We start from the raw sequence: 213,361 nt of genomic DNA on the forward strand, positions 1-213,361 counted from the left end.
GTCGTTGCTTCATTATTTGGATACTTATTTGACTTCTCGGAGTTCCCAGCGTACACCCAGCCACAGGCCCACCCCAGGCCATTCCTGGGGGCCCAGCGGTCCTGCTCCCCGCACACACCGGGCTCATCCTCACCGGCCCGGCCCGGCCCAGGCCCGGCGGCCCGTGCGACTCCCGTGCGGGAAACCCCTGAGAGTCTGAGCCCCTAGACGGGATCCACCGGCGTCCCCTGAACTTGGCGCACGCGGCGGGGCGGGGACCCGAGCTGTCGGGGTTGTCCTGGGGGGAGAGGAGAAGCGCTGGGTTCCGCGGAGGGGGCGCGGCGGCCCGAGCTGGGGCCACCCACCCTGCGGCTCGGCCCGGCGCCCTGGGCTCGCAGCGGGCGCCTTCCCGGCGCGCTGCCGGCCGCCCACTCGGCTCTCCCCGGCCACCCCGCGCGCTCTGCGGGAGGAGCCGCCGGCCGCCGTGACGCGTCAGGGAGGAAACGCGGCGCCCGGCGGCCCAGCCGGGAAGGAGGAAGCGCGAGTGCGCACGGCTCCGCGCCCGCCGCGCCGCGAGGCAGCCCCGCGGAGCCCGGTAAGTGCGGGGTCGGCGGACCCGGGGCGGCGAGCGGCGGGAGGACCCGCGCGCGTCCGGCGCAGTCGCAAGCCCCCCCGGGCGGGAGAGGCGGGGCGGGGCGAGGGGTGCCCGGGCCTCGGAGCAGACGCGCCTTTCCCGGGTGCCCGGGCAGTTCCCCCCACCCTCAGCCCGCAGTCCTCCGAGCTGGTCGGGAGGGAAAAGTCCTCCGGCCCAGCCGCCGAGTCGGAGAGTTTGTGCGCTGTGTTCCCCCGAGGTGAATTCAGGCTGCGCTTTTGGATTCCTGCACCCCCGGGGGGTGTCGGTGGACGGACGTGGTGAATTAACCCGTGCGCGGCCCGGAGGCTGGGAGACCCCCACCTGGGGCGGGCACTGGACGCGGGTCACCTGCGAGGATGGGATGGAGGGGGCCTCGGGCGTGAGCGCACGGGAATCCCCACCCTGTTGTCCGTGGACCTGTGGTCTGACACTTGGGTGCGTTGTTACCCTTTATTGTTTTCTGTGATTTGAACCCTTTCCGTCTCTTTTCAAGTGACTTGGACTCTGTAGGTCCCCACAGGTTTGCACATCGATCTGTACCAGCTAGAAGTGCTTTGGGATTTTTTTAGATTTGGTTCTTTTTCGTGGTGGTTACTTGGAAAGAGAAAAAGAGAAACAATTCCGTCTCTTGAGACTTAAAACTCTCATTATTGACGTTTGCACAGTGATTTCTGAACCAGGAGTAGAATTTCAGCCCCGCACAAGAGACGGTATAGGGTACACTTGAGACGCAGGTAAAAATACAGAGAACTAGAGTTTCTAAATCTTTATCAGGGTAAAAGGTATGAGACTGCTGTACTTTGTATGAGGTCGAGGAGTCACCCAGCCAATCCGAAAAGTGCCTTTCTGATTTGGCAAACACTTGGGTAGCTCTTAACTATGTGTTGGGCTCTTTCTAAGTGTTTTATAAATATTAACCCAAATTGTTAACACAAAATATCAAATTATACCGGTTCTAGCAATGAAGAGGTTGTTCGTACTTCAGTTCCCCAATGTCACTGCAAGAGCTGAAAACGTGAGAGGAAGTTTCAGGCTTTTTTTTTTTTTTTAGGACCGTGTGTACCTTCTGGACCCCTTGGTAAGACAAGCCACCATGCCTCCCCTCCTGGGGGGAGGGAGTCTGGAAGGACCCCTCTTCTGGACCTCTTCCTTGCAGATCTCAGCCACCCAGATCCCTAGGATCGTCTCCAAGGTGGCCTTTCTTCTTGGCCATCGAGCCCATGTTAGCTAACTCTGCAGAGTCCAGAACTTCCCCCTTTCTTCAACTGCCACTACTTGGAGCCCAATTTTGTTTTTAAAAGGAGTTTTGTTCCTAATCGGTTTGAGAATTGAGATGACCGTAGCTTACATTTAAGGGTCAGATTGAAAGTGAAATGTAGTCTAAAATAGAACCTAGTAGATGTCCATTTTGTGGTTTGCAGATACACAGAGAAAATACTTTTCCGGAATAAAGTGCCCTTTGTAAAGACATGCCTTGGCCTGATGGTCAGATTAGATGGTCAGATTAGACATGGTTCTTGTCATTATGGTGATTATGAGTCTTTATGTTAAGGTCTGTACGTCATACTAGCTTTCTATATCTCTCTCTTTCATATATTTAAATTTCCAGGGTGATGATTAAATGAGACCCTAAGCCTCATTTAATAGGATTATGACGTGTCCTGGAAGCAGGAAGGTTCACTTTCCTTTGATAAAATTTATGGCGCAACAGACGTTGGTGGATTTCAAGAATTCGCTTCACCCAAATGACAACTGACACTTTCATGAGTTACAAGGTGCTTCCAGATATACTTACTGGCTCTTCAGAGAGACCTTGTGAGGTTGGTAGCCATTTTTATTCCAGAAACTGAGGCATGGAAATGTTAAAAAGCTATAGCCTGGATTGCACAGCTGGTAAGAGGCAGCGCGTGCATAGAGAGCATGCCTGGCACATGCCAACCTGTAATAAACATTTGCGGAATGAATGACTCCCAATGACTTCACATTTATTGACTTTCAAAACATTTGCCTCTCAAATACCATAATAAATTTGTGCCTGAAAGATTTCCAGGCCTAATCCAATGTATCTCTCTTCTTTCAAACAGTATCTGTCCGATACACATGTTTTTTTCCAAAAGGGATGAGAATGCTCTTTGGACTCATTTCTTAGGATTTATCATCTCTGGGGTTTTTTTTGTGTGTGTTTTTTTTGTTTTGTTTTGTGGTTTTTTTTTTTTTTTTTTGGGAGGGGTGATATCATCTCTGGTTTTTTAAAAGCAAATAGGTTGGTTGTCCTTTCTCTCTCTCTCAGACATTCTTTTTCCTTCTGTTTTGGAGAGTTTAGACTGGACACATGGTTTTAGTGTTTGTGTTGACAGCTTTCTTATCTCTCCCTGCTCAGCGAAGGTCATTTTTAAGGACTGCAATCACTATAGGTTTTCCATGTCAGTGAACTCCTTTAAGCTACTTACAAATATGATCAAGTTTAAACACAGTGATGCTGGGTATTATAATTTTTTGAAGTATCTGACATTACTAATGTGTTTCTCAAAATGTTGCAATTACTTTAGTATAGATCTGTCTTTCAAAAAAAAAAAAAAACCCCAAAAAAACCTCAACTATTTATATCCCTTAAGCATAACTCTCTGTACTCTAAAGTATGTGACCTCCAGATGGAAAAACCCTCAATTAGAGAGGAAAACGTGGCCACTACCTGGTGGGAGAAATGGAGAAGGGGAAAGTGGGAGGTGGGGTAGCCTTTCCCGTGAAGGGGATTAGGTGGGAAGAAACCCTTAACGAAGCCTCACTGAGTCATCTGCCTGTCAGCGTTCTTCTCAACATTCGTTCTTCTGTGTGGGGGTGGAATGAAATACTTTTGAAACCTGTCTTGTACCAGAAGCCACTTTACCTTTTCCAATCTCATGTTTTCTCTCTCTCTTTTTAAGTTCATGTAAATTACTGACTAAACTGCTGATTCATGAAACTCAAATTATGTAACATGTTGTTCCTGACAGAAACAGTTCAAGAATTATTTTAAGGGACTAGATGTCTGTTTCCCTTTATCTGTTGCATTCTGTAAGGTGGCATCTTTGTTCTCATTCCACCTTTCCCCCCCGCTTCTATTTCATGGAGAAAAGTGGCAAAACTAAGAGGTGCCATTTCCACTCCTTGTAGTTCATGGCAAAGTCATTTTAACTCGGTACTAACTTTGCGTTAGTTAATTGTCATTGCGGAGGAAAACAACATGGAAATCAGATGTTGAAGGCCGACTCAGAACAGTAAAATTTTATTGCCTGTTTGAAGCTAAGCCAGCGAGTTTGCAAAGAGAGCAGTGTACCATCTCCTTGCTCCTATCCGACTTCTCCCGGCCTTTCCTATTTGCCACAGGTCTTGAAAACCTGCCTTAGTTTACCTTTTTGTAGCCACTATTATTCAAAACCCAAATCTCTTTGCCTTGGGTGGGGGTGATGGGTGGGTGAAAGAAGGGTGATTATGTTAGGGCAGTGGTCGGCAAACTCATTAGTCAACAGAGCCAAATATCAACAGTACAACGATTGAAATTTCTTTTGAGAGCCAAATTTTTTAAACTTAAACTTCTTCTAACGCCATTTCTTCAAAATAGACGCGCCCAGGCTGTGGTATTTTGTGGAAGAGCCACACTCAAGGGGCCAAAGAGCCGCATGTGGCTCGCGAGCTGCAGTTTGCCGACCACGGGTCTAGGGGAATGGTTGTAGGGTGAGAATTTGTAATATGACAAATGGAGGGTGAAGTAAGGGTTGTTAATGAGATCTCACAGTGGAGGATTCATGCAGATTGCTGCTTTGCCTCTCCTGAAGGGATCAGACAGACATAAGGGGAAGACATATATGGGATCAAAGAAAGATTGGGATGGATTAGAAACATATGACAGCATATGATATTGGCAGGCAGAGTTCCTTTGCACCACCAAGTGCAGAAGCGTCATCGTGGGTAGCTGTTTCTTCAGGCCACACAATGCATTTGTTTGCAGATGACTGAAATGTAGAGGGCTGGTTTCCAGGCTTTAAACTGAGAGTAAGAAGATGTCACAGGCTTTTGGTTGAGTAAAGGCCTGGATTTCGTACCATTTTAAAGCCTTCCTCTTTTTTTTTTTTGAGTCTGCCTATAATGTGGAGATAATGTCATTCTCTTCACTGTTTTGTGATTTTAAATAACCAACATTGTATTTACAGGGCATATAGTAATGAGTAGGATTCAGGTTAATTGCTGTCATTCAGGTTCCTGGTATATTGCTATGCCAGTCAATACCAAACACTTTTCCTGTAGGTAAAATGGACTTCATGTATGTTAACACACAAAATCGGACTCACTGATGGACTAGCCAGCCTATGGATGCAACATCCTCAAGGACGGTGGGGCTTCACTAAGACTTGACTAATTGCTTGCTTGAGTTAAGTAATGAGAAGAAACTTTTAGTTATTTACCTCCCTGTTATTAAAATAAAAGCAGATTAAAGTTAGCTTAAAATGATATGGTTTCCAAATCAGCATCCACACATGCAGACAAACCTATGTAGGATCTGTAGATAGATTGTATAATCTAATGCACATATACTATATATGTGATCAGCTAAAGGGAACTATAGGAATCATAGCCGCCGTTTCCCAAGAAAACACGGTTATGTATGTCACCTTTTTTCCCTATTTTTACTTTAGTTTTGTTTCTTTTATTTTCTAAACATTTTTAATTACAAAGGCATGTATGCTCTTAAATTCAAGCAGTCGAGAAGCATGTGAAGTGAAAAGGAAAACTAAGTCCTCTCCATTTTAATCTTACTCGTGAAGATAATCATTGCTGAGTATTTATATCCTTCTAGATTTTTCTCCATGCTGATTATATGAACCTGTGTATCTATAAATATATGCAGAGATATTTTTTGAAAATGAGAATCATTCCACACAATTTGTTCTTTTGTTGTTTTGTGTTTTTTTATATCATGGACATCTATCAGTCTACACCATTAGTTTTGACAGCTGCATAGTATTCTACGTTATGGTTAATTATCCATGTTCTATTTCTTATTATTTATATGTTCACTCTTTTGTATCTTTTAAAATATGTTTAAATCACCAAAGTAATACATTTTTAAAGAAAAAGAAGAAATAAGAATCACCAGAGGGGCAGAGGCAGGCTAGAAGGGGTCAATGGGGGGAAAAAAGGAGACATATAATTCTTTCTTTCTTTCTTCTTTCTTTCTTTCTTTCTTTCTTTCTTTCCTTCTTTCCTTCCTTCCTTCCTTCCTTCCTTCCTTCCTTCCTTCCTTCCTTCCTTCCTTTGACATATAATACTTTCAACAATAAGACTGAAAAAAAATCACCAGTAAAACTACCAGTCAATAATCACTATTAGCATTTTAGAGTATAACTTTCTACACTTTTATTTGTTTGTGCGTATCCATATTTTCAATGCCATTTTAAGCAGTTTCTTCTGAAGGCTTGCTTTGTTGGTTGGAGAATCATGTTTGTGTAGCCAACACTTTTAAACCAGTTATTTTGCTGTGTTTCCTGGCCACCTTCCATAGCTCAAGCTTGGATAACATTTGGAAATTTATACTACTGCTCATAAAGGGAATGAGGTGAGGGTGTGTGGATGGACCGACAGATCCACCCAAATCAGCATAATGCATATCTCTAATGGAGGTCAGTCAATATTTGTATTTTTAAAAAATACATTTTTATTGATTTCAGAGAGGAAGGGAGAGGGAGAGAGAGATAGAAACATCCACGATGAAAGAGAATCATGGATGGGCTGCCTCCTACAAGTCCCACACTGGGGATCAAGTCCACAACCTGGGCATGTGCCCTTGACCAGAATCGAACCTGGGACCTTTCAGTTCGCAACCGACGCTCTATCCACTGAACAAAACCGGCTAGGGCCAATATTTGTATTTTAAGTACATCTAAAATATAAGATATTTAAGAAGAAAAATAACAGAATATTCACACATGATTGATTATGATCACTAAAAGAGAAGAAGAAATAATAGATTTGAACCAACGAAAAAGTGTTGAATTTAATTAAAAATCAGAACAGCTGATCTTCACATGTTTTGAAATAGTCTAATAAGTACATTTTTTGAAATAATTGGTCTAACAAAGCTCCATCAATGGGAGAAATAGGTGATCTTAAATTTATTGTGATCCTATTATATTATAGGCTCTCAAGAGTTAGTAAACTTGACTTCATATAATTTCATGTGTATAACTCCCTAGTTATAATAATATCACCAGTTTTTTTCAGACAGCATTTGTCTGGGCTAACATCTCGCCATCCCCTTTTTCTTCTCCCACTGCACGTGTGCACAAGCAGTTACCCACAGTTTGCTCCTATATCCTTTTGCGGCTTCCCCACCCTCCACTTTCCTGAGAGTCTAGTACCCCTTTTAACCCGGTTCTTTTTTCCTCTTCTTCCAGCTTTTTCTTTTTTTAAAATAATTATATGTTTTTTTAATTGGGTTTTTTTTTTTTAGAGAGGGAGAGAGGGAAACATTGATGTGAAAGAGCAACATCGATTGGTCACCTCCCATACACACCCCAGCCAGGAATTAATCCCACAACCTGGGTCTGTGCCCTAACTAGGAATACACAACCCACAACCCTCCAGTGCCCAGGATGACTCTCCAACCAACTGAGCCACACCAGCCAGGGCCAGCTTTTGCTTTAAGAACATTTCTCTGTCCTTTCTCTATTCAACTCCTTAATTTTGATCGTGAGCAAAAAAAAAAAAAAAGATACTAATCATGGTGGTATAGTTAAGAACAAGCCTTTAATAAGGAAAAGGAAAGCTCAGTTTGGGAGGAAAGGTAGACATTATAAAGAGCTGGTGGTTTCAACCTTCAAAGCTCTTGAGAATACCCAGTAATTCCTTTCAAAATGTCCACAGAAGTCTCCACCCACCTCTTCTCTAAGCGAGCTGTGTGTGTGTGTGTTTTTTAAAGCACTGGCATAACATCTAAAACTATACATATTTTTTTTTTGTTCATGTCATTGCTTTGGTGCTTTTTTATTTTTTTCCCTGTTGAAGATGTTAGCCATATTATGGATTGATGAGTGTTTTGGTCTTCAAGCTAACTCCTAGCTAAGACCACTATTTCCTTCAGAGAATTCATCCAAAGTTCTAGATAATCTGGTTTAAAAATAGCATGTTTATTTTGAAGTTAAGGAAGAAAAGGGCTATCTTAAGCCAAAGATTAGCAATCTTGGAGAAGTGGTATGTCAGGATTCCAAACCCTTCCTTCCTAGATTTTCATCAGCAGAGATGTGCAGTGGTGAGAAGCACAGATCAGCTGTCCATTCTTGGAAGTTAGCAGAGAAGCAGCACGGTGCGCAGGAATTTTCCATTGCCTTGTAGGCTCTCACGAGAGGTAAAGGCGGGGGATCGAGCCCAGAGCTCTGCACCAAGACAGAAGCTACTTACACTGCACTGAGACCAAAGGCCGACTTTTTCATAAACATTTTTACTCAGCCTCCAAACAATATGGTGCTAAAATTCATCATGGCTTAAACAGGAAAGTTCTTATTATTTGCTTATTTGAACTGGGAAGATAGTGAATAAATATTTAGAACTTAAGACCTTGGTATAATTTTAAAAAATGGTTCTTAGTTTTGTAGTTCTAAGTGTACATAGTTGTGCATCATTGACATTTTTTAGTCCATTCCAACGTAAGGTACCTTTCTCTTTTTTCTAATTGTTCTTCTTTAACCCTCATTCTCTCTTCTGGTGAATATTTGGCTTAATTTTTTTTTTTTGTCTGTAAGGGAATTATTTTTTTTAATTAATGAAAGATAAGACACACCAATGTTTTAGCAGACAAGAATTTTTAAGAGATTTTTAAGACTGTTCCTCTTTCCCCTTGAATATTGTGTCCCCTTTAAATTTCCTTTATTTCTGATTTTCATTAACATCATTCATTACTGTTTCTCCTTTTAAAAATTCACTCAAGTGTGAATGAAATCCCTGTTCTATTTATTTGTTGCTTTTATCAGACATTTTGGGATTAGAAAGTTGCTTTGGAGTTGCCGAATATGCATAAATTGTTACCTCTGTGTAGAAAAATAAGGATTAAATAAGAATATATTTTTGTTTTGTTTGTCTAAGCATAAAAAGACTAAAAAAGTAAGTGTTTATCTGTTTGGAATTGGGTAGGGAGAACTGGGTGGGAAGCAGATTTTTCACTGTATCTCTTTTATATATTCTTGGTTTTTGAACCATGTGAATATGTAACCCATTGTAAAAGTAGTTTTAAAAATCATGTCTGCGGATTCCTTGACTTAAAAAAAAAAGGGGGGGGGGGGCGGCCCTGTGCATTTCTGTTGTCATTTTTCCAGAAGTCTTTAAGTAAAGTTGTTTTCAATCTTTTTTTCAAAGAATGCGTGTGGGGGAGGGAGGTTGGGGGAGTGGGTGGAAAAGGTGAAGGGATTAAGCAATACAAATTGGAAGTTACAAAATAGTCACGGGATGTAAAGTACAAGATAGGGAATATAGACAATAATACTGTAATAACTATGTGTGGTGCCAGGTGGGTACTGGAAATATTGGGGAAACACTTTGTCAAGTATATTGTTGTCTAATCACTATGCTGTACACCTGAGACTAATACAAAATAATATTGAATGTAAACTGTAATTGAAAAATAATTTTTAAAAAAATATATAAAAAGAAAAAGAAAAAGAATGCATGTGTAGTCTTGTCTCAAAGGACTAGTAGTATTTTGCAGGCATCTTGACCTGGCTCCTCAAGTGTTGTGACTAAGATTTATTATGAATCCTTCCCTTTGGAAATTCTGATACTACAAATACAGCCAAGACTCAAGTTATTGTTGGCTTCTTCGAAGAACCATTTAACTGAAATTGTCTGCAGTATTCTGCCAACTGGATACTCAGTTGGTTCCTAATAAAACTGTGAGATAATACCAACAGAATCAGTGCAAAGTCCGTTGTTTTTCCCCCATGTTATCTTGTATCTTACCACCATGGTTATAATTTACTTACTTAATATTATGTCAGCTTGATGCTTTTAGAAAATAAAGGTTGGTTTACTTTTAGTAGTTAAATAATTCTGCTCTTTTTGGTACAGGCTAAGCCGAATAGTCTCTTTCATCGGGATTTTTGTCGTTTTGTCATTTTTGACCTGTGTTTTACCCTGAGTAGAGCAAAGAAAAAGCAACTAATATGGGGTATCTACCATGTGCTGGGTGCTTTAGGGACATTATTTTATTAAATAATCATAATAACTCTCTGGGGTAAGGAATATTTTGCAGATGAGCAAACCGAGGCGTAGAGAGGTTTCGAAGGCAGCCATGCGTGGCCAGCACGGGAGAGCTGATGGGAACAGGTCTCCCTGGCTTTCCCAGGAGGGCCCCTGAGCCTTGGAGAATGGGGAAAGGCTGACTCCTCTCCAAGCCTCTCTTCAGAAAGAACAGGCAGCATTGATTTACAGAGTACTCAGATTACCTTCTGCTGATGAGGCAGTCGTTAAATGAGTTTGAAAACTGGCTTTTCATTTTTACTTCATTATTCTGAGATTATGTTAATGTAATCTAGAAACCGCTGCCAGACTTCAAATGCTGATGTCATATTCTGAAATCCCTTAACGATGATAGCCAGCACCACTTATATTAACCCTTGGAAATAGAGCAATCAGCAGATGTAGATACCAAGTAAGAATAAAAGGATATTTCAGGTCTGAATTCCTTTGATTCTCTTATCTAATAAAATCCTTTTATGTTCTGGGCAAAGACGGTGAGAAAGATACTGAAGAAATTCAAGTGATTAGAATAGTTTAAAAAGGTCACAGATAGTGAAAGAAGACAATAAACCCAGACCATACACTGAAGTACCTTCTTACACTTAGTACGTTAAATAAAAGCTTTATTGAGACTTACTTTACATGCTGCTAATTTACCCTTTTAAAGTACACAATTCGGTGATTTAGTCACAGACATGTGCAGTCCTCATCACCATCTAAATCCAGGACATTTCCATCATTCCCAAAAGAACCCCTGAACCCTTAGCAGTAACTCCCATCCTCCCACCCCTGGCAACTAGGAATCTACTTTCTCTCTATATAGATTTGCTTATTCTGGACATTTAATGAGCAATGGAATCTTGCTGTATGTAGTCTTTGGTGACTGGTTTATTTCATTTAGCATACTGTTTCTAAGGTTTATCCATGTTGTAGCGTGTAGTATTTCATTTCTATCACTGAAAAATATTCCATTGTATCAGTGTACCGTATTTTGCTTATTCACTCACCTGTTAACGAACATTCGGGTTATTTCCATTTTTTAGCAATTATGTAAAATGCTGCAGTGAATAGTCATCTGCAAGTTTTGTGTGGACATATGTTTTCATTTCTCTTGGGTGATAACTAAGAGTAGAATTGCTGGGTCATATGGTAACTCTGTGTAACTTTATGAGGAATTGCCAAACTTTTCGGTATCGGCACTATTTTACAGTCCCACCAGAAATTTGTGAGGGTTCAAACTTCTCCACTTCCTGGCCAACACCTGTTCTCTGTCTTTTTTACTTGAGTCATTTTAGTGGGCGTGACGTGGTATCTCACTGAGGTTTTGATTTGTATTTCCCTAGTGACTAATGATCTTTCATGTGCCTAGTGACCATTTTTATATCTTCTTTGGAGAAACGTCTATTCAGATATTTCACCCATTTTTAAATTAGATTATTTGTCTTTTTATGTTGAATTGTAAAAATGTTTTGTATATTCTGGATGCACATTACTTATTCTAGATGCTAACCAGAATTGGTAAATGGTTAATTTTTTTTTCATGGTAGCATTCTTTGTCTGTACCTACAAGAATTCTATGAAATATACGTGTCAAAGTATGCAGTGGTATAAAGGTTGTGTGAGATTCAGTTAGTAGAGGCATTTAAAATGTATCAATATATTGTAGGGAAGTACAGTTTGCCACCCAGCAATGTGTCTCTCTGGCATGAGGACCATTTTATTTTTAAGAAATAAAAGACTCAGGAAGAAACTTAGATAGAGACCTATTCCAGAAAATAGTGCTAGCACCTGAGATATTTACAAAGAATATGGGCTAGGTGCGATGGGGAAACTGGGCAGGGTCTAGAGCAGGGGTCCTCAAACTTTTTAAACAGGGGGCCAGTTCACTGTCCCTCAGACCGTTGGAGGGCTGGACTATAGTTTAAAAAAAACAAAACTATGAACAAATTCCTATGCACACTGCACATATCTTATTTTGAAGTAAAAAAACAAAACGGCAAAAACACCCGCATGTGGCCCGCGGGCCGTAGTTTGAGGACGCCTGGTCTAGAGATCTCTGCGTCCCTTTGTCTCTATATGGCCCATCAAACATTTGTTCACTGAACATTTGCTTTTCCATCTTCATGTGATTTGCCTTCCTCCTCTTTGAAGCCCCAATCCACTACCCCTTCTCCTTAGCTCAAGATGCCATATAAGCCTCACCTGCTCACCTTCCTTGGGCCTCCGTATTCTTACATATTCTCCATGTGTACATACATAATTAAATGTGGCTATTTCTTTCCTGTTAATGTGTCTCAAATCAATTTAATTCTTAGACCAGCCAGAAGAACCTTGAAGGGTAGAGAAAAATTTCTTCCTCCCCAACAGTATGAATACCAGCAAATTCTTTTTCTCAACTAAAAATACTTTGACAGTTTAGCACCATGTGTTTGTGAAGACAGTATAATTCGACTTTGCCTTGTAGCACATACAGAAGTTATTCACTATTTTAAAAGTAAATTATGGTTTTGAAATTGTAAAAAAGCAAATACCCACGTTTTAGTTTTATTTTTTAAACCCACTGTATTTGTAGTTAGAGTTATCTCTCATTTAGTGAATCCTGTCATCTAACAGTGACCATTTTGGAAGGCCATTTGGCCTGGGTAGATAAAGGGTACAGGTCAGAATGTGGAGGAGAAATCTACAGAAGAATAAAAAAGAATGGGGTAGCGGAAAGAGTATAGAATTGGATGAAGGAGGAGGTCTTGGCAAAGAGACCAGTACCCAGACATGCTTTGAGGCTTTCTAAGTCTATATCTGCCTCTGGGAGGGAAATTTCTGAGAGTGAGTGTGTTGTTGGGACATGTCCTCTTCAGTAGTGTAGTTAGTGCAATAATTGAATTACCTCTTTCCATTTGGATCACGTGGCAGTGTTCTCTGTTGGCAACACTGGATTTCCAAAGGAGTGAAGTGACTGTTTTGTTAAGTCTTTTAAAATCTTAAGAGCTGACTTAGGGAAGAGATGATAGATGTGAAAATGCTTGGCATAGTGAAAGGCACAAAGTAGGCACTTGATAAATTGTCTACTTAAAAATTGGCTGATATTAACCTGTCCATAATATTTTATAATATTTAATAGCTTCAGCTAGGGAATTTAGAGGGCTTAGGTTATGGTGTTAGATCAGCTACTAGCTTGTTAAGTGAACCCTAGCAAGTGACTTGATTTTCTCTGGCTGTAAATACTCAAAATTCCTTCTGTCTCTAAAATGCAATGTTTCATATGGGGTGGGGGGAAAAGGCTTTAAATAAAGATTATTCTTTTAACAGAGGTGGAAGTTTTGTTTTTGTTCTCAACTTTTATAATTTTAACTAGGGTACACTAGATGAATAAGACTCTTTATTGCATTATCGAAAGCCAACCACTGATTTGTTTGAAAACAAAGAGTTTCTTTGCAGTGTCATTTAGCCTGGCATTATCATGAATCCAAGAATTATTCTACACGAATCAGAGAACAGTGATGCAGTTGTACTTAAATTTAGAGTTCCACACAGCCATTCACCAGAGATGAATTGAGGTGAACAAGTACTTCCAACTTAATTTGCAAAAAGTTCTAAAACGCTGGTGGAATTCACTGCAGGAATCACAGTGAAAAAGCAGGTTTCAAGTGTGGTTCAGATCATGCAAAGCTGTCAGAGAAACTATCACTGCTTTTTGTTGTATTTGTTTTTTGGATCTGTGTAATTTCTGGTAAAATTAAATGATAATATAAAATTTAGGAACATTTCTACTATTTCGAAATGTTGATGTATAGTGTGACGGTTAGAAAATCAATCAGTATGGTTGGTCATCTTTGTTTTTATTTATTTATTTATTTTTGTTAATCCTTACCTGAGGATATTTTTCCATTGATTTTTAGAGAGAATGGAAGGGAAGGGGAGAGACAGAGAGAGAGAAACATCGATATGAGAGAGACACATTGATTGGTTGCCTCCCACAAGCGCTCTGACCTGGGTCCGGGGATTGAGCCTGCAATTGAGGTACGTGCCCTTGACCGGAATAGAACCTGAGATCTTTCAGTCCACGGGATGACCCTCTAACAACTGAGGGAAACTGGCTAGGGCTCATCTTTGTTTTTAAAGGAAGCCAATGCCTGGCTCCAAATAATGCTCTATGGAATCATATTCTCTTTTTTTCCCTTTACACTACACACAACACTCTGAACATTTTTCTGGACTCTTGTCACCAAATACCAGCTGGGTATTTTACAATTTAACTCACTTCTGATACTGTCTACCTGAAGATTCCACAGGTTAAGGGCTCAGTTCTATATCACTGCCCTTCCCTCAGCCTTAGCCACCAGTCAAAAGTCCAGGTTGTTACCTGTTCTGATCAACAGGCTATAAATCCATTTCCCACCACTCCCTCTACTGGCCCAATTAATTTGCTAGAGCAGCTCACTGAACTTGGGAAAATAGTTTACTTACCAGATAACCCATACTAATAATCTGTACTAATAAAAGGGTAATATGCAAATTGGTTGGGACGCCCTCACAGTAACAACCAAACAGCAGGCTGCACGGGGCAACCAGGCCAGCAGGGGGGTTAGTGAGGGATGACCAAACAATTGAACAGCAGGCTGCATGGGGCGACCAGGCCGGCAGGGTGGCAGTGAGGGGCGACCAAATGATCGAACAGCAGGCTGTGTGGAACAACCAGGCCAGCAAAGGGGACAGTGAGAGGCGACCAGGCTGGCAGGGGGAGCAATTGGCGGCAACCAGGCCAGCAGTGGGGGCAGTCAGTGAGGGGAGACCAGGCTGGCAGGGGGCGGGATGCAGTTGGGGGCAACCAGGCCGACAGGGGAGTCAGTTGGGGGTGACCAGACCAGCAGGGGGGGCAGTAAGGGGCAACCAGGCTTGGGGGGCAATTAGGGGCAACCAGGCCAGTGGGGGGGGCAGTTGGGGGCAACCAGGCCAGCAGGGGGGACAGTTAGGGACAATCAGGCTGGCAGGCAGAGGCAGTTAGTGGTGATCAGGCTGGCAGCGGGGACAGTTGGGGGCGATCAGGCAGGCAGGCAGGTGAGCAGTTAGGAGCCAGCGGTCCCAGATTGTAAGAGGGATGTCCCCTAAGGGGTCCCGGATTGGAGAGGGTACAGGCTGGGCTGAGGGAACGCCCCCCACCCCTTGCACAATTTCGTGCACCAGGCCTCTAGTTAATTATAAAAGGTTACTACTCAGGAACAACCAGATGAAAGAGATGCATAGGGCAAGGTATGTGGGAAGGGACAAGGGCGTTTTTGTGCCCACTATCCCAGAGCACCACTCTCCTCACACCTCCATGTGCACCAACTCAGAAGCTCCCCAAACCCCATCCTTTTGGGGTTTTATGGAGGCTTTGTTACATAGTTATGGTTGATTAAATCATTGGTTGTTAGTGATTGATTCAACCTCTAGCCCCTCTCCCTATAGAGAAAATTCCAACCCTTTAATCTGATCAGATCTGTTTCCCTGGCAGCCAACACCTATCCTTAAATTGCCTAGGCCAGTGGACAGCAAACTCATTACCGTATTTTCCGACTGGGCATATAGAAGATTTTTCTGGGTTAAAAAGTCGTCTTATACGCCGGAAAATACAGTAGTTAACAGAGCCAAATAGCAACAATACAACAGAGCCAAATATTAACGATTGAAATTTCTTTTGAGAGCCAATTTTTTTAAACTTCTTCTAACGCCACTTCTTCAAAATAGACTCGCCCAGGCCGTGGTATTTTGTGGAAGAGCCACACTCAAGGGGCCAAAGAGCCGCATGTGGCTCGCAAGCTGCAGTTTGCCGACCATGGGCCTAGGGGCTTTCCAAAAACTCATTAATATAAACACAGGTGTGATTGAAAGAGGCTTGTTATATGAATAACTAAAGACACTTATTTCACCTTTGTAGATCTTATCACTTAGGAAATTCCAAGGGTTTTAGGAGCTCTGTGCCATAAACGGACAACGACCAAATATATATATTGCTTAATACAAATCACAGTAATATACCTTGTTTAAGTAATAGTTGCTAAAATTATGAGAACCAAAACAATTTTTTCCACCTCTATTAAAAGAATACACTTTAAATATCTGTTTTGAGGTTTCATGGAAAAACCAAGAGGCAAACCAGCCAAATGTACTGTGCGTTTCTCTTTTTTTTTAAATTTTACACTCTTACTGTTAAAGTTCATATATCATAATTTTGTGTACATTTCCTTAGGTTCAGTTTTAAAAGGAGGAAAAGTGGAAAACAAGTTATGAAATACTAATTTAGGTAATGGATGGTGGTTATGAGTCATTATGGTTTATTGTGTAAGTATGTACAGAAGTAGAAGGACTTCTCCTAAAATGACAAGAGTTCCCAAATCTTTAATGAAAAGGATGGTGTGTATGTTTAATGAAGTCTCTTCTCATGCACTTCCTAATCACTGAAATGTAAAGCTTGGGTCACGTGGAAGTTTCTGGGTAAGTAATTGTATTGTAGACTATACACTGAGTGGCCAGATTATTATGATCTCTGAACGCATAATAATCTGGCCACTCAGTGTATATCCTATATAATAAAAGGCTAATATGCAAATTGTCCCTCAACCAGGAGTTCGACCAGCAGGCAGGCCGGCCAACTGCCCATGTCCCCTCCCCCTGGCCAGGCTAGCCGGACCCCACCCATGCACGAATTCATGCACCGGGCCTCTAATATATACACACTGAGTGGCCAGATTACTATGCATTCAGAGATCATAATAATCTGGCCACTCAGGGTATGTTTTTTGGGTAATTCCATACTACCCTGGTCAGCATTTGCTCATAAACATTTCTAGGACCCACCAGATCTAGCCCTGTCCTATTGACTATCAGATTTATTTTTATAGGTGAAAAAGCAAGGAGCATTTTTTCATGTCATCTGAGGGAGTTAGCTAGAGACTTAACATTTTGAGCTTAAAAATCACTTTTCTTTTATCTTAATGTCATTAAAGTTTACCACTTGGGTTTCAATTTTAATGTTTCTTATAATTAAAACAAAATGAGTCTTTGGACTATGGCATTTAATAGAACCTTTATTCACACTTTAGTGCAATCATATGTAAAAACAGAATACTTCTTTAAAATTTATGTTATAAAATGGTCACAAGTGGAATAAATGTCATTGATAGGCTTTGTTAGGTATAGAAGGAGCAGGTTGCCTTTTCGACTCATTATGTTTTTTGCTCCTGTGAGAGATTATACTTACACTGGTTAAGACTGGAGGTCTGGACTTCCCCAGACTATAGTTCAAATAGTGGTTCGTCACTTAAAAATTAGTATTTTTCACCTGTGGAATAGTCATAGTAATAGGACATATCTTATACAGTTATTAAGCTTAAAATAAAAAATACTTGTGAAACACTTAATATAGTCCTTGGGGATATACTCAGTGCTCAATAAACAGTAAATGATAGTATTCTTAATGGATAAAATTTAATGGCCTTAACTCTATTTCTCTTTTGTTAATTACTTCAAAGAAAGATATACACTACAACTATTTCTGCATTAAGTCTGAAGAAGCTATAAGAGAGGAGATCTGGAAATTGCAAAGACAGGATTCTTTGGGGATGACTCCTGACAAAGCATTACGATGGTATCCCTAGTCCCTCTAATGTTGTGTCCCCAGGTGTCTGACTTCATCCCATTGCCTTTTTTGGGCTACACTAGCTCTCTGGATGATTAAAATTACTTTTCCTGGTTTACCTGTGTCTTGTGCTGATGACTCTCAAATCCATGGTTTCTATTCTGACCTTTGTTTATCTTTTGCCCTTCAGACAGATATGTCCGATTGCTTACTACCAGATAACTAGCTTCCCAGGGTGTTGGCCTACAGGTAGTTCTAAGTCAACATGTATAAAAGTATATCTTTTCTACCTTCTTCCTGATACCTCACCTCTACTTTTCACCAATTTCATCTTCCTTTGTTTAAAAATATGCTTTTATTGATTTTAGAAAGAGAGGAGGGGAGAGAGAGATAGAAACATTGATGAGAGAAAGAGACATCAGTTGGCTGCCTCCTGCACATCCCCCACTGGAGTTGAGCCCACAACCTGGGCACGTGCCCTGACCAGGAATCGAATCAGTGAACTCTTGGTTTATAGGTTGACACTCAACCACTGAGCCACACCAGCTAGGCTCATCTTCCTTTATTTGTTCCTATTTAATTTATCGCCATCCACACAGTAACTAGAGAGCATCTAGACCAGTGGTCGGCAAACCACAGCCGCGGCTTGCCGCTCTGTTGACTAATGAGTTTGCTGACCACTGGACTAGACTAAATGTTACCGTGTAGTTGGAAGCTGTGAGGATTAGGCAATTGTGGCATATTGTGTGCAAAGAGGTAAAGGGTAGTATATGTCATTCTAGACTATGTCTCCCTATCATTTACAAAGTCCTCCTGATTTTACCTGTTAAATATTTCTCGTCTGTCCCATCTGCTCTATGTCTACTATAGCTTCTTGGGGCTCTCATCATCTTCGGACATTTTCAGTGGCCCCTCTTAAGAGAGTTTTCTACCCCCATCTTGATCTCTCTCTTTTTCCATTCATTCTCCACTTGGCTTTCAAACTGATCTAAAGCAAAGATCTAACCATTGTCATTCCTATTACATTCTCTTTTCTTGTAATGTCAAGCCCAAAGTCCTTAGCATGGCTTGTCAGGCTCTTGTGATCCTCTGACCTCTTCTTATCTACTGCCATTCTAGGCATAGAACATAGTAGAACCTCAAAACTGCCGAGTTAATGAATACTAAACTCCATCCATACAGATTGAGCCTTTGTGGTTCATTGCTCATGTTAGTCTGGTCATCCACTCACACTTTTAAAAAATGGGTAAAAGAAATGGAGGAAAAAATTCCCCCATTCTATCCTGCATACCAGAGGAGACTAATCTTCTCAAAGCCCTATTTTAATTGCATGCCTACCTTTCTTAACGTACAATAGCTCTTTATTAGTTCAAGTCCAAACTCCTCACCCCATCTCACGTATACAAACTAATTTGGGACAGCACTTCTACAGAGTCAGTCAGCACAGTTAGATCAGTTTGCTTAATAGACAGCGTGGGCAGAGTGTGGATTGGTTGTTCTTACTTGGAGCAGCCTTTTTTTAAAAAAAATGTTTTTTTTTTTTTATTGGTTTCAGAGAGGAAGGGAGAGGGAGAGAGGGATAGAAACATCAATGATGAGAGAGAATCATTGATTGGCTGCCTCCTGCAGGCCCCTTACTAGGGTCAAGCCCAACACCTGGGCATGTGCCCTGACTGGGAATCAAACCGTGACCTTCTGGTTCATAGGTCTTTGCTCAACCACTGAGTCACACTGGCCAGGCTGGAGCAGCTTTTTTTAAAAAAAATTTTATTCATTAATTTTTGAAAGAGAGGGTTGGGGGGGGGGGGGAGAGAGAGAGAGAGAGAGAGAGAGAGAGAGAGAGAGAGAGAGAGAGAGAGAGAGAAACATTGATTTTTGTTGTTCCACTTATTCATGCATTCATTGGTTGCTTCTTTATGTGCCCTGACTAGGGATCAAACCCACAACCTTGGCTTATAGGAAGGAGGCTCTAACCAACTGGGCTACCCTGCCAGGGTGGAGCAGCTTTTGACTTTTCAAATCTAGGCTTTAGCATCAGAGAATACGTTGGTACACCAAACAAAAGCTTTGTATTCATCCAGTATTTATTGAGTGCCCACCACAGGTTAGGCACTATACCAGTGGATAGGGCTTTACTGATAGCAAAGTCAGCATAACTTCTGCCTTCATGGAGATCCTGGCCTAATTGTGAAGACAAACAATTATAACCCAGGGTAAAAAGTGCTAGCACAGGGCAAGTGCCCCAGGAACCCACAGCAAGGGCACCTAATCCAGCCGTGGGATCAGGGAAGGCTTCCAAAGATGTCTTGAAACACTGAAGATGTCTCCCGGGAGCAGAGCGGAGCAGACCAGCACAGGCCAGAGCAGACTGGCACAGAAAGGAGCGGGCCAGAGCAGAGTGGAGCGGACCAGTGCAGCGGAAGCAGACCTGCATGGAGCAGAGCAGAGCTGTCTAGCCGGAGAGTTGCCTGGCCCCAGGGCCGCCTCACAATGCTGTTTTCCCTGCAGGCTGGATCACAGTGGAGCTGCTTTGCACTGAATATGGCTTCCTTCTTCACAGCACCCCAAATTGGGGATACCCGTTGGCATTGAATTGGCACCAATGATCATCTGTTGACAGTACTCAATGCACCTTTTCAATTTGAAATGTATGTTGTTCATGTCTCAGGAAAATTCTCTCATAATTTCATCCTCACAATTTCTTTTTTTAAAAAAATATATTTTATTGATTTTTTTTACAGAGAGGAAGAGAGAGGGATAGAGAGTTAGAAACATCGATGAGAGAGAAACATCTATCAGCTGCCTCTTGCACATCCCCTACTGGAGATGTGCCCGCAACCAAGGTACATGCCCTTGACCGGAATCGAACCTGGGACCCTTGAGTCCGCAGGCCGTCGCTCTATCCACTGAGCCAAACCGGTTTCGGCCTCACAATTTCCTTTTTCTAGACATTTAATAAGATTTGTGACCAAAACCGGTTTGGCTCAGTGGATAGAGCGTCGGCCTGCAGATTCAGGGGTCCCGGGTTCGATTCCGGACAAGGGCATGTGCCTTGGTTGCGGGCACATCCCCAGTAGGGGGTTGTGCAAGAGGCAGCTGATAGATGTTTCTAACTCTCTATCCCTCTCTCTTCCTCTCTGTAAAAAATCAATAAAAATATATTTTAAAAATAAGATTTGTGTTTGATCTTTGGGATTCAGTCCTCTAATTTTCTTACTGGTTTTTCCCGTTGCCCATTTTTAGTATTTTTGTTATATTTTCTACAAAAATCTCTCAACTTTATCTCCCAACCTTTCTATTGAATTTTTTGTTTTAGCTATCATTACTGCTTTCCAAGAGCTCTTCCTTATTCTCTAATTATGCTTTTTTATTATTTTAATTTTTGTTAAAATATTTCATTCTTGTTTTATGCATATCAGGTCTTCTGTCTCTATGAAGGCTTTTTTTTTTTTTTTTTTTTTGGTAGATAAAATATTCCTGGTACTCTATTTCCTGTCTTTAGGTATTCTAGTGTGTTTTTTGTTTGTTTGTTTACTTTGGTCCTTTATGTTAGAGGTTTTTCTTAAGTGCTTGATGATTATTTAAGAGTGAGACACTAATAGGATACATTAAAAACTGAATAAAAGTTTTGTATATCTGGGTAACACTTGTTGAAGGTGAGCCAGCTTTTTTTGATGGGGATCACCACAGATTTCATCATCAGCTTTTTTCTCCAGGATCATTCAGTTTTCCCAGATTACAAGCCTTTCATCTCTTGCCTATTGCACCAAATTCTGAGCCTTTTCACAAAATTTGTAGGTTAGGTCACCTATTTGTAGGTTAGACATCCTGCCGGTGTCTCCTCTGCAGGCCCTCAGGTTTCATCACTCACCACTCTGCCCAATTCCTGCTCCTCCATAGCTTTCTGTCTTTTTAAAAATATATTTTTATTAATTCAGAGAGGAAGGAAGAGGGAGAGAGAGAGAGAGAAACATCAGTGATGAGAGAGAATCATTGATTGGCTGCCTCCTGCATGCTCCCCACTGGGGATTGAGCCCGCAACCTGGGCATGTGCCCTTGACCGGAATCGAACCTGGGACCCTTTAGTCTGCAGATTGACACTCTGTTCACTGAGCCAAACAGGCTAGGGCAATAGCTTTCTGTCTTCATGTGGTATGGGGTTTGTGTTGTGTTTGCTTTCAATTCTAAGGTGACTTCTGAGAGAAAGGGCTGAAACATCTATGCCAACATTTTTTTAAAGATATATTTTATTGATTTTTTTACAGAGAGGAAGGGAAAGGGATAGAGAGCTAGAAACGTCGATGAGAGAGAAACATCGACCAGTATGCCAACATTTTTTAATCCTTCCCTGAACTTCACAATTCATAAGTTTCTTCATACATAACATTAAAAGTGGAGGGAATATGCTAATGTTTCTCCTACACAGGGATGTTGAGGCTTAATGTGAATGCATTTATGAAGATGAAATCCTTGTGTAAGCATTAATTACATGCTGTTTTTCAGAGAGCACAGGAAGAATGCTATATAGATTTTAAATTACCTTTTATGATTTGCCATTTCAAAAAGTAGTTTTTTCTCCTTGTAACTTTAGATTTTGACAGGCCGGTGTTTGTTGGTCTCTCGCGGCCAGTTCAGATAGCTGGAGTCTGGGTCAGGAGACGATTTCATAATGTGAAGCATGCTGAATGTGACTTTGTGCAAATTGTTAGTTCTCATGATACTAAGGTGTGAAGGTTACTTTTTAAAATAGACTGTTTTCTTCCGTAACCTCATTTGAATGTTATTTTTCTTTTTGAGCTTATGACCATGGTTTCCCCATCTCAATAACTTCAGTAAAATTTCTTACAGACTAATTGCTAACAGATAAAAGACTATCTTCAAGTAGTTTAAACAGCCATGCCGTTTTTTGAGTAAATAGTACAGAATGCCTGTTTTAGAAAGTCCAGGTCTAAACTGGTCAGACAGCTGGAGAAGACTGACATGTGGTATGGTGCCATGTTATGAATTACGTGTTATTTTAAAGTCCTTTGACATATGTGCCATTTTAGTATAAAGCTAAAAGGCCTCTTATCTTTTAAACTTTTAGCCACTTAACAGATTTTTTAAAATATTTAATTACTCTTTGGCAATGGGCAAGGAGACAACTGATTGTTGGTGTTGCTTTTATATCAATCAGGGGCAAAGCAGATGTACAGTCCTTAGTTCATCCTAGGTTGATGCCTGTGTCTGTGGCCAGAGCTGTTTCATGCCTGAGGCACATAAAAAAATCTATTTAATTTGCTAAGTCTTTATGAAAAATTAATGCAATGTATTTGCAGCATAGCATGGCACAGAACACAAGCATTATTGTTGGACAGGTCTAGACTTGAATCCTAGTGCTGCGGATTGCTATGTGAATTTGAACAAGTTACTTAATGTTCCATTTCTACATCTGTGAAATGGAATTAATAAGGATTCCTATAGGGATTACATGAGAGAATACGTGTGAAGTCCTTAGCACAGGGCTTGGCTCCATAACCGTTAGCTGGTTCTATTGAGGTATGTAAAGCATCTAGCTCAGTGCCTTTTCCTCCTACTTTCCTCCTACGTACTTAGGATGTTCTGCTGAGTCAAAACTACCAGTAGGAATTTATATAATTCAGATCTTTTTTTTTTCTAATACTTAGAAGATCTAATTTGGAGATGGTTTTGAGAAATGCAAGAAAATAAAGTAATGTTGATGCTCAGAGCTTCCAAAAGAGTGATCGTGTCTGTGCTGAATGAGCACCCTATAAAAACAACAGTGAGTTGCTGGAGGGAATTCCAGATTTTTGAAATAATGTATTTGCCAAGCTGCTCAGGCTTTGGGTGTCACTGGGAGAATTATAAATATGTCAAACCTTGATAGATTCTTCCTTTTTATGTTAATACGCTAGATTCATCCTGCCTGTGGGGTGTCACTGGCATCGCCAGCATTGGGATCCTCCAGGACCTGACTTCATGCCCACGCACACTAGGGACCCAGCCCTGCCTTACTTGCATTTCCCTCTAATGTCACTGGTTTTGAGATCAATAAACTCTACTCCGACAAGTAGAGGGAGCAGGCTCATCAATTTTAATTTTGAAAAGTGCCTGCATACTTTTGTCATCACTTTGGCTGGGTTACTTTTAGGACTTATCAATCTGAAACCCAACATGTCAGAGTTGACCATTAGGGACTTCTGACTTTGCTATTAAATTACTTCCAGTGAAATTTCACTAGATATTTTAGTTATATGAATGCTCATATGAGAGAATAGTGAAGAACATATGGAGTAAGGGATGGACCTATGCTTTATTAATTCAGAAAATTATTCATAATACACTTTCTGAATTTAACTACCTTTGGTTAACATATAACTCTCCACTTGCATTTTTTAATTTAAAATTAAAAGGTTTAATATTCTAGGGATGTAGTGGACTTAGATTTGAATTGTTTAAAATATTTTTTCTAAACGATTCACTCCTTTTAAATATGTTACTAAACACATGTAAGATAATAATCATAGCATATGTGCATAGCATAAAGAATAACAATAAAACACCCATGTATCTTACCACCCAATTTAAGAAATAGAATATAGCCCTAGCCGGCTTGGCTCAGTGGATAGAGTGTTGGCCTGTGGACTGAGGGGTCCCTGGTTCGGTTCTGGTCAAGGGCCCATGCCTGGATTGCGGGCTCGATTCCCTGTAGGGGCATGCAGGAGGCAGCCAATCAATGGTTCAGTCTTATCTTTGATGTTTCTATCTCTCTCTCCCTCTCCCTTCCTCTCTGAAATAAATAAAAATATATTTATGAAAAGAAATAGCAATACATTAGATTCATCATGTGCCCTTCCCCAATTCAGTTCACCTCCCTGCATCCTTCAAGTAACCATGACGAAACTTTGTATTTGTATTCCCTTGACTTTTTGTAAAACTAGGTTTTGCAACATTTGTATTTATCCCTAAACAATAAATTGTTCTTTTGCTTTTAAAACTTATATAAATAGAATAATTTCTCCTGATACATACTTTCAACACTGTGTTGTTGACATTTGTCCATGTTGATATGTACAGATGTGGTTCATTCACTTTCACTTCTGTATAACATTCCACTATCCCACAATTTAATGATCTGTTCTCTTGATGGACATTTGGGTCAGTGCTAGTTTTTTGGCTAGTACAAACTTTGACTTTTTAAACATGTCCCTTGTTGCACATGAATGAAAGTGGAATTGCTAGACCAATTGCGTAATTTCTGAATTTTATGAAAAAGGCAGTTTGCTTTTCTTTGAATTTAAGGTGGATTTGATATTAAGATAATTTATTTCAAATCAGTGGTTTGATAGTTTCGTATCCATTTCAGAAATAACTGATTTATTCAGAAAGGTCAGGAAGTGAGGAATTCCAGATTATTTAGATATGTTTATATAAAGATATAGATATGTAGCTATGAGATAAAGATATAGTCAGTTTCAAAAATCAGAATATCATATTAATGAGAATGGCTAACTTTTATACAAAACTGAATGACTGTCTTGGTCTATGCCAATTGAATAATTGAATATCAGCCACTGCCTGGAGGTAGTTGTGTGTGTGTGTGTGTGTGTGTGTGTGTGTGTGTGTGTGTAAATCTCTGAATATGGGAAGCAAAAAAATTGCCTTCAGGTTTCTTGATTTGGGGGCAAGAAAAAGTAATTTTCTAATCATTCAGCCTGCTTTGATTTCCCAGTGCTCCTTCTATTGTCTGGTAGTAAGATGAATTGTAAAATGCTGAATTAATTTTTCACTTTGATATTGGAAATTCTACAAATTCAAGAAAAGATGAGTTAAAACCACAAAAAAAGAAAAAAACCTTAAAAAATAATAGATGAGTTAATGAAAAGTCATACATAAATTTTTGCCTAGTAATAAAAAAAAACTTAAGTCAATATGGCTACCATAATTGTCAACTTTACAATTAGTCTTTTTAAAAAAAGTATATTTTCATTGATTTCAGAGAGGAAGGGAAAAGGAGAGAGAGAGAGAAACATCAATGATGCGAGAGAATCATTGATTGGCTGCCTCCTGCATGCCCCACTACTGGGGATCGAGCCTGCAACCTGGCATGTGCTCTTGACTGGAATCGAACCCGGGACTCTTCAGCCCCTAGGCTAGTGCTCTATCCACTGAGCCAAACCGGCTAGGGCTATGATTAGTCTTTATTGCCAGTACTTTCCTTTGTATAGATCTGGAAATGTTTCACATTTGAAGTTTATGTGAATTTCTGATATAATGTCCTCTCTTCTGAAAAATCTTTTACAGCTATCTCAAATTCTGTCACTTTTTAGATGTTCTCTTTTCCTCTCTAGCTCCCCACTTAGCACATTTATTTTTGCCCCTGCCTGAGCCAGGCACCCATTTATCTAAGTAGCAAGAAGCAAGGTCCAATCCTGCCCTCAGAGAACTTACAGTGTATTGGGAGAGAGGGATATGTAAACAGGCAATTCCCAAGCATTTTAAAAATATATATATATTTTTATTGATTTCAGAGAGGAAGTGAGAGAGAAAGAGAGAAACATTAGTTATGAGAGAGAATCATTGATCAACTGTCTTCTGCACTCCCCCTACTGGGGACCGAGCCCGCAATTCCGGCATGTGCCCTTGACTGGAATCGAACCCAGGACCCTTCAGTCTGCAGGCCAATGTTCTATCCACTGAGCCAAATCGGCTAGGGCAAAGGCATTTTTCTTTGATAAGTTTTGGTTCATATTAAGCCTCCACAATTAAGATCTTTTTTTAAAAAAACCTCTTCTTTGGTTAAAAAGAAGTGCTTAATTGTCCTGGCTGGTGTGTCTGTGTACCCAGAGTTTGCCAGTTCACTTCCCACAGGGATTGCCACAGGAGGCAGCTGTTCAATGTTTCTCTCTCCCCTTCCTCAAACAATAAAATATTTTTTAAAAAGAAATACTCAGTAAATTTAAATTCTAGCTTATTCATTTTTATAGATAATTTTTATACATCTATTTTCAGAACTTAAAAGAAGAACCATTTATTATGAGCTTCCTAAATACCACTCTGTTTTCTTGTTTGGATTTCACAAAAAAAGGAGAACTGTGTTGCTTCTAAAACATTTTTTTAATTCCATGAGTCATGACTTCTGGAAACTTCTTATTCAGAAAACGTTTAGCAGTCATTGATAACATCTTGTGATTATTTTAATGAAATCATAAGTATGGCATAATATTCAGAACTATGTAAGCAACACAGGGGATGGTTCCTTGAATCCATGTACTGGTATACTCAAACACTTAATAAATGTGGATATTTTAATACTGGCTTGCTTCACTATAAAAACAACAGTTACACCAAACGAGTAATATCCGGTTAGTAAATGTAATTTATTGAGAGGCCAATCTAAGAGGGACTGAAAAGTGTCCAGTAGACTTGGCCATGAGGAGAGCAGAGTGCTATGTGCCAATGCAGCTGGGAGGTGAGAGGTGGACACTGATGACATTGGATGGAAGAGCGAACCCAGAGGAGAAAGAGATGATATAACAAGTGTTGACTCTATTCACTCAGTAAAACCTAGCGAGTGTGTATTAGGGTGACCAACCACCCAGGACTTCAGGGTTTCTTAGGATGCAGGACGTTCATTGTTAAAACCAAGGCAGTCCCAGGCAAACAGGAGCAATTGGTGAGTTTATGAGGTAGATTCTGAGGTTGTAAAATTAGACATGCAGAGAGAGAATGATTATTTAATATGATAATCTATACTAATAAAAGGGTAATATGCTAATTAGACCGAATGTCCTTCCGGACAAAGCCACAATGGCGGGGGCCGAGGCAGAGGCGGTTAGGGGCGATCAGGCCGGCAGGGGAGAGCAGTTAGGGGCAATCAGGCCAGCAGGGGAGAGCAGTTAGTAGCAATCAGGCAGGCAGGCAGAGTGAATAGGGGCAATCAGGCAGGTGAGTGGTTAGGAGCCAGTGGTCTCGGATTGCGAGAGGGATGTTGGACATCCCCCGAGGGGTCCCGCATTGGAGAGGGTGCAGGCTGGGCTGAGGGACCCCCCCCCCCATCCCGTTCATGAATTTCATACACCAGGCCTCTAGTATATAAATTTAAGGTCTATGGGAACCCAAAAGAGGATACTCCTCAGAGAAAGAGTAGGAGCTGCTCCAACAAAAACTGGGGGACACACAGTTCAGGCAGAGAAAGCATACAACAATTTGGCTTTTAAAGAAACACAAATAGTTTTTTCCAGAAAGAGAAGGGTAAGTTGCTAAAGGGCCTGAGAAAGGGAGTCCAGGTGGTTATAAATGGGGGGATGTTGAGGGAGAAAAAATCTGCTGGCCTCCATTTTTTAAAAATATATATATATATATTTTACTGATTTTTTTACAGAGAGGAAGGGAGATGGATAGAGAGTTAGAAACATCGATCAGCTGCCTCCTGCACACCCCCTACTGGGGATGTGCCCGCAACCAAGGTACATGCCCTTGACCGGAATCGAACCTGGGACCCTTGAGTCCGAAGGCCCGACGCTCTATCTACTGAGCCAAACCGGTTAGAGCTGGCCTCAATTTTTTTTTTTTTTAGTGAGACTGGAGCATTGCTGAGGGAGAGAAGAAAGGAGGATGGTGAGTTTGAGGATAATGGGGAAATCACAGGTTTCTGAGAATGGTCATATATATAATAATAAAAGTGTAATATGCAAATTGACTGAACAGCTGAGAAGCAGAATGACCACCCAGACGACCACTCTATGACATGCACTGGTGCCAGGCTAGCCAAGGCGGGTGCAATGTAATTGGTCAGGGGGCCCCACCATCGCCCCATGACCACCCCATAGAGGGAGGCCCAGGCCACCCTCTGCAGGGCGATTGATCGGGGTGGCAGGGGCGGGGGGGGACTCCGCGATCGCCCCAAAGAGGGAGGCCCAGGCACGACCAGTGGGCTGCGGTGGGTGGGTGCGGCCTCCCTCTGCGGGGCCATCGATCGCAGGGCTCTTGGACTGTGAGAGGGCGCAGGCCGGGCTGAGGGACCCCCCCACACAAGTGCACGAATTTCGTGCACCAGGCCTCTAGTATGATCATATTAGGTGGAAAAGCTCTGAGAATTACATAGCATAAAAAGAAATAGCTAAGCCCTAGCCAGTTTGGCTCAGTGGATAGAGCGTCAGCCTGCAGGTTGAAGGGTCCTGGGTTCAATTCCAGTCAAGGACACATGCCTGGGTTGCAGCTCAGTCTCCAGTGAGGGACATGCAGGAGGCAGCCAATCAATGATTCTCTCTCTGTCATCATTGATGTTTCTCACTCTCACTCTCCCTTACTCTCTGAAATCAATAAGAATATATTTTAAAAAATAAAAGAAATAGCTAATACTGAATACTTCCTTTGTTTCAGGCACTAAGTATGTTATAAACATTTAATTATCACAATGATTAGAAGAGATACTATTATCTCCATTTTATAGATGAGGAAACCTAGGCACAAAGAAGTAAACACTCACCCAAGATCACACAGTTACTAAGAGGCAGAAGTCAGAATTCTTTACCTCTGCAGTTAATACATTTCCACATGTGACTTCACTTGACACTAACAACCACTTCTTATGGCATTATTATCCTCACATGAGGGGGCAAGGAACCAAGATAGAATCTTTACCGAAATCACATGGGTAATCAAGATATGTGATTAGGCAATATGTAGGAGAGAACAACTAAGAACACTGTGAATTGCTGAGACTTCTTTTCCCCACATTGCATACTTTCCCAACTTCAAAAGAAAATGGAATCCTACCCTCTCCATACCCCAGAAGTATTCTCGGACATTCATTTAAATATTGATTGTTTAATTCAAATTCCCCTAGAGGTCATGCATATCTCTTCTTAACTTCTAACCAAGTTGCAAGATTATTTATTAGTAGTGGCTCTAGACTTCAAATGCCCTTATGACCCGCTGAATTCCCATTGCTCTCTGAGCCCTAAGTCTTCAGGAAGTGGTAGTGACTCTTTGAAGCTTTGTTTAGTTAGCAGCCTCCTATTGCAGTTTGAAAGAAAACTTCAGAAGCCTGGAGGTGGGACTCTCCGAGCTTCAGCCGAATTGGCTGTTACAGGTTGGGGTTGATCCTTCTATCAAAGACGGACAAGGCCCCCCGAAGCACGGGGTGGGGTTGGTTTGTATATTTGGGGTATTCACAGATCAGGGGCTTTCTGTTTGAGTTGTGACCAGTTTGACATTAGATAATTTCTGCATTTACAGATGAGAAATGAGAGATGATGCAAAGTTAAGGAACATTGTTTCCTGTATACTGCTAGTTAATGATTGAGCCAGGACCAGAGTGACATCCCTACCTCCTTAACTTAGTGCTCCAGTGGGATGAAGAGCCAGTGGGACTTGACCACCAAGATGGACCTTGCTGGTACATCTCTTGAGGATGGCGGCTGCCTTCGTACGCAGAATGCTTCCCAGACGGGCTCACAGACCTGGAGCTTTCAGCAGTGGATCTCTGTAAAGTTGTGACACCAACACAGCGTTCCCTCACTCACCCATTGAGGGAGCCTAGTATGTCAGGCACTAAACCACATTAAACCCTGTGGACCTTGTAGTGAACATGACAGGCCGTCTCTGCCCTTGTGATGCTTAGGGTTTGGTAGGAGAGACAGTCATAAAACAATTATACCGAGTGTTTAATTACATTTGTGTAATAATGCTTTGTGGGATAACTGTTGGCTGCTATCCTATATAATAAAGAGGTAATAGGCAAATTGACCCTCACACCCTCACAAGATGGCTGCCTACAACCAGGCCGGCAGGGGGGTTAGTGAGGGACGACCAAATGACTGAACAGCAGGCTGCGTGGGGTGACCAGGCCGGCGGGGGGTGGGGAGGGGGTGCAGTTAGGGGCGACCAGGCTGGCAGAGGGGGGTAGTTGGGGGTGACCAGGCCAGCAGGGGGGGGCAGTAAGAGGTGACCAGGCTGGCGGGGTGGGGCAGTTAGGGGTGACCAGGCCAGCAGGCGGGGCAGTTAGGGGTAATCAGGCCGGCACACACAGGCAGTGAGGGGCGACCAGGCCAGCAGGGGGGGGAGGGGGGACAGTTAGGGGCAACCAGGCTGGCAGAGGGGGGAAGTTGAGGTGACCAAGCTGGCAGGCGGGGCAGTTAGGGGCAATCAGGCCAGCACACAGAGGCAGTGAGGGGTGATCAGGCCAGCGGGGGGAAGGAGGGGAGTTAGGGGTGACCAGGCAGGCAGGCAGGTGAGCAATTAGGAGCCAGTGGTCCAGGATTGTGAGAGGGATGTCCCGGATTGGAGAGTGTGCAGGCTGGGCTGAGGAGACTCTCCCCCCCCCCCATGCACAAATTTTGTGCACCAGGCCTCTAGTGTAAGTATAACAAGGGCCCTAATCCAAGTCCAGGGCCAGGGAGAGCTTCCCTGCAGAAGTACAATTCAGGCTGATTTCCAAAGAGTGAGTAGGAGTTAGCCAAGTGTTTTGGACTGAATTGAGTCCCACCCCCCTTTCTTCAAATGTTGAAGTTATAACCCCAGTACCTTAGAATGTGACTGTATTGAAGATAGGGTCTTTAAAGAGGTAATTGAGGTTAAATAAGATCGTTAGGACCCTGGCTAGGTGGCTCAGTCGGTTGGAGCATCATCCTGCACACCAAAAGGTTGTGGGTTCAATCCCCAGTTGGGGCACACATCGGAAGTAACTGATTAATGTTTCTCTCTCACATTGATGTGTATGTGTGTGTCCCTCAAAATCAATGAAAACATTCTCAGGTGAGGATTAAAGAAAAAAGAGGATTAGGGTGGACCTTAACCCAGGATGACTGGTATCCTCCTAAGAACAGGAAATTTGGACACAGGCAAGTATAGAGGAAGGAACATGTGAAGACACAGGGGAAAGATGGTCATCTACCAGCCAAGAAGCGAGACCTCAGAAGAAACCAACCCTGCAGACACCTGGATCTCAGACTTAGACTCTAGAGTTGTGAGAAAAGAGATTTTTGTTGTTGAAGGCACCAGAGTGTGGCACTTGGACAGCCCTGTTTGACTGATGCACCAGACAGAAGGTAGAGGTGTGACTGTTCCAGGCGGCGTGAATGTGCGGCTCAGAGGGAGGCTGTGGTTGGCCAGTTTAGTATTTAAAAGAACTCTTTCCATCTACTTGGAGTACAAGGAATGAGGAGAAGAATTATCATGTGGCGCACATTTAAAAAATATGTTTTTATTGCTTTTAGAGGGAGAGGAAGAGAGAGGGAGAGAAAAATCATTGATTGGCTGCCTCCTGCATGCCCCCCACTGTGGATTGAGCCCACAACCTGGGCATGTGCCCTGACTGGGAATCGAATCAGGGACCTCTTGGTTCATGGGTCAGCGCTCAACCACAGAGAGCCACACGGGCCAGGAAATGTTGCCCACATTTACAAAACCAAAAATCTTTTCAAGTTCTGGATTTCCAGTGACTAACAGATTCATGAAATCAAGTCATGCATCTATTGTTTCTAAAAGATAATAATCTGGGTATGTCAAATTATGTGTTTATGTGTTTATTTATGGCCTAGTACTCCCTGAAGCTATCATGCATAGACCTGCTTCTAACGTGCATTGAATGTGCCTGGGTTCTTCTGTCGGGAAGGACCTTTCTCTGCCTTCCTGCCCATAAGAATCCAGGGCGTAGTTTAAAATAACTGAAATCTTACGTACCTGATACCTTCCTGATCACTCAGGCCCCGACCTGTCTGTCTGTTTTCCTGGTTGTGTATACCAGCGGTTCCCAAATGTTTTCATCTCAGAACCTCTGACACTTTTAAAAATTATTGAGGATCCCAAAGACTTTATATTTATGTGTGTTATCAATATTTACTATATAACAAGTTAAAACTGAGAAAATTTGAAAGTATTTAAAATAACAAAACCTATGCTATCACATATTAACATAAAAACATTTTTATAAAAAATAGGCTTTTCCAAAACTAAGAATTCATGATATTAGCATTATTTTACATATTTCAAACCTCTTTCATACCTGGCTTAATAGGAGACAGCTGGAACTTTATACCTGCTTCTGCATTCAAACTGTTACAAATATGTTGTTTTGAATGAAGTATATTAAAAAAAAATCAGACCTCAAAGATATGTAGTAGGAAAAAGCTGAGATATTTTAATATCCTCCTGAGGAAATTGTGAAGATTCTTCTTTGATACTATATCAAGACTTGACAGTTGGTAGTTTCTTAAAGATTAGATGCAATGTAGATTCTGAATCCATATCAATAAATTTTTTATTATTTTTTTCAATATATTTTTATTGATTTCAGAGAGGAAGGGAGAGGGAGAGAGAGATAGAAACATCGATGATGAGAGAGAATCATTGATTGGCTGCTACCTGCTTGCCCCCTACTGGTGATCAAGCCCGCAAACCACTGGGCATGTCCTCTTGACCGGAATCGAACCCGGGACCCTTCAGTCTGCAGGCTGACGCTCTATCCAAACCGGCTAGGGGGATAGTAATAAATTTTTGTACTCAGTTACATGAACATTCATTGGTCATTGTATTCATTTCCTATGGTGGCCATGACAAATTAACACAAATAGGGTGTCTTAAAACAACAAAAAATTTATTCTCTTCACAGTTCTGGAGGCTAGAAGTCTGAAATCAGAGTCAGCAGGGCCGCGCTCTCACCAAGGACTCAGTCTAGGGGACAATCGTGCCTTACCGCTCGTAGCTTCTGGTGGTTTTCTATCTCCATCTTCCCGTGGCTTTCTCTTCCACATATCTCCATGTCTTCTCCTCTTCTCCCTCTTATAGGGACACTTGTCATTGGATTCAGGACTCATCTGCATAATCCACATAAGCTCATCTCGTGGATCCTTTGGGGGCCACCATTCAACTCACTACAGTCATCTTGCATTTTGAATGGGTCTTTGATGCACGTATGGTTTTATAACGGCGCATTAGTCACTTGGAAAATATTACTTCACTGACTTATGCAGATCTTCCAAATGTTGACACATTTAACAGCACTTTAAAAAAGTCACATTTGCTAATATCACCAACTGAGTACATCAGAAAAATCTTTCAGTGCAGGGAAGCAGTCAAGCCGAAACAAATTTTCCAAAACTCTAAATTTCACTTGCGAGCTTGTATTTGCCAACAAATACACTGAGTTGTTTTCCTTGATGTGACAGGCTTACTTTTTGTTCATTTTCAAAAAAAATGTCTGCCAAATACCCAAGTTTGGCAAATATCATGGTTTGTCAGTCATCCTTTGGAGTAGAAATGGTGTCCTGTGTATATAAGCAGCTAGTTCAGCTTTTAACTTGAAGGAAGGGCTTTCCCTGTAGACAATCCTGAGACTTTGGTATATGGCAGAAGTGGCTTTCTTCCATTTTGCCACATAGACTATTAAAAAGAAATGCACTGATGGGTTAAGGTTTTTTTAAGATTAATAATTTGTACTGCCTTATCAAGGGCAATCTCAAGTGAACTTGGCTTTTTTTTTCTCTTTTTAAACTGCAAGTGAGTGATGGTAGAGAAGACAATAACTGCTAGTATATCCATGTCACTGCCTTGATTCATGCCAGCTGTTCCAGCCACTACTGCTTGTGCATCATCAGTGCTGATGGGGGAAAGTCAAATAGCATTTTCATGTTATCATGGAACAGTTTGACCCCACAGAACCCTGAAAGGGTCTTGGGGCCTTCCAGGGGTCCATGGACTATACTTTGAAAACTGCTGATTTAGAACGAAATCATTATAAACTGATTTACATTTTTAACATATGTATAGTTATTTTTTAATTAAAGTACAATTGACATACAATATTATAATACTTTCAGGCCTGAAAGTATTATAATATTATATGTCAATTTATATACAATATACTTCGACATTTATATACTTACGGAGTGGTCACCATGGTAAGCCTAGTAACCACCTGTCGCCGTATAAAGTTATTAAGGTATTATCAACTATATTCCCTATGCTGTACATTACATCCCTGTGACATTTATTTTAGTCACCTCTTAATCCCTTTCACCTTTTTTACCCATCCCTTCATCTCCCTTCTGGCAACCATCAGTTTGTTTTCTGTGTCTGTGACATATGTGTTTTTCTTATCTCCTTAACAGGACTGTTTCCTTAGAAATGCAATATCCTATCTAATAATAGAGTAACATGTAAATTACCATCACTCCGCTACGCCCACGATTGGGCGGCGGGAGGCTTGGGGGCGGGACTCGGGGTGGCCTATCTGGCCATTGAGAGGCACGGATCCGCTGCCACTGAGGGGGGCTACCCTGCTGTTGAGAGGCGCGGCCGCTGAGGAGGCCTGCCGCGGACACCCAGCTGCGCCTCTCAACGGCAGGGTAGCCAGGTGTCCGCGGCAGCCCCCCTCAGCGGCCTGCGCCTCTCAACAGCAGGGTAGCCCCGCTCAGCGGCCGCGGACCATCAAAAGTGGGGGAGCTGGGTGCCTGTCTGCTCCAGCACCAGGCCTTTCAGAAGCCTCCGCCGAGCCAGAGGCTTCTGAAAGGCCTGGTGCACCAGCGGACAGGCACCCAGCTCCACCACGAAAAGAGAAAGCGTGTAGGGGACCCTACACGTGCATGATTCAATCATGCACTGGGCCTCTAGTATGAATATAATGTAGAATAAAGCAAATAGTACAGGGAGGGGTATAATGAAAAGCAACAGCCTCCCACCTCACCATTCCTCTGAATCAACTACTGTTTTAAAGGGGAAGAAAAAAAACCTTTTTATTATAGAAAACTTCAAACATATAAAAATATGTAGTCTTAATAGTATAATTAGACTCTGTAGACATGTTGCCCAGTTTCAAAGTGATGGTTTTAGTAGTTATCTACTTATTGCTAAATCATAGTCAGCTAATTACCTCCTCCCCCACCCCAAATTTTGAAGTAAATCTGAGACATCAGGTCATTGCATCCATAAATATTTCAGTATTATCTCTAGAATATAGACTGTTTTTAGTATATGTACTGCCAAAGCTAGCACTAGACTGTTTTTAAAAAGAATACAATAACATCATACAAAAACAAAACAAAACAAACCTCATGATGATTTCTTAATGTCGTTATATATCCAGTCATATTTATATTTCCCCAAATGCCTCCTAATATTTGAAGTTTATTTCAATTAGGATCTAAATAATATCTATATATTACAATTGTTAGTTAATATATTTTTTTAAGCATGTGCCCTGACCAGGAATTGAACTGTGACCTCCTGGTTCATGAGTTGACACTCAACCCTGAGCCACACTGGTTGGGCTGTCTTTTAATTTATTTCCTTTTTTTCATTACAATTTATATAAGGAAGAAATAAGGCCATTTGTCCTATAGAATTTCCTACTAAATTTTGCTGATTATTTCCATGAAATGTTATTTATCATGTACCTCTGACCCCTGTATCTCTTATAAATTTGAAGTTAGAGCCAGAAATTTGATGAGACTTGGGTTCAGATTTTTTGGCAAGAGTACTTCATAAGTGATGGTGTGTTTTCCATTAGGAGGCATAAAATAACTGATTGGCTTTCCTTTTATAAGGTGAGCAGCCATTGATGATCTTTGGGTAGATGCATTAATTCATTAGGGGTTGCAAAATGGTGGTATAATGATACTCTTCTTTATTCATTAGCTGGAATTCTTGTGTAAAGAGAAACTTCCCCTCTGCAACCATTTGGTTACCTTGGGGTGCAGTTTGTGTTGGAAATGCAGGATAAAGGCTTGATTCTTACTCTTTACTTACCAGTTTTTTAAAACATCATTTAGTTCCTTAGCATCAAAGGTAATCCATGAGATTTATTTTGTGTTTTTTAGTAACTTTGTAAATTTCTGGGTTTAACATTCAGTGTGTTTCAGTTCACCATAGTCATTATTTTATTATTGTTATTATTTTTAATCCTCACCTGAGGATATGTTTTCACTGGTTTTTAAAGAGAGAAGAAGAGAGAGAAAGAAAAGCATCTATGTGAGAGAAAACAAATAGATTGCCTCCCAAACATGCCCTAACCAGGGATCAAACCCGCAACCTAGGCATGTGCCCTGACTGGGAATTGAACTCACAGTCTTTCTGGTTTATGGGACAAGGCTCCAACCAACTATGGCCAGGACCATAGTCATTCTTTTTTATGCTCGACTTTTCCATCTTTGGTTAACATTTTGAGATGGCCTCTAAAGCCTTTGACATGACTCTAGTTATTAATATCATATCAGAAAGTAAGGAAATTAAGACATTGCAAGCTCATCTTATGCATTTCCTGTCCCAGCTCTGCAGTCAGCCAATTCTACAAGGATCCTGGTTCATTTTAGTGGGACATACTTAGAGACCACTATCTAGGTGCTGGCCGTGCTCATATTCACTAGGATGGCCATTGATTTTAGGTCTTTTCTGTGCCAGAATTAGATAATACACATATATGAATACACTATACTTGAAAGATAAAATAAAAACTATATTCATAATGTTACTTCCAACTGAAATTAAGTACTGTAAGTTTTTTGTTGTTTTTTTTAAAACCTAATTGCATCTGTATTTTCTTTCTCCCACATCGAAATTCTTGGTTCTTAAAGACACGAATAATTTTAAATTACTTTTTTTTTTAATCCCCAAACACAAACAGGTCTCAGAATAATAATACAATTAGCAACTATATGATCACTTGAATAGAGTTTAAGATTTTTTTACAGTTCTTTTTGTCCTTAAGGTGTATCCCACAGAAATATACTTTGCTTTGAAGTCACTTGAAATAATTCCTCTTATCAGTTTAGTTAAAGTTTGAGAAGCTATTTTTAATCTTTTCTGCTTTCAGTTATTATATACTAGAGGCCCGGTGCACGAAATTTGTGCACTCGGAGGGGGGGTCCCTCAGCCCAGACTGCACCCTCTTGCAGTCTGGGAGCCCTTAGGGGATGTCCAACTGATGGCTTAGGCCCGCTCTCTATGGGGAGCAGGGCTAAGCCATCAGTCGGACATCCTTAGCGCTGCCGCGGAGGTGGGAGAGTCTCCCACTACCGCTGTTGCGCTAGCCAGCCATGAGCCCGGCTTCTGGCTGAGCGGCGTTCCCCATGTGGGAGCACACTGATCACCAGGGGACAGCTCCTGCATTGAGTGTCTGCCCCTTCTGGTCAGTGCATGTCATAGTGACAGGTCGTTCTGCTGTTCGGTCGATTTGCATATTAGCCTTTTATTATATAGGACTAGAGGCCCAGTGCATGAAATTCGTGCACGGGGGTGGGGGTGTCCCTCAGCCCAGCCTGCACCCTCTCCAATCTGGGACCCCTCTCACAATCCAGGGTTGCTGGCTCCCAACTGCTCGCCTGCCTGCCTTCCTGATTGCCCCTAACTGCTTCTGCCTGCCAGCCTGATCACCCCCTAACCACTCCCCTGCCAGCCTGATTGATGCCTAACTGCCCTCCCCTGCAGGCCTGGTCACCCCTAACTGCCCTCCCCTGCAGGCCTGGTCACCCCTAACTGCCCTCCCCTGCTGGCCTGATTGCCCACAACTGCCCTCTCTTTCAGGCCTGGTCCCTCCCACCTGCCCTCCCCTGCTGGCAATCTTGTGGCAGCCATCTTGTGTCCCCATGGGGGCAGCCATCTTTGACCACATGGGGGCAGCCATCTTGTGTGTTGGAGTGATGGTCAATTTGCATATTACTCTTTTATTAGATAGGATAATGTCTTATTATGGGCAAGGCCTCTAATTCAATTTTTTTTAGATAGTTAAAGGGAGGGGTAGAATTTTCACTTGAGCCTGAAGCTAAAATTGCCCTTAGCTCAAAAATCTGCATACCACTGAGACACATCCTGGTGAGGCTCATTCTGAACCCCCACACTGTTCTATTATGTGTATAAGTATTGGGAACCATCTTATCTCTTTAGTGAAAGCAACCTTTTGTTATGTTACAATGACTAACGTTATCTCATGAGTTGTGTTTTGGCTTCAAGCCTGTATCCAGTATTCATACAGCAATTTCAGCTCTTCTGTTCAATATTTACCTGGCATATTTTTTATTTTATTTTCTCTAAATCTTTCTAGATTTTTATATATTAGATAGGAATAGCCCATGGACACAGACAGTAGTCTGGCGAAGGCCTGGAAGGGGCAGGTGCAGGTGGAGGAGATCAATGGGAGAAAAAAACACAACTAAAACAAAGGGACATCTATAATACTTTCAACAATAAAGATACATTTTAAATAAAGGAAAATATCTTAGTTGAAAAGAGTTTTATGTGAAACTAGAGGCCCAATGTACGAAGATTCTTGCAAGAATGGGACTTCCTTCCCCTGGCTGCCGGCACCGCATTTGCTCCGGCCTGGAGACCCCTTTCCACCTTCCCACGCTGCCCAGAGGCCCAGAGCTGCTGGGGCAGTATGGAACTCCTGCGTCTTCGCCCCCCCCCCCCCCCGGCTGCTCGGCGCCTGTGTATGCAAATTAACTCACCATCTTTGTTGGATTAATTTGCATACTCACTCCTGATTGGCTGGTGGGCGTTGCAAAGGTACGGTCAATTGGCATCTTTCTCTTTTATTAGTGTAGATAATATAAGTAATTGCTCTACACTGTACTTTATATTCTCAACTTCTCTCAAAGTGATATTAATTGACCCTATGTTCACTTAATATTAATTGACCATATGTTCACTTAATATGAATTGACCCTATGTTCACTGACTGCAGGGCTGACTTCTGCCATGCCAACCCAGCACTTACTGCCACGGGGGCTGAGATCAGACCCTGCTTTTCTCTCCTGGCCTCTGTCCTGGCCTGATTGCAGCCCCCTTGGCAGTCATTGCTGGGTTGCTGAGGTGCCTGCAGCACGGCAGTCAGTGCTGGGTAGCCAGGACTGGCTTCCGTCATGCCGATCCAGCACTGACTGCCACAGGGGCTGCGATCAGACCCTGTTTCTCTCTCCCGGACTCTGTCTGGGCCTGACTTCCAGTGTTCGGTCAAGCCTTTGGTCGTTTTGGACGTTACGGACCCTGGCTCTTTATATATATAGATTCCTCCATATCTGTAATAATAAACTTATAGCTTTATTTCTTGATTTTTGTCAACTTTGTACATTATCTTTTTTTAAAATATATTTTTATTGACTTTAGAGAGAAAGGTAGAGGGAAAGAGAGATAGAAACATCAATGATGGGAGAGAATCATTGATTGGCTGCCTCCTGCATGCCCCCAACTGGAGATCGAGCCCGCAACCCGGGCATGTGCCCTTGACCGTAACTGAACCTGGGATCCTTCAGTCAGCAGTCCAATGCTCTATCCACTGAGCTACACCTGCTAGGGCTGTACATTATCTTTGAACATACAGTTACAATACTTGAACTCACATAGCGTTACCTTCCTCCCCTCACTGTAGTAGTGTCACCATTTAACTCTGTTGGTCACTATAATTTCTATACTTAGTAAGCTTTATTTCTTGTTTTGTCAACAATAGATTGTAGGATTAAATTTTTTTTTTATTGATTTCAGAGAGGAAGAGAGAGGGAGAAAGAGAAACATCAACAACGAGAGAGAATCATTGATCAGCTGCCTCCTGAATGTCCCCCACTGGGGATTGAGCCTGCAACCCAGGCATGTGCTCTGACCAGGAATTGATTCGTGACCTCCTGGTTCATAGGTTGATGCTCAACCACTGAGCCACACCAGCTGGGCTGATTTTTTTATTTTATATACTTAATATACTGTGCATAGGGTCCAGTAGAGAAAAATGAACATGTTAGGTAATCAATACTTACTGAATTAAATTTTTACTATACTCTTTGCCAAATAAAAGGTAGTCTTCCATTAATGGAGACATTAGCTAAACCAATAATTAGTACTTCATAAGTCATAATATTACATCAAGGATTTAGAATCAAGAATATACATTTTTCTCTTTCCCCCTCTCCCCCATTCTCTGTAAATGATTTTGAATGTTGCATCATCTTTTTATGTTTCTATTATTCTATTATTAAAATATAGAAGTTATTGTGATACAAATTTGGTATGAATAGAGAAAAATTACAAAGAGAGCTCGAGGATGTTTTAATTAGGTAAAAGATGAACATACAATAAAATCTTAGAAAATAAATTCATATGAATGAAGCTTGTAGCGCTAAGCTCTGGAGCCCAAACTGGAAAAATAGACAAACAAAAACTTCACCTATTTATGATATAGCCTATTGAATTATGAAAATACTATAGAAAATAATTTCCCTCTCATCAAAAGAATAAATAAAAATATCCTTGTAATCTCTGTCTCCACTAATGGAATCTGACTTAGGCAGCATTTTTAAAAGAAATGTGGGTAATTCATCATGGATTAAAAGTTACTGACCATATCATATAAATCATTTTAGACAAATTTAACCCAAAGGCCTATTCCAAATTCCAATGTCAAATAAAAGCACTCAGCACATCATTAATAAGATGATTTTCTGCATACAAGATTAATAGAAAAGAACTGACTTTTGAGAGTTGATAAAAGAATTCAATGGATTGTCAAAGTCAAAGGTTTTATTTCCTCTCTAAGATGAACAACCTCTAATTGTTGTTTATCAAATTTTATTTTCTCTGGCCCACTGCTATGTAAGGCTTGAGTATAATTATGCCTAGGTTTCTAATTGTGAGAGTTAGGTCCCTTCACTAAAACATTAATATTTGTGTAAACCAGTGGTCGGCAAACCGCGGCTTGTGAGCCACATGCGGCTCTTTGGCCCCTTGAGTGTGGCTCTTCCACAAAATACCATGGCCTGGGTGAGTCTATTTTGAAGAAGTGGCATTAGAAGAAGTTTAAGTTTAAAAAATTTGGCTCTCAAAAGAAATTTCAATCGTTGTACTGTTGATATTTGGCTCTATTGACTAATGAGTTTGCTGACCACTGGCGTAAACCAACATACATTTAAGCAAAAGATATATAAATACTCTTTTATATAAGAACTAGAGGCCCGGTGCACGAAATTTGTGAATGGGGGGAGGGAGTCCCCTCAGCCCAGCCTGCACCCTCTTCAATCTGGGACCCCTCGGGGAATGTCCAAATGCCGGTTTAAGCCCGATCCCAGAGATCGGGCTTAAACCGGCAGTCGGACATCCCTCTCACAATCCTGGACTGCTGGCTCCTAATCGCTCACCTGCCTGCCTGCCTGGTCGGCCCTAATTGCCCCCCACCCCAGCCGGCCCGATCACTCCCAACTGCACCCCCCTGCCAGCCTGGTTGCCCCTAACTGCCCACCCCTGCTGGCTTGGTCGCCCATAACTGCCCCCCCCTGCTGGCCTAGTCACCCCTCACTGACCCCCCCCCTGCCAGCCTAATCGCCCCCAACTGCAGCCTCGGCGACCTGGTTGTCCCACGCAGCTTGCTGTTCAGTCGTTTGGTTGTCCCTTACTAACCCCCCTGCCTGCCTGGTCGCCCCATGCAGCCTGCTTGTTAAGTCATTTGGTCATCCCTCACTAACCCCCCTGCCGACCTGGTCGTAGGCAGCCATCTTGTGAGGGCATGAGGGTTAATTTGCATATTACATCTTTATTATATAGGACTAGAGGCCCAGTGCATGAAATTCGTGCACGGGGGGGGAGGGTGAGGCTGGGGGTGGGGTGGTCCCTCAGCCCGGCCTGCACCCTCTCGCAATCCAGAACCCCTCGGGGGATGTCCGACTGCCGGTTTAGGCCCAATCCCTGTGGGCCTAAACCGGCAGTCAGACATCCCTCTCGCAATCCGGGACCGTTGGCTCCTAACTGCTCGCCTGCCTGCCTGCCTGCCTGATCACCCCTAACCACTTTGCTTGCTTGCCTGATCGCCCCAACCACTCTGCCTGCCTGCCTGATCACCCCTAACCACTCGCCTGCCTGCCTGATCGCCCCCAACTGCTTGCCTGCCTGCCTGATTGCCCCTAACTGCCTCTGCCTTGGCCCTCCACCACCATGGCTTCGTCCAAAAGGACATCCGTAATGACATCCGGAAGGTTGTTCGGCTGTCCGGTCTAATTAGCATATTACGCTTTTATTATAATAGATTATATTGGGCCCTGAATGGTGTGGCTCATCCCATATATCGAAAGGTTGCGGGTTCAATTCCCCATCAGGGCATATACCTAGGTTGTGGGTTCAGCCTCCAGTCGGGGTGTGTACAGAGGGGGCTGAAAAACGTTCTCTCTCACATCAGTGTTTCTCTGTCTTCCTCTCTCTCCTTTTCCCTCTCTCTAAAATCAATAAACATCCCTTTGGATGAGAAATAAAAGAAAAGAATTGTATTGGAATTTGAGATACAGAAAATCACATTAAAATTATATTTTCAGAAGTCTTTCTTTATGACCCAAAGCAGGGAAGCATGGTACAGACTGACATACCTCAATGTGGGGTTGAGGGAATGAGAAGAGATAAACCAAAGAATTTATATGCTTACTAGAGGCCCACTGCACGACATTTGTGCACGTGGGGGGGTGGGGAGTGGAGTGGGTCGGAATTGAACCCAGGACCCTTCAGTCCGAAGGCCAGTGCTCTATTCACTGAGCCAAACCAGCTAGGGCTATAGTTCATTTTTAAAAGTTCCTATTGTGTGTCTTCAAGTTCCCTAATCTTTTCTTCTACAATGTCTATTCTTCCCATATAGTGCAGTTTTCACCTAAGAGATTGTTGTTTTCATCTCTAGAAGTTGGATTTAGAAAATTCTTATACCTTTCTTGTCCTTACTTAATTTTTTAGTATATTACTATTATAACTGTTTCAGTATCCTTGTCTTCTAATTCTAACATTTATGTCAGTTGAGTTAGTTTCAGTGATTGATTTTGTTTTTCATTGAGGGTCATCTTTTTCTGCTTCTTTGCATGCCTTATAATATTTGATTGAATAGCAGATTTTGTGAATTTTATGTCATTGGATGCCGAATATTTTTGTATTCTTATAAATATGCTTGAATTTTAATTTAAGATACAGTACATTACTTTAAAACAGTTTGATCCTTTTTGGAACTTACTTGTATTTTTTTTTTATTAGCATCTAAGTAGAATTAGTTTAGAGCTAATTACTCTCATTACTAAGGTAAGACCATCCTGAGTACATCATTGAATGGGGAGGCTTTCCAGTTGGCCTGGTGTGAACAGCCAGTATTCCTGGCCCTCTGTTCCTTCCAATGCATTCAAGTGGTTCGTTTTTTCTTTGACCTTGGATAGTTTCCTCACATGCATGCATTGACCAGTGCTGATGAATCTCAAGGAGGATGCTCTGCAGATCTCTGGGATTTTCTGTGCTGTTGTCTTGTCTCTTCTACTGTCTTGTTAACTCTAGCCATCTTGTTCTCCTGGACGCATAGCTCTATCTCCTCAACTCAGGGAGTCTGCTGGCCTCTCCTACCTGCTCTCCTATGCCACGGCCTGTAAGTTCTCTGAAGGTAATAAGCCAGGATATACCTTGTTCATTTCCCATCTCTGAGGAATCACTTTCCTTCACTACCTGATATCTAGTATCTTGAAAACTGTTGTTTTATATAGTTAGTCCAACTTATTTTTGTTGTTGTCCTTGGTTTAGACGGGAAAGTAAATATGGTCCTTGTTACTCTGTCCTGCGTGGATTCAGAAGTTCCCCCACGGCTCTCCTCTTAAGAGTCACCTCACATTTTTTTTAGGAGAGCAAGAGAAAGGTTCCAAGAGTCTATCACCAAGAAATTCTGGTACAACCACTCTGTAAAATGAAGTGTGACTTGTTTAGTCTGCTTAGTTAATACTTATTAAATCTCCAGAATATTATAAAGGTTTACTGTGAGTAGTGATTTATGGATTGTGTGGGCCAGACTTCAGATCTCTGGGCCTTTCTTAAACAGGCCAGCGACATTTTCCACACACAAGGGCCCGTTGATAGATCGCAAATCAGTGTTCACTCTTAGTTGGGAGTCATTCTGCACACTTGGTCCTGCTTCCACATGTGTCATCTGAGTAAATTTGCAGCTAAGGAAAATTTACTCCCTAAAGATTTTAATAGTGTAGGACCCCCTAACATAGGCAGTTTACTGTGGTTTGAGAGTTTATTTCTGGAACACGGAAAACCTTCTTTCTGTTTAAAAAATTCTTACGGGTTTATTTGAGCCAAACTGACAACAATTGCCAGGAAGCAAAATCTCAACTGATTGAGAAAAAGCTCCAGAAAATGGCAGTTTTGTACCTTATTTTATACATTATAATCAAAGGAGGAGCCGTAAAGGAGTTACATGAAATCTGTTGGTGATAAATTAGGGAGGCAGGAGAAAGCAAAGCTGGGGAATCTCTGAGATTGGATAAAAAGTAAAACAAATAGACACATACTTCTTTTACATAGGTGGGTATAGGATAGTTAATAGTTAACAATTAACACATGAAATATAGTAACAATGAGGTGATTTGTGGTCTCTGCTCTGGTGCAGTGGTGGTACTTTGAGGAGTCTGGAGAAAAGGAAATTACTTTGATATTCCAAAAGTATGTTATCCTAAATGCAAAAAAAGACAACAGACAGGCCCAATTAAAGACTGACCTTTGTGCCCTAGCTAGTTTGGCTCAGTGGATAGAGCGTTGGCCTGCAGGCTGAAGGGACTTGGGTTCAATTCTGGTCAAGGGCACATGTCCGGGTTGGGGGTTCCATCCCCAGTGGGGGGCGTGCAGGAGGCAACCAATCAATGATTCTCTCTCATCATTGATGTTTCTATCTCTCTGTCTCTCTCCCTTCCTCTCAGAAATCAATAAAAAAAATATATTTTTTTAAAAAGACCTTTGTTTGGGAAAAATACCAGCCTAGGACATGCACTGCTTTTAGTTTGAAAGTTTTAATTTCAGACCATTCTATGTGGTTACTTTAGGTCTCTGAGTTTGTAAGGCCACCATGTAGGCCTCCCATGAGCTTGTCAGGTTTAGTATTTGGCCCCTTTTTTGTCCACACTTTCCTCTTTTGGTCATAAATCAATCCAAAGGGTGCACTGATGGCCAACCTTTTGGTTGGATAACGTGGCCCCACAGTGCTAGGAAGGCTCATTCCTAGGAAGTCTTAGTGTCAGCATTTGTCTTGCTGAACAGTGGACTATTGGGGATGAGGCAAGACCATAACCTTGGATGGAAGTCAAGGTTGAATTTTTCTCAAAAGGGAAAAGCAGGTAAATGTGAGACGCTCAGATCCTATGGGTCTTCATTAAGAAAAACACACTGGGTCATTTCCAACTGATAAGCTATCATGATCTAGGTCAGTGATGGGCAACCTTTTGAGCTTGGTGTGTCAAACTTCGCCAAAAAACAGCATAACTCGGGTAGTGTGTCACTTTGAGGAAAAAACACTATTTCGCAAATGTTTCATCCTCGGCATGCAGCTGCCTCAGCAGCCGCGTGTCATCAGAAACGGCTACGCGTGTCATAGGTTCGCCATCACTGTTTTAGGTTTTGCTGTCTGTCTCACTTCTCTGTATTTTGCATCTACTATAACATTTTCTTATAGTTTTGAGACAGGCCAGTAATCCAGGACAAGTGGTATAGGGAAACTGAGATAGATAATTAAACAGCAGTTTGCAGTTATCTAGAAAATATAGATGCCAAGCATTTGGCAGCCATCTAGTAAATCCTATCTTCCCTAAACCAGGAATAACTAAGGGTAAATGGTTTGCACTTCTCTTCCCCAACCAGAGGGTAAATAGCTTAAATCACCTACTCAGGTAGACAGATAGCAGAAATCCAATTAGTGTCATCTGCCAACCACAGCCAAGAACAGATGAAGTTGAGGGAAGAAATCTCACGTTGGTACATCAGCATAAAGCTGATGAATATTCTATTCAGATCCTCCCCTAAACGCCTATCCTTTAAAATCCCTCAAAACGGCCTGGGGCTGGGGGCAGAGGGTCAGTGGGGGGAAAGGGGGGCATGTAATACTTTCTTTTTTTGTTTGTTTGTGTGTTTTTTTTAAATACTTGCAACAGCCCTAACCGGTTTGGCTCAGTGGCTAGAGCGTCAGCCTGCGGACTGAAGGGTCCCGGGTTCAATTCCGGTCAAGGGCCTGTACCTTGGTTGCGGGCACATCCCCAGTAGGAGGTGTGCAGGAGGCAGCTGATGGATGTTTCTCTCTCATTGATGTTTCTGACTCTCTTTCCCTCTCCCTTCCTCCCTGTAAAAAAATCAATAAAATATATTTTAAAAATAAAATAAAATACTTGCAACAATAAAGAATTATTAAAAATAAATAAAATAAAACCTCTCAAAACGAAGGTCTAATGTGCACTGTCCCTGCCAGGAACACGCCCGCTCTCCCCCCACCCTTTCCTTCCCCCACAGGCATGCATCTCCTAAACTCTAAGGAACCCCCTGAGACTTTCAACCAGGGCCGTAAGGGACAGCAGCAGTTTGTCCCAGATAAACCCCCTGAGCCGTCCCAGGGCCCCCTTTTCTGACTTCTTGGTGAACCAAAGCAGCCCCACTTAGGCTCATTTCCCCAGCCCTTTCTCGTTTCACGGTCCCCAGCTTTAATAAACGTCCTCTAAAACTCACCTGGACTTGTGTTGTGAAATTTTCCCCGCATGACGTTAAGAACCCACATACTACCGGCTGGCCCTGGGCCGATCCATTCAAGGCCAGGACCCCTTTCCAGTAATAGTGTGAGGGCCCACCATACACCGGGCCCACCATACACCTTTTCAGTTTTCACAATCTGACTGACAGATTAGTTCCCATTGACTATGGCTCATCTACTTCCCATGAGAAGCACTCAAGTGCCGTTCATTGTTAATCGGATGCCCTTAATCTTTAGTTCCACCTCGAAGGTTTTTATAAAACAGCACAAATAAAATCAGGCCTCTTACCTCGAAGCAGGGAAGCCTGAAATTCCAAGGGAAACTCACCCAAGTCCTCTGGATGCAAAACAAGGAGCCAGTGGGGCACAGTGGGTCCAGGCTGGTACCAAGCACGGTCCGGGTCTGCAAGGTGGTCCTGGGTGGGCTTCCTTGGAATCCTGCCGCACACCAAGTAAATGTCAACATAAGAAATGTCCAGACTAGTAGGTTTGGCTCAGTGGAGAGAGCATCGGCTCACAGACTAAGGGGTCCCAGGTTTGATTCTGGTCAAGGGCACATACCTCGGTTGCAGGTACGAGAGGCAACCAATTGATGTGAGAGACACATCCATGTTTCTCTCTCTGTGTCTCTCCTCCTCCCTTCCACTCTCTCTCTCTCAAAAAAAAAAAAGAGTCAATGGCAAAATATTCTCGGGTGAGGATTAACAACAACAACAACAAAAAAAGAAATGTCCAAACCTGTAAGAATTTTTTATGAGTTTATTTTAGCCAAACTGATGGCAGTTGCTGGGAAGCAAAATCTCAACAGATTGAGAGAATGCTCCCACTAAAAACTTTTCTAGCTCAATTCTAAGTGCTTTGTGATTCTTGTTTTTCTTATTCTTAAGAATTTATTTGAAATTAGAAGGGAAACTCCTACAATATTCTTTTCATGAAAAAGAAAGATCAGTATTTTAATTATAGCAAGGGAGAAAGTTTTTAAAAAGCTGAAAAAAATCACTCATGAATATATATATATGTATATGCATATTATATATATATATATATATATATACACACACACACACACACATACACACATATACATATATATATATATATATCTAGCTGGCCACTTTGTACAAGTCCTCAGAGTACCTTTCCATTTACTAGATGGGATTCATGAATCATTCAATAAAGCCAATTAGATTTTTTTTAAAAAATCCCCACCCAAGGACATGCTTAGAGAAAGGAAGGGAGAGAGGGAGGGAAGGAAGAGAGGAAGAGAGAGAGAGAGAAACATTGATGTGAGAGAGAAGCATTCATCGGCTGCCTCCTACATGCAACCCCACCGGGAATAAAACCAACCCAGGCATGTGCCCTGACTGGGAATGGAACCCACAACCCTTTGGTTTATGGGATGACATTCCAACCACCTGAGCCACCTGGCCAGGGCTGAATATATTTTTAAGTACTTACTATGAGTTTATCACTTGTTTGGGCAATGGGTGACAAAGAGTGGGTTGATTACTTTTTATTTTTATGCATCTCCATGAATGTCAAATATTTAGCCTTCCAAACAACAAGTCTTATTTCATCCTAATTTGTTTTTCCCTTTTTTGAATCAGTCACATCAAAGCTTTGGTTAGCATGAACTAACTGGTGTTAGACAAAAACAGAGAATCTTACTGTTTTAGGTAGCCTAGTTGTGGATGACTAATTATTGTTGTTGTTGTTGTTGTTTAAATAGCAGGCTCGCAGTGGTCACCAACAGACTTTTTATTTTTAAAAGAATATGTTTTTATTGATTTTAGAGAGAAAGGGAGAGAGAAAAATTGATGAGAGAAACATCAACATGGATTGGCTACCTCCTGTATGCCCCCTGCTGGGGATCAAGCCTGCAACTTAGGCATGTGCCCTGACCGGGAATTGAACCAGTGACCTCCAGGTGCATGGGTTGACACTCAACCACTGAGCAACACTGGCCTATAATTTCTTTTAGGCTTTTTTGAGATATTGAAAGTAGCTTTTTCTTTCCTGATTGGCTGGGGCCTGGAACACCCAGTATAAGTAGCTTACACTTTAGTTTTGGAGATAAATATTAAAAATAACAGAATGCAAAACAAGGTCATCCTGTTAAGTGCCCAGTCGAGTGGTACAGACCCTAAGTATTATAGCATTATATTGCAAAGAGGTCCCTGAGCTGAGCTGTTGTAGTCTGGACAGGTCGCGAGGACTGAGAAGAGGTATTCTGAGCCTGGAAGCAGTGGGTGTAAATGTTCAGTGGTAGGAAAATTGGCTGTATGTTGTGGTTACTGTACAGTGAGGAGACAGTCTGTCGCCCAGTTGTGTACACAGAGAAAGTCGGAGATCAGGTGGGAAAAGTAGGTGAGGGTCAGATCCAAGATCCTGAGTTCTTTGTATTGGTACATAGATGGCAATGAAAATGAGAAGGGTCATTGAAGAGACTGTAATAGGAAAAGCCAAGGACCTGGTGACTAAATGTGAGGGTTGAGAGGGAAGAAGAGCCAAGAACAAGAGTGTTGAGCTAGGGTGAGGCCACGCGCCCCTGGGTCCGGGTGAAGCTGGATCCCGGGTCCGGGTGAGGCTGTGAGCCCCTGGATCCGGGTGAGGCCGCGTGTCCCCGGGTCTGGGCGAGGCCGCGCGCCCCTGGGTCCGGGTGAAGCTGGATCCCGGGTCCGGGTGAGGCTGTGAGCCCCTGGATCCGGGTGAGGCCGCGTGTCCCCGGGTCTGGGCGAGGCCGCGCGCCCCTGGGTCCGGGTGAAGCTGGATCCCGGGTCCGGGTGAGGCCGTGCGCCCCTGGATCCGGGTGAGGCCACCCGCCCCCTGGGTGGGTGAGGCCACGCGCCCCTGAGTCCGGGCGAGACCAAACCAGAGGGAGTCGGACCTGCATTACCACCATTTGTCCACCATCCAGAACTGAAAAGTCAATGCTGACATGTACACATAAGGAACTGGTGGACATTGAAATTGGGTCTCAAAAGAACTGTTGGTCCAGAAAGAAACTCACTACAGACTGATTCATTTGCCTGTCAGCATAACTATCATTGCTCGTCTCACATTCGGTTCTTATAAGTATATTTCTAGTAACACATGATCTCACTCATCTAGGGGAAATGATGAACAACATAGACTGATGAACAAGAACAGACCCAGAAACAAGGAGGCATCGATCGGACTGTCGGGCCTCAGAGGGAGGGTAGGGGAGGGTGGGGGTAGGGGGGAGAGATCAACCAAAGAACTTGTGTGCAAGCATATGAGCCTAACCAATGGTTAAGGACAACAGGGGGGTGGGGGCATCCGTGGGGAGGGGTGTGGGATGGGAATGGGGGGATGAGGACAAATATGTGACAACTTAATCAATAAAGAAATTTTTAAAAAAAGGATTTGGGGGTACTTTTATGATATTATTTCGAAATACCATATTTGATAATATAGGCATTTTCAATGTTAAAAAAAAAAAAGAGTGTTGAGCTAGGTAGGACAAAAGTGATGTTGTTAAAAATAGAAAAGTCAGAAAGGAGAACTGGAATGAAGTGATGCCAGTGATCACTGATGCTTTTTCTAAAAATTCCCAATTTCTCTGTGTGGCTCCTAACGGGACAGTAGTTTCTGTGCAGTCCTTTTCGTCTGGCAGAATGAAATGGAGTGTGGAAGGACATTTAGAGTTCTTGAGGTCACCTGGCCTAATCTCTTCATTCTACAGATAAGGAAATTGAGGGCTTCAGATATTGTGACTTCCCTTAAGGTCACACAGATAAGCTGGCACAATTATCTGAAGTTTTTGTAGCAAAGGTTATTGTGTATTAATCCTGCCAGTTGGCAAAGTGAACCTGTTGTTTCCCCACAGTGATTAAATTAGTATTGACTTGATTCCTCAAATAGTTTTGCACCTTCCAAAATCAAATACCTTAATGGTTAAAAATAATTCCTTCCGAGTGGTCTGATTTTCCCCCCTTTATCCATACATGCAGCCGCAAACCTTTTAGTACACTCCTGGGCATTAATGCCAAACTTGGCCTGGGTGGAATGGTGTGACTCATCGCCCCCGGAGAAGGAGCCTAGCCAGTGCCTTGAATACCTGAACTCTGTTTTGTGAAGATGTTGAAACCAGTCCTACACCTTAGCTGGAACCTAGGGAGTGCCTTCATTTTCCCTTCAGAGCCTCTTTCCTCCTCTTGCCACCATGGCTCTCTCCTTTTCCCGCTTTCCTCGGTCAGTGTCCTGCCCTTTCTCCCTCGGGATCACGCTCCCACGGGCCCTTCCCACTTTATTTATTTAGGGCCTTCCTTGCACACCTTGATCTCCCTCCTTTAGGGTTCCCGGCCCCTAGCGTGCCAGGGGCGGAGCTCAGTGCACAGAAGCCCCGCCCCTGGATTTGGGCGGGGCCCGCGGCGAAATGGCGCCAATGATTGGTGGGGCGGGGCCTGCACCGCGGGCGGGCCCTTCACACGGGGCGGGGTTCGGGGTGGGGCGCACCGGCGGGGGCCTGGAGCCGGGGGCGGGGCCTGGAGCCGGGGGCGGGGCCTGGAGCCGGGGGCGGGGCCTGGAGCCGGGGGCGGGGCCTGGAGCCGGGGGCGGGGCCTGGAGCCCGGTGCGGGGTGGCGCAGCTGTGGCGGCACTTCCCGCTGGCCACGCGCCGGGTGCGGGTCCCAGAGGTAAGCGTGGGGAGAGGTCCCGGTGGCTCGCGGGCAGCTGGAGGGACTCCGCGGGCGCGCACGATGCAGGTGTGGTTGGGCCGGCCCGGCCCGGTGCCACTTGAGCGCCGCGGAGCGCGAGCGAGGCGTGGGGGGGCGGCCCCTGGCTTGAGTCCCCTGTGGGAGGGTTACACCGGATCGGGCTGTAGCTTTGCAGCACTTGTTGGCGGCATTAGCTCCGGGATAGAAAACACTTGCGTTGCACCGCACACCCTCTCCCCAAATCTGGAGAGACCTCAGGGATTGTAGGGATTTTATATTTAAAATACATTTCTAGCTTGTGGTTCCGGACTGTAGGAGATACTCTATAATGAATGAACTTGCAGTGCGTCTTTATTTTGACTTAGTGTTGTTCAGTTTGCAGAAAGAGTGAGGCCAATCATGGGACTCTTCTTTAAGCGAGGACACCAGGATTTACATAGGCATTAAGCGCGCAGGTTTTGAAGCTAGAGTGCCTAGGTTTGAATCTACTGATTAATTGTGAAAACTATGGGCAATTTGCCTCAATCCTCTATGCCTTTGTTTCCGCCTCTGTGAAATGGGGGTAATATTAGAGCCACCCTTATAGGATTGTTAGGGAGGTTAAATGAGTTAATACTTAGTGCCTGCAATAGTGCAAAATGACATTGGCTATTTTCTTTATTATGCATTCCCATGGGCATTAATCTTCAAAGTTGTCCCCACCGTTTTCCGCAGAAATGTTGCTATAAATGCTCTGGGATTCGTTTGGAACAGTTTTCAAAGACCGAGTCCCACCACAAAAGGACTCATGACTATTGTCTCATACTAATGATGTGCTCATCCGCCTTGTTCCAAATCAAATTCTGTGGTACAGAAATCTGAGTCTTGCAGGTTGTTCTAAAAAAAGAGGGGTGAAAACAGGCAGCACTTTTAGAGTGAGTGTAGCCTCATTTTAAGCACCAGGCTCTGGTAGGTTTGTAGGTTTGTCTAAAAGAAAAGTTCATATTATTTTTTTATTTTTTTATCCTCACCCAAGGATATTTTTCCATTGATTTTTAAAATATATTTTATTGATTTTTTACAGAGAGGAAGAGAGAGAGGGATAGAGAGTCAGAAACATCGATCAGCAGCCTCCTGTACACCTCCTACTGGGGATGTGCCCGAAACCAAGGTACATGCCCTTGACCAGAATGGAACCTGGGACCTTTCAGTCCAAGGGCGAAGCTCTATCCTGAGCCAAACCGGTTAAGGCCCATTGATTTTTTTTGATTTTTTTTTTTTTTTTTTTTTTTGAGAGAGGGACAGACAGAGAGAAATATTGCATTGATTGGTTGCCTCCTACACGCGCCCCGGGTTTGAACAGAATCGAACCCGGTACCCGATTTCCTCCACAGGCCAGCAGGCCGATGCTCTATCCACTGAGCCAAACTGGCTAGGGCAAAAGTTCATACTACTTTATATAGAACTTATAAGTTGTGCTATTTTGGGTGGGTGCTTATTTGTACTATTATTGTAAAGTGAGATAAACCAGAGTAGCCAAATGCCTAAATAAACTAAACATCATAGAAATCTTTTAACTTGCCACATAGAATCTCAGGGATTCTGAAAAATCTGACCAGCTGCCCTTGACTGATAAGGATGAGGCCCAAAGACCCGGAACCAATAAATGGCAGAGCTTAGACTAGAATTCAGCTCTGCTGAGCAACAAATTATAAAATCAGCCAAAACCGGTTTGGCTCAGTGGATAGAGCGTTGGCCTGCGGACTGAAAGGTCCCGGGTTCGATTCCGGTCAGGGGCATGTACCTTGGTTGCGGGCACATCCCCAGTAGGGGGTGTGCAGGAGGCAGCTGATCGATGTTTCTCTCTCATCGATGTTTCTAACTCTATCCCTCTCCCTTCCTCTCTGTAAAAAATCAATAAAATATTTTTTAAAAAAATTATAAAATCAAAAGTACGATATTACTTCTGGTTTTGATGACAATACTATTTTTATTTTTGACATCTTTATGGTGCTGGGAATGTTTTTTTCCCCTCTCAGCAACATCCTGCGTGGTAGCTTAATTGCATGATTCACAATCATTCTTCAGCATCTTTGATTTAAATCACAAGTCTCAAAGTTGCTACATCAATGATTGCTTTGAGAGCAAGATGATTGTCTTCCTAAACTTTGTACAAACATGTTCTAATAGAGCTTTGGTTTTGTTGCTTTAAAATGCAGTCCTTTCTCTTATGTGGGGAATTTAAACAACCAGTGTAAACAAATTGACCTCGTAGGCAGTTTGTTATCACTGTGTTATTGATGAAGTTTCCTTGATTGGGTAGGATAGAGTCAGGAAGTGGGATGTTGAAGTTGCTGCCAACTTCAAAAGCATCGTGGAATGAAATTACATGGAGATACTGGTGTGTTAGTTGCTGACTCTTTCCCAGTTCCTTGCATAGTTCACTCTCCCTCACCTCTAGGTGTTTGTGTAGATATTACTATCTCAGTTAGAGCCTCCTATTTATAATTCCATGCAACCCCACTCTTTCTGTAATATATGTTTATCTACTGATTTACTTGTTTATTATCTGTTGTCTGCCACTAGAGGGTAAGTTCCATGAGGGCAGAGGCGATGACCAGTGTGTTACTGCTGTGTGCTAAGTGCCTAGAAACAGTGTTTGCCACCAGAAGGTATCGCATGCATGGACCTGATGCAGACATTTCCATCGAGGGCTAGGAATTACTTAAGCCAATTCCCTGTCATTTGCCCTGCTCTCTCCTTCCCCCATGTCTAGTTATTTCTCCTGGTTATCCAGGAATAAAACAATAAAACCTGTAGTGTAGATAATGTTAATCCCTCTTTCTACCTTTCCCTCCACATGAAATAGCTTCTGACTTATTTTTCCTTTGTGTAATTATTATTTTTTTTTTTTTAAAGAAATCTGTGTGCTCTAACCAGTTTGGCTCAGTGGATAGAGCATCGGCCCGTGGACTGAAAGGTCCCAGGTTCGATTCCGGTCAAGGGCATGCATGTACCTTGGTTGCGGGCACATCCCCAGTAGGGGGGTGTGCAGGAGGCAGCTGATTGATGTTGGTCTCTCATCGATGTTTCTAACTCTATCCCTCTCCCTTCCTGTCTGTAAAAAAAAGAAAGAAAGAAAGAAAGCAATCTGTGGCTCCTGTTGATGCGAGGCCTATTTCTCTACTCCTGCAACTCCTTACCTGAGTTCCCTTTTCAAATGTCTTCACATCCTCACCTGCAGAATTAAATTCAGAATGAAAAGCCTGCCATTCGGAGTTCTTTACAACGTGATCTCAAGTCCACGTTTCCCTTTCTGTTTTCATTAATGAGCAGGCCGTCTCCCCCAAGTGGGCAGGAATTCAGGCAGACTGGACGAACGGCTCTTCCCTGTTTATACAGGACTTGTGCCGTCCTTTCTGTTTTGTGTGCCCAGCCTTTAAGACCTCCCTCCCATGTCGCCACCATTCCAAATACCTAGATAGAAGTTCAGTTGGAAGTGGCTTTTCCTTCCTCTCAATTCTAGTGACGTTTCACAGCTTTCTAGTTTGAATTGTAATTCCTTGGGCATTTGTCTTCAATTTTTGCTACAGATAAGCTCCTGGAGGACAAAAAAGCATGTGCACACAAATCCCAGTTACTTTTTTAAGGAGAAATAAGACACATCTCCACCCCCACTTAACTGGTTTTTAAATGCACATGAACTTCAAGTTCTGTTTGATAGGCCTTTAAATCATTGAGCTTCTATACTCATTTCTATAAAATGGATAGTTAAGGAAGGAGGCAGGGCAATTCAGTACTCAATAAAAAAGATGCAAATAAAGATATTGAGATCTGGGTTCACAGAAGGGAGTAGGTGTAGGGAAAGCAATATACTCAACACCCGTATAGATGAACAGGCAGACGTTAAAAAATAGACACCGTCAACTCACTCAGGAAGCCATTAGGACAAGACAGACTGCATGGAGCAACGCTTGTGACTTTGGATTTTCCTGTGGGGTATTATTCCTAAACTTTATTTTGTTTTTGCATCTCGACACAAAGAATCCTGTTTTCCTGCTTTGTTTTCTGAGCTGGATAGGACTGAACGTTCTTTCTGGGCGGTGGAAGTAGTTTACCTTCCCCTTCATTGTTTAAAATAATAACATAGTCATACGTTTTCACTTATTTTCCTGGATAGATGCAGAAGACATTTGCCAGAAGCTTTTGGTCCTTCAGAGTAAGGTGATAGATATAAAATACTTGAGTTGAGCTGTTGTCGAAGCTTCCCATTTTAAGTTTGATACCAGCGTTTGGCTTAATGTACTCTGCTTCATTTTTTATTACAAACATATTCCTGTACATATTCCAATTGAGTGAATGTTTTTATTTTACTTGTGATTTTTCCTCCCTTATAGATTAAAACTTGTTTCTAGAGCTTATGTAGACATTTCAGCAGTTTAATTTTCTTTTCATTTTCGTATCGTTTCCCAAACCTCTGCTGGGGTTTTCCCATTTGAGGGCCCACATTAGCCTCACTCACTTATTTTGTACTTGATTTTGAGTACTTACAGGTATAGTCTAAGTTTATTTTACTGTTCTTGGGATGAAGCTGCAGTTTGTATTGATAGGAAAGATTTGGTAGGAAAAACATATATAAAGGTTTTAATTTTCAAAATGTTAGAAATTTAAGGTAAAATTCTACTGTAATTTAAATATGTAATTGGTTATAATTTTTCTCCTTTGGGACATTTTTTCTAATGTGCTAACCAGTAAAGTTTCACTGTCAGAAGAATCTTGAAAGCAAATATTTGCTTTGGCGTAAAGTTTCGCACTGTATAAGCATCTGTGTTTGCCCTGAGTTTTCTTTGTTTTGAAAAAGCCTTTGGTTAAGGGTGTTATCAGATAAGATCATTCATACAAATAATAAAAGTGGGAGCACAAACTAATTACATATCCCTAGCACATGATAAGCGTGGTGTAAGTAGCTGTTAAATAAATCTATATTTTTAGGGAGAATTAATTAAAATACTATAGCATATTAATATATATAATAATGGAATTGACCTAGTAAAGAGGGAGGAATTGATGATTCAGGAGATTGACGAAGGAGTGATGAACCAGAGGTTACTTAGTTGCATACTTTGGCAAACTGGAATTTCCAAATGTCTCTCTCCACCTGTTTGTTGAATGAAACATTAAACAAATGTGTGTTGGGGCCTACTAAGTGCAGGGCAATGAATAAGTCACCGTTTCTACACTCCAGTCAGGGAGGTTCTCAACAAGTAAGCAGTATGCAATCCTAGATGGTTATAAATGCTGCAATGGAAAAAACCCAGGATGATGACAGAAGATGAACTTGGAGAAGGAGCACTTTAGTTAGTGTGGTCATGAAGGCTTGCTGGAGGAAGTGACATTTGAGCCAAGGCCTCGATGTGAAGAGCTGAAGGAAAAGCATTTAAGGCAGAGGGGACACCGGTACCAGAGCCTGGAGGTGGGACAGGGCTCAGTGCCTGTGAGAACTGGGAAGGGGCTGCTCTGACAGGAGTGAGTGGCTTAGAGGGGCCAGAGGCCCTGGTGGAATGCAGCTGGAGAAGGAGGAAGTTAGGCCGTGGAGGTGCTTGAAGTCTGTTAGCAACCATTCAGCGTTTGGATTTTATTCTACGAACTGTGGGAAGCCAGGGAAAGAGTTTAAGCAAAGGAGTGACATGATCAGATTTGCAGTGATTGAAAAGTCACTCTGCTGTGGGAAGGTTGGACTGGAAGAAGGTTAGACTGGAAGAAGAGAGGCCAGGTTGGAGGGTCTCCCAAGAGACTCTATAATGTGATGGTGGTTTGTTTTTGTTTTTGGTGCCTCCTTAATCTGAATTCTCCCAACCTTCTGTCAGAACCAGCTTTGGCCCTAGGCTTCCTGGGGCTTGTAGGATTTTACCTCTAGGACTGTGTGAATCCCCCCTTTGCTTTTCTCTTGCCTCAGCTGATTACCCGTCCACCTATTGTCCTACCAATGGTCACAGCCCTCCAGGAGTCATCCTGGAGAGTCTTCTGTGTTCTGCCTGGAAGATGCGCTGGGAGTGTGAGTCCCAGTGAAAAAGCTTGGGAAGCCGGGAAGAGGGCAGGCATTATGGTGATCAGGAACCCAGGATGGTGACCTTGGGAGGTCAAGGACAGAGCAGAGCATTGCTGCTGCACTCACCAGCCCTACCCTGTCAGTTCCGGAATCAGAAGAGGGACATGTTTTCATTTGGAGTAAAGTTAAGCCCTTCCTTCTTATCCTGGCAGTTTTGATTCGATTCTCAAATTGGAAAGCAAAGGACTGTCAGCGTTGACTGCTACCTCCTCACTCTGTCCCTTCCTTAAATGTATGTAATCAAGTGGAGCCAGTCTCAAGGAACCAACAGACTTGGGTTGAAGTTCTCGGACACACCTATGGATTGTTGGGTGCAGACTGTTCGTCTACATTGTACCTCAATATTTTGCACATATATTTTTTTTAATTTTTATATCACGTCATCAAGAATCAGGATAGCCCTGACTGGTTTGACTCAGTGGATAGAGCGTTGGCCTGGGGACTGAAAGGTCCTGGGTTCAATTCCAGTCAAGGGCACATGCCCAGGTTGTGGGCTTGATCCCCAGTCAGGGACGTGCAGGAGGCAGCCAATCAATGATTCTCTCTCATCATTGATGTTTCTATCTCTCCCTCTCCCTTCCTCTCTGAAATCAATAAAAACATTTTTTTTTAAAGAATCAGGATAAATAAAAAGTATTTCAAATAAGAGAGGAATATAGGAAAAACTAGGACTGCTTTGTGATGACAGAATGAGGGAAAATTCAAACGGGAGTGGGGTGGGAATTAGAGGAAGGATATATTAGTAAGAAAAACAGGAAAAGTTATAAATGATTCATCATGTGATGTTTGGTGGGGGCGGGGGGGGGGGAGAAGGTTACTATGTATCTTCCATTGGCCGATCCTGTTAGATTTTTTAATCTGTTCTGCAATTAAGTTAATTTACAATATGACAAAGATGTGCTTTTTTTCTGTTGAAACATTTTGGATGTGTTTGGAGCTAGTATTCCGAGAGGCGGAAATAAACAGATACAGATTATTTACTATTACAATAGCCTTTTAATAAATAAATAAGAAACATGGTAGTTTGGGGTCAGAATCTCCTGGGAAAGTACTTTTAATGTAATTTAAAATGAAACCCATCCACTTGTCCTGTTCTCTCCTCGGGAATAATTCTTGTTCCATCCCCACCCCAGTTCCTCTCTTTATTCTCTGGGTCCGTTCCCAGTTCCCAAACCTGTTCCCATGCCAGTCCCCTTGACATGCCCAGGGTCTGTACATGGTTTTCTTTTGTCTCTTCCTTGAGTGGCCCTGTCAGCTCTCCCCGCCTTGGGATTCTTGTACCCAAACCCCCAGCACCAGTCCTGTTCCCCTGCCGAAGAAAACGTGTCACTCTTCCGAGCCTAATTCCTTCCTTTCGGGACAGGCTTGGTCTTCATTTTCCTTCATGCGTTAGTGTGAATCACGGACCAGAGGAACAGAGGGGAAAGAGGCCGGCGCCCCTGACTAGTCCGGGATTGCCTGTGTTAAAATTTCTTGAGGCACACCGGTTGAAAATCGCTGTTTCTACGAACTAACACCTAACACACATCACTTAACCTTCACAACAACGCATGAAGTATCGTGACCCTGGCTTTACAGACGAAGAAACCGAGGTGATGAGAAGAACTTCCCACATGGTCACGCAGCTGTGGTGGCAGCACTGTGACCTGAATAGAGCTCTGACCTGAGAGCCTGCCTGGCACACACGGTCCCTCGACTTCTTATGATACCGCCGCATGCATCCCCTTCTTCCACGTACATCCCCTTTGGAGATAACAGAGTGAGGAGAAGGGAGCACTGAGTGTCCATTGGCAATAGGGTTGTAGGCGGCAAACCACACAGAGGGAAACCAGCATTCCAATTCTGCCAGCACGAGCGGTCAGGTTCCTGCAGCTCTGTGTCGGAAATGGCCCATCGTCCTCTTGAGACATCACACACCAACATCTAACCAAGGGCTGGGTTCAGAATGGGCTCTGGATGAATGTTGGTCCCATCGCAGGCACAGCCATGGGCTACATTAAAAATGACAGTAGCCAACACAACAACAGCTGTCGGTGTGAATGAATCAAAATTATACCTATTCTTTTTTGGTCATAGTGGCCCAAAAATAAATTTTTTGGTGTGCCGCAGAATTTTAAGTAATTAGTTTATGTGTGCTGTGAGATGGAGAAGCTTGAAAATCTCCTGGCATTGGTGTTCAATAAATGTTAAGTTTCTTGACTGTAACACGGTTGACATTTTGGGCCAGATAGTTTTCTGTTGTAGGGGCTGTCCTGGGCATTGTAGGATGTTTAGCATCCTCCATGGCATGTAGCCAATAGCAGTCCTCCAAGTTGTGGCAACCAAAACTGTCTCCAGACATTGCCAAATGTCCCCCTGATGAGAGCTACTATAAATATAGTACTTACCAGCTGTTCTATCACCCTGGCAAGTCGCTGCCCCTCCCAAGATCCGGCTGGCCTTTGAAAGTTCTGTTCCCATCGGACCCGCTTCTTTATGTCTTTTGGGGCTTGTCTGAGTTGATTCACTCGCTGGATGTTCAGGTTAGTTCTTCCGTTCTGGGTTAGTAACTCAACTTGGTCTCCTTAGCGTCCTGGGACCTGCTCTTAGGCAAGCCAGCTGCCCCTGGGAGCCAGCCTACAAGATCATCTTGTGACTCCCCAGCGGAGTGAAGGCAGATTCTTCTTGTGATTCTCCTTTGAAAAGCCTAACCTCCCTCTGAACCCCCACAAAAGCTCCAACTTTTAATTTTTTTATTTTTATTAAGGTATTATATGTGTACATATTTTACCATTGCCACCCCCCCACCCCACTCCCATATATGCCCTCACCCCCCAGAGTTTTGCATCCATTGCAAAAGCTCCAACTTTTAATCCCACACGAACGACATAACTTTCTGTCCTGTTTTTTTTTTCTTAGCTGTGGGGGTTCTTATATCAGCCCTCTTCTCAGTCTGTTTTATTTGGCTCCCTGGCCATAAGATGATTTTGTATAATTTAAATTGCTTCGGTTTTATAGAATAATCATACACTAAATTTACAGTAATAACAGGGTTGCTTTTTCACAGTGTCAGTTGTAACCACTGAAAAACAAGTTTATGAACCTTCTTCATTGCTTCCCAGAGGACACTTTAGAGGCAGTGTGGCACAATGGGTAAAGGTCCTAAAAGCTGACCACCTGGGTCCACATTCCCTCTCCACCACCGGGAGCAGGCAGCTTCCTCTTTTTATGCTTCTGTTTCTCCTCGGTTTCCTCTCAGTAGGTAGGGCTGTTGTGAGCAGCAACCCGATTAAGGCACCACAAAGCACAGACTCGGCTTATAAGCAGCTTAGCCACTAAGTATTACATATTGCTAGGTTGCCAGTTTGATGTAGCTTGAAGGAAAGAGAAACTTGACTGAAGGAGAGGCATGTAGTGCAGCAAACAAGTCCACAGAGGTTTTGGAGTCAGACAGATTTGGGTTTGAGTCCTAGCTCTACTGCCTGTTAGCTGGATCCTGGCATGGATAGGTGATTTTATCTTTCTACGTTTTTCTGGAATAGGATGGGTGTTCGGACTAGCGGACCATGTTTTGGGTCTCCAGGGATTAGCATCAGTTCAGAGCTAGTGCCCAGTAACTCTCGGAAGGATTATGAATTTCCCATTTCCCAGTGGATGGTCACCCGTGTGAGTGGATGCAGGTCTCTCTTGAGGAAGGTCTGGAGAAAGACTGATGGGATACATTGTGGCCCTGTATAGGTCACAGTAATCTTATATTTAGTCTAACATCCTCGGGTCTAACATCCTTTGAATGTTCTTCCATATGTGCTTCTCAGACTCCTGCTGGCAAAAATTGTTGAGATTCTGCAAACTTCCTATATAATAAAAGCCTAACATGCAAATTGTCCCCTCCACCGGGAGTTTGACCGGGAGTTCGACCAGGGGGAAGGGAGGGCCACCCCCAGATGGCGGTGGTGGCAGGCGGCCAGGGGAAGGGAGGCTCTCGGTCTGGCAGCCCGCAGCTGCTAGGGACCCTACCTGTGCACGAATTTCGTGCACTGGGCCTCTGGTTTTAGTATAAAGGCAGTCTCCTTTCACAGTAGGCTCTGAACTTCTTTCTAAGTTCTGTTGGGCTCTAACTACCGTTTTGAGGCCGTGAGGGGTGATGGGAGTAGGTAGTGAGGAGACTTGGCATCCCCGTGCGAAACAACTTGAAAGGGTTTATGCAGGCAGGGTTTGGGAGGCTGGGACTCCCGAGAGAGGTGTAGGTTGCTGCTGCTTTCATTAGGGATGTTCAGCTCAGTGTGGAGTTCAACATTCTTACCCTCATTGTGTTTGCCCAAGTGCCTGCATCTGTGATTCAGATTCATTTTCCTTCCCAGCCAATGCCCATGTGTTAGCATGAGAGACTTTGCAGGGTTGCATGTTTAATTGGCTCTGCAACACTTAACCATCAAACTCTGGGCTTGATCCTATTCCTATCAGCTTCGCAGCTATAAGACCAAAAAAAAAAAAAAAAATCTAACAGCCGTAGATTTTCCACCCGTTTGGGAATTCATGACTTTCAACTTGCCGTCTTTGTGCATATTCTCAAAGACAACCAGAAGCAGCCCAGCCCAGGTCCCAGGCTTTGAAATAGCATTTCCATCATCCACGTGGCCTTCCAGCTCCTTGCCCACCGCCTATGTTCCGTCCTGTGGCACCGTGGGAGGCAATTTGAGTGATGCCATCACTGTGTGCCCAGTGACTAGTTCCCTACCCCCCCCCCCCTCCTTCCACAGGAAAGTGATCAGGGCATTCATCAAACATGCATCCCATTTTTGAGGGTCTGTTTCCTGGGGTCATTCTTGGTCCCAATTACTGCATCAGACACATGACACTCAAAAGTAATAGAAGGAGTTATAGAGTGCTCTAATTTAGACAAATGCTGCTTTTATGGGGTTATAGGGTGACCTAACTCAGACAAATGTTCACTCCAAGCTTAGGAGGGGGCCAGTTACATTCCCATGTTTTCTAACAACAAATTTAACTCCATATAAATCCTCCTGACTGCATTTCCAGCAGCAAATCCAACAATATAGGTTTTATGTGGTTTTTAAATTTTTTTTGGCTGTTTTTGTTTTTTGTTGTTGTTAATCCTCACCCCATGATATTTTTGCATTGATTTTTAGAGAGAGTGGAGGAGAGGGGGAGAGACACAGAGAGAGAAACATCGATTGGTTGCCTCCTGCATGGGCCCTGACTGGGTGAGCCTGCAACCAAGGTGCATGCCCTTGACCAGAATCAAACCCAGGACCCTTCAGTCGTGGGCTGACGCTCCGTCCACTGAGCCTCAAACTGGCTAGGGCCAAAGTAGGTTTTGAGTGATCGTAAAGGAGGCCCCCTTCTAATCAGTTAAAGTTCACTATACCTGAATATTCAATGCCTGCAGACAGATACTTGAAGTCATTACTTGAATGTAATTTATTTACAATGATCAGATCTGTCAGAGTGACTTCCTGAAATTAATCACGGAGAGAGACTGGCAGACTAACCCTTTAAAAGGTATTATTTTGTGTCAGTGGTGAGTACGGGCTGTTGTGTGTAGCAAAGGTGATATCAGTGTGACATCTTGAGTCTTTTGTCCATAGGTGGAATGATAATATTAATATAAATGTGTGTTTTTTTTAAATTAAGTTCTATTGTAACATCTCTGATCAGGGGTCCAGTGCATCAGAATGATCCACAGTTGTTGTCAGGTCTCTGGAGCCAAACAGCTGGGGTTCAAATACTGGATAGGCAAGTTACTTAACCTCTTTGTGTCTGTTACCTCATTTGTAAAATGGGCATAAATGGTTACCTACTAAATAGGATCCCAATCTGAAGCAAGCTCCACCTGTTTGACCTGATGCAAAAAGTCTGAAAACCATACCTGGAAAAACCCTGCTTTTAATCCATCAAACTAGGGATCTTTTAGGTGAGAGGTAGCCCTTAGTCCACATGAACTGTGGGATAGAAGCTCCCGGAATTTCTTAGCAGTAAGGAAGGTGGTGGGTGGGATGCAAATGTTTGATTGTGGTTTATCTCTTGAAATGGACATAACAGAAATTAAATCTCATAACCTTCACTGAGAATTACGATCAAAAGTAAATGAATGCTATTTTTAAAATTGTTTTGCTAATCAGTTGTTTTTTTTTTTTTTCTGTTGGTTAAGGTTGCATGATGGAATTTGAACATTACCTCAAGAGGTTTTATGTTTTGGAGTAGCTGATGGTGTTTGTCCTCTGCTGACCATTGCTTCGGACTCATTTTCTGGTGTCCTTTTGAGGCCATAAACCCAAAGGGATTATACCATGGACTACAAGGAAAGCTGCCCCAGTGTAAGCATCCCCAGCTCTGATGAACACAGAGAGAAAAAGAAGAGGTTCACTGTAAGTATACGGGGTAAAGCATATGGGAAAAACGGACTATAGAGAGTATTTCCACTTCTGCTTTTGTTCTTTCTTAACCTAGAATGTCCTCTCCCCATGTCCACAAATCCAGATTTTACATGTCTTCCCAATGCTGTATGCCATTACAGTACACAGGGAAGACTTTTTCAGTGCAGATTTTTACCTGTTTACCTAACTCTTGGAGAAATTTGTGACACTTTCTGACAGACCCTCTTACCAGGAAGTGTGCATGCCTATGGATATAACTTTATGTGCACTGTTGGGGGGTTAATGGATCCAGAAGTCATTGGTCCCATATTAAAAACCACTGTCTTGAAATTTCCATAGTATCTTTCTTTTTTTCACATAGTATCTTTCTTATGACATTTATTATTTTCTACCTCAATTTTAAAAATATGTCATCCAGTCATTTATCTCTTTTTTCATCTTAGAGGCAAAGCCCATTTCTGATTTTACTTTTTACCACCATAGGATCTACTATAGGGCTTTATAAAGAATAAACAGCCCTATCCAGTTTGGCTCGATGGATAGAGCGTCAGCCTGTGGACTGAAGGGTCCCGGGTTCGATTCTGGTCAAAGGGCACATGCCTGGGTTGCGGGCTCAATCCTCGGTAGGGGGCATGCAGGAGGCAGCCAATAATGATTCTCTCCCTTCCTCTCTGAAATCAATAAAAATATTTAAAATTTTTAAAAAAGTATAAACAGTGAATATTTTTTGAATCAGTGTATCAATGACTATTATTGGAGAACAGTCACTTTTCTAATTAGTATAATGAAACATATAATATTGTATTTAGTTCTGTTAGTTCTTTTAGTATTTACAGAGATTTATTGTCCTCCTCCCCCTGGGGGAAAAAATGTCATTTATCTTGTCTACAACTGATCTGGTCTTCCTTATAAACCCCTACCCACTGAGTGGTCTTGAGGGATTCATTTAACCCAATCCTCCTTGAGCTAAAATTTAAGCAGTTATTTTAAGTAAAATGCCCAGGCTGTCTCCATTCTGCTCATTCTCTTACTGAACACACACTCCTCCACCTTGGCATCATGGTTTATGGGACGAGTAGGGTCCCTTTCACTGTGTTTGTTGCGTTGATGACTGCCTCAAGGTATTGGTAGCCTGGTGAAGGCTCTTGCATTGTTGTCATCCTTCTAGATCTTGGCCATTCTAAGTGTGGAGTGACTGGTTTGGCAAACATCCGGCTATGCTTGACTTGACCCAGCCCTGGGCATTTCGGTGGCATCCATTGCTGGCACCTGTAGTTGATGAGCTGACTTGTCTGTTCTTCGGTTGGGTTGGCCAGGTCGTGGGACTCACTGCTTCTCCTTGGCTCTCGAAGGCTATCGAGCCCACTGAGGCTCTGGCATGCCCTTTGCCTGCTCCTGAATCAAGTGATCTACCCCAGCCTCTGACCAGGGGTCACCTGGCCCTGCTAAAGATGCCCTATAACAAGCGACTTTCAACTCAGTCCATTTCACATGGGAGTTGAGGAAAGCTGAGGAGTTAAACTCTTTGACCACTTCACTCTGCCTTCTTAAATAAGTGGGGCTGGGAGCCCCCCCCCGCCATGGTGGTTTTCTCCCAAAATCCCAGATAAGGAGCTAGAAACAGCCCCTCTACCCTCTCTGCTCCCTCCGTTAACACCTCCACACTCTGCACCAAAGCCCAGAGCTGAGATACTATAATGTGTGTCTGACCATGTGCTCCCCCTCAGTCTCTGTGTTGTAGTAATGTCTTAACAAGCAGAGTACATTTATTCCACATTTGTATAAGCAAAATTTAGAAATAACACATTGATGGTAAACAAGAGGTCAGTGTACCTTGGATGAAATAGTGAAATGTGTGCAAGTTTTCCTTCCTTCCCCATCCTTACTTTTACCTTTAGGCCATTCTCTCCTTCAAGGCATAACCTCTTGCCAAGTTTGAGGGAAGTTCATACTTAGCAAATAATTGTCAGTCGGTTATCTCAGGTATCCTCCTATTTTTCACGGTCGAGGTAATTCTTATATGCCTTTTATATAGCTCTACACTATGAAGCTTCCAACAAAATTGCATCCTAGGATGTCTTGACTTAAACCAAGTCTAAATTATACTTTCATTTATCCACTCAACAAATTGTCATTGAGTTTCTTTGTTATGCCAAACACTGTTCTAGGCACTAGGGTATAGCAGGTAGCAAGAATGACACAGCCCTTGTTCTCTAGGAACTTACATGCTATGGTGGGGCAAGACAGACAATAAGGAAATATTTTTAAAATTCAATAAGATCATTTCATATTATAATAAATATTATACTGCTTTCTGTGAAATCTGGTGATTTTTTTTTGGTAAATTAAAGTATTTTTTAAAATTTGAAGTTTTTGTTCTTGTCTATTGATTTTTTAAATTAGAACTTACTCAATAAACCCTTGTTAATAAATCCTACTGCTAATTAATAATTCACAGGGCTTTATCTCAGCTCCTGTAAATATATTTGTAGCAGAACTGCTTCAGCCTGGAACCCAGGCTTGGGTTCTAGTTTGGCTGTACTTGGGTAGTGATGGGAAGCTGCCTTACAACAGCAGGAATTGGCACAAGTAACTCAAGAAGCTTGAAATCGGAGAAACCTAAGTTTCCGATCCTCTTGTAGCAGTCCTGCACCGGGCCTGTTCAGTCCTGAGTGACGTCTGAGGTAAATATGTAGTCTAGTCTTAGAAGCACGCCGCCCCTTCCCTGGCCCCTCGACCAGGTTCTTGACCCTCTACTTCTGCACTCTCTGCATGTGAGCAGTGACGTCTTACATCCAATAGCTTCCTCTACGACAGCATGACACCTTCTTGGTTAGGACCAGAAGAGCCGTATCACCACCCTATGGCTCCTGTAGGGTGCTCTTTTCTGTCCGTCTAGATCAGGGGTGGGGAACGGCCAGCCTGCGGGCCGTATAAGGTCCTCAAAATCATTCAGGCTAGCCTTGCCAAGGCATTAGGGGTGAGTTAATTAAATGCTTGACTAAATACAGCAGGCTAATTTTTAAGTTGGTAATTTTGTATGGCCTGCAAATGATGTTATAAATATCCAAATGGCCGTTGGCAGATAAAAGGTCCCCCACCCCTGGTCTAGATGGTTCATCACTTAGGTGTCTGATACTAGTGACTGTTTCACTTTCCAGGTGAATACTTAACTCCTCCCACTGTTGGCCTGATAGTGTGATTATATCTTAAATGATACTACAGAATTCGTACAGTATAATCACATACATCAGGGAGTTCCTTTCCTCACAGTATCATCTAACTATGAACTTGTGAGTATAGCTTACCAGTCTTTCAAAGGAAAGGATAGTTTATATATGTCTACCCATCTTCCAAAATTAACCTGGTTTACTTTAACTTGTCTAACAGATTGTGGGCAATTATATTATAAATCCCAAAGCAACTCATATCTCTTTCCCCTAGTCTTATACTGTAAAATGATGAGATTGGTAACACAAGCCATATATCAGTGAGTCTTTTCTCATAAACTTGGATTTGATATTTTTTTCTTTTTAGAAATGATATAATATTTTTGGGGTCCCAAACAGTTTTCCTTACATTGGTATATTAAATTATAATCTGAGAGTATCTGTGGGATGAATTGTGAGAGTTGATTGTATAATTTAACTGTTGATGATTTGATACTGATTCTGACGCATGGTGGGCGTTAAAAGATTTAGATCTTAGTCTCACAAGTCTGTGTACTTGGGCAAGTTGTGTAATTTTTTTTGGCCATCATTTACTCATATGTATAATGGGGGGCGTAATATTTGTTCTGCTTACTTCATAGGGTTGTTGACTATGATTATATGCAGTTATGTATATATGAAAATATTAAGGTAGTAGGAGGAAATCTGAGGATAAATTCTTAGTTTGAAAACTACCATGTAAAAGATGACCTGGGAGAAGGAGAGCTAAGAATTGAGTATTTCCTATGTGCCAGGCATCACTTTTGAAAATACTTTATAGTTTCAGGGTAGTGGTACTGCTGGAGAAGAACAGAGAATACCTTCAGTTGAATCTATAATGTCTTATTCTTGGCAGGAAAATCTGAAACAAGAAAGGCAAAATAGAATTCAACTAAATAATGAGTACACAGTATTCACTGTGTTATTCTTTGAAAATTATAGACCTATGTCATAGCATTTTTAAAATAAAAGGTCACCTTTCAACAAGATAAAATAAGTAATTCAGTTGGTATGCTTGTGTATCTTGGAGAATCATATATAAACATTTATGTCTAATATTAGTTTCATGAGTATGAAAACATTCACATATTTAAATAGTTAATGTTTTTTGCAATCAAATATTATGTTATTTTTATTATTTTTGTTTGTTTGTTTTCACAGGTTTATAAAGTTCTTGTCTCAGTGGGCAGGAGTGAGTGGTTTGTCTTCAGAAGATATGCAGAATTTGATAAGCTTTACAATACGGTAAGTAATGGTCAGTTTACGAGTTTTTTATTTAAAACAAAACACCTGAGAAAACTCAAAAATAAGAGAGATTTTACTTGAGTGATTAAATAATATTCAGATATATCAGAAAAGCGGAAAAGAGTAAGAGATTCTTCAAAAGCATTCTAACTTTGGAATTCTTATACAAAAGGGTGAAGAGGGGACCGTTGACAAGTTCCAAATAAAGTATTGAAAGTATGAAAACCTGCCCTAACCGGTTTGGCTCAGTGGATAGAGCATCGGCCTGCGGACTGAAAGGTCCCAGGTTCAATTCCGGTCAAGGGCATGTACCTGGGTTGCAGGCACATGCCCTTGACCGGAGGTGTGCAGGAGGCAGCTGATCGATGTTTCTAACTTTCTATCTCTCTCCCTTCCTCTCGGTAAAAAATCAATAAAATATATTTTTAAAAAAAGAAAAGAAAGAAAGTATGAAAACCAGATGTACAACTTAAAATATATTTTAATGTTATAGAATATTAGAAATAAATCCTTTACATCTACCTCTCTAATAATTGCTAATCATCATGGTATTTTTTGGTTAAATTTATTGTGTTTTCTTTTGTTACTTAGTTTTTCTTTAATGCATACGCAACTGAAACTTACTGTATATAGTTTTAAATATTGCTTAGTCAATATTTAACATATTAATTAAGGCAGTCATTTTTTTACTCTAAGTGAAGTCACATTTTTGAAACAAACTAATAGCCAGTAAGAGTTTGTACATGAGAATATCTTCTGTAACTTTTTTCAGTGATTTAAAAAAAAGTAGTTTATATTAGAGGCTGGGTGAGGGTTGAATTGCTAGCTCTATTTCAAATTCTTGGATACCAGTATGTACATGACTAGCATTTTTTTTAATGATTGTACACATCTGCCTATCAGGATACCTGGGTTATACTCGGGTAAAAATAGCATGATGTAACAACACCTTTGCACACTTGCACAGAGAGTTTATATGAACTTAGATGAGACCAGATTTTGTTCAGTGAACTACTAATTTGAGATTTCTTTATGTATTTTGCTTAAAAGATCACATAGGCCAGATTTACCTTCTAAACATGTCTCCTTTTGTAGAACTGTAGGGGATGTCATCCAAAAACTAACCAGTAAGGAGCCTGCATAAGTTCAAAGCTTAGCATCCTTGGGATGGTTTCTTTTTAAATATGTGGTGATTAATTAGGTGGCGTGGTAATATTTGAGTATCTTTAAGGGTAAACGTAAAGTAGGAATGTTTCTTTTGGGCATTTCCCCACCATGATCATGTTCTTTCTCTTTTTCCATCAAACATCCCATTTCAAGTATTTTTTTAGACAATTTTCTTAACATGTAGTTGAGTTTTTATTATCCATCTTCCTCATTTTTCTTGTATTTCTCCTTTTTTGTTCTGTTTTTTCTTCTTCTCGTTTCCTCGTTTTCTGGGTCTGCCTTTCTCATTTTATATAACCCCTTTCAATTCTGCCTCCTGGGGTGAGGGGCAAAGACAAAAACAAGGGAATAGTATTAGTTGTGTTCTTTCAAACTATAGGAGTGAGTTTAAACTAAGCCTGATTTCCCTAAGTTTGAAAATACAAATTCTTATGCTTCTTTTACAATAAAAGACAAAAGTATAATTTCTAATCTCTAAGCATTTTAATTATCGGTTAAATGTGCTTTTATGACTGTTTACATTTTTAAACTTTTTATTGTAGAAATTGCTGAATACCCACAGAGGTAGAACGACTAGTACAAACACAGAAAATAATATAATGTACCATCCAGCTTCAACAATTAAATGGCCATTCTTATTTCATCTCTGGCCCTAGCCGGCCCACTGTAATTCTGAAGCAAATTTCATTTATCATATCATTTCATCTGTAAATGTTTTAGTATCATCTCTGAAAAAAGATAAAGGTCCTTAGAAACACACACACATAATATTGTCACATCTAAAACTAAATTAATAATGATGTCTTACCATCAAATAATCACTCAGTATTTATGTGACTGGTTGATAGGTCTATTGAGTGTCTTTTAATCTTCCACCTCTCTTATCTTGCCTTCACAGCTTTTTGTGGAAAAAGCAGTGTCATTTGTCTACAGACTTTTCAGTCTGGATTTTCCTGATAGCACGCCAGTGGTGTAGAGTGATTAATACATTCTTCTGTTCTTTCTATTTCCTGTCAGTTGGTCGCTAGATACATAGTTTCTGTGTGTGGGGGAGAGGGGGGAGGGAGGACTCTTACCTGAAGGTTATAATAAAAATAAGCATTAACCCTTATTTATGACTTTACTGCTACAAACTTAAGTTCTTCAGGGCCTAGTTGTTCCTTCTCGGGGCATAAACAAGTCTGATAAATGTTTTAGAACAGCAGGAGGGGGAAGGCTGAAGTAGAGAATGTTAAAAGCAACATTCATCAGCTTTCTTAGAAAACAATTGTAATCTGTTCATATAGAGAGAACACCAAGATCACATCTTCCCCTGAGGTAATAAATGGTGAGTAATATGTATTCAAAATTTATATACTAGATGCTAGTCTAAGCACTTAACGTACGTGATTTCCTTTAAGCCTCACAACAAGTCTGTAAGGTAAATGCTAAATTTATCCCTCTTTTACAGGCAAGAACACTGAGGTACAGAGATGTTAAGTAACTTATCAAGGTCACAGAGCTGCTAAGTGTTCTATTGGCACAAAATAAGATGATTAGACAGTCTGTGGTATTTTACTGGTATAACTTAATATGGTACATTTGATCATGTTATAGTTAAAAGTATGTCTTAACAGTGGACTTCCTTGCAAATAGATTGTATTTTATTTTGGTGCGTGCATAACTAGAAGACTTACAAAATTAAGTTCATGTGATGTTACTTTTTAAAATTCTAGTTAAAGAAACAATTTCCCACTATGGCCCTGAAGATTCCTGCCAAGCGAATATTTGGTGATAATTTTGATCCCGGTAAGCAGTAACTTCATAGACCCAGACATAAGTGATAGCTGAAGTTTGAAGACATAGTTAACTCATTCATTGTACTGTATACTAATACAAATGCTTACAAAGCTAATTAATCTCAGGCTCTATGAAAAGAATGTCTCAGGAAGGTGCTTACTGTGTACCAAGCACTGTTTTAAACACATCACATGTTGTCATTCATTGAGTCCTCACAACAACCCTCTGAGTTGGGTATTATTATTATCATCACTATTTTATAGATAAGGAAACTGAAGCATAGTTAGGGTCACAGACATCTAGTAAATGTCAGTTTTGGAAGTTAAATTTAAGCAGTCTAGCTTCAGATACATTTTTTTTTTGTCCTGAAGGATTATTTGGGGTACTTGGCTAACCTCGAAGGGCGTACTTTGTTACATCGAGAAGCATTTATTGAAAGTGTACTCTGTACCAGCCCCCTACTCGCCTCTGAATGGAATACTAAAAAAATGTCCTATTGCTCACCCTTGGGGAGTGTAATGCCACAAAGGATCTCAGGAATCTGGAGCCCGTACATCTGAAGCCCTAAGCCCGGAGCTTTTCACTAGAATCCGAGAAATCAATCCATTCACAAGTGGCTACTTATAGAGAGACAGAAGTCTCCTTTTCTACCAGGCATCCTATCAGAAAAGGCATCTATCTTCGTAGTAGGTGAATCCTAACAAACCAGAGAGCCCTCCCTCCACACCATCTTACTTCCTCAATTAATTTGCTTGTAACCCTGTAATCCATTAAACCTGTGGTTCCCTACATGTCTGCTCTCTTCGTCAAATTGCTCTCTACTAAATAGCTTTCAAGTTGCTTATCTTTACTGCACTTTTCCCCATTCTTTCCCTCCCAAACCTCTTCATTGTACTGTGTGGAATTCTGCCCACGATGAACAACCTTCTCTTTATCCTTCATCTTTTCCAAATTACTCTCACATTCCTGCTTTAGTTAAAACTTAGATTTCCCCCTGAGGCTGCGGGATGACCCCTTGTAACCCTCTCAACTGGAAGCTCTTTATTTTTTTTACACTGTATGAAACTCAGGATTGGTGAGGATTCTCACTTCCCCTAGTATATGTAAAATTTTTATTCGCATTTGTAACTACATCATTCACAGGAAACTAGAGGCTAAGCCACTCTCCCTAGCCTCACAGCTAATTTGTGGAGAATTACTCATCCAGGTTTGTTTGTCTCTCTTATTCCCTTACTCTGTACTCTCTGCTTAAAGCATGGTGCCTTTAGAAACAAAATTCATAAACTGTGCATTTTCTTTTAAAATTACTTGTTTGGAACATTACAAAACTCTGACCCTGTTTCCTGATCTGAAAGGTATGCGTTAGGGATGAAGGATCTCTGTGGTCCCTGCGGGCTCTAAATATCCTTTGATCGTGAATATAACCAGGTCACTCTGACCACCAGTAATGGTGTTAGGACAAAAAAACCCAAGGTCTCCTTCAGTGAAAATTTGATTTTTTTTACCCGCTGTCCCACAGTGTTGAGAGATTGTCTCCTTTTGGATGATTTTTCTAGAAGCACTAAAATGACAAAGAAATCTTTATAGGTCAGTTTAATACTTATTCTGGAGACTAAAGCTTTCATTTTATTATCTAAGCATTATGTTCTTTTGGACCTCGAATTGAAAACTCATTTTAATAACAACAGATACATTCACATAAATTCTTTTTTTATAATTTAAGTTAAATTTATTTTTAATAGAATATTATTAAATTTTATTTAAAGTACATTTTATTGTACTCAATAGTATAAGAAAAAATACAGTAAAATTCTAAGTATGTTTCACATAAATTTTTAATTGGAGAGATTTTTAAAAATATATTATCTCCAACTATAATTCCTTTTTTTTTGGTAATCCTCGTCTGAGGGTATGATTTTAGAGCGAGAGGAAAGGAGAGAAAGAAACATGAATGTGAGAGAGAAACATCAACCGGTTGCCTCACATACACACCTCTACCGGGGGTCGAACCCGCAACCTTTTGGTGCATGGGATGATGCTCCAACCAACTGAGACACCTAGCCAGGGCTCCAACTGTAATTGTTTATTTTTATTTTTATTGTTTCTATTTATTATTCTCTATACCCATAATCTGAAGCCTAGATTCTCTAGGCCATTGTTATCATCGCTCTCCCATCTACTAGGCCTGGAGATAGAGTAGTAGCCTTCTTCCTTTCTTCTAGAACATTCTCCTTCCATCCCCTATAAAATGCCCGCAGCTTCTTTAAAAACTTGGAATTGCCCCTAAATTCTGACTATTACTGATCTTCGTTTTTCATTACTGACTTCTTTTATTTATCTTCTTTAGGGCTTTCAAAACTGTTTGAAGTCAGTAATGAAGTGGGGAGACAAGTGGCACTTAGTGCAGCATGGGGTACAGCTCCCTGAAGGAAGCAAATCAGTCTCTCTTATCACAACCCGTCTCCCAGTATTAAATGTACCATCAGGAAAAATCCACAGAACAATTTAGAGGTGCTTCCATGTAATCACTAGATTTTACTTAAATATCTCAAATATAGTCATTCATTTTAGTTCTCCCTCTATGTTACTAAATCCAGTTCCTGAAAACAGATTGTCTTTCAGTATAGTTTTTTTAATATATTTTTATTGATTTCAGAGAGGAAGGGAGAGGGGGAGAGAGAGAGAAAGAGAGAGAGAGAGAGAAACATCAGTGATGAGAATCATTGATTGGCTTCCACCACCCCCACCACCCCACTAGGGATCAAGCCCTCAACCTGGGCATGTGACCTGACCAGGAATCAAACTGTGACCTCCTGGTTCATAGGTCGACTCTCAACCACTGAGCCATACCAGCTGGGCAAGTATAGTTTTTAATGAAAACCTCACATATGCCTTATGTCTGGTGACATAAAGAATGCCCTTGGAAGAGTTTTATAAGATACCTTCCTGAAATTCTTCAAGAAATCCATAGTTGAAAAAGAAAAAGCTGCCAAGTGCATCTGTATCTAAGAGACCAGATCTAATTTATATTTGTTCTTTTATATCCATACCTTACATTTAAGAAATGGAAATAAAACCTACATGACTAGAAGCAAGAGTTTAAATCATTTTATTAAACCAAATCTCACTGTTAAGTTGAATGTTGTTTGTAGGTTTTTATGGAGACATTCACTGTTTTGAGATACTCCCTCAAGTCTCCTGTTTCTTCAGTTTTTAGAATATACAGGTACTCCTTGACTTACATTACATTCTGATAAACCCATTGTATGTTGAAAATATCGTAAGTTGAAAATGCATTGAATACACCTGATTGAATACATCATAGCTTAGACTAGCCTAGACCTTAAACGTGTTCAGAACACTTACATTAGCCTGTTGTTGGCAAAATCATCTTGTTGCCATAGAGAATATCATACTGCATATTGCTAGCCTGGGGAAAGATCAAAATTCAAAGTATGGTTTCTACTGCATGCTTAGCTTTCTCACCATTGTACCACTGTCAAGTTGAAAAATCCTAAGTCTAACCATTGTAAGTCAGGGGCCATCTGTATTTCTTAAGAATTTGAGTTTAGGATGATGGCTTTTTGATGCAATAACAACAAAAATAGTAATAGCCGAAGATGAAGCTCTTTTCTACCAGGCATTCTACGGTAAAATCATATGCAATCACATTTAATCCTGTAACAACAGTATGAGGTATAAGTATTGTTCTTGTTCCCATTTTACAAGTAAGGATTTAAATCTTAGAAAGGTTCAAGGTCAGTTAGCTAATAAGTAGCAGAGGCAAGAGACTTGAATAAAGTTTTCAAATTCTAAGAAACCTTTGTGCTTAACCTTTATTGCTCAACTGCTGTTGCATGAAAGTCAAAACCCTTTGAAGATACTGGACAATTATTTGTTAGGAAAGTGTTCCAGTGTATTTTTTTAAGGGTGGGTTTGTTTGTTTTTTAGCATCAGAGATTTGATGAAACTCAAGTAACCGATTAATCATTCCCCAGTTGCGAGGATTTCCAGTAATTCTTGTTTTGTTTTTAATTAGCATGATTTTTTTTCAGTCACCGGTGTCATAGTGTTAATTTTTATTTCTTACTTGTAGCGCAGGAGGAGTTGGACAAAGCGAATGCTCCCAGTTTTTGTAGTGAATCTGTTTAGAACCTAATATAGTCTCTCTTTTTGGAGAATTTTCTTTTGGGAGATACGCTATCTGCTTTATTTTATTTTTATAATCATTGTATTTATGGATTTTAAAATATGTATTTCTAAGTATTTGTTTTTTTATTGTAAATCAAGAAACATAAGTTAAGAAGTGGCTCTTATCTATTCTTACATAACTGTATTGATAATTACATAGTCTGACATAAAGAATCCTAATAGCGTATATCTCTCTTAACAGATTTTATCAAACAAAGAAGAGCAGGACTGAATGAATTCATTCAGAATTTAGTTAGGCATCCAGAGCTTTACAACCAGTAAGTAATTTTCATTGTGTTCTGAAGAGGCACTGAAACCAAACCTAAGACTATTGAATAAGTTACTGATGCAGATTTTATATGTTCTGTGGAATGTCCATTGTGCTACACATAATGTGTGTGTGTGTATTTGTAAAATCTTCCTCAAGCATTTCCCCCTGGTGGTTTGTTTTTTGTTTTTTTTGTATTGTTAATCCTCACCCAAGGATATTTTCCCATTGATTTTTAGAAAGAGTAGAAGGGAGAGATCAAGAGAGAGAGACAGTGATGTGAGAGGGAAACATTGATTGGTTGCCTCCTGCAGGAACCAGAGCTGGAGATGGAACCCGCAACCAAGGTACATGCCCTTGACCGGAATCGAGCCTGGGACCCTTCAGTCCGCAGGCCAACGCTCTGTCCGCTGAGCCAAACCGGCTCGGGCTCCCCGGGTATTCTTAACTCATCTTTTGACTATCAACTTAAGGTCCTAGTTACTTTCTTTCTGCCTTTTGCACTTGTAATTGGTTTTGTAGGTTAAACTTGAAAGGAATTTGTATAGTGCACAGTTAAAACAGTTTGCTAATTGTTCAGTGTTACATTTATCCCTGCATTCAAATAGCATTTAGTAAGTACTTTCTGTGTGCATTGGGAACATCAGGAGTGCTGAGTGTCATTCCTATGTTCCAGAGGCATAGGCTTCCAGTCTAGTGGAAGAGACACATACAGTCTATCAACAAGCAATTAAGCTAGGAAAGATTTATGATAGAGGTGTTAGAAGGTAACAGAAAAATACGGCCAGCTCTTCTTGGAAAGGTCAAAGAAGGCTTCCTGGGACTTAGAGGACGTGCAGTCATTCAAGAAGAAAACACAGAGAGAGCATTCCAGGCGAAGGGAGCCGTGCGTGTGCGAGTCTACAAAAAGCCTGAAATGTGCAGGACGCTTAAGTATGACGGGAACACGGAGTAGATTTTCCTTAAGGAGATAAGGCCGCTGAAGAAGTTGGCAAGGCTCAGGCCCACGTGCCACCACTCTTGTTCTCTTCCATCGAGAGGCCTCCCGCCCTTCTCAACACAGCATTCCAGGCAGCCACCCGCATGGTGCTTTCACAGCCTGTGTGTGTGTGTGTGGTGCTAATGAGTTCAAACTCCTTCTAGAGACCAGCAGCTGCCCAGGGAGGCAGAAAGGGTGTGTCCGATCAGAAATACCCGGGAACGGGGTTTGAGATACGTTTTCATTTTGAGTCCGGTAATTTCTTCATGGGTATTCATCATGTTTATTGTGATTTGTAATTTACATGTATGTTACTTGTATGTGTAAAGTATTATATTCTAAGAAATAAAGAGGACAAAGTGTCTGTAGAGCTGCTTCACAGCTTACCTTTCTACGTAGACATAAGTAAGGGTTGCGTTACGGACAGTGATGCAGATACCACACTCTTGAAGTCTTTTCAGATCACAGCACTGAAGGACTGTATTTTTAGCAATTGTTCTAAAAGCAAGGTGGTGTGTTTTTTTTTTTACATTACCTTTTGTATAGTTCTTTACAGTTTACAGTAGGTTTCTGCCATTCTGAGCAGGTTCTCTGCCCTCCTTCTTTTGACTCACTTAATGTAACTTACTAAGTACAATACTTACACTGAACCTCACCTAGCCCAGGTTTTCTGCCCATGCTCTGGATTTCCTCTGACCCCCACAAGGGACAGGGTCGGGGAGGTCCAGTAGCTGCAGTAGCCCGGAGGTTAGCCAGTGCACTGAAGAGCAGCTACCTTTTCATTCAGGGCCTCAGCAGGCGACCGAGGGGCACAAAATTGAGGAGGAACCTTGAACTCAGGGTTCCTATATCTGGTGTATTCCTCAGCAAATAGCCTTTTATTGTTAGGCGGTTTGTGTAATTATTTTTTAAACATTGTGGCTTGTTTGAAATGTAATTCATACATCGAGATATCTTGAAATTGCTCCTTCATTTCAGAGAGAGCCTCACATGGACTAAGTATGGAATAAATGGTGGTGGAGGTGATTATTTTTCCTAGTATTTTGGACAGTGTTACTCAGAACTTCCAACATTAGATCTTAAACTCTAAATATTCTGTCTAGATCTAGAAGAGTGGTATTATAAAGATGGTATATTTGATTTTATAATTCAACTAAAAGCAATTTGATTGTTGTTTTTAATATGTTTTTTATTGATTTTTTTTTTTAAAAAGGAGAGAGGAAGGGAGAGGGAGAAAGAGATAGAAACATTGATGAGAGGGAAACATCATTGATCGGCTGCCTCCTACATGCCCCCTACTGGGGATCAATCCTGCAACCTGGGCATGTGCCTGACCGGGGATTGAACTGTGACCCTTTGGTTCCTGGATGGATACTCAACCACTGAGCAACACCAGCTGGGCACAGTTTGATTGTTTGAACCTATATAAATTATATATTAACATTATCCTATATAATAAAACCATAGCCATACCGGTTTGGCTCAGTGGATAGAGCGTCGGCCTGCGGACTGAAAGGTCCCAGGTTTGATTCCGGTCAAGGGCATGTACCTTGGTTGCGGGCACATCCCCAGTAGGGGGTGTGCAGGAGGCAGCTGATCGATGTTTCTAGCTTTCTATCCCTCTCCCTTCCTCTCTGTAAAAAATCAATAAAATATATATTTTTTAAATATAATAAAACCATAATATGCAAATTGTTTGACTGGGCATTTGACTGGGAGTTCGACTGCTCACTATGATGTGCGCTGACCACCAGGGGGTGGCGCGGAACATGGTGGGCATCGGTGACGCGGCGCTGGCAGCAGGCGGCAGTGGAGGTGCTGCTGGCTCTGATGGGCCCAATGAGAGTGGGACTGCAGCAGGATGGTGGAGCAGGTGAGTGGGCGGTGCCAGGTCAAGGCGGGTGTGAGCAGGGGCCCAATCGCCCCACCAATCGCCCTGCAGACAGCAACCAGGGGGGGCGGGGCGGGGGGCCCGGCCCTGACCGATTGTCCCACAGATAGCGGCCAGCAGGCTCTGATCACTCAATCGGGGCCAGGCCTGGGCTGGGACAGGGATCTGGGGGTGGGTGGCGGCGACCAACCTCCTGCGGCGCTCGGGTCAGGGGCTGTGACCTCTCGCCGGCTACCTGGGGGTGGGGGTGACGGGGACAGAGGTGCGGTGAGAATGCAAGGTGTCCACCAAGCTCACTCTCACTCCCCCTGCTACCCTCCCCCGGGACGCCAGGGCTTGCATGCCGGGGAAGCCCCAATGCTCAGGTGCCGGGCACCCGTGTGGCCTCTTCCTGGAGAGCTGGGCCGCAGCCGCTGGAATCGCAGGGGCCGGTTGGGTTCCCCGTGGGTTCATGCAGGAGCCAGTCTGCGAGGCCTGCCGGGGAAGAGTGCGCTACCTGCCCAGCTTCCATGCAGAACTACTGGGGAGCCCAGAGGCCCATGCTGTGCACCGGCCCTCAGAGTCTGGTTGTACTCACTGCATCTCCGCGTGGCGACTTGGGTGCTGTGACTCAGGCGGAGGGGATGCCCAGGGGCCCAGGTGCTGCCCAGGGCCCAGAAGTCAACTGGGACCTGCCCTTCCACACCAGACGCTTGTGCTTTGATCGCTGGCCTGGTCTAGGGACCACACCTGTGCATGAATTTCGTGCACCGGGCCTCTAGTTTTATATAATACACAATTCTTACGTTTACAACCCCATGGATTTTTACATACATATACACCTTGTAAGGACCATCATTCTATTTAGGATATAGGACCTTTCCAGCACCTCAAAAATAGCTCAAGTTGTTGTTTTTAAAATAATTTTAACTGACATTTTTCTTTTTAATAAAAAGTGATATTTCATATTTTCTGGATCTTATCTATTGTTAATGGAACTTTGTTAATGTTCACACTCTTCATTTGAACATCAAACTATTTATAAAATAGTACAGATTTAAGAGAGCAAGAAGCCATTCAGCAAGTGCATCTTGAACTAGATCTATTGTGGTTGTTATTAGTGTGTGAAATGAACTTTAGAAAGTGCTTTACTTCAATAGAGAGAAGTTTATTTTAAAAACAACTTCATTAAAATTGATTTTTAAAATAACTAAAAAATTGGAATAAGTTAGTGTTTCTCTTATAAAAAGAGGTTTTCTGAGCATATTGGCAGTGCTTGATGTGTTACAAAGTAAAACTGACAAATTTGGCTAATAAAAATCGTTTGAACCTCCCAAATCACAAGTGAAATTAAAATTTAAAAAAATATAAAAAGCTTCACATGGCCCTAGCTTGTTTGGCTCAGTGGAGAGAGCATCGGCCCTCAGACTGAAGGGTCCCGGGTTCGATTCTGGTCAAGAGCACATACCTCGGTTGCAGGTTCGATCCCTGGCCCTAGTCTGGGAGCGTGTGGGAGGCAACCAACCGATGTGTCTCTCTTACATCAATGTTTCTCTCTCTTTGTCTTTCCTTCTTCCTTACACTCTCTAAAAATCAATGGAAAAATATTCTCAGGTGAGGATTAACAACAAAAAGTTTCCCATGATAAAGGACAATAAATAAATATACTTAACATGGAAATAGCTCATGCAGATAATTCACACTTAAGACACCAAAAGAAAAATGGAGAAAGCACATTGATTTACAAAAGAGGAGCTACAAATGGCTGATTAGTCACCCAAAATAACTGAACATTTCCTTCCCTATTTAAGAAATGCAAATGGAAGCAAAAAGACCTTATTTTAGCTTTATTGTAGTATATAGCACATATAGGAAAGAGCAGAAATCATGATTGTACAACTTACTAAATTATGTGAAAGTGAATACACCTGAGTTGCCACCCCCCAGGCCAACCAATAGAACGTTACCAGAATGCCTGAAGCCCCTCACATATCTCCTCTCCACCTCTCTTCTAACCCAGAGGTAATCATTCTCCAGATTTTTTAGCAGCATAGATTAATGTGTTCTGTTTTTCAACTTTATACAAATGAGATCATACAATACATACTCTTTATCTGGCTTATTTTCAACAATGTGAGAGTCACTATGTTGTCACATATAGCTGTGGTTTGTTCTGTTCCCATAGCTGTATATATCCCATTGTGTGAATAGACCATAGTTTATCCATTCTACCACTGATGGACATGAGAATTGTTTCCGTTTTCTGACTATGATGAATAATGTTGCCATTAACATATATTTTGGGGCACATGTGCAAGCATTTCTGATGTATCTTGGAATCCTGGGTTGTAGAGTATATACAGGGTTCAGCAAAAAGTGGGTTTAATTCGTATGGAAAATGATACAATAATCCTATATAATAGAAGGGTAAATATGCAAATTGTCCCCTTGGGAGTTTGACCGACCAGGAGTTCAACAGCTCACTATGATGTGCGCTGACCATCAGGGGCAGCGTGGAATGAAGGAAGGCCCCGATCGGCCCTGATCGCTGGCCAGGCCTAGGGGCCCTACCCATGCACAAATTTCGTGCACTGGGCCTCTAGTTAATAAATAATTGTACAAGAATAAACTCTGTTCTGCATACTCACAGCTGTAAGCCTACTTTTGTGCCACTGTATTTAAACTTGCTAAGAGAGTAGATCTCAAAGGTTCTCCTCACAAGAAAAAAAAATTGTAACTGTGTATAGTGATGGATGTTAATTAGACTCATTGTGATCATTTTACAATACATACAAATATCAGGTATATCTCAAGAAGAAAAAAAGAACAATTTTGTAGACGGTGCCTCTGATACAGAGATTGAATCATTGCTCGGGATTGTCGTTCGTCCACACAAAGCCCCTCTTTTATTTTAGTTCATTTTTTTCTCTTCATCTTTGATCTTCACTCCCAATTCTTCATTCCACTATTGATACCCACTTTAATGTGTTTGTTATATTAATCTTTGGATACCTGCTTACTGACTGTTGCTTTGTGTTCCTAAGTATTTCATATACGTACACACATAAATGGAACTGTGCTGTAGTTCCTTGTTTCTGCCTGCTGTAGGCAATTTCTATGCTTGCTTACTCATTTCTCTAGTGGTAGATGGCTGTTTTGCTTCTGATTCACTGCTGTAAGGAGTGTTGCAATGAGTATCCTAGTTACAGGCCTTTCACTGAACCTGTGCATAATTTTTTTCTGTGGTTTGTTCCTGGAACTGGACTTTCTGGGTCAGGGAAATGCATACACAGTCTCACCAAGTACTGCCAGATTGCTTTTCAGAAAACTTGCCTCATTTTACATTCTCACCAGTAATACATGAGGATGTCTCTTTCCCTATATGCCTACCAACTTTTGATATTATCTATCTTTCTAATTTTTGCCATTTAATGGACATATAGTGGCATCTCATTATCTCATTATTATTTTAATTTGTATATCTTGTACTATTAGTGAAGTTAGGCATCTTGATACATTTTCTTACCATTTGGGTTTTGTCTTTTGTGAACTGACTATGCCTTTGCCCATGTTAGATTCTCTATATTTTTAAAAATAACTTGCTTATTCGTTTTATAATAATGAATATTAATAGATTTTGTTTGGCTTTATGTTGTTATTCATGTTATTATTTAATCCACGCTTATTGAATTCGCTTTACTATAAATGGTATTATAATTATTTTTATTTTCACTTTAAAAGGGAGAAAAGCTGTAGAAATACTTTCAAAGTCATAATAAAGTTAATTTTTGTTTTTAGTCCAGATGTCAGAGCGTTCCTTCAAATGGACAGTCCGAAACACCAGTCTGATCCATCTGAAGATGAGGATGAAAGAAGTACTGAGAAGGTAGTTAAAAGGGAATGTATTTTTTAACAGAAAAAATACCATTCCCCAAAGATGAAGTTATTGACAACTTTAGGACATATAGTTAAAACAAAGTCATTTTATCCATTGTAAATTTTCTGTTCTGTAGAATACATAAAAACAAATGTGCATACTTCTTACTGATCACTATTATAAAATTTATAAATGAGCACATTTTATAATAAAAAGTAATACATGTTAATTAAATAGTTTTGAAAATAGTAAGAAGGGAAGTATTACCCATATTATCAGACCCAAGTAATTTTTAACACTTTACTGATTTTTCTTTCTAATCTTCTCTTAACATATAGTGATTTTTCAGAATTATCTGATTCTAATTATATAGTGTATACAGTTTTGTATTCCACTCTCTTCACTTTACATCTTATTCTTTTGGTCACTGTATGCCTGCCTGCATCTTCATCACTATACTTGAATAGGATATTTTAATTTTTTATTTATTTTGATTTTATTTTTAAAATATATTTTTATTGATTTTAGAGAGGAAGGGAGAGGGAAAGAGAGATAGAAACATCAAAATGAGAGAGAATCATTGATTGGCTGCCTCCTGCACGCCCCCTACTGAATATTGGGCCCGAAACCCAGGCATGTGCCCTGACCAGGAATCGAACCGTGACCTCCTGGTTCATAGGTCAGTGCTCAATCATTGAGCCACACTGGCTGAGCGGATATTTTTATTTTTTAAAATAAATTACGATAAATATAATAAGCTCATGCCTTATTACGAAGCTATTTTCTGCATTTACTTTAAAAAGTATCTGGGAAAGGTAAATTATAATAATTTAACTAGACAGATTATTAGTTAGCAATTCAAATAATAATTACAAGTGTTATAAATATGATAATACCTTTATAATTCAAAATTGATTATTAAAATATATACATGCAAATCAGAGGTTTGGGGTTGAAGGGCATTTTTGTTTTTATAATGTCTTTTAATTATGTCATGGTTCTCTTTTTGTAACTTAAAAGATAATATTAAGAGTTGGAACATGACTGTCCCATAGCTAAAACCTTCATTTGATAATAGATGTATTCCTTTTTTGCAATTGCTGGAAAGTAGTAATGGTTCTCTGAGGCCCCAAGGGGATTCTCAGTTAAGAGAACAGGTTTAACTTTTCGATCTGTGACATGGTTGCTCCTAGGACAACATAAAAGGATATTTTTATATTATACTTCTGCGACTAATACAAAGAGAAGCTGGAAAGCATTTGTAACAAATGAGGTAGAAGGAATAGTGTCTATATAAAAAGCTCATATAAATGGATTTTTCAAAAGAATGATATTTAAGATCCCAGTAGATAAAAGAAAACAGAACATGAAATACTGTTTCTAAATAAATGTTAAATGAGTTTTTTTTCTCTCTACCAAGTTAACTAAAATGTAACGTAAATAAAATACTGTAGGACTGAGAAGGTAAGGTACAATGGGCACCCTTGGGCATTACTGGTGTCATAAATTTATGCAACTCTTTTGAAAGCAATTTGGCAATATGAGTCAGACATAACTATTCATGTCCTTTGGGAGTTGAGGCCAATGAAATAATCCTTCCTATGGAAAAAAGATAAATATGTTCGGTTTAGTATGATTTATAATGAAAAAGTAAAATCACGTTAAACATTCATCAATCAAATAGTATGTCTATACGTTGTACATTTAAAAAATATTTTTGAAGATGTATTTTAAGTTTTGACATACTGTTAGATGAAATCAGGGTATAACATTTTATATGCATATTCACACAGTGTAATTACAGCCAGTTTTGAAAAGTTATGCAAAGACTACAGTATATGAAATTACTGTTAAAATTTTACAAAATTATCTGTTGGTAAAGTTATGGATTTTTTTTTAAAAGAAGTCTTTTCCTAGTTCTTTCCATATTTTCCAACTATGAGTATATGTTATTAATTGAAAAAGATGAAACTGTTTAAAAATATTTTAAAGGACAAAAACCTATATAACCATGGTTTTCCATGTTTTACTTGCTAATCATGTTGAGAGTATGTAGATTTAGGTCAATTAGAGAATGTCTTACCTTGCTATAAGAGACAGCTGGCTTTGAAAGAACCAAACTGAGCCCTCAGTTGGTTGGGTGTTGTCCTGTGCACCGAAAGGTTGCTGGTTCGATTCCCTGTCAGGGCACATGCCTAGTTGGGGGCTGGGTCCCTGGTAGGGGCATGCAGGAGGCAGCTGGTCAGTGTTTTGCTCTCACATCAGTGTTTCTCTCTCCTTCTCTCTCTCTCTCTCTCTCTCTCTCTCTAAAAAAAAGAAAAGAATAAAAGAAAGAACCAACTGAAAGATTCCTGGCTCCTGGCTTCTATTCTGTCACTGTTAGCTTTAGATCTGAATTTTCTTTCTTTTTTCTTTTTTCATCTATAAAATCTGAAACTTAGACTAGGATATCTTGCAGTTTTAAAATACTGATAAAAAAAAAAAAAAGAATCTCTTTTTAAAAGGGAACAAGCTATACTTTTCTTGTACTTGTAATTACTTATTAATAGTTACAAGTTAGGACTTTTAAGTCGATAACTCTATGAAGTTAATAGCCAGATAATATCTTAGAAGGCATATGGCCCTACCCCTTATTTATAGAGAGAAAAACAGAGGTCAAGAGAAGTAAAGAAACATGTTCTTGATTAGTGTTCACTCTGTTAATAAATTATACCTCACCTTCAGTTTAGTGATTAGAAGTAATATTTAAAAATAGCTGGGACGGGGAGCTGAGGGATTAACGGGCGGGGGGAGGGGGGGAAAGAGAGAACTCATTTATTCAGACAACAGTGTGGTCATTGCAGAGAGGAGGGGGATAGGTGGAGGTGGAGGAGGGTGGAGGGGGATAAATGGTGTTGGTTAAAAAAAAAAAATAGTAGGTAGAGTTAAAAGTTACCTAATTATGTACTCCAGTAATTTTCATTATTATTTCAGAAATGTGCTCTACTGGAAAAACTATTGCCAAATAATAAAATCTTACTACGTGTTAATGTAATTCAGAGGACAAGTTGTTCATGTTATTATTTAATCCATGCTTATTGAATTCTCTTCCCTCATCTATACAAGGAAAATTTATTGAATGGAAACATGATCCAATTCTCTGCATATCATTAAAAGAATAAGTGTATTGAAATTACAGTTTAGTTTGGATTATGTTATCATATTCTATGGAACACTATAATATGTAAACATAGTCACAGTATTAAGTCAGATTATTATGCTCTACACCTTAAACTAAATTTATACATTGCTGTTTGCCAATTATATCTCAATAAAACTGGGGAGGGGAGATTACTCTATGTTATAATTATGCCACAATAAGGTAATTCTCATTTCATGAACCATTTTCTTTAGTTTTATGCTAGACTATTATGGTTCCTTATATTTTTGTGTTCTGGGGATTGACCCTTTTTTTTGGCAGCGGGGGGGATTGACCTTTATTACAGAAAGATTTTTCACATAAAGGTATTGTTGGGAAATTAATTTGATTTGTAACTAAAAACTGGTGCCAGTGTTGTTGTTTCATAAGAAACATATTATTATACATCAGAACTTTTGTCCTTTATTTTTAAAAATAGCTTATATTCTGGAGATTGTCCCTAAGTTTCAAATGAATTTAAGTGAAATGTATATGATATTTGTCTCTAATATGAAATTGCTTAGATAAAATTCATTGGTTATGATTAACTTAAAGAAGTTTTTAAAAGCTCATTGCCTATCTAGAGCTTATATGAAAAATCTTCTATAATAATAAAAGCGTAGTATGCTAATTAGACCGGACGTCCTCCTGGATGACCTTCTGGACGAAGCCGGGGCTGTGAGGGAAGCCCGGGTCCCGAGTGCCAGAGGGAAGCCGGTGCCAGCAGCCGGGGGAAGGAAGGCCTACTCTAGCATGAATTTCATGCATCGGGCCTCTAGTAGTTATATAAGGCTCTAATAAAAGTATCTATCTTTATTGGAAAATTTGAAAACCAAAAGCCATTTGTAATCAGGTGTGTTTTTTTTAAATCTTTATTGTTGATAGTATTATCCATGTCCCCCTTTGTTTTGTTTTCTTTTCCCCACTGACCCCCTCCACCCTGCACCCGCCCCTCCCAGGCCTTCACCAGACTCTTGTTTGTGTCCATGAGCCATGCATATATGCATATAAGTTCGCCGGATAATCTCCTCCCCCAACCAGCTCTTTAAATGTGAAAATGATCCCTCTTAAATTGTGGTTTCAGTGCCCACCTCTTCCACAGAGCTTTCCCCAGTTTACTTCATTCTTTTTCCACTTTGAGCTTGATTTCTGCCTTACCCTTTTCCTTATAACTGCTCTTGAAATATATCATAAAAATGATTATGAATGTTTCCAAATACGTCTGTATATTTAGGATTAGGGCTTTAGGTTTCTTTAACATGGCACTACATCAAATATCTGGTGCAGTTATGAAAACATTCATTGACCCTTGAAGCTCCATTATGAACTTTAATGTGTGTTTTTTCCCCCCACTTCAACAGCTACACTCTACCTCACAGAATATCAACCTGGGACCGTCTGGAAATCCTCAGTAGGTTTGATTTGTTTCAAACAATCCTTTAAATTTTAGGAGGATCTTTTTTTTATGTGAATGTTCAGATATAATTTGACCAGTTTAACTGGAAGGCTGTGAGATATAACCATAGCTACAGTGCATATAATACTGTCCTATGCTTGCCTAATTTATTGCTCTAGCTTTATGTTGCTTTAGTAGAGCTCTGAGGCATTTTTAACCCACAAATTATTGATCTGGTTCTATTTTACTTTTGTTACTTCCCTCTCTCTGTCTTTTTCTCACTCTCTCCTTCTGTGCGTGTGCGTGTGCGTGTGTAAAATCAGTAGACTGTATTTCCCAGGGGACCGTAAGTCCTGGGGGTACTTGGGAAGTGTTGGACAGAAGCATCTGTGCAGGCCTAATTGGTAGTCTCCTAGTACTCAGTGTCATTGGTGCAACCCTGGTTGCTAGCCAGCTTGTTCCAGAGTACTCATGACTCGTGTTAGTTTATTAAAGGCTGCGAAACATTCTTTATGCAGTTGCTCCCATATTTAATTGACCCTGGGAGGAACATTTTGAGGAACCTCAGGAGTGGTAAATATAGACGCTACCTTGAGCGTCAACTGTAGCAATTCATTGGAAGGGAATGCCCAGAACACCGAATACAAAGGATTCCGAAGCCACTTCTTGGCTCAGTGTGAGGAGTGCCCTGAACAGTTTAGTAATGTCTGCCTGGGTTAGAGAAGGACGGTTGCTATCCTTTCTTATAATTATTTTTACAGCCTTATTGGACTAATTCTAAAGTATTCTATCTTTTATCCCAGGATACTACGCTTTCCTCACCCTTTTGGTCCTCTTAAACAGTGAGTATAGACAGATAAGAGACATGGTCCAAGGATTGGGTCATGGGACACTTCAGCATTATAGGGAGGTCAGGGAGGAGCCAGGAAGGGACACTAAAGAAAGAGTAAGTGGTAAGAAAGGAGGAAAACAAGGAATGCAGTGTCACACAACCAGGTGAAGAAAGTTTCTCGCCGAGGGAGGGAGTCATTGACTCAGTTAATATTGCTAATAGGGCAAGTAAGATGAAGATTGAGAATCCACCACTGGCTTCAATCCGTCACTGGTGACTGTTACGAGCAGTGTGGTGGGTACAAAGACCCCGACAGGAAAGGGTTCAAGACAGAACTAGAGGAGAGGACAGCAGGTATAGACGATGAGTTTAAACCACTTACTTGAGGAGTTTTGCTGCAAAAGAAAGCACAGAAATAGGATGGTAACTAGAAGAGGAAGTTTGGTTTTGAGCATTTTACTGCCATCATAGCACTGAGTTGGTCAGGCAGCACAAAAACGGAAATTTGCTTTCAATTAGGGTTTATCACCAGCACTTAACAGTGGGGCCTCAGTTAGTGTGTTTAACGTGAGGGATTTGCATGTTTTTTCACTATTATATTTGTTTAAAAAATTATTTCAGTATCTCGGCATATCATTAAAGAACAAAATAACTAGTCCAAAGAGCACGTTCTTGAAGAAGAAAAACTTCTAAGCTTAGTTAAGTATTTATTTCCCTAACCTTCACCTGTTATTATTTAACTTAGACTTGGTGTTACTCTCGTGTTTGAATATACTATTTCTTTCAATGATGAATTGAAGGAAATTTAGACTCTTAACTAGAGTCATTCCCCTTTCCTTAGTACAACTTGGCAATTCAGACTGTGTTGAAGGAAACAGCTCTGCTGGCTGCTTATGCTCAACTTTCTGCTACCCTGTGCTTTTGCCTACATTCAGCCAATGCTTTTTTTACTGACAGGATAGTAGAAATAGGACAATATTAGTATTCCCTCTGGCTTCTCTACTCCTGGCTTTCCTACATTACCACTTTTGAGAATAAGCAGAGAGAGGTCTTTATCTGTAATGTATAATAAGTGGTAAGTATGCAAAGCACTGTGATGACTTTTTCTCCATCAGAAATTTTTCTTAGTGACTTTACTAGGTGTTTTGGCTATTAACTTCCTTTTCGGAAGAATGACCAAACTGGAGAGTCCTTGGAATGTATTACTAATTTATACAGTTATTTATTTTCTTCATTAACAACATTGGTGAGGTTTATAGTTAATAAAATTGGGTTAGACAGAAGCTACCTTGAGTTCAAAGCTATATGTATCATTTTCTTCTAATGAGGCTATTATTGAAGTTTCTTGTAAGCAGAACTTAACAAGGCATAATGTTATAAAATATCGAATCAGGAAATAGATATTATTACTTACTAGTGCCTAATTTGTATTAAAAATGAGTTACCACTGGCGTGAAAGTGAAGTCATCATGCTGAAGTGTTTTGTACCCAACATTTACTTATCAAAGAGTGTGCTGAGAAATGTTTAAAAGTTAACATTTGCCCAGTTTCTAGGAGGCTCATTCTTGTCGTTCATTTATTTCAGTGCTAAACCAACAGACTTTGATTTCTTAAAAGTTATTGGAAAAGGCAGCTTTGGCAAGGTAAGAGTGTGTTTATTTTCTCCTTCAGTAAATAAGTACTTAAGAAATGCAGGCTTTATACTTGCCAGGCCACAAAGCCTGTTGGTACGCAGGATATGGAGTTAGGATCCTTTCTGTACCTTCAAAGTACTGACAGAATAATTAGGGAGGTAAGGCACCTACTTAAATTCTAACATAAAACTCATTTGTTCAAAAAGTTTATGTTGAGCGGCTAACTATGTGCCACGCACTGTCCCGGGCCCTGTTTAGATAATACTGAGCAAAACTGACATGGCTACTGCATGTGTGATGCTTACAACCTAGTGTTGGGGGGAATAGTCAATTAAAAATATGCAATCAAATAGATAATTGTAAGTAGTAATGGGGCTGTGAAGGAACTGAAGAATAGAGCAAGTGACAGAAAACTGCAGGCAGTGGCGGGGGGGGGCGGGAAGGGTGGTGGGAAGGCGTCCCTACTTAGACGGGTGGGTCAGTAATTGCTACTCTGAAGAGCTGCTATTGAAGCTGAGGCAGAAGGACAAAAGTGAGCAGCTGTGTAAATAATAGTTGGGGGAGAAAGGTTCAGTGAAGACCCTGCTTCTCCTCAGAAGTGAGTGTCAGCTGAATCACTTCACTTGACAGTGTGGCCACCAGGGAAAGACAATCACTTAAGGCCAGAAGTGTCATAGATGGTGTATTCAGAATCACAAAATACATTTAAATGCATTTTTGCATTATACTTCAATCTGCAGTCAAAATAAATATGTATGTATTTAATTATAGTTTGCTATATTCATAGCTTTCTGTATCTCTGGCTTGTTTTCTGAGTTCCCTAGATACCAGAAAGTGTGACCATGCAGTTAAACCCATGTGTGTTCATTAATTCAGCAAATATATATTTTGACCACCTGCTACATGCTGGGCAATAGAAAGATAGAAATAGATCTGCTCTCAAAATGCTCACAGTTCCTTGAGATGTTAGAGATACTCTGTGATTAATAACAAAAAGCATTATCTTTCGGAAACTTCATGTTTAGAGTCTACCAGGTTTGGGTTCTTGCATACAATATGAGGTGTAGGGTCACAGGTTATTTTGTTCCCTGTGGATAGCTAATGTATCCCACATAATTTATTGCAAAGACTGTTCTCTCCCCATTGATCTGCAGGGTAGCCTTCATCACATCTCCAGTGTCCATATGTGCATGGATCTACTTGTAGATTTTACGTTTTATATTTGTTTCTAGATTGTGTATTGTGTTTCAGTCGTCTGTCTGTCCTTGCACCAATACCACATTGTCTTGACAAATGTAGCTTGATTTCTAACAGAACCAGTCCTCCCTCCTTATTCTTCTTCATGAGGCTGTTCTTAGCTGTTTGCATATCTATATAAATGTTAGAAATTAGCATGCCAGTTTCCACAAGATTCTGTTGGATTTTGATTGGGATTGCATTGAGTCTGTAGATCAATTGGGGAAGAATTGTCATCTTTATATTACTGAGTCTTCTAGTCCGTGACCATGGTATATCCTTTTGTTAATTTAGTTCATCTTTATTTTTTCTCAGGACTGTTTCATAGGTTCTGTAATGGGCTGGGTTGCATTCACTTTCAAGGACCTAATTACACATCTTTAATTAGATATTTATTGCTCTACATTGTGTTTTTTTGTGCTGATTGAAACTTGTTATTTATTGAAGTTGAATGTGTGCAATACCTATGACACATTGGTGCTACTCCTAACTATATATATGTATACATCCAACAGAAATGCATGCACATATGCACTAGGAAAGGCATGTGCCAGGATATTTATAACATCGTTATTCATCAACAATTTAAATGTCCGTCAACAAAAGAGTGGATTAAATTGCGTAATGCAGTAGTCTACATAGCAATAAAATATTTAAAAACTATACGACATGCCACAACTTGAATGGGTATTAGATAATTTAGAGTGAAAGAAATTAGGCAGAGACAACACTACATGATTTTAATTTAAAAACATTTTAAATGATAATATCAAATTACCTGTGTTATTACGAGTTGAGATAGTGGTTACCTTTGAGAAAGACAGGGATGAGTAGTTTCTGGAATGGGGCCAAAGCAGGGAATTCAGGCTACCCAAAATGTTTTACCTTTTGACCTGGATAGTGGTTACATAATGTGTTCATTTTGTAATAATTTACTGAACTATAATGATTTGTGAGTTATTTTACTTATATGTTGTTTAATAAAAATTAATAATCTTGCAAAATGATTAGAAACGAACAAAGAGCAGTAAAACAAAGAGAAACAGAATACACAAAAAGAAGGAAAAGCAGAAAAATACAAATTTACAATGTGTTTGAAAAACAGAAAAATATGTATGATAAGCTAAAATAAATAATGGCAATCTAACATTTATTCTTATCTTTTCTCCAGCGAGTGATCTTGGTTTCACTTTTTCATTTGCACATTTGTGTGTAGGTTTTTTGTTGTTGTTGTTTTTTTTTGTTAATTCTAACCTAAGGATATTTTTCTATTGATTTTCACAGTGTAAGGGAGGGGGGAGAGAGAGAGAGAGAGAGAGAGAGAGAGAGAGAGAGAGAGAGAGAGAGAGAGAGAGAGAGAGAAACACATCGATGTGAGAGAGACACATTGATTGGTTGCTTCCCTCACTTGCCCCAACCGGTGGGGCTGGGATCTAGCCTGCAACTGAGGTACTTGCCCTTGACCAGAATTGAACCTGGGATCCTTGAGTCCACAGGCTGGCGCTCTATCCACTGAGCAAAACTGGCTAGGCCTGCACATTTGTTTTGTTAACCATTTGTCTGTTCTTCAAATCTACCAGTACAATGGTGGAGAGGGGGGGGAATACCTACTTGAAGGAAATCAGTACTTTCTAATTGCCACATTAGTTGAATTACTATCTCAGAATGTACTTGAAGATGAACCAATGAAAATAGAGAAGGATAAGTCAGGCAGGTGTGAGGTGCTGAGAAAAGGAAAAGTGTAAGAAGGAAAGAATATTCAACAGAGTCAAATAGTGCAGAGAACAAAAGAATGGGGCATGAGAAGAATGCCACCAGGTGAGCACGGGCCATTTTCACCCTGAAGATGTTTTGACTACATCTTTTTGAATAACAATCATTTTTTTTTCAAATTAACAGACTTCATTTTTTAGAACAGTTTTAGATTTACAGAAAAACTGAGTAAAGAGAAAAATACAGAAAATTCGGAGAATTCCCAAACCACCCCCTAGTCTACACCCACAGGTTGCCCTGTTATCAACATCTTACATTAGTATGGTACATTTGTTCCAATTAATGAACCAATGCTGATGCATTATTATTAACTAAAGTTCATCATTTATTTAGATTTCCTTAGTTTTGATCTTTTTCTATTCCAGATCTCATCCACCATACCACATTACATTTAGTTGTGTGCTCCTTAAGTTCCTCTTAGCTGTGACAGTTTCTCGGGCTTTCCTTGGTTTTGAGGACTGATGGGTTTGAGGAGCTCTAGTTAGGTATATTGAAGAGGTCCTTCTGTTGGGATGTGTCGGATATGTTTCTCATGCTTAGACTGGGTTATAAGGTTGGATGAGGAAGACCACAGATGTATGAGAAGGGAAGGAAGGCCCAGCAGTGTCACTGTTGTGCCAGATCATCTTAGAAAGCTTGGGAATGTATCATCGAATAGTTACACAACTTGTGGGTCATCTTGAATTCCTTAAAATTACTTGCAAAATCTTGAGTATATGTCTACCTGTGTTCTGAGGCCAAACCCTCTTACGTTTCTTCAGGTCCTTGAAAGTGCATGCAACCCAACTCAGCTATCCACGGTGCCTCTTCCTCTCAACTCTTCTGAATTTGAAGACTCTAAGAGAAACCTAAAAGTTAAAGCAAAAAGTTATTTTGATCATTTAGAAACCCTTTTCTTCTCCTTTTTTTCTATGTAGCCATGAAGCTTATAGCCTCAGTATTTTCTAAGGACACTCTTCGACTTATGGTTGGCGCGCGCGCGCACACACACACACACACACACACACACACACACACACACACACACAGGCATAAAGATCTCCAACAGTATAGATTCTGGTACTTAAATTTAGTAAGAATCTCAAACATTAGCACACAAAGAAATGGTGCCTGGCTATTCAAATGATCAACATCCTTCTTTTGTTTTATTAAAATGCTTAAGGAAAAGTGGATTTATAGAAATAAATTTAGTATTTTTCAAAACAACCTTATATTATCTAGGTCTTTTGTAGATTTTTAATACAATTTAAGTATTGATTTATTTACAAGTGAGTTATTGCTGTTAAAGTATTTGCATTTCTAATAGTATGCACAATCTTTAATTAAAACAGGTTCTTCTTGCAAAACGGAAACTGGATGGAAAATTTTATGCTGTCAAAGTTTTACAGAAAAAAATTGTTCTCAACAGAAGAGAGGTGAAATAAAAGAGCTTTGTTTCTCCTAAGCCCCTCTTTTCAGTTAATAAAACTGTTTTATTGTGTATAATACAAGTTGATCCTTTACCTTTTTTTTTTTTTTTAACAGCAAAAACATATTATGGCTGAACGTAATGTGCTCTTGAAAAATGTGAAGCATCCATTTTTGGTTGGATTACATTATTCCTTCCAAACAACTGAAAAGCTTTATTTTGTTCTGGATTTTGTTAATGGAGGGGAGGTGAGTTTTAGAATTAGTTTTATAATATTGATACTGTTTAGAAAAAATAAAATAAAGTCAAAGTTTTTCTTTCCTTATACATTTTTGGAAGGTTAGTCCAGCATCAACTGCTATTTGTCGAGTAGCAACAATATTTAATGTGCTAGCTAATAAGCATGACACAAGCTCAAAGCTCTTTTTAAATCAGCTTTAGGTGGGGAGGTTCATAAAAGAAACTTAACATGAAGTTACAGTCTTCATGGATAATTTTGGCACTACTATATAGCAAGAATAATAAACTGAAACATTAGAATAAAACATGGCTTATAATTTAGATAATTATTGCTTTAATACTTGTATACTACTATATCCTATCATTTTCTTTTTTTATTGAATTTATTGAGGTGACATTGTTCACAAAGTCATACAGGTTTCAAGTGTACAACTCAGCAGACCATCATCTGCACATTGCATTACATGCCCATTGCCCAATGCAGTCTCTTTCCATCCCCATTTACCCCCACTTTGCCCACCTCCACCTCCCCACAGCCCCCTTTGTCCCTGGCTGTCACCACACTGTTGTCTTTGTCTATGTGTTTTATATATGTGTGTTTTTGTTTTTCTTTGCTTAATCTCTTCACCTTCTTTCATCCAGCTCCCAAAACCCGCTCTCCGCGGACAGCCGTCAGTCTGTCCCATGTAACCATCCATGCCTTTGAGTCTATTTTGTTTGTCAGTTTATTTTGTTCGTTGGATTCCACATATAAGTCAAATAATATTAGCCTGTCATGTTCTAAAGTGTTCAAACTGTTAATCAGATGAGATGAACCTCTAATAAAGGGTTCTGTGGTGAAGTCAGTTTCATGTTATGTCCCATTGGTGATTAACAGTATGTTTTTTTGGGATTCGCAGTGTGTTTCAGCATGTTAAAGACTTTGAGCAGTTTGCCTTAAAGCCAGGATGTCTTTTTGTTGTTGTTGTTAATCCTCACCCGAGGATATTTTTCCATTGATTTCTGGAGAGAGTGGAAGGGAGGAGGAGAGATGGAGGAATATCGATGTGAGAGAGATATCAATTGGTTGCCTTGTGAACACGCCCTAATCGGAATTGAACATGAGACCAATAAGTCTGCGGGCCGACACACTAACCTCTGAGCCAAACCGGCTAGGGCTAGCCAGGATTCTTTAAAAATACTTTTTTACTACATAGTCCCCATGTTTGTTTGAACCAAATCTGTCAATAATATTTCCCAAAACTCTGGATCAAAGGGTTATTGAAATACATTTTGGGAAATGCTGCTGTTATTATAATAGTTACAGTAATAGCTAACATGTATTGAGTATACTTATAGGCCCAGCACTCTGATTCTTTGTATGTATTATTTTATCTTCAACAACAATTTTATTATATAAAACAAAGAAACTGAGCACAGAGAAGCTGGCTAACTTGCTCAAGTTATATGGTTAGTAAGTATTGGAGCCAGGAATTGAACTCAGGCCGTCTGATTCCAGCTGACCACCCCCTATTTCTCTGCTTCTCAATTCTCATGTCATTCTGATTTATTTGATCTCTGACCTGTGAATATCTCTAAAAATTATTTTAACTGGCAGGTATTTTCATACCTTTACAAAGGGATCTTCCATCCCCTCATCTCAGAGCAGAGAGAGAGAGAAAGAATATTTTAGCCTTACTATATAATACATATAACTGTAGAATAAAGGAACAAGAAAGAAGACCAATTTCTATTCTACAAACTGATAGGTGTTCAACCACAGCTAGATCATTTGAGGGTAAGATCATAAAAAGAATCATTATTCAACCCCCTGCATCCATGACAAAAATGCCTTGTAACTTCTCAGTGTAGAGGAAAATTATGAATACCCCAGGCACCCTGATTCAGAGATAAAGGTGGCTCCACATTGTTCCCACCTAAAAAGTTGTCGTTTTAGTGTGTGTGTGTGTGTGTGTGTGCACGCGCACGCTAACATATAATGAGAGTTTATTGAGGGCCTGGTACTTGGTAATTATTTTACATCATTATTTCAATTAATCATCACAACCCTTTTTTTCAATTGATTTTTTGAGAGAGAACGAAACATCGATTTTTTGTTTGTTTGTTTGTTTCACTTATTGATGCATTCATTGGTTGATTCTTGTATGTGCCTTAACCAGGGATCAAACCCACAGCCTTGGCATATGGGAACAATGCTATCACCAACTGAGATACCCGGTCAGGGCTTATCACAACTCTTTGAGATAAACACTCTTATACCCAGATTATAGATAAGGAAATTAAGGCTCAGGGGAGCTAAGTAACTTTCTCAATGTCACAATGTTCTAGTAAGTGTCAGACCCTGGATTTAACATAGACATAGGTACCATTATGTGTCTTTGAAATGTCATGCCAGGCCTCTAATCGCAGATGAGATCCTACTGCAGGTTTCCTGCTTTGTCTGTGGTTTCTTCATGCTGCTTTAAGACTTTGCTTCTAAGTTCCTTTTACACAATGACTGCTCATAAATTTAGTGGCACAGGAGGAAAGAGGTGGGCTTGTCTTCTGAAAGGTACCCTTGGCTGAGATAAGCAAGAGGGGGGAGAGAATGAAACAGAATGTTGGAGTGGATGGAGGAGGAGTTGAGTGGGGCAACAGGTAGAAGAGGAATAAAGACATGAAGAGCCTTAGCTAGTTTGGGTCAGTGGATAGAGCATCGGCCTGCGGACCGAAGGGTCCCCGGGCTCGATTCTGGTCAAGGACACGTACCTCGATTATAGGCTCGGGCCCTGATCGGGGCTTGTGCAGGAGGCAACCAATTGATGTGTATTTCTCTCTCACTTTCCCTCTCTCTTCCATTCTCCCTAAAGATCAATGGAAAAATAGCCTTGGGTGAGGATAAAAAAAAAAAAAAAAAAAAAAGACAAGGAGAAAAGATAGAGATAGAAGGAGTGTAATTTCATTATGTGTATCCTATTGTTATTATTATTTCCCCCTAATAGTCATACTGACATTTTAACTTTGACATGTGATATTTATCATTGTATACTACTTCAGATCTGATTTGGAGCCAGGTAGAATATAAACAAATGTGTTTTATTGGCGCTGGGCATATAAATGAGCCTTTCAAAGCCTCAACTTTCTCATTAATTTCCTACCTCAAAATAGTTGGATGGATTAAATAATACAAGCATACAAAGTCCTTAGCATAGTGCCTTTGATTTAGTGGGTGGTCAGTGTTAGCTGTTATTAGTGGATGGTCGGATTTTCATTTGGGGTAATTTTCATTAGCATGATATTGGAGAGATGTAATCAGGATATTATTAAATATAATATTACAGTGGTGTGTGCTACAGCTAATAAAAACAGCGGCGGGGATAAAAAGGAGGAAGTAGTTCAGAAATAACTAAAAGAGAAGAGAAGAATTTATTCTGGTTTGGATGCAGTGGCTACGGGTAAAGGAGCAGCACAGGCGAATCCCAGTTCAGCCCCCGTTTATCTATTCTGTCAGTTTCTGGCACTGACCTTCACCCTCACCTTTCAGAAGAGTTTTAAGAAAAAATTTTTGGACAATCTTTGAAAATCAGAGAAGCACACCAAAAGGGAAGAATCAGAATTTGAACCCAAATCTGATCAGCTGTGAAACCTGACTCTTTCAGCTGTATCTTGTTGCCTCCCATGGCGTAGAGGGCAGGGTAGAAAGCGATGTCATTAAAGGAGAGATACCGCAGGAGCAGTAAGTCTGTAAGAGAAGACAAGTTGAATTTATTGGCTTATGAAATATTCAAAAAAAGAGCAGCATGTCTTTGCAGTTCAAGCTCCAAGCAGAGGTCTGGGCTAGAGACGTCCACGTGAAAGACATCAACATAGAGGTGGTGGTTAGCCATTCGATTGGATTTGGTTACCGGGATGGTATGCATACAAAGAATAACAGTGGAGAAACCCAGGACAGAGAAACCTTGTTAATCCCTGCAGTGTAAGGAGCCAGAAAGGAGAGGAAAGAGAACTCACCAAGAGGTAGAAGATCTAGGGAGAGATAATTATCTCTCAGATCATTGTCTTAGAAGCCAAGAAACGTAGAGTAAGTTGAGCAAACTTCACCCAGGCAGGTAACCTAATGAGTAAAGGATAGACAGGTTGTAAGAAATAAATTCAGAATTAGGAAATATAAGAAATGAACTGGAGAGTGCAGCTACTGCTTAGCTCTAGCCATTTGCTGTCACATTGGAATTTAGGCTCTATGATGCAGAGCTTCCCCCCACTTTTTTTCCCTAAAAACAATTTTTACCAAAAACTTTTTCTAGTTTTTATGTGTTAACTATTTAATTTAGATTTTTCTAAAAACAGTATTTGGCTCAAACTAATTATATCTGTGGGTTATATTTGGTCTGCTAACCACTAGTTCCCAATCTCTGAATAGTGTTTGATGTTCTTCCAAAGGAAAAAACCGTCAAAATAGGTCCAGTAAGATACTGTAAGTATATGGCAATGTCAAGATCATCGGTCTGCACTGGTGGTCTTTTCCAGAGTGGTTGCCTGGAGTGGTGAGGACAGTGCCACATTGAGGACTGAAGAGTAAATGTGAGATGAGTAAGTTAGCAAGGGTAAATGGGAGATGTGTGGTTGAAGAGAGACTGTGATTGCTAAGTTGGGGACACAGACAAGGGAGAGTCACAGTTCTGTGCTTTGGTGCAAAGTAACACCAACAAGCCCTATTTTTATATTTATAGAACATATTTGTTTCACTCTGTGAATGATCTTAATTTTACAGCTGTTTTTTCACTTACAAAGAGAACGGTCCTTTCCTGAACACAGAGCAAGGTTTTATGCTGCTGAAATCGCCAGCGCATTGGGTTACTTGCACTCCATCAAAATAGTGTACAGGTAAGTTTTTTTAAATATTACTTGTAAAAAATGTCTTCTTATTTTATTTCAGCTAATATTCACGTTTGCTTTTCTTTCCTTTTAATTTGGTAGAGACTTGAAACCGGAAAATATTCTTTTAGATTCTGTAGTAAGTATTGTCTTCTAAAAATCTGCTATTCCTCAGTTTTTGTTGTGGTTATGCTTAGTGGGAAAAAGCCAGCCTCAAAGTTTTGACACTGCTTGATTCCATTTTATATAACACTAGAGGCCCGGTGCATGAAATTCGTGCATGGGGGGTTGTGTCCCTCAGCCCAGCCTGCACCCTCTCCAATCTGGGACCCCTCGAGGGATGTCCAACTGCCCGTTTAGGCCCGATTCTGGTAGGATCGGGCCTAAACGGGCAGTCGGACATCCCTCTCACAATCCAGGACTGCTGGCTCCCAACTGCTTGCCTGCCTGCCTTCCTGATTGCCCCTAACCACACTGCCTGCCAGCCTTATCACCCCCTAACCACTCCCCTGCCAGCCTGATTGATGCCTAACTGCTCCCCTGCCAGCCTGATTGCCCCTAACTGCCCTCCCCTGCAGGCCTGGTCACCCCTAACTGCCCTCCCCTGCAGGCCTGGTCCCCCCCAACTGTTCTCCTCTGCAGGCCTTGGTCCCCCCCAACTGCCCTTCCCTGAGGCCCGGTCACCCCAAACTTCCCTCCTCTGCCGGCCTGGTCACCCCTAACTGCCCTCCCCTGCAGGTTTGATCGCCCCCAACTGCCCTCCCTTGCAGGCCTGGTCCCTCCCAACTGCCCTCCCCTGCTGGCCATCTTGTGGCGGCCATCTTGTGTCCACATAGGGGCAGCCATCTTGTGTGTTGGAGTGATGGTCAATTTGCATATTACTCTTTTATTAGATAAGATGTTTGCAATGACAAAACTATAGAGATGGAGATCAGATTAGTGGTTACAAGGGCACAGGGATCAAGGAAATAGTGGAGTGCAAACATAAAGGGATAGCACCAGGGATTCCTTTGTTCCTTTGAGATTGATGGATACTTGATTGTGGTGGTGGATACACGAATCTGTACATCTCTGTTACACAGAACTACACATACTTACACGTACACAAATGCATGCATTACAAAATAGTGAAAACTGAATAGGGTTGGCAGTCTGGTTAACAATGTTATATCAATGTCAGTTTCCCAGTTTTGATATTGTACTACAGTTATATGAGGTGCCAGCATTGGGGGGAGCTGGGTAAGGGGTACATGGAACTCGGTGTATTATTTTTTCAGTTTGCCTGTGGGTCTATCATTATTTCAAAATAAAATGGTTTTTTTGAAATTGTCAGTTTATGTTCATGCATTGTTTTATCTTATTGCCCCTCTATTTCTCAGGGACATGTTGTCTTAACAGATTTTGGGCTTTGTAAAGAAGGAATTGCTATTTCTGATACCACAACAACATTTTGTGGAACACCAGAGGTAAGAAGTATGTCTCATTTGTCGTTCACATAATCATGTATAAAATGAAGAAATGAATCACAAATTGCATATACAAAATTTGACATCAGAAAACTATAATAAAACCTATCATTTTAGCTTCTACCAATTGGAGATATCTGATAATCATTCCTTCTGAATAAAGTTTATTGATAATTTTTATTTTTAACTGTGATAGTGGGATACCACCACCAGATAACCCACCAAAGATGTAAATTACGCTTATTTTTATTGTTAACCTTAGACTTCCCCTTTATTTATTTATTTTTTGTTAATCCTCACCCGAGGATATTTTCCACTGATTTTTAGGGAGAGTGGAAGAGAGAAGGGAAAGACAGAGAGAAACATCGATGTGAGAGAAACACATTGATTGGTTGCCTCCTCCATGTGCCCAGACCAGGGCCCGGGCCTTGAAGGAACCTGCAACCAAGGTATGTGCCCTTGACTGGAATTGAGCCTGGAACCTTTTGGTCCACAGGCTGACACTCAATCCAGAGTCAAACCGGTTAGGGCTATCTTAGACTTCTTTAAGCATTTGATTTTACTTCTAATGCTTCAAAATAAAATCACAAATCAGTGATGAAAATATCCTAAAGTTGTGATAATGTTTGCACAACTCTAAATATATTAAAAACCATTGAATTGTACACTTTAAATGGGGGAATTGCATGGTTTGTGAATATCTTAATAAAGCTCTTCTAAAAATAAGCTGAAGCAAATATGGCAAGAGATTGGCATTGCCTATATTTAGGTGGCAGCTTTATTGGTTTCTATTATATTTTACTATTTTTATGTATGGTTAAAATATTTTATAATAAAATTAAGTATTTATTTAACAGAAGAAAATAAGACAGAGGATGTGGGGGGAAATTCACAAATCAGAATTTATTAACCCAAACATCCCATTCTCTAAGCAGAAATGTATCTTTCTATTCGAGATAATAGTCCTTACAATTTATGTTAAAGCCTTCTTATTCTCTCTCTCTCTCTCTCTCTCTTCTCTCTCTCTCTCTCTCTCTCTCTCTCTCTCTTTCTCACACACACACACACACACACACACACACACACACACACACATTTTAATGTATTTATAGTGATCTTAGGTGCCAGGTAGTATTTCATCATTATTGCCGAATAATAGCAGATATTGTTGAAAATGTGTGATAGACTGTCTCACATGACACTTGTAATCAAGATCAGAAATGTAATTAAAGTAGCTGTTAGCAACAATATTTACTTTAAAATGTATTTTTTTTTCTTCCTTTCTCTAATCTAACCTTGTTCTTGTGTATATTTATAACCATTCTATTTTGGTTTATGTCTGAAGAAACATTTTTTGTGAATGTATATTGATGTCATAGTTTACAAAATCTTTAAGTCCAGTAGGTTTTAGAAAGGAACAAGTTCTTTTGTCATCTGAGTCTAAATGTGGTCAAATTATTAAACCCTTTTAATTTATTTTGCCATTTTTTGGAGCCTATAAAAAAGCTTAAGAAGAAATCATTTCCTTATTTCATATGGAAAAGGAAAAAAATATTTTTTGGAATCTGAAATTCAAATTAACCATCTCATATTTGTGAAATGGTGATGAGTTTAAGTATTTTATAAGTTAAAGTGTAAATAGCTGTGTAATAACTAAAACATTTGTAAATAATATCTTAGAGAATTACTGTTGTAATTTCCTAAGAAGAATGCAATTCATTCTTTTTCTTTCATTGAAAAAAAAAAAAAGAATTATAATTGCCACATTAGGAATCCTTTCTTTGGGAGAAACAATTATGAATAATGACCAGAGGAATTTTTAAGATAAATTAATCTTGTAAAAGATTTCCTCCTCTTCCCCTCCTCCCACACACACAAAATACCTACTTTGGTTTACAGTTTCTACATTCGCTGCCCTTTTCTGTTTGTCTTAACTGCATCACCGTTTATGGGGAAATGTTTGAGTATGTGTACTTTGAAAAATGTCCCAATGGATTTTGAAGAATCACTGGTATAAGATGGAAATACACAACCAATTTAAAATCTAGATTTTTTTTAGCGTAATAGTAATACCTAAAATTCGTTAAATTTCTCAATTATTTCCAAACTTTGTCTTGCTTATTGAGTTGCACTAATACTTCATCTTTTCTGTAGTACCTAGCACCTGAAGTAATCAGAAAGCAGCCCTATGACAATACTGTAGATTGGTGGTGCCTTGGTGCTGTACTGTATGAAATGCTGTATGGGCTGGTATGTATTCCTACCCTTTTATTATTTTCCCAATATATTATAATTGATTTGCATTTTCTCTTTTCTCTTTCTCTTTCAATAATCTTGTGGACACTTAGATAACATTAACAGAGGAGTAGTAACATGGTAAAAATGAGTCCAAAACCATGTATGCACAAAAAGAAAAACTTTTCATTTTGTTAGTAGTTTTTAATTGTAATTTTTCTACCAGAGTAATTACTGCTTCAGGTATTCTCCTCCCTCTCTCATTTTGTTGAAATCGACACATAGTTGTAATATTTAAATTATCCGTTTTTATTCAATTTACCCTAGTCATCATTCTGCCTAATTTCAAAAAGATGGAAGGAAAAAAAGATGTTTGTATTTATTAGAAGATAATGCCTTTTGGGTTTTTCCTTGTATTTTGTTTTTATAGGATTAAATTAATACACTGGTGCTCCACTTTTTCCATCACTGAGAACCATCTCTTCCATGCCTTAAGATTTCTTAAAAAAAAAAAACACACACACACAAAAAAAACGGATGTTTCCCCAGCTAGAGCTTCTGATTAACATGAGTACATTTGTTTTGCTACATTGAGTTAATACTCCAACCTAAAGCAAATAACTTAGGCATTTTAGTGGGTTTACATATCCTTGGAGCAATAATGTATGCTTTTATTTAGCCTTTTGGAAATAGTTGGAATCTTTCCTAGGCTCCCTTTGTGGTCCCAAGAGTGTCCCCCAGCCTCAGGCTGGGAACCATCCACTCACCCCCCCTGGTTCTGCCTCCACTAAGCTAAATAACACCATCATCTGAGACCTGAGCTGGGGCTTGTTATTTTGTTCTGCTTTTTTGTTTTGTATTCTCCCCCCCCATCCCAACCCCCCCCCAAAAAAAAAAACGGGGGAGCTCTCAGTACATTTAGGAGCATTTGTCTCATGTTGCTAACTTTGAATGATAGATTATCATGACCTCCAACACTGTCTCTTCTTTGCCCTTGACTAAGATCCACTTGTTAAAAGATCTAGTTTTCTGGTTATGCCAGTGACTTAGAACACCTCAAACCCACTTTATACCTTTAAGTGTTGGATAGTTGCCATTCAGATATTTCTGAGTCCTTTTAATTTCTTTAGACGACTTTGAAAGCATAAAATATTACCATTGTGTATAAAGTGCAGTTGATTCGAACGGGAACATTTGAAACATATACTTCATTAATTAACTTATATGAACTATATTAAAATCAAGCTAGATTTTAAAAGTAAAAAATAAAGTTTTTCTTCCTTCAGAGTACACCCATAATGCCACAGTACTTAGGAAGGAGCATGATCTTCAGGTCTTCATCTTTTCGGGCATTCTCTCTTTTAATTTATTTATTCCCAAGTCTCAAGAAATTATTTCATGTTGGATCTCTTGTTTCCAATAATGCTATCGTTATGCCATGATGAAGTTGGTGGTAGTTTTCTTTAAAACCAATACTGTTGAAACTTTATTGGCACCTGTGTTATTGAACAGACTGGCCCTAATTCATTCAGTGCACATGCATTAAGCTGTGTGTGTTCGGTTTTAGAATCTCTTTGCATGAGAAGGCCACACTGCACCCAAACACGCCTGTGTATTTCTTTTGTCCAGACCCAGTCTGCTCCTTATAGATCAAGGCCACATCCAACTATTTTAACCCAAACATTTTGGCATAGTTCAGTTAACACTAACTTTATTTTACTTTTTTTTCCCCCCAGCCTCCTTTTTATTGCCGAGATGTTGCTGAAATGTATGACAACATTCTGCACAAGCCCTTAAATCTGAGGCCAGGAGTGAGCCTCACAGCCTGGTCCATTCTGGAAGAACTCCTAGAAAAAGACAGGCAAAACCGGCTTGGTGCCAAAGAAGACTTTGTATGTATATCTCTTCTGCTGTATTTAAGCTTATTTATCATTTGAAGATAAAGCCTTATTTTATGTGGTATTTAATGGGATGGATACAGCTGTTAAAGAAGAGCACCATGAGAACGTGTAACTAGTCCCAACAGCTTTCACCAGCATTTATACGTACAGAACTATACAGGGTTTGAGCATTTGCATCCTTTCAATTGGTCTCTGTAACAGTTCTATCCTCTCCTCTTTATCTGTCACATCCAGCTTTCACACTCATTATTTATTTGATTTTTATTTATTAAAATTTTTCTCCTCTCCCTTCTTTTTAAAATATTTTTGATTACCTGAACTTTTAGATCATGTTGTTTAACAAGAATTTAAGTGCTTCCTGACTGCATGAGGCAATGCATTTTATCTTGAACCAACATAAAATCACTTTTTTTTCCTGAGAATTTGGTGACACCTCCCTGAGATAGTTATGGAATCTGTGGGTTTGTGTGTTGTTTTTTTTAAAGCAGGATAATTACATTGCTGGTGTAACTTGTTATCTTAGTGTGTCAGTATTCATGAACTATTGAGGGATAAGAACTTTTAAGTTTGTTTAAATTTCTCAGAAATTCTTCGGGGCTGTTGGCCAATTTGAACTTGAGCTGTGAGTAACAAACTTGTCTGCTACTGACTTTCCCCTCCTACACGTCCCAGTTCAGCAGATGGCTCTGTCAGCAGTTCTCTATCCAGCTTTGACTCCAGTCTGTTGTTTCCGTCAGTCTTGCTAATACTTCACACCTCCATGCCCCTTGGTCCTTTTCTTGAATTCAGAAATCGCAACCCTGGATGAATTCAACTGTCATCTCTGGGCTGCTGTTCATTGCTGAAGAAAGTTACACAACTGGGCTAAACTTCGTGTGTGTGTGTGTGTGTGTGTGTGTGTGTGTGTGTGTGTGTGTGTACACTAACTAGAAATTTTTGGACACCAGTAAAGGTGACACAATTTTTAAGTAAGTGTTTATAATCAGATGTTTATAGCCACTCACGAGGCCTTTTTGGTCTTTTGGGGAGGAGACACGGAGGAGGAGAGGTCTGTGATTCCAGCAGGAATTATTATACAACAAGATTTCAATGAATGTTTAAAAAGAACCAAATAGGAGGAAGCACTTTGTGAGGTAAAACTTATCACACAAATTAAAACTTAATACAGTGGAGGGAAGCTTGGTAAGTATGTCCATGTTACGTGTTCTTCACTCTGAAGCATTTGCTACTGAAACCAGCATTAACACGAAAGAGTTTCTGGTACCAATTTTAATGTGTGTCTATGCGGAGGCTTCCCCACAGCAACAAGCAATTCTCAGACACCAGAATTGATAGTGTCAATTCTGACACTGTCTTCTCAGAGATAGAATCATATTCCATGAGTAAAGGGTTCAGACCTACAAGACAGCCCTCCATTTCAGATACCAGTCACAAGCCCAGGTTGTTACCTATGTGTCCAACAGACTGGCTATAAATCGGGTTCCCATCATCCCTCCCTTGGTTCAATTAATTTGCTAGAATGGCTTACCGAATTGAAGAAAACCCATTTATTTACTAGTTTACCAAATTATTATACAAGGTACATGGCTTGTTGACCTCTTGAGCTTTACCTCGTGTGACCGTCCCCATTTTTCCCTGTACTGCAACCATCCTGGACTCTCATTTTCTTGACCAAGCTAAGCTCTTTGCCACCTCAGGGCCTTCATATTCTACCTGCAGTGTTCTCCCCTCATTCTTTTTTTTTTTAATTTAATTGGGGTGACATTGGTTAATAAGTGTACAGTTCTATAGTACATCATTTGCATATTGCACTGTATGCTCACCACCCAAAGTCTAGTCTCCCTCTATCACCATATATTTGACCCCTTTGTCCTCTTCCTCCTCCTACCCCCCATCCCCTCTGGTAACCACCCTTCTGTTGTCTGCATCTATGAGTTTGTTCATTTGTCGCCTTTTTGTTTTGTTTCCCACATACCTCATTCTTTTATCTAGCTAATTCTTACTCATCTTTCAGAATTCTGGTCAGATATCACTTTCTCTAAGAAATCTTTTTTAAACCACCAAACTAGGTTGGATCCTACTTTATACACTTCTGTGGCACCCTGCAGGGGAAAAAAGCTGGAATCAGTTCTTTGCCAACTTTTGATAGTAGCAACTCGGAGCGAAATACTTTAAATTTGTAGTAAAGTTCATCATCTTGGTTTTAGTAAAACTCTGTCCTACAGTGTAAAACTCTCTTGCTTAACGTCTTACTTACCTCCCCCATTCAGATAATAATAATTATTATTTGTACCTAGGTAGTACTTTCATCTTTTTATACTACTCTTATTTTTATATTTTCCATTTATCCTTAAAACAGCCTGTTAAGTATGTAAGGCAGAAATGTTAACTCTGTTTTACCTGTGAAGAAACTATGATAGCCGAAACCGGTTTGGCTCAGTGGATAGAGCATCGGCCTGCGGACTGAAGGGTCCCAGGTTCGATTCCGGTCAAGGGCATGTACCTTGGTTGCGGGCACATCCCCAGTGGGGAGTGTGCAAGAGGCGGCTGATCGATGTTTCTCTCTCATCGATGTTTCTGACTCTCTATCCCTCTCTCTTCCTCTCTGTAAAAAATCAATAAAATAAAATAAAATAAAATAAAAAGAAACTATGATAGTGAAGAGGATAAAATGTGTCATGTATACTCAGGTAGTCTTTCTGCTTTACCACTTTGCCACATAAATAACATAAGCATGTATCTAAAAAGAATTATTGAGGAACAAAATGGTAATGGTTTGGTTCCATAAAATTCTTCAGTGAGTACTTAATATATTCTTCAGCATTAGTTTAAAATGTGTTTTTTGTGGGGTGGGGGGTGGCAATGGTAAGATATGTACACATATAATACCTTAATAAAAAAAATTGGAAAAAAAATGTGTTTTTTTTCTTTAATATTCTAGCTTGAAATTCAGAATCATCCCTTTTTTGAATCACTCAGTTGGACAGACCTTGTACAAAAGAAGATTCCACCACCGTTTAATCCTAATGTGGTAAGTATATATCCAAGTCCTTCCTTCTAAAATAGTGAAATGTAGAACTGTATCTCATCATAATTTTAGCGAATATCTCAAAATCTAACCTGAGTGAAATTGAAATCAGCACGTAAATATATGCGAAATATGTCACTTCAGGATGACCAGTAAGATGATAGTTTTATTAGACTGATAAAAAATACCTTCCAGTACAATAATTGTGAAGTATTTTTAGATTGACTTATTTCATTTAGCTTATTCAGGAGTGACTGTTTCAGACATGAGTCCATTAGGGACAATTTCTGCTCCTAATTTCTAGCGTTTGCAATAAGAACCTTGGATCTTTAAGATTAATTTAATTTTTCTCTTTAAATTGAAAGTCCACTGAGTTTAGTTATTTGCAAATAAACGTGTCATCAGGTACATTGAAGAGTTAGGGATTCCTCCTAAGCAGCCCTGGAAATGGCAACAGTGTTGACGTCAGAGTCAGGCACCTCCAGGTTTGGATCCCTGTTTGTTCTATGACTAATTAATTAAATTTTTAAAGCAAGACCCACAACTCAGAAGCCATAAGAAAAGAAAATTGGTAAATTTGACCACATAAAATTTAGAAATATCTGCATGAAAAAAAAAAAAACACCTGCAAATAACAAACTGGGGGAAATTTCCTTAGTACATAAAGCATTCTTATAAGTCGATGAGGAAAAAAAAAAAAAAGACCAAACATGGACAAAGGACAGTTTTGAAAAATAAATACAGGTAGCTTTTAAATATATGAAAAGATGTTAAAGGAATGCAAAATAAAATCCTTACAGGTTTTTTTCACTTAATAGAGTAACAAAGATAAAAAAGTTAGCTATACTAGAATAAGATAGATATTCTCATTCACTGTTCTCAATACTTGTATCCTGTTACTTAACCCTGACAACAATCCTATGAAATAGTACTGTTATTTTACACCATACTTCTGATGAGTGAACTTAGGCACAGAAAAGGTTAAGAAACTTGCTCACAGTTCAATTAAAGTTTCAGAACTAGAGTTTGAAGACAGAGCCTTCCCTCACTTTAACGTAAGAAATACGGTATTGTCCCTGACAGTACTAGCCATGAGCCATAAGGGCATTCTCAAAATATTTATAAAGTCAGGGAAGAGAACATCATCATTTATTGAGCACCTTCTACATATCAGATTCTGCGAATTTTATGTATTAATGCATCAAATCCTCACAAGTTTAACAGACAGGTGGCAGGATTCTTATTTTACAGAAGAGGAGGCAAGCTTTCCTCTTATAGAAAAGGTACGGTAGTTTATATAAAGAATTCTAGCTAGCAAAACTCATAGCCAGAATTCAAACCTTAGTTTTATTTCAGAACCCCTGCTTTCTAAGGTTATATGTGAGAGTTTGGTGACATTATGTATATAATTTCTAGAGTCTGTTTTCCTCTGTGGTGGAATTTCTCATGTAGAAGGATAGAGCATTCTGGGTTTCCCTGGCTTCTGCTCTGCTATTTGTAGACCTACCAGGCTAACTATATCCTTAGCTTATAATAACTACTCTGAATCCCTATCTGTTCACCTTGGTTAGACTTGGTGAATTGAATTCTTATATATATATATACTAGAGGCCTGGTGCACGAAATTCATGCACTCGGGGAGGAGGGGTCCCCTCAGCCCGGCCTCCACCCTCTTGCAGTCTGGGAGCCCTCAGGGATGTCTGACTGACAGCTTAGGCCCACCCCACAGGGAGCGGGCCTAAGCCGGCAGTAGGACATCCTTAGCACTGCCGTGAAGGTGGGAGAAGCTCCCAACACCTCCGCTGCGCTCACCAGCCGTGAGCCTGGCTTCTGGCTGAGCAGCACTCGCCCTGTGGGAGCACACTGACCACCAGGGGGCAGCTCCTTCATTGAGCGTCTGCCCCCTGGTGGTCAGTGCGCATCATAGTGACCAGTCATTCTGCCGTTTGGTCGATTTGCATATTAGCCTTTTATTATATAGGATTTTTTTTTATTGATTTCAGAAAGGAAGGGAGAGAGAGAGAGAAACATCAATGATGAGAATCATTGATTGGCTGCGTCCTGCACGCCCCCTACTGGGGATCAAGCTTGCAACCCAAGCATGTGCCTTTGACCAGAATCGAATCTGAGACCCTTCAGGCCGATGCTCTATCCACTGAGCCAAACTGGCTAGGGCATGAATTGAACATTTTAAAGCTTCCCTTTCTCGTAGAGCAGAGCTAACTAGAGCTCCAGGGATGGGCTTTAACGGTGAATCACCTGAATTTGCAGCCCAATTTTATCCGTAAATACACTGGAAGGGGATAGGCCGTTCGCTTGTATCAAATTTGTAAAAGAAGATTAAGAACCATTGCCTTTGAGCCTAAGCTGACACCGTGCTTCATTTCCTAGTTTCCTGGTCCCTTTAGGCCTTTTGAGCTAAGTGTCTCATCACTGAATGCTTAGTGACCTCTGTGGCACAAGAGTCACCTTTCACAATTTTACTTACAGCCCCTTCATTCCTTCATTAAAAGGCTTCATCTACCCAAAGTTGAGAAACTGGATGGGCAGGCATTTAATGGAAGCTCAAATGCAAAATACTATTCTGAAAACCTACCTGAACCCTTTTTCTAAACTGAGAGGTGATGAGTAGAGAGAAGGGAGGTCATAAGCAGGGACTGAGATGCATATTAACATTGGTAAGGACTCTGTTATGCTAGCTCTCCTTACCCTTCTCCCTCCTCGCCCCACCCAACAACAAGAACCTTACCTGTTAGAAGGACCTCACCTAAGGAATAAAAGCAGAAAATGTTCCAAAGCAATGATGAAGTAAGAAGACATCTAAACTTGCCAGGAATCAATATACAAATCCATGAAGGGTTTAATGAAGAACTAAATTAATGAAAAAGCTAAGGTGAATAATAGTATTCTTTTGATGTTTTAGGCAGGACCAGATGATATTAGGAACTTTGATGCAGCGTTTACGGAAGAAACCGTTCCATATTCTGTGTGTGTGTCTACTGACTATTCTATAGTGAACGCCAGCGTACTGGAGGCTGATGATGCATTCGTTGGTTTCTCTTATGCACCTCCTTCAGAAGACTTATTTTTGTGAACATTTTGCCATCCGGGAACCATTGAGCAAATATAAGCCTATGTACAGATGAGACTGAAATTCCTGTTTGTGTTAATATATTCAAATATGTTTAGTGCCTCTTTTTTACATATAATGTTAACAACTATGAAAAATGTATTTTCTGCTGTATGTAAGAAAATAGTGCATTTCAAAGAGCTAAGTTTGGAATTAAAATTTGTATTCTTGTTTATTAAGCTTATTTTTAAACAGAAATTTTAAAAGCTATTGTTCTTAGCATTAACCTATTTTTAAAGAAAACTTTTTTGCTAATGACTGTTTTTCCCCCCAAGTTTACACTAACACCTACCCAAGATAGACTGTTTTTCAACAGCCTATTTCAGTTCAGTTAACATATATTAATGCCTTTTTAACTCTCTACTTTGATCTTTGTTCTCAGATCACAACTATGCAAATTGTATGTGGTTGTTTAAGCAGAAACCATGTCTGTCCATAATAAATCGCTGCTTGCCATATTCAGTCTTGGTAGGATTAAAGTGTAAAAGCATAGTTAACACATTGGCTGCTAATTAACACTTTGAGTAATTGTTCATTCTGCAGGTCAAATTAAAAAGTAACAGAAGGAGGCCCTGGCTGGGTAGCTCAGTTGGGTAGGGCATTGTCCTGATACACCAAGGTTATGGGTACATACAAGAATCAACCAATGAATGCATAAATAAGTGGATCAACAAATCTTTCTCTCTGTGTCTCTCTCTGTGTCTCTCTCTGTCTCTCTCTCTGTCTCTCTCTCTGCCTCTCTCTCTGCCTTTCTCTCTCTCTCGTCAATAAAAAGAAAAGTAACAAAAGGAAATCCTTTGCTTTTGAAATACCAATTTAAATTCATGAATTATTTTTCTTCTGGAGTAAAAGTAAATATTTAATAGTTGACATTTTAAATATTCCCAAACATCTGAAGGGTAATAAAGTACTGCTGAATTTATTTTTTTTAAGATGGTGCCAAAATGAATGTATCTGTGTCATGTATTTATATTACACATACATTCTGTTTATGTTCTTTTTGGTCTTTTGAATGTTCAATGTACTGTTAAGTAGGTCTAAATCTTGGTATTTCGTTTTGTAAATAGCTTTTCAAAACTGTCTCCCTAATTGGTTGTTAAGTGAAAAATATTGAGCTTTCTAGAATATTTACCTAATTGGGAATTAAAAAGTAGACTAGCAAATTCAGGATTAATATAAATTGTTTACAGTTTTACTATAGTGTAACAGAAGTTAAAAATAATTCAGATAGATGCCTAGCATCTTATGTATCTTAGAAAATGTACGGGAAATTGGCCTTAAAGTCATACTAAAAACCAACTAACTTGTGTACTTGTAATTGTAAAAGAATGCTTATCTTGGAATTCTGATTTTTAGTTTAGAGATTTTGTAAGTCATGTAGGAAACATTGTGAAAGAATTTAGTGACCCAGTTTAGATGCTTCAAGAACACAAAAGCATTTCACACCAATACCCTTTGGTTTAAAAATGTTCAGCAGAATTGGGGGGAGGGAGTGTGCTTTTCTTAGATATAATAATATTTGCATTCAATACACTGAATCTTCCTTTAGAAGTAAAACTTTAATAACAACACTGTAAATATTTGGTCTATTTGGTACTACTGTAAGTTCTCCTTTTATACAAAGCTCTTTGCTTATAAAGCAAAATAAAGACTAGTTTCTTGTATGATTTTTTTACTCAGCCACTCCTTAATTAAACTGCCAAAAATTCAAGTGCAATATTGTATATTTTTAAGAACAAATTTAAAATAGAATGTTGCTGTTTTTTGGATCTCAAAAAAATACAAATCTTACAGAGTGTAATAAAACTAGCAAAAAGTTTAATGATCATCTGATGCATGGCATTACTTTACATTAAAATTGGTGATAGTTACAGTATCATTACAAAATGAATTTTATATATATATATATAATTTTGTTTACTGATGCATATATATATATATGTATATACATATGTATATATATGGAAGACAAGTAAAATTTTAAATAGTTGAACATGTAAAAATTATTAGATTATTCCATATCACAAGGTGATTATTCTTTTATTTGAAACCCTGAAGTGTACGCAGGTGAGTTTCAGGTGGCTTGAATACCTTAAAGTGATATGCCAAGTTTTGTGTGTAAGTGAAATCCACTTAGGGCAGGGATTGCTATATAGCTTTGTTCAGAGGCTCAAAAGGATTCATTGCTATAACATGATAGGCTTCCTTCGCTGCCACCTTGTTCTTCTTTACTCACCTAATACCAAGAGAAATTACTCTCCAACTTCCCTGAAAGCATTTCAGTTGGAGATTTATGTCATTTACTAGTATTTAGCTTTTTTGTGTCTTACCAGTATTGTATAATCATCCATTTGTAATGCTTTAAACATATTCCTCAGTAGGTGAAAGGTTTCCTACACAAAAATAGTTCTCATTTTATTTCTTTACATTTTTGCAGAGATCAGTCAGAAAGAAATATAGCTGTCTTAACACGTTACCTTTTAGTTATTCAAAGTCAAAATAGTGGAGAATAATTTAAAGCGATGTTACACAAAAAAAGCCAACAGAGAAGTATAAGCTCAGCATGATACAGCAATAAAATAGCCAACCAAAGGGTCCTATACTAAAAAGTTATTTTTACATAATGTCTTGAAAATGATGGATCACCATACGAATCTTGAGGATTAGTGTAAAACAGAATAACATCACTCTACATAACCCCACTTACTGGAAGACCTAGACACAGTTGGTGATTTTAGAAATGTTGCATGCAAACATGACTTGGGAGTTTTTGTGGTAAACTCTCCTTTGCAGGAATATATATCATGGATTCATCATTTCTTCTAATGTATTTTCATCATTTTCTTTTTATTAGGGAACAGATTTCCCCTTCAATATTAGTTAAATCTTTGTGAGAAAGTCTATAATGAGTTGTCAGCATTTAAGTGTTTTTATTAACTCATGGAATCCAGAGGCTTATATACAGGGAAACACCCACATGGTCAAATTTGATCGTGTTGGATTTGTTCATTCTTCCCAGATAGTAGGTATAGCCTTGAAGTGTTGAATTTTTTTCTTCTGCCTCAATGATAGTAATAATGCAACAATAACAGTTTACTTTGTTTACTGATGCATTGATGTTGAATGCTAGCCATTTATTTAGTAAGATAACCCCTAGCAGTGTGCCTAAATTAGATATCAAGTCCTAGCTGGTTTGGCTCAGTGGATAGAGTGTTGGTCTGCGGACTGAATGGTCCCAGGTGCGATTCCAGCCAAGGGCACTTGCCCAGGTTGTGGGCTCCACCCCCCCTCCCTGTAGGGGGCATGCGGGAGGTGGCCAATCAATGATTCTCTCTCATTGATGTTTCTATCTATCCCTCTCCCTTCCTCTCTGAAATCAATTAAAAAATAAAAAATAGATATCAAAAGCAAATAAACTGTTCTTGTTTGCAGATGAATATCTTTGTAGAAAATCCAATAGAACTTTAAAAAGTTCTGGAACTAATAAGTGATTATAACAAGATTGCATCATACAAGGTTAACACACAAAAATCACTTTCTTATATACCAGCAATTTGAAATTAAAAACACCATTTACATTAGCAACCCCTCCAAAAAAAAAAAAAAGTATAAATCCTAATAAAACGTGTGTAAGATCTGTATGAGGAAAACTACCTTCTCTCTGACAGATTTGCCTATTCTTGACATTCCATATAAACAGAATCACAATATGACATTTCATATAAACAGAATCACAATATTTGGCTTTTTGTGTCTGGCTTCTTGCGCTTTGCATAGTGTTTTCAAGGCTCATCCACGTTGTAGCACGTATTAGTACCTCATCCCTTTTTACGGCCAATTGACTCCACTGTACGGATATACCACACTTTATCCACTTTTTTTTACTACTAATAACCCGATGAACATTCTTGTATAAATTTTTGTGTGAACGTGTGTTTCAAATTCCTATCTATGTAAATATATAATATGTGGCTTGGGATTGTTGGGTCATCTAGTAGCTCTGTTTAGTCTTTTAAGGTAGTCCCCGGAATGTTTTCCAAATTGACAGCCCCATTTTGCATCCCACTAGGAACGTTTCAATTTTTTTAAACAAACATGGGCACTGCTGGCCTCTGATAAAACAACAATGGTTTCTATCTTTCTTGCTTTGCTTTGCGGGGAGAGAGCGGGAGTGATTGAAGGGGCGAAACGCCTGTGGGTCCGGTTGCCCTGGTGACTGGGAGGCGCTGTCCCGGCAGCCTCCGCGCCGCCGCCAACGGACGGAAGCTGCGCGCGTGCGCGCTCGGGCTTCCCTGGGTCGCTGGCTCGGGGCGGCGCGCGGCTGGCGGAGGTCTGTGTGTGTGGGAGAGCGGGTGTCCCGCTTGGTTGGGCTGGGCTGGGCCCGCGCCGTCCGGAGGTTGGCGCTGTGCGTGGGAGGGGTCGTGGACCCCTGGGTGCGAGGCCGGATTCGCTTTGGGGGGCATTGGGTGTGAGGTGTTTTCCTTCTGACGTGGGTCCAAGGGAACCGGCACTTGGGTTCTTTAGACTGTGAGGAAGCGGCTAGAATTTGATCCACGTTCGCTTAATTAACGCTTTCCGCGGGCTTCCAAGTCTTTTTCTCCACTTTCCCCACCCACGCCCAGGGCCGCTGCTTTACAGGCTGGTTTTATTTTTATTTTTATTTTTATTGATTTTTTACAGAGAGCAAGCGAGAGGGATAGAGAGTTAGAAACATCGATGAGAGAGAAACATCGATCAGCTGCCTCCTGCACACCCCCCACTGTGGATGTGCCCGAAACCAAGGTACAAGCCCTTGACCAGAATCGAACCCGGGACCCTTCAGTCCGCAGGCCGACGCTCTATCCACTGAGCCAAACCGGTTTTGGCTACAGGCTGTTTTGAGCTACTGAATCCGGCCCTGATTCACAGGGTCCCGGTGCTTATCTGGGTGCCTGTCCCAAGAGCCCGTCACATCCTATCTGCGATGAACTGGAACATTTTCCTACTCTTCCCTGAGGTTCAGTATTTGCGTTAGAGCAGCAGGAGCATCCACCCGCACCCGTGTTGAAAATTCACGCGCAGGCTGGTCACCAGGTCCAGCGTGAAACTGTGAAAGTCTAGAACCCATCTCCTCTGTGCCATCTCATTCCTGACGCCATAGATCGGACCGTCCATCTGTCAGGACTGTTTCAGTAGCTAGAAACGGATTGTCACTCTTCCTCTATTCCAACCCATTTCCCGCATGAACAGCAGGCACTGGTTCCCAAAATAATCTGACTGTATTGCTTGGTAAAAACGTCCCTGGCTTTCCTTTGCCTGTGTAATGATCATGGCCAGTGGTCGGCAAACTCATTAGTCAACAGAGCCAAATATCAACAGTACAATGATTGAAATTTCTTTTGAGAGCCAAATTTTTTAAACTTAAACTTCTTCTAACGCCACTTCTTCAAAATAGACTCGCCCAGGCCATGGTATTTTGTGGAAGAGCCACACTCAAGGGGCCAAAGAGCCGCATGTGGCTCGCGAGCCGCAGTTTGCCAACCACGGATCATGGGCTTCTAAAGCTTTCATAATCTGGTTGGGTCTCACCCAATCATTTCATTATTGACTAGAGGCCTGGTGCACGAAATTTGTGCACTGGAGGGCGGGGGTCCCTCAGTGTGAGAGGGCGAGGCTAGGCCGAGGGACCCCATTGGTGTATGATCAGGGATGGGGAGGGATGCAGGAGGTTGGCCAGTGGGGGAGGGACGGAGTTAGGGGTGGGGTGTGGGGGGGAGGACTCAAGGACATGTCCAGCCATCTTGTTCAGTCCTCATCAGCCGGACCCCAGCAGCAAGCTAACCTACCAGTCGGAGCATCTGCCCCCTGGTGGTCAGTGCACGTCATAGCGAGCAGTTGAATATCCTTAGCATATCATTAGCATGTTATGCTTTGATTGGTTGAATGGATGACCGGACACTTAGCATATTGGGCTTTTATTATATAGGACTAGAGACCTGATGCACGAAATTCATGTAAGAGGCTCGGCCCTCGCAGCCCCCGCTTCGTCCAGAAGGTTGTATGGACGGTTGTTCCACTGTTCGGCCATTCGGTCACTTTGCATATTATGCTTCTTTTATTATAGATAGCCTCCCTTCTTTCAGCCCCAGAAATCTTATGTCCTAATGAAGCACACATGTATTACCCTGAACATAGCATACGCTTTAAGATGTATTGTAGGAACTTATGGCCACAGAGACATGGACTCTGAAGTTTCCCCCTATGTAATAGCAGAAAGGACAGTCTCAGTTACTTTTCTTTGAAAAGTGGCCTAAACTCCAACGAGTAGGTCTAAAAACATATTTTACTCATTTGTATCCCCAGTGCCTAGGACAGTCTGGTATCCAACAAATAGTAAATGCCCAATAAATATTTAATAATGAATAAATGTGATGGTCATTATTTCTGACTTCCCTAAATTGACAACTCCTTGAACACAGGATCCACTCTTAATCATTTTACCCCTAGCACCTAACACAAGTATTGGCAGATATTGTTTCCAATTAAGTTTGCTGTTCTTTAAATGAATTTTACATATTCCACCCTTGTTACTATGGTTTAATGTTTTTTGTTGGTCAGTATTGAAGATTTAAAGCCAAAAGAGGTTTTATCATCTGATACAATTCTTTCATTTTGATTTTCCCCTAGCAGCTAGGAAATGCTGGGTCTAGTACCAAGTTCTCAGATTTTGTAGGTTAACTACACTTTGTAATTTAGATTGAATTTATGAAATAACTTTTGCCACTTTCATTTTTTTTTTTTAAACAACACCTGCAATTGGACCTCATCATCCAATATTTATTTCAGGCAGCATTTTTTGAATACCTACTCTGTAAAGAGACATTTGAGGCTGCTGTTCTTAAGTTTGCAATCTTGTAGAGATCCTTATAAATTAGTGTTGATAAACATGTGATTTGGCAAAAGAAAACAGTTTTGTTTCCCTTTGGATAGGGATTTCTTAAAGTTGGAAATTGTATTTTGTTTTATCTCTCTGTCAATTTTAAGTTGCATAGCTTGTAAAGTTTTATTAGAGGTCTTCAATGTACATTTTAATTAACTTTATTTCTAGGTGTTCTCATCTGTAGTCTTTACCAGCCATTGTGGTTTAATCAATTAGTAGCAGAGAAGAATCATTAACTAGGAGAAAATGTCAAATCTAAAAATGAAAGAGGCAGCCCTTATCTATCTTGACAGAAGTGGAGGGCTCCAAAAGTTTATAAATGATTGCAAATACTACAATGGTATGTTCAGCAAAGGTAACTTTATTTTAGAAACTTTAAAATAAATACCTACATATGACTATCCTCATTTTTGTATTTGTGTATTTTTACAGATTCAAAACAAAGTTATGCTGTCTATCGATTCAATATTTTAATAAACCCCTCTGATATTGTTGAATTAGATGCTGAACTTGGAAATCACATTTTACATCATCCTGTAAAAGCTGCTGAAGTTTTTCAATCAGTAAGTTAAAGAAAGCAATAATTTTATGCCACATGAAATTTTTGGTAACTTTTTTATTTGTTTGAAATCACAGGTCTGTTTTATTGCTGTTAAGACTCTCTCATTAATTGGACAATTACAGACTGAAACTCAAGTAAGTTTTAGTTAAATTAAACAAAGAAAACAAATATACAATACCTTTAAGATGACTTAAAATAAATATTTTATATTCTTTTTTGTTTATTAAAATAAAATTTTCTAAGTTCAATGGAATATCTTACATACACTTCTTTGTTTCCTGTATTATCACTTACAACATTAAACATTTTGATAATAAAATATTTCAAACATATCCCCAAATAAAGAGACTAATATGACAAACCTGCATATATCTATCACTCAGATTTAATAGTTTATAATATTTTGCCATGCCTGTATCATTTTTTTTGAAATATTTTAAAACAAATCCTAGATACTCTGTTATTTCACCCCTAAACTAAACTATGTTGATACATAGTTTAGTATCAACCTCTAAAAATTGTGGACGTTTTTCTTATATACTAGTAACCACAGTGACATTACCACCCCTTATAAAAATAACAATAATTTCTTGGTATCATTATAATATCCAGTGTGTATTTAAATTTACCTAGTTGAGGCCTCAAGAATGTCTCATGGTTAATTTGTTCAAAACAGGGTCAAAGCACAGTCTACACATTATAATTGATTTTTACATCTCACTAAATCTCTCTTAGTCTAGAGCCATTTTTCTCCCCCTCCCTTTTTATACCATTGAATTTTTTAAGAAACTAGTTAATTGTTCTGTAAAATATCACATAACCTATATTTAACTGATATGTTCTTGTGGTATTTGACTTGCCCCCCTATACCCCATATTTCTGGAAAATAGAAGTTGGCTCTAAAGACTTGCTTAGATTGAGATTCAACTCATTTTGACAACAATACATCATAGTTAGTTTCATAGTTCATTACACTTCATTAGGAGAACTACCTGTTCTCCCAATTTTAGCGATGCTACAATTCATCAGTGAGTTTAGGTGATGTCAGCCAGATCCCTGCAATATACAGTTTCCCTATCACCTTCCACCTTAAGGTTTTTGCAGCCATTGATGATCATTACCTAGAATCTATTATTTCATTAGGCTTGCAAAATTGTGATTTTTCTAACTTTAGCATCCTTTCAGAATGTATTAACTAAAATCATTCTATAAGAGAAGTTTTCTTTCATCATCTATTTGGTTACCCTGAAATACAATTTGTACAAGAAAGGCAGAATAAATGTTTGATTATTTCTATTTATGGATTTTCAGAGTAACGAGTTGAAATCTAGCCTCTAATGATGACCAATAATTATTTTGGTTTTTGTTCTTTTTTGAAAATAATTATGAGGAACTCATGAATTTTTAAGTATATCTGATATGTTTCAGTGAATCTTTGTCATTCTTTTTGATGCTTTTATTATCCTACCTTTTGTCTTTGGGTATCCCTTAAAGTTTGCTCCTGTCCCCTTTGGGCCCATCCCATTAGTTTTTGTTTTTTTTAATTGATTGATTTTAGAGAGAGAAGAAATGAGGGGGGGACGGGGAGAGAAACATTGATTTGTTGTTCCACTTATTTATTCAGTAATTGGTTGATTCTTATATGTGCCCTGACCAGGGATCAAACCTGCAACCTTGGCATATCAGGACATTGCTCAAACCAACTGAGCTACCCGGCCAGGGCCATCCCATTAGTTGTTTTGTTTTTGTTTTTGTATATGTGTGTTTTTAAATATTTTTTAATTGATTTCAGAGAGAAAAGGAGAGGGAGAGATAGAAACATCAATGATAAGATAATCAATGATTGGCTGCCTCCTGTATTCCTCCTACCAGGGATTGAGCCCGCAACTTGGGCATGTGCCCTTGACTAGAATCGATCCTGGGACCCTTCAGTCCATAGGCCGACGCTCTATCCACTGAGTCAAACCACCTAGGACCCATTAGTTTTTATAGCTCCCCTTGGTTTCTAGCATAAGGAAATGTACCAAGTCCATCTGGTATATTTTCTGCCCCAGACCTGGAATCAGCCATTTCTCCCGAGGAGCTCTGGTTCCTTTTAGTGATAAATTATATTTAGCAATCACAATCTGGGCAGTAGAAGTGTCATATCTTTTCAGTGGCTATATCCAGGAAATGTGTATTTTTTAGGGAAAATTATTAGTTAAAAATGATATTTTCAATTAAAATGTAAGATTTTAAGGGTTTTGCATCTTTAATTGTATATTTAAGTATCTTTTATGTTTAAAATTTTGGTTTCTAATAACACTAACAAATCATTTACTTGATTTACCCTACAAATATATTATAATGCAAGTCCCAAATTGGCTCTGCAGTTTTTATTAATACAATTTTTATGTTCTTATTAGATTAATATAGTGCTGAAGTTAACACATTTACCTTCTCTGCCAAGTTATAGTCTTAATTTTTGTGAGTTTCCACTTGATTATACATCTCAAAGATTTTATATGATGCAAGGGATTGTGATTGCAATGACAACTGTAACCAAGTATACACAAGGAGCAAGATTTCTTTGTTCAGATGAAGCATGCCCTCTTTCAAAAGGTAAATATTAAGATGTAAAATCAAAAACATTAAGCAATTTATTGTTTAATTCTAAATCATGTTTACAATTAGTTCTAAAACATTCACAGAGTAGAAAGAATGTTAGAAAATATGGTGTCTCTCAGTGTTTATAAGTTGAAATGCATTCATTTTTCCCTTCCTCTTATACCAACTTGACAGGTACTCTTGTATTGCTGAAGTACTTGTTCTCACATTGTTCCACAAGTGTTTGTTCATGCTGTTCCCACTCGGTGCAGTATCCTCACTCAACCCTTTGGCTTAACTTCTCTTTAGTCCTTCTCCAGGATATCTTTCCCATTCATCCTCCTCTCTCATTAGGTTGGATGCCCTCCTCTCTTCTCTGTAAATGAATTCTACATACTGAAATTATGTTTCTTAATGCTTCCTATTGAAATTTTGTGTTTAAGTATCCATACACCAGTGCCTTAGCACAGTGTTTGGCAAGAAATGACCATCAATAAATGTTAGTTGAACTGTTCTGAACCCACACACAAAATTGAATTAATTATACTTTGAATTAGATTAATTTTAAAGGATTGAAAATGGATAGCTAAATCCAAAAGCAAATTTAGCTTACTTCTGTTCTCTTCTTTTCAGGATTTCAGTATATAAGAGTGCATGCGCCTGGTGCTACAGAATCTGCAACAGTAAGAAATGACTTTTTGTGTAATCTGTGTTCTTCTTCACTTCAAGAAGACAGAAAATTTAGAGTGCTTGGTGGTAAAAACGCTTTTACATTTGTAATTTTAAATGTAGTGTCTAATATTTTAATGTGGAAATTAAGTTGAATACATATTCTAATAACATTCTTTTTTTGCTCTTTGCGTTAAGATAAACAGATAGTTGAAATAATTACTGCAAAGGCGCTTCATGCTTTTCAAGGACATTCTAATAACCAGCCATTTAGGTTTCAATCTCTTACAGTTTTCCTAAGAGGTAAGTTCTGTTTGAACTAAAAGCAGGTTGCTATAAGATATATAAAATACGTAATTGAGTTACTTACACTTTTATATTATAAATGGTACTTCTACACAGTTGTCCCCCTTTATCCATGGTTTCACTTTCCACGGTTTCAGTTACCTATGGTCAACCATGTCTGAAAATATTAAATGGAAAATTCCAGAAATAAACAATTCATAAATTTTAAATTGCACACCATTCTGAGTAGCATGATGAAATCTCCCGGGATGTGAATCATCCCTTTGTCCAGTGTCTCCATGTTGTACACGCTCCCTGCCTGTTTGTCACTAGTAGCCATTTAGGTTATCATATCCAACTGTCAAGGTATCACAGTGCTTGTGTTCAAGTAAGTAACCCTTATTTTACATAATAATGCCACATTCAGTTAACTTTTCTTATATTGTTATAATTGTTCTATTTTATTAGTAGTATTGTTGTTAATCTCTTACTGTGAATAATTCATAAATTAAACTTTATCATAGGTATGTATGTATAGGAAAACACAGTATATATAGGGTTTTGTACTATCTGTACTTTTAGGCATCCCCTGGGGGGTCTTGGAATGTGTACCCCACAGATAAGGGGAGACTGCTATAGATTAAAAATGATAGGTTGCCGAAACCGGTTTGGCTCGTGGATAGAGCGTCGGCCTGCGGACTGAAGGGTCCCAGGTTTGATTCCGGTCAAGGGCATGTACCTTGGTTGCGGGCACATCCCCAGTGGGGGGTGTGCAGGAGGCAGCCGATCGATGTTTCTCTCTCATCGATGTTTCTAACTCTCTATCCCTCTCTCTTCCTCTCTGTAAAAAATCAATAAAATATATTTTTTTTAAAAATGATAGGTCATCTTATTCTTGAGTGTTTTAAAGAGTTATATTTAGCCGAAACCGGTTTGGCTCAGTGGATAGAGCGTCGGCCTGCGAACTGAAAGGTCCCAGGTTCGATTCCGGTCAAGGTCATGTACCTTGGTTGCGGGCACATCTCCAGTAGGAGGTGTGCAGGAGGCAGCTGATCGATGTTTCTAACTCTCTATTCCTCTCCCTTCCTTTCTAAAAAAAAAAAAGAATAAAAAAGAGTCATATTTAGCTTTGTGTCAATTATTCATTTAGTTATACAATATTCACTTAAAAAGATATTAGGACTTACTATGTCCCAAGCGCTATACTAAGGCTCAAGGTCATGATTATTTTATTTATGGGAATGATCTCCCATTATTCTATGTGTGTGTCCTATGTAAATATCGGAGTTATTATTTTAGAATATAGGCTTCATGAGGGTGGGACTTTGGTTTTTTACTGCACATAAGGTCATACATCTAGTACATGGCACAGCTGTGATTCAAACTCAGGCATTACAGTTTCAAAATATATGCTTATAACACTTCATTCTATTATATATTATATGTAATCCATATATTACAATATATAAATATAAGTGACTATCCAACTTATATTTTAGTAGAAAACACTTTCTTCAAATAAACTCTTACATAGAACCCAAATAAATTTTTTTTAATTACATGAATAAAATTTGACCTTTTGGGGTTCAAATCAGAAGAGATAACCACTTCCCAGACTCCTTGCCTTCCTCTTGCCCTTTCCTTGACTTCAGGACACATCCATCAAACTCTAAGATTCCATAACACAATTGAAAAACTATTCATTTTATTTTCCCTTTGCAATTCATTCTGTATCATTTAGTTGTTGCTAGTTTGGTTGATTGATTTTAAGTTTTTATTTTCTCAATTCTTGAGCCTGATTTTTCTCTTCCAGGTCTACAGTGTACACCAGTATGCTCTCTGGAACTTAAAAAAAAAAAGAGCAAGAGAGAAAAGGATAAAAAATGATGATCACTATTTGATCTTCCTCACAGAGAGAAGTTAACCCTTGTTTGCCTTATAAACCTATCTTTCCTAGCTTTACAGCTACCCAACTTCTAACTGTGTAATGGAAGATCAAGTTTTTTTTTTTAATAACTTTTTTGAACTTTTGGAAAAATTTTGCCCAATATGTAGGTGTGGAGAGGAATCTAGTATAATGCAAGAGGGTAGACTTTGAAGATAGGCAGACCTAGATGTGAATTTCACTTTTGGTAATTTTAGAACTCTGTCCTTTAAGAAGAATGACTTCAGCTTTGTGCAAGGCACTTAACCTCTTAGTTTCTTCATATATAAAGTGGGGATAACAATATCAATCTTACACTTTACAGTTGGGTAATGTATAGAAAAGTACCTTGCCTATATTATAGATAGTAATAATACCTTTTAAAATTATTTTCTCCCCTACTAAAAGTATTACTTATAAGGTCATTTTTATTAACATTTTTTGTCATTTAATGTTAAAATATTTTATCTTAAGTAGAATGATCTTGTTTTTCCTTTTGACCATATATAGGAGACTTCCTAGTTACTATGTAACATGCTTCTTGAAGTTAATTCATCATTGCCTATAAGTGTCAAAATTTATCAGCAATTAAATTGCCTAAATTTGCATAATTAATGCAACTCTATGGACATTATACTAAACAATAGTAAATATTTTCCAACTAATTCAACTACTGAATTGTTACTAGTTCTAGATCTTTGAACCATATGATCATGTACATATTTCCTTTAGTGAATACATATTTTCTTTTGTGTTTAATAATTTTAGATGAATCGGTGAATAAAATGAGTATAGGAAATGAGTATAAAATTATTGGAATTCCAACCTGTGTAAAAACTTTACAAACTTCTGTCTGTATAGAGGCAAACAGCATCACTTTTTGCAATCCAAAAGGTAAGGAAAATGTTAGTATCATATATTAACAAATATTTAAATTTAAATCCATTTGTTTAAGGAGTAAGTATTGGCTGCCTGTGTGCTGGGGACTCTTCTAAGCACTAGGGATACAGTTGTGATAGGACAGTTAAGGTTCCTACTCTCAAATCAGATGGTAGGCAGTAAACCTGTAAACTAATCAATAAGACAATTTCAGATAATAAATGCTATGAAGGCCGAAACCGGTTTGGCTCAGTGGATAGAGCATCGGTCTGCGGACTGAAAGGTCCCAGGTTCGATTCCGGTCAAGGGCATGTACATTGGTTGCGGGCACATCCCTGGTGGGGGGTGTGCAGGAGGCAGCTGGTCGATGTTTCTCTCTCATCGATGTTTCTCTCTCATCGATGTTTCTAGCTCTCTATCCCTCTCCCTTCCTCTCTGTGGAAAATCAATAAAATATATATAATAAAAAAAAAAATAAAATAAATGCTATGAAGGAGATAAAATGGGATAATGTAGAACCTTTCTTATATGAAATTTTTTTTTTTAGCTAAACCTTATTTTGCTTTTTTATTTTTTTATTATTAGCAATGAGAAAAATATTTCAGGGTACCAAGAGTTAGAGATTAGTCAAAAGGTTTTTCTACCCTAACATTTATTTTTCTAGCCTTAACTTGATCTTAGCTTGTGATCTGAGAAAGAGAGCCCAATAAAATATTGTTTTCCTCATTTGAATTCTGAACCAATTGAGATATAAGACAAAAGAGAAAGACAGATGGGGGCCAAAATATCAGCTTTCTTACTGACAATTTCTTTAGCAACTTCAATATAATTAAGCATTAGGTAAACAAAAGTGGAGAGCAGACCTACTCTTTTAACTTGGCACACCAATATTTAAATGTAGCAAGGGTTAGTTAAATTTTGAATAGAGTTAGATTTTTCAAAGAATCCCTAGATAGCCATCTGCAATAATAGAGGTCTAAGTAGACTTTAAATGCAAGTTGATTCTAGATACCTCTGCTTATCTTTTTTTTTTTTTAATATATTCTATTGATTTTTTTACAGAGAGGAAGGGAGAAGGATAGAGAGTTAGAAACATCGATGAGAGAGAAACATCGATTAGCTGCCTCCTGCCCATCCCTCGCTGGGGATGTGCCACAACCAAAGTACATGCCCTTGACCAAAATCGAACCTGAAACCCCCAGTCCTCAGGCTGACGCTCTATCCACTGAGCCAAATCAGTCAGGCGTGCTTATCTTGAAGAGAAAGTTTCTTAACAAAATTAAAATGTTAAAGAAAAAAAGGCACTAATGCACAATAGACATTTTAGTGATCTTTTAAATGTTTTCTGCTGTGAGGTGTTTCAAGATTTATTGATTTAGTAGCGGAACATGACTTATATGTAGGTGGAAAAGTATGCTTTCTCATGCTGAACTCCAGAATTAGGCAAATTTAACCACTCAAATGTGGTAAATGCTACACTAAGGCAGCCTTCCTTAGTCCATGGTCAGGGGTGATTAGAAGAAATCATTGCTCTATGATGGTAGCCTGTCAGAGCACAGCTAGAGCACAGTTCAGCACAGGTGCTCTGAGTTCATATATTCTAAATTCTGCTTGACTATGCCAACTGTGGGGGCAGGTTCCTTCTCAAACCCTGCCCACTGCACTAACTGTCGGGGCCAAACCCTCTAACAGGGACTGAACCTTCTTGGACGCCAGGTGGTAGAGCGAGAAGCTATGAGAAGTTGTGGGTGTATAAGAATGAGTCTTTCTTATAGAAGCCAGTGGCCATATAGCCATCAGACAAAACAGTCCTTCACAGCAAAGTCCCATACAGGTAGCCGCACACCTGTGATAAACCAAATACATCTTTCTCACAAAGCATCAATCACTGTACCCACGGTTATTACCTGAGCAGCTGCACGCTGCCCCTAGACTCACCAGGGCACCTGAGCTCTCTGCCTCAGCAGCTTCCCCAACCTCTTCAGGCTTTCCTGCACACATAGGAGCTACATCCTCTGAGCCTGCCTCAGCTTCTCCCCAGTACACTGTGACTGGCTGGTTAACATGCATTATATCATTTAGACTAAAGAGGCCTCTAGTCAACAGTTACATCAATCATTTTGGCTACAGAAAGGCACACATGCACAGTGTACCGTGAGATTGCTGTGGCCTTGCACCTGCATATGGTATCTTAGTCTTGAACATTCTGATTAAGGTTCCCATGTTTAGAGTGGCCTTGGCCATCCGGCGTACTATCAACAAGGCCTCCACACTCTAATTAGCCTTAGCTATTCTGTGACTCTGGCATGGTTCCCACATAGCCCAAGAGGAAGGAGAAAGTGACTAGGTTATACATGCACAGCTATTCTTCCAAAACTGACCAATTCGATTAAATCACTCATCTTGTCCAACTATTGGGAGTTGGACCAAGTGAGGAAGTGGAGGTCTATAATGTTACCATATAGTATAGTATAATGCTTTCAAAATACTAGAGTATAAATCTGCCCTTTTAACAGAAACAGAGTCTGTTTTTTAGTCAAACATAGAAATACAGAAGCAAGCACTGTAATAAAGGAGCCCTGTGATCTGGCTTTGCTCAGATAGGTTTGTTGTTTTTTTAAATATATTTTATTGATTTTTTACAGAGAGGAAGAGAGAGGGATAGAGAGTTAGAAACATCGATGAGAGAGAAACATCGATCAGCTGCCTCTTGCACACCCCCTACTGGGGATGTGCCCACAACCAAGGTACATGCCCTTGACCGGAATCGAACCTGGGACCCTTGAGTCCGCAGGCCGACGCTCTATCCACTGAGCCAAACCGGTTTCGGCTCAGATAGGTCTTGAAAGGAATGAAGAATTTGCTTGCACCCCACCACCAATCTATGTGGACACTTGGGGTGACTGCTTCCTTTCCTGGGATAGAAATGATAGACCAGAGAGACCTCCAATCATAATATTATCTATAAGAATTTTAATATGGCATCATTAAAATAACTGTAATCTGATGATAATATTTCAGATAAATAGAATTAGACATCTATCATGTCATTTTCTTCTTTTAAAACCCTTTTAAACATGTTATTATTTACTTTCAGTTCCTTCAGGAATTAGCGACAATTTCAGGTGTCTCCTCTCTTTGACTTCCAGCTCATGCTGGAAGTTTACAGCAATACTTGCCAATATCTTTGCATCACACATTGTTCCTCCCGGGACTTACAATTTTCTCAAGCTCTGTTTGCTGATGAGTCTAGTTCAGACAAGAGACTCTAACAAGGAACTGGAAGATTGCCTGGATATTTTAATTATAACAAGTGATACTCTACTTGTAGACAGGTAAAATATGTGATATGAATTTTTTCACATAATAAATTGGTCACAGATTTGCATAAATCTTTTCCATGAGTATTATTATAAGATAAATATTTAGGACTTACCTGGGCAAAAATTTATAATGGCATATAAGATATTAATATATTTAAACACTTATCAATGAAGTTTAAAACTTTTAAAATATGATTTGGGGTATTTGCTTTCAATGTTTTAAGAATCTAACCATTTAAAGCAGGCGTCCTCAAACTACGGCCCGCGGGCCACATGCGGGTGTTTTTGCTGTTTTGTTTTCTTACTTCAAAATAAGATATGTGCAGTGTGCATAGGAATTTGTTCATAGTTTTTTTTAAACTATAGTCCGGCCCTCCAACGGTCTGAGGGACAGTGAACTGGCCCCTATTTAAAAAGTTTGAGGGCCCCTGATTTAAAGTTTCAATCTGTTTCCCCACTCAGACCTTTACAAATAAATGCATCATTCTCAGGCTTCCTTCCTCCCACATTCCCTGCCTTAGTGTTCTGCTTTTGTACTTTGTTTTTATTCTTTAAATAATCTCCCCTCTGAGAGCCAACAAGCAATTTTCTTATTTTTCTTTAATATTCCACTCACTATACCCAAATACTGACTCACTATACCCAAATAAGGCTGTCAAAAGTGCCCAAATTACTGTTTTGGGAATATCACTCTAACATTGGAATAAGACTTTATTCAGCATTTTGGGACTCCTCAGTAGCAAGTACCCCTTTTTAAAAGTTACTTAAATATTCAGAAAGCTAGGAATATGCTTCTTATATTAATAACTTATATGCCATTATAAAGAAAATATCTATAGAATGAATTTAAAATTAAAAGAGCCCGGCTGGTGTGGTTCAGTGGTTGAGCATCAACCTATGAGCCAGGAGGGCACATGCCCAGGTTGCAGGCTTGATCCCTAATGTGGGGCGTGCAGGAGGTAGCCAATCAATGATTCTCTGTCATCATTGATGTTTCTCTATCTCCCTCTCCCATTCTCTCTGAAATCAATTTTTAAAATATATTTTTAAAAAATTCAAATAAAAACTTCAAATGTTTTTGCTGAAATTAAATTGCAATGTAAATATGGTGCTAACTGCTACAGATGGCACAAATTTAATTTTAATTTGCATTTATTTAATTGGAAATAAATTTCAGCATCATTTATAGCTTGTCGAACCCTTCTATTATTTTTCTATGAAACTCCTTGACCATTTTTCACTTTTCTATTAAGTTTTTATTTCTTTTTTTTTAAGGACTTAATTTTTTCAAATCTTCACAAATCATATCTAATTTTATTTTGATTTTTAGAGAGCATGGAAGAGAGAGGGAAAGACAGAGAGGAATATTGATGTGAGAGAAACACATCGATTGGTTGCCTCTTGCACAAACCCCAACCAGGGCCGGGGCCGGGATGAGCCTGCAACCGAGGTATGTGCCCTTGACCAGAATTGAATCTGGGACCTTTCAGTCCACAGGTCAAAGCTCTATCAAAAAAAAAACACAAACAACAACAACAAAGCTCTATCCACTGAGCTAAACAGGCTAGAGCAAGTTGTTTATTTCTTATTGATTTGTGATTCCTCTTATAAATTAAGGCCTTTGTCTCTTTTCCTTTTGTCATTAACCTTTGACTTTTCCTATGGCATTTGAGGCTGTGTAAGAGATTTGGGTTTGTTTTTTTTGTTTGTTTTGTTTTTAGGTAACATTTATATATAGTGAAATAATCAGATCTTAAGTATACAATTTGATGAATTTTGACAAATACATACACTCCTATAGCCATCACTACAGTTAGATATAGAACATTTCCATCACCTCAGAAAGTTCTTTTACTTCTTCCACAGTGTCTATATCCACAGGTGATTTCTGTCACAATAGATTAATTTCTTGTTTTTGAACTTCATATAAGTAGAATCATACAGTGCATACTCTTGTGTCTAGTCTCTTTCACTCAACATGTTTTTGATATTGACCCAATTATGTGTATAGTAGTTTATTGTTTTTATTGATTCCATTATATGACTATACCAGAATTTGTTTATCCAGTCTTCTGGTGGTGAAGATTTAGGTTTTGCGTGTTTTATTATAAATAAAGCTGCTGTAAACATTCTTGCACAAGTCTTTCTATGGACATGTGTTTTCATTATCTTGGATAAATACTAAAGAGTAGAAATGCTGTTCATAAGATATATGTATATTTACCTTTATAAGACAGTGCCATTTTTCTAAAGTGTTTGTACAATGTAAGGTTACAGTTATTTCTATCCTTATCACTGAATCTCATCTTTGATGTTCATATCTCTCCCTCTCCCTTCCTCTCTGGTGTTGTCAGTCTTTCTCAATTTAACCATTCTAGTGTATATGAAATAGTATCTCATTATGATTCTAATTTGCATTTCCCTGACGACTACTGATTTGAGTTCTTTTTCATGTGCTTATTGGCTACTCATATCTACTTTTAAGAAGTGTCTATTCAAGTTCTTTGCTCACTTTTAAATCGGATTGTTCTGGATCTGTTTCCTTTGTCATATGTGTGTATCGTGAACTGTTTCTCCCAGTCTAAAACTTAGATATCTTTGATGAACAGACTTTTTAGTTTTGATGAAATCAAATTTATTACTTTTTTATTGTTTATGTTTTGTCTGTTCTGTTTAAGAAGTGTTTGCAACCCCAAGGTCATGATTATATTATTTTATGTTTTCTTCTAGAAGCATTGTAGTTTTCACTTTAAAAAAAAAATATATATATATATATATATATTTTTTTTTTTTTTTAATTGACCTTTAGAGAGAGAGGAAGGGACAGGGAGAAAGAGAAACATCGATGCCATCAATTGGCTGCCTCCTAACATGCCCCCTACTGGGGATCAAGCCCTCAACCTTTTGGTGCAAGGGATGACACCCAACCAACTGAGCCACACTGGCCGGGGCTAGTTTTCACTCTTACATTAGGTCTGTTATCTATTGCAAGTTAATTTTTGTATATGGTTTGAGATAGGAGTCAAGGTTAATGTTTTTGCTCTATATTTCTCTAATTTTTATATACCATTTTTTTGGAAAGACTTTTCCCCCCCATTGAATTGCTTTGGTACCATTGAACTGGATATAAACTAGTTATAATATTGAATTGGGTATAAATCATTTTGTTACCTGACAGGGACCAGCCTGGAGCAGGTCTGCTTCAGACCAGCCTGTAGTATGTAAGGTTATTGACTTCGTGTAGGGAAGATTTCACAACACTAGTCCAAGTGATTTTGATAGTATGTTTATTAAAGTTGGGGACAGTGAAACAAAGGAAGGTTTGGGGATAGAAGACGCAATAGGTGGTGCCCTGCTTTGATTCCCTAGAAACATAGGAAAGAAGTGAGTCAAGTCAGAGCTGTTGTTAGCTCATTGAGAAATAAAGGTCTCAGTTACAGAAGTTAGCCAAGGCAGGGTTGCTTTTAGCTCACTGTAAAGTCAGAGAAAAAGGGGGCCTTAGAACCTGGCCAGTGTAGGTCAGTGGTTGAGTGTTGACCTATGAACCAGGAGATCACAGTTCGATTTTGGGTCAGGGCATATGCCTGGGTTTCTGCTGGAGGCAGCAAATCAATGATTCTTTCTCATCATTGATGTTTCTATCTCTTCCTCTCCCTTCCTCTCTGAAATCAAATTAAATTTGATTGTGTAGCTGTTACACATTATGATTTCTGAAAACCAAATATTAAATAATAGTAATGGATAATTTATTTTTCCCTAGGCTTTTGAATTATAGTATAAACCTTGTGCCCCGTGGTATACGTCATCCAGTCTCTACTGAAATTTTTCCTACTCTATTCAGGAATAATTATGGAACTGGAGCGGTTAGCATTCAAGCTGGCAGTGCTTTGCTAGCTAAAGGTGGTATCTGCTTCATAGGAGACTTGGCTTCATACAAAAAAGATAAACTTGAACAGCTTCAATCAGGTAAACATTTTTTTCAAATTAATTTTCACCTGTTTAACTGATAGTCTCATCATTGTCAAGGAGTTACTTAACAGTTAAGAGTGTATTGTACTTGTTTTAGAAACTGAGAATTATACTAAGTGGCAGTTTTCATTTAATCTTTATAAATAAAAATAGAACATTTTAATGGTCAAAATGCCTTTGCTCTCAGTTTGTATTGAAACAGATTTATTTCCTTTTCTTATCTGATTGCATTAGGTAGGACTTCCAATATGATATTGAAAAGCAGTAGTGAGAAGGGACACCTTTGTCTTATTCCTGGTCTTAGCAAGAAAGTTTTGTTTCTCACCAAATATGATGGGAAACTTAACTATGATGCCAGCAATAGTTTTTTGTAGATGTTCTCTTTCAAGTTAAAGGAGTTCCCTCTATTCCTAATCTACTGAGAATTATTTTTTAATGAATGAGAGTTGGATTTTATCAAATACTTTTCCACATCAATTGATGTAATAATTTGATTTTTCTTCTTTAGCCTGTTGATATTATGAATTACATTAGTTGATTTTCAAATGTTGAACCAGCTTTGCATACCTAGAATAAAGCCCACCAGGCTGTGGTATATCATTTATTTTTGTTAATCCTCACCTAAGGAGATATATATTGTTGTTAGTCCTCACCCAAGGATATTTTTCCATTGATTTTTTAAAAATATTTTTTTATTGATTTCAGAGAGGAAGGGAGAGGGAGAGAGATAGAAACATCAATGATAAGAGAGAATCATTGATTAGCTGCCTCCTGCATGTCCTCCACTGGGGACCAAGCCTGCAACCGGGGCATGTGACCTCAACTGGAATCAAACCTGGTACCCTTTAGTTCGCAGGCCGATGCTCTATCCACTGAGCCAAACCGGCTAGGGCTATACATATATAATTTTTTAAAATGTATTTTTATTGATTTCAGAGAGGAAAGAAGAGGAAGAGAGAAACATCCATGATGAGAGAGAATCATGGATCGGCTGCCTCCTGCAAGTCCCCCACTGGGGATCGAGGCCACAACTCAGGCATGTGCCCTTGATTGGAATCGAACCTGGGGCCTTTCAGTTCGCAGGCTGATGCTCTATCCACTGAGCCAAACCAGCTAGGACCATATATAATTTTTAAAAAATTTATTCATCTAGTGGTGGACACTTGGGCCATTGTTAGTTTGGGACTATTGTGAATAATGCTGCTATGAACATTATTATACAAGTATCTGTATAATAATGCAAAACAATCTAATGTGTTTGTGTCTTTTCTAACTAAAGTTTAGATAGTAACATTCTATATAACTATATTTTTTATTGATTTGTAGATATATATACCAAAATGAACTTAATAAATGGGTAATGTCTTTTGACTTAGTTATGGAAAGCAGAAGCATTACAGTGTACATCCCGGGAAAGAAGTTTGGGGATGATACCAATCAACAAATGACTTTTCCCATTCAGTGCAGTTTTTGGTCTTTCATTGATATGGATTCATCTTCAAGGAAAAATATGCAGAAAACCAATTCTCTAATTGGTCAGATGGTAAGATATATGCATATTTTATTACTAGAGGCCTGATGCATGAAATTCGTGCAAGGGGCTCTGTTCTCGGCCCTCGCAGCTGTGGCGGCTTGCCTCAGCCCTCGCAGCCCCAGCTTCGTCCAGAAGGTCATCTGGAAGGATGTTCAGAAGGTTGTTTGGCTGTCCAGTCTAATTAACATATTATGCTTTTGTTATTATAGAGTTGTTGTTCAGGGAATTTAGCCACATATTTTAATCTTAATGTTTTTGTTGTTCTTAATGTTTTATTATTATCCCATTTCTATACTTAATTGGGTACTAGAATTAAATAATTACATAATGTGAAATTCTTTTATGTTTTTTAGTCATGCCATGCAGATGTCTCTGCTCATTAGAAATTTTTATTTGAATTTAGTGGAGGTTTTATTGAATAATGTAATAATAAGTATTAGAAAATACTTAATAAAGAGTATTTTTTAAAAATTAGTCACCACAAAGTTCTCAGGCTATTCAGGAATCACTTTAAATAATAATTAGTAATAGCAAATCATAATTATTATAGTTATCAGTATATAATTTAATATAAGCAAATATTATAAATATATGAATAAATTAAATATTTTAAAATTTATTTCCTAAGTCTTTGCGAAAATGTCTGATTTAATGTTTGTCTTTTACGTTTTTGTTTGATGTAGGATTGCAGCTTGATTCCAGCTAATCTTGTAGAGGTATTTGGATTATTGATTAACTGTAATGAATCATCTCCTTGTCACCAATTTCTTCCTACTGTGCAACATACTTTAAAGAAAGCCATTGATCCTGAAGGGCTGCTTTATTTAGCTTCTAAACAGTTCACAACAGAAGATTTTGAAAAGGTAAAAAGAGAAAAAATGATTACCAAGAATACTTGTGCTAATGTTTCTCAATTTAAATTCAACTCTCTTTGAGCATTCAGTTTTCTGTTTTTAGGATTCATTTGTTCCAACTTTCTGCTAATTTTACAACATTTTAAGGACATTGCATAGAAAATATTTAGGATTATCTCTACTAATAAAAGGGTAATATGCTAATTAGACCAGATATCTTCTGGATGTCTTTCCGGACAAAGCCACAGTGGCAGGGACCAAGGCAGAGGTGATTTGGGGTGATCAGGCAAGCAGGGGAGCAGTTAGGGGCCATCAGGCCGGCAGGGTAGAGCAATTAGAGCGGAAGTCTTCTGGACGTCCTTCCGGTCAAAGCCGCAGTGGTTGTGAGGGCTGAGGGCAGGCAGCCGTGGGCTCAGGCAGCTGTGAGCGCCAGCGGCTGCGAGGCCTGGGGCTCAGGCCTCACAGTCATCGTGGCCAGCAGTAGCAGCAGCAGTGGGGTGATGGATGCGGCACCTTCCCCTGATCAGATTGCCTCCCGCAGAGGGAGGCCAGAGGCAGCAGCAGCAAGGGGGTGATGGGAGCGGCGCCTTCCTCTGATTGGCTGGTCACCTTCTCAGAGGGAGGCTAGACTGCAGCTGGGGAGCAGGCCTAAGCCGTCAGTAGGACATCCCCTGAGGGCTCCCGGACTGTGAGAGGGGGCAGGCCTGGCTGAAGAACCCTCTCCCCAGTGCATGAGTAGTTAAATAAAAGGACATAGATATTAGCATGCCCATCCTAAATATTAGCATGTATAAGGACATAGATATTTTAAAAGTTGAGTTTGTTCTTTGCACCACTGTCCAAATCACTATAGCTTAAGGAATCTCAATGAAAAAAAATCAAAATAAAACATTTCTATAGAAAATTATAATGAGAGGCTGTATAGACATATTGTTATTTACGTTTTACAGACTATTCAAAGGTATGTTCTTTATATGACTGCTTTCAGCATTCTTACTGTAGGGAATATCGATCATGACTCTCTAGCTCATTTTAATGTCCTGACATGAAAACATTTGTGGCATATTAAGAGAACCTGAGAGTAGATGATATAAATTTAGTAATGATTTTCATTGTTATTAAAGATACTCAAATATTTATAAGTGAAATCCTTTTAATAGTAACTATTCAGAAATCTGTCCACAGTAGAGTTAAAGTATCTGAGTAAGATAGATAAAAGGCAGAGAATATTGGGAAGTGGGAATGCATGGGTCATTAAATTTTGTTTTCTTATCTGCCTTCCTTATAGGCATATTGCATGGGTAAAAGGTTGAAAGGTGAGGTGGGCTTAAAAATGAATTATGGCATTGTTTATTCACATAGATTAGAACAGAGAAAGAACAATATTGATAATACAATAAAGGTCTTTTTGTTTTTAGTATAGAAGAAAAAGTAGTTTGTTTCTAGGAATTAATATAGATACACTAATGACCTAGAGAAATGTTCACCCAGTTTTTCCGTGAAAAACAAAAACAAAAATATCTATGGGTTTATTAATTAGTCATGTACTTATTGAATTACATATATATATATATGAGACTACTTCTGATTTTTTTAAATTCTCATAGAAACATAAATTTTCTTTTTTAAATATCATTAACTGAGGTATAAATAAGATACATGAAACAATTAAGTGATCATTTATATGCTAAACTGAATGGCACTGACTATAAGTATTTTAGGGTTTCAGAAAGGAAGATGACAAGTAGAATGTAAGAGTTGGGGACATTTAATAGAGGAGATGAGACTTTGTTAGGGCCTTAAGGAAAGGTAAGATTTAGATGACAGAAAGGATGGGCATGCTAAACAGAAATAAGAATAGGAGCAAAGGCATAAAAGTAGAAATGAGTATGGATGGAAAACTTTGAGAAGACTTGCCTGACTGGAGCAAAAATTATATTATGGAGTCACTGGAATTGGGATTTGGCAAATTTACAATAAGCCTTGAAAAGCTCAGGCAAAGGAGTTTATAGTTGATTTGTTACTGGAAAGAACAGTTATAGACTTTGCTAGTGAAATATTGAAATGATTTCCCCAAAAGATAAATCTGGCTATCACACAAAACAGATTGGACAGAATATGTTGCAGCCTGGGCTCTCCAGGAGATGGACTGAGATGGAGCTTAGTGTACCATTGTTTATCAGGAAGTGCTCTTCTATCAATACCCGTGGAAGGGAGGATATAGGCCCAAAGATTGCCTTTGCTGGCCCCACAGTGAGCTCTGGAACTAAAGAGACCCATCAGAGTTGTCCTTTTTTTTTCTTTCTTTTTATAAATAGAGGGGTTTACAGCACCCTCCCCACTTCCACCTCAATTAATCATTTGGTATGGGTTATCCTGAGGCAATCCCTGAAGAAGTTGACAGCTAGAGGTCGAATACTGACAGCACTCCCAGAAGCTGGAGCAACAGTCTTTTTCTGAAGGGGGATATAGGTGGCACAGACTGGGCCTCCAAAGGGTAAAACCTAGAAGGGCTACTGATGTAGTTAATTATTAGTATTATCCAGGTCCGAAGGTCCGGAGGGAACTGTGGAGTATAAGGAAAATAAAGAAGACAGGACATATTCAACCAGGACATATCCAAATCCTTTAAAAAAAGTTATTTTTAAGATATAAAGATTATAATTAATAGCAACATTTTTATGGTTAATTTTTCTATGAGTTTTTTTTTTCTATGAGTTTTAAAAGCAGAAAACAACTAAGATTGTTAAAAAGTCTGGAAATTATGTCATTGAATAAGGACTTAAGAAACTGATAATCACTCAGAAAGAAAAAAAGCATAAAACTCAGAAAATATTGATAATCATGTTGAAAACTTATTATCTGCCCAAAATCTTACTGAATCTCCAAGGCCCAAATTCATAGTAGTTAACACAATGCCTCTCACATTGCTAGTGTTCAGTTGTGTTCTTTAACAGGAAGAAAGGGAAGTAAGGAGGGCAAGCTCTAGGGCCAATGAGAGAAAGTTATAAGGAAATAAACTGTCAAAGAATTAAAGCTATTTAAAAGGAAATGAGCTTCTGAGAGAAGCCCTCCCAATGAAAGGCTCTGAGTGAGCCTTGATTCCATTAGAAACAAAGACTTAAAAGTCATTCCAATATGTTGCACAGAACATTTCTGCACCAAAGAAGGAGGAAGAGGTTATTTGGGGTAAACTTTAATATTCTTACAAATATAAGACTCTGATTTAAAATGCTCAATGACTTTGGGATGGTCCCAGATATTTAATCAATTTCGATGTAGATAAAATATGTAAACTTTAAAAAATAAAATGAGAATATACTTTGCATTTTTGTAATATAGATTATATAATAAAGTCTGAGTCTCTTAAATTTTTCACACTTTTAATTTAGCTGCTGGCTTTTGCAAAGAATTTGAATGTAGAATTCAGCTTGGAGGCAGAAAGAATGGTTCATGGCTATTATCTAGCAAGTCGCAGAATCAGAACAGATTCTGTATGTGGATCAAAACTGTCAGCATCTGCATTAAAATATTTGTAGGTATTCACTGTAAAATTTTAAAGCCAGTATTAACTTTTAAATGATGTGCTTAATTAACTTATTTATCTATTTCATTTTTTTTGTTGTTTGTTTAATTGCTGGTTAGTTGGTTTATAATTTACCTTGTTCCAAGAGAATTTAAGATGAATTAACAATTCCTTTTGTTATATTGTTATATCATGTGAACCGCCAATTATTTATTTTCACTAAATTAATTTTTATTAGACTCCCTTTATAAGATGTGTCCGAGAAAAGTATATGGATTTCACATACAAATGATTGTTTTTTAAAATATGGCTGTTGACATTTGTCAGGAAGAAGAAATTTTCCTGTACCCTTCTTGGTTTTTCTGGCTGGTCTAATAATTAAATTGACATAAAACAGATTAACAAAAGTAAATAACCATATTTGTTTACCTATTCATTTATTTTGTAAATAACCATAGTTAGTTACATAGTACTTATGGGAATCCCACAACATGAGGGGTTTAGGGATGGAAAGTTAAAATGAGTATCTATGGCATTCTGAATTAAGGATAAGTAAGGTACCTTGAAGCTTCATGGGAGAGGAAGGTCGCTCACAGGACAATAAGAAGAGCAGATGTTCAGTAATTACATATTTGCCTGTCCTGAAGATAGGTTGTAAAAAGTTATCTCTGATAATAACTCTTATTATGGGCAAGGCCCCCAAATTTAAATTTCTTAATCACTGTTAACAGTTTTTGTGTATTCTTCCAGAAATTATCCATTCAAATACAAATATGTAATTTAAATATATGAGGTATAATAATACATATTTATTTGAATATGTTATATATTTTAGATGACTGTTATTTAAACATTCATATACATGTATATTACAATATATAAATATATATTCATATGAATACTCTATTTTTGCCCAAATGGAATCATGTATGGTATATATAGTATACTATCACACTATCAGTATGTAAATATTTACCTCATTCTGTTTTAATAGCTGCATTACAGTTTTACTGTGTTGTGATGTGACTGTATCATAGTTTAAACAATCCTCTATTGCTAGACAATTACTTCATTTGATATAGATTAAAGTAGAATCTCAAACAAATTATAAAGTAAGACCAGTAGTAAAGTAACCCATTAAATAAATAAATATCTTGTTATAACTGCAGTATAAAATAAGACAAGTGAGGAACCGGCAGGAAATGTCAAGTATGAGTCTATAAAAGATAAATATGTTTAATTTTTTCCAATGGTATATTTATCTTCACAGAGCTGAAAAAAATGCTAAAGGTAAGACAAGGTAGAAATCAACTGTGATGTTTTAAAATGGTAAACATAATTATATAACACTTTCCTTTTTTCTGAAGTAATATTTAAAATACTCAAATCAGTACTCAAAGCTTAAAAGCTTTGAAAGTTCTGTTTTCTCATAATGTTTTTTCTCTGCAATAAAAAATGTTTTTTTTTTAAACTCATATAGCCTCAGTTTACTGTATTGATCCAAAAATAAAACAGAGTTAATTTTAGTATGATAGCTCTACTTTTTCCCATTGTAGAAATAACTCCCAGGAGTGGAGATGGGGGTTATGAAGTAGCAAAGTAAATGAACCACTATTCAGAAGAATCATAAACCTTGAATTTTTCTCCTACTTAGATAGACCTAATAGGTACTAATAACACCACCCTAGCTTTTCTAAAGAAGTGGAGCTGAACAATACTCTCTTCTCTTTTCCTGAAAGGCTGTATACATATTCTGTCCTGGTGAACATTTTTAGAAGGAGCTTGGGTGAGACAGCAGGAACATGATAATCAAATTTGTAAATAAACACCTCTGGAGAGCTCTTCACAGGTTTGAATGATGGTCTTAGTCTAACAAGAAGAAAATTAATAAGATAAATGTAATGTCCTCAGTAAGATCTCAGCCTCCCTAGTACAAGTGAATGGATGGGAAAGGGTGATATGGCTTAATATGAAAAAGACTTGAGATTTCATTCTTTTGATGGTTTATATGAGTAAACAATATAACATGGTTGTTAATAATACTGTGATTTGGGTTGCATTAATAGAATATGGTAAGCATATTAGCATAACCAATGGACACAGACACTGGGGCGGTGAGGGCTTGCCCGGGGTGGGAATGGCTGGGGGGGTGGGTCAATCAGGGAAAAAGGAGACATATGTAACACTTAAGACATTAAAAAAAAAATAGAATATGGTAAGCTAATGTTAGTTCTGCCTCTCCTCTATTCTGCTAGTCAAATTATACCTGTGATAATTCTATACTGAAAAGAAATATTATCTAAATCTGCTCACTAGCCAGAATGGTGAGGGGCCTGAACATTATGTCTTATGACATTTTAAAGGAACTAGGGATATTTATCTTGAGAAAAGAAAACATGGGCCAACTAGAAAAGTTGTATTTGAATATTTGAAGAGCTGTCACATTTAAGAAGTATTGGGCTTTTTCTGTAATCCCAGAAGACAGAACCAGGGACCAGTGGGTGGAAATTGCAGTGAAACCAATTTCAGCTCACATTTATATAATCTTTGTGGGTGAGTCCCAAGATTTTCAATTGCCTTATTTTTGAAATCATAAAACCCCTGTAAATTATTATCCCCATTTTATACCTGAATTTCAAAATAATTTCAAAATTAAATAATTTATACTATGTCACACAGGTAGTGAATTCTGGAGATTTAGCCCAGTTTTTTTGATTCTCAAGTCCAGCAATCATTCAGGTATATTACACATGCCTAATGAGAGCCTAAAGGAAAATTTTTAGGTAATCAAAGGTAGTTTAAAAATAAAGGCATGGATTGTCTTATGATTCCCAGTGAACTCTAGGAAAAGTTCAAAAGAAACTAGACAATAATTAGCCTGGGATGTTTTAGAAAAAATTCAATTAATTTGATGGGAGTTTGAACTTTAATCTCAAATATCTCTTCCGACACTGAAATTTCAAGATTCTATGAGGACTTCAAATAGATGCAGAACTGGAAGAAAATAGTAAGGATGTATCTATAAGAGATATTTAGTTAGGTTAACTTTCTCAGCTGTGTTTATCTGAACAGAATTTGGGGAGAGGGGCCGTAACTGGTTTGGCTCAGTGGATGGAGCGTCGGCCTGCGGATTGAAAGGTCCCAGGTTCGATTCTGGTCAGGGGTATGTGCCTTGGTTGTGGGCACATCCCCAGTGGGAGGTGTGCAGGAGGCGGCTGATCGATGTTTCTCTCTCTCATCGATGTTTCTGACTATTCCTCTCCCTTCCTCTCTGTAAAAAATCAGTAAAATATATATTTTTTAAAAGAATTTGGGGAGAAGGGATATAGAATCCTATATAATAAAGAGGTAATATGCAAATTGACCATCACACCCTCGCACAAGATGGCCACCCCATGTGGTCACAAGGTGGCCATCACAAGATGGCTGGCAGGAAAGGGCAGTTGTGGGTGATCAGGCCAGCAGGAGAGGGCAGTGGGGGGGGGCAGGCCTGGGGGGGGGGGGGGCACTAGGCCTGCAGGGGAGGGCAGTTAGGGGCAACCAGGCTGGCATGGAAGGACAGTTCGGGGGACCAGGCCTGCAGGGCAGGGCCGTTGCGGTTGACCAGGCCTGCAGGGGAGGGCAGTTGGGGGCAACCAGGCCTGCAGGGGAGGGCAGTTGGGGGTGACCAGGCTGGCATGGGAGAGCCGTTAGGGGCGACCAGGCTGGCAGGAGAGGGCAGTTGGGAGTGAGCAGCCTGGCAGGGGAGGGCAGTTGGGGTCCAATCAGGCTGGCAGGGGATCAGTTAGGCATCGATCAGGCTGGCAGGGGAATGGTTAAGGGGTGATCAGGCTGGCAGGCAAAAGCGGTTAGGAGCAATCAGGCAGGCAGGCAGGTGAGCGGTTGGGAGCCAGCAGTCCCAGATTGTGAGACAGATGTCCCGGATTGGAGAGGGTGCAGGCTGGGCTGAGGGACACTCCACCGCCTCCCCTGCCCCCAGTGCACAAATTTCGTGCACCGGGCCTCTAGTAATAACAATAATTCAGGGTGGAAACCAACTCTTTGATAATAAGTCAGGATACTTGCTTGTTATAGAATAGTCTGTTCATCTTGGTAGGAAAAAATGCTTTGGAAAGAAAATGTTTTTTAGATATATTTTTTATTGATTTCAGAGAAGAAGGGGGAGGGAGAGGGAGAGAGAGAGAAACATCAATGATGAGAATCCTTGATTGGCTACCTCCTGCACATCCCCCACTGGGGACCAAGTCCACAACCCAGGCAGGTGCCCTTGACCGGAATCAAACCCAGGACCCTTCATTCCACTCTATCCACTGAGCAAAACCAGCTAGGGCCTAAATTTTTTTAAAAGAAAGAATACGTTAATCTTTAATGTGTGGTTTATGGTCACATATATCTTGGTTTGTTTCTGCCTAAATATATATCATCTTTATACTATCAACATATTTTGATTGGCTTTAATTTTCTTTTGTAGAATTTCCCTATCTGAAGCCCATGCTCGACTGAACTTAAGGAATAAAGTGCTTAAAGAAGATGTACTAATTGCAGTCTTATTATTTGAAACATCTCTCACATTGAAATATGGTAATCTTTTAAATTATTAATGATGAGTACAAATAATTATATTTAAACAAATATTTTTACTCTGTTAAATTAAAATGTTATATTTCAAATATTTTACAGATTAATACATTTCTATCAGGTAAAGCCTTTTTTAACTTGAACATTTACTAATTGCTTATAGTAGAATCATTATCTGATAAGTTCCTTATTATGCCTAATTGTTTCTGTACTTGAACTTTTGCATTTTTTGTTTGTTTTGTTTGTTTTTTAATATGGAACGCTTCACGAATTTGCATGTCATCCTTGCGCAGGGGCCATGCTAATCTTCTCTGTATCGTTCCAATTTTAGTATATGTGCTGCCGAAGCGAGCACTGCATTGTTTAAATAATTCTAGAAAAATGTACTTAATACAATACATGAAATGATTTTAAATTTATCTTCCTTTTAATATAACATGCAATATTTAATAGTCATGCAGTCCCCCACAGTGGAGTTAGGCACATAGCCAAAGAAAATGTGATTATATTAGCACCTTCTCTGAATTGCTAGTTACACTACTACTAAAGGCCCAGTACATGGATTCATGCACATTGAAAGGAAATTAATTAGAAGAAATATTTTAATATCGCTATTCACCCTTTCTCTATAATAGAAGTGTCAACCAGATTCACAATCAACAATGATAGATGGAAACACAGGCGTGCGATTGGCGCCAGTGAGAGCTTTAAATATATATATGTATATAAACTTGCTTAATTAGACCTGCTTTCTGACTTAGCTAAACTTTTTCCAGCCCAGTGAAGCACCCCAACTGCTCTTTCAGGTAATTGTCAGCAACACAGCAGTAAATATCAACACAAAGCAGATTATTATTGTAGATCATGCAGGGAGAACAAAGGGTGAAATATTTATCTGTAGCAATGTTTGACTATATTCTACCCAGTGAGAAAACTTGAAGTCATTTTCAAGGTTCACCATTTCTTACTTTTCAGTTGGGTCAGGTTTCTAAACTTTCTAAAATCTCTGTTTTCTGGCTAATGAAAAGAAAATAGGATTCTACCGAGTCTTCTATCTACCTACTCCAGGACTTTTATGAGGATCAAATGAGATGGGACACATGAAAATGCTTCACAAACATTTGGTTAAAGTGTAAAATGTTTGCACCTGGCTATAAAGCAAGTCGTGTTTCTGGGCTGAAGAAACTGCAAGGAGGCTAGTTGTCACTAGGGAGAGAAAGCTGGGCGTTGCTATGTGATGTCATTACCCGGCGTCCACAGCAACTGTTTCTGGCCTGGGCTGAGCTGTGGATCACATTTTGCACCATGGGGTCTTGGCAGTGTTGGCTGCGATTTGGTGGGGTGTCACTCCAGGGTGGTGGTTGGGCCTATGTCCCACTTGGGGGAAGCCAAGTGTTGGTTTGTTGGTGTCAGGTCCATGGTGCTAGCCAGTGTGGGTCATGGCAGCTCCTGCGTTGAGTGTCTGCCCCCTAGTGTTCAGTGTGCATCATAGCTACCAGTCAGACAGAGAGACACTTAGCCTTTTATATATATAGATGACTATAGCATTTTTTTAAAAAAAAGGTATTTCTTTATTGATTTTAGAGAGGAAGGGAGAGGGAGAGAGAGATAGAAACATCAGTGATGAGAGAGAATCATTGACCGGCTGCCTCCTGCACATCCCCTACTGGGGATTGAGCCTGCAACCCAGGCATGTGCCCTTGGCTGGAATTGAACCCGGAACCCTTCAGTCTGTAGACTGATGCTCTATCCACTAAGCCAAACCCGCTAGGGCAAGATGACTATAGCATTTAATTATTTGAAATGATTGGAGCTTATTATGGTTTTGCTAATAAAAACCTAAGAGGACTCAATGTAAGAGTAAAGAAAGTTATACTCACAGAATTCTTTGTGGAATTAGATGAGCCATTATTTTGATGAGATAATCTATGTTTCAAACCAAACTTTAGTTCCAATCCTGGGACTTAAAAGGATATTTTAACACTGACTTTTCTGTGTGTATATGTATAGTGCTTAAATTTGCTTTAAATTCAATTTATATTGTAGTAACTTTCTGCAAAGATCCACTAGAACATTAGACCTTTGTTCTATAATTATCTAAGTTGAACATTCCTAACCTAGGATCCATGGATACTTAGAGAGTTCTAGGGACTTGTGAATCCCTAAATTATATGCAAATTTGTATATGTATATTCTTTATACCTTCTTGCTTAGGGAGATAAATAATAACCCCTAGAAAGGGTAAATTATCATTTTGAATTAGTTTTATTTACCAAAAGAGAAAAACTTGATTCCCAACCAATACTAATTAAGAGGAGAGATATATATTTTTATTTTTAATTTGCTTTATCTTTTTTTTAAATATATTTTTATTGATTTCAGAGAGGAAGGGAGAGGGAGAGAGAGAAACATCAGTGATGAGAGAGAATCATTGATTGGCTGCCTCCTGCACACCCTACACTGGGGATTGAGCCCACAACCCAGGCACATGCCCTGACCATGGGAATCGAACCAGTGACCTCTTGGTTCCTGGGTCAACACTCAACTGCTTAGTCACACCTGGCTGGGCAATTTGTTTTACCTTTAAATTCTTCTCTTAAAAAGTATTTAAAACATAATTGTTAAAATCCAAGACACATTCTTTATGTACCATAAAGAAAAATGCTGCCAATTTTACTAAGACATAACAACAAAGTCATCTAAGACACTACTAGATTTCAGTAAGAAGACAAAAATGTGTCTTTTAAAAAAAATCTTTATTGTTCAAAGTATTACATCTGTCCCCTTTTTTCTCCCAATGACTCCTTATAGCCCACTCCCGCTGTGTCTTTGAATTTAAAATCTATAATATTATATAGTATTAATTATTCTTATAATAGAATATGGTTATTTTCACTTGGAAACTATTTTGTCAAGGCTTTTTTAAAGCATTTAAGAAAACATTTGTTGAGGGAAATAAAACTATGTGAAGATTTTCCCTTTAATTACTTTTTGTTCTCATAATAAATTTCAGTTTTAAGTCTTAAGCAAAAACAATGTTAAAGAGCTCCTAACATGTTACTTTAAACATAGCAGGAAAATCACCCATACTCAGGGATATTTTTCTTGGGTGCAGAAACCAATAGGTTGTGCTCATAAACTAGATTTACGAGTTGGGTTAGCTGAGAGAGGTAGGAATCAAGGAAAACTCCCAGGTTTCTGCCTTGAGAAACTGAGTGGATCATGGTGCCATTTACCAAGACTGGGAAGAAAGAGAAAAAGATTTGAGAGAAAAATCAAAGTATAAATATAAGTTTGAGACATCATACAGGGATATTAGTAGACAGATATAAGAATATGGAGTTTAGAAGAGAATTCTAACCTAGAAATATAATTTAAGAATTGTCAGCACAGATATGGTTCTCAAAGCCATGGAATGGATGAAATCACCTAGAGAGACCACAGAGAACTCTACAACTGCCCTCCAAGATTCCAATATTTAGATAAGGGATGAGGATAAGGAACGAACAAAGGACACTGAGAAGCATCAGCTAGAATGTAGGAAGAAAATCAAGTGTGGTATTACAGAAGCCAAGAAAGGAGAGTGTTTCAAGAAGGGAGCAGGTGGTCAGCTGTATCTAAGTATGATTAGATTTGGCAATCTAGAGGTTGTAGGTGGCCATGATCTGAGCTAAGTCAATGGAGTGGGGAAGGAAGTGAAGATATGAAGAGAGTACACATAAACAACTTTGAGACATTTGACTATGAAGATGAGGAAAGAAATAGGGTGTTTTCTGGAGAAGGATGTGAGAGCCAGGATGGGATTTTTAAAAAAATAATTAGATAATAGATCTTATGATGTCCAATAGAAAGTAAATTAATGATACTACAGAAAGAGGAGCTCAAAGGAGTGAAGTTCTTAAAAAGGTGAGAGGGGATGGGATCCAGAGCACATGTGAAGGTACTGGTCTGTGATAGAAGAGTCACTTCATTTTATAGGAGGGAAGACAGTGGACACAGAATCAGATAGGTCTGTAGATTTTATGATATACTCTATACAATGTCATCAGCTAAAAAAAGATTTGAAGAGGGAATGGAATATAATAGTCATTGTGAGGGATAGAAGAGCAAGTGTGCTAGAGAAACTCAGCAGGGTTGACAGGCAATGCATGTACCCATTTGAGATTTGTGTGATTCATATAATAAAGTAAAACCTAGAAATGCTAATTACATTTGTGATTTTCAGTCTAGCAGCCTGAGTGCAGGCACAGAGTAAATGGTTGGGTTCATACAGAGTTGAGGTTTTGATAGATAAGTGTGGCAGAGTGTTGCATTGGCAAGGGAGGGACTCAAACTGGTTGAAAGAGGGAAGTGAATCGAAGGAAGAAGATTGGAGGTCTCTGAGATACAAGTATAGGAGGTGGTGCAGGGGAGCAGGACATTTGAATTAATGACTTTACAGTTTCTGGTAATACCAGTTTCCTATAACTTTGAGAATGTGCGTGGTGGAGGTAGAGGGGGAAAGGTTAGGACACAGGGAGGTCAGGAGCTAAATGGGTTTTTCACATGAAAATTGTTGAATGGCAGGTGTTGTGGAAAAGAGGAAGATTATGAGCCAAGGGCTGAGAGCTGGTTGTTGACTGGATGGGGAAGGGCTGACAAAGCCCAGGTAGAATTGAGCATTAATGGAAGAAAGATTTGTATCAAGAGGAAAACGGGCAAAAATGGCCTGAAAACAGCAAAAGGGCAGCAAGTTAGGCACCGACTCAGCCTTATGATACGAGGGCATGTGGGGTGTTTGAGAAAAAGCACCTTCACTTTAGAGAGCAACAAGGAAGGCAGTGTTCTCGGGGATAGCAGGTTTCGGGTAAGGTAAAGCAGGAAAGGGAGCAGTCCCCGAAGTCTGAGGCTATAGAAGTGTTTACTGATGACAGACAGCTCTAGGAAGGTAGGCCTGTCAGCTTGGCTAGCAATTGTGCATTTGCAGGTACTCATTCAATGAAACAATTAAGAGCTTAACTCCTATGTAATAGTTAAGATTTTTTAAAAATCGTGATGAAATATACATAATATAAAACTGTCTTATTTTTAAATGTACAGTTTAGTGCTATTAGATACATTCATATCGTTGCCACTATCCATCTCATTTTCCCAAACTGAAATTTCATATCCATTAAACTAACTCCTGATTCTCTTCTTCCCCTTATCTCTAGGTACCTCATATAAGTGAAATCATATATTTGTCCTATTTTGTTTGGCTTAGTTCACTTAGTATCATTAATGTCTTCAAGAATCATCCATGTTGTAGCATGCAATAGAATTTCCTTTCTGTTTAGGACTGCCACATTTTGTTTATCCATTCATTCATCAATGGATACTTAAGTTGCTTTCCACCTTTGGCTATTATAAATAATGCTGCTATGAACATAAGTATACAAATATTTGAGACCTTGCTTTCAATTCCTTTGGGTATATACCCAAAAGGAAATTGTTGGATTGTATAGTAACTGTGTTTATTTTTATGAACTGACATACTGTTTTCTATAAGGGTTGCATCATTTTACATTCCCACCAACAGTGTACAAGAGTTCCAATTTCTTTTCTTTTTAAAATATGTTTTTTATTTTTAGAGAGAGAGGAAAGGAGAGGGAGATATAGAAACATCAATGAGAAACATCAACATCGATAGGCTGCCTCCTGAGCACCTCCAGCTGGGGATGGAGCCCGCAACCCAGGCATTTGCCCTGATCAGAATGGAATCAGCAACCTCCTTGTGCTTAGGTAGATGTTCAACCACTGAGCCACACCAGCCAGGCCTTTTGTTTCTGATAGTAGCCATCCTTATGGGTATGTCATGGTGTCACATTATGGCTTGATTTACATTTTTATTTTTATTATTTTTTAATCCTCATTGGAGGATATTTTTTCATTGATTTTTAGAGAGAGTGGAAGGGAGAAAGGAGAGAAACATGTGTGAGAGACACATCGATTGGTTGACTCTGACACACACTCTGACCAGGGCTGGGGATCAAATCTGCAACCGAGGTATGTGTCCTTGATGGGGAATCAAACCAGTCAATGGTCGACTCTAACCACTTAGCAGACTGGCAGGGGATCCATTTTTCTAATGATTAGTGATGTTGAGCATCTTTTCATGTGCTTATTGACCATTTGTGTATCTTTGGAGAAATGTCTACTCAAGTGAAAAGTGTTGCCTTTTCTTTGATGTATACCAATTTTTTATTTCAATGTGGTCTAATTTATCTATTTTCTTTTGTTGCCTGTGCTTTTGGTGTTGTCCTAGAATACATTGCTGAATCAAATGTTATGAAGCATTTCCCCAATGTTGTTTTCTTAGGGTTTTGCAGTTTTAGTTCTTACATTTAGGTCTTGGATTTATTGAGTTAATTTTGTATATGTGAGGGAAGGGACCAACTTCATTCTTTTGCAAGTGGATATAATTTTCCCAGCACCATTTGTTGGAAAGCCTGTTCTTTCCCTATTGAACTCTTGTTGAAAATCATTTAATGATATATGTGAGGGGATATTTCTAGACTCCTATTGCATAGGTTTGTCTTTGTTAACAGTTCTTAATAACTGCGAAATGTACAATGATGTCTTTATCCTCAATCAACTTAACCTTTATCAAATAAATACTAGGATTTCCCTACCTTCGAATACCCCACCTGTTTCCATAACCAGTCAGCTTCAAAAGTGGAATGACGAGTGCAATATAAGGCAAATTTCTAGTTTCCAAACTTTAAAATGTAAACATGTCTTCCATTGGCCCTGGGACCAGTGTGTAAATTTACTGAACATTACTGGGTCTCAAAAAAGTCAGATTCAAGTGATTATTGAAATACCCTATTAAATAGGTCAGAACTTAATTATAAAACTTTCACTATTTTGTTGAAAATGTTATTTCATGTTTAGCATTTTAAGTAGTATTTCCCATTTATGCTTTTTTCCTTCTTCTCTTAGGGGCCACTGTATTTTGTGTTGCTCCAAATGCAGTATTTCCATTCGAACTATATAATGAAGAATATTTAGAACAAAGGGATATCTATCTGACTCAGTGCCAACAACAGCTCCTACAGTTTATTGCCACATATGGACCAGGGACAGCTGTTTTCGCTAGCGATGAATAGGCAATTTGAGGAAAATTTTCTTCATTCCTACTTCAGCAGTAGAAAAAGTGTGATATTGAAGTAATGCTTCAGGTAATATTGTGTATAGGAGTATATTAGAATGCCACCTTAAAAATATAAAATATGCTCTCTTCAAGTTAATTGCTAATAGAATAAACATTAATTCAAATCTCAAAGCCAACAGCAGAAATTTAAAACTTAGGAGAATCTTTTAAAAAACAAAGAAAAGAACAACTCTGGCTAGCCCAGTATACCAGTGGGCAACAGATAAAAATAAGCAATGTAAAAAATGGTTAACTTTTATGTAGTTCCCTCCATTTGTCACAAGATGGCAATAGCACTTTAGAGTACTTACAGATTAAATCATTTTCTCTTGCACTTTAGAACTGACACATTGAGTAAATTAACAATTTATATAACCAGAAGTCTCAAATTTAAGGACTTTTTGTTTTACTAGATATTGACATGTCCATTACATATAGTTTTATGGAATCAGGAAAAGCCTTAAAATGTTTTCCATTTTTTAATAAGCCAGGTTAAACAACAAAAAAGGAATTTTAAGTCAAATCAAGCAGTAATTGGCTATTTAAACCTAACTGATTATAAGGAAGGTACCAAAAGGCAAAGAAACCAACTTGTAAACAGTCTTCATTTTTAGAGGGCAGATACCTGCTGTCTGAAAAGGTAAGACACCATGAGAAAATATTCTTATAAAATCCCCAAATCCTTTTCATTTCTCAAAACTTTAATTTTTAATCACTAAAAAATCACCTGAAATTTGCCACCTTATTTACCAAGATACCACCATACATATTTATTCTTCAGAAATTGGTCCGAGTTTAACCATAGACAGCTCTCCCTCTTGATAGGACTTGGACAAATCATTCACTATTTCCTACTCATTTGACAATACTGAATATCCACTGATGCCAATTTTCAAAAGGCAGTTGTTTAAAAAAGTATGTATTACAATCCTATGCTGTCAAGACCTTATTTTCCTGGTTGAGATGGCTAAATATTTTATAAAATTTAAGATCCACAAAATGCCCAGTGTTATCTGACAGCTGATTTTCAAATGTTATCTCTCCTGCAGTGATTATAAATGTTGCTGTATACATTTTGTAGTTTTCCTTTCCATGAAATTATAATCCTAATTAAAAACAAGGTATTATTAGTATGAGACTCAATAGAGGATAACAAGACTTACTAAATTTTCACCCAAGTAGGAACTGAGTTCATTCTTAGAATTTTCACAAATTCTGAAGTCCTGGTAAGACTGGACTGCCCAGCCACTGTTTTCCTTAATTACTTGTACTAGGATTGTGATTACTTTTTTATAATAATTTGATAAATGCAAATTAAAACTTGTAGGTTACAGGTGAAGCCTTTAGTTGTGAGGGGCAATTCATTACGGAGTTTCCAACTATACTTGTCCTCCTTATCCATGGGGTATAGTCCAAGACCCCAAGTGGATTCCTGAAAGCATGAATAGTAGCAAACTTTTTCCTATATGTACCTATGATAAAGATTAATTAGGCACAATAACAGGTCTAATAAAATTATACTGTAATAAAAGTTCTAAGTTATTTAACAAGCACTGATAACAAAATAGCTACTAAACAGGTAATGTACTGGATAAAAGATTCTTACTCCTTAGAACTGCTTGCAATTGTAAAACTTAATTATTTCTGGATTTTTCCATGTAATTTTTTTGGACTGTGGGTAACTGAGGCTATGGATAACAGGACTGTATCATTTCAGATAGAACAGGTTCTGAAGGGAGGGCCTCTAGTATACAGTGATTAGGGCCTCTCCAGATACCCCTAAGGCAAGAAGAAAGGCTGTAAGAACTGGAGGTTCTGGAAATCTCCCCAGTTGCCTGACACCTCAAGGAGAATCACTTTCCACAAATAAGCGAGTTATTTATCCCTCAAGTATGTAAAAAACAAGTCCGACTAATGACTATGAGAATGGAGCGGTTTAAAAGACTTGATGTTTTAAAGAAAACAGGTTTTAATGCCCATCAATTAAAAGTATTCAAACGTGTTTTCTATATAACTTTATTATGGTTTTCTATATAATTTTATTGATCATTGTTAAATAAATTATTACTTTTCATCATTTGCTTCACTTCTTATCTTCTTGATCAATTCTTTGTTTTTTCTTCCAAAAATGTCACAGGCCACACCTGGGAAAAAAAAAATCAGAAACCAATAGTGAAAATAATTTTGTACCTAACAAGGGCAACTAACAGGAAATGGTCCCAGCCCTTAATTATCAATAGATGCTTGACAAATCATAATTGCTTACCTGACGCAATGAAGAATTTTAAAACACCACAGATAAGAACTTGTCCGTTCACTTGCAGTTACCTATATACTGAAAAGAACATTTCACTTATTTTAGTAAAAAAAAAAATTTGCATTATAGCTGAATTCACATAATCTCAATATAGGTAACTGGCAACTCAGTCTTAAAATTATTTCTTCAAAGAAACCCTCAGCTGGGTAAACGGCAAAAATAATTTAAGTCATCATTGTGCCAGTTATTAAATGTCAAAAATCTATCAAACATTTTTGCTACTGTGCTTCAGAACAATACCACATTTAAAAAAAAAAACCCCACACAATTTAACAGTGACCTTTGGTACCTTGTTATAGGCAGTTGTGCTTCCTGGAGGTTTAGTCATCCTCTGTTGTAAGTTTTTGGAAAACATCCACAACAACCTTGATTCATCTTCAACTCATAGGCTCTGTTGCATCTGTAAATTAATATTTTGAGGTAAATTTTTATTTGTACTTGCATGTTTGGCATCCTATATGCAGGAATAGTCCTGTTCTAGTTTTTTCCATTATGAACCATAACATAACCATAGTTTAAAAAACAAAACTCCTGACCAGTTTTAAAAAACTAATATTGGGACCATGTAGTGGAGTAATTTCTATTTGCTATTTAACACATCTCTAACAGAAAACAAGAATGTACTTGCTGCTTAATTCTACCTTTTTGGTAGTTAAAACTGATAAACCTAAAATTTAATTTCTACAATGATTTGAGAATCCTTCTGACTGATTAGACCTTAATAATTCCAAGCTGCAAATGGAATCATTAGCAGGGGTGGGAAAAATAGCGCATATATTTATATTCTTTACCGTGGCAGTATTGATTTTAAGACATGATGGTGTTAATGAGTACCCAGCCATTGCTTTTCTGTCTCAGAGTTTGACAAGGATAAGATAATGAGCCAGGTTAAAGGTCAGATATATTAAACCAAGTGTGGCAGACCTCCAACTAAAAGCATTACAATGGCAAATCTGATCTGGTTTTAAGAGCAGTTAAATTTTGTCGGCATCATTATTGGACACAGTTCTGCAGAATTAAATCCCAAGTTGCCTGAAAAGTCACTAAGGTACAGCAAAGGGCATGGCTAGGGCCACAGATCTTGTCCTAGCAGAGGATAAATCATTGAACCAGACAGCTACTGGAAATGATTTATGAAAGCACATCCAATGTTGGGCCCTGCAAAACAATCTATCATTTTCAAGTCTTGAAATACTGAAATATTTCACATAATCAATACTAGGAACAGACTATTGGTTATGAATAATTATGACTCGGGAAATTTCAGTTTAATATATGATGCATAGGAACTATCAACTACGCGGTCTCAATAAGGATGACACCAAATATAAACTAAGCCATCAGATTTGTCCTGTTAGATTGTTCTGGATGCAAAAATGTATTTTAAATTTGGGGAGAGGAAAAATAAGCCACATTGACTACTACACTAGGTCTCATCGATGAGATATCACTTATAACTCACTTTTCTTCAAAAGGCAACATGGTCTCCTAGCTGTTGGCCAGTTTCTCTGTATTACGTGCAGACACAGACATCTTAAGTAAACGCCATCATCTAAAGATACAGTAGGCATTTAAGGCCTAACGCTCCTCTATACCATACACATTGTTCTCCAACTTCAGTGCCCATTTTTAGGTTCTACTTAGAAATGAAGATCCAGAACAAATGCGGTAAGTAGCTCCACTGTGTCCGGACCATAACTGTTAATGTCAATAGGTAAACTGTGCTCTTAACAATTAAAAAAAAATTACAGAGTACAAGTAAGGGTCTTAACATCTGAGAGAGAAGAATCTCTCCCGCTCACTAAGGCTGTGCCGCCGATTAAAGAGACCGGACACCTCCCAGGCCGCACACAGTGCAACACAAAGCTTTACCAGGGATACCGACCAAAGGGGCCCAGAGAAGGCCCGGGCGGGGCACGAAGCCATTGGCCGGACCTTCCCGCCGCCTCGGATCCCACTGAATCGCAGGCCTAGTTTCTGAGCTGAGGACAGTCGAAACCGGCGTTGGCTAAGAGAAGGGTCAGTTAAAACTCGCAGGTGGTTACTCACAAAATGCGACTGAGCAGATGTCGGGGAAGAAAGCTCGTAGCCGCGTCACCCGGGAGTGAGGGCAGAGGCTGCACCTGGCAAGGGACAGAGACTCCCGGGACGGAGGCCCCGGTTGCAGGACCAAAGAGCTGCAGGCCCCGAGGCGGGTATGGGCTCCCACAAGGGCTCGGGCTCCCCGCAGAAAGAGAGGAGGAACTGAGATCGCCGAGACTCCCACCTGGAAAAGCCTGGCGACGCGCCCGCGGGCGCTGCACCCCGGCCACCAATAACCTCATGGCCGGTGGTAAACCGCGCGTACACCTCCGTTCGTCGCCGACGGAAAAGGAAGCTGGTGGCCGTTGAGGGCTCTAAGGCAATCCGATGGCCCCGCCCCTTCCTGAATTAGCCCCGCCCCGGCCAGCGTCGCTCGCGCTGGAGGGCCGAGCAGCGGCTGAGCGCGAGGCGGCGTGGGGGCGTGGCCTGGACCCTCGCCTCCTTCCCGGGCCTCTTGGCTTCCGGTGGCGTGCCCCACAAACACAGGTTTCTGTTGGGGGACCAGTGGAACTCCCAGCGAGGCTCTCACGGACCTCACCTCGAGCTATTTCACTGACTTTGTAAATGATTAATCTACCAGGTATGCATCCAAGCGAGGAGACACTGCTCTAAAACGGGGCTCCCATTCCTCGTACTGTGTTTGCTTCGTCTTCTCCCTCACTTCGTCCAAAGTACTGGTGGTGTTGCACATCCCAATATAGAGGAAACACACGCAGAAGAACCAATACCAGAAAAAAAGGGAGCTTTTGTATTTTCTCTATTATAGCAATAGCTACTGTTACTACTTTTATTGACCATAATAATGGCGGGTTAAAAAAGCATAAAGCAGTCAACAGCCTTATTTGTGGACATGTAATTTGCTATTGACTTTCCTGCTTTGTGTTTTATAGGCATACTAGCTTTATTTAGGCTACAGATGTTGTGTTTTTTACAAATTCAAGGCAGGACCCTCCACCAGCGAAAAGATTACAACTGGCTTTATTGCCGGTAGTCGTCTGGAACGCAAACCGCAGCATCTCAGAGGTATGCCTGTATTACTCTTGTTCTATCTATTATATATGTTGAGCCCTTAATATATTTATTAAGCAGCAAAATACTAAGTTTAGTCCTGGAGAAGACAGACTGATGAACTTGTTGCCAGGAAGAATATAAATGAAACTTTAATTAAAATTGCATCATCAAAAAAATAAAAAAATAAAATTGCATCATCAAAAGACCTAATTTCTCCTTTTAAAATTTAACATCTAAGAAATTAATAGAAAAACCAGTACAAAATAAATTTGTCTCAAAGAAATGTGGTATGCAAACCTAAACCTAGCAATACAAATTGTGATTTTATTCACTTTACCCAAGGATTCCTGTCTATATGTTTTTGCTGAATGCTTAGTAGGGGTTTAAAATGGTTTGGGGCCCCCAGTGGGCACTATCTTCAGCCTGCCATCACAGACGCCTGGGTGAATATTAGGGATACAACCTAATTTTGCAACCTGGCTAGCCACCTTCACCAGGCCTTTGCCTACCACTGGGTGGGCAGCTATGGGAGCCACCATTACTGAAAGTGTAGAGGAGGGTGTGAGAGAGAGGAAGGAAGGAGAGAGAGAAATATCAATGTGAGAGGGAAACATCAATTGGCCACCTTCTACACGTCCCCTACCTTGTTTTACCTTTTTATTCCTAGCACCGAATACAGTCCCTAGGACTTAATAAATATCTTTCGAATGAATAAATAAATTATAGCTCTGTATTGCTGATTTGGAATATTTTTCAAGATTTATTAATTTTAAAAGCTAGGTGCAGAAGGTATTTAGTTTAATTTTTGGTTAAAGAAAAAAGAACATGTTTATATGATTGTTTATGCATAGAATATTTTTTTTAAAATATATATTTTATTGATTTTTTACAGAGAGGAAGGGAGAGGGATAGAGAGTTAGAAACATCGATAAGAGAGAAACATCGATCAGCTGCCTCCTGTACACCCCCCACTGGGGATGTGCCCGCAACCAAGGTACATGCCCTTGACTGGAATGGAACCTGGGACCCTTCAGTCCGCAAGCCGATGCTCTATCCACCGAGCCAGACTGGTCAGGGCTGCATAGAATATTTTTGAGAGGTTACAAAAGAAATTGTTTACAATGCATGCTTCTAGGAAGTGAAACTTGTGGTTTCTGGAGAAAGTGATATTTTTATTTTTTATTGTATACCATTCTCTACTGTTTGGAGTTTTACTACATATATGTAATTTTGTGATTAAATTAAATTTAAAAAATAATTGTTAAAGTACATTTTCTCTTATCACTACAAAAAAAGACTATTTCTAAGATTTGCCTCTGCAGCCCTGAATGGCATTATGAAAAGTGTTTGGTATTCTCCATCTGTAAGGTCTCCAGGTTGCTGGACTGAATTAATGCTGCCAGTTGTAAACACAGCTGAAATCACATCAAGAGAAAAGTTTCATGGTTTAAATCTGATACAGCATTTTATCAAAAATAACATTATATGGCCCGGCTGGTGTGGCTCAGTGGTTGAGTGTTGACCTATGGACCAGGATATCACAGTTTGATTCTGATCACAGGCCCTGGTTGCTCAATCCCCGGTAGGAGGCATGCCGGAGACAGCCAGTTAATGAATGATTCTCTCTCATCATTGATGTTTCTATCCATCTCTCCCTCTCCCTTCCTCTCTGAAATCAATAAACAATTTAAAAATTTTTAAATAACTTTATATGGACATATTTATTTTTAAATAAGTTTTTATCGGTTTTAGAGAGAGAGAAAGGAAGAGGGGAAAAAAACATCAATCAGCTGCCACCTGCATGCCCCCTACTGGGGATTGAGCTTAAAACCTGGATATGTGCTCTGACTGGGAATTGAACTGGCAAACTTTTGGTGCACAGGACGATGCTCAACCACCTAAGCCACACCAGCCAGGGCAAATTATAACTTTAAAAAATAGTCATTCTTTGTATAACCAGGATTACCTTAGAAAGTTTACTTTTTTTTTTTTTCAGTCCTTACCTAAGAATATGTTTTTATTGATTTTTAGAGACAAAGGAAGGGAGAAAGAGAGAGAGAGAGAGAGAAACATCATCGATCACCCATACATGCCCTGACCGGGGATCAAACCCGCAACCCAGGTACATGCCCTGACCCGAATCGAATCTGCAACATTTTGTTGTATAGGAGGACAGTGCTCCAACCAACTGAGCCACCCAGGGCTAGAAAGTTTACTTATTGTAGGTAGACATACATCTGGATTCAGGGCATATAGGACATTTTTTTCTTTCTTTCTTTTTTTTTTCTTTTTTATTTTATTAATTTTTTACAGAGAGGAAGGGAGAGGGATAGAGAGTCAGAAACATTGATGAGAGAGAAACATCCATCAGCTGCCTCCTGCACACCCCCTACTGGGGATGTGCCCGCAACCAAGGTACATGCCCTTGACCGGAATCGAACCCGGGACCTTTCAGTCCGCAGGCCGACGCTCTATCCACTGAGCCAAACCGGCTAGGGCCATTTTTTTCTTATAAGCTGTCAGAATCTATATTCTGTACTTAACACATGTAAATCTCATTAGTAAATTAATACATTTGGCCCTCAGTCCTTGTTCATATTTAGTGAATGACTTGGAGAACTTCCTAGTTCCCCTAGATGTTTGCAGCAGAAAATGAGGTTGGAACTGGAAGGAAGTTGGCTATAATAACCATATGCTTGTGCTTTCCCATGCTCAAGAGTAAGCATGTCAAAATAGAGTTAACGCAAGAGAAATGTAAATGACCCTAGTCATAAAGGCATGACTTTTATATGTAAGATCCTTTTACCTCAGGCAAGATTATTTTTAAACATAATATTGACATTAAGATAATCATAGCATTTATACCTCTCGTCAAGGTTAAAGTTCCAAATCTGTGAAAAATACATTAAATTGTCAGAAAATAGGGCACTGATCTGAATGAAAGTTGATTCTTAAACACTTAAAGTACATGAACTTTACTGAGATAATTTTGGTAAAAATTACCTAAATTACTTATGATTTCTGCCCGGATCTAAAATAATGAGTGGCTTTAATTGTCAATGTGAGACACTAGGGTTTTCCTTTTTGTTTAAAATTTAAGTATGTTAAGACTAAGCCATGCAAACAACTACGTTAATCCTATGACAAAATCTGAATGTAATGGAAGGTTACTAAATTATTCAAGCTGACCAATGGGCCCTGAGGGGAAGTCTATGAGGGGACTTGAGGGAAAGTTTTCTTCTTTGATGAAAATACACATATGGGAAGAAGTAGCTTTTTTTTTTTTCTTGATATTACCATGTGTGAAAGAATTCCTAGCATTACTGAAGCTATTTTGTTAAAGAGGAGCTTTCCAGAGATGGCAAAGTAGAAAGAATAAACCAAGCAACATTGAATAGTCAACAAATTAACCAGCCAGAGAGCCACTCCAGCTTAGGCTTCTTGTTATGTGAAATAATAGACTTTCTTACTGTTTAAGAAAATATTTAAGAATGATTACTTAGAGACCTAAGAATGTGGAAGTAATTGAAAAATTCAAGCTAAGGTTAAATTATGATGTTATTCGTGCCTCAGTGTTGGATCTAATAAAAATCATGTCCTGAAATTAACCCCATATTAAAATTTAATAAGGTGTGGATTCTGAATGTTGCTTCTACAATGTCTTCTTGTACACATGCATGATAGTTTCTCTATGTTCCAGTGCTGTTCTTGTTAACAGGATCTAAAAGCCGTAACCGGTTTGGCTCAGTGGAGCGTCGGCCTGCGGACTGAAGGGTCCCAGGTTCGATTCCGGTCAAGGGCATGTGCCTTGGTTGTGGGCACATACCCAGAAGGGAGTGTGCAGGAGGCAGCTGATCTGTGTTTCTCTCTCATTGATGTTTCTAACTCTTTATTCCTCTCTCTTCCTCTTTGTAAAAAATCAATAAAATATATATATTTTTAAAATAAGCCTCTTTCTTTTTAAACTAGCTGGAGCAGATACCAAACATCCATATACCTTCTTTACACCTGAGGATGACCCTGTGAGCCAGTTCTGACCAATGAGAAAAAAGTAGAAGCCTTGGACCCTGATAACTTTATGAAGTTATCACTTGTGAATTTCTTTGACAGGAGGGGAAAAAAAAACCCTTCTAATTTATTTAAGCCACTGTAGTTAGCAGCTGAATGTAATTCCTAACTGATATAGTAAGCAACGAGAAATGTGTGCCATCGCATTAAAAAAATATTTGTGGACCAACTGATGATTGATGAATAAAGGCACTGAAGCATGAAATAAGAGAGAGGAGAGAGAGAGAGAGAGAGAGAGTTTGTGTGTTTTTTCTACAACTTAAAGTATGTAGGAAGTGGTTGAGAGTAAGGGCAGTGATATAGGTAGGGGTTTCATAAGCCAACTTATGTGGTTAGGCATCACCATCAGATGCTAGCAAACCCTTGAAGGTTCATCTTCAGATGTGCAATTTTGTTAGGTTACTTGGATGCAACCAGTACTGAGGGCAGGGAAAACTGTTAAATCTATAAATTGTAGGTAAAAAAAAATCGATGAATACCTGTAATAATTATTCTGATATACATTTGTGTTTATAAGTGTATCTTAAGAAAAATTTTTAAGTGTGGGTTTGCTAAGTCAGTGTATATACTTAAAATATTGAGAGATACTGCCAAGTTGTACTGAAAAGAGCTTCCACTCCAATAGTGCTGCAGTCGTCATTTCCCCATTCTCACCAATAATGGGTATTTTTAATTTGTATTCTTTTCCCTCCACATTCCTCCATTTAATATTATGTGGGGGGAGAGGACAAGGCACGAGGATAAAAATAAGAGATTTATTTTCATCAAAGACATGCATGCTCAAACATTGTGGATAAAACAAGTTAACTCCAGTATGCCAAAAAATTAGTCATCATTACTTAGCTTTTAAGTCCAATTAACCAACCCCCCCCCCCATTTTATTGAGATATAATTAACACATAACATTGTTTAAGGACTACAACATAATGGTTTTGATATCTGTGTGTTGGGAAATAATTACCACAGTAAGTTCAGTTAAAATCCATCATCTCACACAGTTACAATTTTTTTCTTGTGATAACTTTTTTAAAAAAATGTATTTTTAGTGATTTTAGAGAGAGGAAGAGATAGAAACATCAGTGATGAAAGAGAATCATTGATTGGCTGCCTCTTGCATGCCCCTCCCCCCTACTCCCCAGAGTAGCCAAAACCTGGGCATGAACCCTAACTGAGAATAGAACTATGACCTCCTGGTTCATGGGTGGACGGCTCAAGTTCAACCACTGAGCCACATGGGTGGGCTAAAGGTGGATCTTGACTAATAGCTATCACCTCCCACCATTCACTTCCTGTTCACTTTCGAAGGAAGCTCTGCTTCCTTTTACCAAGGGAAGGGAGGGCTAATATAACCAAAGTGCTTATTCCTTGGAGTGGTCATAAACATTGAGTGGGGCTCACATGGTTGGGGAGGCGGGGAAGACCAGACCAGCAGATATTGTTTCTGTCTTGGGTCAAGCCATTCTCACCAGCACTATCACTGGAGACATCGTCCAGCCTCTGGTCTTGGTGGTCTGGCCAGAGAGGGAAATAGAACCACCTGGGCCTAGTCCTTCCTGAGCCCCAATGTGGCTGCTCTCAACCTCTCAGGCCATATGTGGCCCAGAATTAGCAGATTTTTTGTTGTGGTGGCTTTATCCTGAAATCAGTTCTCGTTTTCAAGTCAGTCCCTCCTCTATGTCTCAGAACATTACACTTCTAGCCTGATTGGACACTGTTGGAACTGGCTTCCTCTTTCTGAAAGGAGGATCTGGGAACAGCTTCCCACCTCCCACCTTCCTCCTCTTCCTCTCCTGTTTCTGCCATTGCAAACCACCTTTTTACTTGGTTATAGTCTACCTTCCAAAATGACTCTGTTATAGGGTCTTACAGTTAGCAAGAGGCAAAGATGAGCTGCATACAGAATAGAAACAATCTTGCACAGGCCTTTTTTTTTTTAAATACAACTAATTTTTTAAAAATTTTGACCCACACGATATATCAATCTATGTATAGTATTAAAACGCCTTATAATAGCACACATTTTAAAATTTTTGAGTAATTTCAGAACTTACTTGAAAATAAGAATGTTTAAAATAAATTCTTATTTAGACCTTACATTGTTTTAAATGCCCCCCATTTTCCAATGGCTATCAAAATGGACACAAGTGATTTAAGTCCAATCCCCAGAGCTCCCCCTGGACATAATTCTTGGTCCTAAGAGGGCCAGGAGGGCAGGAACGCATGAATTTCTTCAGTAACATTCATATGCACAGGAAATGACTATTGACATAATCTTTAAGCCTAATAGTTAAGATTATTCTTCAGTTTGTAATTTAAAAGCTTCTGACAGCTAAATGCTATGGTATAATTTATAATGAAAGAGTTTGAGTGATTGAGATGTATTTCACTGAGCTGGTTTCTCTTATGAGTTGAAACTAAGACTTGTGTAAACATAGGGAGGGAAGCCCTTCCCAGGTTTATGTAGTTAAGCAAGAATACTTAATGTCCCTCATTCCCAAATGTGCTGCAGTACCATCTGGGCCGTACTCCAAGTTCACAGGAAGCAAATCTATAGGATTTAAAGGGGCATTAATTTTTTTTCAGTGAAATAGTCATATATAAGACCACCATCTACCAGTATGTAATAAAAGTACACATTCATTTATTTGAAATATACAATTTTGTAATATTTCCCTAGTGTGTACCATGGAGAAAGACACCAATAGTATACTACTAACTAAATAATTTGGGAAACTATAGATATCGCAGAACTACTCTTTTTATTACCAAGTAACATGTGAACAGATATTCCCAATTTTACCCCAAACACCCACTTCCACTGTAGGACTTTCATTTTCCACTTCATTCCTTTTATTATTTATTTTTAAAAGGGAGTGTGTATGTATGTATGTGTGTGTATATATATATATACTTTTAAGATAGCTTATCCTATATAATAAAAGCCTAATATGCAAATCGACCAAACGGAACAGCTGGTTGCTATGATGCGTGCTAACCACCAGGGGGAAGATGCTCAATGCAGGAGCTGCCCCCAGCCGGTAGATCAGCCAAGGGAGGTGTCAGCAGGGCCCCCCTGCCCCTGATCGCCCCGCCAGTCGCCCTGCAGAGGGAGGCGACTGGCGGCAGCAGTGGGGGGTGGGGCCGGGGAGTGGGCAGTGCCAGGCCGGCCAAGGTGGGTGCCAGCAGGGCCCCCCCCCCCCCATCACCCCACCGGTCACCCCTCAGATCGGCCCTGATCTCCAGTCAGGTCTAGGGACCCTACCTGTGCACGATTTTCATGCACCAGGCCTCTACTTGATGTATAATTGGTGTACAATAAACTGCATTGTGTTTTTATAATCAGAAAAAGAAATAACAAAATATTTTTAAGGTCTGTTGGAATTCATGCCTCTAAAAAGGCATTTCCTTCTCCCCCAAAATTACCATTATAAAGGAATTTAAATGTATCTCATATCACTGAGAAAGCTGAGTGAACTGACAGAAATTTACCTTGCAGATTATAGAATATTGTGACCCAAATATACCCCCTCTCCAGTCTTAATATATACTTCATTAAAAAATATATAATGAAGAAGCTAAAGCCAAGTAGCTATCTACTAGAGTTTCAAATGTACCTTCAGCATTTGTTAAATAGACACAGAGACAGATGCAAATTTAACAGATTAAATTAATTTTCAATTAGTGCTTTATTTTAGTAATATCCTTTATCCTGACCATGCACCATTAATGAAAACAGCATCCTCCCGTGAACCTTTGGGTGAAAACATGCAATTTCTCTCTGATATTTTCCAACCTACCAAAATCTGTTAGCATATTTAGCAATTTACTAAAAAGTTATAAAAACCCATGACAGAAATATACTTCTTTGGCATTAAAACATTTATAACCAGACAAGAAGAAATAAAAAGTAATACTATAAAAGGCAAAGTAACTATTTAACAACGATTTAGAAAAGTCTGATAATCAACAAAAGTAATAATTTCCCCCAATTAAATGCTTTAAACACTGCAGCCAAATAGATTAGCAAGAGAGCCATTTTTCTGAAATTTCTCCTATCAAATGTAGTGTTTATAGTTCATTTTCAGGTAACTTTAAAGAAGTTTTGATTTCATTCCTTAAGATAAAAGATTATTCTTAGCACTTTTTTTTAATAGTGAATGGCTGAATCCATAACTCATTTTACTTTTTATCCTTTTCAATGTTACATGAGTGAGTAAATATATTCACAAATGTTTAAATATACAAACATTTTGCTAAATATTAATATGTACAGAGTTTTGATTAATACATTTTCTTTTAAAGACATACTTCCGTCACATTACAAGGAGATATTCACAGTAAAATAATGAAAGTTACAAACTATCAGATATGAGCCAAAACATGCTGATGTTTGGGTGAATGAACTAAATGGTAGTTTTTGCCTTAAATAGTCTTTTACTTCATTTCACTGCCAAAAGCTTAAAGAAAACCGAGGAGAAAATAAACTGGTGGTTCAACTGCAGTATTAATTCAGCCAAGCCCCTTAATATGCCTTTCTGTTTGCTAATCTTGGATCAAATTCAGCAACTTTAAAACAGGATCACTGAGAAGTAAATGAACTTTACATTTGGAAAGGGGAATAATATAAGACTGAGTAAAAAACAAGGGAAATAAAAGGAAATCTGAGTCAGCAAAAACATGACAAAAGAGATTGGAGATTTTTTCCTCCAGGTGTTTAAAGATTCAGTATGTTCCCTGACTATTATCTCTACTTCATGGCACCTCATGTGCAATGTGGTAGGAGAGGCCCAGAGCAGAGGGCCTTCCCAGGCTGTAGGTTCTCATTGGGGCAGGTTCAGGGAGCCTGCTCTGGCCTGATGTATCTCAGGGTGGTCCTTAGACCCCCTCGAGGCACAGGTCAATGCCAGAATTCCCAAATCAGACAGGATGTCTCCCATTTCATAATGGCCAGATAGGTAGACTGTGAACCGAAGTTGACAAGGGGAGAAGGAGCCCGGCCAAAGCTGTCACTGAGGGTCATTGGGCTCACGACCGAGGGTGGCTGCAACCACACCTACTCAGCTAGTCCAGGACCTGAAAGAGAGTAGGGTGGATATGGAGTGACCAGGGAGGAGGGGGAGGAGCCCTGCGCCCATCTGGCTGCAGGGATTTCCAAAACAACCTACAATTTGGAAATATAATTAGATACTTAGTAATCCTCTAGGATGATGGGGCAAGCCCTGTCCTATGAAGCAAACAATTACTTTTCCTTTTTGTTTGAAGCAAACAATTTTTAACCTTTTGCACTCGGATGTCGAGTGTGACTCGACACGGTTAGCATTAGAATAAAGGAATCGAGAAAAAAGCAAGAGAGTGCAAGGGGTTAATATTCCAAACAAGTTTTCTAAGAGGGAACAATAACTAGATATAGAAGTTACTGCATCATCATATTACCTCAGCAGTCTTTTCACACATACTCAGCTGAAACTGAATAAATGATGTCACACCTTCCAACTGAAATGGCTTCTTAGACCAACTTTCAGCATGGACTGGTTTTTACAAAAAATGAAATACTGGTATATTACAAATACAGCTTTTATTTTTTAAACTAGAAACACTATCAATAGACACCAGCTTTTCAGTTTATAATAAATACACTACAGAGTGTATGCATTCTATGGATATATATACAGTTTTTTGCTTTTGTGTGTTTCTTTTTTCCAATAGTGTCTCCTGCATTATATAGTAGTGACTACCTCTCAGAAAAGATAAGCTGTGTTTTATTCAAGACTATTTCATTTCTCATTTATTTAGATTAGACAGATAAATCTGAAAATTCAACTATGGATTCATATGTAAACTTTCAGAAATGATGTTTGTTATGTCTGATGTAATAAATATAGAATTATTTCATACTATTTAAAAACAATGGACATCACTTTCTTTCAGTACCCATCAGGGGACAGCCTAAGGCTGTGAGTCTGTTGGAATACTGCCATGATTTGCTTTTTCTCCAGAGACAGAATGCTTCAGAAACTGACCAGTAGCACCAATGTATAATCTTGATCGCATGGGCCATTTCTGAAAAAGAATATTTAAGCAAGAATCTAAAAGTTAGTATTTATGGCAGTTAAAATCTGTAATAATAAAAATAATAATTCCAAATACTTCAATGCAAATGCAATCTTATATAGCTATAGCTAGTAACAATTGTAATTATGAAGTCTAAGGGATAACATGAAAAAATATTTATTAATGCTAACAATAAAAATAAAAATATATCCAGACTTTGATTATAACTGTATAAAATAGTATTGTGCATGTGGGCAAGAAATCATGGATAATGAATATAATAACTGTAGGAAAATTTACCCACAATGTTTTAATTTCAAACTAAGCCTAAAACAAGTTCCTTGGCTTTAAATATATTTTTAAAAATTATACATGGTAAGTGCTCTCTTCTGTAGCACATATACTAAAATTAGAATGATACAGAGAAGATTAGCATGGCTCCAAATTCATGAAACGTTCCATATTTTTTAAAAAATGTTATACATGGTAAGTACTATCTGTCTGCACTTGTCAAAGAACCACAGTGAAAGGTGACTAATTCAACTATCTAAACATTTTATCTAGCTAAAGGCAATATCTGGAAGTTATAAATATTAGAATGAGACAGAACATCCAGATTAAATGTCTGGATATATTGGCATCACACAGCTCGAATCTTTTAGTAATCATCACATTGTATTCTAATTTGTGACTTTTTCTAAATTCACCTGTGAAATGAACAACCTCTCAAACAATATAATTTATTACCAAATAGGCATGGCGATGGAAAACCATATACATAAGTAGCCCTCTCAGAAGGGACCTTTCCTTTTTGGGAGGGTGGTGTCATATAATCAGGTTAGTTCTAAGGTCCTTGAAATACTAAGGGTTAAAATACTTTCAGTTAACCAAAAAGTGCAATAAACAGACCATTTTTATTTGCATTAGATTAACCAAAGATAGATTTAATAGTTAAACATTTTTGGTAGTGCCCATAAAATAATGTGTTATGGTTCCAATTATGTATGTAAAACCTCTTTCCTTGAACCTCCACAGCGTATGATTATAGCTCTCTTATGGCACATACAACATTCTCCCTTACATCTTTATCTCTGTGTTCATTCAGGGCAGGGACTGAGCCTTACCCTCAACTGTATTCACTCTGCTAACACAGTGCTCTTTGCACATAGTAGGCATTCAGTAAATGATTTTAAAACAGACTAGTCACTTGTTCAACCATCAACAATTTCATTAAGAGGTCATCTTTGACCTTGTTTCATTATCCCTAGAGGTGTCTTTTAAAATCAAAATAATTCAGAGAACAAACGAGATTTAGTTTTTCCTAAAGGAGTTGCAGTACTACAAAAACATTAGGTACATGAATGAGTGCAAAAAACAAACAAACAAAAAAAAACACACCTCTTGTTAATAAGCTTATTGTTACCTGAAAATTATGGCTCTAACATTATTCAAAAAAGCACTGCAAGAAACTAGAGTGAAAAACAACTTGATTTATCATCTGAATTACACCTCTCACAAAGAGGAATTTAACAGATGCTTTTTGTAATAAAGTCTACTTAATATTTTTAAATGTCCAGTAAAAAATCTATTATTAATATATATTTGAAAGCAACTTAATGCACACCATAGTACAAACCCCTTAATAAGAAATGACTTTTCAGACACGGCCGGTGTAGGGAAGGACTCGGGTGGCTAAGGAAGATGGTGTAGGTGAAGGCGGCTATGTGACCACTTCTCCCACCCTTCCCAACCTCTGGACAGCTCTCCCTGTTTTTGCTCTGGCTCTCACGGTGTTTTCCCTCTGCCTCACTCCTTGACATGCCTGTACTCTGGGATCCTATTTGGGGCCTGGGGTGGGGGCACCTGGGCTGGTCTTAGGAGGGAGGTAGGTTGCAGACTGCCTTGTACCCCCTGGACAGTCTCATATGGGTTTTTCTGTGTTATTTCATAAGACTATCTTTAAAGTCCAATAAAGCATGGAAGAAATCTTATTATTTAGAAGAAAAAAAAAAGAAATGACTTTTCAGCTGAGATTGTTAAACAGGGTGGGGCAAAAGTAGGCTTACAGTTGTGAGTATGCCTAACAGTTTATGCTTGTATTATTATTTATTAATTATTGTATTATTTATTAATTATTGTATTATTTTCCATTTGAACAACTGTGAACCTATTTTTGCTCTACACTGTATATAACACATGAATGGAATGGGAACTTTACAATTATAAATAAATGATATTTAAAATTTTTATATTTAATATTTAAAATAGTGTTAGCCTATAATCATGTTGATTATACCAGGTATTTGCAAGGTAAATTTTGTTATACCTCACCACAGCATTTAAAGTTCAATTAGTATTAGAGGGTGTCCTTTTTAAACACTATTTCAATAATGATTATTCAATAATTTATTGAACACTGATATACTTAAGACTAACTCATAATTGTGTGTGTGTGTGTGTGTGTGTGTGTGTGTGTGGCCAAATACTTCAGAATGGTGGAACCAAAAATTTGAAAGTTTAGGTTTAGGAAATATAAGGAAGATTTCATATTTTGAACAGAAAGCCAGATGAATTTCAAAAAAATCAAGTCTAGGAGAAAATAACAATGCAGAGTCTAAATACTGAGCAATCTACCTATATGTAATGTAAAAAAATTATACAAAACGGATTCTCCTGGCTAACTTTGTCCATTACAGAATTTGAATATAGTATCTAATAAGACCATTCAATGAATATACCAATTTATTATACAGATTACATAAACACATTTAGTTTTTCTAACACTCTTGGTGGCTGTCTAGTCCATGATCCGTTAACCTTTATTAAAACGTACTGAAATACACTTTGTGGGGATGCAAAACGGTCTCGTTTTGTTCTTACCAGTTTTACAAAAAATTTCCAACACTGGTTTCCTAGGATTACTAAGGGACAGATAACTCCATTACCCCATAGTTCATAAATATTTCATGAAACTTTTCAAACAGCTGGTAAAACGACAATGGAAATGTAATTATGTAAAATAAAACACTTAAAACAAAAAAAGGCTCATAAATATAACTCGGATGGTAAAAATTACCAGGACATGCAACCAAGCACCTCATCAGGCCCCCTGAGAAACCTCTCACCAGGAAAGGGCATCCTGTGGGTTGCATCCTCTAAGGAGCGTGAGACTCCCTAGCCTGCAACCTCGGGTTTAAACCTGCGAACAGTTAAGCAGTGGGGACCTCGAGGGCCAAGTTCCCTCGGCCGATCTGTTACCCTCTTTGGGTGAGGCATCTGCCCAGGTGCTGGCAGACCGGGCAAGTTCCAGGTGCCCCGCTGCCCGCCCCCAGCTCCGCAGTGCGCCTTGGCCCTCCTACCTTGACAGGGTGCAGGTAGCCGTCGCCACGCAGGGCGCCCAGTCCGGGGTCCGCCGGCGCCTCGGCGTCGTCCTGCAGGCTGCGGGTGAGGTGAGCGATGTAGGTGGTGGCCAGCAGCAGCACGTCCAACTTGGACAGCTTGGTGTCCGGCGGGACGGACGGCAGCGTGCGCTGCAGCTCCAGGAAGGCGTGCCGCAGAGTCTGCACCCGGCTGCGCTCCCGCGCGGCGTTCGCCGCCGCCGGCCGCCCGCCGCCCGAGCGCCCGCCGCCGCCCGCGCCCGTCGGCCCTGGCCCGGTCAGCCCAGGGCTTGAGTCTCGAGTGGCGGCGGCAGGGGGCGCGGGCTCGTTGCTGGAGATCAGGGGGCTGCCTGCGGGGCCGCAGCGGTCCATGGCGACGTCCCGCGTCGCGCGCCCTGCAAAGGACCCAGGGCGCGGTGAGCAGCTGGGGCCCCGGTGGGGCTAAACCCGGGGAGGAGCAGCCCTCTCGCTATCCCTGCGCGCGCGCCCGCCCGCCCGGCCCCCCAAAGTCCCCGGGACGTGCTCAGAGAGGAGGATGCTTGGATTGCAGCGCGTCTGCCCCTGCGTCTGGGAAGACTTTGGGGCCTGAGAGTTCCTGGGCTCCTTAGGAGGCCGAGGAGGGGCGCGGGGCGGGCTTGACTTTTCACGGACAAGTTAAGCGAAAATACTACTCTGCCGGGGAAGGAAGCTCGGGTTCGGAACTTGTTCTCAGGAATGTTAGGCTGCCCGCCCCGCAGGAAAGATAGTGCTGATCATTTTCGCGGAGAGCGGCACGCACGGCCGCCGCCCTCGTGCCATTCGGTCCCGGTGCACGGGGCCCGGGGGGCGACGGCGGGAGCCCAGGCCATTTCTGCAGGAGGGATGGAGGGCCCCTGGCTTCACCTCGGACTTCGGCATCCGCTACCCTCCGGGCCCGGGGATGCGCGGAGCGGCGCGGCGGGGGTCGGGACCGGGGCCTCACCTTTCCTGGAGCGGCCGTGCGGGGCTTTGCTCCGCTGCGCGAGCGGGCGCAGAGCGTCGAGCCGGGTCAGCGTGGCCAGGGCCGCGCTCCTCACTCCATCCTCGCCCAGCCGAAGTCGACGGCCGCCTACGGCACCGGGCGGGCGCGCCTCTTCTGCGGGCGTCCGGAGGCCAGGCGTGCGGGCTGGTCCAGCTGGTGTCAACCCACGACAGCGCGGCCCGCCGAGGTCCGCGCCCACCTGAGGGGCTGTCCTGGAGGGGCTGTGTCGGGGCAGAGCCACCTTCTCAGCCGCGGGAGAGCCATTAATCAAGCCGCCGGCGGGGCGGGGCGGGGCGGGGCGGGGCAAAGGGCGGGGCCAGAGGGGGCGGGGCTTCCTGCTGTCCGGGCTCTCGGGGCGCTCCACGTTCCGCTCCACGTTCCGCTCCACGTTCCGCGCCTGCGGAGGGGGAGGCCGGGCGGCCGGAGCCGGAGTCTGGGCTCTGGAGACCCAGCGCGGCTTCGCGGGTCACCGCTGGGCGTCCGGGCGCCTTCCAGGCGGGCCCCGGGCCGAGGCGGAACGCTGACGTTTCCTGGAGCGGACCTTCCCTTTTCTGTGAGGCAGCGTGGAGGGTGCCGCCTCGCCGCGCTGGCCCTGTGTTTCCCACCAGGTAAACGTTTCCCGCTGTCCTGGGCGCTGAAAGCCCGGGCCCCCACCTCCGCGCCCCGGGACCCGTCCGTGAGCCGCGCGGAGGTGAACCGCGCTTCCCCCGAACGGACGCTCCTCAGGCGGTGCGGCTTCAGGAGGTTCCCCCAAACCTGCCACGGCCCTGGGGTGGCGGTCGCTTCTCCCCTGGGTGTAGACCCTTCGCCGGCCGGCCGGCCGGCCGATGCCCCCGGGGGCGCCGCTCGCGTCTTATTTGGACGTAACATTCGTCCTGGCCGCGTCCCCCGCGGGGAGCTCGCCGAGGCGCCCGGCACTCGGGGACCCGCGGGCAGCGTGCGGGTCCCGGCGCCCCTGCCCTCGGCGCTCCCCAGGCGGAGTCTGAGCGGACGCACATTTTCTGGCAACTAATTAGTAGTACATCCTTGAAACAGTGCCTACAGTTCGAACAGCAGGACGTCGGAAAATCTTTTTTGAAAAAGTAAAAAAAAAAAAATCTTTTGGGGGGTCAAGACGGAGTAACAAATTTATGATACCATCCATGAAACTGCTCTTGTATATGCGACACAGTTTCATACTTGACAACAGATTTTTCACATTGGAAGGACCAAAGACTACACAGTAACGGTGGCGTTTGAATATATCGTTCCACACTTGAGTATATAATTCGTGAATCAGAATAATCCTCAGGCCTTTATGTCATTCAGTAACTGTGATTAGATTTACTTTAGACAGAAGCACGCCAAAACACCATTGGTTCAAAAAAGGATTCCTTGCTAATGAGTGAGAAAGCACATCTTCAACTTTATTTTGTCAGTAAATGAAATGTAATGAGGAATAAAACAACTGGAAAGCAATGTTTCAGATTCAATAAAGAAGCAACTCGAACAAGAACTTAAAGGTTTTTCTCACATAATAATATATCATATAAAGATACAACCACAAAAGTTGATGTTACCTAGTTCTATAAAGGTGACCCCCCCAAAACAAAACAACAAAACAAAACAAACACACCCAAAAAACGTTTCAGGCCTCTTAAGACTGAATTGACTCATTTTTTACAAACAAAATTTCTTTTACTTTTGGATTATATAGACGGTGAAAGTAGGTTCATGTTCATCACTTTTTGTCAAAACATTTCAGATTCCTTCAGAGAGATTCCTGTTAATAGAGGGGGGGGGGAAACCTAACGTTAAATTATTTCAAAAATGAAAGTTATTCAAAACAGGTAGCAAACATAGAATCTGGGAAACAATAGCAATAGTAAAGGCTAATGATTAGTCACCAAACTATGTAAATCTTTTCAGAATTTCAAGAATGCAGAAACAAAGATTTTCACTCATCCCCTCCCCTGCTTCATTGCCAGGATAGGGAAGAATAGGAAAATCTGAGTTGGGAGAGGTGTGAAAATGGAATATTGGAGGGAAGGTGGGCCAAGAATAGGGTGAGGCTAATTAGGTGCCTGGGACTCAAATTTTGCACCCTTGGCATCTCGAATCCTCACCCTAACCCACCCTGTGAGGTGGGATGCAGGGGGCACAGTGGCGGCTAACAATGGCTGGACCAAAGAAAGGACTGAAGTAAAAAGTACAATGACTGCCAGCCACCCCCTGTCCTATCTGCTGCCACTCTAAGAAGGTTCTCTGAATCCTCTGATGATTCTAGATTAGTCCAATTCCTGCAACAAACCAGAGTTTGCAGTTAAATTAAAAATAGATGGGGAAAAGGAAAAAAAACTTAAAAGATAAAAGTGTTCAAATTTTCAACATTACATAAATTGGTAAATCTTATTTAACTCTATGTGCTGTGTTTTACAAAAAGTACTATATCGCCCTAGCTGGTTTGGCTCAGTGGATAGAGCGTTGATCTGTGGACTGAAGGTCCAGGGTTTGATTCCGGTGAAGGGCACGGCACATGCCCAGGTTGCAGGCTCCATCCCCCGTGGGGGCGTGCAGCATGCAGCCAATCAATGATCCTCTCATCATTGATGTTTCTATTTCTCTCTCCCTCTCCCTTCCTCTCTGAAATCAATAAAAGTATATTTTTTTAAAAAGTACTATATTTTCCATTTGGTCTTTATAAAAATGCTTTGAGAATTTTACATTTTACAGTTGAGAAAATAAAGCTCAGAGGGATTAAGTAATTTGTTCAAGGTCACACAGCTAGTAAGTGGCAGAGATAGGATTTAAGCCAAGTAGATTGACACTAATGCTTATGCTTTTTACCATACTATTCTATTTAATATTTGTAGAGTTCTTCATAATCTGCAAAACACTTTTGAATCTATTATCTCAATAAAGGGCCTACTTTAACTTGACTCATTAATAATCCAGATACTATTTTCATAGTATATCATTCTCTGAAGTTCTTGTCTAGGATCCCAGGAAATACATGCCTTTAGAGTGCTATACATTTTACTTCACAGAATGTGATGTATGTCTTGAAATTATACTTGTCTTTTTTCTAAATATGTCAAATTACTTGCCATCTTAACTGACTGTTTTTATAATGTAAAATAATCACACAGCAGTGAAGATGATATATTGCTTAATTATATATATATTATATCACAAAAGGTTTTATATAGTTGGTGCTTTTTTTCACCTTTAGACTCTTTCCCTCATTATTTAAGATATAATTTACATAGTTAAATTCATTATTTTGATTATATACTTGAACAAGTTTTGATAAACATGTATAGTCATATACCCCTACCACAATAAAGATTTGCAGTATTCCTCCCCGCCAAATTCCCTTGTGCTTACCCCTAGCCTTGGCAACTACTAATCTGTTTTATGTCTCTATGGTTTTGCCTTTGCTGGAATGTCTTAGAGTTATACAGTCTGTAGCCTTTAAGTCTGGTTTCTTGTGTGAGTATAGGTCCATTTCACTTCAGAAAATACCTAGGAGTAGGACTGCTAGATATGATAAGTAAATGTTTAACTTTATAAGAATATGTCAAACTATTTTCCAAAGTGGCTGTACTATTTTTGCATTTCCACCAGTAATGCCTGAGAGCTCCAGTTGTTCCATATCCTCGCTAGTATTACCATATTTTTTATTTTTATCTATTTTAATAGATATTTTAAAGAAAAAATGATGCAATATTTTAAAATTAGATGATTTCACAATGTAGATATCTTGCTTGCCAGCGAGATATCTCAAGTTGAGCATATATGCTTGGCTACATTGCTTTGGAGCCAAGTACCTGCAGCTGCCTTTAGTTGGACATGTGCTCTCCAATTCACCTCAATGACAGCTCACCGACTTCCCTCACTTCCTTCAGGCTGATGCTCTGTCCACTGAGCCAAACCAGCTAGGGCTGCCCCTCACTTCCTTTACCTGCCTATACCTGAGAGTGTTTTTGAGACCCCCTTGCAGAGTAGTTGAGAGCTTGGCTTTTGGAGTCAGTGATATGGATTCAGGTCCTAGCTCTGCCTCATGGCAATAATGTGACTCGGGGCTCCGCTGACTGGCTTCTCCACCTATAAAATGGGGCTGATAGTATTCTCATCTGAAAGGGTTCTACTGTTTTTTAAAACTTGTGTAGGTAATGAAGATTCAGCTTTCAAAATAGACATATTAGAATGGAAAATAGCTAATACAAATCTCATAAATTAGATCTTATATAACTCTTGTTCACAGATTAAGCCATTAACAGAGTTGAGACTAGAAGTCACAAAAGCTACCTTACACTGCTTTTAAAAACTTCGTTGCTTACCACAATTGTTTTTTTTTTTTTTTAAGGGAGGTTGTATCCTAATTTCAAAAGGGTTTTTGAAGACTGCAAATCAAAATCTTATTATACCTACATTACTGATACATCTAAGTTTATTTTGCCTGTAAAATTAATTAGACTGAGGTTTTAACACAGCAAAATTAAAAGCATTTATATAAAATCATCCCAGAATTTTCTGACCAAAAATATTTTCTAAGTTTTAAAGATTCTTCTTGAAGCACATAGGAGATCTGTTGTTACAACTGTTTAAACATAACCTTTACAGTGATGAAAGCAAATTATTTTTACTGTTTTAAAGTTCATTTTTATTTGTTTTTTATATATTTTATTGATTTTTTACAGAGAGGAAGGGAGAGGGATAGAAAGCCAGAAACATCAATGAGAGAGAAACATCCACCAGCTGCCTCCTGCACACCCCCTACTGGGGATGTGCCCACAACCAAGGCACATGCCCCTGACCGGAATCGAACCTGGGACCTTTCAGTCCGCAGGCTGACGCTCCATCCACTGAGCCAAACCGGTCTTGGCTAAAGTTCATTTTTAACACAAAGATATTTAAAGCTTCCATATTCTAACTAAAGATAGTAGGTATTTTATTGATAGTTAAATAACATTCAGTTACATTTCCTGAAAATTATGGGCCCCAGAGATTCACATTCCTTAAAGGTATCTGAATTAAGTAAGGGCATTTAACCCAGCTAGAAAGTTATTATTTTTGCATTAACAAAAGAGATGATTTGACTTTATTAACATTGCTTAGACTTGATAGTTAATCAAGTACCAATTTGCATTTTTCGTTGCATTGTGCTGTACAGTATTCTCAGTTGATCTTATTTACAATATATGAATGCATTTAATGTCTATTTTAAAATTACTAAGGCTCAAGCACCTCCTAACGTTTGAAAAGAGAGGAAACATCTGTGACAAACACAGAAAGAAGCAATGTGTAATGCTTTGTTTAATGGCATATATTATTTTTAATTGAACCGTGAAGACATTGGTTCAGAATCTGCCTTTAAATAAAAAGTAGTTTTGAACTAATCTTTAATTAAAGTGTACATTGATAGTATCAAGTTCAGTTTGAGGGTCAAAAACAACGTCAATGAGTCTGACTTTTTCCTCCCTGTAGGGAAAGCAGGCTTGTGTAAATATACACGAGCACAGACTGCACGCATTTATAAAGGAGGTGGAAAACATTCCCCTGTCATTGCACAGATGTTGCTTCACTGGGTTCCACAAGGATACAGGCACAGCTCCCAATGTGCGGAACCTTACAGGAGTGTGGGTCACATACTTGCAGCATTTTGAAAGAAGAGCTCTAAGCTCCTTTCCACCTCTGAGTAGGCTCCCACCTGGAATATTAAATGTAGACCGTAGGCCACTTGTCTGCCCACTCTCCCCTTTAAGGTAATTAAGGGAAGGAGTAACTTGAATCAACTTTTTAGAAACTGAAAATCTGTTCTTTGTGTTTGGGCTGGGTATTTTTTCTTTTTCTTTTTCTTTTTTTGGGTGTTTTGTTTTTAATATTTTACTGACAGTCTAGCTTTATTCTCATCTCTTAGCTCTACACTAAATTAGTAAAATGTTAGCAGTAGACACCCCCTAAAAGTCTATATCAGGAGCTTAATGAAATTCCATCATATATTTGTTCACCTTTTATATCAAAGAGAGACAGAATTGATATTCCCACTTAATAAGACAAATCTTTTGCGATAGCAAAACAACATTTTGATATGTCCTCAGTAAAAATGTCACCTGAGGAAATAAACATTTAAAATCTTTAATATTTTTTCACATTATAAAACTGAAGACTCAGGATTGAACATAATCAACCTCACTGATAGAAGCAGAAGAAGGACATTCTTTATGTTCTTCTCACAGGAACTCCTGTATTCTGCTGGCTTCTTTTAGGGTAGCCTGTCTTAGCATACGTAGTAGTTAAAAATGCATTTAGCTCTATATTTAGTGTTCCTAGTAAGGAAAATGAGGGAGAGATTTATTTGCTGTTTTTGTCAGTACGGTCCTAGTGACTACAGCTTTGCTTGAAGCTATAAATATGTGATATATGAAACAGTTCACAGTTGATCTTAGTGTGTGTGGCAGAATATAGAATTTACTAACATTGTTTTCTGAGGCTGTGTCCATTTTTTATTGTTTTCTATCTTGATGATATATGATATACTAGCAAGACCTTTCAAAATGCTTGGCAAGAAACAAAACTCAAGAACACTGTTGTGGAATTGACACCAGTTGTGTAAATCTTTAAAAAAATGGCTGGGGTACTATGGACAAACTGGCTAAGGTTTTGATGGTAATTACAATGTACATAAGCAGTAAAGCAAATTTTCATGCAGCTTCCAGTTTTTGTGCATATGCGTGAGTGAATGGAGAGGAGGCAAGACCAAAACTAGGGCTTCTTTTTCTTCTTCCCAGATAAAGCATTTTCCAGACTCACAGTACCCCCTCTCCCCTAAGCCTCCATCTCGGTAAGCCCAAGCCAGTCTTCAGGGAATGGTGGTTGGACAGTGCAGCACTGTTGTTCACGGGTCTTCTTCATGTGGCTCCATTAAGGAATGCTAAGTCATCACCCCTTGATTGGACCCTGCAAAGAGGTTCTCATGACAAACCCACCTGACCTTCAGCAGAGTTCTTGAAAAAGGAAATCTATTTCAAAGTATGTCCTTCCAAAGTATGTCCACTGCCTGGTTTTGCAGTGATTTTTAAACTATTTTTTGGATCATAAGCGCCTTTGAGGATCTAATGAACTTATGTCTCCTTCAGGGACACCAGATAAGAACATTTGGTTTGGATAAGTGGTGAAAGTAGCCAGCCTCTCCCCTCCTTCCTGCTACCAGCTACCCTTGCTGTTTTCATCCACTCACTTAGTGGACTACCCATCATCAGCTGGGCCTTCAGCACCTTTGATATAACCCCTGCTTATTCAGACATCTCTTCCTGCCGCTCCTGGGACTTTCCTGAGTTACCTGCCTACCTCAATGTCTAGTCGTGACTCTTAGCTTTTTTTGTTGTTGCTGTTAATCCTCACTGGAGGATATATTTTCCATTGATTTTTAGAGAGAATGGAAGGGAGGGAGGAGGAAAACAAAAGAGGGATTGAGGGAGGGAGGGAGGGAGCGAGAGTGAGAGGGAGACAGAGAGGGAGACAGAGAGAGAGGTGAGAGAGACACACCATTTGGTTGCCTCCCACACACACCCCAACTGGGGAACCTGTAACCCAGGTACATGCTCTTTCAAACCAAGAACCTTAGGAGCGCAGGCTAACTCTCCCAGCTCTTCTTGAACTAACTCTTCCACCTCAACTTTGTGACTGTTTGGGCTGAGCAACAATGAACTCTTTTTCTTTTGGGTTGGGGGGAGGAGGCGGGGGGGGGGCAGTGCTTGGCCAAGAAGAATTAAGAACAGTGAATTATGAGAGACAGATGAAGGGCCTCTCTTCCTCTGTGTTGTTGACAGTGAGTGTGTCCCATTTCCCCTCAAAAGACAAATCGCACAAATATTTGACAGAACATACCTGGTCTCTTCAATAATTTTAGGGTTATTATCTTGGGAGCTTTCTGGGGGTGCATTTTCATTAGCAATGTATCTCTGTGCATCAGAGAGAAAGACTAATTTTGGCTTACCCACTTGTGGGTAATAAACCGGAACTATGTGATGCATTGCTTCAAAGGTACCTGCATACAAAGAATTAAAAGCATTCTGCTTTGAAACTAATGATTAAATAGTAGACATAGCATTAGACTATCTAAAATTACATTTTATGAAATGGAATTAAGTAAAGTTAAATAGAACCATGGTAAAACCAATAAAAATTAATATCAAAGATAAAATATCATAGACTTTCATACAGAAAAACCTACACAGGAAAATTTATAGTCAACACTCATAGACAAAATGGGTACACCAACATTAATATAAATATTAACTGACCTTGTATTTTGCTTTTCTGAGCTTACTTTTTTAGAGTGTTTAGGGAGTAGATTAGTCACGTACAGTTTTTGGAATATGTTCATGCCTTTATTTCGTTACAGGTCCTTCTTCCTTTCTAGCAGTGATTTCCCTTTAAGTGAGGTCTGCCTTAATCAGTTTTAATTCCCGGGGACTAGCATAGTCTGGGACATATCAATAAGCATTTATTAAATGAATAAATTAATGTTTCCACTACAAAAATAAATACTAAAAGATATGCATATATTTTGTATTTTGTTAAAGTGATTTTGTTTTCAATTTTGAGTTATATAGTTATGTGATTATATTTAGGACAAGTTTTTTATTGTAAAATCTTTGAAGTTTGAGGTCATAGTCCTTTATAACCTTAGCATATATCTCTAACATGGAACTCCAAATTTACAAGGCTATCAAAAGTATGTAAAAGGTCAGGAAGTACAAAAATTACTCTCTAAGAATTTCTGTTCACTTATGATGCATTTGGTTATACTGAGTTGTCTTTAAAAGGTTAATCTTAGCTCTTCTAAACATCTGAAAGTATATTGTAGATTTTAAAATGTATCTTCTAGACTTTAATTCCTGCTTTCTGTTTCTCTTGAGCAGTAATAACAGCCTTTGCATAAAGACTGTAGCATTAGCTATTGGCCACATACCTAAGGATAGAGCTATATACATGTATTCAGCGATGTCACTATTTTTAAGATTGAGAGGATCAGAACTGTATCATCATTTGGATAGAGATGGCAATGGAGGAAGGGGATCATTCCAATGTGTGTACTACAGAATCTCGGAAGAGTGAATTCTAGGATGCTCCCCAAGATGATAAAGATAATTGTTACCCATTACACTTAGCTAAATTTAGTTTCATTACTTAGGCAAGGGAGGTTGGCATGTCCTTTGTAAAACAACCTTAGGCATATTATAATCAAAACTAGAGGCCCGGTGCATGAAATTCGTGCACGGGGTGGGGGTGTCCCTCAGCCCAGCCTGTACCCTCTCCAATCTGGGACCCCTTGGGGGATGTCCAACTGCCTGTCAGACATCCCTCTCACAATCCGGGACTGCAGGCTCCCAACTGCTCGCCTGCCTCTGCCTGATTGCCCCTAACTGCTTCTGCTTCCCAGCTTGATTACCCCCTAACCACTCCCCTGCCAGCCTGACCGACGCCCTAACTGCTCCACGGCCAGCCTGATTGCCCCTAACTGCCCTTCCCTGCTTGCCTGGTCACCCCTAACTGCCCTCCCCTGCCAGACTGGTCGCCCCTAACTGTCCTCCCCTCCAGGCCATTTCACCCCCAACTGCCCTCCCCTGCTGGCCCCATCACCCCTAAATGCCCTCCCTTGCCAGCCTGGTCACCCCTAACTGCCCTCCCCTGCCAGCCTAGTCGCCCCCAACTGCCCTCCCCTGCCAGCCCGGTCACCCCTAACTGCCCTCCCTGCTGGCCTGGTCACCCTAACTGCCCTCCCTGCCAGTCTGGTTGCCCCTAACTGTCCTCCCCTGCAGGCTTGGTCGCCCCAACTGCCCTCCCCTGCTGGCCTGGTCACCCCTAACTGCCCTCCCCTGCGGGCCTGGTCACCCCTAAATGCCCTCCCTTGCCAGCCTGGTCACCCCTAACTGCCCTCCCTGCTGGCCTGATCACCCACAACTGCCATCCCCTGCAGGTCTAGTCCCCCCCAACTGCCGTCCCCTGCAGGCCTGGTCCCCCTCAACTGCCCTCCCCTGAAGGCCTAGTCCCCCCAGCTACTCTCCCCTGCAGGCCTGCCCCCCTAACTGCCCCCCCTTACAGGCCTGGTCCCCCCAACTACTCTCCCCTGCAGGCCTGCCCCCCTAACTGCCCCCCCTTACAGGCCTGGTCCCCCCAACTACTCTCTCCTGCAGGCCTGCCCCTCCCAGCTGCCCTCCTCTGCCAGCCTGGTCACCCCTAACTGCCCTCCCTGCTTGCCTGATCACCCACAACTGCCCTCCTGTGCAGGCCTGGTCCCCCCCAACTGCCCTCCCTTGCTGGCCTGGTCTCCCCCAACTGCCCTCCTCTGCTGGCCTGGTTACTCCTAACTTCCCACAACTGCCCTCCCCTACAGGCCATCTGTGGTGGCCATCTTGTGTCCACATGGGGGTGGCCATCTTGTGTCTTGGAGTGATGGTCAATTTGCATATTACTCTTTTATTAGATAGGACAATGGTCAGCAAATCACGGCTCGTGAGCCACATGCGGCTCTTTGGCCCCTTGAGTGTGGCTCTTCCACAAAATACCACGGCCTAGGCAAGTCTATTTTGAAGAAATGGCGTTAAGACGAAGTGGCGTTAGAAGAAGTTTAAGTTTAAAAAATTTGGCCCTCAAAAGAAATTTCAGTCGTTGTACTGTTGATATTTGGCTCTGTTGACTAATGAGTTTGCTGACCACTGAGATAGGATATGCAAGTGTTGGGATGTGTACATAAGAAAGGGGACATGCCACAGAGTATAGGCCACAGAAGTGGTTGTGTTACATTTTTATTTGCTATCCTGATGAAAAATGTAATTTTTGCATTGTTGCTAAACAAATATACTAGTACTAGTGACTTAGGTTTCACACTTTATATAGCTGGTGTTGTTTCACCATTTACATAATTAATACCATGCACTTTGGCCAGATAGAAAAGTACACATTTCCCCCCACACTTATGGCTCTCTGTTTACATAGCTGATGCAGTTATACTCAGTAGGAACCAAACATGGGTTTAGCTGATAGGCTACCATATTCAGATATAAACATTACAGGTTAAATTTCCTAGGAATTGTAAATAGGTTAAAAAATCAAAAACTTTAAACAAAATCTAAACAAAACTTGCTCATTTCATGGCACATTTTTTGTTGAGAATATTCCCTTTGCTAGTAGAAGTGGTCAACTAATGAATGGCAGTCTACTTACTTATATATGAGATACTGTCATCCTCTTTTTTACTGTTCCTTTTCTTGCTGATTTTCTTGGCATCTTTGGATGCTTTCCAATTTATTAGAAATTGTCTTTCCATGTTTTTAATTTCTTTTCCATCAAGACAGTCTAGATAAAAAAATATTAAAATATAATATAGACATGTCACTATATATGTAAGATATGTATATTTCTTGTTTAGGGGCACACAAACTTGTTACTGTATATGCTGAAATAAATTCCTTTTTAAAATACCTTATTTACACAATTTCTGTATTTTTGTCTAGATTTTCTTTATTTTTAATTATTTTTTTAATGATTTCAACAAGAATATGTGCTTATTATAAGTAACTGAAACATGATGAGGGGAAAACATAAAAACATGGATGTAATTACTATCCATACCTCTCCTTCCTATCACTGACAAAAATAATCATTGTAAACAGAATTTCATGTATGGTCACCCTTCTAGGATCATATTTAAATTATATTATCATTTTAAAAAGCAAAAATATCATACCTAACAAAAATTAAATATCATCTATAATTATTTAAATATTATTATGGTTATTCTTAGGAAAAAGCAAAATATTTTTATCTTAAAGTGACCAAGAAGATTTATATATGTAACACGGTATTTTAAAAGCACATACATTAATAATGCTTATTATATCCTGGGACATAGGCTATATAACAGGAACAACCCACATAGTGGCTCTCTTGGTTCTCTGAAGTGAGATTTCAGTTATCTTTACATTTTGTCCCTTTAAAAATTTTTTTTTGAAAATTAAGCATCTTAAATTAGACAAATAATTTTTGTATGTTGTAAGATATTTGGAAAATACAAAAAAATTTACACTGCCTGTATTTCACCAGAAATAATGACTAAAAATTACTGATAATACTTTATTTTTTAATATATTTTTTTGATTTCAGAGAGGAAGAGAGAGGGAGCGAGAGAGAGAGAAACATCAATGATGCGAGAGAATCATCGATGGGCTCCCTCCTGCACACCCCCTACTGGGGATCGAGCTCGCAACCTGGGCATGTACCCTTGGCCAGAATCGAACCTGGGACCCTTCAGTTTGCAGGCCGACACTCTATCCACTAAGCCAAACTGGCTAGGGCTGATAACACTTTAGTATATTTCTTAGCAATTTTTTGTTTTCTATGTATGTATATATGTGTATTATATAAAATTGGAATTCTCTATTTATACAGCATTACAGCCTACTTTTATTTTTATTTATTTATTTATTATTTTTTAAAAATATATTTTATTGATTTTTTACAGAGAGGAAGAGAGAGGGATAGAGAGCTAGAAACATCGATGAGAGCGAAACATCAACCAGCTGCCTCCTGCACACCCCCTACTGGGGATGTGCCCGCAACCAATGTACATGCCCTTAACCGGAATCGAACCTGGGACCCTTCAGTCCGCAGACCGACGCTCTATCCACTGAGCCAAACTGGTTTCGGCTACAGCCTACTTTTAAATATTGTATCATGAACATCTGTGTTTTTCTTTAAACTCAATTTTTAATAATTTTATAGTATTCTATTGTATATGATATACTGTACTATATAATTATAAGATATTTTATATGACTTTAATCACATGAATACAGGTGGCCTTCAATTAACATTAAGATAAAATGTTATCTTTTCTAGAAAAATTTCCTTATATAGCAGTTTAAAAAAATTAAATATATTTTCTCTCATCATCCATGTAATGTCTTCTGCTAGATTCCAGAATGTAGAAAGGATGTAGAAACATTTTTTGGGTCTTATTCTTATAAGGGAAAATGACAATATCCTGATAAAATATTAATTGTACTACTGAAAATATTAACATTGCCACTTAAATATGATCTATAATATTGTTATATTCCAAATCAAGTGATGAAATTGGAAATATAAACTAGAACCATAAACTCTAGAAGTATAATTGTTTCCATACCTTGTCTCTTGTACTTATTTTAACTGAATAATAGCACTTACCAAATTATAATGCAAGAAATTGGCTAAATGTTTTATCATTATACATCTTAGTACTTATAACTTTATATTAAAGGTCATTCTTTTACACTCAGTTTTCCTAACCACTTGTACTGGTATATATTGATATTTTTCCAGATATGTTTTTATTAATTGTATAATTTATTAGTATATTTTTGGATGTGTTGTATGTAAGTCAGTACATATTTTTAAAACATCTATTATAAGGATAAGGAATGAAAAACCCAAATCTTTTACAGTAATCTCATTTTCTTATGTTAATGTTCTAGACAAAGTTGAGGAATGACTAGGTTATGCCTTAGTAAATCTGATTCTATCTCACTTTTAGCAAATGATCTCGTTTGAGGTTATTAGGTGTAGAGATGGTTCAGAAGGGGAAGTCAGGTAATGGACACAAGATCAGAGATCCATGAGATCTGTTTTAATGAGCTGCTTTCAACACAAAATTTGCTTCCATCATACTAAGTAAACTAGTGTGTAGATTGCCATTCTATTTGATAAGGACTGGGTTACTTACAAAACAGAAAATGGCTCCATATAGTTCTTTTTACTGGAACATATCAAACCAGGCCTTCAGTTGCCTTTGTGTGTGTTTTTTTGGTTTTGTATTTAGGAAAAACAAGGAAATTAAATGAGCTAAATCAAAGAGAATTTGTTATATATAGAAGAAAAAGACTGTAAGGACATATACCAAAGTCTAAACAGATTTATGCAGGATTATGAATAATATTTATTTTCTATATTTTCTAGAAGAAATATGTATTAAATTTTATAATCATAAAATATGTTATAGAAGATTTATTTTTTTAAACTTTGAATAAATTCTCTTTACTTGGAAATTAGTACACTTGTCTCTATATCTGTTACAGCATTGCCTATGGTATTTTATCATGAGAAATGTTTCCAGAAATGGTTCATGAACATTGGGAGATTCTTAATTATCAAACATTAATTGTATTACTTCCTCAGGAAAGTAGACTAATACAATTGTGTGCACTGGGGCGAGAGAGGAGGAGATAGACAGTTGGGGGTGGTGCATGGCAGAATCATCTGTAGAGCTTTAAAAATTATACATTACTGTTCTCTGTTCCCTACACTTGGCTGGTGGGGTAAAGGGTACGCAGAATATTGTGCAAAATCTTCTTGGATATTTCTGACACACCCTATGTCAATCCCTTCCTCCCTCAAGAGAATCACTGCACTAGCATTATGATTAATCAAAGTTTACTACAGCTATGAGCTTTAAAAGAGTTTTGCCATAGTTTTTATACCCTTGTCACTGAAGTTCTGATAAAGGAAATTGGCTCATGAATCTCCTTTGGGAGAGGCCAGGCTTGTCTCTCTGATGCTATATAACTTGGTCCCTTGCTGGTCCATCTCCCCAATATAGTGCATATTGAGGAATGTTATGATTTGTAAGGGTCTCATAAAGGACTCCCCACCCTGCTGCACTTTCAAATGAAAGGAACTCCTATATGTTTTCAGGGTACCATTTGGCAAGTGTCAGCAGTGAAAACCTTGGTCAACAGAACCAAGCTACAGAGGCTCGTGATCTTCAGAGGATTTGTGCCTGAGAAAATTTGGCAAAAGGTGAGCAAATTCTACACATTTATGATTAACCATTTTTGTTAGTAACAGCCACATTTTCTTTTTTTAAAAAAAAGAAAGAGTCTCTGGTGCCTCGATTAATTATTTCTGAACAGCAGGTATTATTATGCTTTATTTTTCAATTTTAACTTTTGGTGTTATTAAAAATACATAGAATTTAAAGTTGACCTTTTTAAAAACTGCCTTTTTAAATTGAATTTAGTAGGTGACATTGGTTAATAAAATTATATAGGTTTCAGGTGTACAATTTGCATATACATCTGTATATTGTGTGCTCACCACCCCAAGTCAAGTATCCTCCTATCACCACTCACCCTCCCTGTACCCTCTTTTACCTCCCCCCATAAAGTTGATCCAGATGACATATTTCTGAAGGCTTGCTGATAAATTAACTAAAAAGTGAACCAGGTCTCTTTTTCGAAGAAAATTATATTAATATAAATGTGTACCCAGTGATTTGGAGACCAGTATCAATCTGTCTCTGTATTTTGGTTTGAGACAAACAGGATTTCCTTTTAGATCCATTTTCCACAGTTTCATCAATTTGCTCAGTAAAAATTCCAAATCCTATAATTATAGAAGAAAAAGACAAAATATTTCATAATTATTAATATGTTTTCATTCAGTTAATTGTTTAAAAAAGTAATTACTGCTTTTTGTGGAGTTCTAGCTCGGTGCCAGCTACTTAGAAGGTGTATGATAAATCATTTTTGGATATAATGGTCTATACTAATAATGGAAGGCGGCTAAAGAGAAGGCAAAAAACAAGGTCCTGAGTTTGGGGGCCATGGAACTGTTCTTTGTCATATTCCTTTAAAGGGACCCAGTTTAGAAAAAACGTTTGCCCCTCTGGCCATCCATCCTGCAGAAGATGCTCTATTCTTAGTGGAATTTATGGAAGTGTCCAGATTAAGGCAATTAAGGAGCAGTGAGTAAGCAGTCCATTGGCATTGCAAACAATATTTGCTTTTTATTTTATAAAAGAATACATATTTATTTTAAAAATCTATGAAAAGGTCAAGGGTAAAATATGAGAAAAAAATCACTTGCATGCTTATCATCCAAAGATCATTTTCAATATGTTGTCATATATCGTTTGGCCTTCTTTTTTGAGCATAGGGATTTCTTTTTTAATTGTCATGTGGGTACATTTTTGTTTTATGTATATCATAAACATTTGTGTGTTTTTATAGTTACAAGAAAATCAGCTAATTTATATTTCAAGGAGTAGTTAAGTTATACCATGGTCTACAATCCAAATGAATGTCAGGAAAACAGAATAATAGCATTTAAGAACCTGCTCTCTCAGTTTGCCCTCTTTCTCCCAATTTGGGTTTCTTTTTCCGTTGTCACAATCCTTTTGTTCAATGCTTGTTTTTTGTCCCTTTCCTTGCTTTCTCTCCTTCCTCATTTTTTATTTATATTTTTTAATATGTATATTTTATTTTAGATATTTAATGGAAGTGAAATATACTTGGACTATTATATGTGTCATAAAGTTCTGTTTTTGATTTTTGCAATCAGATAAATTTAGTCTGTATGAATTACTTAAAAACAAGCAATGCAGAAACTGTTTTTCTACTCTATAGCCTTGAATTGATTTTAAAAAATTCAATAGCCAAAGGCAAAAAATAAAGGAAAGGAAAACTACCTTTAATAGAACAAAACATTACTTTAAAGCAAATATGTTGCTGCTAATAAAAATAAACGTTGATAATTCTGTGGAGAGCATAATCCAGGGCTCAGGACTGAAGGATGAAGTTATAACTTTTGAAGAGAGCTTTCTTATAAGTCAACTACATGACAGTGGATCAGAAGCTTCTCTGTTGACCAAAATTAAGAGAATGAAAATTAGCCTGGCTGGAGTGGCTCAGTAGTTGAGCATGAACCTATGAACCAGGAGGTCACAGTTCAATTCCTGGTCAGGACACATACCTGTGTCGTGGGCTTGATCCCCAGTGGGGGGCATGCAAGAAGCAGCCAATTGATAATTCTCTTATCATTGATGTTTCTCTCTCTCTCCCTCACTTCCCCTCCTCTCTACAGCATTTGTTTGACAGTATTTGATACAGCCATAATTATTTTATGTGAGAGTTTCTCTGTATTTCTCTTAGTCTAAAAACCTCTAAGGAAAGAATTGTGCATTGCATTTTTTAGTGTTGAATACGATGTCCCATCATCCAAAAGTTAAGTAATAACAACAATAAGAGAACTTTACATTTACATAGATAAAAGAGGCCTGTAGAGTTTTGTTAATTGTCCCTCACTTGATAAATGACCCTCGACATACTCCCTCCAGTGCATGTTTATTTAAGACTAAACTAATCCTGTGCTGAAATATGATTACCCTTTGGATACGCTCTGGTTGTTCATTGCCTTCCTGTCTTTAATAAAATGCTTTCACTTTCCTATTCTTCAATAAGTTACTAAAGGGAGCAGACACTTTTCTGGACAGTCTCTGTTTGATAAATGATCATGTCATGCTATCACTTAGAGGAGCTGCAAAATCCGGAGGAGCCAATTCTGTTTCCCATGCAGGGCTGGCGCTGAGCTCCGGTTTGGGCGCCGGCAGCACGGCAGTGCTCCCTCTGCAGTTAATGATGGCCACGACGAACCTGTATTTGACCAGCATGCTCCAGTTTTTATCGGAAATGTCTGGCCCAACTGTCTTAACTAAATCTAAAGACAGCCATTTGTCATCCCCCTGACTGCCTGTCATCATCTGCCTGGGAAAATCTATAATTTTTGGCTTGTTTCTGACTAAACTGTGGAGTAAATAAATTTATCTTCTGGTTACTCTGCTTGTCAGGATCAATACTGAGCAGAGGTTGAATAAATTAGAAACTGGAAAAACATGACAGGCCATATTGGTTTGTTCGTTTGTTGGTGTCTTATAAATCAGATATTTAGTTTATATAAGAGGCAAACGCATCAAAATTTTTATTTCTACCATTTTCTCGAAGATACTTTACCTCATGATAAATGGGTCATCAGGAAACTAATGAAGTAAATCACTAATATATTTGACTGTGATGAACTTCTCAGATCATTTTATTTATTTAGCAAATTTTGCAGACATAAAAACTTGAGGTATAAATTAACATGTTTTTTTTTTAATTTTTCACGTTTTATAAATTTTTATAACCATGGTATTTATTTGATTTAATAGTGTCAGCAAGCTATATAATGTTGGCCCTATTGAAGTTCATGGCTCATCCAACTACTTGGAGATATGCAAAAGTTTTATTGTAAATGGTCATTAAAGTATTTAATATTTTAATACATTTAAGGAGCTATAGAAAAAAATGCAAAGAAATTTTAACCAAAAGTGAATGTCATTTAAACAAGAACACTGTGAGTGAAAGGAAGGAGTTTCTAAACTATGGAGTATTGTTTGGCCTAACCTCTCTTTCTCCTCACCTCTCTTTCTCCTCCTCCTCAAAGGCTGACTTTGCCACCAGTTTTATTGGGAAGAATTGGGTCCTCCACCTACAGAGTTTTCTCATTTATCCGCCCTGGGTCTCATACTTCCTTTCTTCTTTCACATTTTTCTCAACCAAGAAAGAGTCCCACCTCGTTTTCTAAATTAATTAGTTCTCTCCATCCCTTCCCCTCTTCCACAGGCCTCCTCCTCTTGGAATCTTCTTTCTCTTTCATTTCCATTTTCATTGTCTCCTCCTCTGGCTTTTATCCTGTCTCTTACCCATCATCACTACACTCTTGAAAGAGTAGTCCACACCAGTGTGTCTCAAACTTTATGTGCTTAAGAATCACCTAGGGATCTTATTTAAATGCAGTTTCTGATTTGTTAGGTCTGGGGCAGAAGCTGAGATTCTGCATTTTTGAGGCTGAAGTTCTGGTCCTAGGACCATATTTGAAGTTATAAGAGTCTAGGCCACTGCCTTTGCTTCCTTAATCACTGGGCACTCCTGCAGTCTGGGGCTTCTGAACCAGAACTTCTAGACTCATCCCTTATCATCTTATCACATTGCCAATCTCAGACTTTCTCAGTCTCAGTTCTATGGAGCACTTCCCTCCTGACCGCTCCCCCTTCATGGCTTTGTGATTCCACATTCTTCAGGCTCCCTGCCTCTTGCATGAATCTCTAACCCCACAAGTAACAACCTTCTGACTATAAGAATCCCTAAGGTACAAACATTCTGTTTTCTAAAAGTTGCTTTTGAGAACGGAGAAAACATCTCATAAAAAACACTGGCAGACTGTTGCCTGGATAGGGCAGCCATAAAACAACCTATTTAAAAGAGGGGGAAAAAAACAAAGACTGTGTGGCGATGGTGCTATAAAACCTCCTCATAGTGCATCGCCAAGTTTCCCAAGCACTAGTGCTCTCTCTGGGGAGCAGAAGCAGATGTGGCATCAATTCAGTTTCTTCCTTTTCCATAGTTTACATTTATTCCTCTCAGTGTGTTTTTTTTTTTCTTCCCTGAACCACAGCAAAATGTAAAATCATGGCTAGAAAAATGGTTTTTTTTTTTGTTTTTTTAAAATATATTTTATTGATTTTTTACAGAGAGGAAGGGAGAGGGATAGAAAGCCAGAAACATCGATGAGAGAGAAACACCGACCAGCTGCCTCCTGCACACCCCCCACCGGGGATGTGCCCGCAACCAAGGTATGTGCCCTTGACCGGAATCGAACCTGGGACCTTTCAGTCCGCAGGCCGATGCTCTATCCACTGAGCCAAACCGGTTTTGGCTGTTTTTCTTCATTAACCCACTATATTCTTCATTTATATGCAGACATTTCACAAAAAGGAGAATGTCCATGTTTATATTAGTAAAACACATCTATTACACCAAGGAAGGAAGGGTCATCTATACGTGAGAAGAAGAACCAGATTTTGTGGGATGCCACATTGAGCATTTCATCATACTCGCATATCTAGTCAGTCTCATCCAGGATGGCAGTTTCAGTGACTACTTAACCAATTTGCTGAAGAATTCTACTATCCACTGAGCTCTGTCCTCTATATCCAGTTGTCCGCCTGATATTTTCTATGTAACACTTTAAAGGCACCTCAAAATAGATCAAAACTCATGATCTTCTCCCTCTTCGCCAAACCTGACTCTTGAGTTCTCTATTTTCCATGGTGCAAGGCAAAAACCTGACTCTTGACTTCTGCTACATTCCTTATATCACCACCAAATTCTGTCTACTTTACTTCCTAAACAGCTTTCTAATATGTTCATTCGTATCATTTTTACCCCAACCCTATTCAAGTTTCCACCATCTCTCACTTTCTAACTAGCCAGGCTTCTTCCAATCTATTCTCTACACCAAGCATGTCAAACTCAAAGGCTAACATGGGCCAAATAAACAAGGTTTAAGTTTATGTGGGCTGCAAAAAAAAAGCTTCAATTTTCATAGAAACGTAGGTTTATTTTGATACAGACATGCTGAATACAAAGGGCTGAAATAAATGAGTAATCGTTAACATAAAATAATAGAACATTTTAATAAAAATTAATATTTTTTCTTGAATATTAACTTACCAGACACTGAATAACTGCACACATTAATAAGCGTAACACAAATACACCTATTTTTCTCATTCTCCGAAGGCGAAATATTTCCTGTTGCACACACCAAACAAGTTAGTCCAAGACTAATGATGTGGCAATTGGCTGTTAAAATATTCGCTGCTAGTATTAGTGGAGAGAAATGGTGCGCCTACGTGTAAGGCACGTAAGGGAAATGAATGCAACATGATGATAGTAATTAGTCATTATTGAACATTGTAGTTCGTTATTAATAATTATGTATAACAGGATATTGTAAAAATTAAGTTACGAAATTTTTATTAAAACATTTCTTACATACCGTTATATTGGCTGGGCTGCATGCGGCCCATGGGCTGTGAGTTTGACATACTTGCTCTCCACTGTAGCCATACTGATCTTTTCAAAATGCTAATTACTTTACTCCTGGCTTAAACACCTTTAGTGTCTCCCCATTGTTCTTAGGATGAAGACAACCCTCTATTTTGACCTATGCAACTTTTACCCACCAATTTATTTGCACTATGGTTTACCTTCACTCTGCTTCCTGTTTCTCATTTTTGCATGCTTTGACCTGCCTCAGGGCCTTTGCACATGCTATTCTATTTACCTGGTAAACCCTTTACTCTCTCAGAGAGCAACTCAGCAATTCCTTCCTAAGGGAAGCTGTCACTGAGTTCCCTAACTAAGGCAAATCCCCCTATTATAGGCTCTCAGAGCCACATACTTCCATTTTGTACTACTCGCCATGGGTGCATTTTTACATTTGTTTTTGCCTGATTATTTGCTTAATGTTTCTGTTCCTCTCAATGCTGAGAGCTCTTTAGGACCAAGGACTGTATCTGTTTTTGCTCGCTATTGTCTAATAAGTGTTGCCACATGATAGGTGTTTTGAATGGATGGATAAAAAGGAATGAATGAATGCATGGATGAATGGATCTGGGGTTAGGAGCAGGACAGGTATTGTAAAGGAGAAATTATATGGAACCATTTTGAAGTATTTGCTTAGAGGGCTAAATATTTGCTTAGAGGGCTACATAAATATTTTCTTAGAGGGCTACATAATCAAGAAAAAGACTAGGTTAATCTTCTCTTTCATTTCCTCCTCTACTTCTCCATTGTCCCCACTTCCCCTTCTGCTGCTCCAATTCTCTGTGTGGGACCAGCTTTGGATTAGTGAATAGGAGAGATGAGGGTAGGGTTAGACAGCTATGGGTCTGTAGAAGTAAGAGGTAAGGGAATGAAACCCAAAATAGCAGGAAGGACAGAAGCCACTTAGCCACCAAACTTTTTCCAGGTCCTTATCCTGTTCCTCCACCTCTAACGTAGCCACCCCTCTGCAGCTCTAGACTAGGGCATGGATATTGCTTTGGAATGTCTGTGTTTACCATTGACCCATTTCTCTCTTTTTCTTTTTCTTATTCCTTTCACAGAGCTCTAGTATTTCAGTTGTCATGGCAGTACTTTTCCTTGTTATTTGTGTTCCTTTTAATTTTTCTTAAATATCTTCCTCTGCTCAAACCATAACCTTGATTGGAAGATTCAAAGTTATTTAACCATCCAAGGGACCATTATTTTTTTCATTTATCTTATTTCATGTATTTTCTTTCGATGCATTTGAGGAGCCTGTGGTTGTTCATATCAAAGCAGCTGCTCCAATGCTAAAAACCTTGGGTAATTACAATGGTTTTGTGAGGATTCTCTAATGATGTCCACTTCTTTTTCCCATTGGCACAAAGCTGTCTGTTGCTGAAGTCTCTTAGGATGGATGTCAGTGACCTAATGTATGGCATGTTGAGCTTTCTCTCCCATGGCACAGGGTTTGATGTCAGCAGCTTCTGGGCAATTTCAATCAATGAGCGCAAATAATGGAAAAATTAAAGCCAAAAAATGGAGATCTGGCCCCAGGAATACATAGAGAAATAGGTTAATATTATGATGCTAAACTTCAACATGTCCTTTGATTAAGCCTTCAGAGGATGCTGTAAAATGGACCACAAAAGCACATTTCGAGTAAACCCCATGCAAGATTATATTCAGACTTCCATGAAGCTGTGGCTAGGCATTTTTTTATTGCTTGTGACTTCTTGCTGGAAGTGAAAGAACTTGAGATTTTATCCTCACTCCTTGTATATCTTCTCTAATGGGAGGGAAAAGCAACTTTTGGCATATACCAACCTCTGGACTTGCAGAATGTTTTCTTTTTAAGGTATTATATCCACATAGTCTTTTAATTTTCCTTTCTCTTATTTTTTAGTTTATATGTGGAAATTTCAGGTATGGGAAATATTTCATGAAAAGCCTGCAGTTTCTCAAACCATAACAAGGAAGAAAGTTTCTAGTATGTTTCTGTGGCTTTGGGTGGAAGAAAAACAATGCAAACCCTTGCCAAGGCACTCTGTTCTGAAACATACGTAATATATGATACTTGACCCAACGTAGTCTGTTGTTAAATCGAATGCATTTCTATTAACATCTTATCTGCCCTCATGTCAACCATTCAATAGCCTTCAGTGCAAGTGGCCATTCCCTCTTTCTTGAAGTTCTTTTTTCTCTTGTCTTCTCTTGCATCGTTGACGCCTGGTGCCTTCTCATCTAAAGTATTGGAGTATTTCTGTGCTTAATGTTGGCCTCATTTATTCTTTATCTCTATTATCTTTTACCCAGTTGCCTGGTTCTAAATATCATATAAATGCTGTTGACTCCCAAACTTTCCAATCTTACTTCTCCTTTGAACTCCAGAATGCCTACTTGACATATCCATTTCAATGTCCAATAGAAGGAATTATTTTATTCCTTCCCAGTATTCCCCAGCCTTTACAGGATACCACCATCTCCCCAGTTCCTCACATCGGAGCTAGGAGTCATCCTTGATTCTTCTTTTTTTTATTACTACACATCCTACTCAATAGGCAAGTTCTGTGGGTTCAACCTGTAATCCATTCACTCCTTTTCATCTCCAAGCAACTATCTTCTCATATTTAACCTCTGTGGTAGTCTCCCATCTGGTCACTTTACTGTCATTCTTTTTTGTTGTTGTTGTTAATCCTCACGTGAGGATATTCATTCCTCAGGTCGACACTCTATTCACTGAGCCAAACTGGCTAGGGCTACTGTCATTCTTGCAACTATTCTTCACATAGCTGATAGAGAATTCTGTTTAAATATAATCCTTTGAGTGACTTCCTATTGCACTTAAAGTCAAGCTCATGACCATGGCCTAAAAGGACCTTTATGATCTGGCTCCTATATGTTCCTTCCTAAACTCATGTTATACTGTTGTCGATTCATTCAAAAATTACTTATTGCCAACATTTTAGAAACTGAGCTAGATTCTGGGGTCACTGTCACAGTAAACTGGCCTGTTTTTTGTTTCTTGGACACTTTAAGCTCTCTTCAGACTCAGAACCTTTGTATTTTTTGTCCCCTATGCCCAGCATGTTCTTTCTTAGCTCTCTTCTCAGATTTCTTCTTTCTCATCCTTTAGATCTCAGTGTAAGTGTCATTTGCTCAGAGGCCTTTCTTGATAACCTGAATGTCTCATTATGTCATCCTACCTAATTCCTTCAGAGTGCTTTTCACAATCTTCTCTGCTTATTTTTTTTCCTGATCCCCTCCCCTGTCTCACTGTAATGTAAGCTCCTTGAGGGTAGAGAACTTGTCTTATTTATCATTGTATCCCCAGTGCCTAGAAAATGTTTCTCCAGGTGTCTAAAACATGACCTGGGACACACACTCTAATAAATATTTTTGAATAGATGAATTTGATGGGGAGGTTCAGAAAAAGCTACCCAAGGGAGATGATTTCCCCAAGGAGCAGAAAGTTCGGGTCTAGTAATAGTTACTAGAAACTCACTCATTGGGAGATCAGAGGTAAGGGGCAAGAAATCTAGTTCTAGAGGGGAATATTCGGTGGAAAATAGAGGGAAAAGCATAACTTCCTACTCAGAGAAACTTTTTTTCTGTTGGTGAGTGTTGGAAGCATTGGATATAGAAGAGAAAATCAGGTAAGAGGGCAGAATTATACAAATAAGTATATTAAGAGGCGAAAATTAATAAGCTAGTTTTTAGAACAAATCAGAATAGTTTTTAAAGTAATACATTTTACAGCAATTTCAAGTAAATATTTTTAAATTAATACTTCTCTTATACTACCTTCACATGCAGAAGTTGATTGTCAACTGCTATGAGCTGATTAAGATTTTCCAGTATTTCTAAGTCTTTTATGTCATCAATATTATTATTGCTGATATTCAATATAGAGAGGCATTTCTGTAAGGAAATAATTAAATTAGCATTAGTAAACAACCTAATTAAGTGCTATATATAGGAACCAGAAATCCTAATCTGTGAAAATTTTAAGATTGTTCAGTCTATTTTGCTCTTTAGGCAAGAAAATAAAAATCTATGAAGATTTTTCTATGTTATATATTTTTTCATATGGAATGTTTAGAACTATAGTAATTGTGATATAATTGTGATATAACTTACCTATCCTATATAATAAAAGGCTAATATGCAAATTGACTGAACAGTGGAATGACTGGTCGCTATGAAGTGCACTGACCACTAGGGGGCAGACACTCAATGCAGGAGCTCAGCCAGAAGCCAGGCTCATGGGTGGTGGCAGTGGTGAGAGCCTCTCCTGCCTCTGCGGCAGCCCGACTGCCAGCTTAGGCCCACTCAGTCACCTCCATGTGATGTCAGGTGACAGCTGGAGCATCCCCTGAGGGCTCCAGACTGTGAGAGGGTGCAGGCCGGGCTGAGGGACCCCCTCCCCCAATGCACAAATTTCATGCACCGGGCCTCTAGTATTTTGTAAGTTTAATCAAGGCATAAGAGAAATTTATAGAAAAAAGAAGCTAAGAATCAAGAAGCAAAGAAAAAAAGATGTCCCAATGAACAAATGATAACAATGTAGAAAACATGCTTATTTCAGTTTGAGCAAGTTACTATTTTGTGTTAAAAGTCACTAAAATTTGTACTCACATAGGAAGAAATTGTTTTTGTCAGTTTTTTTAAGTAGAAAACACTGACCAAGAATTAAAGAATTAATTAAAGAAAACACTGTTAAAGAATTAATTTTAGCCCTAACTGGTTTGGCTCAGTGGATAGAGCATCGACCTGCGGACTGAAAGGTCCCAGGTTCGATTCTGGTCAAGGGCATGTACCTTGGTTGCGGGCACATCCCCAGTAGGGGGTGTGCAAGAGGCAGCTGATTGATGTTTCTCTCCCATCAATGTTTCTAACTCTCTATCCCTCTCCCTTCCTCTCTGTAAAAAATCAGTAAAATATATTTAAAAAAAAGAATTAATTTTATCTTTATCTCTCTATGTAGTTTTCTCTTAACAATCCATATGTTCAGAAGCTACTTAGAATAATAAACTAACAAGAATTTCAACATCAGCTATTAATGAGGACATAAATATACAATACAGCAACACTAAATAAAAGCCATCTTAAGATCTAAGGGCCAGGATTCTCTACAAAGATCGGATCCACACACAGATAACATAGAGAAGATACTTTCTGACACTTTTTAAGACTTGAAATATAGGTTTAAAAATTATGCCTTATATTTAGAATTTCAAAATCTGCTTGACTTATTGTAATGATTCTCTAGGTTGTTTAAAAATTGAGTAAGCAAAAATATTTTCAGCGGTATTTTATAGTAAAACTATCCATTCCCACAGTGTTGTCAGTCTACTTGGATCAGTTGAGGTTGAGCTCAGACACAGTTGATTCTATGGGGAGGTTAGAGGGGTAGGATAGAAACCAAGTCACCTCTTTCTTTTCCTATTTAAAGCACTGTCCTTTCATTGTTATATGTTTGGTTCAAAAACCTTATACTGCCCTCCATTTCTTGGCCCTCTGAAATAAAACCAACAAAATCTGTAAATATAACAACCATGTTCCATTGTCCAGAACCAAAGTTAGCTTTCCTCTAACAAATCCTGCTTTGAGGATTAGCAAAAGCCTCTATGGCGCCCTCTGGTTGCTCAACTCATTGTGACACCTCCATGTGATGTCAGGTGACAGCTGGAGCATCAAATCCAGCGCTCTCAGATCTATCTGCTTCTGATGAGTCACAGCCATATGAAGAGCAATCTACAATCAAATCAGAATCCAGCGAAAAAATGACTTATTGTAATGATTCTCTAGGTTGTTTAAAATTTTCCAAATGTGCACTCCTCTTTCCTTAGGCTTTTTGAGTTATGATAATCAACAAGGTTAAAATGATGAGTGAATTAACATTGTTAGCACTTCATACTTTACATAATCTTTTAATATCCTCCTTTTGTTTCTTCCAATGGCCCTAGAAGTAGTTATTACCCCCACTTTATAGCTGCTGAGTCTCTGAGGAATTATGTGGGAAAAATTAGTTTTAGCCCTCAAATAAAATCTCAGTTGGCCTGTAAATATTCAGAGAATCTACATATCCAAATAAACCTTAACCACCTTCCTGGTCCATAACTGTTAATCACGACATTCTCTGTTAGAATACTCAAATGTAGCCTTACTGCCAGAGATTGAAGACTTCTTGGATCAAACAGAAGCTTTTCTCCAAGGGGAAGCCTCTGACTCTCAACATGAAGCTCTCTTAGCCCTTCTAATCCTTCTAGACCTTCTACGACAGCAATGTAATTGCCTCCCAGATACCTGCAAAATAGAAGACATAATTTAAAATAGACATTCTATGATCACTATGGTCTTTAAACATGATAAAAACATAACAAAATCATTGAACTGTGTGAAAATTATACATACAGAATGTTCTCTTTATACTGAATTAATGAAAAGTTTATATGATTTTTACATGTAATTTAGTCTAAGAAATTTTTTTTAAGTGAGAGAATGGTAATAGTCCTTATTAAACTATTTACCCATACTCCTCATATATAGAGTGCAGAAGAATCACCTAGGATTGTAGGTTTAAAAATGAAGATTTCTGGGCCTAACCCACAGAGATTCTGATTTGACTATCTAAAGAACCCAGCATTTCCCATCCCACTGTCCTCTCCCCATTCTAAGGCCCCTGGCCCACTTTTTGAGAAGCACTGATAGTTCTTTTAGTCTGGGGATATTGGATCCACCAGTCTTCATTGTTTAATTAAAATCATTATAGGCACAATAAATGCCTTTTTATAATCAAGGCTACATCAACATTCATTTTATGACCCTGTCCTTTTCAGAAATGTGATTCTGAAAGGCACAAAACTCATTTAAGTTCCATGGAAACTTTTCTCACTATTTGAGCCTACATAAGGATGTTTTTAGGTTTTCCTATAAGCCCTTATGACAACCTCCTGCAAAAGAAAAGTATACCAGACTTAATAAAACACAAATTGTTTGATATTACATTTGAAACAATTATTTTGTATTAATACTACTAAAAGAGAATAAAAATTGTGGCCTGTTCCACAAAACAACAGGAAATAACTGTATGCAAAAATATTACTGTAATGATGACAATTAAATAAAAGCACTTACAGTTTTTCCAGTTTCTTTAATGAACTGAGGTTCTCTATACATGAAATACAATTGTTTTGTAGGTACAGGTGGGTCAGATTTATGGCAAAATTCAAGTTAGTTATTTGACTAATATGGTTATCATATAAATATAAAACACTAAGATTTTTACAAAGAGAGAGGTCATCCTAAAAGAAAAACAAAAACAGGTCATACTTAATTTTTCTTGAAAACTTGTTTTTAAGATAGTTTTTCACTTAAATCATTCTGTAATATTCTTAAGTTTAATATAAAAGAACAATATCTCTTCTTAGCAGTCAAAACAAGACTAGAATAACTACAAAATTAGTTCTAGGTTTTAGTATTCTGTAACTATATCTATAAAATTGTATTTGTTAAGAAATATTTTCCCAGTGTAACCAATTTTTCTTGGAAGCAATTAGGCTTCCCTGGAAGTTGGAGTATTTAAAAAATTATTGCTCCAACATTATAAATCAGGTCTTCTTAGTCTTTCTGTAGGATTGGAAGTAACTGTTGTGATTTATAATACTGAAAATTGGAAGTCAGCTAGATATTCAAGAACAATGGATTGATAAAGAAACTATGATTATGCCATTGAAGGAAATACCATATAGCCATTAAATATCCTTTAGCTTCTTTAGTAATATCTTATAGATTTCATAATAAAATGAGAACAATACATTCAGTGAACCACTATTGCAAAATTATTTGAATGTATGCCTAGAAAAAAGACTGGAAGGACATTTTCCTAAATGTTAATAGTGATTTTCTCTACATGTAAAATTAAAAGTCAGTTTCTTTCTTTTTATATGTATTTTATATAAATGAACACCAATTACATTTGAGATAAGAAAAATAATTAAAGGTATTTTAAAAGGCTCTCATTTCTTGTGTGCTGGTAAAGTCAGCCTAGACTGAGTAGGCAAGAGATAGAGTGAAGTTTTGCTCAAAAATATCTCAGCTTTTATTATAATCTTTTAAAATACAACCACATCTTGGTAACTTTAAGTTTACAAGTTATTTTCAGTGTAAATTGCCTTACATCAGTTTGCTTTCCTCCTAACATCCACACTGAAGAAGCATTGATTGTGAGGGGCCAAACAACTTTAAAGGGAGGCGCTAGAGAAAGCAGACTAAATATAGTATGGTGAGGTAGAGAGCTTTGGGCAACAAAAGAGAAACATGAGATTTGGGCCATTGGATTCATGAGAGAAGGATCATCAGAAAACTGGAAAAAGATGTAGAATGGGAACTGGAAAAAACAAACAAACAAACAAACAAACAAACAAAACTTCCATTGTCTTAATTGACAATATTGCCTGGGGCTTGGTGTTTTCAAAATGTATTCATTCATTCATTCAGTAAATATTCATTAAGCACTTAAAATGAGACAGGCACAGTATTGGATGGGGAATTTAGAGTGATGTGAAGAAAATAGGCATAGTCCCTGCCCTCATGTGGGTTATATGTTTCCAAGAAATTTCCTCTCATCTATTGTCTTTAGCATTTTATTATAGACTAGATGCCCGATGCACAAAGATTCGTGCAGAATGGGCCTTCCTTACCCTGGCTGCTGGCACAGCCTTTGCTCCAGCCTGGAGACATCTTTCCGCCTTCCCACGATGCCCAGAGGCCTGGAGCAGCTGGGGCAGTGTGAAATGCCTGCGTCCCGCCTGCCTGTGTATGCAAATTAGCCCACCGTCTTTGTTGGGTTAATTTGCATACTCACTCCTGATTGGCTGGTGGGTGTCGCGAAGGTACGGTCAATTTGCATCTTTCTCTTTTATTAGTGTAGATAATGGATACCAATACAAATTATCCAAATGGGTTATTGCTGTCTTTAAAGTTTCCCAAATTAAAGTCAAGAACTGTCTTAACACAGAGAAAATGTAATTTCAGAGTATATCCAAGTGAACAAAATCTTGTCTGATGTAACTGAAAGAGTATAATCTACATGTATATAACCATTAAATTCTGTGGGAAAAAGATTTAAAGTTTTGAAATATGGTAATCACATAGTTAATTTTTACTATTTTTATATGTTAAAATTCATATTTCAAGGTTAGGGAATTACATATGAGTAATTATCTTTGAAATTATTTTCCAGCATGTGCTTTTAAATCTAGTTTGCTATACAGTAGAGTATTTTAGGGGAACACATATATTTAACACATATATTTAACAATCACATGGCATATTTTATAGAAAGTTAATTTTAAAAAGTTTAACATAAGCAGGAAATTAAATAACACAATATACAGCTAATGAAAATATAATTAATAAGAATAATCAAAATATAGTTAATAAGAAGGTATACCTTGACAACAATTTCTAAACTTTACATGGTTAATTATATAAAAATTAGAAATAATTTCAGAGTTCTTACAATTGCATCTATATTTCTGTCTGAAAAATTTATATGAGTTATTTTCTTAAGGTATTGTAAGGTGGTTTCTTCTTTTCTTGGTTTAAAGTTGCTGTTTTTGGCAATTAGATCCAAGGTCAGTCGAACCATGATTTCTGTCTAAATCAAATTAGTATTTTAGTTCTGTTCTGATGCCATGCCAAGAAGCAGTTTTAGGTATTGCTTTATGCGCAACTTTCTAAAAATTAAAGGAAAAAAAAAGGAATATTTAGAAAAAATCATTTTGACATTTTAAGTTTCTTATATAAAACTATTTGATTAGCTAGTTCATAGACATTTTCAGGGACATTTAGGTATTTTCTAAGTTTATAGACCAAATTCTTTTATTATAAAATTAAAAACACCAAAATTAAATACACAAGGCTCATTTACTTTTAAGTTTTTTCCTCTCCCTAGTATTGAATTTTTATTGTGGCCGTCTGTTAAAATATCATTTTTCTCTCTTGAAGTAGAAAAGGATTCTCAAGGATTATCATCTAGTGTTGTCATGTGAAGAAACTAAGGTTCAAAGATTTGTCTGGAACTACTCAAGCGAGTGGCATGTAAGAATGAGATCAAGTCTTCTGGCTCCTTTTCCATAATATCTGTTGTGATCATATTTACTAAATCCCCAAATCAGAACAAATGGTATGAGAACTTTGAATATATACCTAGGACAGTGATGCAAAATACTTGAAAATGGGGCTGGCGTTGAAATTTTGTTATGCTACTACAACTACCTATAATAATAAAAATGTAATATGCTAATTAGACTGGACAGCCAAACGACCTTCCAGACATCCTTCTGGATGACCTTCTGGATGAAGCCGGGGCTGTGAGGGCCGAGGCAAGCTGCTGCAGTTGCGAATTTCGTGCATCAGGCCTCTAGTAATCCATAAACAGGTAACAATGCAATATTTCTCAATCCAGACAGCCTGGTTTCAAACTTTCACTCCACTGCTCATCAGTTGGGCAATCTTGGGCATGCTACCTCAATTTCTTATAAAATTAGGCTAATATCCAAGGGATAGTATGAGGATTACATGAGTATTCTACACAGTGCCTGGTACATAGGCCAACAAATGTTTGTCATCATCATTATTATTCTACTATTTTGTTCACAGATAAGGCAAACACTATTCACTTCACTATTTCATCTGGAATACAGGGTGTCCCCAAAACATGTATACACACTTTAACAGATGATAGCTCAATTGATGTTTCTTTCTTTTCAGCCAGACTAAGCTTTGAACAAAGGAAATTCATCTTAAATGCCACTAGAAGTTTGAAAACGCAGTTGAAGTATAATCACTGCCTTTGTAATTATTCAAAGTGTGAATACATTTTGGGGGGACACAAAAAATATGTACATACTTTAACAGTTGATAACTCACTTAATTTTCACACCTCTTGAGGCTTAACTAATTCAAAATAATGGGTGAAGCCCAACTAAGCTTTGAATAAAGAAAATTTAGTCCTAGCCAGTTTGGCTCAATGGATAGAGCGTCAGCCTGTGGACTGAAGGGTCCCAGGTTCGATTCCAGTCAAGGGCACATGCCTGGATTGCAGGCTCAATCCCCATTAGGGGGCGTGCAGGAGGGCACCCAAACAATGATTTTCTCTCATCATTGATGTTTCTATCTCTCTCTCCCTCTCCCTTCCTCTAAAAAAAAGCAATAAAAATATTAAAAGAAAAAGGAAATTTATCCATTAGACTTTTTTATAGGGATACATAAAAGATAAAATTAACAGTACAAAACCAGCAGTAGTTGACGAATTGAGGACGCACAAATACCAAGCCAAATGATTCTTGATGTTTGCGATTCCATTGTTTTGCATTATCAGCAGTGCCTAGACCAGAACAATCATCAGTTTGAAAACAGGCATTGACAAAAAAAAAAAAAAAAGAAAATCATTCATTTTTGTCGATTATTTTAAATTTTGAAAATGAACTATATATTAATAAACACTGACTTTATGATCATTCAGTGTGTATCCAAGTTTTGGCAACTATGAATAAAGTTATTATAAACATCAAAAACAAAAACAAAAAAACAACAAAGTGTATAACATTTTGGGGGGACACCCTATATTAGAGTTATTAAATAAGGGGAACATGCTATTAATCAAATATTGCTCTATGTAAGCTATGCATATGTGGTCCATAGTTTGAGATAATCCATTTTTTGTAGTCATTTAAGTGATACATACTCCAGTTTCTCCAATTTTGCTTTTGATGCAAAGCACCAGTGGGGTTCCTTGGCTTGGCCTGTGGGATTGGGCCGAAACCGGTTCTTGACATCCCCCGAAGGGTCCCAGGTTGTGAGAGGGTGCAGGCCAGGCCAAGGGACCCCACTAGTGCAGGATCACGGCCGGGGAGGGACTATGGGAGGGCTCCAAGGTGTGTCCAGCCCATCTCGCTCAGTCCTGACTGGCCAGACACCAACAGCAAGCTAACCTTCCAGTAAGAGCATCTGCCTCCTAGTGGTCAGTGCACGTCATAGTAAGTGGTTGAGCAGCCTTAGCATATCATTAGCATATTACGCTTTGATTGGTTGAATGGTTGACCTGCCGACCGGCCGACTGGACACTTAGCATATTAGGCTTTTATTATATAAGATGTATCTGGGATTTCACCAACCAAACACCTCAATTCGTGTGGTATTCTGGGCATGAAAGATTAGTATTGACAGATCAAATTTCAATCACGACAATAATATTATGAACAAAGTTACTAATTAAGATAACTTTTCTTAATGTTGCCTAAAATACTTCATAAAATATATCATCATAAAAGTATAAAGAATAACAACACCCATGAACATTACAAGTATATTTGGAACCCAGATCTATACTTTTCTCCCTCTCCATGCTTTTAAATTTAATTTATCATAACTTTAGACATTCCTCTTTGTCTTTATACTTTTACTACATATGTATGAATATCTAAACAACATATAGTATTGTTTTTCACCTGTCATAAATGACATTATTCTGATTCCCATTTTCTTCTTTGCTTAATTTTTTGTTTGTGAAACTCTTCAGGGTCGAAAGCCTAAAGTGGCTCTAAAATATTTGCAATGCTGTATAATATTCCATTGTAAGAAATTTAGTCTAATGACAGATCTTTGGGCGTTTTAATTTTTTTGCTTTTACAATGTTGCTCTTATGATTCTAGTATATATATATATATATATATATATATATATATATATATCATCTTAGCATATTTGCAGGAGCTTTTGTAGGGTTTAAAACTAGTGATGGCTGCTTCAGGGTTGCACATATTGAAAATATGATTTCTTTGGCTGCTGTTTAAAAATTTTAGAACTTTTTCTGGAAATTTTAAATATCTTTTTTACACTGATAACTGTGCTGAAATGCAGATCTTAAAGAGGTTATACACAACAGGGTTTCTCCCTTACAGCTGAGGCAGGAGACTGCTGTGCAAGTGGCCATGCAGGAGCAACCCTGTACTAGGAAGGATGTGATGCCCTGTGGGTAACTGACCAATGGGAAACCAGAGCCATGAAGGATTTATTCTCCCTTCTTTCCCCCATGGACTTTAAGGAGGCACAACCATTTCAAAATGTCCCTCTGAAATCATGTTTAGAACGTTTTGCTCTCTCCATCTCTGTCTCATTTTTTTATTGTCCTGTCTCCCCTGTTTCCCTGTGATAACAGCCCCCAGAAACTGTTATAACAGAGTTTTTGCTTCAGGCTCTGCTTTCTAACCTAGGCTAAAAGAAACATTTTGGATCATGTGAATTCTCATGAATGACCACACTATAAATGGATTTTGTCTCTAAGTTCCATTACACTAATTGGTTTGTATAGAAATAAATTTAATTCTCTCAGATAATTAGAAAATGAAAGAGGCAAACATAATATATACATGACTTATTAAACCAAGAGAAGGCCAATGGACCTCTTTAGCAAATTATAGGAAAACTTTCCAGGGGCTTGAATGTGGAAAGGGAGAGAATTGAATCAACCCATAACATCCTATATAATAAAAGCCTAGGTGGTGTCACACCCTTGTGTGATGCCCTTGTGTGACGTTGTCACAAGATGGCCACCACAAGATGGCCGCCACAAGATGGCAATGCACACAGCAGAGGCGGGGCCTGGTGGCCGCATCATGCGGTGCGGAGGAGGCGGGTCGTAGCAGGGGAGGGCAATCAGGCTGGCAGGGGAGGGCAGTTGGGGGTGATCAGGCCGGCAGGGGAGCAGTTAGGGGGCATCAGGCAGGCAGGTGAGCGGTTAGGAGCCAGCGGTCCCGGATTGTGAGAGGGATGTCCCAGATTGGAGAGGGTGCAGGCCAGGCTGAGGGACCTCCCCCCCTTGCATGAATTTCATGCACCAGGCCTCTAGTACAATAATAGAAGCTGTTAATCAAAAGAACCTGCATCGCAACAGTCAGATCCACAAAAGAGAATTGTTTCATCCAAACACCACCATTTATCATGTTTAAATTTCATATAATAATTTTAAACTTCATTGGCATTATAGTTTGTTTTAGAGAAATTATAAGCTTCAGGAGTTTAAACTTAGGTTGCATTTGGATACATTTTAGAAGGTTATAATAAAAATAATTATGTCAACACGTGTAGGGTGTCCCTGGTTTTCTTTTTAAAAAGGTCCCTTATTTTCCAAAGTCTGAGAAACAGTTTTTTTTTTAAATTTATTTTTATTGATTTCAGAGAGGAAGGCGGGGGGGGGAGAGAGAGAGAGATCAATGATGAGATAGAATCATTGGTCTGCTGCCTCCTGCACGCCCCCTACTGGGAATCAATGGGGACCCTTCAGTCCGCAGGCCTACGCTCTAGCCACTGAGCAACCGACTAGGGTGAGAAACTGCTTTTTCATATTTTTTCCATAGTCGATATCTCTGTTATCTCGGGGCTTCACTTGCCAGAATCTCTCTCCAGATGGCCAGGGCGGGCACTTGGAGCTGCTTTACAGGCGCTCTGGGAATCCATGGGGGGGGGGGGGCGGGATCCCCTTGGCTTTCATCATCTCGAGGCTCCTACTGGCTAGATGCGGTGGAGTTTCAGACTGAGACTGTGTATTTCTCTTAGCTAGCCCCAGGCTCACTGGCTTCCAGATGCTCTCAATCGCTCATGCTTTCAGACTTTCCCCTTTTCAAACTCAGGTCCGCACCCACAGATCCCGCTCCCTCGGCTCCGCGGCCACTCCTCCACCCGTTTCCCTCCTCCAGAGCTGTTTCCCAATCTTGCCTGATTATAGCCATTTGTTTAAAACACAAATTTCCAGGTTTTTTTCTAGAAATTCTAGATGTCTAGAGATATAGGCTCAGGGATCTGCATTACAACAAGTGCCCCAGGAAAGTCTTACTGGCAGGCAAGTTTGAGAAACCTGGCTCTAGGGTTCCCTAGGTCCCCACGCTTCTTCCCTGAATGCACCTCACCGGTCCTGGATGAGCCGGGTTAGTAACTCCGGTTTGGTAAGTGTCGCCAGTGCCAGCTTCCTCGGCTGCCCACCTGTGGTTGCCAGGCGACCAGACACGCTTGGTCTGTTCGCGGCTCAGGAGAGATCTCGCGAGGTTTCCGGAAGCGCCCTCCTCTGTGGCGTCGCGGGGTCCTGCTCCCTCTGACGCCTGGCGGGAGGGTGGCCCTAGACAGGGTCTGAATGAAGGCAGTCAGCTTGAGGAGGCGGCCAGGCATCTGTCACATTGGCGTGTTAGTGCGCTCACTGCTTGTCTCTTGCCCTCTAGACTTCAGTATTCCAATCTGGCACTTGGCACAATATGTCTTGTCCTAATAAATGTCACCCTCTTCTCTCCTCGCCTCAAGGTAGCAATAGAACACACTTTTTTTTCTCCCCCTCCTTAATTCTTATTTTCCCTTATAAGACTGAAGGACTCGGCTTGGAATGAGCACACATCCTTTCTGAAGCCTTTCTAGATACTGGGTCTTGTTAAGTCATTACTGCTTTCTGCCCCCAAACAACTAGGATATATTAAATTCTTTAGCACAATACTTACCACACTACTGTATGTTTGTTAGTTACCCATATCTTTAATAAAATGGTAAATTCTTTAAGAGCAAGGATTGTGTCTTTTATCTTGCTATTCCCGGGACTTGGCCAAGTGCTTTCTAGATTAGCAGCCACTCCATAAGTGTTTGTTAAAATAATTTATCAATGCAGGAGAAGAAGAATAATAGAAGGAGGAACTGACATTTATAGTGGAAAGACTGGGACTCATTAGGGATATGGTAAAGTGAGCAATCTGGATGTAAGGGACAGTGAAAGCTGTAAAACAAGGGGTGACAGCTGTGATCTAAGGAGGAGGGGGCATGCTGGAAAAGTCATTGCTGTTCCTTTAGCAAAGAAGGGCCAGAGGAGATTGTTAGAGTTACAAGGCAGCTTAGAGCCCATGTGGACAGTCCAATTTGCCATTTTGCAGGTAAGGAAAGCCCCAGGCCTAGAGATAGGGAAGAAATAGGCTGAAGGTCACAACTGAGGTGGTAGAGAGGGAATTTATCCTTGGGCTCCTGATTTCAAGCTCAGGTCCTCTTTCCTTATATCTCACTGACTGTTTCAGTAAGAGTGCCTAGAAAGAGGGACAAGAGGGATGGGGACAGGTGAACCCTAACCTATTCAGGACATTGTTGATGAGTCCAGTTGTAGGCATTTTTGGCCTGGATTAGTGTGAAGGCAAAGAGAGGGGCAAGAAATGAACAAATTTAGGAGGCATCTTGAAGCAGGATTTAATAGATCGGATAGGTCCTAGAAAGGGAGGGAGAAGATAATTGAAGATAATTCTCAGGTGTTTGTTAGAATAAATAAACAATACTGGCCGAAACCGGTTTGGCTCAGTGGATAGAGCGTCGGTCTGCGGACTGAAAGGTCCCAGGTTCGATTCTGGTCAAGGGCATGTACATTGGTTGCGGGCACATCCCCGGTAGTGGGTGTGCAAGAGGCAGCTGGTCGATGTTTCTCTCTCATCGATGTTTCTAGCTCTCTGTCCCTCTCCTTTCCTCTCTGGAAAAAATATTAATAAAATATACTTTAAAAAAAAAGAAAAAGAAAAAGAAACAATACTGGAGAAAAAGGAAGGGTGGCAAGTAACTTGAGGGGAAGTAGATGAGTTTGGTTGCCACATATATGAGATGACATAGGTTCAATAGTTTCCAGAATAAAACTAATCATCGAACCCAGGAGGCCAAAATAGTAGTGAGGGAGGAAGTAAGGAAGAGAGAACTATAGCAAGTCAGTAACTATGCCAACTAGTTTTGATGGAATAGGAAAGCAAAACCGGTTAAGATGTCAGAAAAAGATTCATGAGAAGTGAGATATGTTCTGAGAACAAATAGTAATTCTGTGATTGAGAAACACATAATATAGATTCAGACACTGGGGAAAGAGTTTAAGGAGGGAGTTACCTAACAGAATAAAAAGCTACAGAAGGATATGAAGAAGTAAAAGTGTGATCAAAATAATATGCCTAAAACACAATATGACACAGATCAGATGTGCTTCTTACCTATGATCGTTCCTTTGGGAACAACAGCTTTGGTAATGTAGGCAGGGTTGTCTCATTGCTGTTTGTAGCACTCACTGGACCTGCTTCTAACATTACTTTGCTAGAAACATGTTTAGCAATGTCTTATTAAAAATCAGTTGCTCTGTTAAATCTTTGTTTTGTAATGATTTCATAAATAACACAAAGGAATATGACCTCATTTGTGGTAAAATACACACATCTAAATGTCTAAAAACATATATTTGTGTCTAATAGCTTAGATTTAGATACAGTTATATACATCCATACCTATACTATATACCAAAATACTTAATAGTGGTTATTTCTTGGGGGTGGGATTATGCTTGTTTATTTCTCTTAATTTAGTAATTAGATTTTTTTTTAAATGATAAAATTATATTCTGCAAATCCATTTTTAGATTCTGCTCTTTGTGGAATTGAAAACCTCTTTGTGACTGTTGGTATTTAAAATATTTTAAAATAGTTGAATTACTAATTAATTTTAAGTTTAAAAGAAAGTATTTTCTCATTAAGATATGAAATATAATTCCTGTCTAGTGGCACACAGTGTTAAACAATCATCTGCATATTTTCCAATGTGGCAGAAATTTGGCAGACTACAAGAAATACTTGTTTTCAGTGTAACATTTGTAAGTTCAGTGTAAAGTATTGTAAGAGTTACACTTTGACAGATGTTGGGAAATTTGTATTTGTCAAAAAAAAAAAAAAATGGAGTCTTGACAGTCATTTTAAAAGGCAGTCATGGAAGAATTGCTCTAAAAAGCACATTTAAAAAAGTCTCCACTAGAGTTTCCAAGTAACTTTAGACAGAAACACACTTTTTATTTTAAAAATTGTTCTATATGGCCGAGACCAGTTTGGCTCAGTGGATAGAGCGTCGGCTTGCGGACTCAAGGGTCCCAGGTTCGATTCCGGTCAAGGGCATGTACCTTGGTTGCGGGCACATCCCCAGTAGGAGGTGTGCAAGAGGCAGCTGATCGATGTTTCTCTCTCATCGATGTTTCTAACTCTCTATCCCTCTCTCTTCCTCTCTGTAAAAAATCAATTAAAAAAAATTGTTCTATATGCTTTTTGTATTTCTTGACCTCTAGACTACTAAGCAAACACTGTAATGATTAGTTATTTTCATTGAGAAATCAACATTTTAAAAGGCCCAGAGAAGTATATCATCATATAACTCTATACAGAAAAATTAGCTTTTATTGGCGTTAACTCTTTTTGTGTTGACCTTGTAGACTGATAAAATATTAGTGAGTATGGTAGGCAGACTTTTTTTTTTTAATTTCTTTATTGATTAAGGTGTCACATATTTGTCCTCATCCCCCCATTCCCATCCCCCACCCCTCCCCACGGATGCCCCCACCCCTCTGTTGTCCTTAACCATTGGTTAGGCTCATATGCATGCACACAAGTCCCTTGGTTGATCTCTCCCCCCGACCCCCTCCCTCTCCTACCCTCCCTCTGAGGCCTGACATGAGCAAGATCATGTGTCACTAGAAATACACTTATAAGAACCGAATGTGAGACGAGCAATAATAGTTATGCTGACAGGCAAATGAATCAGTCTGTAGTAAGTTTCTTTCTGGACCAACAGTTCTTTTGAGACCCAATTTCAATGTCCACCAGTTCTTATGTGTACATGTCGGCACTGACTTTTCAGCTCTGGATGGTGGACAAATGGTGGTAATGCAGGTCCGACTCCCTCTGGTTTGGTCTCGTCCGGACCCAGGGGCGCGGCTTCACCCGGACTCAGGGGCGCGCGGCCTCACCCGGACCTGGGACCCAGCATCACCCAGGCCCCAGGGCGCATGGCCTCACCTGGACCCAGGTGTGTGTGGCCTCACCCGGTCCCGGGATCCAGCCTCACCCGGACCCAGGGGCGCGTGGCTTCTCCCAGACCCAGGGGTGCGGCCTCACCCGGACCCGGGACCCAGCCTCACCTGGATCCAGGGGCGCACGGCCTCACCTGGACCTGGGATCCAGCTTCACCCGGACCTGGGACACAGCCTCACCCGGATCCAGGGGCGCACGGCCTCACCTGGACCCGGGACCCAGCCTCACCTGGATCCAGGGGTGCACGGCCTCACCCGGACCCGGGATCCCACTTCACCTGGACCCAGGGGCACATGGCCTCACCCGGACCCAGGTGTGTGTGGCCTCACCCAGACCCAGGGGTGCGTGGCCTCACCTGGACCCAGGGGCGCGTGGCCTCACCCGGACCAGGGGCGCACGGCCTTACCCGGACCCGGGACCCAGTTAATATATCTTAGAGTAAAAATTTTTTCTGAAAAGTATTTTTACAAACATTGTCATTGATTTCTCATTTATGTTTTTTTAAAATATATTTTATTGATTTTTTACAGAGAGGAAGGAAGAGGGATAGAAAGTTAGAAACATCGAAGAGAGAGAAACATCGATCAGCTGCCTCCTGCACACCCCCCACTGGGGATACGCCCACAATCAAGGTACATGCCCTTGACCGGAATCGAACCCAGGACCCTTTAGTCTACAGGCTGAAGCTCTATCCACTGAGCCAAACTGGTTAGGGCTGATTTCTCATTTAAATAATGTTTTAATATTTATTTCTGAAACATCTATTATCAATAGAGTCTAACACTTTAATTTGGGTTCGAGTTTTTCATGGAGCATTTGCAAGAAAGGGACTTATAATTTCAGAAAAAGTTTAGATTAGGTTTCAGGAACAGTTCCTTGCTTAATTGTCTTAGGAACCAGGGGTGAGGAACCTCTGTCTTCTAATAAAAATCCAAGACTTTGCTTAAGTTTATCAGGCCAATAATAAGTTCAGCAAAAGTTTAATTAGTTGGTGATGGATTGAAGCAGAGAGTGAAACTCAACAATGTAATATACTCTATTCTCACATCTTTCAAATAACTTGTTAAAATCAGTGAAAACATCTTGTATATCTGTATTTAATTGCTTTATTTTTTTGGCTCTTTTTAGCTTTTTTTGGTCAGCTTGTTTAAAAAGAGTTTCACTCCATGCTTGTTTTTGAAAATGGCTGGTGCTTTTTTATTATTGTGTGGCCTTTTGCATATTTCTGCAACAGTGACCCATGATTGAAAAAAAAATGATGAAAACCTTTCTTCACTCTTCTTTTGAATCTATTAAGAAGTTTAGGAATAGATAGCCTATCTAATAAAAGAGTAATATGCAGATTGACCATCACTCCAACACACAAGATGGCTGCCCCCATGTGGTCAAAGATGGCTGCCCCCATGTGGACACAAGATGGCTGCCACAAGATGGCCAGCAGGGGAAGGCAGTTAGGAGGGACCAGGCCTGCAAGGGAGGGCAGTTGGGGGGCAATCAGGCCAGCAGGGGAGGGCAGTTGGGAGGGACCAGGCCTGGAAGGGAGGGCAGTTGGGGGTGACCAGGCTGGCAGAGGAGGGAAGTTGGGGGCGAACGGGACTGCAGGGAAGGGCAGTTGGGGGGGACCCAGGCCTGCAGGGAAGAGCAGTTGGGGGAGACCAGGCCTGCAGGGGAGGGCAGTTATGGGGACCAGGCCTGCAGGGGAGGGCAGTTAGGGGTGACAAGGCCTGCAGAGGAGGGCAGTTAGGGGTGACAAGGCCTGTGGGGGAGGGCAGTTAGGGGCAATCAGGCTGGCAGAGGAGCAGTTAGGCATCAATCAGGCTGGCAGGGGAGTGGTTAGGGGGTGATCAGGCTGGCAGGCAGAAGCAGTTAGGGGCAATCAGGAAGGCAGGCAGGTGAGCAGTTGGGAGCCAGCAGTCCTGGATTGTGAGAGGGATATCCGACTGCCCGTTTAGGCCCGATCACGGGCCTAAATGGGTAGTCGGACATCCCTCGAGGGGTCCCAGATTGGAGAGGGTGCAGGCTGGGCTGAGGGACACCCCCTTCCCCCATACACAAATTTTGTGCACCGGGCCTCTAGTTCATTTTATAATGATCTTACAGTGCAATAAAAGTCAGTTTTCCGTAAAAAGGCATGAACACATTTAATCATGTCATTCTAAAACCACATATTGTTGCCCTAACTGGTTTGGCTCAATGGATAGAGCGTCGACCTGTGGACTGAAGGGTCCCTGGTCTGATTCCGGTCAAGGGCATGTACTTTGGTTGCAGGCACATCCCCAATGGAGGGTGTGCAGGAGGCAGCTGATGGATGTTTCTCTCTCATCGATGTTTCTAATTCTCTATCCCTCTCCCTCCCTCTCTGTGAAAAACCAATAAAATATATTAAAAAAAATAAAAACACATATTGTTAATGTTTTTTATAAACAAATAGAGCCAGGCTCTGACTGGTTTGGCTCAGTGGATAGAGCATCGGCCTGCGGACTGAAAGGCCCCAAGTTCGATTCTGGTCAAGGGCATGTACCTTGTTTGCGGGCACATCCCCAGTAGGAGGTGTGCAAGAGGCAGCTGATTGATGTTTCTCTCTTATTGATGTTTCTAACTCTCTATCCCTCTCCCTTCCTCTCTCTGTAAAAATCAATAAAATATATTAAAAACAACATCAATAACAAATAGAGCCAGGCTGGTGTTGCTCAGTGGTTGAGCATTGACCTGTGAACCAGGGTTCGATTCCCGATCAGGGCACATACCTGGGTTGTGGGCTTGATCCCCAATGGGGCATGCAGGAGGCAGCTGATCAATGATTCTCTTTCCCATCATTGATGTTTCTATCTCCCTCTCCCTTCCTCTCTGAAATCAATAAAAATATATTTAAAAATTTTTTTGATTAAAATGTAATGTTCTTGTAATGTTATATTATTGTGATAAATATAGTATTTTCAAAGCTGCTCTTAGAAATCTAGTAGTCGGAGCATAAGAATTAGAAAATATAATTTCTACTTGTGCTTCAAAATCTCATATTTAATATAACTCTTTTTCAGTTTTGCTCTTTACTACAATAGATAAAGCGCTTGTTAGTAAATTATTTTTAGACCTTGAGATAATTAAAAGTCCATAGCATTAATGTCTAAATAAATTACTATTTCAATAGTTCATACTTTCTTACTTTTAAGTGATAACATATTTTACCTTAACTATTAAGACTAGTTAGAAAGTTTGAAAATAACCTCCTTTAAAAAGTAGTATTCATGTGTAATTCTGACATCAGTGGTCATATCAAGTTAACATCTCAAGCTAAGAACATTTCAGATGGTTGTAATTACTCAATATGGTGTGTCCTCATATATAAGAACATAAGTTAATTTCTTTTTTTAGTCTAATTTTTGTTACTTTATTTAAGCCCAGAATCTTCAGGTAATAGTCTCAAGTATAATGGAAACACATGCAAGAAATGATAGATGGATTATATAGCAATTGAAGTAAAAGATTAAAGCTAAACACATATATGTTTTAAGGGACTTACTTATTTAATATCATCAATAATAAAAATTATGAATTGAATTGAATATGAAGATAGAATATAAAGTAGCAAATTCTAGGAACAAAAATAAATCATTTAAATTAAACATGTATTTGGAGATGCACTTATCCCAATTAATTTTTCAGGAAGTTAAGTAGCTTAAAGTAATGACTATTAATGGCAAACATATTTATAGTTATGTGATAGATATTTGTAATCCTCTAAAATCTAACATAATGGTCACAGAGCTCTATTCTAGACAATATACTTCTTTTTGCATATGCCTCTTAGGTTATAAAAAGTACACCTGCAGTTCATCAAAATGTGCCCCAAGGCACAATACCATTTTACTCAGTCATTAGAAAGTTTAGCATAATTGCTTAGCATAATCCAAAGAAAATATGAGTACTGACATCAGGGACTCTCCAGTTTGTTAGGCAATTGTTCCATAATTTTTGGCACCAAGATAATCCACATGTTGAAAAAGCAATTAATCATTGGTGTTAGT

The 213,361-nt window shown here is 39.5% G+C and overlaps 4 protein-coding genes, 2 long non-coding RNA genes, 2 other non-coding genes and 2 pseudogenes across 17 annotated transcripts; 5 read left to right on the forward strand and 5 right to left on the reverse strand.

Annotated features, from left to right (window-relative positions):
- Positions 1 to 296: 296 nt before the first annotated feature.
- SGK3 (serum/glucocorticoid regulated kinase family member 3) lies at positions 297 to 112,694 on the forward strand. 6 transcript variants are annotated; one of them, XM_054708292.1, is made up of 20 exons: positions 297 to 574; positions 1,665 to 1,691; positions 2,223 to 2,433; positions 63,908 to 64,124; positions 68,504 to 68,587; positions 71,470 to 71,542; positions 75,927 to 76,002; positions 82,640 to 82,727; positions 87,258 to 87,307; positions 88,096 to 88,134; positions 89,710 to 89,767; positions 94,099 to 94,182; positions 94,292 to 94,423; positions 99,166 to 99,278; positions 99,372 to 99,408; positions 100,649 to 100,735; positions 102,890 to 102,985; positions 104,707 to 104,862; positions 107,813 to 107,902; positions 110,823 to 112,694. In XM_054708292.1, the coding sequence occupies exons 4-20, from the start codon at positions 64,047 to 64,049 to the stop codon at positions 110,991 to 110,993; spliced, it is 1,512 nt and encodes a 503-aa protein (XP_054564267.1). In that variant the 5' UTR covers positions 297 to 574; positions 1,665 to 1,691; positions 2,223 to 2,433; positions 63,908 to 64,046; the 3' UTR covers positions 110,994 to 112,694. The 6 variants fall into 6 exon arrangements, with proteins under 6 accessions (XP_054564267.1, XP_054564265.1, XP_054564268.1 ...); XM_054708290.1 differs by lacking the exons at positions 1,665 to 1,691; positions 2,223 to 2,433; XM_054708293.1 differs by lacking the exons at positions 1,665 to 1,691; positions 88,096 to 88,134 and having other exon boundaries at positions 298 to 574.
- LOC114234724 (small nucleolar RNA SNORA48) lies at positions 22,609 to 22,754 on the forward strand (annotated as a pseudogene).
- A 2,598-nt stretch (positions 112,695 to 115,292) lies between the features above and the next one.
- On the forward strand, positions 115,293 to 149,927 carry MCMDC2 (minichromosome maintenance domain containing 2). Its single transcript, XM_008150364.3, has 15 exons — positions 115,293 to 115,359; positions 118,117 to 118,288; positions 118,381 to 118,511; positions 118,585 to 118,644; positions 120,916 to 121,111; positions 121,730 to 121,852; positions 121,964 to 122,068; positions 124,743 to 124,868; positions 127,951 to 128,188; positions 131,937 to 132,142; positions 133,522 to 133,688; positions 134,363 to 134,542; positions 137,926 to 138,068; positions 142,531 to 142,640; positions 149,598 to 149,927. Exons 2-15 carry the CDS (start codon positions 118,195 to 118,197, stop codon positions 149,762 to 149,764), a joined length of 2,046 nt encoding a protein of 681 aa, XP_008148586.2. The 5' UTR covers positions 115,293 to 115,359; positions 118,117 to 118,194; the 3' UTR covers positions 149,765 to 149,927.
- LOC114234726 (U6 spliceosomal RNA) lies at positions 142,886 to 142,992 on the reverse strand. Its single transcript, XR_003620908.2, has one exon. It is a non-coding gene; the product is annotated as a U6 spliceosomal RNA (small nuclear RNA).
- A 1,864-nt stretch (positions 149,928 to 151,791) lies between the features above and the next one.
- LOC114234701 (uncharacterized) lies at positions 151,792 to 154,501 on the reverse strand. 3 transcript variants are annotated; one of them, XR_003620888.2, is made up of 4 exons: positions 154,392 to 154,501; positions 152,415 to 152,525; positions 152,075 to 152,136; positions 151,792 to 151,952 (listed from the first exon to the last, which is right to left on the reverse strand). It is a non-coding gene; the product is annotated as an uncharacterized LOC114234701 (long non-coding RNA). The 3 variants fall into 3 exon arrangements; XR_003620889.2 differs by having other exon boundaries at positions 152,075 to 152,143; XR_008554614.1 differs by having other exon boundaries at positions 152,406 to 152,525.
- On the reverse strand, positions 152,223 to 152,310 carry LOC114234720 (small nucleolar RNA SNORD87). Its single transcript, XR_003620906.1, has one exon. It is a non-coding gene; the product is annotated as a small nucleolar RNA SNORD87 (small nucleolar RNA).
- Positions 154,502 to 164,901: 10,400 nt separating the features above from the next.
- On the reverse strand, positions 164,902 to 169,086 carry TCF24 (transcription factor 24). Its single transcript, XM_054708627.1, has 2 exons — positions 168,697 to 169,086; positions 164,902 to 165,346 (listed from the first exon to the last, which is right to left on the reverse strand). The coding sequence occupies exons 1-2, from the start codon at positions 169,084 to 169,086 to the stop codon at positions 165,233 to 165,235; spliced, it is 504 nt and encodes a 167-aa protein (XP_054564602.1). The 3' UTR covers positions 164,902 to 165,232.
- On the forward strand, positions 165,717 to 165,805 carry LOC129147296 (U6 spliceosomal RNA; annotated as a pseudogene).
- Positions 169,087 to 170,102: 1,016 nt separating the features above from the next.
- LOC129147271 (uncharacterized) lies at positions 170,103 to 187,123 on the forward strand. Of its 2 annotated transcripts, none has more exons than XR_008554648.1 (3): positions 170,103 to 170,322; positions 184,436 to 184,540; positions 187,097 to 187,123. It is a non-coding gene; the product is annotated as an uncharacterized LOC129147271 (long non-coding RNA). The 2 variants fall into 2 exon arrangements; XR_008554649.1 differs by lacking the exon at positions 187,097 to 187,123 and adding an exon at positions 185,378 to 185,478.
- PPP1R42 (protein phosphatase 1 regulatory subunit 42) lies at positions 171,367 to 205,489 on the reverse strand. Of its 2 annotated transcripts, none has more exons than XM_028158772.2 (9): positions 205,404 to 205,489; positions 199,955 to 200,171; positions 197,569 to 197,735; positions 196,599 to 196,737; positions 194,233 to 194,349; positions 185,008 to 185,125; positions 180,929 to 181,060; positions 177,587 to 177,746; positions 171,367 to 171,476 (listed from the first exon to the last, which is right to left on the reverse strand). In XM_028158772.2, the coding sequence occupies exons 2-9, from the start codon at positions 200,081 to 200,083 to the stop codon at positions 171,455 to 171,457; spliced, it is 984 nt and encodes a 327-aa protein (XP_028014573.1). In that variant the 5' UTR covers positions 200,084 to 200,171; positions 205,404 to 205,489; the 3' UTR covers positions 171,367 to 171,454. The 2 variants fall into 2 exon arrangements, with proteins under 2 accessions (XP_028014573.1, XP_008148584.2); XM_008150362.3 differs by lacking the exon at positions 171,367 to 171,476 and adding an exon at positions 176,296 to 176,656.
- Between the last annotated feature and the right edge of the window lie 7,872 nt (positions 205,490 to 213,361).

The sequence above is a fragment of the Eptesicus fuscus genome, chromosome 19 (genome assembly GCF_027574615.1).
Source record: "Eptesicus fuscus isolate TK198812 chromosome 19, DD_ASM_mEF_20220401, whole genome shotgun sequence".
Classification (NCBI taxonomy): domain Eukaryota; kingdom Metazoa; phylum Chordata; class Mammalia; order Chiroptera; family Vespertilionidae; genus Eptesicus; species Eptesicus fuscus.

What these genes read in the sequence shown, in the direction of transcription:
- PPP1R42 (XM_008150362.3), bottom strand. Translation starts at nt 200,083, where the DNA reads ATGGTTCGACTGACCTTGGATCTAATTGCCAAAAACAGCAACTTTAAA. An exon ending in TTAAAGAAACTGGAAAAACT is followed by an intron (nt 196,738 to 197,568) that starts GTAAGTGCTTTT and finishes TCTATTTTGCAG; the next exon opens with GTATCTGGGAGGCAATTACA. An exon ending in GAAGTCTTCAATCTCTGGCA is followed by an intron (nt 194,350 to 196,598) that starts GTAAGGCTACAT and finishes ATTTCCTTACAG; the next exon opens with AAATGCCTCTCTATATTGAA.
- MCMDC2 (XM_008150364.3), top strand. Translation starts at nt 118,195, where the DNA reads ATGTCAAATCTAAAAATGAAAGAGGCAGCCCTTATCTATCTTGACAGA. An exon ending in ATTCTCTAATTGGTCAGATG is followed by an intron (nt 133,689 to 134,362) that starts GTAAGATATATG and finishes TGTTTGATGTAG; the next exon opens with GATTGCAGCTTGATTCCAGC. An exon ending in CAACAGAAGATTTTGAAAAG is followed by an intron (nt 134,543 to 137,925) that starts GTAAAAAGAGAA and finishes CTTTTAATTTAG; the next exon opens with CTGCTGGCTTTTGCAAAGAA.
- SGK3 (XM_054708292.1), top strand. Translation starts at nt 64,047, where the DNA reads ATGGACTACAAGGAAAGCTGCCCCAGTGTAAGCATCCCCAGCTCTGAT. An exon ending in CCTTTTGGTCCTCTTAAACA is followed by an intron (nt 88,135 to 89,709) that starts GTGAGTATAGAC and finishes CATTTATTTCAG; the next exon opens with TGCTAAACCAACAGACTTTG. An exon ending in GAAAAGGCAGCTTTGGCAAG is followed by an intron (nt 89,768 to 94,098) that starts GTAAGAGTGTGT and finishes TAATTAAAACAG; the next exon opens with GTTCTTCTTGCAAAACGGAA.
- TCF24 (XM_054708627.1), bottom strand. Translation starts at nt 169,086, where the DNA reads ATGGACCGCTGCGGCCCCGCAGGCAGCCCCCTGATCTCCAGCAACGAG. An exon ending in GCTACCTGCACCCTGTCAAG is followed by an intron (nt 165,347 to 168,696) that starts GTAGGAGGGCCA and finishes ATTCTTTTTCAG; the next exon opens with AAATGGCCCATGCGATCAAG.